The 288,358-nt window shown below is 40.3% G+C and overlaps 2 protein-coding genes and 1 long non-coding RNA gene across 14 annotated transcripts; 2 read left to right on the plus strand and 1 right to left on the minus strand.

Annotated features, from left to right (window-relative positions):
- Window positions 1-2,454: 2,454 nt before the first annotated feature.
- AKT3 (AKT serine/threonine kinase 3) lies at window positions 2,455-150,921 on the minus strand. 6 transcript variants are annotated; one of them, XM_057414509.1, is made up of 14 exons: window positions 150,774-150,921; window positions 137,810-137,964; window positions 71,004-71,129; window positions 59,363-59,474; window positions 57,710-57,854; window positions 50,607-50,738; window positions 47,834-47,899; window positions 46,177-46,245; window positions 36,760-36,882; window positions 34,768-34,896; window positions 19,478-19,692; window positions 16,739-16,826; window positions 6,133-6,235; window positions 2,455-3,369 (listed from the first exon to the last, which is right to left on the minus strand). In XM_057414509.1, exons 2-14 carry the CDS (start codon window positions 137,853-137,855, stop codon window positions 3,284-3,286), a joined length of 1,440 nt encoding a protein of 479 aa, XP_057270492.1. In that variant the 5' UTR covers window positions 137,856-137,964; window positions 150,774-150,921; the 3' UTR covers window positions 2,455-3,283. The 6 variants fall into 6 exon arrangements, with proteins under 6 accessions (XP_057270492.1, XP_057270491.1, XP_057270493.1 ...); XM_057414508.1 differs by having other exon boundaries at window positions 150,463-150,903; XM_057414510.1 differs by lacking the exon at window positions 150,774-150,921 and adding an exon at window positions 149,997-150,109.
- A 73,843-nt stretch (window positions 150,922-224,764) lies between these two features.
- On the plus strand, window positions 224,765-232,192 carry ZBTB18 (zinc finger and BTB domain containing 18). 6 transcript variants are annotated; one of them, XM_057414452.1, is made up of 3 exons: window positions 224,765-224,900; window positions 226,298-226,381; window positions 228,443-232,192. In XM_057414452.1, exons 2-3 carry the CDS (start codon window positions 226,369-226,371, stop codon window positions 230,023-230,025), a joined length of 1,596 nt encoding a protein of 531 aa, XP_057270435.1. In that variant the 5' UTR covers window positions 224,765-224,900; window positions 226,298-226,368; the 3' UTR covers window positions 230,026-232,192. The 6 variants fall into 6 exon arrangements, with proteins under 6 accessions (XP_057270435.1, XP_057270437.1, XP_057270438.1 ...); XM_057414455.1 differs by lacking the exon at window positions 226,298-226,381 and adding an exon at window positions 227,825-227,955 and having other exon boundaries at window positions 224,811-224,900; XM_057414458.1 differs by lacking the exon at window positions 224,765-224,900 and having other exon boundaries at window positions 225,655-226,381; window positions 228,443-229,130; window positions 229,243-229,416.
- Window positions 232,193-273,831: 41,639 nt separating this feature from the next.
- Window positions 273,832-277,703, plus strand: LOC130601993 (uncharacterized). Of its 2 annotated transcripts, XR_008972790.1 has the most exons (4): window positions 273,832-274,490; window positions 276,166-276,480; window positions 277,069-277,136; window positions 277,554-277,703. It is a non-coding gene; the product is annotated as an uncharacterized LOC130601993 (long non-coding RNA). The 2 variants fall into 2 exon arrangements; XR_008972789.1 differs by lacking the exons at window positions 273,832-274,490; window positions 276,166-276,480 and adding an exon at window positions 275,244-275,902.
- The last annotated feature ends 10,655 nt before the right edge of the window (window positions 277,704-288,358 follow it).

Below are 288,358 nucleotides of genomic sequence, written 5' to 3' on the forward strand. Positions count from 1 at the left end.
AACTCTAAAGCTACAGGGAGGTAATTCAATTACCAATTTAGAGGTTTTTATTTAAATAAATACTTTACATTTCATGCTTGCCTGTAATGCACTACCAGGAGCAAGATAAGGAAATTCTACTGTAGACAGTACAAACAGTAGCAGCAAAGTGTGTACATTGAGGTGTAATATATAGACCCTGCAGTTAGTAAGGAAAGACCTTACTTTTGTACTCTAGGAGAAGCACATGGCCCCTGCAAGAACAGTCAGCTTGAAGAAGCCGCAAGTAAAGATGGAAAAAAAACGGAAAACAATACTGGAATAAATGTTCTTTAAGCGACAGGAATGTACTGGAAGATGGATTAGTGTGGAAAGCGAAGCTGTGTGCAAAACTGCCAAAATCCAAACAGAAATGACCTACTTCCTCCGAGATGGCTGCAGTACAAGGAGGGCATACTCTAGGTCATGGAAGTCAGTACAAGCTGGAGTCAAAGTCTGAAACGTACTGTGCTCCAAAGGCTCGCCAAGGTAACCGCCACCACCTCCCACCCAAATCCAACCACAACTGCAAACAGCAAAAGAAGAGCTTCAAGAGTTTCACGCGGCACTGCCTTTCTTTCATCCCCTTCTAACACTGGTAAGAGAGAGAACTCCCCAACCCTGGGCAGGACGAAGTGGCCACTGACTCTCTCTGTAGCATAAACTTGCTCAATGATGTTCTGGAAGGCAGACGGGTTTTTGAAATAGCTCACTGACAGGTATTTACTGCAAACCGCACTCTAGCTCACTACGCAATGGTGCGCTAGCCACAGGGCTGCTTCTGCACATGAGAAGCGGCTGGCCAGAGGCATGGCACTGGCTGGGCATTAGCTACAGGAGCCCTGTGTCAAGAAACTTATTGCTATTACAAGCTGACAACACAGGGGGAAAAACACAGGCATGTAACAGATTCTGAATCACCACAGTTTCAGTCTGTAAGCACGAGGTCTTTGCAGAAAACTCATTAATGCCCATCTGATTGATAAGTACTCAGTTACTTCAGTCAGTCACTCACTGCATCAGCGCGCAGACACCTCTATGCCTCCAGTGCCAAGCAGACCTGCAATGCATGCGCTGTGCTCCTCTCTCTGCAGAGGGATAATCTAATCCCTAGACGTGTTTAGTGTTATAAGGTGACAGAAGGAGATCTTATGTAGCTAGAATATACATCATGATATATTTCTGACTGATTATCCATCCATTACTAAAGAGAAAACACAAAACATGAATAACTCTAAATAAGTCTGTGTCTTTAGCTGCCTTGCTGAATGCCTGTCTGCCCCTTGACTGTCCCAGCAAATGCACTGCCAGCAGTGGGCTTCATGCTAGGGCACACAGCCTTCCGCATCAAGAGGCCAAGGCATCTGCAGAGGAGTATCTCTCTTCACAGACTCGTCTACTCATTCATACAACACAACCAGCAATACTCTGCGCTATCACAGTCTTCATGGGACCTAACATGATCCGAACGCAGAGATACTTCGAATGATAATCCCACAGAGTCAGGGGGTTTGGGTGTCGTTAGCAAGGATACGTGCGCGCTATCACCGCGCTGCCTAACGTCCCGACTCCTAGCACCAAAGGGTTTATTATTAAGATTATCATTGCTGAAGATCAAAGCTGAAGTTTATGCACATGTTTTTTTTTTAGAGACAGATCTTTGGAAATGAAAAGACCTTTTCCTATCAGTGGAGCGTTTCTCGTAATGCTTTAAATTCAATCAATCAGGTACCACAGTTACATGTAACATGATGGGTTTCGGGACTTTTTCGGTTGAGGGCAAACCCTCCTTGAGAATGGCTGATCCCAGAAATTTACTATTTTAATCATTAAAATAAAGTGCTTTTCTTGTAATCACGGTGATCTTGTTCAAATGCAATTCCTTCATACAGAACAGAAATTTGCTATTGTGCCATCAGCCTCTTACATCACATTTATGGAGCACAAGATGCAGTCTTTTTGTCTGCTTCTTTTTAACCCTTTGGCACATGAAGTTGGAATTCCTCACCTCCACTGCCAAATGATTAAACGACAGCATTCCTTTCATAAAAATCTGATTCTACGCAGTGTGTACAATTTCAGAGCCTTGTTAAAATTTCCACATGGGAGAAAAGTGCATTATTCCCTTCAGCTTGTACAGTCCTTCCATATAGTACAAAATTAACTGCTCTAAGCCTGTTCTATCTAAGATGTAGCAGCATTTGCAAACATGACACATACAATCCTTATCTCTAAAAATAAATACTACCGCAGTATAACCAAAAAAAACAACCAAAATAAAAAGACTGTTCAGAGTTAAACACCTGGAGAAAAAGCTACTTCACAACCTCAAAAGAAAAACGAGTAAGGCAAACACCTGTTTACCTTGGTGCACACATTTTGGTGAAAAGCAATACCATTATGCCTGTCTACATTCTTCAGCCATCAGAGGTGATGTATATCACGAAAGAAAAAGAAAAGCATGAGAAAGATGTTATCTGGTGCAAATTATAAGACCCCTTAAACTGCTGCTTTTATGCCTTCATTTCTTGCATGTATAATGTTTGATTCTCCATGATTGCACATGAACCTGGAAGTTCTAAGTGGCAGGCCGGGTGAGCCCAGCCCTTCTGCTTCTTCTGTAGTATCCAACAGTAATTAAAAAATAATATATATATATATATTTATATATATCAACAGTTTAAGTCCTTCTCGCAAACATTCCCCAAACAAATTCCAGCCAGATGTTAATGACAGAGACCTGCTTCAAGTAATGATATGCCTAACAAAAACCTTGCATATGTACATCACCACCCCTATGTTGCCTTGTTCTAACCAGCACAAACAGATGCAAGGAAAGGTTATAGACTAGTCTCTTTAGACTATTACATTTTTTATACATCTTCTCGAAGAAGATAAGCTGGACCAACATGTTTTTTGTTTAGCTTCCACTGTGAGGAGAAATAGATGACTACTTGTGCACAAGGTGTACATTGCTGAAGCCAAGTCATCTACTTTCAGAGAAACTGTTAGTAACTTCTTGACGTTGCTATTATACTGAGACTGTGGGCAGCAGCAACAGCGGGAGAGCGTAGTAGAGAAATTCTCCTATTTCATGCAAACCAAAATGGATTTTAGGTAGGTTTGGGAAAGCAACTTGTTCAATTTGGAATGGTCTCTGAAAGTGCCCCTGCTATCTTAAATAGTCTCTAGTACTGGTGGTGATGTTCAGGAACCATTTTCAGTGATAAACCTAAGATGACAGTGAAGCAGCAGAACAAAAAAGTTATTCTCGTCCACTTGCAGAGTAGGAAAACTGGGGGAAATGCGGCCGCCTCTCATTGTCCATGCAGTCCATACCATCCTCGTCATCTGTATTAAGGGAGAAGTTCAACATGTCATTCTTTTTGCAACAAAGTTTTATTATTCACCTGATACTCAGCACATCTTTCAGGGTTCAATGGCGAGGTTAAAGGCTCAAGTTGAAGCAAGACTTTAGTCATGTAAGCTTATGCTTACACGGTAGAGCGATGCTCCCTGGACGGACATCCTTTGAATAAGTCACCATCTATTTCAGGCTGGGTGGGTTGGTTGGTTTGTTTGTTTTATTATGACCATCACCTGAGAAATTCAATTATTACTACCCCTTCTAGGTTATTCAAAACAGGCCAGCACATCTAGTTTCCGGTAGCACAAAAGCTGATGGCTGATCAAAGCAGCCAGCTTCATTGGTTCTTAAGCTGAGTTCAGGAAATTATAATCTTATTTCAATATTCCTCCATTTTGAAGGGAATTAAAAGAAAAAATAGCTACAAAATGAACAGTTCATGCAGGTTCTATGGGTTTCAATTCTTACATATTATTTCTTAGTAAATTATTTTTACAGTATTTACTGGGATCAGAGGAAACATGGACTAAGCCAAATTCATAAATATTTTTATTTACATAATTCCTGCAGTGCCAATGGAAACCAGGCACCAGATGTTGTCTAACTCTGAGAATTTGGATCTACATTCTCACATGGATTTTTGTGCTTATCCTTAAAGACTCCTATTGAAACTGTTATTCTAAGAGTGTATTTATATGCAACCTTTCAGAATTATGTATCTTTTGTATCTTTATACACTCTACATCTAAAACCCTAGAGTTAACGCAGGTTGGAGCAATTGCTCTGATTAGGCCACCTGACTTCAACAGTGCCTCACAGTTCTGTAACTTCAAGTACAATCTCCCTTTCACACTGTTAATTTAAATTAGGTTAATGAACAGAGCCTGTTTTGTTATCAGTTTGATTGCTGTAGATAGAAGATAGTTTCACTATTCACTGAGCATGATTTGTAAAGCTTTGGTATCTGAATAACTGGTCTGAATGTTATAAAAATTATTTCTGCAACTATAAAAGATCTTTAGTTCAGCAGGAACTTTACCTTTCTGATACACAGTAACCAACCCAACCTAAAACACATTTCAACCCCCTCTTGCATAATCACAGCAGGCAGATATAATGCCATATTGTGCATAATACATTTACTTGTAGATTTTAAAATAAAATAATTTAAAACCATTTCCTGTTGCGGTACTCAGCAAATGGAAACCCCCGTGGTCCTCGAGCCACTGCAGCTCACTGAAAGCGGCAGCAGCTTTCCAGATCTACCTGGCACAAGAGAACTTCCACCTCTGTGCTGCCACCGATGCTGCTTACCGCAGCCTTGGGCAATGCAGCCCTGCCAGCTCTCTGGGAGGGCTTCCCCCAGCAGCAACGTGCAGCTGATCTCTGCACTGCTGCTGGGCATCACCCCCCATTATATTATTCTCGGGACTGGGGTGAGGTTGCAGCCCATGCCATGTTTCATTCTGCAGCAGCCAGACCACCACCAGAGGCCAGGGTCGGTACTTTAGGGAAGTCGGTCACTTTCCTGCATGGGTACTGATCACCTGCTCTGAATTCAGTAAATGTAAAGCTGAAGTCTTGGTAGCCTATCACATATTTTCTATTGCTTCAGCCTTCGAGGGATGAATAGCCATTCTCATTGCACATGTGACGTTTCAAGAGATCAGGACTTTATGATACGGAGTCAACAGACTCCAAGTTAATCCAAGTTTTAACAAAATTTGTTCAAATTACAAATATGACCAAATTCTTATCAAGATGAATGGGAGAAGAAAGGTGTATTTTTGTCACAGCAGGGAGACTTAAATGACTCTGTTTAAACACTGAAATGCAAAATCTAGAAAATACTCCAGATCTGTATGCCAACAGAAAACTGCAGCTAAGCCTGGGGATCCTAAAACACCAAAACATAAGCAGCTGTATGAAAGGGTAAACAACTTTAACTACAGCCTTTATAGTCCACCTTTGTGATCCTACTTTCCCATCCTCTGATAAAAAAAAAAAAAAAATCTCACTTATAAAGGAAATTCATTCAAGAACTCAGCAGCGAGATTTTAACTGCTCTGCCTTGGTAAGGAACTCTGTTAAGCTCCGGCTTAGCCGACTGGATCATGATTCTTGCGTATGTAGCAGAAGATGACAAAAACATAAACTATGGTGACATTACACTCACTCCAACAAGCAAACTGCAAGGCCCAGCAGAGCAGTTACATCTATACTGGGAACGTCTTTAAAAGCTCTGCTGAAGAACACGACTTTGATGGGAAAATTCATTTTCAGGTAACTGACACCTCCACTTTTTTTATTTTACCCCTTTTGTCTTCGAAGCATTTTAAAATATGTCCAACTCAGTGAACCTAGAACCCCCTGAAGCCACCAGCAGTGGCCAATGTGCTTAAAGCAGGGCCCATGCTCCAAGTACTTTGCTGAACTGGGACCTTGATGCCAACTAGCAAACATTTGAAGCCGGTGTTTTCTTTTATTTAAAATGACAACAAAACAAAAGCACACCAAAAGAATGCCCCCCAAACCCAACCCAGAGTGATCTAATATTCTAACCTTTGTAATTACTCCTCCTTTAAAAGAACACTGTCACTGAGAGTTACTCTTACATGCTTCCATATGAAGATTTTTATTTAGTAACAGTGAGGAGCTTTTCCATTCAAACAGAAAAAGCCCTTCTGCAGTGTTTTATTAGGAGTTTATTATCTTTAAATTAGGCTTACGTGTAATTTCTGACTTACATTTTTCAGGCGGTGTTATTGTAATAGTCTGAGCTGTAAATTCTTCATCAAAATACCTGGTGTCTGTCTCCGATGTCACTTGAGGTTTAAAAGGAGGTACAAGCTGAAAGGGACCAAGAAACAAAATTCAATTACTATACCTGAAACCAGCCAAATTAGTACCAGGATAACAAGTTTGTTCTTTTTCCCTACACCCAGATCAAACAAGTAGAGCGGCTGTCGATAGGCAGCTGAGTCTGTAACTTCTAGTAAGAGACAGAAGCCATTAGAGTCAATCCCAAAAATACTAGTTCAAAATCTAACTCATAGCACAACATGACTGAATTCCAAGTATCACTCTCATGTGACTTGCAGATAAATTCAGTTGCATAGAGATAATTACCTAGAAACTCTTCAGGCCATTCTATTTACCTGCATAAGTGTCAGAAACAGGCACTTCTAGGTACTTCATCACAACTGGGTAGTATAAACAGCTACGGCAAAAAGGACTACTCGGGGAGCATAGAAAGCATGATACCTTCTCTTGTTCTTATTTAAGAGTTAAGGCCTAGATCTGAACTTGCCTTTAGAAGAAATTACGATTGTGAAAATAAGTTTTATATTTGAAAAAAAGCCAGTTCATGCTTTAGTGGATCTAATTCTGCCCACTGCTTGCACCATACAGCGTGGTATTTCCCAACACCACATCACTAGTATTTGCTCACAGCTCGACTTCCTTGCCTCTCCTCTGAATCAGACTGGTTATATCTACCTTCTCCTCCAGAACAACCACCTACCGGCCAAAGATTTTAATGGGAAGGCATATTCAGTATGGAATATCACACTGCCTTGTGCCAGTCCACCCCAATGCAGCAGTTTAGTATGTATGGTATTGCAAATGGGGCAGAAGGGAAGAGGGGTAAAGGAGGGGACAACGTTTTGGTTTGTACCTTGAGCCCTTTGGTGTTAAATCCTCACATGCAATTTAAAATACAAATACACACCCTGAAGATAGCGTATCAATTTCCCTTTCTGTGTAACAGGTTACATTATGGCTCACTGATATTATCAGAGGTTGCCTGTGGTTTACACTGGTTTCATGTTATCTCTCAACTCCAAAACACCAACACCAAACAATTAATTCATGCATTTTCCCCACAGCAGAGGAAGTGAAACTGCTGTTCCACCCCCTTCTGTCCCTAGTTCAGTGCATCAGACACAACTTACAATACACAACACACACTGCAGAAACTCTTCTTCTTGATGATAATTTTTTACAATAGTAAGCATTTTCCTTATTTTACTATGCTCAATGCACAAGATTTGTTGGGGTTTTGGTTTGGGGGTTTCTAACAGGCTGGAGAGATCTGCATGAACTGGTGAGTGTTAGAAGCAGCTGTGCATCCCAGTGATAACCAAAGGAGGCTACACAATACACAAATAAAGCCATCCAAACAGAAAACCCTCTAGCCTGCCCTAGGAGGACTAGACTGTGCAAGTATGAAGATGCTCTTCACAGCATATCTCTATCCAGAAAACTATTCGTATCAATTCCTAACGCTTCATGGATTGGGATGAGACATAGAAGATTAAAATGCAGTAAACTGCATAAACAGGGCACTTAAACAGCAAGACAACAGGAAAATAAACAAAAGCTTGTGTAGGTGCATACACTCATATAAAAGCTCCCCATTTCTTTTCACCATTACAAACGCACCCACAAACTCCCATCATTCCCAAATCCAGGTTGAAAACTGCCACCCAGTTCTTTTCATGTTTTCCCTCTCACACAGGTTGTACTACACTGACAGCTGGTATTGTGAAAGCCTCCTTAGCTGGAGAAAGATGCCTTCACTGTACTCTGCAATATGAGAACCACACCAGAACACCAGTGGTTCTTTGGACACAGGACCAGATTCTGTCACCATTTCTCCCAGGATACACCTACAAGTCCTTCAGCATACCCTTCACATTCAACAGTTTGACTCTCTTCTCCCTTTGAGTACATACTAAGACATTGAGTACATACTCTATTTCATCTGATCCAAACTGTCAGTAACAGTCCAAGCAATTATTATGCAAAGATAAATCTATCACTTGAGTATACTTAACAGCACAATAAATATGATTAATACTTTTACAAAACTAAATTCATTTTTTCCTTACATACTCCTGAATGGGAAAGATACCACAGCAGAGGGTATCTGAAGTAAAGGTTTTGAGCACCATAGGATAAATTGTTTAAGGAGCTAACATACATAAACTCAACATCAGAATAATCTTCCAGGCATAAATCCAGTTACATTTAGCATCCAGAAACAAGTTGCTCTGTTTTAATGTACAAATCCCTGCACTTCTATGAAAACAATTTCTGTAAGTATTCAGCCATCCCATCAATTCTGCACTATTAAAAGATTTTCAAAGTCGTGCTTTCCCCCAGCAAAGTGGCCACACGATTCCTGCACACAAAGTTACTCCTGTGGAACATCCCACGCTGCTGGTTTTGTCACTTTTCTCTCTCAGAAAACACTCAGCTACAAAAAAAATATTACATGAAGCCAGGCACGGTACTCTACTCAAGGACACGTGCCCACCACTACACATCGTTTTAAAAGACACTTTCACAGTTCTCAGCAACAGAAGTAAACATTAGATAAACTCAGTATGAAGGAAACCCAAACCACTGGGTAACAGGCTCCTGACAATTTTACTGCCTCCTTGACTGCGACTGTTTTTCCAGATCAGAAAGGGGAAATGCCATTTCACAAGAATTAAAACTTCCATGTGAAAATAAAAGCTTAAGAAAAATGTTCTTGTTTTTCAGGTCAAGGACAAGGAGCAAGGTCTTTCCAATAGTGCAACACAGCAGAAAGTAGAACAAACCGCTCTTGCTCTGAAGTAAACCAGAGACCTTTCATGCTACAACTACTACGTGAAGAAAAGGAGAAAACACAGGCTCTGCAATCTTTAATGACTGTAAGTTAGGTCAAAGAAGTTAATTAAAAACAAATGGAAAGGCAGGGTAAGACCATAATATGCAGCAACTTATGAATCTGCAATTGGAGAGGAAAAAGGTAAGGCATTAGATGGCAAGTTTCTTCCTCAAAAATTTACTGGCTAATTACTGGTATTCTCAGTAATCAAACCACAGAACCCTGTGGTTTGATTTTTGTTTTGTTGGTTTGTTCGCGGAGTTTCTTGTGCACTGAAGCAATGGGCCTCACGACAGGTTTAGATCACCTCCCTTGTGGTTATGAAAACACTTCAAAAACTTTATTTCAGAAAGAGCAGCACAGCTCTAAATGACTCCTAATAATTACAGTAATAATTTCACATATGAAAAGCACTATTAAAAGAAAATTCATCAATCACAGGTGATGGGATGAAGCTGGTGCTCCAATTTGATGCTCAGTAACTAGGCTTAATAGAAAACTGTTTATCGGTAACATCCAGTAAGTAAGTCAGCTGATGAAACTTCCAGCTATGGCAGAAGTTTGGCTGTCTGGGGCACCGAAACAGGTAAAACCCAAAACTTCAGGCTATAACCCAAGAAGGAACCCGATGCAAATTTATGTCACTGGTGTTTTAGGATTCATCCATCTTACAGCAGTAACTTTCATATCCTGGACACTGAAGGCAGTGGGAAACTTCAGTGACTGCGGTAACAAACCATGCAGCCCTGTGGCTCCCCACAACAACTTACACTGGTGTTTATACAAGCTATAACCTCACATACACCAACCATCCCCTGCAGCCTATGGGAAAGAGGAAATGGTAGCTGAGATCAAGACACACAGATACAACTCAACAGAGAGCTGCTGAAGGGTTTCTTAATTCTTTCCATACACTTTGCCTCCCTCCCTCACAGTATCATTCCCAACAGCCCAGCCGTGAGGATAGCCAGAACAGGGGATTGTTCCTTTCCATCTGCTCTACCCCAGCTACACTAAACCAACTGTGGCTGCAGTCTTGTGGACATGCCACTCCAGACTCCTCATCTGCCACCAAAGGAACATGTCCCTCTCCCCCAAGGAAAGTCTTTCTCTGACCTTCATATAATTGTTGAGACACCCACAAGGCACACTCCCAGTTCTAATGGGAGAATCTCCAAGATAATTCTTGTCAAGGAACTGGCACACAGAGCTTGGGCATCACCTCCAGAATTAGAGAAATGCACTAACAAATCCTTTTCTAACAACCTTTCAGGCAAAGCAGAAGCACAGCGTATGGTATAAATGATGCATGCAAGTGTACACCGAGGGATATGGTACTTCAACACCACATTCAGAAGACTGGGGACAGAACCATTCAAGACAGATTTTGTAAACCATGTCACCAACACACGAGGCCATGATAAAGAAACTTGGCGACCATCTTGCTGGAGGAGTGGCACCTTTGTTCATTAATTGTCAGGTTATCCTGAAAAACAGAAAGTAAAATCTCCACAAATTTCAGCTGTAATAAAACAGTCAGAAAGACAAATAAGGTACAACTGCTGCAAACAGCCACTTAGACTGATGCCAAACCTGAGTTTCCCTATACAGCCCAAGGGTCATTTGAACTTTAATTACAAAGAACAAAACACCCAACATTAACTACAGTTCTGATGATCACAACATGAAGATGCCCCTCTATTGCCAGTGGCATTTCATGCTCGGTGCCACAAGGAAATGGCATCCAGCCGCTACTGCCACAGCTTTTATCTACTTCTGACCTCAGAAGTCAGAAAGTCCAAGAGTAACGTGAGCATTGCAAGGCACACCCCATAACCTGCTCCAGAAGAAGTAAGATGAGCTTTTGCTAAGCACAGGCCTTGTCTGTCTGTGAGAGAAGCATGCTGCTCAGTCCCAGCTGCCGAGCCTTAGTATGGGACGATTTCCATCTTCTAGTGGCCTGTGCAAATTCAGGTGGAAGATTCTAGAATCAGACAGGAGACTGCACCTCCAGCATGAATGATTTACTCAAAGCACCAGAAATACAGATTTTCTGCATTCATGTATTACACACACACATATACATGGATACGTATGTGTGTGTACAAATAAAGAAATAAAAGTCTAAATTCTGTGTGAGTTAAGAGTTGATGTTCAAGACAAAAAGCATTTCACACCCATCTGTCAAGCTGAATCTGCCCCAGCCATTTCCAAGGCTTGATGTTAGAAATGACAGCAGAAGCAATATCGAATTCTTAGTGTCTTTATTATTTCTAGTGAATGGCATTTCCATTTGGAATCCATCACAAGCAGCATGTGAGAAACACCACTGGTTTTCTACAGCTTAGGATCTGGGAAACCCGCCACCCATGTCTCTGGGGAAGGAAAGGGGCAGGTACAGTACCTGATTGTTACCATCACATAGAGATGAACAGACAGGCTCTGTCCGACACCTTGAGCTTTCTCACATTTACTCACAAATACTTCAGTATGAGAGAAAATATGTTACATTATTTGCTCAGAGATAATCTGACAGGAATCATTTGTCTTGGTGCGGTATAGGAAGTGGCTGAAACTACTTCAAAGTAACTGTGCTGCACTTGATCTTCCAAATGAAAAATATGATGCTTAAGAACATCAATCTGATCTTCCTTCTCCTTTTAATGTAAAGAGAATTTTCCTTCCAACAAACTCAGAATTAACACTGCCATAAGAATCTCATCCACCAACAGACTGCAGCTGCATAGTATTCTGAGATAAAGTGTGAAAGGAAGAGAAGCAGCTATACACCACCCCCACTGAATGATGCATTTAAATAAACAAGATAACTAGATTATAATCTCAAAACTCCCAAACACACTAATTCTTTATGTGTCATATAAATATAAAAGAGTAAGCACTGTTCTTCAATTTCAGGTTTTATTCTGGAGGAGTAACTATTTGAATCTTACTTATGGTTCAACTTCAGTATGACATTCCAAGTTGTCTGATTTCAAAAACAATCTCTGCTGCATCCCAACTGATATGCCTCTTCTTTATTAATAAATTACAATGTATTAGATGAATTCTGCTTTTCTTACATGTACTTTGAAAATCTATTATAAAAATAACTACAACACAGTTATTTCAGTAAAGCCTTGTACTGTCACCATATGCTATATTTAGGCAATTTCCCTCCAGTTTATTATTGAAGGCTGATGTATGTCAAAAACAGTGTCAAGTCTTACAGTCTTTCTGACTATGAAAGTTAATGACTTGATGTCCAGACATCAAACTTTCATCTACCTTAAACTTTTCTGAAGAACCAAACCTGCAAAGTTGTTATTTTCTAGAATTAAACAGAAGAGACAGATCAGCCAAATCAGAATGGTGGGAAAAATAAAGTGTACTGTGAGAAGAGAATGGGGTTACATCAGTGAAATACACTTTCGTATTTACACACACTTCTGCTCAGCTGGAAGTGCTAAAAGAACGTCACAGTTCACAGGCAGACTTCCCAAATCAAATAAAAAGTATTTGTATCAACAAACCAGCTAACTTACTACACGATGTTCCAAGTAAACAGTCTATTCACACATAAACTGAAATCCAGTAACTTACAAAGCATGCTGCTAGGACACTGCATGTGGTTGTCCTAGGCAGGGGAGGAGGAAAGGCTGGGATTTCAGTGGTGGAATGACTCACGGCACAAATGCACAGCAAGGCAGGCTTCAGCAGGGGGTTTTGCCCATGGACAAACTGTTTTCCAAGTGATAACATGCTGGTATCACGGACAGAGAGAAACCACATTCCCAGGACTACAGCAACAATTGAAGAATCAGACACCATTATGTATATTTTCCTCCCTGTAAATTTAAGCAGCTAGGGGAAAGGGTGGTAATCAACCACTAGGTCTGCCCCATATAGTTTGAAGTGTCACTGGAAACACAATGAAAAGATCAGACTGGTTAGCAGTTCTCTGATCTTTTTACTACTTCGCATGGCAACAACACAAAAGCAAGTAATGAGGGTCATTTCTGCAGGCTTTGTTGCACTGCAGGTATTTGTACAAAAATAGTAAGACTCAAATAGCAACAGCCTAAAACCAGATGTTGGTATTTTCCTATTTCCCTCATTTTCTCTCCTTCCAATACGAAAGTACCTCAACATGCATTTCAGATTATAGTTATATTGCAGATTTTGCCAGGCCTGAACCCAGGCTTCAACCAGGGGATTTCATCATCTGCTGTTGTTCTGTCTTAAGTAAAGCAGAGGTAAGGAAAGGTAAGGAACAGCTCCTTGCAGCTGTCAGACTCCATGCCGAAAGTCGCAGCCTCCACACAGAGGAGTGTGCCTGCAGCCAAGTCAGACAACCCAGCTTTAACCATAACCGACACTTGTCCCTACTCCCTTCCCAGTGCTAACTAATAAATATGTTAGCACTCCCTAATTTGCTTCAGAAACAATCAGAAATCAAAAGGATAGATCTGCATCTCAGCCCAAATTCCCATATGGTTTCTTTCTTCTTTCATCCGTATTACATGCAGTAGGAAACCCAGGCTTCGCTACATGGGCTGGATCTCCTTTGCCATGACTCTACCTAAGGGCTTCAAGCTTCAATCCTGAAGGCATACCCAAATTGCTATCTTTACACTAATGCCCATGTGTTTTTTGCTCAGTGAAAGACCCTAGACAGAACATCCAACTACTTAAGAACATTTCTGCAATCCAAATAAAAATAAGCTAAAACAATTCCTAAATGAGTAACAGAGAAATTTTTAAAGCTTCCCGATCCTAGCTAAAAATAAAGCAAATATTTTATTTAGAGGTATATGGGGTTTTGAAGTCTTCAGAGTTTGCCAAACTATTCAATTTCTCATACCCAGGCACAGAGCTAAAAACTCATCAGGGCTGAGATGATCACAGGAAGAACCTGGCACAGGCTGCTCTCTTTCATATGCCCTCATGGTTTTTCTGCCAAAAATAAATATATCTGATCACAAATGCTAACTACTATACATTTTTCATTTAAAGGCAACGACCTTCTCTGCTCCAGCGTGCCCATACAATGTTTTATTGTCATTGTGTAGTATCAGATTTGTTTAACTCGTTAGCAGTATCAGAGAGCTAATAATTCCATTTGACCATTTGGATCATTTACCCTACAGAGCTACTGTTTATTGCATGAAATACTCTTAAGTTTACAGATCTATAATTGTGTCTCTAATCACACCAGTAAAGCGATAACCTAGTAAGCACAGAGATGTACTAACCCTAATCTCTAGCAAAAAAATGCTACAATTTGTGGCACAGGAGCAGAGTGTGCACATGTACTAAACCATCCCCCAGCAACTACTTGGAACACAAATGATTTTTTGGTTTCCATTACTCTGAATATGAACTTCAGTTCTTTCATTGCTAACAGCAACACACTCCTGAAATGCAGCCAGAAAATTATGGTTTCATAGTGCATAAACCTCAGACAAGAATACTGTGAAATATTTTTACTATGCAAATAATTATATCAACTATCAATTTCATCAAGTGACCCTACTGCTGAAGACTATACTACTAATAATAAACAGCAACAGAAGCAAGCATAGAATAAATCTATTTGAAAATCAAATTTTTTGGATGCACATTCCTCACGAGTTATTTTAGAATACCAAAACCTCAAAAATATTCATATAAGCATTCTAATAAACATACTCAGTGAAAGTTCATTAACCTTATTATTATGTTTCAAGTTTGTATTTCAGAGCAGTTTTACTCCTTGCATACTTCAGAACTGGTAAGACTGTGTGTGCAGAAAGAACAATTGGGTATTTTAACCAATCAGACAAATGGCTTTGTAATGGGAACAAAACTATTTCTTAATTAAACAGAAAAGCATACTGTCAGAAGACATCTTCACGAGCTATTTTTCCATAAAGAATACATGGTGTGCCAGGACTGCAGAAAAACAATTCTATGATCCTTGAAGTTAACTGTTCAGCTGAGGAAATTCAACTGATTTTTTTACTAGCAAATTTAGTTTCTCAAAGGAACAACAGACAGAGTAAACAATGAATGACTACAATTTCTCCTGTTATAACACTCTAATAAGCCATATCCACCTCCACGAGTATAAAAACAAAATACCTGCAATTACATATATTTATATAATTTATTTTAATGCCTGCAATATACCCCCTTTGATTTTAATAGCTCAGAGTAAGTTCTTGACTGAAAGACATTTGCCGTGGTCGTATGGAAAGACTCAAAATACTTGTTTAAAAATTAAGAGTATCTGTATTTTCCTAACTAAACATAATGTTGAGTGTAGAATTGAGAATTCTATTTCTAATGTAGAATAATTAAGAAATCTTTCTCAACAGAGCAAGAGTAATGTAACAGCTTTTTCTTTCTCACCCACTCCTAGCACATTGCAATCCAATTGATTTTAGTGGGGTTTTTACAAACTCTAAAGGTCCTCAACTTGTATTTTTAGATTTTATCCTCAAAGTGCTTTCCTCCAATGTCCTTAAATAACCAGCCAGTGGTTGAGCTCATAAAGAACCTGATTATTATACTTGTTCTGATTATTTATTTTAGAGTTTCCTGAAACCTCATGATACTGCCAGGGAAAAATCACACTTGTACCAAGTAACTTCAGAGTACCATATTTTGTATCATCATATCCAGGCTCCTATTTCAATTCCGGTATTTGTCAGAGAAGTACCACACCAACAACCACACATTTTCAAAATTCCAGTTCAACAACAACTGAAAAAACAGTTTGTATCATTGACGTTGTAGCATAAACATATTCTGCTCCTTCGTATGTCTTCCATTTTCCTTTTATTTGAACAAAGCAAAAAAAAGGAGAAAAATCTATCTTTTAAAATTACACAAGCTCAACTGACAGATTAACAATGTAAAACAGTTGGGGTATATAAAAAAAAGACTTTATCAAAATAGAAGGGGTTTATAGCAACAAGTAAATTCTTACACAAGTACTGAGATAAAATCGGCTTCTGTATATAAAACAACTTAAGTCAAATTGAGTTTCACTACTGAGTAAGATAAATTCATTTTCTAAAATCATCCCCAAAGTGTTGATCATTACAGGAACAGGACCGGGTTTAGAGAAAACTGTTCCAATTGAATTCCCAGTACTTGCTTTCTCCACAAGCTGTTTTGGCTCAGTGTTTTAATGCTATTTTAATTTTCTTAGATATCTCTTTAAAAATCAGTTTGAAAAAGATTTCTTCTTAAACACAAACAATCAGAAACCAGGGTTTTGCTGTGAGTCCCTTCCAATGACTTAATCTCCCTATTTCCGTAAAATAGCTTTTCAATAAAAGGCAGAAATAAAAAGACAGTTCAGGACAAACTTCAATTCCATGTTCTGCCATTATCTTGAGACACTTACTTTTCTCTTGAAGGCCCAGGAAGAAAAAAGGAAAGGAAAAAATCCGGACATTTACATAATAAAATAAAATAATCTTTGCTGAGTTTAAGTAGGGTTTCAAAATTTATTTTTGTTCCACTGGAAAATTGTTACTAAAACCCAAAAGATTAAGTAAGCACACCTAGTTCAGAACAATTATGCATTTGTATTAACACAAAAAGTTGCAAAGAAAAACACTAACTTCAGAGAGCAGCAGTCCTATGACTATTCATGGAAACCACTTTGCAGAAGCCAGATTATTCAATGTCATGTAAAGACATACCTTCTTATCATACACATCTTGCCAGTTTACTCCAGCAAAGAAACTATGACGCATGATTTCTTTTGCATCATCTGGGCCTCCACCAAGTCTGAAGAGAGTGGAAAAGAGATCATATTAAACAAGCATTTCTCCAAAGGAAGATTAGTTATTGTAATGGTTGGAAAAGTGACTACCTGGGAACAATTCTCACCCTCTTAATGTGTAATTCTCACCTATTTAATACGAATTCAGGTGATCTGATAGCAGAAGTATCTATGCCATGGTCTATTCTGTTTGATTATTCCAACTACAGTGCTCATTACTGTCCATGATAAGCTTTTTTAATAATTCATTCATTTTAAAAACATACTTAAGTTTGGTTTTCTTGAAAGACCAACTGATTTCCTGGCACTACTAAAAACCAAAACCAACCCAACAATGCTGACATAAAATTTTGCCAAGGAGGTGCCAGGCACTGAATCAGTAATGACTCACACATCATTTTTATACAGTGTTCACTGCTGTTGCATCTGGGTGCTGTAACAATTAACCAATTACCATAAAATAGTCTCAATCTGAGTCAATTAGTATAAATTAATAAATTGTAGGCCTGCTGAGAAGGTTATTTAAGGGCCATTGTAAATAACCACAATACTCACTATGGCCCACAGCTTGCCGAAGCCAGACTGTCTGGTAAATCATCCTAGGAACTGAATTCCACCTACTTTGGGTGAACTTGCCCAAGGTGATCTGAGCTCGACAAAGTGGCCACTGCTGCCAAAACAGGGTCCCACCCCTGCCTATACCTCTCCCTTCTCACTTGCATCCACAGCATCATTCCCACTGATGACTCTGAGCTGAGTCAGCTCACTTACTTAGAAGAAATCTAACCCAGCAATGAGAAAACAAGACAGAACTGTCAGGTTTTTGTTTCATTAGTAAGTTAAATTTGATTAAACAAGTTTAGTGAGCATCCCTGAGCTGCTGGTGGTGGCCAAGAAAGAACCACACATCCAGTAAAGGGAATCTCTGCCCCTTTTAACAGCACGTGGACTCTCACCACCGCTCTGCTCTCATCTAACTTCTTCCTGAGACTGGCTCTCCTACTGGACTAACAGAAAGAAACTGCAACAGGAAAAAAAGCTCCTCTTAACTGAATAAGCAGCCCATGTATATTAAATATGGACAAGAAGAGTGACACAAGCAATCTGTCCTTCAGTAAAAGGCACTGCTAAAGACATAAAGAGAAATTTTTAAAGCAACCTTTTAAGTAAGACAGATTTCTCTCTAAAGCATATATTGCAAGAAGCAATAATTCCCACAAGTAAGGAAAAAAAAATGAATTTGTGTTGGTACTACCCTGCTGCCAAATTACAAAAGTATTCTGGAATACTCAGTCCTGCAGAGACTGGGTGTAAAGTTATTTCCAAGCTGTATTCCTCTTTGTTTCTCAATTACTTATTGTAAAATTCACTACATCTCCGCAAAGTATTCCAGTTAGCCTGCAGTCTCCAGACTTCTCTCATTATCTTCCCATCCAGCTGCTCAGAGAAAAGCTGAGCTTCAGTTAACCTGTGGGCTCCCACTCTATTTAGCATCAGCTAGAATAAGAACTTGAATGTGAATAAGCTTGTAAATGTCTCTAATAAACATTACTGTCTGCAAAGATTAATTACAAAGGACTATCTTTTAAATTCTAAAGGTTTATATATTTGATGGGTCAGATTGTTTGGAGGTTAAAAATGCATTAGGGGTTGCTACAGGCGCAAATTTTTACTTTACTCTCCATGTATTTAGCTGGTTGGTCACAGTTTGCTTTTAGTGCACACGGTAAATTCAGTTAAACTGGCATTGCTGGGCAGCAGCAGGAAGGCTGACTACTTGTGCTGTCCTTCCTGGCTGCTGCACTTGGCTGCATTCAGGCAAATCCCTTGGAGTGACACAGCAACATGCCCACTACTAAAAACTTTTTGAGAACAAACTGAGGATGCAAGAGGACTAAAGAAGAGACAGACAGACAGAAGAATGCCTGCAGCCTTAAAACATGCCAAGAGACTTGAAAACACAACAGAGGGACTGGGGAAGAAAGGGGACCTACAGACAAATCTTACTGATTTACAAAGACAGAGATTTAGTTCAGAACCACAGGGGACTAGACGCTGCTGGTCCAGTGCAGAAACCACTGGAAAATGGTTCTCCTAGGCAACAATCCCAGAGGCAAATGCCCAACACAAAAGGGCACAGGCAGGAGCTACGTGACACTTGCTTTCAAACCACTATATTTAAATTCCACTCAGATATATATTTTTAATGTTACTAGTTTACGTGGTCTAATATATGATTTATGTGCCCTAATGAAATTTAGTCTATACATGTCTTCTAGCATGATCACTTCCAAAAAAAGGCACTGCAGTCCCCATGAGACACTACAGCAAACTCGGAGTTAAATCACACTCTGCAAAATGATTGAGAGCTCTCCCTTTGTTCCAGTACACAATCTAAACCTGAAAAGATCCCTGTGAATGACTAAGAAAGTGTTCTTTTCCACGTGATTTTTCCCCTTTTGCTCATTAAACTCACTTTGTATATTTTTGCTGTATTGAAAAAGTGGAAAGCTGAGACTGTATGGATGCATATGGCCTTTTCCTGTGACTGAGAGGTCCCTCTGTCAGGAAGGCCAGGAATCATGGGCCTATTTTTACATTACCCAGTATAACTAGAGTATTTATGGTGCCAGTATACCCAAATAATTTCACTTACCGCTTATTTGGATCCTTTATCAGTAGGCCTGATAGTAATGATTTTGCATCTGCAGACAGAGTTCGAGGAAATTTTATGTCCTCCATTAGTATCAGTTCAAATAGTTTCTCATGATCTTGGTTGTAGAATGGTAGTCTTCCACACATCATCTCATACATGACAACTCCTAATCCCCACCAGTCCACTGCACGACCATAGTCATTATCTTCCAACACCTAAGACAGAAACCAAAACCAGCTGTAAGACATGCACTATTTCAGACGTGATCTTTTCTGTCTATTTGACACATCTCATTATGAATGTGTTTCCAAGAGTTTATTTTCACAGTGTGCTACAAGAATTCCAAGAACGAGGCTCAATACATGCAATTGCAGTACTGACACACCTGAGCTCTATGAAATTCCAGGCATATTGCTAAAAGCAAAATAAAAAATTTAGGATGACTTGCTCAAAACGATCATGACTGCATTTTCCCCTTTCTTATGTCCTCTATCATCCCCTTTATAGTGTGCACAACTTTAGGAAGAGACACTATCTATGGGTACTACTGCCTCAGTTAGAATTCTTCTGGAAGAAGAAGCGTATCATCTCCTTGCTCAGTCGCTTCTTTTCTCTTTACCCCACCTGTAAGAAAATAAAGCCTCAAATTTAGAAACACTTTAATCTTACTAAGACAAGCTTAGCTTCTTTATGATCTTTGTTTATACTAAAAGTCCTCAATGCGTTTCTCCTGACAGTTTCATTATATTCCATGAAATAGTCCAAACAGCTGGCCTGCTTTAATGCAAAGAAATATGACAATGTTTACTATGATATTATGTTTATATGACAGTATACAATTACAGAAACATGGGAATGTTTGTATCATTTGTTAACATAGTGTCTCCAATGCTGTGTATCTAAAAACAACATACTCTACAGTCCTCCTTCCAGCAGCCTCAGAGAATTGGAAGAAGGAATCTAAAGAGTGTGTCTTAACCTTAATACACCTCCATATTACATTGTAGAAATGGAGACAACAGCAGCACACACCCATAATGAAACCATAAGCAATAAGGAAACTGGAGGCTACTGAATATATACACATATAATTCCAATTTCTTGAATTTCTAGCAGATCATACCCTTTCATTTTGAAAAGAACCAAGTCAGAAGTTAATAAATGGTAACAGAAGGCAAGACAATTGTATGTGCTAAATAGCCAATATCTGCTGCAGAGGCAAAAACCTTAAACAAGAAATCAGACTTAAATAATAAACAGTAAGAAAGCGAAAAGAAATAATTAATAGAGTTGGACTATACTTATAAAGAATTAAACAATTCAGCATAAAGACTTATTTCTACATCACTAAAAGACGGCTTCCGGAAGGCAACACATAACTGATTTAAAAATAAATCTAAGAAAGCAACAACAAACTAATCCTTAGAAAACAGAATACTTCTACAACACGCAGACACACGCCATCACCACCACAGATACAAACTGTGAGCAGACAAATAGGAACAGTCATTTAGATATATAGTATTGAAAATCTGGCAATGTGTAGCAAAGTCTTCAGGCTTTAATGAACAAGGCCACCTCTAACAGATCAGAAGCCTTTTGCTACGAGTAAACCTTTTGCTACAATCTTGTGATTGTCTAAAAAGTGTAAGAGGACTGCCAGTAATTTCCTCTGAAGCAGGGACAGACAAAGCCTTTGCCCATCTGGGGACATTAAGTGGCTGTGACCACACCATAGGACACATGCACTACTCTCACCAGTCCTAATGAAGGTATCAAGTCCGTTTTTTCTGCCTCCCCATTTTCTCCCCCAGTAAATCCAAGCCTGCTTTGAAGTATCTGGTACATGCTACTAGCAGAAACAAAATGCTACCTGATCTAGTATGGCAATTTTGACAATCCCACAACTATTAATGCATTCATGTTCTTAGTCTTCCCTGTCCTTAAGGATTAGTAGTAGAAACATGATGAAAAGAAGTATATTAAAAATCCCTCTTGTGTATATAAGACTAAAAAATCATAAATATTAACACATTAACACATACTATTTACAACTGTGCCAAAACAGACTCGTTACATCATTCATATTTTCAAATAGAGGGTGAAATTTTGGGAAGTGTAAAATACAACAAATTATCTGAATAAGTACATATGACAAAACTAAAATAACTCTTGCATTTTAAAATTAATTAAATGTTTTATGAGTTCGAACATATTGCAAGCTATTTGCTGAAAAACTGTATATGGAATCTGTGACACTTGTCTTTAAATCACCGTTTCTTGTGCCACAGAATAAAAACATTCTATATTTTTCTCCTACACCTATTAGCACTGTTACTATTTCTCCTATCTGTACAGTTAGCTACTCTTTTCCTTTGCAGCTAGTAAAATACATAAAACTGAAGGCAGTGGTAGATTCTTTTAACAAGTAAGTTGAGGTGTGGTTTGCATGTGCGATTTATAAAAGAAGTCAATGGGAAGATAAAACATAAGCAAGGCAAATCACACAGCTAGTAGCTAAAGCAAACTGTATCTGTGGCTTTCCCTAATTTATGCAGGACTTTACCTAATAATAATAAAAAGTACGAGAAACCTTTTGCTGCATTCCCACAACAGCAACAAAACAGTGGTACAAAGAAAGAGCCAAATGTGATTTTTAACCTCTTTTTACATAAAATCATAAAAAAGCATAAAAGCTGGATTAACTGCCTCCCGAACCCACATAGCACCAGCCGGGTTCTCATCCCCAGCTGGCAAAACTGGCAACTCTTTATTTTTGTTTAAATACCTGGTTTGCAGCCAGCCAGACAAGCAAGAGCATCAAAAGGGTTTCATTTAGGCAAAAGGAAAACAGCCTGAAAATAGTGTAAATAAAGCAAAAGGCATCGCAACTTATTTTAATATAAGTGCAATAAAATTGTACGTAATGTATTCACAATAAATACACACTAGCATTTTCTTTAAGTAATTTCTGCATCTCATGGTGTTAAGAAACTACAGGATTTGTAGACCGTGACAAATCAATGGAAGTGCAGGAGTCCAGCAGCTCCTATAACTAAATCCATACAGTTAGGGCAGGCATGAGAGCATGACAATACACGCTGCCCTAGCATTACAGAACCCTTTCCAAACAGATCTTGGATTTGAGGGATTTGTTTTTAATTACAAAGAACATAGGTCAAGAAAGCTCCAACTCAGTGCTAAAATGAACATGACACATAGCTTCAGGCTTTGTACCTATGAATAATTCAGGTTTTTGCCTGCCATGAAGTGGATATTTGCTTTTAGAAATACCTTCCTTTGGCTGTGAGGACCAAGAGAAAACTGGATGTCCCTCCAGTATTTGTGGAGTATTCCTCTATATAAGGGGTACCAGCTTAAGCACCTGGCCAGGCACAGACAACAGTGGAAAGTCTGATGTCCTGTACTTTGTATGCTGCCCTTAAAAGCTACCATCATCATCTCCAGCCAATTCTTGTCCCTCCCCTTTAAGATTCCACAAATCTGTGTTTAAGCAAATACACTGTCCTAACAACTCAGTCCCTTCAAAGTCACAGCGGGAAAGGCAGCAAGCCCACCAAAACCATCATAAAAAGCAGAAGTGCAACCACTCTGGAATCTACAGAAAGAGCAGCTACACCAAGTACATACTCCAGCCAGGTGAGTTTTCATGAAGTAAAGATGAAGTTACCCGCTTTCTTTCACAGAATTTGTTTAGTCACGTCATTCAGATATATGACTTCTTTCTTCACCTGCTTCACACACCTGGGGCTCCAAAATCCCAAGGCACCTCGTCAAGATCTACCTGCGGTTTTAGGACATGAGAGCTCCAGCATGATGTGACATCAGTGCGTGGATAACATCACTCATCCCTGTTTTACACCTCACATCATCACTGTACCCAAGTGGCTTTCAAGTGCTGAGTAAAGCAGGAGGTGGGCTGACTGCAGTTCAGTCTGGATGATACCATAGTATATGGGAAATAAAATTCAAAAGATAACCATAATTTTTATTACTTGAGGGAATCTTACTCCATTTGGGTTTAGGGCTCTAGTGCAAGAACTGGTTCTTTCAGAGGCAGTATCAGCCTAACTCACACTCTTGGTTCTTTTCCCTTACCACATCTTCCCTTACCTTAACAAAACTATGTAACAGGCATCTGCTTACAGGCATATGCAGGTATTTCAGTGTTTTTGTGGATGTTTATAGGTGTTAGACATTAGTTTCAGCTGTGGGAAAACTATTTATTTACCTTAAAACTTTCATTTATATTGTGGTCAAAAGGCAACTCAGCTTTATTCAGTTTACTGAGACAGCATAAAATAGCCAGCTCTAACAAGGGAAAACAAAGTATTCCCTAATGACTCCACTGCCTGCACACTTTGAGGTTTCTGAGGAGTATCACCGGCAATGACCATGTACATGATGGGATAGTGCTTCACACACAGAGCAAATACCATCAGGACCTACATATTCAGTTCACAGCCTGAACTTTGCTTTTCATACAACTAGATAATACACACACACTGCAGAGCTGCTAAGATCTCAGCAATGAAGTTCAATTTACCCCTCACATGTAACAATTCATTTTGCTAACAAGTAACTATAGGTCAGAAAAATACCCTTGTATTTGCATTTATTGACCAAAAAAAAGCAACCTTCTAATGCTACTCCCCACTGCTGAAAATTCCAATGTCTTGGACTTAAAAATATTGATAAAAATCATCAGTACCGCTGGAAGTCTGCTCCTTCCTAGAAAACAAAAATCCATTAAAAAGACTTCCTCCACTACTTCACTAGCGCTAAATTTGTTTGAGAGGCAGCAGCCTGAGACACACTTGCAAACTCTTGCTTACAAGGGCAGACTTATGAAGCATGCAAATAAATGAGCCAGCCAAAGAGAAGTTGATACAAGCACACAGAATCAGGTTGGAAGGGACCTCAAGGATCATCTGGTCCAACCTTTCTTGGCAAAGCATGACCTAGACTAGATGGCCCAGCACCCTGTCCATGCAAGCTTTTACAAGATCCTGTGAAAATAAGAGGTTTAAGAGGTTAGCCAGCAGTGTAACAGGTGAAGCCTGTGGTCAGCAGCCTCTGGAAGATGTTTGGTCACACAGAAGAAGTTCACACAACCGAGAAAGGTACTTCCCACAGACCTCTAAAAGGTGGTCAGTTGCTGTAACTTCTGGAGTCTGCACAGACAAATACAGCAATACCCTTGAGCATGAAAGGCTTCATAGAATTCACTGTCAAACTTCTACAAAGGGTTGTCAGCATTCCATCTTATCTTCAAAAGAACAGTATCAAAACACTGGTTCCATACCTGGTTTTAGATAACTAGGCAACTTATTGGGAAAACAATTACATTTTTTACCTAATTACGGTTTCTCTTAATAATGTTAGATGTAGACTTTCTGATAGGACATTACAAGTAGCTTGTTGCTCAATCAATAATTTTGACAGAACAGATGGAAAAATAGTGAAACATCTAAATAAACTGTCTGCACACCTATGTTGTGAAAGAAAACTGAGAAATTGGATACACCAATGTACTGTTAATTTAAGGGGAAAAATCTGTTTTCAATTAACCTTACAGCTCAGGTGGAATCTATGTTCCTTAGGCATTCCTGGTAACCCTTCACGCATTTTTATTGCTACAGTTGTTGGTTTGCTAACAAATAGTCACCCATATTATTATTCAACAAAAGTTGAAAAGTATACTTGCTAGAACTTTCCATCATTGTGATAACAACTACAACAAGAACGTTTATAATTAACACTAATGAACCAAGGAAATACATATTTCTTTATAGAAACAGATTTTTATCCAAATGTCTGAAAACACTTCCTGCAAAAAGGTATGTTTGCCAAGTATTATACAAGTTTAGTTACTACAACTGTAACTGGTATGAACTGGTATAATTGGTATGAGCGGTGAAAGTATTGCTGCAACAATGGTAAAAAAAGACTTGAATAAATACTCATTGCTTTTATTATACAGAGCTGAAAATACAAAACATTAAGGTTATAGATACCCTGGGAAATGGATACCTAAGAATTAAGTCAAGGAAGAAAGTTTTCTATTACTGCTCTAATTTGTGTGGTACTTTTTCCCCATTTTCTATCTGGCTTATACCTCTGGTTTACCTCTGGTCTCAATGCAGACCATCTTCCTAATATAATTTTGTACTAGAGATGTCCCCCATCTTACCCAGCTTTTTGTTATGCAACCTTAAAAAAAAAAAAAAAAAAGGCAAACTGGCACATGTTGTGCTGCACCACAAAGGGAACATTCTTGTATAAAAAGCCTCCTAGAGTAAAGAGTGTGCAGTACTAATTAAGGTGTGTAACCTCCTACATCGGACTCTGACTTCAGCAGAATTTGAAACATTAAAAAGACAAAAAGACCCAAACAAAACAAACAAACAAAAAAACCCCAAACCAGAAATCCAAGCTATTGCAAATGAAAAAGGTATTCTAACCAATGAGTGCAATCGATGGCAACCCTGGCGACCAAAACAAAGAAAAAAACCCAAACCAACAAACAAACAAATAACCCCATCAACAGCAAAACCACCAAAACCAACAAGAAAAACCCACCAGAAAGAAACAAACCGAACCAAAAGACCAAGAAAATAAACACATATTAAAAAGACACCTCAAAAATACAACCTATTCAATGGATAAAACCAAACCAAACCAAAGCCCAGAAACCGAAAATAACTCTGTTCTAGAATAAGCAGACACCTTTCATAGAAGGCAGCAAGTAAAAGAAAATGATGGTTTCCATCTACAGAAAGATGGCACTTACCTCTCATAACTCTACCACTCTACTACTGGAAGAAAAACTGCAGAGCTGTTCATATCTGTATTAATTATCACTGCAGTAGTCTCTAGAACGTACACTGCCATAAGATGTAAGATATGTAAGAAGTAATAAATAATGATAATACTGTGGTATTTCTTTCTGGCTGCTCGTTCTTCCTGAAATGATTTTGAATTCTTACTGATGTTAAACAGCATTTGTTCAGCTTTTATTTATGCTTCATTTCTTTTGGAAAAACTAAAGCCTTTTGCTGAGATGGAAATAATGTTTGCATTGATTAAATGAAAATTAATGAAAAAAAGCTGCAAGCATGTTATCAAGACATTCTTTGTTAAGAACTGTCATACTTACATTTGTTTTACAAAAAAAAAAACCCAGTGGGGTTTATTAGAAAATTGCTCTCTGCTTTAAAGTTCTGGCTTGCATAGCACAGTTTACTGACAGGCAGTGTGGAGCTAATCTGTTTTTTAGTCTTTTGTTTGTTTTATTATTTTTGCATATTTGTTACATCTTTCCCCTTGAGAAGTCTGATACTGCTTGGGGACAACTAGTTTTTGTGTCTGGTAAGATTAACCAGATTGCATGAAAATTCTAATTCTTATTACCTTATTGGTTGTGTGGCTTCAGGAGAAAGTCTAACTCTTGTGTTAATTTATCTATTGTTGCAGCAACTCTTCCGTATGTGTAACTGAGCCATGTTTTCATACCCCATAAGTGCTCCCATCTTTTGATCTTGATATTGGTTATTGCCAATAAATGATGTTCTGCTCTGGATACCCTACCTTGTCCACATTCCATCACATTCATCTCAGGGGCCCACTGGCAATGCCAAGCTGACAAACATGCCCAAATTCAAATCACCAGCATTTTTGATGACTTAGGAGCTAAGATGACACAACATGGTACACTAAAATATACAAGGTGATAACAAAACGGAAAAAAGGCCACATTTAAATTTTCATGAGGTGTTAGCATTTCAGGATAAAACAACTTTTGAATTTCCATTTCCTTTTAATGCTAATAAAATAATAAATAGATTTTATATTTGTAAAGAGAAAATTCCATATTGTGAATATCCCATAAATCAGATGGGAAAATATTTTCGGACATAGAAGCTACTCCTCTTCACACCCCTCACTGGTCCTCACCCAGAAATAAAATGTAGCCAAATATACAACAGACAGCTGTTCAAGAGAACACGCCAACACTAAACCACACTTCCACAGGTAAAATACATTCTATTGTGCCTCTGTTAAGAATCAGATTATGTACGAAGCATCTAGGTAAACACAGAGTAAATAAACTTGAACTATCCTTTTGAAGCCAAAAGAAAATAAGTTAAGCGAAGCACAACATAAATACAGTGTCTGGGTACTGAGTACGCTAACTATACTTTCAAGAAAATTAGTACAAGTTATCAGAGCCTGGAGCTCTTTGGTTTTAAGCAAAAGCCAGCAACCAAAAGCAAAGCATTCTGCCTCACCTCATACTGTAGGTACTGTCTCATACTATAGGTAAAGCCACTCAAATATAAAAAGAAAAAATAATTATGGTATCAGTGTTGCTAGAGGACTTAGCAATTAAATATTCATCATATGAGATACTTCCTATTTTATGGAATAAAATAGATCTCACCACTGAAAATTTTTTTAAGGAATCCTTTTTTTTTTATATAAATAGATATGAATGTTTAGACTCCATTAAACTAATGTAAAGGAATAAGCAAAAATTCTATCCACACGATAGGTCCTTTGGTGTGACAGTTCACACATAAAAGATATTTTTTTGCTGATTACACCTTCTCTACTTACTCAGCTTTACATTTACTCGTATGACAAAGAGGTAATGCTGCCTGTTACACATTACTTCTAGTCATACGGGTATACCCATCACACATACTTATTTTTTTTTACCATTATAATCAGAAGGTTAAAATCTTTCTTGTGACATCAGAAGAAAAATATTATCACAACCTGCAACATTACCAATATGTGACATTAAAGAGTGACCCTTTAGACAGCATTCTTTGAGCATGGAACACAATGATTTGAATGCATCGTTTTAAAAGGAAGAAAGAATACAATTAACACCTTTCTAAGTCTCTGACTGATAAAAAGTAATGTTCTATCCTTGGACAAAGCAACACTTCATAACGTACTTTCCTAAATATACATTGAACACTCATAGGTTCCATTTCTTTTTATCATAAAGTTTTTTGGGGTGGGGTAGGTTTGTTGAGGGTTTGTTGGGGGGGGGGGGGGGCACTCTATTTTGTTCATTCTAACTTGGCGATCAAAGAATTTTTATTTTTACACTATTACAGAAGTGCATTTTTCTAGGTTTCCAAAACCACCTTATTCAACCTTCCCCATCTGTCACCATCTGCTTCTTTTTAGCATGTACTTTTTGTGTGATCACATAAGCATGTGAAAAATAACTAACATTCAGATGATTGTCTGCTGGTACATTTGAGGACTGGGCATAATAAAAGTGAACTGCCAAAACGTACTTAACACTTCTAATTTTGTTGGGTCTTGCATGTAAGCTCCATTTGATTTTCAAACTGTTTTACAGTTGGAAAGTTGATCAGGTACTCTAACTCAACAGTAAAACTGAGACTACATAATTAGCTAAGCACTAAGAAGATTATATTCAAAGAGAGGAACAAAACCCAGAAATACATCCACACGAATTCACACATCCATCTTGACTGAGTCTGTCTGCACAATGTTGCCTGAGGCACAGGATAAGATGGTACAAGCAGCCTACTTCTGGACAGTCACAGCCTGTGTCTTCCCTATTCCTTGTTCCACAGGACAAGGAATAAAGGACTCGTAATTACAAGGGTACATGAATCAACAGAGACAATTTGGTGGCATGTCGCATTATCCTTTTTCTAGAAGAAAAGAAACAGAAGTGAAGAAAATAAAAAAACAGCACAATAACAACAGGAACTGCCCATTCTCCTCAATAAACCCCAAAAGCCACTGACAATCAATTTCCATTGATGCTCACCACAGGTAACCAAATATGAGTGAGAACTTGCTCTCCAGAGCATGATGGAAGACCTAGCCTAACAAAGTTTCTCTTCCACTGTCTATAGTATTGTTCCAACTCTTAGATGTTCATACCAGTCAAAGCCTTGTGAATGCACATTCCATCTGGCAACATCTTAACAGCTGCTTTTCCTTACTTTGTGCCATTTTCCACAGATTCCCTTTTCCCCTATTTACCTTTTCTATCCAGTACTTCTAGAGGTGGAAAATAATGACACACACCTACTATTTATATAAAAGTTGCACAGACTTTCAAAAAGCACATTACTTAGATGCCTCAATTATCTTTAAGTCCAAATGAAATTTTAAGGAAAAGAAGATAAAAAGGAAAGTGTATAAGCTAAGACAAAAATTATTCTGGCCTTCAGTTCCTCTATATTCCTAACCAAACAGCTCTCTAGCAAGCTCCTCTTAAGTTGCTCATCAGTTTCTCCTGCCTTTTGTGTCTCTCTGCAAAACATTCTATTAGTTTCTACTAAAAGAAAATTAAGAAAAAAAAAAGTATTTTTATTTTTTTTTAGTTCAAACTGTTTCCTGACTACAATCACATTTTTCCCCATAAGAAAAACCATCTCATCTCTAAGCTGTATTTTCTGGGCTATCTCAATCTACCTTTGAGATAATTAGATTCATTTCACAGGTTTATCTCCTGTTCACCTCCCTTGCTATCTTCCTATTTTACTCAAATTCTTTATGAAACTTCGTTTTCTCTGTAGTATAACATGCTGCTCTTTTTACATCCAAGTCTTGGCTAGTCTCTCTCAATTGGCCTGCCTCAGTTTATCCATGATGTTGGCTGTTTTCACCAAGTTCTTTGCAAACAAGCACTTTCATGCTTTTCCCTACACCTGAATGAGCTCTTCTGCAAAATTCACATTGCAGCTTCTATTTGCATTAAAATCCCTGTTTGAAACACTGCTTTGCTATGAGACGTGTATATGTGCCTGCAAAAGCTGAAAACTTCGATTTCCATGCTAGCCTGTCTCACTGTATGTCAGTGGTTCCCTCTCTGTCTGTGTATCACTTAGTTTCAACTTGTATCAGACTAGCTATGTGGCAGATCATCATATTCTCAGTCCAAAAATTTACCATGCTGCCCCTGGCAAATATCCTGATCCAGTATGTTAAAAGAATGAAATAAATGTACAGTTGCACCAGTGACAAAACATTTTTTCTGCTTCTACTGTAACTTTTTATAATCCGTATATGCCACATCATTCTTAGAAAATTCAACTTCAAATCCTGTAAATGGGAGAAAAGTGCTTTTTCTTGCTATAACCATGCCCACAGTACAGGGTACTATGCTTACCCTTGCTGAAATTTAGCCACTGAACTTCAGTGGCCAAGTTCTAGATTTTGGATCACCTCTGTATCAAAGCCATATCCTTCCCAAAAAGAAAAGTTGTAAGGAAGAAATTAAGTGAAAAGTGAGGAAAGCCAACAGTTGCCTCTTGACAGAAGAGTTTTTACCTTTCATTTCTCTGAGGTAAAACTCAAGGAAATAACTGATTATAGGTGATATCTCTCACTCCCATTTCAGAAAGAAAGATCACCAAAAAAACATACTGGACAAACAAGCTTGTGTAACTGATCTTAGTATTTCCTTCATCTCTGCTGGTCTCACTTTAAAATTATTTGTAAGACATGCAAGTCTTCTCATGCCTATGGACAAAGGCTGCTGTGGTCTTACTTATTGTCACATATTGTTAAGTGATAGTTTCTGCATAAACTAGGACAGCCAGTCTTAGGTCCTGTATGAAAAGTCAGGCCCTATCAATGTGAGCTGAAAGAGCCTTTTAAAAAGTGGGTGGGAAGGACTACACTGATATCAGCAACATAAGGTTTTCTGGGGAAAATGCAGCAACAGGAAAACTTATTTTCTGATTAAGAATAATCCTGTAATCACCTTGGGAAATAATTCTGTATGGATCCACAAGGACACCTTCACCTTAAAAATGTCATGCACAGAGGAAATCCACCTTACCCTGGCTTAGCTACTTCCCTGTTTTCTTGTTGGAAGCAACTGCAATACAATTTTTGCAAAAAGATGTAACACCAAGCAGGACTCTTATGTCTCAAACAACAGTCCAAAAAGCATTTGAAGAACCAAGCTCAAGTCAGGCACTGAGTCTGTAACACTGAATTAATACCAAAAGAAAGGATTAAGTCAGTTCTCAGGCTCAGTATAGATTTCTGCCAGTGCAAGGTTCCTGGGTCAACTGCTTCCTGGCTGGTAGACTGCAGCCTCAGGCTACCCCTATGTGTTACACAGTACACTGTCCTAGTGTCCTCTACCACCAGCCAGTAAGTATACTTGGGGAAAGTGAACCAAAAGGCCTGCAGAAGGGATGCACTCATAACAACTGACCTCGATGAAAGAGGAGGAGCAAGGGTATTATTGAAAGGATAGATGCTGAATGAAATTCTCCACATAGGTGGAGAATACTTTGTTTTTTAAAGGAAGGCTAAAAGGTATCTGCCTTTACACTTACCATAACCAAACAATGAGTATATGCTGCCATTTGACTTGGGATAAACAAGCAGGAATTCAATGTGGTAACAGAATTAAAAGTCCAGCTGTAACATGAGGTTCTCATGACCTGCATTTGTCAAAAGGTAGTAAGTCTTTGGCCTCTGGTAACGATTTCTATGCCCTGAACTGCAACGAGAAGTCATTTTTGTATATTCATTTTCTGATGCATGCACATGAATAGACTGGAGGACACAGTCTCTTGATGGTCCCTTTATGAGTCAGCTGTCTCAGGTATAAGAACAGATATAATTGTCTAGGTAAGCAACTATCTAGTCAATGCACTGATAAAACACTATTGTAGTAGCAGAGAGTACGAAGGAAGTTTATTTTTTGCAATGGCGTCTGTGTACCGCTAACTTCACCCTTTTACGTAAGAATGTGTGGATAACGGTGTTGAGTCATCTTATACCATATCAGTAACCTGTCTAGGTTTGCATTAAACCCTTTACATCTCAGGTAAAAGGAAGTTAGTTCCATGGTTCCCAGGATTAATGAAGAGTCATTTCCTTCAAGACAGACCTGTACAGCCTGGGTTTCAAAAAATACTCATAATGGGATGAGAAGGACTTCTAGAAAACAAAAAGGCAAACTGGATCAAGTAACCTGTGGTAAGTGTCTAAAATCCCAAATGACCCCTTGCCAAGTCCAGTGGAAGAGAGCTTACATGTTTCCAAAGTGAGAGACGGAGAAGCAGATGAAAGCAACTGAATGGGATATTTGCATTCTTTGAGAATGTTTTCAAGACTGCTGACAAGAGACAATGAGGGAGTAAGAGCTGGCAATGACACCTGTAGTCTATGCCAGTGATGACAGTATCATCCCTTGCATTCTTGTTGCTGGAATAGATTATGGGTGGGGAACACAAGAAAAGTGGACACTCTACTAAGCCAAACAGGCACATCTGCAACTTCTAAATAGCCATAAAAAATTCAAAAGAGGCTAAGAATAGTTCTGAAATCCTTAATGTAGATAGCTTCTGAGTGTCCCTAAACACAAAGGAGATGTCAGAAACTGACACACAGAACAGCAATAATCTGTAACTAAATCTTCCTTGGAATGTATGGGATAGGATTCTGCAAAGGACAGAAGCTATCAAGTGAGTTTGTCTCATAACTAGAGCAGCTGGTCAATCACCAAACATGAAATGAACACACTTAATCAACCAAAATTATTTAGGTACTTCAAACCTGCAGTGTGAGAGCATGACCGCTCAGATTTCTATTCTCTGCTGAAAGAATCATGGAAGATTGAACCAGATGGATGAGGAGAAAGTTAGTGGCTCCTACGAATACTGATGTTTCCTTTATAGTTGGAGAAAAAGAATGCATCAAAAGGTCTTCCTATGAGTCAAACTGGTTTTAACTCTACATACCGTATTATTTATAATCAATTACTGGCAGTTTCAATTTCCTCCAAGTGCAAATTGGAGGAGACTTGATTTGCTTTAAGAGACTTTGAAAGACTCTCAAACTCGCAAACCTGACCATCCTAAAACCTTCATTTCCAGCCAGCAGTATGCAAAAGGTGATGTGTACCAGCTTCCTTGATGTCCCTCAATTGTAAGGTTCAGAATAAAAAAATGAAGCGCAATCTAAACTTGCTTGTTGAAATAGGTTCCGGGGCTTGTTGCCACTACTCAGGATTCAATACTTTTGAAAGTAAGAGGGTAAAGGGCTATGCTGAACCAGTGCGGCCTCACCTCTTCCCTCCAAACTAAGGCACGTTCTTCTTCAAAGGCAATATATAGTAGAGACTTTTTGGTGGTGCTGAGTTGCTGCAAGAGGTGGGGAATCCCTTGAAGAGTCACTATTAAAACAAATGGTAGGACTGAAGGGTCTCATAAAGCCCTTTAGGTTGACAAGAAAGTTATCTCAGTGTCAGGAGTGTATCATGTTAATTAGCAATCGAATGCTGACAAGAACAGAAATAAGGGCTAATCCAGCATCCGCAGAATCCTTGGCATTAAGTAAAAAAATGATGCTGTCTTTCATGTTAATACAGGAGTTGTTCTTGTCATCCCCAGGGGAGAGGCAAAACATCATTTCCCAACACTGCAATTAGTACTGTTGACTGAAGACAGACAGGACAAAAGCGCGAGTTTGAGAGTGCTTCTCTTGCTTTTTCTCAGTAGGCACCAGTGGCAGAGCTGTCAGCACTTATCATTTGGGTGACTTGAGCTTCTACACAGACTCTACAGTAGCCAAACCAGAGCTGTTTTCAACATCCTATCCATTTCTTTTATCAGTCCTTGATAAGCGTGACATTTGGCACTCCAACTGCTAGCTAATGGTAAAGATGGGGTGGCATACTCTGGGATGCCACTTCTACTTAATACTAGGAAATAGCTAATTTTTGGTGCCCACCTCCACCAGTTTTCAGGTTGATACACTCAACTGTTTCAGCAGAAATATCTGAAATGCCAACTCCCTCTCTCTGCAACTGGGAAGTTCGAATAAAACCCAGAAAACTCAGTACTTTCCTATCCCCCTCGCCTCCACTGAGGCTATATAAATGCTAGTTATACAGCTCAGTCAAGCAGGATCATATGTTCCAAGTGACAGACAGATGGAAGATTATTTTTGAAGAAATCATTGGAAGATAATTCTTTAACAGACGAAGGCAAACATGAAAAGGAAAATGCATGTTAGAGGCCTTTTTAAACACTAAGAAGTGCAGCACTGATATATAGACAATCACCACAAAGAATAGTAGCACATACAATTCTGAGTAACAACTGCATAGTATTAACCAGGCAGGCTGTCAATTCTTTACTACAATGAACAGTTTTCAGTATACAAACATCACGGTCTAAAATTGACTGAAAAAAATAAACATTTTATACTGTATTACAAGAATATATTCTAAATCATACCTCGGGTGCCAGGTATTCTGGAGTACCACAGAATGTTTTCATAGTTGCTGCGTCTGTGATTCCTTCTTTGCAAAGTCCAAAATCTGTAATTTTTATGTGTCCATCTTTATCCAACATTAGATTTTCTAACTGTGTGTTGGGGAAGAAAATGATCCCTTAGTACTTTTTAACAGGACAGGCTGATGCATTGTATCAGTTTTGTCAAAAAGATTGCTTGCAATAGAATTTGTGATTTGTTTTAAAAAAAATACAGCATCTCTTATTTTATAGCACTCAATGGTGTTTACTGTTATACAATTTAAATATTTATTTAATGATTCAATACAGCTTACAATAGTAAATCCCAGGTCAATCAAAGTACGACCCTTCATTCTGAAGTTTTACAAGTTTGGGGCACCTTCCATAGAACAAAAGCTAAATATTTTTTTTTTTCATATTCTCAAGACAAAGTCAAGTAATTCAAGGTTGCAGTCATGGCTGTCATTTGGCAAGAATACATAGGTTTCCTTTGCTGTAACATGACCTTCATTTATCAAGATGCATTTTACTTACTATATTGTCACAAAACAGTATATATCTGTAAATCCTTTAATCTTGCACAACCTTTTCAATAACAGACAAACTACTGATAAAAACAAAACCCTGAGGTAAACTCCTCCTTGTATACTTGCAAAGGACACTGTCCTTGAATTGTGTATGCGTATTTCTGCATGCTCTGCATGCTTTTGAAATACACCATTCTTGCTTTGAAATGTGAAAACAGAATACAGTCAATTATGAAGTATCGAAACAACAGGAATAAAAACTGCTGCAGTGTTTACTGTGGACCATCTCAAAAGCGTGGCTAACATTGTTTTTCCAAAAGCTTTTTATTAGCAGTACTATAAATACAGGTAGAAGTAAAACCAAGTAAAACATACTTCTGAAAAACTTTATTCAAGAGAAAAAGCTTCCCCCCCCCTAATTATAAGGTGTGCAGGGAAATTACTAACAAGGAACAATTATAGCCCTGTCCTCTTATTATCATTCCTTGACTAGACAATTCGGTATTTTTCCAAGATGTCACAGTATTTCATGTTACTACAACAGATTCTGCTACAAAGAGGAAACCCAGCGTTTTGTTTTCTGTCTGCCTCCCTGAGCAGCACTTGCCTACCACTGCCTCCTTCTCCTTGGTTTCTCTACAAGGAGTCCATGAATGAACTCCACTAGGCATGCATGTACAATGTGAAAGCACAGTTTCTCATGCAAGAAATTAAAGGCTCAGCACAAAAATAAAACAGTCTTATTGTGGAATTTAAAAGTTCCTCCTACATAAGTCTGAAAATGTTCCTGCTGAAAGCAGAGGTTATTTTCCATAGAATTTGGTCATACTGTGCCACAGAATACTTAGAGCTTCAGGCAACAACAGAGGATACACAACTGCATACACAGGCAAATCGAAGACAAACTATATTCCAGTATTACAAAACTTTGCCAAGATACAAAAGACAAAATAATTTTTAGTTGACTGAAATTCTTTTCCAATTGAAGTTTTCTTAATTGTTTAAAATGTTTTCAAATCATACACAAACATAACTCATCGATGAGATAAACAGAATGTGGTCACATTGCCCCAGTTCCCCATTTCTCTTGTTTGGGGACATTGAGAATTATATTTAAGATTTATGTTGAAATCCAAGTTAAGTTATAAGTAATGGAGTAAAAAATAAAAATAAAATAAAAATAAAACTATCAGAAGTTTAAACCTTCTTCAGTGCTATTACTAAGATACGGTGTTTCCGGTTTTTAATCAGGTTAAAGGCAAGTAATGTAGCCGTCTAGAGATTACTGTATCAAAGGACTTCCTTCAGCACAAACAGAACTTTAAACTGAACACAGATTTTTTTCCCCATTAACTCTGAATAGTGCAACTTTATAATTACTTTGTGTTTGTCCCAATAGTCTCTGCAAAAACAAAAATTTGATTACTTTTTTCTCCTTTTTTTTTACCTTGAGATCACGGTACACAATCTTCCCAGAATGCAGATAGTCCAGGGCAGAGACAATTTCTGCACCATAGAAGCGTGTGCGGTCCTCTGAGAACACCCGCTCTCTCGACAAATGGAAAAACAGCTGCAGGGTAAACAGCAGGGACAGGATTGTAATAATTACTGATTTAGTGGGGGAAATTAACACAAACATAAAACACCTCTCATCACCATATTGTGATGATAGATAGTGTACTCTCAGTGGACACTCAGCACTCTTAGACAGCAGCTGGCTTATCTTTTCCAGGTTTCCAAAGGGAGAAAGCGAGCTGTTAAATCAGCGTTTTAATCAATATACCAATCTTGTTTAAGGCATTCTGCTTGCTACTCATTTAACCTTCAGTTACCAGAGGAAAAAAAAAAAAAGTAGGCAGCAGCAGCATCATTCTGTACTTCTCCCACCAGCACTTCTCAGATGTTTATTTTAAGCCACTGAGAAATATCACTAAAACAACCAGATTCGGGTTCTGCCTTAAGTTTTCCAGTAATTTATTAACTTTCCTTTGAACTGACAAAAGTCTAGCTCCTCTGTGGACTTCAACTGAACAGGAGAACAGATATTTTACAAAGCCAGCATATTCGTACTGGTAAGAATATTCATAGACACTATAAAAAACAATACAACAACAGCTTATAAAAACAAGTCTATGTATTTAGTGTATTCATTTATTAGGGGGAGTTGGAGGGGTGGGGCTTGTCTCTTCTTTAGTACTTTATAAGTAACAGACCTTTGCAGATACTTTTTCAACTAAAGTCTTTCAGCGTAAAATATTAGTCATTAAATGTTGCCAGTATATTCAGCTGCAGTGAAAAAGTGTAAGGTCAAGTTCTGTAAGGCTGTCAGCATCTTACTGGATAAAACGTCACCCTCAGAACCTGGAACAACACCTACAAAAGCAGAATTTGTCTATTTAAATGCTCTCTAAAATGGCTAGTTTTATTTACTGTGTTAAGAAAACCTGGGAAAGTCCTCAAGCAAAGATTAGTGAGTAGGTCTCTGCATTCTGCTTAGGACCAAATGGATTGCCTGCCTTACCCCTTCAAGTTACAACGGTTTTCATTTTACCACAACAGCTAACAATCAACAAAAAAGAAATACACAAGTGTGATCATCTATAAATTAAACAGAGACAAGGAAACCCATAGCAATAAAAATAACAATAATGTGCTTAATTTGTCATGACCACATCCTACTTTACACCAGTAGTAAACCTACACTGCTGACACAGCACAGAACAGTTAAGAATTTCTGCAGCTCTTTTCAGAATGTGGATTTCTCAAAGTCTAATTAAAAAGTCAATCCTATAAACAAACAGAAGGCAACTTCTTTCCTGAGTATTTTATTTCAAATAATGTGTATTCCTTTCTTCTGGACTTAAAGTTCCCACTAAAGTGAGCCTTTTGGCAGCATATACTTGTATAAGCAAAGACTTAACAGAAACTACAGTATGGTTCAAAGAGCATATTTCATTTCTGTTCTTTGTACCTGAATTCCCTTTTCAATTTCTTTTTGAATTCTCAAGACGCCCTGTATAAAAATGGAATACCTGCATGACAAGGAGGATCATTATTTTGTAGGTATTTCAATAGCTCCTGCTGATCATTTCCCTGTTTAAGCACCCATCCCTGGTGGCAACATCAACCCTGCCTGTAGTAACCTGCTGTCTGTACTGAGGACTTCTTAATTGCCAGTGCAAACACAAGACCACTACAGACTAACTCTGCCTTCATGAAGTGCCTCACATATAAATTTGAGAAAATAATCAATAATTTTCTCAACTTTGTGGGTCTTTTCCACACATTTCTGCAAGATTTCAGTAGGAAACAAACACCACTAAGTAGGTCTTCATCCAAGTAAAGCACAATACAAAATGTGGGTCATTTGTGACCATTCAGCGGTCTCGTCTCTTTCATAAAAAATGAGCTAATATTAATAATTTTTAAGAGTTTTGCTTATTTTGACAGACTCAAAGTAACACAAAAAAGGACAACTTTCAGATCACTTTTTAATGTCTACAAATAGCACTTTCCAAAAATTTATAATATAACCTCCAGTTAGCCCTATATTTATATCTATGCAAAAGGACTATTGCAATTTTCTGTATGAAAGAGACAAATCCAGTAGATGAGCAGCAAAGTCTCAGAAAATTCTAAAACCTCGGGATACTTGTCAGTAACAGATGTATTAGTTTCCATTAAAAAAAAAAAAGTGTTCAAATTTGAATCTGAGAGTTGACAAGCTGACAAGTCAGCAAAACAAAGTTTTATTTTTCTAACAAAATATTCTTGACATTCATTCTAAATACTAACTTCAAAGTAAAATGACCAGCTAGAAACAACTAGCAACAGTTCTCTGTTTGCAAGAGACCATGAGTTCCCAAGACAGGTTATTTTAACATTACATGACATAACAGTCACTCTTCAGAAGTATTTTTCTTCTTATTATAGTAACAGTACTATACATATATACCAGTTTTGAACAAAAAATTTATATTTAGATGTAAAAATGCATGTTAAAAGTGAATTCATACATTCATACACTATAAAGATACTAAAGCAAATTTTAAAATTATAATAAAAAAATCTAATTCAGTGAGATCACAGCATTATTTTCAGCTAATTATTTAGTTGGTTCACTATTTTGGAATAATTATGCCACCAGGCTTTATTTACAATTGTCAGAATAAGGATTAGATTTTTTAAGTCAGAGAAGGAAAAAACTAAATCTGATGGAAGGATATGAAAAAAGCTACCAACATTTGCACTATTTATTGATTTACAGTTATTAAATATACGCTATAAAGTCACTGGAATTGCAATAGAAATAGCTTTGGCACAAAGAAAGCCATTTTGCACATAACATTTTTGATGGCATACATGAGGGTGCTATAGTTACAGTGAGGACTGGAGCTATAAATTTCCTGGTATGCTTTTATTTAAAAACTGAACAACAATGTTGCCATGGGTTTTTTTTCCTAATAAAAAGTCTTAATGGAAAGATTTGAGCACATAAAAACAAAGATCGAACATAAAGGTATATCCAACTGCAGAACCAAGCACACCAAATAGATAAATACAACGTTGTATCAATTGATACGTTAAACTTCTATAACGCTAGTGACCTATTTAGCATGTTAGAAGTTGTATGACTAGCTCCTGCGTCTGTATATTGGGTTTGCTCAGCTCTGCAGTTAAACACATTTTATATTTGTCTGCTGTTTTGACTCTTTAGCAAAGCATTTTCAGTTAGCAGCCTTGAAAGAAATAAATATAGTACCCTTTTCTTGGACTAGCATAACTTTATGCTAAGAAACACTCATTTACTTAAGTGTTTAGGAAAACAAAACAGGATACAAGCAAGATAAAAATGATACAGGTCACAACAAAACTCAGCTATTTTTCATTAGGTAGGTTGTAAATTTTCTGTCTTTTTTCTAGACAGTAATAGCACTTGTTCAATTACAACCAATCATTTAGTTCTCTCTTGCCTAAAGAACTGAAGAGCCACAGAAAATAAAAAATGCCAAGCGGAACAGAGATTCAAAATTCCTGTGTGCAAAACTATCTGAACAAATTTTAAGAGTCTCATTTATTATACAGATAATTACCAACTCAGCTTTTTACAAAGTATGGAATTTGGAATTATCCTGAAAGAGCAAAGCACGGAAGTTAATCAACTTATTAGTCAGCTGAACCAGTGTACTCTGCAGAGAAATGTAAGTAATATATTACATTCCTAAAGCTTTTCAACCTCTAAAGCAAAATGCTGGAAATAAAAAGTAGAAAAAGACAGTCCGAAAGCATTCCAACAATAAAGATCCATTCTTAGAGTGTAATTTTTTATAGCACAGTTTATACTAGTCTCTGGCCTGGAAGTTGGGGGAACACTATCATATACTACAACATACTGCAATCATATAGTACTCAAAATTACAGGGGTTACAAAAGGAAGAGGAGGCAAATCGGGAAAGCCATCATCAATACATCCTTACACTTCTTTTTTTTTTCCTAAAAAATGTTGATAGGACAGAGACAGCAAAAAAATATATAAAAATTAATGGGGCTTCTTTTCTTTAAAGCAGGCCTGTGTTCATCTGTAAGTATTGATAATTTTACTTATTTAAAAATATGTACATGAATATTCTATATTTTGCACCAAAGTGAAGAACAGTTTACCACGCAATACTGTATGCATTTTTTCACCGCTCATAAAATATGCTATTTCAAAGTCTTGATAATAGAACATGGTCATCTCAACTAAGCCAGATGAGAATTATTTTCCTAAAATCAAATTTCAATGTCTTAACACTACTTTAATGTAATTCCTTCACTGTAACAATGGCATTGATAAGTAACTACAACGTTAGAAGTATCCTTCAGCTCCATACTGTAACATAGTTTATGATCAACAGATATTGCTAAGCATTTCATCCAGAGTCCAACAGCAGTGCTAGAAGAAGTAAAGGTTTTCAGTCCAGAACAAAGATTTCATGATTGGGCCCTTAAAGAGCAGAAAATTAACTGTATGATTCTTGTTTATAACCATTTTAACACAATCTCTTCTCCTCCATAATGAAATTCAGTGACCCCCTTTCATCAACTGTTTTCCTTCCTAATCATAGGAAGAGGAACTGGAGATTCCTAGTACCAACCACACTTTCTATTAGTGTAGTAGGGCAGAAGCCTGAATTGTGGCATTTTCTTGCTTTCACCTGGGTGAGAGTCAAGAATGCAAATGTAAAGCTCAGTAAGTCTTTCATTTGGAGGACTGTTCAATGGGCTCCTGAAAGACATAACACATGAAAATTCCCAAGCAACTGACTCAGGCACAATTGTTTAAAAAGAAATCTTTAATCTAAAGGAATTTTAAACAGAAACACACTGAAGGTAGTACAGCTCTGGAAAGAGAAACACGGTACTGCTACAGTCAATTTTCCACTAGAAGGTTATAATTAAAAGATGAATTTTCAAAACCTTCCACAGTGAGAAACCATTGCAAGGAAATGAAACTTTCTTGGAACAGAGAGAATAGTAGAGGGAAGCAGCAAAAGAAAAAAATCTGTGTACCATATAGAAGATATGCTCAGAAATGGCTAAAATGCTGGCTAGAGTTTGTGCAACTTTTATTCAGTAGTTCACAGTATCACACAGTATCACAGTATGCTAGAGATTGGAAGGGACCTCGAAAGATCATCTAGTCCAATCCCCCTGCCGGAGCAGGAACACCTAGATAATGTTACACAGGAATGTGTCCAGGCGGGTTTTGAATGTCTCCAGGGAAGGAGACTCCACAACCTCCCTGGGCAGCCTGTTCCAGTAAATAACCAGGCTGTTTTTACAAATATGAAGTCCTTTGTATTTTTTAGCAGAGAGTGACTAAAGTCTGAAATTCACAGAAAACTTTGGTAAGATTAAAGATTTTCCTATTAAAAAGGACAGTCTGTCCAACTTTTCAGGAACCTGCTTAGTAAGGTTCCATGGGATATAGCCCTAGAGGGCAGGGGGGCCCAAGACTCTTGGTTGATATTCAAGGATCACCTGCTACAAGCTCAGGAGTGTTGCATCCCGACTAGAAGGAAGTGCAGCAGGAGGGCCAGGAGACGTCCTTGGGTGGATAAGTAGCTCCTGAGGAAAATTCAAATGAAAAGAGAGGCTTATAATAAGTGGAAGCAAGGACAGGTGGCACAGGAAGAGTACAGGGACGTTGTCCGAGAAGCTAGGGACCAGGTTAGGAAAGCTAAGGCTCAGTTAGAATTAAACTTGGCTAGAGGTATTAAAGATAACAGGAAGGGATTCTACAGGTACATAGCAAATAAAAAACAGACTAGGGAGAATGTAGGCCCCCTCAGGAAGCTCTTGGGAGAACTGGCTACACAGGATTTGGAGAAGGCTGAGGTTCTGAATGACTTCTTTGCCTCGGTCTCCACTGGCGAAGGCTCTGACTGCACCACCCAAGTCTTGGAAGGCAGATGCAGGGACTGTGAGAATGAAGACCTTGCGCCCACTGTAGGAGAGGATCTGGTTCAAGACCATCTTAAAAATCTGAACGTGCACAAGTCCATGGGTCCTGATGAGATCCATCCGCGGGTCCTGAAGGAGCTGGTGAATGAAGTTGCAAAGCCACTGGCCATCATATTTGAGAAATCATGAAGTTCCCGATGACTGGGAAAAGGGAAATATAACCCCCATTTTCAAGAAGGGGAAAATGGATGACCCAGGGAATTACAGACCAGTCAGTCTCACCTCTGTGCCTGGCAAAATCTTGGAGCAGATTCTCCTGGAAGGCATGCTAAGGCACATGAAAATCAACAAGGTGCTTGGTGACAGCCAGCATGGCTTCACTAAGGGGAAATCCTGCCTGACCGATTTGCTGGCCTTCTATGATGGGGCTACAGAACTGATGGACAGGGGTAGAAAGTTGACATCACCTACCTGGACTTGTGCAAAGTGTTCGACACTGTCCCACACGACATCCTTGTCTCTAAATTGGAGAGGCATCAATTTGATGGATGGACCACTCGGTGGATAAAGAACTGGCTGGATGGCCGCACACAAAGAGTTGTGGTCAATGGCTCAATGTCCAACTGGAGACCAGTAATGAGTGGCGTCCCTCAAGGATCGGTGTTTGGACTGCTGCTGTTCAACATCTTCATTGATGACATGGACAGTGGGATTGAGTGCACCCTCAGCAAGTTTGCCGATGACACCAAGCTGTGTGGTTCGGTTGATACCCTGGAGGGAAGGAATGCCATCCAGAGGAACCTTGACACGCTTGTGAGGTGGGCTGATGCCAACCTCATGAAGTTTAACCATGCCAAGTGCAAGGTCCTACACCTGGGTCAGAGCAATCTCAGGCACAGCTACAGGTTGGGCAGAGAAGAGATTCAGAGCAGCCCTGCGGAGAAAGACTTAGGGGTGTTGGTTGATGAGAAAATGAACATGGGCCGGCAGTGTGCACTTGCAGCCCAGAAAGCCAACCGTATCCTGGGCTGCATCAAAAGGAGCGTGACCAGCAGGTCGAAGGAGGTGACTCTGCCCCTCTACTCTGCTCTTGTGAGACCTCACCTGGAGTATTGTGTGCAGTTCTGGTGTCCTCAACATAAAAAGGACATGGAATTGTTGGAACAAGTCCAGAGGAGGACCACGAGGATGATCAGGGGACTGGAGCACCTCCTGTATGAAGACAGGCTGAGGAAGTTGGGGCTGTTCAGCCTGGAGAAGAGAAGGCTGCGTGGAGACCTCACAACAGCCTTCCAGTATCAGCAGTGGCCACACAGGATGCTGGAGAGGGACTCTTCACTAGAGACTGTAGTGATAGGACAAGGAGTAATGGGTTAAAACTTAAGCAGGGGAAGTTTAGATTGGATATAAGGAGGAAATTCTTTCCTGTTAGGGTGGTGAGGCACTGGAATGGGTTGCCCGGGGAGGTTGTGAATGCTCCATCCCTGGCAGTGTTCAAGACCAGGTTGGACGAGGCCTTGGGTGAGATGATTTAGCGTAAGGTGTCCCTGTCCACGGCAGAGGGGTTGGAACTAGATGATCTTAAGGTCCTTTCCAACCCTAATTATTCTATGATTCTATGAACTTTCTATTCCACATCTTTAGCCAAAAAGAAGCACATAAGCGAATCAGAAGAGTTTCTTCAAAGAAAATTGCCTACTTAGTTAGGGAATGCTCATTATTTTCCACTGTGGCAAAAATTTATGGTTAGATTCACTGAATTAGGGAACCACTAGCAAAGAAGGTGAGCAACTCTAACAAACAAGAGCATCACACCTGAAAAAAGTGACACACCCTTGCCAAAGTACATTGCAATTATTTAAATCCCAGTAAGCAAAAGCAGGCTGCCACCAAGAGACCCATGACACAAGATGTCTGCAGCATTTACCACAAAGGTGCCCTGCCCAACGCAGAGGAATGCAAGATACACACCTGATCAAAACATAGTGTCAGAGTATTCAATCATAAGAAAGGAGCTGAAAACATTCCCTCTGGGCTCTGCTCTGCATTCAGATACGGCAGAAAAGTATCTTACAAAAAGGTAAGTGTCTGAACGATAGGCTGATTTTCAAAACACTTTCAAAGTATATCCCCTGAGATTACAGAAATACAGTAAGATCTTACACAGACAAAACTTAAGAAGAATTAGCTAACTCATTAAGGCGCCACGTTTAAAATGCATTGTAAATAGCACTGACTTACTATTGCTGACACAAGTTCGATGTTAAATAAGCCAGCTGAGTGTCCAAGAGAAGGCTGTTATCCCATTACTGCTGAGGAAGATTTTTGTGTCCAACTAGCCAAAATGGTTAAACGCCTGTGATGTCCAGAAATGGGTTTATACATATGGAGTCAAAAAGTCATCCTCCCATTCGAGAACCCTATAGTCATGGCTGGTAGAAGGCCATGAACAAGTTAGAATGTAAATGGGCTTCAGATTGAGCACTGAAATCACCAAAGCAACAAATGCAAGACAGGCACTCTGGGGGTGCTCAGGCATTAGGGTTATAGCTGAAGACAGTTTCATCGTAGGAGAACACAGGAAAAGGATAATGAAAAACATGGTACCATACTGCAGCAATTCCTGAATGAAGGAATAGTTTTCTAATAAAAAAAGCTAGTGGAAATACTTAGTACTTTAGTGTTATTATGCAGCATATAGTAGACAAAATAAGGAAAACCCCCTAGTTAATGTTGTAATCTGACACAGTCTGAATAGCAAACAGCACTTAAAAGGGAGATGAAAGCCCTCTTCTTAGATTGCAATTCTCTTTAAATCCACTTGACGGATATAGTTTTTGATATTACATTCTTCAGGAAATAGCTGGAAGACAGCAATGGCTTAAAGGCTAACTACACTAATAAGTTTAACACTTAACTTCAAATTTCCAAAGTACACAGCAAGTGAAGAGGAAGAAGTAATGAAAAATATGAACACTTTTCTCATACATATTTGCAACAGCTACAGCAAAGAAGAAAGCGCATATTTCACATTAGGACAAAAATAAGACTAGTAACCTTATTTTTGATTGTTTGCACTACATTATGACCATTTCATGCCAGAACATGCTATAATATGCTTGAAGAAAAAACAGTAAGATGTTTGTAATTATCTCTCTACCATGAAATTATCTTTCAAAAATCTAATTTTTTCCGGAATAAGAACTACTTTTGACAAAAAATCCTACTTTTTTTTTGACAGCACAGCTGTAAAACACATCCACATTTCTTTTAAATAACAGTTTTAAAAAATACAAAGAAAAAAGGCAACTTTCAAAGATACCAGAAAGCAAAAGAGGCAAGAAAAATACTATCTTTTAAAGCGTAACCCAGTGACAGTATTACTATTAAAAGTGCAGAACATCTTTTTTCTACTTACTTCTCCTCCATTAACATACTCCATCACAAAACACAAACGATCCTTTGTCTGGAAGGAATATTTCAAGGACTTGCAAAGAAAACAGCAAAACCAAACAATTATCATCTTGTATTAACCCAATTTCTTGCACTTAAACTGTAACAAAATTTAGTTTAATCCTCTTAAGCAAACAATTCTGATTTGGTGAGAACTTTCAGAGTAATTAAAAGTGTAAATTCCTATCTGGAGCTTGTGATGAATTAACAAAAACCTTCATGTCTTCCTTCAGCTCTGCCACATGCCCACTGATATGAAAACATCATGCTTGTTATAACAGAATTCTACATAGTTGCTAAAATTCACAATTCTATACAGGTTTCTTACTGCCATATATGGAACCAGCTATTCTCACTCATTTTATGATGTCCACTTCAATGATGCCCATGAAGAGAGAGATTACCATATTCTTTTTCATTTCTCCCATATCAAAACTTAAAACTGATCTAAATCTCCAGCCTGCTTTCATATCCAAAAGGAGTTTCTAGTTTCACATACCACACAATGTTAAAAACACTGATGAATATATTTATTTACATATCATTTAAAAATTGTAACCAATGTTATTATCTTAATTAAAATTTTTGACTTTTCAATGTTGATTTGATTTTGCTTGGAAAAATTATACCAAAGCAAATCTACAGATACAGTTCAAAAGAAACAAAACACAGTAGAACTACACATAACAAAATCATTAGGAGACTCGTTTGACTTAAAATACTGCATGTGTCCTTAAAATATTTGCTTAAGAATATCAGAGACATTTAAAGATGCAACTGCAGTAATTTGCACAATTTGACCGCCTACTCCTGCTTACCTTCACACTCTAAATTAAATAACTTTAGGGGATCTCATTTCTTTTGACTTTATTTCCAAGAATATTTTGGCCAAGCAATGTGAATGCAATCCTCTGCTTTCTAAAGGGTTTGGTTCACGATTTTCTAAATAGGAAAGCTTCCATGTTATACTCTGGTATTTTAATACAAAAAAGAAAATAATTTTTCCCAGCCTTAAAATACAGGTTAATCATCTTTTGAAATCAATGAAAAGACTTTCTAATACATTCTCAAAACAGAGGAATCAGAATTACTTCTACATAAGTCAGTTGTAAAATTAAAGCTGTCATGAATCTCAAAATTTTCATCTTATTTTTAACAGCTTCAATACCTTCTATTAAATATAAACCATATGAAGACAATGACACTGAGGGAGTGGGGTTTGAGCTTTGTTGCTCCATGGGCTACTTATGTTGAACAAACAGTAATTTTTATCTTTTTATTGAACTCAATTAAGTTTTCTTGATAAAAATTACTTGATATTATGTGATATCAATAACTTTTATTAAGAAAATATTCAACTTGTGATTTTTGTATATGAACAACAGTTACATTCTACAGTTAAACTGGAGGGCAGTTGAGCTTCACAAAACGTTTAGAAACTGACCTTCTGAACTCTTAAATACATATTCTGATAAATGATATGAGAGGCACTAGATAGCCACTACTTGTTTACAAATAACCACAAGAAAGACTTCCAAATTTGTAAATACTGTTCATAATGAAATACCCATCACGTTGAAAACCACCTGCTAATGTACTTAAAACTAATTCTTAATACTTACAGTTAAAAAAGGGTGTCTCGTATTTTTCAACACTCTGCTTTCTGTAAGCGTATGAGCTACTTCATCCTGAGAAATAAAGAGTAGAAGAAGTAAGTCTGAATTAACATATAAAATTGTCATTGAATTAATTAGGGGGAAAAGGTCAACACTTTCAAAAAGAATAAGCTGCACTACAGTTTTGGAAAATGATCAAACCTGAGAGAAACATGAAAAATAATTCATGTTTTCTGAAAAAAAGATTTTAAAGTAAATTTAAGTTTGGCAAAATACAATTAATGGGTTTAATTTTAGTTTTTTCTTATTTTCGTGCTTTAAATGAAATCTTTAATTTTACATCCAGTGGCAAGTAAGAAATTATAATATTGAATTTGATAGTTTGAAAATACAGACATCACAACTTCACATTTCTGGTATGAATCATCTGAACAACGTATCTACAGAGAGATTGAAGCAATTTACAAGAAACGTACACGTAATAACTTAGAGGCATCTATAAAACCTAGTCTAATCTAGTCTAATGTTAAGTAAAGACAGTTTTGCTGTTTTTAAACATTCACTCGTTTCGGGATTTGTTTTATTTTTCTCTAACTTTCTTCTATATGTAGCCATCCAAAACTCACTCCTTCCCTCCATCCCTCATCCACTTTGGCTGTCCTTAAGAGTCAAGTGAGCAGTGCTACCCTGACCGAGAGTGACGCCCTTCCTCAAGGACCATGGGAGGTGGGAAGATGTCCGTACAACCTCACCCCCTTTCCAGACAGATTTTGAGAAAGAGGCCCTCCAACTAACCCCTCTGCCAGGGGGGATGCCAGGAGGGGGACACATGGGGGGTGAGAAACAGCCTGGAGGGGTGACAGGGAGCCTCACAGTGGCAGGGCTATGGCCCCTCATGCCACCAGGTTTGCAGAGAACGGGGCAAGGCAGGGGGAAGGGGGAGAGGATGGCAGGAACAGGGCTCACCCTGCACTACATTTTCTGCAGTGCTAAGCTACCACTATTATGCAGAGCTGAAGACTAACTTAGTGCGACTCAAACCTCAACGATAGCCCTGCAGAAGTAAATATATTTAGTCAGAGTATACTTTATTATCGCTACAAATAATACCAATGTAACATCATTGTACTACATGCTTAGCAGACAGTGCTCAGCAGATAAGGTATTACTAAACCGGAAAGTAAACACAGATGTCAGGAGCTTTAAATGAGACTTTAAAAATTGTCAAAATAGGAAGTTAAACAACAACAACAGAGTTACTGGTAAGAAATTATGATGCCACTTAGCTGAATAGCAGTGCAACGCTGAGCCTATACACTACAACCGCATACTGGGGTTAAAACAAAAAACTCTTCAAAGAGATAAACAAATAAAGCTAACTTTAGGCTTGCTTATTTTTCAACCTCAGTGGTTCACCAGATACAGGGAATAAAAAGCTGGCAATAGCCAGTTTTTCTAGAATTGCTTCAGAAGTTTGTGATACTGGTAGCAATTTCCCGGTAACTGTAATATTAATCTGCCATGAAAATTTAGGATCAACAGATTTAGTCTGAACTGAGCAGATGCTACATAACCTTCTAGATACAGCTGTCAATGCATCACTTTCTGCTTTATATTATGTTAACTGTTAGGGTATGACCTTCTATAGTGCACATTATAGGCTGGGTTGGGACTGCAGATCTCTACCTAGTGACCGTCCCCTTAGCACTGATCTCCAGAGTTAAATGTTATCGATAAATCCCCATGGCATACTTACACACTCACTAGTTTAGACAGCTAAATTCATGCCCAAATCTGCTTATGTTTTCAGTATGGGAAGGAGTGGGAAAACTGGTATTTGGTGACTGTAGATAAAAAAACACGATCCCTTCACTGGTGAAGATCTAAGCATAGTCTATTTTTTATTTTTTTCATCAGTTTCTTATCAATATACAGCCCTACTATGATAAACTTGGAGGGACTCCCGCCAAAACAAAATTCCAGTTTTGAGGAAGTCAAATTTAAAAGACTGAGGTGCTCCTATTTTTATCACAGGATGAAAGGTGTCTTTCCTTACACACTTAAATCTTCTCACTGGTCAACAAAGAGGGAGAAAAATGACCCTGGGATTGGTTTTAATTGTGTCTCCTGGTGATAAGAGCATGTAGGTTTCTTGCTCTCAACTTGTTCTATGGAAGTGGGATTCAAAACTTTAGAATTGCTACAAACAAAGCTTAGACTGGATGATCTTCAAGTTTAAACTTCTTAACATTACAACCAAGCAAAAGAGCTAGTAACACTGCACTAATCAAGCTTAATTGACTGGACAATGCAGTTTAAATTACTTCAACAGACATCAGTTTCAGACTTCTCTTGCTCCTCAAAAACTGAAAATAATTGCATTTTTAGTCCCCATCTTAGCTAACTTAGCAGAACAGAGAACAGGTCCATTAAATTAGTTTTATTTATCAAAAAAAAACCAACACAGTTCACTTAGAACTTTTTTCTTAAGTATGTAATATACCCTAGAATGCATTTTTTTCTAGTTTTAAACTTGAATTGCACTGTCTTTCTAACCAGCGAACTCTCTCAAAATGATGGCATATTCTAGATTGCAAGATGCTGGAAAAAGGCATGCAAAATGGGTACACATTCTAGTTTTTGTATTCTTGTTTTCTGAAGATACAGAAATATTTCTATCAATTTCAGTTACCGTCAAAAAAAAATATAACTTATATATTAGATATTGATCATAGTATTTGAAAATATTACACAACATTAAAACTATGATCTTCCTTACCTTTGCAATAATGACTTCTTTTTTCAAAATCTTCATAGCATAGTATTTCCCACTAGCCTTCTCTCGGACAAGGATAACTTTGCCAAACGTGCCTTTCCCCAGTAGTTTTAAATAGTCAAAATCATTCATTGTCTGTAAGAGGCAAAGAACAAGAATTAGCAAGACTTACGTTATTCACTTCCAACATGTACAAGTGTGTCCCCATATAATCAAATGGTGTTACCAAAATAGTAACAGTTTACAAAAAATAGGTACATTTCTATGATCAAGTTCATAATCATAAAATCATAGAATAGTTTATACTGGAAAAGACCTTTAAGATCATCAAGTCCAACCAGTAACCTAGCACTGTCAAGTTCACCACTAAACTATGTCCCTAAGTGTCACATCTACATGTCTGGGTCTTTCTTTTTTCAAATACCTCCAGAGATGGTGACTCAAACCACTTCCCTTGACAACCCTTTCAGGGAAGGATTTCTTCCTAATATCCAATCTAAACCTTTCCCAGTGCAACTTGAGTCCTTTTCCTCTTGTGCTTGATTGCTTATTATCTGGAAGAAGTGACCAAAACCCACCTCACTACAACCTCCTTTCAGGTAGTTGTAGAGTGTTAAGGTCCCCCCCCCGAGCCTTCTCTTCTCCAGACTAAACCTCAGCCATTTTTCATAAGACTTGTGCTCTAGACCCTTCATCAGCTTTGTTGCCCTTCTTTAGACATGCTCCAGCAACTCAATGCCTTTCACTGGCATTCTTGGCTGCCTGGGCACAAGCTGGCTCATGTTCAGCTGGCTGTTGATCAACACTCCCGGGTCCTCTGGCATTGTTGTGACCCAAATGCAGGATCGCCACTTTGCCTTGTTGAACTTCACACAATTAGCCTCAGCCCATTGATCCAGCCTGTCCAGATCCCTCTGTAGACACTTCCTACCCTCAAGCAGATCTTATTTTTACAAAGCACACATAGAACAAAGCATTTAATGAATACTCCACATCTAAGAAAGCCTATCAACTCTTGTACTACCAGGGACGTAAGAATGTATCAGCAGGTTTTGCATAACACCAACCACTGTACTGACTGTTTTTCTAAAACATACATGATCCTTACTGCAGTATTATACCAGTAAGACTCTACTGAAGTCTTTGTATTAGAAGTGGACTTTTAAAAAATTGAGTACAGATTACAATTATACGTTTTTTACATTAATCAACCTGGCTCTGAAAGGAAAAGGTATCAAGTTATCCTCTCTCATATGACTCCATTATAGTGACCATTCAAGCATCTAGTACTGCCCTAGTTTTGCAGGTTAAATACAGCACATCCGAGAGCTGGTTCCATTATACAATTTGAGTCTAGTAGGTTTATCAACTCAACTGGAGTGGCACACATTGAAAGCATATGACCAGATGATCTCAGATCCCAAAGCAGTTTAGTCACTTTCATAAGCACATAGCCTGAGTCAATAATCATCTTAATTCTGCAAGTTCATTTCACAGACAGTTCAGAAGCACCAATCCTATAGTCTATGCATTAGCTGCAAAGATGAGGATACTGGAAAAAACAGCGCATTACTGAAATACAGTGACTGAAGAGGGTCACTTTGGAATGACAGCTGGGTTATTTTGGCTAACTCAGGGGCAAACACTGGTTTCCACCATGTGCTTCCAAAGCCCATCTTTCAGCGCACTGTGTTACCGGCTTCACTGCAGCACCACATCACACAGGCACCCAGGAACCTTGAGGAAATCAGTTAAAAGCTCTGAAAAACAACACGCTCACCTATTCTTGTTATAGTACTGTCCTGCAGTGTCAATAATCTTCCTTCTTTTGTGAATAATACACCATGAAACATTTATGAAGAATAATTATGCTCCGAGTCTCAGTTTTGCTAAATTGCATATACTTAATCCTTTTATGTGTGAGGAAAAGATCATGCCTTATCTTCCATCTTCCCAGAGTCCCTCTCTACCACTAGTTGCTGCCTCAGTCAGTTCTCTTGCATACTGGCATTCCAGATAAACTTCTACTTGTGCCTTCCACAACGTAATTAATAATTTCCTTATTTCCAGCAGAAACACTTCTACAGTGCCTACATGTCTCACACACATTCTAAGTGTAGAGCTATTGGGCATATCTCCACTGTGCAATCACAAGCAATGGTAGAAAAATATATTCTCTTGTAAGAAAAAATTAAGGCAAAAATTTCCTTCTGAAATTATTTATTCCTTTAAAATTGAGTCCATAATACTATTACTGTGGATCTGAAGTTGCTATCGACAAATGCAATGCTGTGAAAATAATGCATGCAATGGCTCACTGTCAGTTTGAAATCTGCTCACATAAGGGGTGAAACTGAAGTTCCACTAAACAGATGAATGCTGTAATTCCTTAGCTTTTACACATTCAACCTACAACCTAAAAGCAGCAAAAAATCTCCAACAGACTACTTAAGGTAACATCTGGCTAGCTGGGTATTTCAAAGCTTTATTTAAGAGAAGATGCTTTCCATACATCAATTTTCTAGCTACATCAGCAGGAATTAAATCTTTGTCCAACGTAATGGTTGATATGTAGCTTCTAAGCGATCTTGGTGAACTCCATTCTTTGCTCACTTAAACATTCTGCAGTGACAGACCTTATTTTGCTGCCAAAACCACCCTACATCAGGAAGAGCAAAAGCGTGTTTATTCCAGTAAGAAATATGAGTAACAGATATGTCAAAGGCTTAGTATACTTTCTACTTAAAGCAAACTCACTTTACAGAAGTCAGTGTAAAATAAAAAAATTATGACCACAAATCCTTCAACGGTCACCTTTTCCAAAAACTAGCACAATGTGTCAAAACCAGTGACTCATGGTGCAGTATATAAAGTTGTGATCCAAACTCTCTGTGACTGCTAGTACTTAATCAGCTAAAGGTAAGACTTCACAAATATCACAGTCAGTACTTTGGAAAGTTAGGTTATCTACTTCAATAGTTCTATAATAACCATAAAGCAAACACAACTGCCTTTGTGCTGAAGGAGTGAAAACTGACAAAACCACATGAAAAATCCACAATGCATTCAAAACATAATTTAGACAGTGGATGAGTAACTCAGAGCACAGCCCTCCATATCTTCAGTCATAAGTTAACACGTTCCTTGATGAAGAGCGACCACCAGTTTTATTGATAATACTGAGTTACTGACCGTAACAACTTATTACTTACAATAGGCAAATATTCATGGTATCATAAGCAGTCTCAAAGGCCTTCTTCCCACACTTCTCATCTTTGAGAGGCTGGACTTAGAGAGGGACCAGAATCTGAATATAACCATCTCAAAAGCAGCCCTTTGCCCACACAAAGAAGGCGGATCTTGGCTCAGCTGATCACAGACATGGGTTTGATGCTAAGGGCAGCAAGCCAGTCAAATTGAAAGACTCATTTGCCTAAAATTTGCTTACATAATGTTAATCAAAGCAGTCATAAATCTAGCTGTAAGCTCTGTAAAAACAAGTTAAAAATATATGTGTATTTACAAGAAGAAGGTAATAGGCTTGCGAGATTTTGATCAGTGGCTTAACAGCAGGTTATGGCAGCAGTCCTAGTTCTAAGAATAAAGTCTCCTGATGTTCTCATTCTTTAGAAGCTCAGCAGAATGCTTAGAGATGATACACAGTGCAGGGTAACTCAAACGTCTGCCAAAGAACACAGGACCTTGGGAGATAAAAACACAGATGCCATAGCTAAGGGTGTGTTGAAAACCAATGGAGAAATGGAAATACTTCCTAAACCTGAGGGATGTTGGTAAACAACTTTGGAGGCTCCCATTAGGCTAGATTCTTTCTCCTTGATGATTTTTCCCACCTTTTTCATCTTTACCAAACTCTGAGAATTTAATCTTTTTCCTCATTACATCACTTTCTTGTTTCCTCTGAAAAATCTATTATTTACTTATCCTGCACCCTGCAAAATGAATTTGAAAACAAAGGAAAAGCAATAAAGCTACAGGAAACTGCACCAACCAAAGAACCGCATGGTGTTCAGCCTTCTCTAAAGCTTATTTACTTCCCTATGGATGACATATTCAAAAGAATACACCCTACTACTGGTGTTGAAAATTCCTGCCAAGGAACTATTTTTAAAAAATTCCTCATTTGCATAAGGATGATACCACTTGGAGTTTTCATCTGATTTCATGAGGAAGAAACTCTACTTACAAGGAATAGTACAGCAAGAAACTAAACCAGTTTGCTATGAATTTCTAGTGCTCTGAATTTTAGAGATGCTACTACTGTAAAACTTAAGTGGTACACTGCCACCACTGAAAAAATGAGGGGGGAAAAAAAAGAAAAGAAAAGGAAAAAAACAGGCTTTTGGTTCTTCAGCTAATCTGGTCAGGGACATTGCTGTCAGGTCTGTTCAAATCAAATTCCACCTCCTAAAGACCATGTTCTTTGTAAACCTTTTGCTACCTTTTCAGAGAAGAACAGGCCCACTCCTCTCTGTCTTGTTTCTTATTTCTTAATCTGATTATGCTCTTCTACTCATATGTATACCATCTGGTGCACGCACAAGCAAAATTCACTGGGCTCAGATGTAAAAATCAGGTGACAAAACCAGCTTGTAGGACACATTGCACAAAAAATCCCTGAAATGAAAAGAAATCCAATACACACCCCACACCCCCCCAAGCAGTAAAATGCATTAAGTCATTATAACAGAAATGGTTCGATTACATTAACAGCTACAAAAGCTTAAACAGAAGTTTTTCAGAAACATTTTGACAAAACAGAAACAGCTCTAAAAAAAATACATTTTTTCCCAATTTCAATTAACATAGAAGGAGTGACAACTCCGCATCACTATATTATTTGTGATTCCAAGAACTTTTGAGAACCTTTCGCTAAAGTCTTCCAATAGTCAGAAATCTGGGATTTTGAGTCTTGGAAGAAAGACAATCCTTGTGGACACCAGCACGCTCTTCACTGACTAAAGAAACTCCATTCTGCTCTATTATAAGGTGTTGAATATCACCATTTTTCATTTCACCTTTCTCTCATAGAGTTTGCTCTTGGCTTGTTGCCAAAGCCATTAAATACTCTGCAATACTGCACACGCACTGTCCCAGTGGCTTATTTCAGCATTTCTTAAAGCATCAGTGCCAAGACAGAAACTAAATTGATCTTCCTCCTCCTTTTCTTGTTCCCACAAACCCTTTTGTTTTATGGGAAAATGCACTGCACTGTGAACAAGGAAGACATACACATCAGATAAACTTCTTATATTAGAAAGCATTAATTTTGACACCTTGAAAATGCTTGCTGTTATGCAGTGGTTTTGTACTCCACTAAGAGGAGTACAGGCTTGGAACCATGCTCTGATATTTAACAGAGCAAACTCAAATCCTTTCCACATAATCACACTGCTTCTCAGAAGACTGACACATCTTGAACGCTGCCTCTGCCTTGCTGTCACTTATCATATTGTACCCTGCAGCATAAACATTAAATATCTATGTCGCAAGGCTAAAAGTTCAATGTCAGCCTGACAATGTATGATAGGAGTATTGTTACAGCTGTATATAATTAGCTTTCACCTTTTTCTACAGCAGAAAAAGGTTAGAAAATTGCATACAATGAAACAACATGAAAGAATTGTTTACTCTGCAAACTTCTCAGAAGTTAGGACGTGACAGAACTAAACTAACACCTTTATTATATTTGTCATATCCATAAGAGTATAGTTTTCAGCCACTGATGTTTCTATGATTCTTGCTTCATACACTGCAACAAACAAAACATGCTTTATGAGTAAAGGAACACATTCACTATTTCTTTTCATTGTTCATCATTCAAAAGCATTCAGTTGCATTAGCTATAAGACTATTTTGCTCTGTCAGCAGACTTCCTCTTAGTTTTCTACAGGTTTCACACTTCTACATAAAAAGAATAAAGCCAGTCCTATAGAAAGAGATTATTATTTCTCATGCAATTTCAATGCATTTCTTGAGTCTGGTCAACCCTGTATAGTAAATGAGAGACATCCATTTCAGTGATCCATTCTTCAAGAGTAGTTCATACTTACAGAATCACAGGACAAAATGGAAACACAAAATAATAATAAGCAAATTTCTCTGTGGCATTGAAGCTTTAAAACATGCTCTTAGTTGTATGCTTATCACAATGACTCTGAAAATGCAACTACTAGTATGTTATAGCCAACAAGACACATATTCCTACTTACACCAAAAGCTGTGAAGGATTAAAAAAAAATAAAACATTGTTTTCCCTTACTTCATTGAAAACTAAAGCAGAGTTATTTTCCCAGTTAGCAAAAAACAAGGTCATTAAACCCCAAATCCTGCTAGCCTTTTTCATGCAAATTATCTAAATTGTACTGGGTATCATTTGCATGAGAAAGGGTGCAAATCTACTTGTCTAAAGAAAATATTTTATTACCACACTTCTAGAAGAGTAAACAAACAAAAAGAAAAATATGAAATACTAAAACAATAAGCAGAACATTAACATGTGCCTGAACAGCTGAACTTTGTTTTTCAGAAGTGCTGTATCAGAGAGCATAACAAATAAATAAAACTAAAGCAGTTCACCTTTACTGAAAAAAAGATGAACTTTTTAACAAGGGTAGGCAGTAACAGGACAAAGGGGAATGGCTTTAAGCTGAAACAGAGTAGATGTAGGTTAAACATTAGGAAGAAATTCTTCACTATGAGGGTGGTGAGACACTGGAGTAGGTTAAACATTAGGAAGAAATTCTTCACTATGAGGGTGGTGAGACACTGGACCAGGTTGCCCAGAGAAGCTGCGGATGCCCATCCCTGGAAGTGTTCAAGGCCAGGTTGGACAGGGCTTTGAGCAACCTGGTGGTTGAGCCTGTGGCAGGTGGATTGGAACTAGATGATCTTTAAGGTCCCATCCAACCAAACCATTCTGTGATCCTAGGATTCTATAAAATAAACACATATGTATTTTTCTGCTTATAATACATTGAAATGTATGTAGAAATACCAGTCCCTGTATATTGTTTTACCCAACTAGATCATTCTACAGACATTATTTTATGTATCAGTCTTGTCAGTTCTTTTTTTAATGTCATTACCTTTCTTTTATGATGGGTTGTTGAAGCATCCATCTCTTCTTCTCCTATATTGTCTATCTGTGAAGTTGGACTACAGTTCATCCTCTCCTCTTCTTGCCTCTGAAGTCTGTCTGCTACAGCCTGGATTGCTTCTGTCCATTCTTCCCTACCATGAACAAGCCAAAATCCCTATTAGAACTCAAATCCCAATAAATGATTTATAAGGTTTTTCACACGCTACATCGCTTTAATGTTCAATTCTCATGTTACACAGCAAGAGACTCATATAAATCCATCACTTCAATTTCTTTCCAAATTCTGCATTATGTTAAAGATGGTGAAGTTCAGCAGCATCAAAAAGGATCGCTGCATGGTTAATTTCAAGAATTACCAGTGTCTGATTTTGTAAATACATTAACAGTGAAAACCTGAAAACACTTGTTCCAGGTATAACATAGCTCAGAGCATAGAATGTCACCTCCTATCCAATACTATCTGATAACAACTTGCTGTTTTAACAGACCTTTTATAAAATTCTCCCTCTCTGTGAGACATTTTCACAGACAAAAAAAAAAAAAAAAGATTTATTAAAACATGTTGTGTGTTCAACTCTTTTTCTGCCTTCACTTAAAACTCAACTTGTTGGCTAATTTCAAATTCCCCCAAGAAAAAGGTCCTCAAAGATAACTGAATTCCTACAAGCATCACAAAAAACAGCTGCACAGAGAGGCAGGCCTAGATGAGGGTTTCTGTGGAGACACTAGCCAGGGCAGCTGAGTCCATGGCTATTCTGTGCACCAGCTAACCAGCACAGACACACCAGCTATCCCATCAGCACACCACAGCCCTACACCAAGTGCAGCACCTGCTGTTTCTGCTCAGCCAGCAAGGGATACAGGAGAACTCTGGTGCTACTACTGAAAGCTGTCAGAAGTGCTATGCTGCATACACAGAAGAAAGACAGGGTACAGAAAAAGTCTAAGGTAGAATAAAAAAAAAATCTAAGTGAATATACTAATGACAGAGAAACAACAGCTAAAGCAAAATCGTTATTGGTTTGGTTTTTTTTTGTTACAAACAACATGAATAAAACCAAATCATAATATTAATCTCAACAGGACAGATGCCCACAGTGGGAAGACTCAGTGCATCTAACCAGAGACACAGTATAAAACATTTTAGCAAGGTACACCATCCCGTATCTCCTACATTCTTTTGAGGCATTAAATAACCTCATTCTTATGAGTTTGTGTATGTTTAAGGAAACAAGAAAAACTAATAAGCAAAGATAAAATAAATTTTATCAAGCATGCTGCTTTCTGTGCCAAAAAAATCCCGAGCGTATTAGAATGAGAAAAAGGAAAATTTAAGATAGCAAGCCTGGAAAATCCTTTAATGCAGGCTTCGACTGTTCAAAATTTAACACTTCAGAGACATATCATGACATAGTTTTGGCTTATTTGAACACACTCATCCCACCTACTCACAGGCAACTGAACACTAGCTATGAGCTCAGATAATATATTACAGAAGCTGACTTACAAATTCTTCAACTAACTGTTCAGATGTGCTCAGAATGTCACAGTTCCAAGTGCTGATCACTGTGCCATCCCAGTAGAGACTGTGCTGAGGCTTTTGTGTGAAAAATATGGAAAGCAAAAATAAAACCCTCACCGTTCCTCTGGCGTGTCTACATGGAACGTCCTCTCTATGACAGTGGTCCACTGAAGACATCTGATAATAAACGTGTTTGGCTTTGGTCGCTCTGTTTTCATTAGCTGACATTCTAGAGAAATACATGACATTGGCATTTTTAGACATTGCCAGTTAATGGATGAAGAGCAAATGAAATTACTTAGATGAAATACAGATAGCTTATGTATACCTATCCAGCATGTATCCACTACACATAAGGAAATACAGTATGTCAATATAACCATAGGCTTCAATAAAAGGTAGAAGGTAATAATCATAAGGTGAAGAAAGCAGTCAGAGGACTTGATGAAATGTGTATCATTGCCCATATGAACAGTGCAATCTTCATTTGCAAACTAGGTCTGTGTTATAAGGGTAAGAAAAGTACTAGAGCCCGGACTGCTCTAGTATGCCAAGGTAACAGCAGTAGCCACAGGCATATTTTTCCATCTGTACCTGGCAGGAGGAATATGACATTTTCCCTTCAATGGTAACCATGCCACAATTACCCATGCTACTGTCACTTTAGGATTAGATTTATTGTAAAATACCCTATTTGAGAAAGTTCAGATGTTGAAACTAGCTTGATTATTAAATATAGAATAACCATACACAGGGGGACTGTCCCAGGAAACCGTTCAGTTCTGTTGGTGCCCCAGAGCAGAATCAGGTATTGAATCTATGCTATTTCTCCTAAGTATTTCCCTACACTTGTTCTACAGTCCCCAAAAAGTAGTAAATTCAAAACCTTTGTAACCAAACTATTCCATCCAGCTATAAAGAAATTATTTTTATAGTTGGATTTTTTTCCTAGTATTTAATTTTCCTATAATTTAAGCATATTGCTTCTTGCCCTATTGACTAATTTATCTTTTCAGTAGCTATCCCTTTTAGATATTCAAACACTATTTTATCTCTCTTCAGTCTTCCCTGGCCTAAATCAATTCAACCAACTTAACCTCACAGACTGTGCTTTCAGATCCAAGATCTTCCTTGTCACACAAATCTAGACATAGAGCAGACTGCCTATTACTCCTCTCTCACAAGACCACAACACTGGCAATTCAGGCAATGGTTCAATTAAACTGTGTGCTAGATTTTACAGTGTATCACAGTGCACTAAATATTACATCTGCAAAACACTGAGTTACTTAACTCTTTATTCATGCAAGTATATTTAAACATTTTTGTGACATTAAGGTTACTCTGTCAAAAGTGCAGTTTGTTTTCCTGCAGCTACCACGGAATAGACACAAACACTGCATCTCATGTTCTGGAATACTATCACTTCTTCAAAGCTGATCCAGACCAAACGTGTGATCTAAAATGATTCATCAGGTTCACAAATCAAACAATAATGAATATGGCAACACACTTCTTGTTCATTTACAATGTGCTGTAACTTCCTTTTGGTAGAGCTACCACCTACCAGCTGACCTACACCCTTTTACTGATGTGGCTGACTATACTTTAGCATGAAACCTTACATTTATTCTTAGTGTGTTACATTTTATTTATTCCAGTTAATGTCAATGCTTTACAAAAGGCATGTGATATGACGTGCACCACTTCACAAGGCATGCTATTCTCTCACAGATATGAATTATATGTTTTATGTATTTTTTCTTCACGAATTCAGGGTCTTGAAACCTCAACCATCACTGACAATTTTATAGGAATGTGTTTTAAATATTCTCCAAGGAGCTTTGTAAGACCCAGCAAACTTCCAGCCACCCAACATACCTAAGTACTGCCTCCCTCAGTTTTGCTTTCTTATGTCTTTATTGTTGTTGTTAATTGTACACAAGACACATACTCATAGCTGACCTTCTGAAATGCAGCTGCATACTGAAAATACATTAAAGCAATTCTCTTTTAATATTACTAGCTGATAACAAGCTTAAAGCCTTAGTTCAAGGCACTGATTGTATATACGAAAATCTAACCGGTTTGGGACACTATTATGTAAGAAATGACCTCTGCCTCCACGATATAAAGCCACACTAAGTATCATCAGACTTACTTGTACTGGACCATCTTGTAATACAGGCATGAAAGAACTGATGTTAGGGCAGTCTTTGTGAGCCCACCTTGATTTAAGAACTTCCATGCATACTGCAATTTTTATATTTGAAATTTGAAAAAGCAAAGAAGAGTGGAAGTGGGTATGTCTGTCAATACAATGGTTTTTCTGCAGCTTAGCAGGACACTTCAGAAGCTTTACAGACGTGGGAGAGAAACAAAGGAAATGTTGCACTGCAAAGGTGTATATTTTTTGATGCAAAAACCGTTCACCATATACTTATGTAAGTCAGACTGCTCACCGCTCAGGGGAGTGGCATTGCATTTAACAAACCTGCATACACTGTGGAGACTCAAAAGAGAAACAGCAATCCAACCACACTGCTTTTATAAACTCAGGGAGGTCTTGGGTGGGATGAGAGGCATCCTCAAAATTTAGAAGAAAGAGCTACAGCAGGATGGACACAGGAAGAAGGAATTTAACACAGAAGCTGGAAGAGAAACAAGGAGGAGGATAGAAGCAGATGACAGGAACTTGTGGCATGATGAAGCAGAGCTGTTTAGGATACATAAGCAGGCTTGCAGCTGAGTGCAAATATTACTCATGAGATCAAAGAAACCCCATCTTCAGGGATATGATTGAAGTCCAAGTTATGAACGTGATGATGGTGAGGCTAGGGTTAACAGGCTATTTGTTTTCTTAACTGCAGCTCTACGGAATGTGTTGAGCTACCTTCACAACAGAAGAGACTAGAAGCATTGTCTACTCTAAGATTATCTCATCTTACTCCTGACAAAACCACCCTCTCAGCTTTAATCCTATCACACTTCAATCATGTAGGCTGAAATTGTCTTTGCTGGGTGTCTGCCTAAAGCTGCACACTGCTGGAAAATACTACTCTTTGGAGACAAGACTTAAAACTTGGCAAACCAAGACCTTTGATATCCTTTTAGTATTCCTGTGAAAATGTAACGCATCTGGACACACTACATGTGGGAGGGATAAGAGTGGAGTGGAAGGAGGGTAAAAAATTATAATAACAATTGCTAAAGCATAAAATCATTGAAAACCTATGCACTGAAGTATAATCCAGAGGTTACAGATATCTCCTGCCTTTACACCTGCTAAATGGAAAGCTCTTTCTCCTATATTTATAATGCCTCATCCTATTCTACAGGCAATAGTAAAAAGAAGCTGCCTTGTTGAGGCAAAATCCAACACAGAAAAATGATCTACAGTAAGTTATTTACAGAAGAGAAGTTGGGAACAAAAGACTAGAGAATGTACTAAGGAAGAAGAGTAGAAATGGGGCAGGAAAAAGACTGGAACCTGTGCAAGAAAAAAGTTATTGGGGTTAGCTAGAATATAGCTAAGCTGGAGTAGCTAGTTTAGGAGAAAGAAGGTAAAAGAAGCTGTCAGGGACAGAAAATCGAGGTGACTACGTTAGATACAGTCAAACCTGCAAAAAAGGCTATTCCAGTTGAAAAGTACATCCTTTCCAGTGCCCGTAATGGAACCAAAGATTTTAAATTTCACCATTTTTTGACTGCAAATACATACAAAAATACATACATTAAAATTGCATTAATGTAAGTTTGCCAACTCAAGCACACAAAATTGGAACTAACAGAATTAAGCCTGCCTGGGTCCAAATGCTATCTATAATATGGTCTTTATCTATACATTTAGTATAGTATATATAGTATAGTAATTAATGTATGTATTAGCATGTAGATTATGTAAATTTGTATCTACTATATATGTAGCTATATTACTGGTACTACCTATATTATTTTTTTCAGGCAGTCCTCAAAGTGAAGATGCACATTATTAACAAGAACAAAACATGGATGCATATACTAAGCTCTGTAACTACCAGAGTATTTACTCTCTGAGTTTTCATTACAGATTATTAACTAAATCAATTAAAGGTAATAAAAAATACCTTAGCAATTGAAAATGGCACTGAGAATATACATATATATATATATATATATATATATATATAAAAAGCCATTCCACTATCACTGAAGAATTGTTATTAAAAAAAAAAATTTCTAACAAAGCTCAATAAGCTTTTTTAATAGTCTGTTAAAAGCAGCTAAAAGTTAAATTTCTTTGTGGAAGGCTGAAATTAAATATGTATTAACTATGTTTGTATCCTTAGAGTCTGAAGCAAAAGAGTTTCAGAAAGAAGTGGAGGGCTACCTGTCTTTCTCAGCTAGATGAAAGTGACTGAAGTCTGCTGATATTTAGTACACCCACATGCTTCATGTGCTGCTGTATACAAATGGTATACAAGATTCCTGTCAGGATTGCAACATGAATAAAAACTTGTTTGTGAATGTCTTTCACCTACAGATAGAGGGGGGGGGGAAGAAAAAAAAGAACTATTAAGATGAATAAGTGCTGTAATACACAGTTACTGCTAATTATCAAAATATTTTTCTATTAATTACTGGAAAAAAATTTAGTTTAAGACAGAGAGAATAGTTTGGAAACTACAAAAGAACAGAAGAATGAGTGAAACTGGCTAGTGAGAGCTGGCTCTGAACACTCGAGTGATAGTTGGGTCATTACCAAGAGTAGAGAACACTCTAACATAATGTCTTCAAGTTTGCTACTATACATAAACATATGTAATTAAAGGGCTGAATCTCAACTCAAAACAGTTGGAAGTCTAAATTATCATTCAAAAAGATGAGTAAGCCAGTAAACAGACAGACTCAACTTCATGTTCTTGTATGCTAGCCATCTCCAATTTGGAATTACACATTTTAAACCTAAAGCTTTTGTCTTGCTGGGATTAAACATCAGTCATGAGAATTTTGCCCTTTAACATTAGAGGGGATGTAAAAGCTTGGGGGAGAACACTTGCTCAAAGGAGCAAAATACAAAATCAGTAACAGAAACTGACAACTTTGTTCCAACAAGTCTGTAGCACTTGTTTGGTCTTTTGGGATCTATACAGAAAAAGACAAAACTGAAACAAAACCAGTATAAAGAAGTGGAATGGAGGTTTATCAAGTACTGAACTTCTCTTTTTAAAATAAAATTTAAAAAAAAAGAAAAAAGGCAGGTATCTAGCAGGGTTTAATTCTATCTCTGTATCCACACAAAATCTGACAATTCTAAAATGCTAGGCTATCTTTTCCCAATAACTGCTACTATCTAAATTAAGTAGTTATGATAGTTAAACTCTCCTAAGCAACTCTAACTACAAACTGTATTTCAAAACGTTCTGTTTACTTTACACCATTCTGAACCACAGATGACAAAGTTTGCTTGAAGCTGTAATTACTCTGCAAAGCTGGGAAGCCAATTAGAGGGCCTAAAACCTGCCAGTTCCAAAAAAAAAAAAAAAAAGCAAAAAAAAAGCACAGATCATCTGTTCAGATTTTATTAAAAAGTTTAAAGTTTGAATTCTATAACTTTAACCATATAATCACCAGTGTTCTTTTCCTAAATACATTCATCCAGCATAAAAAATACACTAAAGCCATTTTATTATTTCATACATGGAAGCTTTCAACTTCAGCAGTTTGTTGATGTGGCTAGACAAGCATACTAAACATACAAGCAGCCATAAAAAACTGCACTAAAAAAATGAACAGAAGGTTGCATATCTGAGAAATTATTTCTAATACAAACTAAGGGTAAGCACAAAAGACAACTTCCTGCAACTATCATATGATATAAATAGTATTAAACCACTGCTTGTATTGTTTAGAATATATGCACTTTTAAATACACAGAGGGCTACCTATATAAAGATATGTGTATCTACCCATCTACCTATCTGTTTGCTTTACAATTTAACCTTGATTTCTTATTCTTCTCTTGGTATTTCCTTTAAAATAAAAAACACTTACGTCCCAACCTTTACCTTCAGTTGCTACTGCCATTTTTTCTTTCTTATGTCAAAATTTAATGAATACACTGCTACAAATACTTTTTTCCATTACTGCTACTCTGCACTTCAAATCCTCACTTTTCCCTGATGACCTTTTTTGTTAGACAAGTAGTAGAGCTACTACACCATTTTCATAACATTGAGACAGATACATGTGCTTTTGCTCATAGACATATGAAAAGCCATGGCTTTTATACATTTGTATGCACACCCACACACATCCCCTTTGCTTGGTCCTCTCTCTATTCTCCCACTTGTTTACCGACTCCCTAATGGAAAACTACTTTTCTGATGCTTCTCAAAATGCTTTCTCCTTTCTCACTACATTTTATCTAAGGGGAGTATGACCCTAAAAGGAAATTTTGTCACATGGAGATGACAGAAGAGAGAACAACTTAATATCCCTTTCTTTGGTCCCAAGGAATGCAGTCTTCCCCTAAAAATGTCATTCCCAAAACTGCTGAACAGATCATTTTTCTTTATTGTCCCTTTGATCATATTGCTCTTCTCTTTGCATTCCATATGTCTTACCCAGCTCTATCAGATCAAATATAGGTAGCTTTTCAGCATGGTCTGTCTCCACAGCCTCCCCTAATCCTTGGTACCACTCTTTATCCAGTACCAAAATGCCACCCATCCTTCTACTGCTCCAATTTCAACACCACTTCTCAAAAGCATTTTTAATTTCTATTTGCCATACTGGTTCTCTTTTAAATTCTACTTAAAACCCACCTTCAGCATGTATTAAAAAAAGGGAGGGAGGGAAGGAAGGAGAGAGAAAAGAAGGGAGAAGAGAGTAAAAACCTAACCTTGACAATGGATTAGTTGTTGATGTGCTGAGACCACTGCCTGTACTACAGGCTAATACTGTCTCATTGTTTTCTCATACTCCCCCCATCTGTTTGCATCCATCTGCTGTCCCTTGCTTTATATTTGGAATTTTAGTGTTTTGGAGCAGGGACTGACTTTCTGTTCTGTACGGGTAGAAATCCCACTTCTGGGGGGCTTGGCTCATGACAAATACATGCTACAATGATACAGTAACATATATGACTGATAACAATATATATAACAAACACGAAAAAATGATTATATTCCTTGAAGCTGAAAAAGATGATCCTTAATGCTTCATCATGATGGCAAGTCTTTTATTTACAATACTCTAAATGAAGTCTTCTTGTCATTACAACTAGTTTGCCATTTGTCCCCACATGCAAAGCAAGAGAATGAAAATAGATTTCTGCACTTTATTGTTGGGGCTTGTATGGGGTTTAGTTCGTTTTCACAGAAAAATCATACATCCTTCTCTGTCTTTCATGCAAACACCCCAAGTTTATTATGCAACTGAGTGTATCACATCAGCATAAAATCTCTCAGACCTGACTATAAACTTCGACCTGCCTTGCTCATACCAGGCCCTATTTAGAGATAACTGGAAATTACAGTATGCTATATTGGTGTCTAAGAAAGCATTGCCCATTAAAATGGAATGATGAGACCAAGGAACTGATTTTCATTCATGACCCAAGACAATAACTGCATCCAAACTTCGAAGTCAAATGGCAAAATATCAACTGTACCACCTAGAAATCACTCATAAAGTAGTATGAAAGTCTCCTAAAGAGAACTACTGGTCTAGTTTTCCAAAAAACCAAAACATTCTCCCATCCAACACAGACAGTAATATTGGTTATACACATTAGAGTTCAAATTTCCATAGATGCATTTGCATACGCAGTGTGTTACACAGATTGCCATTTTTTCCCCATAAGTATTTTCAGTGTTTAATGAATATTATTCAATTGTACCACGATTATTTTGGAATGAAATCCACGCTGTAATTGTAAGTATCTACAGTTACATGCTTATCTCTGGGTTCATGTCATCCAGTGTTGTGACAGTTAAAAAAACCTGGGACCTTACATTTAAATTTCATTAAAAAGTTAATTATGGAGTCGTACACAAGGCCCTATCTAATGCCGAAGTACTGTGATGCCTAATTTAATCTCACTTAAAACATATATATATATATTTTCCCACTCATTTCTTTAGAAAGTGCCTTCAGAATTCTTTATAGCCCTAACATCACTCCCCTGAAACCTTTCAATATTCATGTTTTGAAGACTTTTAAATCCTCAAAATAATAAAACCTTGTCTGTTGCCCACTGAAATATTAAGACTGGAATCCTCAATTGAGAATAGCCAAGGTGCATTGATAAGCGTTTCTGCAGAGAAGAAAAAAAAGGTTATAAAAGGTCACCTTTCCACAGTAACTAAAATTTGTTTTCTCTTTTCAAAGACAAGAAAAAGGGTAGCTGTAGCACAGAGTGCTTAGAAAGCACTATCTTTCAAGACAGGAAAGAAATTCCAGGTGACATCATTTCTGGCCAAAGCTCAAAGGCTACTGTGAAGGGATACAGCTCTTCCCAATTATTCCCCACGTAAAGATCAAAATGAAGGCAAAGGGCCAATTCTTCTTCCTCATCCCAAATGTGCTATGCGATTACCTACATACTCACTGCATATGTGAGAAGTATTTTTTATCAGTAAAGCCACAAATGCTCCTTAAATAGAACTGAAGTAGAATTCTTCCCCACTCTGCTTCCCCTAATAATGATGATAATCAAAGACTGAAGTGGTTGACAGAAAGCAACACCGAACAAGACAAAAACAGTGTTGTGAGACTATGTTGACTGGGGGGGTGTCACTGAATGTATACCTCCTGTCACCTAGAGTACTAGTTTTGTTCCAAAGAAGCATAATGGAGTTTTAAAAGCCAGATTTTTTTTTTTTTTCCCCAGGCCTGTTCCTATACATATGAGTTATACCAGCAGAATCCAGATTTTTAAACTGGTTCTGGCTGCATAAATGCCTAAGCAAAAGCAATTTACATTAACATATTTTCTTTTGCAGTTGAAGTGGGCTAGGAATGCACACCCACTCAGTTACTGTGACTCAATCAGGAGCATCTCTTTAAGCTACAATAGCTTGATTACTTGCAACTGCTTGTCTCTACCTGAAAAGAGCTGAACTGATTTTGAACCAGCCAGTTCAAGAAAGCTCACATTTCTAAATTTACCTCTGCAAACCAGTATCAATTAGTTTAAGCTTCTGCAACGAATTTCCCACCATTATAATTATATCACCTTCTTTTACCTTTAAAAGACATATTTATATCTTTAAAGATATATATAGCACTGGAAGCACTGTTAGATGTATTTAAAATAACTTCATTCTCTCTGGCCTTCCTGTCATTCATGATGGAGTAAGCGGATAACACAAGACCAGGGAGAGAGTAATGCTCAGGTGTGCGACTTTAGTTTGACAGAGATGGATATAAGTTTTAAACTACAGAACAAGTATCAAACAAAGCAGAGCTGTGCAAACTTTCCAGTGTTCACTCCATCAGTACTACAAAAATAATGCCACAGCCTTGGCCTTTTCTGCTTAAATAACAAGCTGTAAGCAAGAGCCAAAGATGTCTATCATTTGGAGAACAGAAAGTAGACTGAGACCACACTCTCACTTTACAGATAGCTACAAAGATTACATGAAGATAGGACTGTAAAGACATATCTTTAAGTCCCTGCCAACCTAATCAAGATGGTATTAACAGTGATCTCACACTCCATCTGCCTGGCTAGTAATTTATGAAAAATGTACTTCACTATTACAGGAAAAATATGTTGCACTGCTTGTGGCCACAAACCTACTGCAGCAGCTCAGGAACTCTTGGATCAAAGGCCATGTGACCAGTTCTTGACATTTACCAGGTACTGCCCATGAGATCCGATTCATTCACACAGCGATTTTGTTTGCCCTACCCATGACCTCAACTTCAGACAGACAAAATATATGACAAAATACTTACAGTCCCTTGCAATTTAGAGTGCAATATCATACTGTTTTTGTTTTTCATCCTGTGCATTCTACATAGGTACTTCACTTATCTTCATGGGATACTTTTTATGAGTGAAAAATCTCCCTATTCTGGCACTGATCAGCAATCATTTCTGTTTTTTCCTGCCAGAAAACCTCATCTTGCTTACCAAAAGTGTATTTCTTCAACTAATATTACATGACTGTTCCTTTAGCTTATATTGCCTAAGAATCAGACCTATGGCACTTGCTAGTTGCAGAAAGGATATTTTCGTTTGTTCAGTTGGGTTGAGGAATGGGTGGGTAATGGTGGTGATGGTGTCACTGTGGAAAACAATATGAATCCTCCAATTTCCACCTAGGCAAAGTTCAGGGGCAGCATTTTGATACCAGAATTACATAAAATGACCTTTGGGTATCAAAATAACAAGAGTGACAAAGCAAACAAACACACACACCAGTATCAACACACTCTAATTGTTAATTACGCATTTCTTCGCTTAGCAGAACTACCATTTGGATCATCTTCCTAGCTGCTGCAGCAAAGAAACACAAGATATGCAATGAAGAACATGGTAAAGCAGGACAAAAAAAAAGCCTGCTGTAGCTCTACAGTAGTTCTTTCTGCTTCACACTGGAGAAAAAGTATCTAGGAAAGCACCAACTGCAATAAATTAGTAGGTTAAGATAATCAGAACAATAACTAAGGAGTTACAACCCATGATCTAGTCAATTCTTACTCATATGAGCAACCTAAAGATATCACTGCTTTTTATGCTGAATAGCAAAAAAGGTGAATGAGCATCTATTATTACTAGAACACTTGCATGCTCAACATCATTTGCAAGACTTCTGTCACAATCAGAATATGCAGTTTTCCTCCTCTAGGTGTGGGAGAAGACACGGGCTTGGAGCATGAGATTATCTTCTTAACAAATAAAATATACAAATTACTTTGTATACCCCTCTACAAAACTAAACACCCTCATTTATTATACTGCAGTATACTAATGCAATCTTGAAAGAAACTGGGTAAATCTTCTAGTGTTCCTTTGAAAGTTTCTAGCTATAATATCCACAACTCATATACAGGAAGATTTTTTGCACTGTTTTACCCCCCCCCCCCCCCCATCATTCCCTTCATTTCTGTTCAGAAACACTTATCTACTAATCTCACTTTGCCAGATCAAAAAAAGCCCTACAGATTTATCTTCCAGAAACATTCCTGGAAAACAAGAAATCAAAATGTCTTCACTTTATCCAACAGATACACACTTTGTAGCTTTGCTAATATATGCAAATTGTGTGATTGCTTGAAATTACTGATTAACCAGGCTGGAGAGCTGATTACCTGATTATCCAAGAGAAAAATAATTTAGCATGATTTTGTGTCATTTGACAGTCTAGATAATTTTCTAATTAATTTGAGTTTTCAAGTGAATTCAGAGATACCACTGAAAAAGAGAAAAGAGGTCAATGATCAGGATAAAAGTAAGCTTTCCAGGAATTTTCTTCTTACAGTAATAATTTCTCAAGTGTTATTGTTAGTTACAGACACTTCAGACACACACATGGACAAAAATGAGATTTATTTCAAAAATATTCAAAATCCAACCCAGAGCAAAATCTTCAATGCTCTGGTAAAGATGCCTTGTAGAGCTGGACATAAGATTAGCGGTGCAATAGTCTGACACATGGCATCAAACTTGCAGTGTTACCAATAAATTCTGAACTACACATGAAGCAATATGTAGCAGATATTTTGTCAATATGCCGAGAGAATAATAAATACTGGAAATACGTACTTGCCACTGAAAAGTTGTTGAGTGGATATGGCAGATCCACATCCTGGGGCTTCTCCTTATAGCCTATGAAAGAGCCATCTGTCTTTAGCAGGAAATATCTTGGCCGCCAGTTTTTTATATATTCTCCTAAAGGAGAAAAAAAAAAGTTCATTAATACTGTAGAAAAAAAAAACTTTGATATTAAAAAACATAACATATTATCAGTGTCTAACATCAATTACACCAAAACCTTTTCAGACATTTTCAATTTACAGAAATTTTAACTCCCTACAAAATGGAACTGCAATGGTTAGCCTGGACTATACAGTAATGCCTCTGGAATAAGAAGCTAGAAGTACTGTACCGTAATATTCTGTAATTCTAAATTTTATCACACTATCCTCTTCAAAATCCTACATCTTTACACATATAAACACTTTGAAATTTGCTGCAGGCAAAAATAAGCACTACAGCCTGATTTTTAATGGCAAAATGAAATCAAAACTGTGACAAGGTAGAACATTTATCCTGCTGAGCCACAGCAAAACCTATTAATTTTCTCAAATCATACACTAAACAAATACAAGAAAATTTTGGTTAGTAGGAAAACCTACACAAAATATACTTAACAAATAGATCTGAAAGATCTCTTTAATAGCATTATACTTTACAATGCCACACCAAATTCTCAGCAACAATTTCATTTATATAGTGCAATTACTCAGTTAAGTACAGGTGAGTTCATATCTGTCCGACTTTCTCTCCCTTTGATTTCCATCAACTATGCAGAGTAAATAACCTATGCACAAGTACTTACTAAGACTTTAAATAAGCCACAGTTTCATCATTATACAACTGAACATATTAAGAAAAAAAGTGTATTAACAATGCAGAATTTGCAACCATGCCAAGGACTTCTCACCGTTTGCAAAACATTTAGAACAGACCACTCCAGCACCCCGTTAGCTGTAGCTACTTAGCTTGTATACAATTCAAAGGTCAGAAAGAAGTTTACATCCATCTGACATGAAGATTACTCCACTGAAGGCTTATCTAAAAATTCATTAATCCCATATTTACCTTTCTATGAGAGGAATCAATTAATTGACACTGAAGTTCAACATGGGAAATGTTAATATGGCCTCGCTGAACTTGATCACAATCTGTAAAGATTTTAACGCTGCCCATGGGTTAAAAATCTAACTAAAGCCATTTACATTTCTGATTTCCAACATGTATTTATGCAGAGAAGTGGGGCAGGGAGTAGCAGAAGAGGAAAAAGAAAAATTAACACCAGGTTATTCATGCTGAAATGTATCTCTTGCCCCTCAGAAGCAAAACTCTTCGTATTTAGTCCTGCTTCTAGATAGCAGGGTAACTACTTGATTTTTATTTTTTTAAAATCTATTCATAGAATTAAAAAGAAAATTGAAAATGTTACTTAATTTGACCACAAAATTAATACAGCAAATACAACACCAGTTACATTTGTATTGACTCAGAGCTGTCTCAGTTCTCTGGGGCTAGTTCAGCTGGAATCATCCCTACTGACACTGTCAACCTGAACTGATTTCACAATGGGAAATCCCAGCTAACATAAAAGCAAACAAAACAAACAAACAAACAAAAAACCACCACCAAAAAAAAACCAAAATGAACAAACAAGCAGAAAAAAAAGGCATGACAGTTTGTAAGTCGGAGAACAAATACAAGTGCAGTATGGGAAAACAAATGCGTAACTTTAACACCAACAGGGAAAAACATATAAGAATGAAAAAGAAAAGACATTTTTTGAATTAAGTTTGCTGAATACTTGAAAATGAAATAATCATAGGCTTAAGCAAAGGTATGACTCATAGTAAAGAATGTTTAAAAAATGCCCTATGACAAATTTGCTGAAATCTGCATGAACTCTAAAGTTGAAGCCAAAACAAAACCTTACGTATCAGATCACCCAACGTAAGTTTTAAAATATTAATATCCTTGTTGCTTTCTTGAACAGACCATAAAGAGACTCTTTTGTACAATTCTAATAAATTATATCTATCTTAGTTGGAACAGTAAGTTACAAGAGAAAGTGCCTGTTCCTAGGTTTAAAATCTATCAAGATCTTAGGCTTCTCTAGAAGGTGAATTAAATGGTAGGCAGGCACCTAAGACTACTGAAGAGTTCAAGGACAGCATGGAGAGAATACCAACATGACTAAAGCACGTCAGCCATCCAACAGTTCAAGTGTCAAAAACAGTCCTCTCTTCTGTAAGGGATAAACTGGACAGGCTCTGTTCTAAAAATCAGAGCTGATAGGGTAAATACATTTATTAGTCAGCTCAAGAAAGAACGCAACACTTCGTTTACTCACATACACACTCTTCAGAACTAAACCTGTAGAAAAGGAGACCCTTCTAGCAGGTGCTGTTAGAGACCCACCCCAGTGCACATTTCCCTGATCACTTAATCCCTCTTCTCCTCTTAGGACAACATTTTAGATTGTATTTGGCTTCTACTAAGTACTCAAAGAGTCTTAATCAGGAAAGATAACAGATTTTTTATCATTTACTAAGTTATGTAGCTGATGATCTGCCTGGAGAAAAACCATTAGAAAAGTATGACTAGCACTTTCAAGCTCCTCTGAAGGGAGCTAGCGACTTCAGAAAAAAGCTAATCACAAGAAGATATAAATATTGAATGACATACAAGTACCAGTTTTCCCATGAGCACAGCTGTACCTCTGTCTTCGCCCTGCAAACTACAGCCAGGCAGAGGAGATGTAATTTAAAAGCAATTGCAAAATACTGTGTCTTCATAAGGATCCATATATTTCTTTCATAGATGTATTTCTTTGAAGAATGTTTCTTCTAAGCAATTCCCCAACATGAATCACAGTCAGACTTTTTCAAGACATCTGTACAAACACACCCATACACCAAACCCCCTAGTTTTGTCTTGAAATGACCAATATTCCAATACCTCCTGATGGCCTATGCATGAATATTTATCATTTGTCCTTTATTTATTTTGTAATTTAATTAACAAATGGGAGAACACTTTTGAAGACCAAAGTAAACAGTGGTATCAGTGAACAGTTCACTTAGCTGCTCAAGTGGTTTAATGACTCTCAAGATGCACTCTAGGTGCTCTCATACAGCCCCGTTCCTTCTACAGATCTCCTCAAAGATAGAAAAACATTTTAGCCCATACTTCTTAATAGACATCTTGTTATGGAACTGCTTTGAAAGAGAAATCCTCCATACAAAAAAATATTAAAACACAGTAGAGTATTTGAAAAAGAAAAAACTTCTACGTCTTCTAACTTACCAACCCCTCATTTAAAAAAGTGTATTTTACAGTTGCACAATACTAAATCACTTTAAAGATACTTGAAGTGGATGTTTATCAAGTACCTCAATACAAGCAAACAACAGGAAATTTACATCTAAAATTCATTAATTCAAGTGAAAAGAAATTCCATGCAAAAGGAGAAGTCTAGGCAGGCTAACCAAACCACATGATACCCTGACAATTTAAATGAACAAGCTCCAGTACTTAAAAAAGCAGTGGATCTGCCATAGACAATCAATCAGTTTGTACCCTGCTTCCTGCTGAGTTAATGTAAGCTAAATTAGTATTTTGCTTAAATTTACATCCTTCTAAGTTGAAAAACATGTTCTTTTAGGATCTGTTTACTAGACAGTAAGAAGAGGTCGCTAACTTCAACCACTGCAGCAAAGAAAGCCAAGCAATTCCTACATGATTTTAATTCTAGTAAAAGTTTTTCAAGCTACTTGAGAAAAGGGACACTAGAATATATATCTCACAGATATATACAAACAATAAATACATACACACAGAAAACAGATTTGGAATCAGTTTTAGATTATTGGTGGCTGCTTTTTTAATGATTATCAAGAGAATGCACCCAAAAGATGAAATAAGGCATGAAATACATGAAAATGCAATCTGATCTTTGTGCAAAATGCACACTTATAACATGCAACTCTTTAATTAATGTTGCATTTAATAATACACTGGCTAACAACACTAAGAAATAATGCTTAATGGAAGTTTATTTGGCACATGACCTTTGCGGCTGGCTCTGCATTAGCCTCTGTTCTGCAAGTTTAATGATTTTTCTTTTCTACATGTGACAGCTAGTAACAAGAATCCTGCCTTCAGGACATTTCACAAAATATGTTTGCTCTAGTGATGCAATGCTTGTAGTTTTGATACTGCTGAGGAGCTTCACAAAGAAGAGCTTTCTAAGAAACCATATGAGCAGTCAACAAATCTGTGTTAGTCAAATGTACCACTCAGAGTTCATAATTTTTTGTACTTCATCTCAGAACTCAAACTCTCTCTTCAAACATACACCTCAGATTCAATGGTTGCTATTGTTAGTCTCACCACTTCTCATCCTAAGCATATGGAGATTTAGCAATACTTGAAAAATTATTCAGTAATTTAAAATTAATCTTATTATTTGAAAAAAGTTGGGTTTTTTTCAAAGTCACTTCTGCAAAACATCTACATTTTTCAATATGTAAATGGCTTTAGAGGTGTGAAGGAAATGTCTTTAATATACAGTGCTGATAAGCAACAGAAACCTGAGTTCAAAAACTTGCTTCCTTAAAAGAAGCAACAGCTGCCACACAGACATAAGTGAGATTTAAGGGAAGAAGGAGAAGGGGAAAAAAAAACAAAAAAAACAAAAAAAAAAAAAAAAAAAAAAAAGAAAGAAAGAAAGAAAAAGGGGGAAAAAAAATGCCTCGTGTCTGTGTCATCAATTTACTGAAATGGATTAGTAGAAATAATATTGTTTGCCCTTTTTTCTTTTCTTTCTTTTTTTTTATGGCACATTTTGTAAAATCAAAACTCCAGTTCCCCTACACTAATATTTAATACCAAGGAGAGGTGGGGAGGAATGAATTTATTTAAGCACGTTAAAAAAAAATTACATAAAAGTAAATAAAACAACTTAAAAACAAGCCATTTTTCTTTAAAAGAAACAACTGTAATCCATGTCAGGTCAAGTAAAATATCAGAAGTAATGCCAGTGGTTTTGAGATTGAATTTACTCACCTTGGCCCTCTGAGGGCAGTGTTACCTAACACACGATTAGAAGCATCAGCAGACTATTTGATTAAGTCAGCAGACACCAGTAAATGTAAAGCACTTCTGTTAAATAATTACTTATGTCTGATTTAATGATAAGAAACTTGCAAGATAGTTCAAAGCTACTGTAAAAAATAAATGTTTTAAAAAAACTAAAAAAGTATACCTGTGCTCATGACCCAAACTAATATGAATGTGCAATTATACAGCATACAAAAGAGTTGACAAAATCTTAATGCGCACCAAAAAATTAATTTAAGCTGGTATTTTTCCTACTGCACCTTAGCATTTTAAAAGCTATTTTTATTATACACCCCCTCCCAAATATTTGTCAGCTGCTCAAAGAGAAGCAGAATTTGGAACTAACGTTTTCTGATTGTCTTTTTTACTGTGAGACAGTGATTATTTATTTATACTGTTTTCCCACAGATCCCAGTAATGCTAAATGACATTTTCAGCACATCCGTACTTAACGTTAGACAAATTAATTTTTCCACTCACAACTGGGAAATAGGAAACATTACATGCGAGGTGTGTGCATTGGCTTATGCCACAGCTAAGATTCCATTAAGTTTCCTGCAAAATAGGGAATTAAGGTGAGAAAGTTCAAATGCCTTTCACTGCCCACCACATCACAACAATCCAGTGCAGATATAAAGACTGGTCAACTTATGTTCAGCAATTCACAGCTGTGTGGTCAGACATAAGTGAAAACTGCACAGATGTTAAGATTCTGCAGAAGGCAGCCAGCAGCGTGGGGAAAAAGACCTAGAAGTTCCTCAGCTGATCAGGAGGAGGCAGAGAAAAGCAGGGACAGCATTCTCTTCTCCATGCCAGCCAAGATACACTGAAGCAGTAGTAAGTATTGATCAGATATGCGGGCTCCTAGCAATAAAACAACGTACTTCCAAGTGGAGAGGTGGAGCCACCACACAGTGCAAAGGCAGAGTTAGTTCTCCATGCTCTCAGTATGCTCCTCTGCAGGTAAAGTGATGGAAGGACCACTCTCCTCAATGGAAAGTTTTTCCCTACTCTTACTGTGGAGTTTTTTCCCCCTAGGTTCCATATGCAACCTATGTGTCCCAGCTCAGTAGGGTTCAAAGCACCAGTCCCCCAATTTTTCATCAGGACTACTGGTGTGAGTCACTGCACTGCCTTGTGCATCAGTACTGCAGCTCCTGCTGTTTATTCAATGCTTTCCTGTTGCATTAATAATCTTTTCTCTAAAATATAAAAAAATCTAGAGGGAAATATTCAATAACAGAGAGACATGCCACTATTCAAAAGTAAATGCAGTTTTCAAACTGGTCATTGACAATATCCACACAGAATTACTGATGTTTTTTGCCACCTCATGGAAAATAAATGTTAACAACACATACTTGATTTCCATATGCAAAGAATTTTGTCCTTTTAAAAAATCATACCAGAAATACTGAGTTAGCTGACATCCTGATAAATTGAGAATTGACCTTTACCATGTCCATTTTTAGCCAACAGGAAGAAAACTTTGCCAGTTTCAACATCACTCTCACTTCCCCTTCATTCTTTAAGGATAAGAATTAGAACAATAAATAAATTTAATAGAAGTTGGTATTAGCACATGCTGTCTGGAACAACAGAGTTCTCTATTGCATCAGCATCCCTGAACAACAAAGGAGATCAATATTTTCTAAATATGCCTGCTATTCAGGAATTGAAAACCAAGGTCTATATCTCCTGGAAATACTTAGGGACACTGCTCACATTTTCTAAATTTCTCTCTTGCACAAGGCTTTATCGGCTCAAAATTCAAAACACTATTTAGCAGCTTCTCAAAGCAGCTCTGTAGGTTTTAATAGAGTAGTGATATATACGTGGTGAATGCAAAAAAAGACATGTAGAATATTGTCTCCTATCATTTTTTTATAGCTAAAAGCCTTCACATTCTCAGTACTTTTAAATATTTGTACTTGTTTATACAGGACTATCAGCATCAAGTGGTACTTTGTGTAACAGAAAAAATATGACTTTCTTCTGTTTTTAATGAAGTGCTAGTAGACCAAAGATTTTTTCAGATTTTGAAAATATCTTAAAAGTAGGACAAGAACACAAATATTCATTTGTAAATTACACTAAGACAGCTACAGCAGCAATGACTTAAATTCATGTACAAATGTACACATTAAACCAGACAATTAAAATGTAAATGCTTTTTACATGTAGTTAAGTTGAATTAAACATCTTAATATTCTCTACTTACATTTTGTAAAACAGCCAACTCTAGTTTACACAAGAAATCTCAAACTTTCCATTGTTTGCAAAAGAGTATGATAAGTTTGACAATAGCATTATCATTCAGCTGAGTTTGACAGATTAATGTGTTGTCAAAAATTATGTGACTTTCCCCTCTTAAAATTGGTATACTTGCTAGCATGTTTTCACAAAGCAAGCCATCTCACTTTAAAACTCAGCACATCGCAATAATTTTAAGACAGCTCCGCTGAACTTTCTCTGTCACTAGGTGTGCTCCCAGCCTCATATCTTGCCAGCTACCAAAAAGCTAGCACCAACATTGTTCATCTACGTCTCTGACTCAAGCACATTGCTGCAGTCAACCTTTTTGCTTTATCATTTAGCCACCATTATTTGCAAAGAATCAGCCTAAGATACACAGAAGCATTCCTCAAACTGCTCGAGTTGAAACAACAGCTCCATTGGTGCTGTACACATCAGGAGAACTCTTTGGTTGCATGAAATGCTTCATGATAAACAGCAATGCAGCACTACTCAAGTAACCTGGGCTGCACACCAGCAATGACAGAACAGAAAAAAACAGCACAATTCGGTGGAGAAGAACTGACAACCCAACTAACAGGCAAAAAGCAATTCTCCACTTGCAGCGCTGGCTGACCTCTGCCTAGGCTCAGATGTGGAAATCAGCTCTTGGGTAGGAGGCAGCCACACCTGAATTTTCAGTCAAAATTAAGTTGACATAATCCTAAACTGACTTCTGCCACCCTGTCACAGTGATAATAAAAGGGTACATCAAATGCTCCCATCAGTTATTGTTATCAATAACTTACAGACTTGGTGCTTCTTGGACCTAAGATGGAAGACACAGTAAAAAGGGGTTCTTTCTCTTTCAGTGGGAGCTTGGTGGAAAGAGGTGCTTAGGTTCAGATAGTACTGAAGTCATGCTGTGACTGACCAAAAAACCCTGATATATACTGTTAACTGGAAGAAATGCCTGCAATCCACAGCAACAGTGCACCTCGACCACTATTTCATTTTCCATTTTTCAGTTCAATATAGGTATCAGAATGTTGAATTTCACATAATATTATTGAAGAAAATTCAGTATTTCAGAGTTTCTGGTTTTATCTTTAAAGTAAGAGATCAGCTGGATAAGACAATTAGCCCTTCTGGGCTAATTTATTCTCCCTCCATGACTGCATCCTTTTTCACATTTCTTTCACATTATCCTGGAAACTCAGCAGCACCAGAAATCACCAAACAAGAAATTAGAAAGGATTTTAGTGGAAGAAAGAAAACTGTATTCTTATAGAGCCATCCAAATTTATTTTATGTGCAACTGTCAAACAGGAAAATGTAAGTTATGCCTGACCAGCTCCTTGCTTTGGAGAAAGAACTGAAAATAAGATCAAGTGAAAGAGAAAATTAGTTGCTAATCTCATTCTAACCCCTAGCACTTACTTGTCTGCTATATAATACTAGACAATCACCGATTGGCACTTTCTGCATAAGAAAAGCTCAGGATGCAGTAGCAGGGGTATGCAACATATCAGTCTTGAGGTAGACAGACAAAGATATGTGAAAACTTGTAATAGCACCTGTCCACCAAACATCTGAGACTGAAATAACTGCATCACTCTTTCTACTTCCACAATACCAAATTTATTAAGCTGTTAGGTTTTCTTTTTTTTTTTTTTTTTTTAAATGCACCACATAGAGAAATCAGAAGTTTTCTTCCCTACAAGAAAAGGCTCTTTTTAGGAATAAACAACGGAGGGAGGGAAGATATTAAACTCCTGAACTAATTAACAGAAGTAAAGGAGGCGGTGGGGGACAATGATAATTAATATGTACCCTCCTCCTAACCAAATCTCCACATACATTCATTCTGTATATGCACACACAACAGCAGCATCATAAACCGTCTCAAGTTCTTGCCATTATTCAGTTCGACATCTGCACATGTTTATGCGTCTCTCCAAACAACCTCTTGAACACCCTGCTGGAGCTGTCATTTTTTTCTTCTCCCTATCTGGCAGATGGCAAGTCAACAATCGGCATCAACAGCAGCCGAATATCTCCCCCCTCTATCCGACCCCCCTAAACAGACACAATAATAACTTCTTTGTGCTTCCCCACAATGCAGCTGCTTAAACCATTTCGCTACAAGGCTGCTTTGCCTTAATAAAAAAAAAAAAAAAAATCCCTTCTGTCAAGTCTAAAAAGCAGCATAATGTTAAGCAAGCTAAAGCCACAGCACAGCTGCAAACGGGCAGACACATTGACAGCTCCTCCCTTAACAAAGCCCTGTGAATTGAAGGGGGTTCATCTGAGGCTCACACAGTAATTAGTATAAAAAAGTCCGACAGCCTCTATTATGCTAGGAAAAAAAAACTGGACAGAACTGGGCTGCTGTTTTGCGTCAAGAGTTCTGCTGCAGAGTAGATAAATCATGTTGGGTTTTTTTCCTCTCTTTTTAAAGACAGTAATAAGGAGGATGAGAGAAGCTAATTTGAAAACTTGGACACAGTAATTGTACCATATGGTGAGCATTTATCCCTTCTGAAATACACGCTAACAGTCACTTACATGCACAGTGCTTTGTTTTACAGTTGTTATTCTCTCTACCATATTCATAAAATGGATCTGAATATCTGATACTCCAGAGAAGTTGTGTGTAATTAGCAGCAAAACTGCCTGAGCTTAATATATTGGCCTACCATAGCAATCTAGTTAATTGCAGAAAATCCCATGCCCCCAAATTTAAATAGTGTCCACTTCAAGGATTTTTTTATTTCTCTCAAACTGGCTAAATATCACACATAATAAAGTTCAGAGAAGTAATTTATTGACACTAATGCTCCTTGAATCTGTTGGCTTCAAAATGCGTGAGCGGGAGGTATTTTCCTTTTCATCTATGCCGCATAAAGGAATTAATTCAAGAACTATATAACAGTAACCACAAAATATTTCAGTTCCATTGTACTTGGGTAAGGAATTGCTCCGTAAACTTTAAGGTGAAACTAAACTTCAGAATGGGGCACAGGAGGGAGACAAAGACTTCAAATCCACTCCCCTACTTCCACCTCCATTTTCTTCCTTGATTTGGCCTTGCAGTATTTTTATTAGCAATCCAAGCACTTCATTCATAAGGACCATCAAAATTTGGAAAATATACCATCCAACTCTCAGGGTCTGCTTGCTCTTTACCACATACTTCCAGCTTTTCAGCCTGTTCATTCCACCAAATCATCCTGGAATCACAGAAGTTAAGGAACCAGTTGAGTGGAGCTGAGAAAATGTAGGCTTCTTTAAATAAAGGAATCACTGTAGTTAAACATCACAATTAATAAACCTTAGAAGTACTGCTTACAGAAAATAAGATGTAGGGAACTTCCAAGCAAGGGAAATACAAAGCTTATGCAAAATAAGAGATGAAAATTTGGTGAAAAATTAACAAGATATAAAATGAAGTCTGCAACTGAGGCAATCGTATTTGGAAAGAACCCGAATGGTTTCTTCTATTGGTTTTCACAACAACAGAAATCTGCCTCAGGGAAGAGACAAATACTTTCAACTCTCCAGATCAAAAAGGCAGTATTGGAGCAGAGTGCTAGGTACTAAGGAGTCCCAGAACTAGGCAGAATACATCCACAATTACTAAGAAATTGTAAGTGAGGTGAAAACCACTGGCAAAAACCAGCTACCCTTCAATGATGACAGTTAAGATGAAGGATTATAAACAGAGAATTACACTCCACACCCCCAAGAAGAACCAAAAAAAAAAAAGGTTAAAAAACTTGAAAATTTCAAGTCAATTACCTGGATGTCAATCAAAGAAAACTGTAATTCTATTTATAATCATACATTTAAATAATGCAAACTGACATAAAATAAACAGAGCAGCACTGCGTTTGAGTAGAAAATCATGCTCAAGATGCATATGGGATTCCCTTAAGAATATCAATTAAAAAAAAATGGGTAAGACTGACACAATTTATTTCAACTTTTTTATAAGCTTTTAATAAGTTTATGGGAGTGGTAGTTGTGTGGATGAAAAAAGCTGTGCCATGGAACAGAACAGAAATAGGAAACTGAGTAAAAGGAAAGGAGCCAAATAGGATTACAGAGTCAAATTTCCACCAATGATGCTCTACAGTTCTCTGTTAGGAACACTTTAGTGAAAATATATGATAATGAACTGGGATCACCACTGCATATACTGCAAGACAGTGAAACTATTCAAGTTTATTAAGAATGTGAAGAATTTCAGAGTGGTAAAGCTATGCCAGTGAGCTGAGAAACACCAAATGAAACACAGTGAAGAATTACTTAAATTAATAAACAGTTACAAGAATAACCTGAAATACTCATACACCATGTTTAAACTAACCACTAAAGAACAATTAATGTAACCTTTGCTTAACTATGCAGTACTGAGATGAAAGAAAGAATAATATTATAATTTGTAAAGTTACACAATATTAGGAACACTGAAATATTATTATTCCCTGACAAATAAATCACAGTTTTGCTAACTATATTTTTAAAAATGACAAAAGAACAGAAAGGCCTCAGAGACAAAACACACACACACAAAAACAGAGAGAAGCAGAGTGAAGAGAGAAAGACTGGATTAGTCTTCAGTTTCAAAGGATGGACTCCGACAAAGGATTTAACAACATAAATGGCCAATAGTAGAATAACCAATCATCTCATAGCAGCACGTTTTCAGAAGAGTTCAAGAACAGATTTTCAAACATTCAGCATCTAAAGTTCTAGCTGTAAAGTTCTCCCGTACGAAGACAGGCTGAGGAAGCTGGGGCTGTTCAGCCTGGAGAAGAGAAGGCTGCGTGGAGACCTCATAGCAGCCTTCCAGTATCTGAAGGGGGCCTATAGGGATGCTGGAGAGGGACTCTTCATTAGAGACTGTAGTGACAGGACAAGGGGTAACGGGTTAAAACTTAAACAGGAGAAGTTTAGATTGGATATAAGGAGGAAATTCTTTCCTGTGAGGGTGGTAAGGCACTGGAATGGGTTGCCCAGGAGGTTGTGAATGCTCCATCCCTGGCAGTGTTCAAGACCAGGTTGGACGAGGCCTTGGGTGAGATGGTTTAGCATGAGGTGTCCCTGCCCACAGCAGGGGGGGTGGAACTAGATGATCTTAAGGTCCTTTCCAACCCTAATTATTCTATGATTCTATGATCCTGTAACATCACCACGTAACTAGCTGTTTGCACCATGGCAATGCCAGCCACTCTCCCACCAATCCAGCACCCACCACCTACTAGCACCTTCAGAAAAAGACAGCCTCTCCTTTAATGCTGTGAGGCATCTCCAAATGTGTGTGAGCACTTATTCTTAAAAAATTACAATCTCACATTCAGGAAATTGGAGTACACATTCAATACAGAAAGGTTCTTCTTTTAACTGCTATGTGGTTTTGTCCTGTACTAGCCAAGGAGTACTGATGGTGAATGAAAGTTCCAGTCCTTGGCCATTGTGATTCACCTTAAATACAATCTACTACCAGCACAGTGCATGTGGCAAGCTGAAGAACACTTGTGAAGGAAGTGTGCAGTGCATCCCATGTCCCACTCTATGATGTCAGCACTGGGATCCATGCAGCTGAGGCAGATCTACAAAATGATCCAACCAAAAATACACCCCAAGAAAATAGGATTTGACCACATCAAAAGAATTTCAGTTCACTCCACAGCTAGTATCAGCACCAAGGAGAAATGACTAGCTAGGGGGAAGAAAGAAGCAAGGGAGAAAGGGTATCAGAATGAACCTAGGCAAGATTAACTAATGATTAACTAGACTGATGGTCTACCTTGTGACTGCAATTCTTGTTTTCCAATCAAGTTATAAAATCAGGTTCAAGTGATTGAAATTTCTATTATCAACTGCATCTCTAGGCAACGATGCCACGATTCTTCTGACAGAATATTAAACCAAGAATTTCCTAATTCAAATTTGCCTAATACAAATTTGCCTAATACAAATTCATATTCTATACAAGCAAAAAAATACTCTGGCATATGTCTTTGTATAGAAATTACAGATGAAAAAACATGTCAACTATAAGGAATAGGTACAAATCTCAGTTGTGGCAAATAACTGAAAAATCACGTAGAATTTACAGTTTGAACAAAGCTAGAAATACAATACCTTGAAATGCATTTCTGAAGTGGTTATTATGATTTAATGATATTAATAAAATCTTAGCAACACAAAGATCACAATATAAATTGACATTTTGAGTAAGCCATGTAATACTTCCCATAATAGAAGCAGTGCCAAGAGGATAAAACCTATTTGGTCAGTATTTTCTTAAATTTGCAGCCTACAATTAATGAAGCTAAACAAATAAACAAACAAAAAAAAAAACCCTCAGGTTTTTAATCTCAGTATTCTACATATTTCTAAAACATTTCATTGCCTTAAATTGAACAAAACCGTTCATAACACCCACATAAGAATCATAATACAGTTCAATTTTAATATACATATTTTCCAGTATTTTCTATTGTATTATTTCATCATATTACAATTGCAATAAATATTCAGCCAAGTGAAGTGTTCTTTTGCTTCAAGTTTTTCCAGTCCTATGAATGAAAAGAAAGCTTGACTAATGAACAGAAATGTAAAATTCCTATGCAATTTTACTAGCACACAATTTTTGCCTCATTTTCACTCACTTAAAAAACTTCTGAAACAGAGCGATGAATTATGAACCCCAAAATTTCAAGTGACAAGACAGAATGGAAAGATGAGTGACCTGGATAAGATGTATGAATTTATCTAGCCAGCATCAGGATGAGGTTTGTTACCGGTTTTCTGCTAACAGATATGCATTTCATGGGTTTTGTGCTATGAGCATGTATTTTTTTCCTAATCTGAATTACTGAAAAGTTTTTAATGACAGCCTCCAAAATAGTTTTGATGCAAAAGGCACTCTAATAACTTATAGGATGACCTTAAATAGATCTCAGCAAACTCTACAATTACATTATTCAACGCATAAGTCAAATTTCATACAAGATGAAACACTGATTAACTCCTCCTACATTTGGCCTTTCTGAAATTCTGATTATACATACAATAATTAACTGGCACCAAATATTTAACATTTGTTACACCAAAATAATAGGGACCAATAAGAACTGTAATTTTCAAAAATGTATTTGCACTATTTTTTAATTAACTAAACAGATTGATATGGGTTTAGTGGATGCTTTTTCCTCTAGAAAGTAAACAGAACAATTTTCTAATTAACAAAAACAAAATGGAAACTGACTTACAACACTGACTTCAAAATCCTTGTGAAAGTCTGTACTGGTGATGTCACAAATGCTGTCACATCTGAGCGGGTATTGTCTGTAGAAGGTTCAGAAATGTCCATTTTAATCAAAACATTTATTAGAGGTAGTTGTGTCTTGTTTTTCATTTAATGAACTACAGAATCCCTTAAGAATCATGGTCGCAACTCCCTTTAAAAATAATACATTAAGTAAAATCTAAATAGCTGAAATATAAAGATCTCATCCATAATGGATATAGAAATGTAAGAGTGAGGGGAAATCCATACTTTATGCTTCCATCAGCCTTTAATAATGATGTTTGCATAACACTGATCTAACACTCACATTTTCCAACTTGCTTAAAATGACCTACAGATTATTCCTTCAGAGTGCTAAAATGCCAGTGATGGACTACTAGAAGACAGAACATGCCATTTCTCCAAACTTCCAGTCATTTTTAAATGTTCAACTTCATGATACTTCAAAGACACGTATTAACTTCTGTTTCTCCACACTGCAAAACACTAACTACTAAACAACAGCTTTTCTTATCACAAGAAATCATCACATTGCTGGTCTAAATCCCAGAGACAAAGCTGGGGACACTTGTTCAATTAGATGCAAGTTGCAAGTGTCTGAAAAAAGCTTCTTCCTTCTCTCCTTTTTCCCTGTGCAATTTGGGAGCATGGCACTGCCAATAGGACCATGCTGCACTATGAGAAGGGATTTGAGCTGTGTAGGTGGCTGAAGAACTCTTAACATTCATCCTCCTATTTAAAGGATTTAAAGTATAACTATTTATATACTTAAGTTTCTTTTGATGCAAGTCATCTATGTTCTATAACTGTTTCTGTATGACCCCAGTACAGACAAGCAAACAAAGAAAGAAGCTTTCCCAGTAATGACTTACGGTGACAAAATTAAACTTGGGTACAGAAATTCTTAAAACATCTTTTAAAATTTCATGTCTGTGATATAAGAACTGTAACAAATGACGATGGAATAAAGCTATGCTTTTATTTTAAATTCGAAAACGGGGGGGGGGGGGGGGAATCTCATGCCAGAATGAGGTAGAGGACATATGGGCAGTCTATCACCTGACTACCAAACAGCAGTACTAAAGCTGACACATGTTTGCTAATCCCGAGAGGTAAAATGCTGCTTTGTCTTCCGGGGGTCATGCTGCAGATGAATGTCGGTTATGATGCTGATGCATTTTTCCATACTGATGTTCCCCAGGGAATCTGAGTTCCCCATCACGGAGAAGCGACACAAATTTTTCATCTCCTCTAAAGAGACTTCCATACTTTTGTTTACCAAGGGTGCACATAAGAATAGCAAGCATCAGCAGCACAGCTGAAACACTTTTAACAAAAGCTTTTCTTCTGGATGACTACAGTTTAATTCAGTTCATTTTTATACCAAGACTATTTAGTTTTCAGTGACAGCTTGATCTTGTACCAACAGATCACATACAGTTTGATAGGGAATGACTGAAATTTAGTCACATGACTATTGGTTACAGACAGCAACCCCTCTTCACACACTCTGAGATGATTAAGGGGAGGAGCATCTCCCAGAGATCTGGTCATTCTCAAATACACTTTTAATCTCCATATGAGGCAGAATAAGGTGAGGCCAAGGGATCAATGACCGCTAAGCCAGAGAAATGCTCTAGTTCTCTACAAGTTTCTAATTCTCCTGAAATAAATCTGTTTTCAGACTCCTCTAGTTCCAACAAAACTCCTCAGAGAATTCCAGGTGCAATTTTTCATTATACCTCAGCTAATGTGGCTGAGGAAAAACCCTCCTCCTCCTCCTCCTCCTCCTCCCAGTCCTGCAGTCCAGTGGTCGTCTTTGTCTGATGCGCCACTTGTGCAGCTCACTTGTCCAACAGGAAGAAAAAAGGTGGAGGTGGGGGAGGAGGTGGTGAAGTGGTTACGTTCCATCAAGGGTCTAGCTGAACCTCATCCTTCATTAGCAGCATACCATTAGATCTGATATGGTATAAAAAGAAAACATCCTCTGGATATTGCCTTCAAAACTTCCCTCCCTCCCTGCCACGCTGAGCATCTGTTGAAAGGATGTGGTTATGTGAGTAACACGTGGGAGGGCTGTATGTGTATCTATTGTTGATTGTACAAGCACGAACGCAGACAACATAAACTTTTTGTTGCAGTCTCTTTTTGTGAAAGGATGGTTGTGCTGCCTGGCTGCATCCTTCATGTGCATTTGCTCCTTAGGTCAACACACAGAAAGAGAACACTCCTGCCTTCATTTCAGGAGGAAAATTAACGCTGACTTACCCAACCTTTTATACCATTCTCTACACCTGTATTTGTACCACCACAAACAGGACATTTTTATTCTCAACCCAGTAACAAGCCATGCGCTAGAGAAAGTGCCTTTGCAGTGTCTTTAAACAACTCCATTTACTTAACATATCAAAACAATAAGAAGAAATTACTTGATTGCCATGAATCAGTACCTTCAAACATTAAAGTGTAAAGGACTAATAGGCTTTGCTTGGTATAATGAGAAAATAAAAATACAGTAAGAGAGTTCTAACTGTCCATGATAAAGAATATTAAAGTGCCAAACTGATGGCAACAGCAGTACCCAGCTAAGAAAGACTATGAAACACACAAGGAACTACAGTAATTTTATCTTCTTAAATTGATACAGTGTTTTTCAAACAGCATGCCAGTGGGGAGCTCAGCAAAGAGCAACTGTATTTGTGCTGTTTCATTTGAATAACACTCTGAGCAAGTCTTGGACAAATTCTCAACAAGTTTACATTTCATTGCTAATCTGAGTATCTCGTGCAAATCTGTATAGGACATTTTGTGATTTTTATTCATGGTATCATGTATTTTAAGACAAAACCAAAAACTCATCATTTCAGTATGACCTCTTCAAGGAACAAGTCCACGGAATTCTCCCCTGTTATGCATATACTGGTAAAAAACTATCTGATTTTTTTATTACTTATTTTCAAAAATGTACTCTGTTTTGTTTTGGGGGTATCAAGATGTAATTTTCAATCTTTCTCTTAGTCACCCTCATTTTGGTTCTGAATAAATCTGGATTCAAGATTCAGTCACGGAGCTCCATTACTCCTTTTGCTGCTACATTAAAGAGCTCTCTACATTTCCCCATTAAGGTTCTTTCTCATGGCAAGGCAATTCTATACTGCTCAATACCCACAGAGGTTCTCAGAACCTCGTTCTGAAGTCATTCTCTCTAACCCAAAAACACTATCATTTTTCTTCTCTCCTGTTTCTCCAGGATGATAATATTCATTTTAATATTCAATATTAAAAGAGAAACTGGACTCGAGCTCATAATTCCCATCCCCCAGTGCTAATTTACTTCTCTGTATTCTTACTATGCATCTTGAGAAGCTGCAAGGAAACCATTTTCTACAGAACTTGACTATGCATTCTCAAGAATTACAAGCATTAAAGAGCCCAAAGACTTTATTTAACACAGTGGAATTTAAAAATTCCCAGTTCATGGAACCCTAACATTTTCCAGCAGAAACAAGGAGTCCTAAATACCAAGACGAGTGCTGTGTCCCACACCCTGGACATGCTGGCTGGGTGTTGCTTCAGTAACCTTTTGTAGACTCCTACAAAGCAGGCCAAAGATCATCCTAGATCTGCAAAAAGGATGGAAACTACTATTATTACTTTTAACTACCATTAACTTATATTTAAAATAATACTGCTTCTGTAGTGGAAGATTTTTCCATTTCCCAGGAATATATCCTAATGTTTCATGAGTAGGTTTAGAACTGGTGTGGAAGAAAGATGCACAAGTAAACCAAATATCCAAATATTGGACATCAACAGAAAAATATAGGTAAAAATAAGAAAAAGGAAAGAAAAAGAAAAAGGAAAAAGAAGCGGGGCAAAGGACCAGATGAAAAGACCTTACAAACAGGCAGTAGACTACTGAAAATACTATAACGCCAGAAAAAATGGCTGCCACAATTCAAAAAGAATAAAGTAGTTCTCTCTTCCCTCCCAACCCTCCAAAATCCATCTGGATATCTTAATGGAAAAGTAAAAAGGTGATTATAGGGAAAAGGTCAGTATTAAGAATGAAAAGCTTGCCCAAATAAGGAGGAAAAGGTAAGACAATAAAATATGCCGGGACAATGTAAATACACAACTGAGACAGATAGAAAAGAATTTGATGAGCTTCTTGCAAAAGATGCTCATGATCAAAAACAGGAAGCCAGGCAAGAAATCAGTGGAACTGCTCAATAACAAAAGTATATAAAGGGAACTCAAGGATGATAAAGCCATAGCAGAGAAGCACTACAAATTACTTGCCTGTTTTTTACAGCTAAAAATGCTGGAAAGATACCCAAACCCAGACCCTTTCCCTGTAGTAGACGAGTGAAAGCTAGATGATTTAATTTAAATATGTAGGAATTACCAGATGTCAGCAAGTCACCAAGAGTGGACGCCAGGAGTGCTGAAGGAACGGAAATGTGAAACCACAGAGGTTGCTGGCCAAGAAGCGTTAACTCATAACTACAAATGGCCACACGCCCGGAAGACGGATTGCAAACACAACCTCAAAAAAAAAAGAAACTCTAGCAAGGATCCCAGAAACTGCAAGTCTGACTCCTGCTTCTGGTAAGTAACTAGAGTCTATAATAAATAAGATCACACAGCACATGAGACAATGCAGATCTGTCTCATGTTTGTCTCAATGCAGACAAACCATCACAGCTGCTTTGAAAGGAAAGCCTGCATCACTAACCGGATGGAGTCATACAAGAGAGGCAATAAATATGAGGGAAAGGGCACCCAGTGGGCATGATGAGTTTGTCAAGATTCCTCCCCAGATATCAGTAAAGAAATTAAGTTGCCACAGGACTGGAGAAGAGGTTCTTATACAGTCTGAATGTTGGATGAGTAAGAGGAAAAAGAAAGATCACAGAATCACAGAATCATAGAATCGTAGAATAATTCCGGTTGGAAAGGACCTTAAGATCATCTAGTTCCAACTCCCCTGCCACGGGCAGGGACACCTCACGCTAAACCATCTCACCCAAGGCTCTGTTCAACCTGGCCTTGAACACCACCAGGGATGGAGCATTCTCAGCTTCCCTGGGCAACCCATTCCAGTGCCTCACCACCCTTACAGTAAAGAACTTCCTTACATCCAATCTAAACTTCCCTTGGTTAAGTTTTAACCTGTTACCCCTCATCCTATCACTACAGTCCCTAATGAAGAGTCCCTCCCCAGCATCCCTATAGGCCCCCTTCAGATACTGGAAGGCTGCTATGAGGTCTCCATGCAGCCTTCTCTTCTCTAGGCTGAACAGCCCCAACTTTCTCAGCCTGTCTTCATACGGGAGGTGCTCCAGTCCCCTGATCATCTTCATAGCCCTTCTCTGGAATTGTTCCAAAAGTTCCATGTCCATTTTTTGCTGAAGACACCAGAACTGCACGCAATACTCCAGGTGAGGTCTCATGAAAGCAGAGCAGAGGGGCAGGATCACATCCTTCAACCTGATGGTCACGCTTCTTTTGTGCAGCCCAGGATACAGTTGGCTTTCTGGGCTGCAAGCGCACACTGAAGCCAGCTCATGTTCAATTTCTCATCCACCAACACCCCCAAGTCCTTCTCTGCAGGGCTGCTCTGAATCTCTCCTCCGCCCAACCTGTAGCTGTGCCTGGGATTGCTCCGACCCAGGGGTAGGACCTTGCACTTGGCATGGTTAAACTTCATGAGGTTGGCATCAGCCCACCTCACAAGCGTGTCAAGGTCCCTCTGGATGGCATTCCTTCACTCCAGGGTATCAACTGAACCACACAGCTTGGTGTCATCGGCAAACTTGCTGAGGGTGCACTCAATCCCACTGCCCATGTCAGCAACAAAGATGTTGAACAAGCCTGGTCCCAACACCCATCCTTGAGGGACACCACTTGTTACTGGTCTCCAGTTGGACACTAAGCCATTGACCACAACTCTTTGTGTGGGGCCATCCAGCCAATTTTTTATCCACCTATCAAATTGATGTGGTCCACCTATCAAATTGATGTCTCTCCAATTTAGAGACAAGGATGTTGTGTGGGACAGTGTTGAACACTTTGCACAAGTTCAGGTAGATGAGGTCAACTGCTCTACTCCTGTCTGTCAGTTCCATAGCTCCATCAGAGAAGGCCACCACCAAATTGGTCAGATAAGGGTTAATTAATAAGGTCAGTAAGGTCATTGGTCAAGATAAGGATTAATGGCCACTTTTAAGCAAGAGAGTCAGGAAGTCTCCCAGTGGTTTCATGCTGGCATGATTTTTATATGACATCTTCATCAAAGACTTGGATAGTGCTGTGACCCATGAAATCTTACAGCTTAAGAATGATACTACACTGTAGTGGATAATCAAATGCCATGTACAGAGTACAATACAGAGTACATAAACGTGAGGTAATGTACCTAGGAAAAAAAAAAAAAAATCTAAACTATGCCTCACAATGTTTACCTTAGAACCACAAATTATAGTTCAGTTGAGTACTAGATTCAACACTCACAGCTCTAAGAAATAGTAAGTTCATGTACAGCAGCAGCCAAAAAAAAACTGTTGGGCACATCAGAAAGGATACATAGACAAGATAAAGAAAACTGCTGTGCCCACATCTTCAGTCCTGTCTCCACATCTCAGCAATAAGGGAGTGGAATTATGAGAAAACACAGAGAAAGGCAACCAAAATGGTCCAGGGGATGGAGAAACTGCCTTTTCTGAGAGAGGATGAAAAGACCTCTCTCTTTAGTTCAAAGAGGAGAGAGGGCTGAGGTTTAGAAATCATGAAGGCAGCTGGTAAGAGCAGAACTACTGTTCACCAAATACCACAATACAATAGTTAGGGCACTTGATGAAACAGGTCTATAAACAGATCCAAGATCATACAGAGATATACCATCTAACTTTACTAATGCAACAGTTCTGGGCTCTGGGAAAGTGCAAGGGAAATTAAAAGCAAGAAAACAGTCAAGCTCACAAGCTCTCCCTAAACAGCATCTCCTCTGCCACTACAGACAGAATACTGGGCTAGGTGGGTCACTGGTACGACCCAGTAGGTTATTTCTTATGTTATGCATACTTAAAGAGAAGCTTCTCTAGTTTGTAAGGCAACTGTCTTACAACAATATAAACCCATAAATTCCTCTCCTCTGTGCTGTACACATGAAGAACAGATTATATTATCACTTCTCTTTTCTTATTTAGCCTCAGTAACTGCAACTCATGCAATTCAGGTCACACCCCCTAAATTGCTGATCACTATCATTGCTGGTCTTGAACTGCACCAGCCAGAAATGGATGCAATTGTTCAGCTAGGACCTTAAGTGCTCAATGGAGCAAAAAGATGCATCTTACAGGCTCTATTACTGTTTATGCATGCCTGTGTTTGTCTTCTTCACAACCCTGAGATATAATTAATACCCGGTTTGTTATCCACAGTACATACTGGCCTTTTTCTTTAGAGCTACTTCCCTAGCCACTTCTTCTCATTCATTTCTTTGCAAAGTAGGCGATTCTAGAGTGCATGTCTTGCTCCCCCTGAACAGCTTCCAGCTACTCAAACACCACATCTTCATATTACCGATACCATTCCAAATTCTAATCCCATCCTCCAGCACACCTGCAGTCCCTTTCATTTTGGAGAAATCTCAAAACATGAATAAACATTCTGTTTTCCATTACTTACCTCATCTGCCTAGGCAGAAGTCAGGTAGCAGCCTAACAAAATTCTATCCCACTTTTACTCCCATTTTGATACTGAACCTTTAATAATTACTCATCAGGTTTCTAACAGTTTTGCTCTTACAAACAAACTCAGTTATTTCACCTAATATATCATAGAATCATAGAATCATTAGGGTTGGAAAGGACCTTAAGATCATCTAGTTCCAACCCCCCTTCTGTGGGCAGGGACACCTCACACTAAACCATCTCACCCAAGGCCTCGTCCAACCTGGCCTTGAACACTGCCAGGGATGAAGCATTCACAACCTCCCTGGGCAACACATTCCAGTGCCTCACCACCCTAACAGGAAAGAATTTCCTCCTTATATCCAACCTAAACTTCCCCTGTTTACGTTTTAACTCATTACCCCCTGTCCTGTCACTACAGTCCTTAATGAAGAGTCCCTCTCCAGCATCCCTATAGGCCCCCTTCAGATACTGGAAGGCTGCTATGAGGTCTCCACGCAGCCTTCTCTTCTCCAGGCTGAACAGCCCCAACTTCCTCAGCCTGTCTTCCTACGGGAGGTGCTCCAGTCCCCTGACCATCCTCATGGCCATATGACTGCTACCTTGTCAGTAAAAGGAAAATTTAAGAGTTTGATACAACTTAACCTCGCAAAATTCAGTGACTCACCTCATTTTTCAGATGTTCATAAACGATGTACTTGTTCTAGTTTTTTCCCCAAGTTAAACTGGTGATAAGCATTTGCCATATTAAACCACATTTTCTTTGAATATAAAAAACTTCAAAAGCAATCCACATAATTTTCTCAGTGTTATCTATTACATTACAGTCTATATTACCTGTAAATTCTATCACCGAAGATCTCGACTTTTCTAAAGTACAGAACCTGACAAACAGATCCAGTCATAAAACTGATCACTACAGAATACAAAGAGTGATCATATATCATCACATGCATTAATATTCCAAATTCTTATATATACCTTCCAGTTTGACTTTGGGTTATATATAAATATGAAAGAAGAAAAACAAGATCCATCTTAGTCTCAGAAAATTATGAAGGAAGAAAAGAAAAATCCAGCTTTCATCTCAAAAGAAGCAAATGATTTGCTAAAGGTCTTATTCCTTTGTGTACAACAGGCCACATGACCAATCTTTAACTCTGACATTAACACAACATAGTAAGAGTGTTCCAGAATAATGGTGCAATTAACTCAAAATGCCTACTGCAAATATAAAAGAAAAACACCTTCAAATATTCAACAAATAGCACCTTGCCACGACTATTGTTATCTGCTGCTGCCAATCAGTATTGTTATGGTTGTACAAAGACTCCAGTGCACCAGACTGTCGCTAATTATGTATATTCAAGTGATTAGCAAGCACTTGTTGCCTCGTTCACACCACCCTCCAAACAGCAGCCTTTGAGAGGAGAATAGACTGCAAATTTATTGAGAGAACACTGTTAATCCTTTGGGGAGAATGTAAATGTAAACAGGACTACTCTACATCAAGGTGCTTTGACAACAAAAATCATCTGCATAAACACATGCTCAACAACAAACAGGTGTTCTATTTCACAACTAGCGCCCATTTGATGCTTTCAAGTAAGCATTATGCACAAACTGTTAGAAGTACTTTGAAACCAGCTGCAATTACTATAATTAGCTGTTTTTCCTACACTTTGGTGGTTTTTTTGCCTGTACCTGTTCAGTATTGTGTTAGTTGCAATCTGTAAACTCAACTGAAGCGAAGGTTCTAGCCTCCTATTTAAAGTTTACCATCCTCTCAGTTCAGCATGCGCTACGACAAGTTCATATTTTATCGTTAAATTGCCACCAGTTATAAGATGATGTTTGCATTAAATAACAGCCCTACAAATGTCAGGTCACTCATCTAACACTCATGAATAGGAAAACAAGGACAATTGCCAAAATAGCACCATAAAAACAGTAAGCCTTCAATGTTCAGGATTTCCCTTTTTTACAGAAATGTCCCCAGGAACTAACAAGACTTATTTTTAATAACACGAACCTTATTTCTAGTTTTACCAGACAATGGGTGGTGAAAAGTCTTGCTTGTATGTAGACAGCTACTTGTTCTAATATGCTTCAAGTAAATGTTTTTAAAATTATGTGATCAGAATGCAAATGCTTCCTTCCATTTAATGAATAAAAAATACAGGCAAACCACCCTTATGTTATTTTCTATTCTTATTAAAATGATGTATCCAAGTGTCTTCCTGTTCTTACTCAGCCCTTCGTGGCCTCTACACACCTCTTGGTTTTCAGCAGTTCCAAATCCTCCACCACAGTGAAGCATTTCAGTAGGTGAGTTCAACATGAACAGTGAACAATACCAGTGGCCTTTTCTCCAAAGTCAAACCTTAATATGCTAATTCTGCAAGCCTGGCAATGCCACCTACAGATAGCTAAAATCCAATTCTCCTATCTTATGATTTACCAGGTTTTAACCACTGAACTGAATAATTCCATATTCAGCACCTGCTGAGACAAGTTTGTTTGGGGTTTGGTTTGGTTATTTTTCCCCACAAATGAAAAGCTTAATAAGCAAAGACTGGCACTGCCCAGGGAGTAAGAAGACAGCTCGGAGGAAGGGCTAAAAATGATAAATACACAGCACTAGAAGGACAGGATACAGATGACAAAAGAAAGAGGCTCTTCTACCTCAGGCAAAACAGGCAGGAAAATCTATGATCAGCACAGGAAAATCTATGATACGGTACCTTTCCAAGACCAGATGACAGCCTACTATTGGCAGCATAATTTGACATGCCCCACCTATATCAAAATGTACCTCAGGTCCCTCTAATGCTTTTTCCATCTGTAACTGAAAAGTTCTACTTTGGTGGACATCTACTATGGGTGATTTAGAAACTGTGTATTTTTAACAACAGCCACTATTTTCTTCCAACCAACTTCTGCTCAGCTGGAAATTATATGAAAGCCTCAGTTCTGCTGGACCAGCCAAGCAGTACACACTATATTCATAGCAGTTATTCCCTAAGAGACCAAAAGAATGACCAAAAATTTTAATAAACAGTTGTAATATTACAAAACTTTCCACAAAAAATGCAGGGAGCAGCCTATGTCTAGAAAAATCCAAGCAAAGCTAACTTTTGGGCTTCTTCCAGGAAGATACCATCCTTTGAGAAGCCCGAACAGGGGGTGATAAACCAATAGTTACTCTCATTTTTTCTACTAGCTCTTGTAGCAAAGTATGTAAAATGTAGCTAACCCAGCAGTTTCAATTGTACAAACAATCCCCACAATGACATGGACATTTCTTTTTCTCTGACTTTTCTTTCTTGACAAACAGAAAAATCTGGCAAGTTAACAATAAAAAAGTATCTACGGCTTGTATATTCAAATATGAAGAAACACCAGATTCAGAGTTACCTTAAGATTTCAACGTACACTAACAGCTGTAAGTTAGAGAATGTCTTGCATTAGAGTCATCTTTCATTTGCATTCCTAGCTCTCACACTGTAATCCCAGCCACTCTAAAAATGCAAACTCTGCCTAGCCTCAACACTACCATTCATGTGACCTGCAGTAAGGCAATTCAAGGATCTAGACTCTTCTTTGGGGTATAGAGTATTTTTTTATGTCAGTTTAATTCCCTGAACCAACTCTGCTCACTTAGATGGACACTGCTGCTTAAACCAAAACATGTAGCATATGCAAAGGCTGAAGTTAGCAGCCCCTTCTTCCCCCTGATAGAAAGACACAGGCATTAGTTTCGCTAATCTGAGTATATCATAATCTGTCTTGGCACATGAACAGATATGTAGTGGCTTAAGCAAACCTTTCTGATTCTGTAATAAAATAGTCTAAGCGTTAGTAATTTGTTACAGAATTTCTGATGGGAACGGTTACTTCTGTTGTCACCACATGAAGGGGTTGGAAGAGGGGAACAAACAGCTGTGAAATGCTTAAACAGCTCCAGGTAGATGTACAAATATTGTTTAGTTACTGTCAAATAAGTCAGCTGTATGCTAAACAGAAAATAGGGCTACGTGGATATTTACTCCTCATTCACTTCATTACCACACATAAACTTACATGCAGACACTTCCACTTTGTTTATTTAGTTAAGACTCTTTGTGAGACTCAAAGGCAACTAATTAGGAGAAATACTGTATTGAATTCCAACATAAGGAGGAGTTTAGAGCCTGGGATCCCATTTACACACACAACCATGTACTGTTCCTGTGTTTCAAGTAAAAGCTATGAGAGTAAAAGAGGAGTACATAAGAAGGTCATTATAAGCACTTGCAAAAAAAAAAAAATGCACATTATTTGATAAAAGCATTAAAGGTTTATAAACTCACAGCATCCTGAAAAATCCACGCATATGTTTATATTCACCTTATTACAGGGCGTATATTTAAGCTTGCATAAGAGATTGATCTAAGTAAATGCTCTGACACTGCAAGTCTTAAGTGCATCAGTCAAAGAAAAAAAAAATACTAATCAGACATGGGTTCCAGAGAAGAAAGAAACATAATTTTAACATGAGACCGTTCTGAGCTTTATAACATTACAGTTACCTCTGATTTAATGCGTTTCACTATACTCTTCTCTTAAAAAAAACTTTTCCTTGTATGCTGCATCCAGATTTTTCATTTTTTTCATGTGTTCTGATGAAAGGTGAGCTCTTCCTAAAAACAGAGCTGGGCAGATGAATAATAAGCTTGCATCAAGCTTACGTTCTTAAGCTAATGTTCCCAGCAAGTCTCATACCATGCTATTGTTTTAAGACTGTATTCTTCCTGCAAAACTATATATAGCGGTTATGCATGCATTACATCCGAGGTGGTCAGATCTGACTGCTGGATTTCCTCAAGAAGAATGAGGATCTTTAGGATGGACCAGCTGGCTCCTTCCTCAGGTAAGCAAGCAGGGTTTAGCCTGAAGAAGACAAGTAGCCCTTCTTTCAGGGATCCAAAGAGTAATTTGTTAGCTAGCATCCATCAGGAATGCAATAGTGACTAGATGAGCCAAAGCATCACACCTACACAGACCTTGAACCTTGAGTTTATGTCTTGCATTATTTTGGAAGTCTTCCTGTTAAGGAGAACTAACTTCCAGTGCCATAGAAATTATGGAATTTATTACTATGCTGAAGAACACACAAGCAATCTAACTGTGTTCAATATTCTCCAAATGAAGTAATGTAGCTCACAGCTGTAGCCTGTAAGCTTTGGTGACTAACCTTCAGCCGAAGGTTTTAATGAGGTCAAAGTCTGTTCAATTGTTGGTAAGGAAATGAAAATGTTTTTTTCAGAAAGTCCTCCTTTCGTGACAAGGCCTCCATAGAGGTTGTGTACAAGACTATCTACTGCAAAAATGAAACACTTAAGGCTGCTACCAGAGGAAATCCAAAGTAATAGAGGAGTTGCACCTAACAGACTGGGTGACAGAGGCATAGCTAATGGGAGCAGTTAGACAGCACCCCAGTTTCTGAAACAACCAGCAGTGAACAAAGATAGCAGGAGCAATTAAAAAGACCGTCAGAAACAACTTGGTGTGGATAATGCAGTCTTCAAATCAAACACTTCAGAGCACTAATGCCTACACAAGAGTGACCACCTAAAGGTGGAACTGTTCATACAGGCCTGGCAACTGGGACCAACGAACTACCCTGCCCATGAGGCAGGACTGCTCCTCCAACAAACCAAATGAAATACAACTTCAAGGAATGGGATTAGTGGCAGGCTACTTTGGCAAGGCCTCAGAGCTGTAGGAGATCTGGACTACAGCCAACATGTTTTGGGCATGAGTACGGATACTGTTACAATATTATCAATGGTTCAGACTTCCAAAACTGATCTTTCATTGTCTTTTATTACTTTTAATGATAAGCTGCAATGGGGAAAATACTGCTTTCAGACCAGCTAAAAAATATAATCTAGTGTCTTGGTTTTCTAGGTAAGAAACAAAGTTGTCAAAGTTTAAATGTTTCTGTAAAGACCCCTAAGACACTTAACAACAGGGTTTTGGCAGAACAGCATTCTTCCTCACAGACCAAACTTCTGGAAAGAGAACACTCCCCTCACAAGAACGTATGCTGTAAACTGTGCTCTCTGGCTGCCTCCATACTCCATTCCTCCTAATTTCCTGCAAAGAGAAAAATCCAAAACAAACAAGATCACATCCTTACAGCAAACATACATAGTCTGAAATCCTTCTTCAGCAGCTTGGGTGTAAGCACTCTTCTGGTTTGTTTAACAAATAAGCAATGTCTAGTGGTTGGAACAGCATTTAAAAGGGGAGAGACAGCAGTATTTGTACAAATATTTAAAATAAGTACACTTTCAAAACAGGGCCATATTGTAACTAAAACACTATAATGCATTTATAACTAAGGCTGACTAAATGAAATTTGCTTACACCACACCATCCATGGCACAGCCAGCACATTGTGATGGAGAATAGAGCCCCCCCGCCCCGTACCACTCTAACCGCAGTGTACTCTTTCTAAGTAGCCTTTGGGGTGCTCACTTTCACAACCCCACTGCAGTGCAAAGCAGTTGCTCCTCTTACATCCTGTTCCCAGAGCGGGCAGGGGCTGTAAGAGGATTTCTTTCGGAGCAGTGCCTGGGATGATGTCACTCTGGTTCTGCAGGGGAGGAACAGTACCAGGAAGCGTCAAACCCTCGCATTGTTCAGGGGCATCAGCACATGGGGGCAGGTTGTAAGTCTGGCTGTGGACCAGCAAGACTTTAGATCAGGATTTCACTCAAGGAGGCAGCTGGAGCAATAAACACAACGTTCGCTTCTGTTCCACGGGATGCTTCAAATGTAAACATTCACTCTATAGCTGAATTCCCAGTTTACATTACACTAAGCACAAAGGAGAAGAAATGCAAATAGCTGACATCTAGCAAAGGTAATAAATCTCTAAGTGTTGATTCCCAAATACTTTCAGATAATTCCCTTTCCCTCTTCCACAAAATACCTCTGGAGTGACATCAGTACAGTTTTAAACAGCAAACTACATTTATGACCCTGAGAAGTTAAACACAAGGAGGAAACAATGAATGAGATCATCCGGCGAGGTGGGGGATGTTTCTTTTCACAAATTACTGCCACTTTCTTTTTCTCTTTTTTAATTTTTACTTTAAAAAAATTTGCATCCTAAAGCTTTTCTCAGTCTCTCCATTATGTAACAGTTCTTTAGGAAACCGCCAGCTACCCTGACAACTGGGATGTTTTGCCAGAGTGGCTTTGTCTAAATCCTAAAGCAGTCCTTGGCTATGCGCTGAGCCCAGTGGCTGCCTGTGATCTGAATGCCAATGAAGAGTGCTGCCCCTCTTGTCTGACAAGTCAGAGACTTAAAGGTCTATCTCAGGTCAGCAAACTGTCTGGGCTACTTTTGTGAGCTTAAGAGACTGAGAAACGCAGACAACAACACAGTCCTTTCCTTTTAGGTATCATGCTGGGCAAAGAGTGTTTCATGTCCAACTGTCGTGTTTTATTTCATGTTTACCTTCATGTTTTGCTTCTTGTTTGCTTCCAAGTCTTACTTTCATTCCCCACATCACCACTTAAGTTCAGCCTCCTAGTGGACAGATAGGGATGAAGATTACTTTGCACTTCAAAATCAATTATATAAACATACATATCCAAAATCCAATTAAGATTACCAAAAATTAATAGTGAAATACATAATGTGTCCAGTTTGGCATATGGTCTCCCAGTCTGGTGTACTGGCTCTATACTATTTAACTCTTCAGCTTTTCTTTGAGTTCCATTCAAAGAAGCCCTATATCCTGTACCTATTCTTTTTTGCTGTTGTTGCAAATCATGAGAAATAGTGCAGCAGGCCAAAAAGCACTCAATGCTGTTGCCAAGATTTGTTACAAACACCTGGAAATTCTCTTTTTTGACACAAGAGATCTCTCAAGATGGCAATGGATATATAATCCATCACTATCAGTAGTTATGAGGAAACAGTAACTTCCTTTCTATTCTTTCATAGCATTTCTACTTTTGGAGGCAGGGATATAATTATCTGCTAGCTACACAAAATGTTAACTTATTTTCTTTCTTACTATTGCTTTTTACATAAACTGTGAAATCTTACTTTGTTTTATGAGCTCTACAATGCACGCCAACTTTTTTCTAAATATTTAGCTAAAGCTATGAGCTGAGACTATTTTCTAATCTAAGAAATCATACTGTTTACATTCCCAGTTTTACCACCTTTCCATTGTAACTGGCAATTTAAGCTTCAGCTCTTTTCATGGGAAACTTCAGTTTAAACACTGAATTCTTACACATGAGCATCTTTAATTAACCCCAAAAGGAAAGGATACCTTGCTTTCCAGGTTGAAGACTGAAGACAACTAGATTTTTCATTAGATATTACTCTACTCTTTTCATGAAAGCTTAGTGAAAACCTGCTTTACTTGTATTTGCCACACAGAATTCCAGGAAACGGGACGAAGAAAACCTGTAGTGTATCTATTGATTTTTAGAAGGCATTTCAGTATTAGACATTAAAGCTCAAAAAAATGAAAAACCCCAAAGTTGGTCATTGACTTGTCAGATAAAACCAAGGAATAAAGACAGAGCTAAGAGAACAGCTTTGAAACCACAGCTAAATCTCCCACTAAGAAAGGCTGCTAATTATGCTTTTGAACTTGCAAACAATTCCTTGCACAGCTACATGAAGAAAAGAACTTTCAATGATATATTTTTGGCATATGATCTTGAGGAGGAGGTTGCTTTTTTACTTTATTTTACCTACAGTAACTCATTCATTCTGAATGTTACTTTGGGCAAGAGGGAGAACTGCTTTGGAGTAACAGTTACGTAACTGATAAAACAAAATTCTGTGTGATATTTATAAATACATAGATGCATATTTAAATCTGCATTAAAAATATTGAAATGAGAACTAAGTTATAGAGCTGTATCTTTTTAAGGAAATAATTTAATAAAGCATATCTTGTGGGTTTTTTTTCAATCTATCACCTTCATTATAATACCTTAATTTTCCTAATTTCTCAAACTGTTCACCCTAATTCCTAGCCAGAAAGAGCATTTCACAGATACATCCCTACACAGAACTTCCACAAATCTTACTGAAAATATTCACAAATCTTCCTCCCAACTTTTAAGCCAGACCGCCAGCACTTCTGCCACAGATGTCTACAAAACACAGTATGTACATCTAGCATCAGTGAGGTCCTTTCTGAACCCTCTTGGCTTGGTAAGACACATCTCCAGCTTCCATTCATTCTTCCATGTCCACTGGTTGTTGAGGGTTTGTAGAGTTCTTTTTCTCTCCTAATGAAGTGCTGAACAAAATGCTCCTTAAGTCAGCATTGTACAAGAAACTTTAGATCTCACAGAACAGCAACTAAAATTGCATCATCATCAACATCAATAATGGCTTAGGGCCAAAACATCAAATTTCCATTACGTAAAACGGAGGCATTTTCTATCCCAAAGTATTATGACCTTCCAAAGTGATCAAGACGGCCTTGTGTGACCATGGGAAAATAACCCTTTATCTGATGACTTTCACAACCTTGCAAAGAGTGGGAATAAACTACTGAAAAAAGTATAAAATCAATAAATCCTTCACCAATTTGTAACCTTAGTATTCAAAGTCTTCAGCCATGCCTTCAGTACTGATGAAAGGCACATGTCTGACACTAAAAACACGCACCTCCGGGCTCGCAGTCGACTGATGAATTATTGACTGATGGTACTGAAAGACAAACTCCCAGAAAACAAAATTCAAGCTTCCTCCACAGTTTGAGGTAGTCACTTCAGTGCCCTGGTGCTCTTGTCTTGGAATGAATTCCCCAAGATTTTCAGGATTCTCAAAGTTTTGCAGCCTCTGTGTTAGACCAGGACTGCACTACTGATTTATCTTAACAGCCACTTGATTGCTGGCTGGCAATATATTACATGAAACCTAGTAAGAAGAATGCTATGACAAAATTAACTGCTTGTTTTCATTTTCTTCCTTTGCCTTGTCTCCCAATATCCATGCAGCACCACAGCGGTCTCAGGAGAAAAAGTGTTACATGTTGACATCACTTACAATACTAAATACATGGCCACAACCTCCACCATATAAGCTAACAGACAAAATCACTGTCTTCAGCACTATGCAGCAGTTGGAACACAAAAATTTCAAAGGCTGCTGACCAGCAAAATATCAGCTGATACCTGAAATACAGAGAGCCGGTTTGACAAAGTCTCACAGTTACAGTACAATTTACTTAATAAAGAAAAAGAAGAAAGAAAGAAAACCACACTTTTACATATTTTGGGATACCTATTGTGATAAATATTTATGTATTGAGCATAGCAGTTTGCTATGTGAAATATAAATTGTGCAAGCTAGCCACATTATGTCGGCAACTTCATCTGGACTCACTCTTTTAGAAAGTAAGAAACAAAATATATTTCCTCAAACTGCTTTTTCCTTCCCCAGTCAAGAGAATATCCTTGACACAATGTATACCTTATGTATGAGAGCACAATGATCCCCTCAGATTTTGGGTTTGTAACTGAATCATGTTCCAAAATTTGCTAAAATTTTGGATATGAAAAAAAAAATTCAAAAAAAAAAACACACACACAAAAAAAAAAAACAAACCAAACAAACCAAGAGAATGCACCAAGAAAAAAAGATTTTTCCAAAGACATGTTCCAGCATCCTGGACCTTTACAAAGTTTTGGTACCAGGTGAGAACATCTTACATATCTCAACAAGCAAACTCCATAACTGGTCACTACTGATTATCACTACTCCTTTCTGATAACTTCAGACCTTTTTACAGTAACTCCTCAAGGCAACTAAAAAAAAAAAAATGTACTACAGATTTACAAGTTTGATCACATTTTTGAGAATTTTCACCCAAGTGGCTGTGCAAGAAAAGCATGGCTCCAAACTTCTTTAGGTTCATGTATTGATACAGGACATTAGATCAAGTGCTTTACAGAGTCTCTTCTTGCTAAAGATGAATGAGTTAAGCAGTGTAAAAGGTAAGAGCCCTCCTTCAAAGCAAATACTCTTTGGTGTTCTGAGCATCCTTTCTAACCTTTGACCTTTGTGAAAGGATGTTCTGCCTTTGCATTAGTTTACAGGTGTTGATAATTCTAGAAGTGCTACTTAGGCAGATTTTCCTGAGCAATTCTGATTTTCTCTGCACTTTTCCAATTGCAATATAGCTTAAAGAAATTCTAATTTGAGTTCCAAAAGAGATTCAGAAAAACTGCAAACCAAAAATCTCAACATCTGAATTGAGCAAATTTGTATAAACTATTCTTAAGAACAGAATTAGTGGGCAGACAAAGCAGTACATAAAAACTATCAGTACAATCTCTGTAAAAAGAAATTATACTTCAGAAATCTGAGGGCTCTTTTTAAAGAATTAATAAGCATTTAGATCAGGAAAAAAACAATCCAATTGATACAGACTGTGCAGGTTTCCAAACAACATTGGACAATACCCTTAACCTAAAAAACCTAAACTTCCACAGGACAAATGGGATGTATACTGTATTGTGTATACTTGCCAAACGTGCTTAGTAAGGAAGTATCATTTTCAGAACAGAATATGTCAAGATTGTTCAACCGCTCTACCTTCCTCCTTACCAGTGTAACCACCATCAATTTCTGGAATAAAACCTGAGAGTGCTGAAGGGCTACACCACCCTATCCAAAGCATGAAAGAGCAGACAGAAGCACACAGCTGTCACCACCTCCTTGAACAGGAGTAACCTCAGCAGCTTGAGCCAATTCCCACATTACCTGGAGGCAGTCTTTCCACTCATTCCACTGAAGCTGTATACAAGTTGTTATTTCCCATGGAATTAGGGGAAGCTACAATGTCATGCTACTGTGTAAAAACATTATAGTAAGCCTTCTGTCAAAAACCTTTACAGTAAATAGGCTTTGAAATTTAACTTGGAACTTGCAGTGTGGCAGGGGATTCACCTGATGTCAGATGCCTGCAGGAAGAGCCACCCAAATGTGATGATTATTAAAAAATAATTAATATATATATATATATATCACTTCACACCTGCTAAGCTAAGACTTGTTGAGTCTGGCAGCCCAATTCTCCAAAGGCTTGTTATGCAGACCATTTTCTCTCCCTGATGCAAGGGCTGACCAGGTCATTTCCTGCAATTTCTCCTTCTGACAATCAATTTTCTGCAACAGTGCCAGAAAACTGAATGAGAGCAGAGAGGCTCTTTCTTGCACTCCAAATATTACATTTAATTATAGTCAGGTAGCGTGGAGATTAAGGAAGCAGTTCACATGAAATAATTCAGGTTGGGACAAATGAATTGCAGAATTCTGAATAGACAATGGGGAAGCATGGGGATAAAAAACACAAGAAGGCCAGAGTGGGCAACTGGATGGCCAGAAAGTTTAGGAGTTGAGAGAAATCCAAAATAGTCATAGAAATTATTTGGGAGCACAGAGCAAGAGCTGTAATTCAGGATGGTCCAAGAAGACAAAGAGAAAGAAGAGGGTGAGATCTGGAAGGTGTAAATGCAAATGAGTAGCAGCAGGGCAAGAAAAAGAGAATAAAAATACAGAAGGAAAGATAAAGTGGGATTAAGGAGAAGGGTAAAGAAAAGTGAGTGGCAAGGTCAGAAAGTACATTTCCCAGAAAGATCCGAATTTACGGGTCCAGCATTGTTACATCCTTCTGGCAGCATACAGCTGTGAAAACCTCTGGAAGTAGTGTTTCATTCCCTCCACTAGCTAATTCTCATTACAGATAAGAGTTGCAGCTACCAGTTACATTTTTCAAGTGCAACTATCGGTTCTAACCCAAACTGAGAGAGAACTCCATGTGATATAATTACTTTTCAGTTGACTCTTCAATAGCATCCAAAGCAAACTCCTTTAAAAGCCTGGCTAGTTAGCTACTAAGTGGAGTATTGAAAAAGTTTTCAAAATGCTGGAAGTAAAGCTGACTACATAGACTTAATTTCACATATATACACATTGCTCCCAGCACTGACCACAAAGCTATTCAGTATTTCCTTTATTCTTTATTTAGGCGCTAGCTCTGTTTCATATTGCCTGTTCAAACTCTCCAGCAGATACACTGAACCCTCACACAGTTACTTATTAGAAAGCCTACCTTGCATGCATATTAAATATAGTCTTAATTTTATGTGTATGTATTTGACAGTGAATTCTCAATGTTAAATTATTATATACCTACATTTTAATTCATGTTTTTATTTCAGAGTAACTGTTGATGAACTGTGTTTTTCCTTGCATTTCTGTATCTAAAGCTCTCCCCAGGGAAAAATAAAACACACACAATCCCGCCCCCAAAAAAGACCCAAAACAAACAAACAAAAAAAATACATCAGTGGCAACTGCAATAACAGCATTCACTCACAGTATTAAATAACGGAGAACTGAACAACAACAGAAACTGTTCCAGTTCATACATCATCTAAAATACATGAGTGTATCTTTCACAGTGTTGAACGGCTGAGGTAAACCTAAAAAGAAATAGGACAATTTCCCTTCCTTATTTTCCACAACTGCACATTTTCTCAAAAGGTAACATGGAGCTGGAATATAAACATTCCTGTGGATTTTTTGAAAATGCAGTACAAAACTTGCAAACCGTTATCACATTCCACCCCCAGCCCCAAGAAAAACCCCAAACCACAGAAAAATGATAAACACAGATCTGTTCCTCGATGAAAAATGTCATATGCCAAATGTGATATTTTAGCATTTGAATGTTTGGAATTGCTTCAATGCTGAAAGACTGTTTTAAAGAGAAAACAAACAAATGAATATAAAATTCATGCTTTCTTAATGACTGCTATTCAGAATTCCTTTAAAAAAAAAATCATTATGGGGATCATATCAGGCAAATGAAGTTTATGCTGTGATCTAACACCTCTAACAAAGTGATCAGCAACAGAACAGGAATTTACTCTAAATTATGGCAGTCTCCCATAGGAAACTATGAGGATTTTTCTTTCATGTCTCTTCACAAACTACTGCTTCCTCTGTAGGTTATAGAGCCTAACTGGTCTGATGTACTTTTCTAATACACTTTATCTTCCTAAGCAAATGCAGAGAGCAAATTTGTTTCTTCTAACAGCTGACCTTTTATACTTCTCTTTTTTTTCTTTTTTTCTTTTTCTTTTTTTTTTGTTTTCATTAGTTTCCTAACTTAGGAAGACAAAATAATGCTAAACTGAACAGTCAAAAGTTTTAAGTAGAAAGCAGTATTTTGTCAACATTCCTTTCACAATGTTTCAACTCAGAAGAGAAGGTGCCGGAAAAACACACCAACACTGGCATGGAGGGGGTCTGGTGGTGACTCATTTTAAATGTGATTCATCAAGATTTTTCTCCCTCCTATGATTTATACAGCTATCAGGAACCACTAAGAGAAACTCAACCTTTCACTGTAGAATATATTTTGTCTTGTCTGTCTATAGAGTATACCTATATTACCAGTCCTTTTAAAAAATTGGATTCCTCATTTGATCAAGATACCACAGTATTTTACAGTAAAATGGTATCTGGTGAAGAAAGAAATGTATCAGCATGATCTCTTTTATCTGGCTGATGCATAATCAATGATCCTCCCTCTACAGATGGCTATGAAAGCATCCAAAAATGCTTAGATGTGAGAGTTCATCATGTGCCACAAGATGCTTTTTTTTTTTTTTCCTCCCTTATATTTTAATTAGATTTTTAAATCTACACCCTCCTCCCTGATCACCAGTCCCTTCAGGGCTTCAGCAACTTTTAACAATACTAACTAAATATGTGAATAGCTGGAGTCCTGACCTCATCACATCTGGCACTACAACTTATGCATAGTAAGTATGCTGTTGATGATTTCAGATGTGAACAGCTGACACTCAAACACACCTACTTGTAGGCAAACAGGATAAATTAAAATCATACAAATATGCCACGTAATACAGCAGGAAGCTTATCAGGATTAAATCTTAAGTCTTCCTCCTCACGCATATCCCTCTACCTGCATTGTCAACAGGTACTTTCTCTTTCTGCTACTGAGTCACTTACAAAATAGAATTTTAGACAAACTTATCCATTAAAGATTACAGAAATATTTCTAACATAACAAAAAGCAGAATCAAGTGTTAAACCAAGTAAGACTTCTAGACTTTAAACTGCTTCCACTTATTTTTATCTGTGATCATGCTCTTAAAGCGTTAGCAATATGCAGAAATAAATATTTCAGTAAAAAAATAGCTGGATCAGCTGGACTGTTTAGGTGGGAGGTAAGCTGTGAGAAACTTAACTCTAACTGAAATTTACTATGCCCATTAAAAATATTTTCATGAGTAATTCTTAGTACATGTTGTAAGTGCCAGGCATAACTAAAGGAAAGCAAACAGCAAAACACAATTTCATTGGTAAAAATCATGATTTGGTTTTCTTCTCCAGCCAAACAGCCTGCCTGAAAATATCTGAGCATCTTATACGAAAACAAAGCAAGAAAAATACTAAAGCTTCCTTTTTACAAAAATTACCTAAAAGAAAAATGAAATGTAATCAGTGTAAGAGTGAAAGTCCAAATGACACTGTACATAGTGCTAGATATCTTGGCTGCATGAAAATGGCACTCCCAGTCTTATGTTTCTCGGGTTGTTTTCCTCTCCATTAATACCACAGCTACCAGGGCACAATTCTCCATTTGCTCCTTCCAAGCAATGTGAGCTTTTTTCTCTCTCTCTCTCTCTTTCTGTAAGCATGAGCACAGATTTTTCACTCTCCTGTAAGAAAATGATGGCCACATTCAAGTAATAATTGCTACCATGCTTCTTGTAATAGTTAAAACCCCTTCTCCATTCTCTATGAGAAGGCTTCAAAAGTGAAAATGCAGCTACAGAATTCAGATTCTGTGATAACCCAGCATCATCTCCAGCAATGAAAAACTGATGAGCAATAGAGTTCCTTTAGAACCAAATTAGCTGTCATTTTATAGCAATAAAACCCCCACATCTTTCATCTCATTTGATACTGAAATACAGACAAAAGCATGACTTGCAAAAAAAATTCTTATTCAACTCAGAACACAACTCCCATACATACTTAGCCCCCATCAACTGCAGCCTTTACCTTTTTCCACCACAGAGCAGCTTTCTCACACATCCTTTAATTTTTCCAACCCCTCTCTCAATAAACACCTTTCATTTTGTTCCTCATTTTCACTCAAAACATTTCTATTTCCTTCCTCATTTGTGTGTCACTATCACTGAATTATATATTGCTCATTCCACTTGTTGATACTGAAATAATGTTTAAAATTTGCTGTAAACTATAGCAAGTGATAAATGAAATTTAATAGTAGGTAAAGCGTCCAATTACTTTTCTTACAAAAGAAAACATTTACTTATTCTAATACAATCTTTACATCCGGACTCCTAAGGAACAGTAGAAGATGAAACATGACAGTTTATTATGGCTTTGTAAACTGAATGACATATTGCCCCAAAAATACCTCTGTCCTCCTTTTGATAACATAGCCAGTTATAATAGCTTTTTAAAGTAAGTTTTAACATACTACATATAGGGGGAACAACATGCATTTTCAACCAATCTTCCAAAACTGTTCTCAATCCTACTGTTGAGGACATACACCTAAGGCATTCCAGCAGCAAGTTTCCCGTTCTACAAAATACAGGTCAAAATGTACATAGCCTCAATTAATGCTACCAAAATCAGAAGGCTTTGACAAAGAGCGATTAATTGTCTGGCTCAGTGAATTTCACCAAGGCACTGTGGTAGTAACATTTTTTAAATTACTTACAAACATATAAAGAATCCTATTTCATGCACAACGGAAAATAAGAGGACTTTAAATCGTAGTAACAAAGAACCACTAATAGAAGAAGTGAAAAACTGGGAAGTCTATATTTAACTTGGTGCTCAGTCATTAGAAAGGTGCCCCATAACGACCATATGTTACTCAAATATGTTATCACACCTACAATTTCATCATATGTCTCCCAAGAAATTAATTAGCTCTAACTTTTTCAACTTTGACAAAAATGTCTGCACTAAGTCAGATTACTCGCTGTTGCAAATGCTTCAAAATTCAAAGCTTGCCTCAGCTTTTATTTAACCTTTTAATTACAATCACTGAATAACATTTGGAAGGCAGATGTTCCTTTTTTGCATATGCAGTTAATAATAAAAAGACCATTTATTTAAATTATTATGACTTTTTCAACTACAAAAATGCTACAAAGACAGTCATCATTTTATACAGCAAAGAATGGATACATCAGCAACATCAAAATACCAGCCACCTTAACTGGATGTGAAGTAACCTGAAGAGAATGAATTGCAACAAAAAAAAAAAAAAATCACATAGTGTGATACACTTGCACAAAAGACTGGGAGCAGATCAGGACTCTCAGCTAATCCAAATATATTGAGGCAATACAGGAGAGCTCAACTTTCAGCTGCCACCTCAGTTCATAAAAAACAGTGAGAATTGTATGGAAGATTAACACAGGCATGATGGGAATTGTTTCATTTCAAGTTTTGGAACAACGTAAAATAAAGGGAAAAGTCACAAGGGCACGGCACCAAAAAGCAATGATATATAACCTAATCTAACAGTACACACTGAACTACCACCCCAGCAGTGGAAATCAAGCCTATTTTGCAACAAACTGTTAACAGTCCTGGTAGCTGTCATTCACATATCTGATTTATTTTGCTGTGATAGTTAATGAACATATGAAAAAGTTATTCCCATAAGTTTTTAAGCCTAAAAATTATCCAGTGAATCATTACCAATGGAAGGAACACTTACAAAGTTATTTTAACACAGGCATAGAGACAAATTCTAAATGTTTTTACCATAAAACACTCTGAAATTTCAATCTCAATAACTAATATTAATAAAAACAAAATTAATTTTACAATCTATGATTCCTCAATTCTTAAAATGTATTAGGCACACCAGTATAGAGCTCTTTGAAGAAAATTAGTACTTCACTGTAAAACCATCAAACAGGAAAATAAAGAGGTTACATCACTGTTGACATCTAGAGTTTCTTGAGGAATGATTCTATAAAGTTAGCTTGAAAAGATTTAACAACCAAAAGTTCAACAAAAAAACAACACTTTCACTTAAAAGGGTGAAACAATAAAGCCTTGACCAACCTTTTCTTAAGAGAGCATGATGTTATCATGTCACCATAGAAATAAAACAGGTAATTTAATGCTTCATTATTTTCTCCAAGCTTCATCCACCCTTTACTATGAGAATATACATCTAACCATGCACATATATACAGGAGCATACATACAGAAACACTAAAAATTAATATTTTTTTGAACATGTGTGAAAAAAGCCGTATTATTCACGTGACTGTCTACAAGTCTTATAAACCTAAGCCATAGAAGTCAACCCAAAGCTTAAGATAAACACAGTCATTTTAAATTATGGAAGGAAAAAAAAAATAATAAATGAAAAAGAATGAATGAAAGAACAAAAAAGTGTCTCCCAAAAAGAAAATTAATTTGAAAGCTCATTTGGGTCTGCACATTTTCAAATACTTTAATCCAGCAGTTACAGCCATTGGAAAGCATTCATTCAAAATACTTTGTATAGCTTTATGCTTATTTCATTCTAACTTTCCACAAGATTTTCTGTATGCTGGAATTGCTGGAAACATAAATTTTTCATGTAGATGCTGAACTCCGATTCCATCTTCCTCTTTTTTCTCTAGAAATGTCAATATTCTTACTTAAAGAATAAGCTGATGCTATGCAGTATTTCTAGTTAAATCTGCTACTTTATAGTTGGGTATACCAAATAAAATGGGCCAATTATAGTAAAATATGATTGCACCCAAATATAATTTCTGGAGAGTCAAACATACAGGGACAATATGAGACTACAAAATTGACTTTAAAATAAATATTACAAAATTTACAATATTAAGAGAAAAATTCATGAGTGAAAATTCATGAGTACAGCGGTATTATAAATAAAACATGAAAAAATCATACATTAAAAATGAAAAGCAAAAAAATACTGTCTAGACAAGCTCTCTAAAACCAGCAAACCATTGCTATTGCCCACCTCATAACTCACTCAATGCTACATTATAATTCCAAGTGGCTTTTCTACATGTCTCCTGCACTGAAACTAAATCAAAATGCAAGTTTTGTCTCTGCCTAAAAGAAATCGAGAAAATATTGAATTTAGAAATGTGGCTGTGGTGTCTCAGGGAAATTAAAGTTCAGCCAACATATGCTCCAATTTCCTCTTTGAGACAGCTTCTGCAGCAGAATTACATGTTTCATAAGGCAGCGCAATGGATGAGCAAAAGAGGTGAATGAAGCGAATTACAGGAAACAGCGTTTTACCAGAACGCCTGGCCAACAACAGAGACCAAGAAAATTAGATGCTCAAATAGCAACTCTTTCTTTCCCCTATACCTTTTAAAATCAGCAGCTGATACCATCTAAGTGTGACAAAAAGCAGGCACCTCTGAAACATTCCTGTAAACCTTGTGGAAGTGGACACCCATGTCAAAGGGAGGGAAGGAGAGATGTGTAACCAGTTGGGCAGGAGGAAAGTCCTCAGTAGAAGATATAACATTAACAGGCAACAGAAAACTCTGCACATGAGAGATAAAACACAGGCACAAGTGCAGGAACAACCTTTAAACTAGCTTTCACTGACAGTGGGGCACAAGCCTGCAGGGAGCCAAGCCCCATCCACTGCAGCCCCTGGGGGTTCAGCAGGCCACCCTAACCCATTCCCTCCAGAGGCTGAAGACACTTAGAGCTCACAATGATCCGGAGGCACTGTCCTCAACACCAATGGCCAAACTAACCAGACCATCTGCCAGCACTGCTTCAGCATAAACAGACTACTAATTTTTAAAAGCGTTCATCCCACGCCTTGCACTTAGGAGGAAAAAAGTCTTTCCAATCTGGAAAAAAAACTGGGGTATAAAAATCATGCACCTGTGCAGGTGTCTATTTAAAATACAAAACTGAGTTCACAATATTTTTCTAATAACCAGTCTCCAAACACTTCAGTACAGATTCAAACACACTAAGGTTGCTTTCCTGTCCTCAGTGGACACACAGGTGTTCATTCATGTCTCCATAGGAATGTTCTAAAAAAGCAGATGACACCTCATTCTGATAGAAATCATACCTACTTTCAAAAGAAATCGTTAAACAGACATGTTTTACATCCTTAAAGTGCTCTGAAGGTAACACAGAAATAGCTTTGTTACAATAAAAAAAAAAAAAAATAACCTTTTAACAAATTTATTTTTAAACTAAAATTTTGTGTGCTAGGAATATCTATGTATTTTGAAAAAGCAAACGCTAATGTTTACCACCAGCACTCAGTTCCCTTTTTCTGAGGTCAGCCATACAAAGCAGTGCAACAAAAACCAAAGAAAATCAATAGTGATTCAGACTACTGTAAATGTGCTAACGTGCAAATCAAAGTTGGTGTGCAAGCCATGTGTTTTAAATGGTAGCACAAAATTTTGTTTGGTATTCTCAAGCAACAAGCCTTATAATTCTGCACCACTGAACTTACGGCAACCACTAGTAAATAATGCCCAGCTTTTTAGTAGCCAAAGACCTTTTCCATATTAGCAATTTTAATTAACCTTTTTTATATTTCTAATGAGTATCTGTTAAAAATCTGTTTTTAGTAAGATACAGAATATATTTTTATATTATATGCAACCTCTCCAATGTCTTCACATGTTCTCTGATTTTATTTAAAAAAAAAAACAAAACAAACAAAAAAAAACACAACAAAAAACTACAAATGCCAATGCATCATCCACCCATGTGGCACTGTGGATGTGGATTCATCCACACTGAAAGGAAAATGCCAGTTCATTGAATGAAACATTTTCAAGAAATATTTTTTCCCTCACACTGGAAACCAAGATTCTGAGTACAAAGATCAGTAGAAATTATCTGTCTCTCTCAAACCCAATCTACAAAACCTGAGAAAACCCCCACAAGATACCATGTCATAATCAGCATAGCAAAAAGATGCCTACAAAAGGAGGAAACAAATCCAGGAACATGTATGCTGCCCAACAAGTACCAAGCACCTTATGCACCTATGCGTGCGGCTATGCCCCTCTTCCACAGGGAAGGCACCATTCTTCCAGTGTGTCTGAATACAGTGCAGTAACTCCCAACAAACACAGAGCACGGAGAAGATTCCACTTTGCTTGAAGGGCAGGTGAATATGGGAGTTTTGCTAAAGAAACCCAGAGTTCTCCTGAGCGTGGGGGCAAAATGACACATTTCACCAAAAAGTTTCTGCAACTGCCCCAGTTAAACTCTCCAGATGTAATTCCTTTTGTAGCAATCAGACTTTACTTGTTATTTCATATCCTAATCAAAACAACACAGACAAAAATAATTTGCTTACTGACGACACTTTTTTTCTTTAAAACTGTCTTTTTCATGCTCTTCCTCTCCCACTTTCGTTGCATTGAAATAGCGACTGACATCAGAAAGCAGCTGTGCTACACACACCCCGCCACAGCACCACAACTGCACGAGAGCCTCCCAGCCTCCTGGCTGAAAAGCTGAAACCTAATTAGGATGCTTAAGATAGCATTATGGATATGGCAAACGATAAATAACTAACCCAAACATATAAGCTATCACAAACGCAATGGATAATTTTTTAATCTTTTTTCATCTAAAAATATTCCTACATGTTGCAGAGAAAACAATCAATGCCATTTGAAAAAATGCTTGCTTTTCTATTTGGCACCTGCACTCTTTTGCTGTGAAAGCATGTTTCACATCGAGATTTTTATCACCGGCTCTTGAGGTGGGCTGAATGACAGTAATAACAGTATTTCTGGAAAACAGACCACCAATATACTGCAAGATTCCTGTGTGGATATAAGTGAGCAATAAATCTTCATCTTCACATTTTTAAAGTATTTTATGGTTTGTCTGTATGCCGTGAGTTTGCAATTATGTGAAAAACAGACATAAAAACATTTTTCCACTTTTAGAATTAAAGAAATTATGCATATAAATATTCACATAACTTTGTAATTTCGTGAGTAAGCTACACAAGCATTATATTGTTTGAAAACAGACCCTAACTCCTTATTTAGGCACTTGAATGTTTAGAGACATTCCAAGGTGTCTCAGGCTCCACAAAAGTTAATACATGCAGCAGGGGAGCAGTATCTTCAGAAAAACAGAGAGCCCTGCTCTTTGGGATGTAAAATTCTGCTACTGATGTTTCAACATCCTGGTGACTAAAGAGAGGGGAAAAAGAGAGAGAGAACACAGAACACATTATTGACCAAAGACTTTACTCATTCAAGTAAAATGGTAGCAGAAGCCTGGTAAAAACAATAGATATGCCTGCTCCATCACACTTACCTCATTTTAAGGTTCTCTGATCAGCCACCAGCACAGGTCACCTAAGCAGAGCTCAAGCAAACCTCTGCCAAGGTGCAGAAACCTACATGGCTCCAGGCACAGGCAGAAATCACCTGTAAGAAGCCCCAAGGAAGGCAGTACCAATCTGAAGACACAGGCTATGCTTGTTTTGCAAGGTCAGGCCCTTTGTTCAGTGCTCTATTATTATGTTTCACCCTAAAATCTTAGGGTTTGTCTATGATTCTAAAACCAATCTTAAATGTGTATTTAAAACGCAGTGCCATATTAGCTTGGAATCTATTATTTTAAGCAGTAAGGCTGTAAACAGTCCAGAGCAGTGCAGTGGCAGTGATTCAAATTCATCTCAACAGAGCTCAGCACAGACAGCAAAAGACCCATACAGGCAAAAACTCCTGCAGAACATAAGCATTCAATTACAAGATACAGTAACATTACAGAATTCGATTTAACTGGTACAGGCTTTCATGTTTTTATCTATGAAATGTTTCACTGTACCTGCAAAATGTTAAGATATGCTCACAGTTTCACATGTAACACTACAAATTTCTACAGGAACTCTCGGAATTCCTATCCATCTTAGAAGCCTCATTTCAATGTCTGAAGCCTGATGATGAACTTCTTAAATGTATTCACTAGTAAATTTTTATTATTACAGATACATTAAATATTTAATAGTTACATCACATTTCCCTTACACTCCCTTAATGCAGTACAAGTCATAAGTTGCATTGCTGATGTGAACTATTATTTTACTCAAATGTCTTCATTCAGGTCCTTCATCCCCACCCCAGACATGGATGGCTGGAAGTGTAAGCACTACCTTCCCCCCTCCCCTATCCCTCCCTTATCTGCGTCCATCACACTTCTTTCAGGTTTAAAATAAGTCTTTCAAATCTAATGGCAACAAAGCAACAAGTCAAGGTACTACATAACCATGCAAATACTTCTCTGTACAAGGACCATATTCATAGTTCAGACATTTGTACCAAAACACAAAGGATCTTCAGCATATGATGAAACAAGTAAATATTTGAAAATGTAATTCACTTTCCAATTTGTAATTTGTGCAAGTGTACTAGTTTACAAAAACATCCCTCATATTCCATTAAGAAAACATTACTTTATAAAAAGCAATGACAAAACACAGCTCTTCCTGTAAGTATTATTTCTTGTGAAAACATACCTGTCAAAATGAGCTCTTAAAGTAGAAAAGGAAAAATTTGCTACTGCAATGTTAAAGTGAATTTAGCCAGGATGCAAAACGGTTCCAGTATCACCACCTTATGCTACTTCAGTGTAAGATAAAGTAGTTACATATGTATCAAAGGAAAAAAAAAATGTACGATGTTAAACTGCAAGTAAACGCTTTTCAAGTAAGATTCAGGTTATTTTTTTTTCATCCAGAAAAGTTACTTACATAATGTAAAGTCAAACCGTACATTATAAAGAAGTATCTCTATAATCATCTAGATTGCTGAAAACAATGCCAACTGGGTCACTGGACACTCATATCCAATAAAAACAATTTGACTCCAAAATAAGTTTTTGAATATTTAAAAATACAGTATGACCAAAGTTTGCAGCCCTTTGTCTTCCGTTCCTGTGTTCCATACTTATTGGAGGAGGGACTTCAAAATTCAGAAGTGGGTTTCAGAAAGCTGACACACACTCCCAAAACATTTTAGCCATTTGGAAAAGCATGATTTAGCCGATTATGGAGTCCTTATTGTGTCTGGCTCCACAAACACAGCAACCAACTACATCCACAGGTAAGAATAAAACAAACTTTTTCAGACTACTTGCAACAACCAAAACCAGATTTCTAAGCGTGTAAGAGCTGGAAGAACAAAGAATGGAAAAGGAATTGACTATTTTACACAGAACAAATAAAATAAAACTTTCTGCTGGCTCACTTTCTCAGATTAAAAAAAAAAAAAAAATCAAAAAGGGAGAAATAATCATCAGCTGTTGGAAAAATAGCTTTAATGAGCACTTGTAGCATCACATTAAAACACCCAATTTGCTTAATAAGTAGGGAATGTTAGTCTAAAACTACAAAAGGAGTGTGAAATGCCATGCTACAACAAAAACTGCATGAGAAGAGGACAGTGTGCACTGGATTTAAGTAGAATTCTACACAGAAATGTACAGTAACTTCCCAGGAAAAGTATATCAAACTTCCTACCTGCAACTAGCATGACATGGCACTTCCTATCTCCAAAATAATCCAAGCCCTCAAAAGTAACTGCTTATCAATGTTTCATGTCAGAAGTCCCAGCTGATGGAGATCAGGGAAAGCTGGGGGCTGGGACTGGGGGGAACAAGAAGGGAAATCAGTACAAACATCTATCAGAAACAGTGTTTACTGATGGCTACACCTTCCTAGGAACAGATGTATTGGGGCAGCTGTGATATGCAAGGTAAACCTGACTACCCTATCTGCAGGTTTTGGAGCTTCTCTTGTTGCCAACTAGAAGGCTAGAAAAGGAAAAAGAGTATTAAGAGGTACAGGCCATCCCTATTGGGGCTGGAATCCCAAACGTTTCTGTAGATAACCAAAGCGAAAGGTGTGAATGGCAAACAATACTGCTTTATGGGAACAAAACTGTTTTTTAAAAAAGTAAATTAAAAAAAAATTAAATAAAAATAAAACCTCCATGTAAAGGTTTCATCTGCTGTGAAAATTCCTACTGATATAGCTGTCCTGTTGGAGAAATGCCTACCCACTGCAGGAAACCCCCATGTTTTACTAGGGTAGACCCTGAAGGAATCTTCTTTCACTGAGGGATTCATTCTGGGCTGTAAGAAGATTATCTCCTCAGGTACTATGGATGATCCGTCACTGACTGCTAAATGGAGCAAGGTGAACTACTTGCTACAGCAAACCGTCACGTGTGACTGCTCTCATAGGAATTACTTTGCTCAAGCTCTAAAATAAAGTGTCTGACAGAGAGATGTCAGCGAGAAGACTCTGCAAGTATCCCAAAAAAGGGAAATGTATCTGCTAAACATTCAGAATTCATGCAGGAAATTTCAATCACACTAACATTTAGCAACATGGACATACTGGGTGCTCCCGACTCTATTTTGATCGAGGCAAGATAAAGGAAATGAGGGAAACACTTGAGAAACTTTCCAGTATAACCACATTTACAAGCTGCTGGTACAAAAGGAACAGCCAAGGAGATCACAGCATCAGAAAGAAGAGTCTCCTAGATCATCAAGTCTACTCCCAAGCTGATCGCAGCATTGAAGCACAGAGCCCTTATTTGCAGACACACACAAAAACATTAACACCCCACAAAAAAAAAAAAAAAAAAACAAGAAGATAAATTGCCATTTTCTGTTAAAAATCAGCACTAGCACAAACCTGGAAGGCACCCTCAAACAGAAGTAAATGCACTGAAATAACATCCCACTTAAGGACAGCCCCACTTTCAAAGAGATTTTGTAAGCCTCATGCTATCTATTAGAAATACCTCATAGTAGTGGGCACAAGTAAACACCATCTAATCTTTCATCAAAACAAGAGCTCTACAGTGTTGCTTGGCCAAGGATTTTGTGCAATGTTGCTCAGGGTATCTCTGCCACCTTTCACAATCCAGATTATCGCTGCATTTATTTTCCTCAGGTGAAATCGGTATGCTTCCTATGAGCAAATTTTGTATCAGAAATTGGCATTTTTTTTCCAGGTCATCTCTTTCTTTATAAAAGATTAAAGATTACTGAAGTATCCCAAACAGAAACAGAAGATTAAAGAAAAACCACAATCAGTTAAACAGTGTTCCTAACTTTCTTTATAATACATTAAAACAAGCAAACAAAGAAATCCTTAGCAAAAAAAAAGCCCATGGCAAATTTAAATGTAATAGGATGTGTTAATAAAAGATAAAATTAAAATAACATTAACACAGTTGATGGAAATATCAGATTTTATAAAGTATTTCAATATTGTTCATCCAACTTCCCAGAATAAACAAAATACTCTGATCACTCTGGTGTCACCTCCCATTAAAAGCCAACCTAACTAATCCTGTCTCAGATTTCACACACCCCTCCCCAACATTTTAAATGATGGAAGGAAGAATAATTCACCACTTCTTATTTCTCAGAATTCTATATTTACTGATCAGTGAATTGAATGTCACAGATACACTGAAGAGATCATTTATTTTGGGGCAGAATGAAGAAAAGCTATTTAGCTTTAGCATAAAAAATAAAAAACTACATACCAGTTAAGTACATATTAAAAAAATCATTATAAAAAAAAAAGAACAAACTACTTTGGAGCAAAACAGCTGCAGAACAATAAAAAGCAAGACAAATATTCCAAAAGGCAAAAACAAAAAAAATATAATAATAATAATCCAGGTACGAATCAGTCATGTTTGGAGACACTCAGACAGCAAGAGTTCTTCAGAAAAGTAGTCCAGATTTAGAAATTTTATTATCTTTGAAAAAATCTGGGATGAACAAACAATGCAATGATGTTACAAAAGAGACGAATAAGAGATAAATATCATTACACTACATATTAACAAACATTTTGTATGTAAATCCAGGAAAAAAAACCAAAGAATCTATTCCTCTCTATTAGGCAAAGATAAAAGCTCCAAAATATCACCATTTACAAATTTTGAACACTAACAAATTAAAGGGAACAAAAAATAAAGCTAAACTGAGAAAAGTCCTGAGAGAGCAACAAGTCTATAAAGTTTTTTCTTTGTTTGCTTATAAGAAAATACCAAGTTCGAAGTATAGTTAAAATAACTGACTAGGCTTAGCCTAGAACAGAGAATATGGTAGGGAATAAGGGGGAAGCAGACTATAAAAATCTCACAATATGCGAGTCTCATAAGGAGGACTGATTAATTGTGCTTCACATCTACAGATGGCAGTACAAAAAGTGATCAGCAGGGAAATTTAGATTACATATTGTTAGAAAGTTGGTCCAAATAAAGTCTGTAAAGTTGCAGAACAACTTTGTGTTGGAAGGGTGCTAGAGCTTTCAAGAACACCACAAACATCATGCAAGGACATTTTCTGGTTTTGACTAAGCATCAGAAGCGGGAAGGGTGGGAGGGGGGAAGCAGAGGGAGGGTGCAAACAACTAACACTAAAAATTTCTTCCAACATTACATTTTTAAGTCAAATAATAAAAAAAATATCAATACATAATCTGAATTGGCAGCCTGACTGAAAACACAGGCCAATATGTTTGAAGTTAACTAGTTATTTGGCAGGTCAATAAGGACAGCTATCCTAGTTCACCTAGCTTAGTGAGGTTAATGAGGAAGTGATACACTTTTCCATTTTGTTAATAAGACTCACATAGCGACACTGCAACTGAACTCCAACTGTCCAGTTGTTCAATATATTTTTTATACAAAGGAAGCACCGTAAGTACCACCTTGACAATAGTCATGAGTCACCTTCAAACATTAGATAGAATTAAGGATCACCTAGATTTTAGGAAAAGTAAGTTTGAAGGGGTATTTCTATTTTGTTTTTAATTAGACATGAGTTACAGTCCTCACTTCACTCAGTCTTACTGGGGAAAAATATGGAGCACCTCTCAAGTGGAACCATTCACAAATGGTCAGAGTCACATCTTCTCCAGCCTGGATACAAAAATGGCTATGGGAAGCAGCAAGCTCTTGCTGAACTTCATCCAGAGCCCTTAACTGAATTAAAACAAAAAGGTGACTTTATCCATACATCTCCTCTCATATTCCAACCCAGTGCTCCAGTTACTCATCTTGGGAAGAAGTCAGCTCTCTGTATTTGCTTCTTGCTGCCTGCCATTGTTATCTATAGCAACCTTAACTATAGGCAAAATTTTCTGGGAAGCGGGAGTGACAACGTTCAGCAGTACACCCAAACAGAAAGTGGAAGGAAATGCCTGTGTCCCTTCACAGGCACTTCCCAAAACATCATCTCAAACCAGCTACAAAAGGAATAAAGTAGAGTCAGGGACAAGGACAAAATAATGCACATGTGCTAACTGTACAAAGCAGAAAGAGAGAGACTGAATCAGTTTGATTTTATTACAGAACTGATTTAGTCAAAAGTCTGGCATAAACTCAGCAGAGCTGTACTCTGGGAACCCACACACCCTCATCCATGCAAACCAGATTTCTATATTAGAGAATCACTCATTCAAGACCACCAACCTGGCAACCCCTCTTGAGTTGTAACTACTACCCAGAATGTCTAGTTTGATTTTTGACTCCGCAGCAAAATGCGGAGAAGAAACCTTCCCTCAGTCTTTGGCAAAATTCAAGCAAGGGTCTCCTCTCATCCTACTGAAGATCCTCTTTGTGGAGGGACCTCTCTTTTAGAGATCATGATTCTGTTAAATTAAGATTTTGTAGGAAACTATTTCAAAACACTGCAAGGAAAATGCACAGAAAAAAAAAATTCCACAAGCAACCACTTCCTCAATAACTAAGATTCAATACTTTTCAAATTAAGATTTATACAATGTTTTCCTTGCATTCCTCCTTTGTTTAATGCAATCCAACTGAATTCTAACAAAAATAAAAAAAAAAACAAAAAAAACTCTTTCTTCAAGGTGTGTTTTTAATCCTCTGCTCCTGAAAAATAGTATATCAATATTTTTAATGATCATCCTATAATTGCTCTCTTCAAACAAACCTTAAACAAACAATACAAAGCTATTCCTGCCAAGTCACTGACCACAGGTCAAAGCATGTAGTAATCCTGTATTTTTAGCTCTTGAATTTTTTTTATTGTTGTATACTGTTCAGCAAAAATCTTTCCCAGTGAGCACAGGACAACTGTATTTCAAAGCACTAGTCAACATGTAACCTGAAGTAGTATACCACACAGTATCTTTTCCCTTCTTTTCTTTCCAGAGACATAACTTGTAAGCCTGTCTTCCATACTACTGAAAGTACTTTATTACAAAAGGAATACACACAAATTTCAGTTGCCAAGCACACAAAAGAGCAAATGGTCATGGAAATGAAAGGAAAAAAATACTCAGGGATGTGCTAGGTTTATTTTTCTGTATCATATAACCAAAGGCTGTTCTGAATTTGGCAGAATGGAGAACCTCTGACAAAATTTTGTTAACCAAAGTTTTTCCTACAGCCCTAATCGAACCTAATTACACAATAAATCAGAAGCAGAATCTGTCCAAGTAAAAAATCCATTACCATGTAGGCTCTGAAGGACAGACAATAGCTAGGTGCCTTACCTCCAATTCATGGAAAGAAGGAACCAAGTTCCATCAATACCAAAAGTGTAAAAGGGATAAAAATATCTGAAAATATTTTTAAAGATAAGTAAAAACAAACTATGTTCCTTGAATGCTGAGCCTTTAAGTGCAGCCAAATTGCATTTGGAAGTTTTTCTCACCTTTATGAGGCATTAAGAAATAATCACTATAACAGCATATTGTAAGTGGAAGAAACAGAAAAGCTGTAGCTACCAATACACCTTTGAAATGTTTGAAGAGTTAGGCGCTTTGCCTAAACTTGTTACTCTGCTGAGTGGAACTAACACTCTTGTTTCACTACTTAGACTCATAAAATGCATCTAGAAGTTGAATGGGTTGTTCAAACTTCTCATCGGAAGCCTTCATTCGTACATGTTAGTTTGGGTGTCAGTGAGATGATCCAACATGGGAAAAACACAAGCAACTCAAACTAAAAAGCTGTATTACACGCTTGTCTCCGTGTTACAGGGTGAGGAAATAAAAGAACACAAAACAATGCTACTCACCAAGTCTAAGACATTTCTTAATACTTTGGACAAACTTGATTCAGATTGTTGTATGATCAAGTGACAGACTGATGTAATCTTTTGAAAGCTTACACTTGAACTAGAAGTCTTTTCTGAAATTTAAATTCTGCTAAAGTTTTTTTAACACAGACCTCTGTAACATGAGGCTAATACCAGGGCAAGTTAAAAGACAGTATAGAGCAAAGATCTGCTAGTTCAGAAACTCCAGAAAGTAGAAAAATACAAAAGCAGGTGTTTCCAAGAGAAAATTAAATGCATAGTACTGTCACTAACTACAGGTTACTTGGATAACTTAATTCTGGATTTTTATCCAAGTAGTCCTGAATGCTTTATTATAGATTCAGCAAATCAGTGGGAATACATCTGAAGATTTGTTTAATTACAGTCTTCTTTTTCTTTTCATAGCTGAAGAAATTATATACAAATTCTGAAAGAAATTAAAATGCATGACAGATACTGTACTTAATTGCACTTTCTAATTCTGACCTTCAACTTTTAATCATCCCTTAATATTTGCAACCTTAGCAGAAAACAACCCAAAACCTTCAGTTTACACGCACTGAAAGCAAAAATATAAACCCCAAAAAGCCCTGTGTAGTTTTTGTCTACTCCGAGTCACTCCTTGTGCATCCAGTGCAATGTCCCGCAGTTTTACTTTTTTGTTATCTTAGGCATTGTTCAATGGAGAGACTCGGTGCTTTTTGCGTGTTCTTCCAGCTGCCCAGTGGCATGCTTTCCATGACAGATGCTCTGGCTTCATTCTTAACATATGCTCCAGATGATAATTCCATCTTCTTTTCTGGATAACTTTAGAGCCAAGGGGTTTCTGAGCTGTCTAATGAATCTTGGCATCTGTTATAAATTCATTCTATTTAATACATAGTATTTTTCTAAGGCATTTGCTTTAAAAGGCATTTAGATGTCTGTACCTTTGTTGCATTTCCAGCTTTCACATCCATATGTTGAGATGGAAAGAAATATCTGAGTTGAAGTTTCACACTCTGGTCTTTGAAAAATGGATTTTTATGACCATATCTTATTTAGTTAGTAAATTAAACTGTTGCCTTGCCTATTTGTAATGCTGAAATCCCCAGATGATGGGCATCTTGCTACCACTATACATAAATTTATTCCCTTCTTGTATTCCTTTACTTTCCAGTACAGTATTTGAGCAGAGACATTCCAGAGATTAATTATATTTGTTGAGATTTTTCCTTTATAATTTCATAATAGCATTGTTTCTGAAGCAAAACAAACAAAATTTAAAAAAAAAAAGAAAAAAAGCTTTTCATTTCACTTCAACTTCTAATCACTGAAGTACAAGTTGCAGCATCTCAGAAGCTACTGCAATTACCACCGATTTTTAACTTGTTCCAGAGACTTTGATTTTTCAAGTAATTAAAAATTACTGGTTTCCCCAATGTAACCTTTCAGTATTTTTTTCCTGAAACTCTATCTTCACATTAAACTTCCTCAATTTTCTTTCCTTTGATGCTACTGTATCCAGCAATAGTTACTTCATCCCCAGCCTATCCAACCCATCTTTTAAATGACTGCAATCTCTGTATTATCCTTTCCATTTTATCAATCACTCTCTACCCTGGAAAAGCCCACCAGCTCCTTAGAACCATGCAAAACCAGTAGCATTTACCAGTAACTCTTTCAAATAAGAACGGAGAATAACTGCGGCCAAGGGAAAGGTGTAGCAGAACTAAAGACTTTTATGCCAGGAAGTAACCAACAGCAGTTACAGCATGAACCAAAAGGAAAATATCTGTAAAGCACTCAAATTCTTCCATTTTTATACTTTCAAACCAGGAACAGAATCTCTAACTACAGTAGAAGCTGAAACTGTCACTTTCTCTTTGAGGAACAAAAGTGCTCTTCAGCACAGCATTTTACAGGCTATTTTCCCTCGGACACTCCTCACAACAGACTCTGAGAAACTTCTGATCTTTACTGCACTCAGTACCTGGTCCATATCCCAGCCTCCACAGCAGCTCACACCATTCCAGAGGTAAAAAGGCACATCAATGTAGTTAAAATTGAAAAAAAGTATCTCCCTCTTTCTCACCATGAGGACTTAAGGAAACTGCTATCTTCACATGCTTTGTTGAGTCCTATCTTTCTGATTTTAAGCCTCTGTAATGCTTTATGTACACTAAAAGCATTTGTATTTAAGATAGTGCATTTTTAAACACCATTCCCTTCCTATATGCCATGTTCTAAATAACACTTAATAATGTGTTCTTCAAGCATTAGTTAAATCATGATGCATTGAATTTCTTGGTAGAGAGTAATTGTTAATATTTATCTACTCTGAGGAAAGATTAAATGTTAATGAATGGATTCATTTCTTGCTTTATGTACTAAAAAATAAAATATGCACACTCCAAGTGAAGAAATACAAACATATTGTCAAGGAACTCCAAAGATGACAAGATATTTGGAGCATTTTTAAATATGTTGATTGGCAAAAGACAGAGATTGTGGTAAGCCACAATTTTTATAAACTGTGCATCTAATCAGTTGTCGTGGTTTAAGCCCAGCTGGTAACTCAGAACCATGCAGCCGCTCGCTCTCTCCCCTCCCCTTCTTCCCCCTGCTCCCAGAGGAATGGGAAGGAGAATCGAAGGAAAGTAATTCCCATGGGTTGAGATAAGAACAGCCAGTAACTAAGGTATAACACAAACCACTACTGCTACCACCAATAATAATAATGATAAGGGAAATACCAAGGGAAGAGAATACAACCGCTCACCACCCACCCATCGATACCCAGCCCGATCAGAGTAGCAGCCTAAGCCCTTCCAGGTAACTGCCCCCAGTTTATAGAGTGGGCATGATGTGCTGTGGTATGGAATACTTCTTTGACTAGTTTGGGTCAGGTGACCTGTCTCTGCTTCCTCCCGGCTTCCCCTCCTCCCTGACAGAGAATGAGACTCAGAAAGTCCTTGTTCAGAGTAAACATTACTGAGCAACAACTAAAAACATCGGTGTTATCAGCGCTGTTCCCAGGCCGAAAGTCAAAACCACAGCACTGCACCAGCTACTAAGAAGGAGAAAAATGACTGCTGCTGCTCAACCCAGGACATCAGTATAAAACTTTCCTCTGCACTACAGCTACAAACATAATGACATCAAGATCTATCAACCACAGATGGCTTTTAGGGAATAAAGTGGATTGCAAGAAAGGAAAGCCTATTAATATGCTACGACTCTCATGCAGGATCATATTTACTACAAAAAATACAGACACCTATTATAATGCAATTTACCAGTGACAATGATTTCACTGAGTATGAAGACCTGGAACTTTCTATCCACTTTATTATAGAGAGATTTTCCTTTTGTAAAGAAAGCTCAGACACACTATGGCCAGCCAGAGAGTAATGCTTTGGCACTCATGTTGCTTCTCAGTAAAAAGACCTTTTTTCTTCCCTTTATTTTACGCATCTTTGGAGTAGTAACTTGTTACCTCTTTTGCAGGAAAATTGATCACAAGAAACCAACACAAATTCATATTTCATGTTCTTAGTTAAGAATAAGTCTAATTATTGAAAAATGATCCTCAAAACCACTCAAAATACCCATTAATATTAGAATTTTTTAGAATGCAACCTTGTTTGAGTGGGTCAAGCTTTTATTATCAAAGTTAATATTTATTATTATTTGCCTATCTACAGCAGATTATTTAATCTCTCACTACCAATACACCAAACATTTGTGGTATTATCTATAAATTACTACACTGACACTCGGGAGGCTGGCACAAAAAAAAAATATGTCACTTGAGCTTTTAAGTAAGTACGTATTGCACAGCTATTATATACCACAAATAATGCACCTTGACCACAACTGCTTCCCTAACTCTTTCTTGGTAGACTAAAAAATATCTACAGCTATCTTCTTGGAGAGGCTGCTGTAGAAAAGTGTTAGAAAGGATCCTGAAGAAAAGCTGGATTGGTTTGGTTTGGTTTGTGGCTTTTTGTCTGTTTGTTATTTTTATTAGAAAAGAGAGCTAGCATTGTGGCTGTGGCAAATGGGAAACTACAAGGTGCCTGAGAACATGACACTCATTCACCATGCAATTTATCTGTCTGGCCTAGTAGCAGCATGGTTGCCCACACTGCTGCACATAACAGCAATTCCCTGTCTCCTTTGGAGCAAGGATGGTTGGATCAAGCGAGGGAGAAGTTCATCAGCCTACATAAGCCTCTTTGTGCCAACAGCAGTTCCACATAAAATCCTATGCATACGGTGTAAATGAAATGTGCAAGATCTTGGCTGTGACTGAAAACCATCCCAAGGGATCCCAATTACAAATGTTTACAGCAAAAATTCATTTCAAATATTCATCGTGCAAGTTGAAATCATAAAGAGCTTGATCATTCTCCAAATTTTGGTATATAACCAAACAAACCCAGAAGTAGGCTTTCAAAGAATGAATTTCAGCCAAAATCTACCCTTACAGGAATTCTATCAAACGTAGCAGAAGCTCTACAGAAAACTCAAGAGGCTTAAAAATTAACATCATCTGAAGTTTCACTGATTGTCCACCAACACAGTATGTATATTCTAAACTCTGAGAGCACTAAATATAAATCTGACCTCCAGTAATACCCAGAAACCAGCAACTCACTAGCCTCAGAGTGTATCACAAGCTTTGGGTGGGGTCTTTTTTTTTTGTTAAAATACTCAGCTTTTGAAGTCTACACCCAAGAGGATTACAAAGCTACTGTATGATTTGGATTAAAGAAACACTCAGTGTTTCAGACATTAGCCATGTCATTATTGTGTTAAAAATTAATGTCTGTTTAAAAACTATAAACACACAGGAATAGGAACTAGCTAACCTCCTGGTGGCATTTTTTAATTCAATCACATTTAGGACTACACAGAGAGTAAACCAGTGGCCCTTTTCTGAACATGAACTTCAAAGAAAACCATCCTGAAATACAAACTAGTTATGCTGCAGTCTGGTCATAGTGTTAAAATAAGTTTTAGGTTCACTTCTATAACGGATTTAGTCCTGCAAAGGTGGGGGCTGCCCCTAGGAGGAAGTTGTCCTGCCCCTCCACACTGCTGCTCATGCATCCCAGCGTGTGCCAGCACTACTGTTTGTGCAGCTACACCATGAGTCAGGTCAGGGAAATGATCCATCTGAAAGTTAGCTAGGAAAATAAAAATAGATTCATTTTCAGCCAAATAAATTTCCTGCTATGATTCACCATGTCACCAGTACAAGCACAAGTGCCAACACAACCAAGCAAGAAGAGGACATGACACTTCCCCCATTTCAGCAACAGCTTCCACTTAACACAAGTTTCAAGTAAACATGGAACTGAATCTATCGGGGGCAAGTTCACAAGCTCCTAATTAAAATACAGTAGTTGCTGCTGTTCCTAAAGATAAGAATAAACTTGTTCAGAAAAGTTTCCAATGTATTAGTCAGCATACATAAACTGGCATGATATTATAAAAGCCAGCACAGTTCAAAACAAAGTGAGTGAATACTAGCTTTAAAGTAAAGCTATCAATGCTGTATGAAAGCATGCTATTTTGTAAGTCTTTTCATATCTGTAAAAGGTATACCACTAATCTATCTGCACGGTTTCGTTGGGTCAAAGAGTATAAGTGGAAGTAGAGATGTTGTCATGTTCCTATGTATTGCTCTCTCAGTGATGGCTGCTCAGATGTTTCCTCCAGTCTCTGGAAGACATTTAGCAAAAAGCCCTAACTTTAAGAACTGATAAAGGACAACTGGGTTTTTGCATCTTATTAATAACTCCTCCTTTTTTGCACCCTAACAGATTTCCCCTCTGCAGCATGTCAAGAAGATAATCAAAACCCAAAAAATCACCATCAGGCTGAACTTCAACTGCCATCAGACTCATTCTGCTTCCCCTATAAACAACTGCATTTTAAAAAGCATGAATATTGAAATGTAAGGCGCTCAGAAGTTTCACAAGGATGAACAGACATTCAGGAAGTCTCTGACGTGAAGTAGACACTATTTCCATTTTACCTGAGAGAAACCGTGACTTAGACGAATTCAAATTAAAATCCACAACACTGACTGCCCAATTTAAGATACTGTTCGCCCAATTGTTTACATAATTTACCATCTTACATGTCTGTCTTTATTACATAGTTATCTGTGAGTTTATCACAAGCAAAAACACAGCACTTGTACAGAGTAGCAATTGGATCTCTCTATGGTGGTGTGGTTCTCATTATCTAGGCCTAGTTAGCAGCCATGTATGTGTTCTGGTTTCAGCAACTTTCTTAGCATGACAATGTTGATAAAAGACCAGCAGGAAGCTATCCCCAGTAAAATTTTCACACTCAGCTGCTCAAATGTGAATAACTGAGGATTACACAGCTTGAAATTTTTGTGCAAAAATGGTGACAACTAATGAAGGTGGGAACTTTCTAATTTTACACAGTTAATATGTTACCATATTGAAACTAACTATTTTTGGGAAGACTACCCCCAAAGGCAAGACAGACAACACTTTGAAAGTGACCTGAATCTATCTTGAAAAAGGGAATGTGTTTTCTTATCAGTATACTGGCATCTGACACATCCATTTCCTACTTTCCTATCAGTTTTAAGAAAGCACTCCTTAAGAAAGCAAACTGTAAATTCAGAACTCACTGTAAACAAGAGGTCAGTTGCAATAATCTGATTACAAAGAAATTTATTTAGATTTATAAAAGCAAACACTGCCCTGATCTGCAAGACAAGTAAACAATAATAACAAAGACTAGCTAGGACACAGGGAGAATACTGAACAGGACTGGAAAAAAATCCGAGGTACATCTACATTACAGGTTAAGAATTTACATCTGAAGTATATCTCCATTATTAACCATTACAAGCTTTGGCTTACACTGTGACTGCACCTCACACATTCCCACTGTCAAGAGGCTCTCAGTTCATAGAAACATGTGACAGGGCGTCCAAAGCAAGCTCTAAAAGCATGCACAGATAGTACAGAAGCCAAAATCTAAGCACCTCTTGAAAGATTTGCTCTGACTGCATTACATTATGTGCTAATGGAAACCTAAGAAATCCTCCCAGCATCAGTCAAGGTCTATGCTTCTGGAACTGAGCAATACTGTTTTACATGCAATTTAGGAAAGAACAAACTGCTCCCAGTAAGCTGAACACTGAATAAATCTCAACTCCTACCACCATCTTCTTTCCATGTTTTGGTGGGAAAACAGCTCCCATCAACAATCAACAGATTGCAGAGAAGCTCATGAAGGGTTAACAAGAGTCTCCAAGAAAACAGAAGGCGACCAAGACAGCACTTGAATGGCTACAAAGCATTCTTCCCTTTTCCTCCACATTCTATCCTATTCATTCCCTAAACCACCATTAGCCTGATCTCTTCCCAAAGTTTTGGTGTTTTTTTTTTGATATCTCAATTTGCAGTCTTAATTGCCTCTTTGATTTTTGTGCCCTAAAACTTTGACTTCTCAGTCCAGTGAAACTCCTTCAGGACCTAGATTCAAGTTACAGCTGTTGACCTTAATAATGCTTTTGAAGATTACAGCAGAGATAGTATAAAAACTGGGTCCCACAGAGGCATAAACTGAATGACCTAGCAGGTACGTTGACTGGCTTTGAAATAAAAGAAAGCACAAAGACTTGGGACATTTGCTGAACTGGCATGAAGGTATATTGAGGGTAGATGATTTTTTAATGAGATATCAAAAGCCCTGGTACTGCAAGCAAGTTATCCTTACACTAATATCATTTTCAATGTGAAAGTGACATAAGCATAAATTAATTTAAGTTTAATCAATGGATTGCAGTATGCCAAAGGTAGTACACAGTGTGACTATTTAAGCTTTAAATAAAAATAAAAAGCAAATTTTATTTAATAGAAAACACGTATCTGGGAAACAGTTCCTCAAAACTGCTCCCCAACAGCAAACTTTTGACATCTGCTGGTCATGCAGTATGTCAAAAAAAATTGCATCTGCCAGGCCATAAGGATTATGAGCGAGAAAGGGACAATGAATTGTTAACACCTTGCTTCCCTAATCCCTGCAACACAGAATGGTAACCATGCTTCTTTAGAAGCATTGCCCTAATGGGTAACAAAGTGGTACGAATAAGAGAAGCCAGCATGAACGGGGAAACCCTTCAGAACCTGAGCAATCAGGCAGCATTCATTATATAGGAAATGGAAAGGAGATAGAAGCATATGTAACATCAGATTATTCAGAACACTCAAGAAACCCAATTGCCTAGGTGTTCTCCTATGTAACAAACAACTTTTTGTCAGGAATAGTAAAAGCATTTTTCTACCACAAAAGTCAGGACACCTGAAAGCCCAAGGCCCAGGGTGATAAGTACCAGGAACAGGCCTTACAAGCCACTGAAAGAATGATATTAAACAGGAATGATGTTTAGATATTAGATAGCTTGTACTGTCATTTTTTCTCTTTGATCATCATGGAGCTGCCTCTTTTAAATTCACATATTTTACTGGAACTTAACAGTAATTCACATTTCCTGTTAGATAGAATTAGAGTAGAAAGATTACAATAAGAAAGGTTTATTTAGTTTCAAGTGGTTCATCAATGAAAACTTTACCTTAAATTACTATTTGCTAAGACAATTAGAAAAAAATAGTTTACATTTCTTCTATTTTATGTAGCAGATGTTCCGAGACAGTCTATTTAAATTTGTCTGCCTTTGAGGTGTGTTAAACTACTCAAATAATTCAGACAATCTGCAAACAAGATTTCTGACAGGTTGTGAATAACACTCAATTAGTTCCATAACTTATGAGATTAATTTTTCAATCAAGGCATTCCTGTCCCCACCAAAAAAAGGAAAAAAACCCACAAACACGTGAACTCAGTCTCCAGTGTGCATTTCCAAAATTAACATCTGTTTGGTCTCAGTTCAACTCTAAAGCCCAATGTCCATTAAATACTTGGTTCTTTTTCTGGATGGGGGGAGAGGGGAAATATATCCAAAGACTGTAAATAATTTGTATTTTAAACAACAACTGTATTGCTACTTGGAACAACAGATACATTCCACTACCCCATTTATTATTCTTGTTTAGTAGATTTAACAACAATAAATATTTTCCACGTGGTTATTTCTTAAAATCCCATGATACCTGCATCATGTCCTGAACTGCAAAAATGAAAACAGATCAGCAAGCAGTTGAGTGAGTCTCATCACAGTGAGTCAAACAAATTCTATAAACTCTATGAGTTTAGAAACACTGACACTACATCAGGTAATTCAGTTCTGGATACTAAGAAATTATAAAAGGCTGTATTTAGGGGAAAAAAAAAAAGAAAAACTTTGAGTGAAAAATGGTATTACAGTATGTCATTGATACACTGTGTAGAGGACAATCTCATTATAGGAAAGCTTCACATCTGGTTTTTAGCACCATTTCATTACATCAAACTTCTTCTGAAGTTACCATGGTTAAGCCAGAGCAATTTTATACTTCAGTTCCCTCTCTATAAAATTAGCATAGTAGTTCTTCCATACTTCAGGTGAGCGTTGTGAGAAAATGAGGACAGGAAAAATTGTGAGATTATATTAAAGTCACCTCCATAAGCAAGTCGGATACACTGTTTATTTAATATAATTTGGGTAAAAATATATTATGTAAGACATGTAAAGATTGCCATAACAAGTAGCATCATCTAATGCAACACACTAAAATGCAGAAGGCCAAACAGAGGTACAGTAACTGAAGTATGAGGACAGAAGCACTGCCTTAAACGGGCAACATTTTGCCTTGTCTTTAAATAGTGATTTTGCCATCTTGCTCTGCAGTACACATTAGGTATATTCTGCCAGATTTAAAAATAAATAAATAAATAAAATACTCATTCAATTAAAAAGTTAGTTGACATGATAAATCTAGAACTGGGTCCTTTAAAATTTACCATCTGTGTCAATTTTTCCTTGGTCCCAAATGATCCTTTAATAGCATGGTAACAAAGATTCTTAAAGCTTTTCATATGTTTAAACTAATTGAAATCTTGTGCACAGGTTATATATAAAGAAATTAGGTTGCAATTAAGCATAGTTATTACTAATTCTTAAATCTAATAGTTGTGACTATTATAGACCACAGACAAGGTCAACTCTACAACTCAGGAAACTTTAGCTTTAAAGAAAAAAAAAATGCTACCTGAATTGTATGCACAAAACCCACTTTTGTAATGACATAGCTCTAATCATACAAAATATGTTCATCCATTTAAAAAAGCAGCTGTTTCCAAACTGATCAATTAAAAACATATCCTTCCTCAGTAAAACATAATTTAGTAAAATCACATTAAGTAAAATTAAAAATACTCTTACAATAATTTAAACAACACTCTGCAAAACATCATGCTTATAAGCAAATCAAAAATGTAAAAGTCATTTCAGCAGCCTTACACTAAGGTACAGTCCTTACACTAAATGCATAAAAGTCAAATATGTGCTTTAACTTCTGCATATCAGCAGCAAGGTTCAGATTATTGTATTCCAGATTTTTAGTCAAGATCACTTCCTTTACACCTGTATGGCATTAGAACGAGAAACACTGGTGTCATCTAAAAAAGAAACTCATAAAGAAAGACAACACATCTCTCTCCTAATATGGCTACAGGAATAACTCGAAAACAGAAAGAAGGAAAAATTATTATCCTCTCTGAAACAAAACACTGAGCCAGTGAACTGCAAGAGCACCCTTGCAGCAGCACAGTGACACAAAGCCATGAGATGCTTGGTTCTTATCACTAGATGTAAGATAGTAAGTCACAGACAACCATACAACCATCCGTACAGTACATTCCTACTCCTCTCTGAGCATCCTGGGCAGAAACCTTGCTCTAAAAGGACTGCTCCACTGGCTCTTCACTTGTACAAGTTCTGATATCTCACAGGGTGTATCTGCATTAGTATTTTAGTTCAGATAAGGAGAGCCCTTTTGCAACCAATCTTCCCATCATCCTAGTTAATGCACTTCCATTTGCTGCCCCACATGAAGCAGCCCCACACTTCACAAACCTGGTTCACAAGATGTACTCCAGGAGCACTGCCAAAGGGCACAGGAGCAAAGAGCAGCCAGTCCAACCTAACATCCACTTCCCTTTGCAAACACCCTGAGTACAGATAGGTATCAGGTCTTCACCCATTATTTCATTCTCTGAATCTGCTCTCACTGGACTACATTACTTGTTCAGGCAGGCCCAGACGCTGCGCTTCAAGGTCTCCTTTCGCCTGGAAGATGAGACCTGACTGCACCTGAGGTTCACTGAGCTTCTCAGCTTTGCTTCCTCTTGGCTTGTGTTTTCTATTGTCCAAAGTTCTCACCTTTCTGCCTATCTCTGCCTGTTTGATCATTCACATATAACAGCTCATTCTTCCTCAGTATCATCTAGTCTCTCACCACATTGAAACTTCTAAAAATTATTCAAAGCCCAAGCATGATCATTCTTAATTAAATAAACTTAATTCTGCACTTTGAGTGCTGGCCAATTTTAAAATAATAATACTTTGATGGGTTCATCATTTAAGCACACAGAAAAACAGAGCATTGAAGCCAACTGTGTAGCATCACATCGGTTCTCCAGTGTTCGACAACAAAGTTAAAAGCTTGCACATAGCCCTCAGCCTTCTATTACTGACATGGATACAGCACTAGTGTTAATAAAGTAAACATTTTCTCAGCGTGTTTCACAGCCATTAAGAATTGTATTGGTGTGCCTTAACACGCCTTGTTTTCCCCAGCCCCTCTCTATCAGAGCCTCATCCAGAAAGATACTCAGCTCAACCTCCAGTACCTTCCTCTCATTCCTACATTCAATTCACACAACCTGCTCTTGTAACAGCCTATAATCTCAGTCAACTGAATGTAGCTGCTGCCCAGGCTCCTTGTCTCCAGCATGTAGGGTTTACAAGTTTTATTTCAAGTTAAATTCAGCCTGGAGCCTCAGACTGAACACTGCACCACACACATGGCTCAGGGCTGTCCAAAGGACCAAACACTGGGGCTGGAGTTCACTAGGTGTCTGCCTGGAGAACAGATCCCATGCTAAGATGCCTCCAACAGAAACCTCGTTTGTACCTACCAGAACCCTGTGAACTGAGCCAATGAGTATCAACTGGGGATGATCACAGAATTCACCTTAAAACTGTAATAGCATGATAACTTGCAGAAGCAGGGCAGCTTTACCCAATCCCACAATGCTTCTGTATACAGAGAGAGAATATTTAGCTGCAAAAATAAGAAGTGTCTACTGAGCATATTTCAACTTTCAGAATTTAGATTAAGGAAAAAAAAAAAGTGCTTGACAACTTCAATCCTCTTGCTTCCAAGCAAGGTCAGGGTAGAAGGTGCAATTGGATGAAATGTGTAATCACTGAATTAAATGCTTACAAAGTCTTGCCATTGGAAAATAATACTGCACTTTTCCTTTTGTTTTCAGAAATAAACAAAACAAATGCTTTAATCCACCAACAACCAGAATAAGTCAGACACAGAAAAATAAGGGCACTATTAAATCTAATGAGAAAAAAAAAAATCCTACTTAAACCTACACAATTACCTATATCAAGAAGGAAAAAAATCTACATTCAAAGTTAATTAAAATAAGGAAAAACAAATGTCATGAAATGTCTTTACTAAGCAAACAGTTACTAGCAAAGCTGACATCGAAATGCCCACTCAGGAGGCTTTTCTTCAATTAATATATAGTAAAAAAGCATGGAGGAAAACCTTTATTTAAGGTTCAGAATTCCAAATATTCAGTAAGACATTGACTTTCATTGGGCATTGTCCTCTTCTGGACCCCAGTGATTAAAGCATGCATGTCCAATGCTCACTGAGTTGATATCAGGGTGTAGCAAGAATGAGTGTTATTACATAAAGGAACTGATGTCAAGAAAATTATTTGGATCATCCTAATCATTCTAATACATTTTAAAGAAATTTAAAGAAATAATAATAAAAAAAGGAAATCAGATACCCAAACTGAGTAAACAGCAGAAGGATGGGAAGGAAAAACAATGTAATATTTTAAATAGTTCCTGTAATGTAAAATTTGATTTGTTGTTAAGTATATACTCCAAAATAGGAAGCAGGCCTTAAGCTTCACACAGTTTAGCCCATTTTTATCTACAAAACCCTTAATGCATCCTGAAGTACAATTTATGCAGGAATAATAACAGAATAATAAACTTTTTCTCTCATCCTCTTGGCTTCTTTGACATTTAATGTCAATCTGCAATAATGATCTTTGTCTTCACACACTGCTGTTGAAACAAAGCATTTCTTTGTAAATTAAAGGGTAATTTTGTTCCCACTATTCCAGTCTAAATCTCTCTGGGCTAGAATCAAAGAAGCTCATGGCATAAATCACCCTGTAATCCAGATCACCTTCTCTCTGCAAGAGAGATGTTCTTTTGGAAATAATCATGTGAGCAACCACAACCCAAAGCAGAACAGCATGAAGCATGGAAGATTTCATCCAAAGTTCATTACATGATACAAATGCCAGATAGTTCTAGAGGTTTCCCTTTCAAAACTTAACATACAGCAATCTTCCCAAATTTGCAAATCACATGCTGACGCATTATAAAGCAACATCTCAAGAATTCACAGGAATTCAAATGTAACAGAAAATCGTATTTTAGACTGGCTTGTAATAAGGAACACATTCTCTTATTATATGGCATCCATGTCTGCAAAGTAATTAGGTGCATGCCTAGCTTTATGCAAGCATTACGTTGATTTTATGGGGACTGCTTGCATCTGCAATACAAGCTGAGCCACAGACTCTAATTTTGGCACAAAGTATCACATCCACAACAGCTTCCAGGCAACCTTCGATTGTGCACCTCTATTGCTACTTCTTCCAGCTGCCACAACAGCCAACTTAGTCCGATACACAGGTGACAGCAGCAACAACAGCAGGTAATTAATGAGTTCAACTTCCTCTTTACTGTCAGTTACCCCTATAAAGAGAGGTACTGCTAAGGGTTAAGTATTAACCAGACCAAGGCCTTTATGGCCATTAATTCCATATGGTCAGATTAGTTTGCTGCAGAACAGAAGACAAATCAAGAATGCTCATATGTGTAGCCATGGAATGCCATTGAGCACAGCATATGGTATGTCAGAAGAACTTTCCATTAAAAGGTAGAACTTACCCCTCTTCTGAACCCAGCCTTCTTTCACAATGGTAACATCGCTCATGATGGCTCCACTCTGAACCCCCAACTCAAAAGAGTACTTCTTTGAGCTCTCAGCTTGTCTGTTTGGCTTCTCTTCTGCAGCTCTTCTCAATTTCTACTGATGAGTCAGCCTGGAAGGAAATATTAGAGAAAGAATTTAAGTCTTTTCTTTCTTTCTCATTTGACAGCCAACAAAAAAGTCTTTGTTGATGTTTTCCACTGACTGAGCTCATATTAAAAATCTGGCTTTTTTTAATTAACCATATAACAGAATCATGTTTCTAGTCTTACAGCACATTTTCCATTGATATTGTAATACTTAAGCAGAACGTGTTAAATTTTAAGTCATATGCCACTTCCATAAAATGCACACAACAGAATTCTCTCATACTAATGCACAGATGCTGATAAATGAAACAATGCTTGTACTCCATCACAGGTCCAACTCAGACCTGTGTCTCCACAGGAGCTTTAACCATTCCCATATTTGTCAGAATCCATGCAACGGACAAGTGGTTCCTCTAGTATGGCTACACTGATCATGTCAAAAGTGCAAGAAAATGGAAGGTTCTGTAAAGGAACTTAAAACCAAAGCCTTAAGTATTATGGACACAGTTATCCTTGTAACTGCTAAGATCTGCAGTAATCAGTTTACTAGCTATGCAATTAAGTTTTTTAATTGAATTAAATAAAAAAAAAGTAAAGGCTACAGAAATATAATATTCTTCCTAATTCCACTATAAATGCATTATAGCCGATATAAATCCTTAATTTATACAAGTTTTTAAAAGAGAGCATCACGTGTGAATATGTGAACTAAACCACTTCTTACAAGCACAAATTAGCCAAAAAAGCTGATGTTTCATTTATGAAACGGAGAGTTCATTCCAGCAAGACTTTAAGCCAGGCAGTGACAAGAGTGCTCTTTTCCCTACAAAGTTCAGCTTGTGGCAGACAGACGGGAAGTTAGCCCTGAACAGGACAAGCCACTCTCAGAAGCCACAACCCCCTCTTCTGACCACCTCACACCCAGAGTACTTAACAGCTGTGAAGAAGAGATAAATAGCACTACAATCAAGTAGGAAGAGAAGCCAGAGGTAGGAGAGGTTTCCTTTTGCCAGCAGACTGCCTTTCCCCTCCATCCTTCAAAATGAAGAGGAGCATTCAAATAACACTCATCTAGAAACGGGTGGGAAGCGAGGAAAAGGGGTTTCTCTGGTGGTGGAGGAACACCGTTCTATCACCGTACAGACAGAAGCATGTGCGTACACCCTGCTAGCACAGAACAGAAACCTGCACACCAGTTTAGTACTACTGAATGCAGCACATACGTATCCATTTAGAAGACTGACCAACAAATGTAAATGTAATAGAAACAAACAGGACTGTGCTGGAAGCAGTCTGTGCAATGAATGGAGAAAGAACTGGGGAATAAATACTTTTAATCCAGCCAAGTACAGGGTGAAAATTTGGCCATTACACACATGCACATTATTTTTATTATCATTTGAAAAAACATGTATTTGCAGCACACAGCAGCTAGATGGAAGGCTACCTCTGTACGGACGCTGTGCTGTGCAAAACAAAACTTGGTATGAGTAGTTTTTTCAAGTGGTATGCAACAAAAAATGCAGTACAACCTGATTTTACAGAAACCCTGAAGAGTGTCCATTTTACAGCTTTGCCTTCACCAAACTATTTTTTCAAATACATGCAATAGCTTAGCTGCATAAAACTAAAAACCACAGTGCTAAATTCATTAATACTGCAAAGTTTAAGTAATATTGAATACTTTGTCCCTGAGACACCGCCACAGCACCGGCAGGTATGACCTATGCAGGTGATGCACAGCATCTTGCATTGGCATCATACCCTGGTGGGTCTAAAAGGACACCAGACACCTGTGCATATGCTACTGAGCCCTGCCTTAAGACTTAATATTGTTCAAGCTTTCGTAAGAGTTAAAATGTTAGATACAAGGTTTTGGAAGGATGTGAGTGCTTCATTACTGTTAACTGATCTCACTAGCTGTTTAGACTTTGTCTTATTTAAGTCAGAATAGCAGAAATAACCAGAACATGCATTTCCACATCCTTCACCTTACCAGTGTGAAAGTTATTTTCTGGGTCATACATTATCAGAACCTTTATCTGCACACTTCAAATTAGAGATAAGCAAGTCTATCAGCTGTGAATGGAAACAGACCCCAGCAGATTGACACGACTGAAAGCTGGCTGCAGTCTTGCCATTCTGGATCACCACAGCTCTTAGTACAAACACACAAATCTTTACAAAGCTATAGGTGAGGGTCAGACAGCTGTGACCTAAAAGCAGCTGTTCTGTGAAGGAAGTGTAAGCACATCAGTATCCAAATATCGGACTTAAGTTTGATTTCCCTACAAGACTTTCACTGCATTCTTTAGGAAGTGTTCCCAGGTGGCTTTTTTTATTTCCAACTATAAAGACAAAAGAAGCAATGTAACACATAGTACTTAGCTTGGGCTGGCATATGCTGCAGTATGTTTTAGCCTTTTGGAAAATTTAAGTGCACTAATTTATTCTTATTGGTAGAGACTATGCTGTAAGAAATGAACTTCTGTACTTGGTAGCAATAACCTTGTCTGCTCACATACTGGTCACTAAGACCTTGATTTCAGTAGATGCCCAGTTTTAATGAATGAATTTATGCTTAAAGCTCCCTATTTACCCACTGATTACAAAATCTGATCTGTGACTGATTTTCATATCAGTGTCCTAATAACCTCAGGTGTATGTCTGTAGGACTGCAGCCCACCCATCACTTGTACTACTGTACTGAACTTTGAACAAACTCACCAAAATACAAAAATCAGAAAAATAGGGTGACAAAACTGAATTATCTCCAGTTTAGCTTCACAATATTAAGAGGAACAATTCTAGAATTATCAGCAGTTGTATGGTTATATTGATTGCTCTCTTAATGAGTAATTAAAAGTCAAAATGAATTATACAGGAAACTGAAGGAGATAAAATTGAAACATTAAAAGACTAATGAAAATAAAGGTTATATGTTCACACTACACTTTCAAGAAGCCATTATAAGCATCTGTAGTATTATCCCTTATTAAATTCCTCTGAGGCTTTCTAAAAGCTGTATTCCTTTACCTCGAAAGCCCCTCAGCAATGCTCTGAAAGAGATTTTGGAGAATTACTTCTTATTATGACAAAAATTGACCTTCATAAAAAATAGTCATACAGAAACTTTCTTCCCTAAAGATAAAGCATTGGCTATAGATGTAAAGGAGTTGCTTGCAACATGCAGAACAAGAACTCTCACATGAAAAATAGCATTTCATCTATAGTTCAACCATTTCTAGAAAAGCTAGAGATATGTTTATTCTGCACAGCTGGCACAGAACTTAAATACTTGTTAGCAATCAACTCTGCTCTCCCGAGGTGCTTCAAGATTCAGCAGCTGGTATATAATTTTTACAGTTTCCCTTATTGCTATAATATGAACCCACAGAAGTACGGAAAAAATGTGTAAGAACTGAATTTGAAGATACTTTGCATTCCAGCTGCTTCCTACATGGAAAAACTTGATTTTTATATATGTTCCAGGAACAGAAGAACAGGTTAGATTGCCCTTTTCTTTTCCCCCTTGTTATCAAACAGAACTTTGAAGATACTTTTCCAGCAGCGTACAGTGTGTATTCTGCAGACAGTATCAGAAAATCATATATATGTATAATACACACAAGAACCTACTGTCTATATGCTTTATGGTGCAAATGTCAAAATTTACTCCATCACAGCCAGTCATATGAAGAAAACACCTGGGGTTTTCTGGATCTGGTAAAAAGCAGTAACACTCCTTTCTTCTTTGGAAAGCTATTAAGCCACATTTATAGTGTTAGACGAAACAATTCAGCACACTTCTAAAGAGCTGGTATTACACTTCTAAGTTCCTATCTCTAGAGGTTGCAAAGGCATCTTTTTTGAACAAAGATTAAGTAGAAACTATTAGATGCAAAAGAGTTATAGATCCCTCTGCCAAGGCTCACAGTTTTCCCAAGCCATGGTGAAAACTAGCTAGCTCCTTTTCAGTTTTCATCTTGAACTTTAACAGTAACAGAAATACAGAGAAGAACCAGCTCACTTCACAATGAGGGACTGTAAGACCAACCATTATAAGCTGAGTAATGGACCATTCGGTAGGAAGATGCCTTTTCCTCGACTTGTATTTTTAAATTAAAGGAGGCTCTCGTGCCCATCACAGCAGTCAGACACCTCCACAGACCCAGTGGATATGGAGAAGCAAAGAAATCCCATCTAAGCAGGACTAAAAACAGTGGTTCAGGTCTACACTTAACAACCACTAGGTGCAAGTGAATAATCATCAAGATTCCTAAGAACAGACAACACCCCCTTGGAATCCGGGCATCCTCCATTTCCCATGTGACAAGAGACAGCTGAGTAAAGAAGACAGTGCCCATAAATTCAGTGTAAATTGTATGATTCAGGTCTCTGTTGTAAGAACTTTCATAAACACAGGCTCCTACTTTCAACAATTTGGGAGCTGAGAAAAAACAGGTAACTCTCACATTTACCAATTCAAGTTATCAGAAAGAATACCAACAGTACCAGTTTCAGTGCTTCCAGAAACTATACCTATAGCTTCTTGTAGAATTATCAACTTAGTAGTTCATCCAACCTTATTCTCTCAATATAAGGGAACCAACCTCTTCCCTTTTTACAAGTAATCATTTGTTTAATAAAATGTTTGGGTAAAAAAAAAAAAAAACAAACCAACAAAAACCCAACAAAACAGCAAGTGAATCTTTGTGATTCACTTTGCCTGACTCACTGAGATTCTTTGGTCCTCAGCGTAAGCAGAGCCAAATCTCATCATCTCCATCTCCTTATTTCTCAGAAAGGTAACTGAAAAATGTTGTGTATGCACACAAAACACATGCTACCAAAAAAAGCAGCTCTCAGTCATCCTCTAGAGGCTTCCATCACACGTTTGCTTCCCTGCTTTGGGGGCTTTTTTTTTTTTTTTGTAGCAGATCAAGCTCTTAAGAGGTTTTCTCAAATCTGAGTTTGAGTCCTCCAAGACAACCAAACAGGCTGCAACTGTCTCCAGTGCCAGCTGCAGTCACAGAGCAAGGAATTCAAAAGACTCTAAACTAAAAACAGAGCTGTCTTTAGAATTGGAAGCTGAGATCCAAGTTTTATTTATATGAAAAATGCATGCATATCCTCTTCCCCTACCCAAGTTGTTATCTGAAGTCTGGTCAAACAATTAGAGGATATATTGCACATCATCAAAATTTACACAAAAGACTACAATGTAGAACAGAGATTGCTACAAAACCCACTAAATCAAGTTAGCCCATCAAGCTAATGGAAGAATCACGTTCAGTTGAATGTTTTATCTAAAAAGTATAGAGTATTCACACAGCCTTTTACGAACTCTCTATTCTGGCTATTCTTGAAATAGAGCAGAATAGATCACGTCCATTTTTACAATCTTAGGAAAGACTGATTCTGACTCATTTCAATACTACCACTCCATAGACTAAGAAAAAGGAACCTTGGAGCAGAAAGCATCTGTCCAACATTACAATCAATTTAAAAAAAAAACAAAAAAAACAAAACATGAACTGGCTTGACAAGACAAAGGACTCAAAAAAACAGGAATATTAAAAGAGAATAGATCCTAAGTTTGTAAAACAGTAATCTTTATGTATGCACAAGTAAGACACTTAAAGATACCCCTAAATACTAAATAGAAATGTTCATACTTTAGAAATTTTAAAACAAATGCAAAAATTAAAAAAAAATCTCCAAGATAGGCATTGCAAATAATTTTTAAATTGTATTTTGTACTAAAATCCTCAATGTCTTCAAGAATATTGGTATTAAAAGTTTAGTAACAACTTTATTTCTTAACCCTTGACTTGGAATAATGAGGGAAATAATAGGGAAATGGAACTGCCTACACCCTGTGGTAAGAAAAAACAACATACTTCGGAAAAGATAAACAGCTTTTTAAAGCACGCTTACGTGTATGCTTTGTGCCTTAATATTTTCAGTGTTCTATTTTCATTTTCAGTATGTCAAAGAGCTGCACATAACTAAAATATGCCTAAATAAGAGACCACAGGCACACTGTATTAATATACATATGAGATGTTTTATTTAGAGTCTGCAAAACTGAAGAAGTTTATCAGGAAAGAAACCATCATTCGTATTTCTTTTCCTATTATAATGACAAAGCAAGTTATTTTAAGGGACAAAGGTATAATTAAAGGTGAACAAAGCCACCCCTGCCTTTGTTTACCAAGGTATGAAGGAAGTTTCTAAATGTAACTAAATTGTTCCTTCAGAATCCCAGGTGAAACATTAACAACCCATTGTTTTGCGTTGTGTTTATTGACAAAAATGCTTCAAATCCTTTTTGTCCCCCTCCCAACCACATAAAACAATAGCTGAAAATCAGACAGAAGCAGAGTGGTAAAACATGTAGAGTATAGGTCTGAAATTTAACCAAAGAATACATTTAAAGTAGAAAAGGTGAAGGGAGGGCTAGAGTTACACATAAAAATTAAAAAAAAAAAAAAAGAAAAAAGAAGTTACTGAGACTATGAACTTGGGAGAGTTATGAGACTTAAAGCAAGTGAAATCAAGGATTAGCTGAGCTGAGTATCACAACTATGATAATGTTATTCCCCTTAATACTTCAAAATACATGTAATAACTTTAGCTGAGAATTACTGTAGAAATACTAATTCTTGCCTTTTCAAGATGAAGTCCCTTTTCCCTTTATTACTAAATTACTAAATTTCTTAAAGTTCAGTAATGACTCAAAACCCAAGCAGAATTAAACCCAAGTTCCATATGTTCAAAACAAACAAAAATTGGCTTTCTATCTCTAGGATAATCCATATAAAAGGAAATCTGGTTTTCAAAAGTTTAAACACCCTAGAAATTCCTATTCATTCTGAAATTAGGGATTTTAATAGGTGTCTTCAAGAGATACAAAATAAAAGTTTCATTAAGTTCTTATATTTAATTATTTGTATAGCAGTAACTTCTCTACAGCACAACATCATATTATGCATAAAACACAAAGCAATGTTGGAGGTAATAAAAAACAGAAGTATGTGAAGTGCTCCAAGTAACAAGAGAAGTAAAGCATGGAGATAAAAATGTGTTCTCAAACTATTAATATCAAAGACAGAAAAAGTTCAATGACATGTCTACCAAGTAGCTTTCTTTTAAACTTATAGTAGGATTTATTTATTATCTGGATATAGAACAAATTAAATTCTGAATTGCCTTGCAACAGTAGGTATGAGCTTTGTGCTTCTTTCCTACAAAGGAGTCAAACATTTCTGCAACTTACTAATTGCCAAATACTGACACTGCGATATATTACTAGAACATGGTCAACTTCTAACCTAAAAGCTTTGGATCTTCTTGTTCACCCTCAACAGGCATTATTGTCATCAACTTGCAGTCTGAATTTCCTTAGCACGGAAGGAATTCTCTACAACCTTAAATGAAGATTGTGTATTTTTCAAAGGTATACTACTGCTTACACACATTTAAAGCTAGATGCAGAGCTCACCAGATGAAGGTCTTCCACAAATGTTACACGAAAACTCAGATTACATGAAACAAGCATGCAACCTTAACTCTCTGCCTCAAAGTATATCAATACAATTAGAAAAAGATACAATTTTTATAAAACTTCCCAAGGCAGGCTGCACCCTCATCTCGAAAAGCACATTAAATCCTTAGGGGACCAAAAAAAAAAAATAATTATGTGGGTTGGCAGAAATTGTTTTGCAAGACTGTGGGACTCAACTGAGAAATACTGTATTAATTCTGTGGTTCTAAATCAGTGTATAAGTAGTTTTTGACTGTTGGGCACTGCTGCCATTCCACACCTACAAAAAGGCAAGACCACTGATCTCAGTGAAGCTGAAGCAAGCACTTCATCTCTGCTCCTACTACAGGAGGCACTTGAATAACTTCAGGACATGGACAACACAGGGAAGTCTGACAAACATGCTGTCAATATATTCAGACATCTATATGAAATGCTCAGGTCACAGTTGCATTTGTAAGGGAATTTAAAAATTACTACTGTTCTTTTGTCAGGATATTACAGTGGAAAAACAAATTACAGAGCAACAACTTGTTCTTAATGCTATTTTTGATCAGGATGACTCACACCTAGACACATAGAAATACATGGAGAAAGAGGACTGGCCAAGATGGACTCAACATATATTTCGATATTTAAGCTAAACATAGCAAGGTTTGACAGAAGTATCATCAAAAAATCAAATAAACATTTAAAGTGACCAGAAGTATGCATCTTCATATACCGAAGCCAAAAATGCTTACCCTCCTTGACAGTAACATTTAATAATACTCAATCGGGGGGGGGAGGGGGGGTGTCTGAAGATTTTTCCTTTTTAAGTATTATCTTTGCCACAGCTTTCCACTAGAGCTGAACAAGACCTTTACATAAGAAAAAGACAAAAAGTATCTTTTTGAAACCCATGCCATGCGTCCAAACTACATGAATGCCCATACTTAACACTGATCTAGAGCTGTAGAACAAGGACAAAATGCCAACTAATTGGCTACTACACCCTTGCATTTTCTGCAATCTGTTTCTTAGTATGTATTAGTGATTTGTCTAAATAAGCTTCATTTATAAACTCTTCATATAGGTAGCCCAGAATGTTGTCCATACAGTTAGTCAAAATGAAAATATAAACCAAAACTTTAAAGATTACTTTTTATACTATGTGAAACACTAAAAAGTTAACTTTTACATTCGATGTTTTATTATTTGCCAGTAGGTTTTGGTTTCTCTGACTTAAACATTTCCCTTTTTTAAAAAAAAAACAAAAAAAAACAAAAAAAAACCCACAGCACTTTGAATCAGCTTTTCCATTTACTATGTAACTTATCTTTACAAAATAATCTCTTCTACACCACACCAACTTGTTACAAAGAAGAGTAACTACTGCAACACATTTACCAAGGAGACCTTGTGATTCTGGGGAAGTCTCTTCTGGACAAGAGCAAAGATACTGGTGGACAAGAGAGGTTCTCACCGAAAACACACCTTTCCTCACAAGCAATGCAGAGCTCCCTGAAGCACAGGCTGCGCTAGGAAGTATCACCTGCACCACCCCCCCCCACACCCCCCCCCCCCAGTATTCTTATTCTTATTAGGCATATCCTAACAGAATGAGAATCTGAGATGACACAGGTTAATCTAATACTCTAGAATGGTTTTAAAGGGCACTTCAGTTGGCAATCCTTTCTTATCAAAACAGTACAAAATTGTGTTGGAAATTTCATACAAATACTGAAAATAAAAGCAATGTTTTAATGTTAAACAAAACTCACGGATGCACACATTTAACTATTCCCCTATTCATGAATTGTTGTTGTTTGCAATAGAAGGACTGCACACTTCAAACAGAATGTTTGGTTTATTAGTTGGGAAAAAGAGAACAGAGAGCTTTTGGCATAAAGGCAACACACAAATACAGTTACAGTACAGTGCATTGCTTTTAATACGTATAATCTATGCATTATCCATATCAAAATGGAAAAATGGTACAAGAAAGTTTTCACTCAGTGTGTTTCAGTGTCTTTCCCCTCTCCAGTGACAATTAAAATTAGAAGCCCAAGCCACAGAAGATGCCAAGGAATACTGGGTCTCTGTCACAAAACTCAAGGAAAGCTTGTCACCACGGCCACCTCCCCCTGTTGCATTAAGGACAAAATGACACTATAACCAAATACAGTTATGAAGAAATAGTTATATCTTTTTTATACTAAGAACAGCACAGAGATTTCAAATGTATTTTAACAGGAATCACTGAAGTAGCGGCATCATTCCTTCCAAAACAATTGGGCATTTAAAAATCATTCAGCAAGAACTGCTTCCTGGGTACAGAAATGATTATTCAACAGGTCTCTTCAAATTGGGAAAATGTGCATGCAGAAAGTGAATGAACACCCAATGAATCAGTGTTAGACAAATTCCAAGTAGTCTGAAGGAACCTTTAGTTACTATACAAACTTCAGACACATGCTTTTTCAAACTGTAGTCAGAAGTCAAGATATGGTTTATGGTAACATCTTGCAGTCAGAAGCTTGGGTTATGAACAATAGCAGAATCCTAGTAAGTGATTTTACATTAAGCTTAAAGGAAAAAAAAAAAAAAACAACACCAAGACATTTTCCCTTTCACAAAGCATTTCTTACATTGTCAAAATGTCAACATTTTCTAGTGCAAATTAATGCCATTCAATCCTTAAAACTGCACCTACTTCAACTGGGGCAAAGTGCAAACTAGTACTTGTCTGAATTATCAATAGCTTCCTGCAAAACAGCTGCTTTTTCTTAAAAACATCATCTTCCCCCAAAACAAATGAGGGAGTAAACCACTGAAATACTGCTTTCCATGAACCTCTTTATGAAACTACGGTGACTACTGAATTCATTCAAACCTAGTCAAAGTAAGTAGGAATACACTGTAGAATAAACTATCACAACCAAGACAGTCTTGTTAATATTACCTGTGTACACGCACGTACCATGCACTTATATTACATCAGAAAATGTGTTATTCAAATGTTATGTGTAGCCTTCTAGGAAACAGAGATATGTTCTTATCTCTCCAGTTTTTTGTTGGCCCTTACTTGAACTTGACTTACTGGCTGCATCCAAGCAAAATATATCCACATGAACTATAAAGTTAGCAACCCAATCCAATTAAAGATATTGGGGTCAATGTAAACGCTCCTGCCAAAAAGGCACAGAACGAAACAGCCCTACAAACAGAATCTTATTAAGCAGAGCACTTACTTTAAAAGTCAAAATAAACTTTCTTCCCTATCTCATGTACACTCTTTCCACATTCCAGTGCAGAACAGCCAGAACCAGCCTTTACTGAAGCTGGCAGAAACAAGAGATCATGCATAAATGTTACTTGTCAAAAGTGTAGATCTACTGATTTGCATGCCTCTTGCCTTGAGAAATAAAGACCTGTATGCAAAACAGAGGGAACTGTGTTTCCCTATTAGCAAAGCTTCAGGGAAAGCAGAAGAGACTGCTGCATGTTTATCCAGTACTGGAAAAAAAGCTGGCAATGTAAGTATCAGGTCCATCATAACAAAACTCTTGAACAGAGGCCAAGTGAATCAAGTCAGAGATATGTTTTCATAAAAACAATGAGATGATGCAGATATGTACAAGTAGCCAGCCAACTGATTATTAAAGAAAAATATCTAGAATAAAGGACAAGAAATTCTTTATTCTAAATTCTATATTCTCAAATTATTCTTTAAATTCTTTATTCCTTTACAGCTATAAGAAAGTAAGTTTGGGGGAAGGAGTTTGGGGTTTTTTACATACACCCTTGAAATAACACATAATGGGAGAACGTGAACTGGCTATTTCACGCCTCTCAGATTCCCATCCCAAAGTAAACTCATCAGCACAGCTCATGTAAAGCAACCGACCAGCCTACAAGCCTGTCACTGCTCGTTACATCACGACTATTTGCATTGAAACTACGGTATATAACGGTGTGATCCAGTAACTTTTTGCTCAGCGGCGCTGTGCTGACCCGTCGGAGCAGCCCCGCACCACGTGTTCCCAGCATTCCTGACCGTGTCCCTGCACACCGGGGCACCCTAGGGCACCCATGTGCTCCGCCCCGCAGCAGCACCTGCGGACCCCGCACCGCGCCTCGCACCGCGCCTCGCCTCTCGCCAGGGCAGGGCAGGGCAGGCCTCGCCTCGGGGCAGGCCCCGCCGCAGGCCCAGCCCCCGCTCCGCAAGGCAGAGCTGCCGGTAGCCGTTAGCTGCCGGCCGCGCATCAACTTTAACATGTGGGCCGCGGCCTCCATGATGGCCGGGGTGGGCGGGGGGGCCGGTTTGTTTACTTGCAGCCAGAGCCGCCGCCGGCGGCAGCAACAGCAGCAGCAGCGGCGGCGGCGGCAGTAGCAGCATCACTTGAGGGAGGGAGGCGCTGCCATCAGCGGCCCGTCGGCCGTGCTGCTGTTCTTAGCGCAGGGGCGCGGGCACACACACACACACACACACACACACACGCACTCGCTGGCGCACGCACGCACCGAAGTTCCCAGCGGATAACACCGCTCGCAGCACCGCCATCCCGCCCCGCGGACACGCACCGCACACGCTCGGCCGCGGCAGGCTGGGGGGGGGAAGGGGGTACAGGTTGGCGCGCGCCCGGCGGGGAGGGGCCGCCGCGTGGGAACCGACGGCCCCGCGCAGGCAGCGCCCCCGGGCGCGCGCCCTGCCCTGCCCCTGCTCCCCCACCCCCCGCCCCGTTACATAACCGCTCCCCGCCCCGCCCTTCCCCACCTCAGCCCCGCGCCGCCGGCACGGCGACCCCCTCCCACCCCCCCCGGCTCCGGTCCCCTCCCTCCGCTCCCGCCCCGCCGGCAGCGCTAGGCCACGGGCGCCCGCGCCCCCGCCCCGCGCTCCCCGCCGCCCCCGGCCGCGCCACCGCCCCGCATCCCTTGGCGCGCCGCCGCCCAAGCGCCCCTCCGCCGCCCGGCCCCTCCCGCCCCGTACCTGCAGAGGCGGCGGCGCCGCGGGCGCTGCTGCGGGGCCGGAGGGGCGGCGGCGGCTTCGGGGGGAGAAGGGGAGGGAGGGCGCCGCTGCCTCCTCCCCTGTCCCCCCGCCGTGCTCGGCGGTCCCTGGCGGCCGGTGTCTCCGCGGGGGCGGGAGGAGGCGGCTCCGGCCCCAGGGCGCTGGCGGCGGCGGCCGCTACATGGAGCTGCGCGCCCCGCTACGCAGGGAGGCGCCCGGGCGGGCAGCGCGGCCGCAGCATCGATGCGCGGGGTCAGGAGGGCGGCGGCGGCGGCTCCCCCCAGCGCACTCACCCCGGAGCCGCCCGGGCCCCGCTCTCGGCTCCTCCCGCCGCCTCCGCCGGGCTCGTTATTGACTTTCAGGAAAACTCCCGACGTCACTGGCTCCCCCCGAGTGTCTCCCCCTCCGCGGCGGCGGCGACGGCGGCGGCATCCCCAGCTCTCGCGAGAAGCGCGGCGGGGACGGGGGGGCCGCCAGACAGAGCGGGGGGAGCCAGACAGAGGGGGGCGGCTGAGGTGAGGGTGGGGGAGGAGGGGGGTCGGCGGCTGCAGGCAGGGAGGGAGTGGGGAGGGCGAGGAGAGGCGGCCCGCCCGGCAGGCAGCGGCGGGAGTCGAACGGGGCGGCGTGTCCCGTCCCGCCGCCAAGCCGCGGGTGGGAGCAGAAGGATGGATGCTGGCGGCGGCGGCGGCCGGCACCGCGCCGGGATCTTATCTTTGGGCTGCCTTCGGGCGGGCGGTGCCTGCCAGGCCGGGAGACGGCCCGCCTGAGGCCGGGAGCCACCGCCGGGGGTCCTGCCCCTGGCCGGGGGCCACGGTGACAGAGCTGCCTCCGTCCGTCTCAGGACCAGAAGCGCGGCCACTGGCCCGCTTCCCGCTGCGGCTGGGACTAGCTGCGGCACGTCTGCTGCGCAAACCCGCGCGTTCGGCCCGGGGGTTATGTCTTTTGTTCTCGCTCTCACGCATGTACACACCCCCCTGCCTCCACGGGGTACCCGAAGCCGTCCACTTGGCTCTGCAAACTCTTCCAAGAATAAAACTACCAGTTACACCGCGGGAAGCTATAAGGCATCCCTCACTGAAGCGTGCAGCCGATGCACCAGCCTCCGTGTTGGTAAACGATCTGCAGACTTCGAGTTATCCCAGTGGGTAAACAAACACCTAGAGAAACCGTATATCACCGTTCATCAGCTCTGAGCTCCCTGACGTTGCCACGAGCAATACAGAAATTTGAAACATCAGTCCTCCTTTTCCCTGAGCCGCTACGGGGCTTCAGAGGGACTTTTTAGAGCATCTAAATAATCATATGAGTTGGCACAGGACTGGAAACTTGCCTCCGGGGGCAGTGAATCCTTTCCCTGCTGCGGCAGGCAACCACACCAATAATCCCATTCATAAATATGCTGAGTTTCCTCTCAGAAGTTTGTTTGCCGCACTGTTCTGGCTAGCAGGCTGCAGCCTAAGCTCGCCATACCCCTAATTCTGAAGAAAAGCAAGACTTATTTATTATTTGATTAACGCATCTTTTTGAAAAAGCAATTAAAAAGGACCTTGCCAAGCGTTACTTCCTTTCCCAGAACTTACTGCTTGGTCTTCCTCTTTCTCAGAAACACTTTACTAAAGTGAGTATCTTATCAACTATCAATATTTACAGAGAGCCATAGTATCAATTATTAAAATACGTTTGTTCACTAATGTCTCCTTTGCTCGTTGTGGCTATACTGCTCCTGAAAAACTAAAGGTGTAGTTCTTGGAACGTGCCTTCTGTTTGCTGCAATTCCTCTGAAGGACCCGGAACCTGAGGCAGGGTGAAATCTGTATGGGCAGTAGCTGATAGACTGCCAATCAACCGTTTGGGTGCCAAATGCTGAGTGTGAAATCTGGGCCCACCAAAAGCCATGGTGTTTGGTATCAGTCAGATTGGGAAGTTATGTTGAATTCCTGCTATATTAATTCCTGCCACTAACAGTCACAAATTTCTTTTTAGTAAAGTATATTTGTATAGCTGATCATCCTAGTTTATTTCTCATAATTTGCAAAAGCCACCCATGACATATAATTCTTTCTGATGACGGTAAGTTTGCTTACAGTTATAAACAGATACTTGGTGTAAATTGTCCTGGAAACTCTAACATAAAACCACATTTGGTTACATTATAATAAAAATGTAACATTTGGTTACATTCCAAGAGGAAAAAAAATAAACACTTGCACCTGGTAAAAATGTTTTTATTAGCAAGGACAACAAGGAAAGATAGTCTTTGACATTTTATTTTGTTGCAAATTTTTGTTGCAAAATGAAACAGTGGGCTGAACTCTGTCCTACTGACCTGGAGACTAAACATGCATTTTTCAGCAATACTTGATTAGGATAATTTTGATTTATCCCTACAGTATGGACAACCATTTATGGGCAAATCATTTTTTTGCTCAGTGTGAGTTTAAAATCAGATTCACCATCATCTTACTCCTTAGAACTCAAATATCATTGCTCTGTTTGGCAATTCATGGTGACTAGCTGCTCCTAGGTTTTTAATCCTGCTTAGCCTTATATATTTATCCCAGTGTGCTGAATCTTTTTTTTCTCTCTTTTTCTATTTTTTATTTGTATGGATTATTAAATATGCTCTATAAATAAACACTACCATGCAGAAATGTCTTTCTCTTTTTAAAGCATATAATAACTTTACTGCTTAGTATCTTGCTCCAAGGCTTCTGAATGATTTCTTGTAAAGAGTTAATTGCTGTAAATTGGGCAGAAATGACCCCCTGATTAATAACCAAATAGAGGCATACCTCTTTCAGAAATAACATGGCTGTGATGTACATACTGTGAACATAATGAGGTTGTAGGTTCTGCAGAAATAACATCATTTTGAGATTAATTACAATGTGACATGAATTTAATGAACATATTAACAGCATATGCTAATGAAGAAAGTATTGCAGTTCACGTGAGGACAATACGACTGCATGTACATTGGAGGAGAAATAGGAACCTCTGATGTTACATGTTCTAAATACAGAATTGTGAAACAAAGGAGATAAAACTCGTTCATTGTCATCTATGCTGGCACCACCAAGAAGGTTGATAAACTTTTACACGATCACTCGTAATCAGGGTTTCAACGGGAGCTAAAGGGACAACCTGCAGATAATCTCTATAAATTCTGTGCACTCTAAGGCAAAAAAGGGTGTACCTCTTGTTTCATTTAACATGTTTATGTTAAGCATTATCCCTACCAGAGTGATAGGGTCTACGACTACAGAGATATATGTCATGAAAACGAACAGTTAAATAGCAGAGAAGATTCTGCCTGCAGAACACCAGTTCTCTCCTCCTCTATGAATTACATTGCCTTCTGCTTAATTTCATTCCTTATTCTTCATGTCAGCTAATAAACTTGCTTACATGTAAGAATGTTTTTTAATATATATATATGCACATAACTTGAAGAATTAAAAAAAATTTAAAAAGCACAGCAGATCAGATGACAATAAATGGTTTTAAACCCCTATTACTGTCTGCTGTGTTGTTCTTCAAAAAGCACGCACATTATGAATGGAAACTAAGGTAATTAAAAAATTAAATTTGCTCCCCATAAATTGATGCCTAAAAAATATATTACAGATTTTGTTACAAAGAAGTTAAGGTGCTGCCTGCAAAAGTTGTGGCTTAAGTGTTACATATATGCATCGCTCTTTAAAAGCTGAAACTTGTCTATTAGTGAGCTTATGTTCAACTACTGCAAGGTGTGTACATGTTCAGGTAATGTTGATCTGTGACTGGATTCTCTATACTGTCATAGGCACACAGACGCTTCAGGACTTTCGACACTGCCATTCAAATTATAATCGTCTCTTGTGACAATTGGGTTCCTCACAACAAGAAAGAGTTTATTGTAAAGCTGCAGAATTCATATAAGACATGTAAGAAAAACATGGGCAGGGGATGTTGAAATCCACTGGATACTGGGAGGAAACAGAATTTACTGTTGTCAGTTCTTTTTTTCCTTTTCCTTTCTATTAGATTCACTCCTAAAAAACTTCATTGCTGTAATCTCTTTCTCCTCTGTCTTTACTTTCTTTGAGTCTCAGTTAATTTACTTTTGGCATTTCTGCCTCTTTGAGGCTGTCTTAGAGGGCAATATCCCACTCCACGTCCTCGGATATTTGTGATATGCTTAAATAAAAAACATGAGAGAGTCATTCATACATTTCTTATATGCAAAGAGTTGAGGGTCAAAAAATGAACTCTAGATTTTGCATCTACAGGCTGTGTTTTGCTATATATGCCATCATTTACATGAAACTGCTTGAACATAGCTGTCAGTGGCTGCTGGTCTGACCCTTGTTGCTGGGTGGATCCTATGTATACTGTAAAAATTGTCCGGACACAAAGTTCTCCTTTCTGCAGATGATCACAGTTCATTCGTGCTTACAGAAGGTACTAATATATAAACTCATTATTATTTTAGACCTGAGAGTGTAGGTTAACTGTGAATATGCAGCAAAGCCAGATAGCAATAAAAGAATTACTGTTCTGTCCACCTGTATTTTACTGAGCAGCACTATAATTATGCTGAACACAGTAGAGACTTTAGATAAAAGACTGTGTAAATATCCATTGATAGCATTTATTTTAAAGCATATTATTATTGCTTTTGTATTTATCCTCCAAAGATCTAAAGAAGTGTTTTCCTTCCCCTTCTTTCCCGTACTCCCACGTACTGGAGCTCTACAAACACAGAGGAAGGCACGTGCCCTGCCCCAGTGACCTTACCCTGCTTTGAAACCAGATATGATAGTAAGGATGACAAACAACGGGAGGGAAGGATGGGAAGAGGGCAGTAAGATTACACAGTTGCACAGTTTGGCTATATGCTTAACTTGATGTATAGGCCTTCAGCTGAACTTGCAAATTTTTCCTCAGTGAGAAAATAGTTTCCATGGTGCACAGATTTATCTGAGGGAGGTCAATCTACTACTGAAGCAACCTGAAAAAAAATTAAAATGCCAGCCTTTCTGCCTGAGCTTTTTTCTCCCCCTCTTTCCTATCCTATTTTAATTTCAAAAAACACAGATAAAATATGTCTTTGAATAAGATGCTGCAATTACCAGCATACAGTGATTTCTCACACAGAACCTTATCTGTGTCCTGGTCTCACTTAATTGAGGTCAATGAGAAAATGCCAGTCGAGGCTACTTAGGAGGATCAAGTTTGTAATGCATGAGCAAAATCAAAGAGTATAAAGCTTAGAGAGAGAGACAGAATTTTAAACAAATGTCTTCTCTTTGGAGGTTTTGTGAGTAGGGAAATTTTCCCCATGTGGTGTTGAGAGGGTCATGGCTGCCAGAAGAGTTAGAAACAAACAGCTGAGGAGAAAGCTGGCTGCTTTTGGAAAGCTATCTATTGCCGGGTTTAGCCCAGATCTTTGTCTTTATTTAGAACATTCCTCTGTCTTTGGCAAATAATCAGGTTATCAGTAGTACAGTGCACCTTACACTTCGGGTGTGTTACTTGAAGCACTTTTCATGCCCCCTGCTACCATGCAGACTTCACAGTGTGATTTGCTGGACAGCTTCCCTACTGCATCAATCACTTGATTTGTAGCTGAGATAGACCTCTGTCTTTCCAATCTGTAAGAGAGTGGCTGAAGTACAAGGAAATTGGTTTAGTGTCAACAATAAAAGTATTCCACTAGACTAGACTGTTGGCTGCCCTCATTGCCAAATGCTACCCTTGATCCATTACATGTCAGAAAGTACCTGCATTTTCTGGAAACTAAGTTGTGACAAAATCAAAGAATTAGCATGAAAGTTTAGAACATGAAGACAGATTGGTGTTGTGATAACAAGGACCCCCTCAGTTCTGATAAGTATGTTCTTGTTAATAATAAAATATAATGAGGTACTAAAATATTAGCAGAGCATTCATTGATAACCTTCAGAACTGAAGGACAGATTGACTTGAAGACTTCAGTTACCTTACACTAGTTTGCCTGGTTTAACTGGATACAGAACTGCTTTCCAAAAGGCAAATCTAACAAAGGAAAATGTTGAATCTATCCCTTAATACACACCTATTGTATACAGGAATCTGGTACAAAATAAGAGAAATAGCTACAGTAAGATTTTTTTCTGCTAAATTTGTTAGCGATTTGTTTAGTAAAACTTCATGATAAGAGAAATATGATCAATTATTGACCTCTTTTTAACTTTATTTACCATGAGCTGAAGGAAGAAAAAAAAAATTTGCATTAGCAAAGAATGGCAAGTTGTGACTAAGAGCAAGAGACAAAAGTATTCATCCATCCTCTCCTAATGCCAAGATTTGAACAGGGTGCTCCTGAGCAGATGGTTTAACAGACTAAAGCATTAGTTTGCTGATCCTCCATGCTTGCTAATTAATTCTTCAGTTTACTAGGATTTAAGATGATTGTTAAAAACAAGGCTTCTCTTAAAATAAACTTTAGGTAAATGTTATAAAATGGTGGTTAAGATTATAATGTCTGTAATAAGAATGTTGTGTATTTTCTAGAAAACGCATTCATTATCTTAATATCCTAAGTACTATTCTTAACAATTCTGCCTCTAAAATCTTCTTCTTACAAGAATTTGCTTTTGTTTTCCTAGCTAATTAATCCTCTGACTTCCTGTTGACACTCTTGGGTCAAGATTATGTCCTTGACTTCTCTGAGAATGGTATATACACAACCATGGGAAGGATTTAATCTTTTGTGACAAAGTTATTCCCTCACCCTGAATTGTTTTAAGCCTGTTATCATGCAAAATGTAAAACTGAAATATCTCCTTCTTTGTTTTTAAAGTCTTTGTCATTCTAAACAGTTAAGATTTCATGTAGTAATTTATTTCAGGTTAACAAAATGATGAATTCTCATTGAATATATTAAAATGCAGTATTTAAATGTAGCTTGCTGTCTATTAGATTTAGACAGTGGGCAAATAATTCATTTCAGATTTCATTTTAATAGCAATTTTACAAACTGGACACTAATCTGAAGACAGAACTCCACCCAACGGAAATTATGAAATTTATACCACAGAAATGAAAAAAAGAATCAAGGAAAAATTATTATGATAATACAATATTTTAAAACAAAGTGGGAAGAAAGCAAAATAACACTAGGAAAATCTTAGTTATTAAAGCTAAAGCATAAATTTTGAAGCCTCCATCTGTTGCTTGCAAAGGGCTGATCCATGCTGATAGTAGTGGATTTGAAAATTGTGAGTGGACTCTGAGAACGTCTCTCCAGTTGGCTCATGATGGCTTAAAAGAAGCTTCTCGTCTTCCACAGTCTTGCTTTGCCACAGGAGGCACTGTGAAATTCTGATTTGATTTTCATGCCCGGTTTTGCTACCTATGTGTTTGTGTGCATTTTGTGATATCTTCCTCCAGGTAGAGGTTTGGATTTACTGGTGAGAATTCAGAGTTTTATGCTATCTCTGTAACTGTTCTTTTTGTCGAAAACATTACTGGTTGGTTGTTATGTCAAAACCTGTTGGCAATTCCCCTTTCAGAACAACAGATAAGAATTCTTATTACTATTGTAAGGAATTCATTACTTGTCTCATTCTATAATCTATTCATCTTGTAAACCAAGAAAAAGCTATTATTATAGATGATTCAAGGGTGAGCTTTTTAGTAAGCTGTCAGTATATTGTCTTCATAGAACCAGTCCTCACCTCCTTTCAAAAAGTAATTTTCTTATTCAAAATAACTGCAAGGAATTTGGAAATAGTTTTTAACATATCCTGAACAGGGAAGCTACACTGAGGCCATTGAGAATATAATGTATTTATTTACATGACATCTGCATTAAAATGAAAGTAACACAATAAGCTGTTTGGTGTGAATTAATGCTAGTAAACTTGAAGTGTTAATTTTAATAATTTCAGATAGGTGGGTTATTACCATACTCATTAAAGAAGCACTAGAATATATGTCCAGCCAGTGCTCACATTTTAAAAGCTGCTGGATTAAATAGAATTTAAAAATTGCTGATTTTATGTTGAAGTCTTACTTTATAGTGAAAGATTACAGTGTGATCTCTTTAAGGAAGGAAGAATTAAGATCTTGTACCATGTAAATTTTTTTTGTGTGTGTAACAGATTACAGTAGAGTCATCAGAGTACTCTGTGGAGTACACAGTTCAACAAATAAAGGCAGATATCTTTATTGTGGCTCTTAGGGAAGATTTGGTGAATAAAATTGAGAGCAGACAGACTCGCAATGGAAGTATAGCTTTATCAGTGAGGAGTACTAAAATTTGGAGCAATATTATATTGGAATAATTTATGCAGTGTGTGCTACATTCTCTGTTACTTTAGATCACAATTAAATAGCCTTGTTCAGCTCACCTGGAATTATAAACTTGATCAAGAAATTAGGAAAATGCTGAGGTTTGGATTAATTTGGCAGTCCAGATCTTTTCACGAACTTGTGAACCATTTGGTATTTGTTAACTTTGAACCCAAATACAGTGATCTGGAGAGAAATATCAGCTGCTCTATGTAGACAAATATAAGTTAAATTATGTCTTGCAAATAGTGGAACTGAAGAAGCTGGGACTCTATATAGATTAATTCTGTCCTATTTCCCACATTATTACACTTCTTGATTCCAGCTGCTTTCCAGGTCCCTAAAATCTCAGCTCTTCAAGAATACACTATGTCCTCCCTAAGTGCCCAAGACCACTACAGTTCCTTCTGTTAATATTTCAGACTTTGCACTAACAGTAGGAGCTCCTCCACTCAGCGGCCAGTTTCCATGAGAATTTTAGAAATTTACTTTCTCTGAGAATTTCGCCTCTCTTTGAAACTTGTTCGGAGGAGGGAACATAGATTAAAAGCTATTGGGAGAGAAAGGACAGGGAGGGAGGCACATGGGCATAAACAGCGCAAAAATTTCCTTAGTTACCAGGCTGAAAGTGATCAGAGAAGTTGGCCTTATATATCTACTTGACTTACCATAAATTTTAGTAAAAACTTCAAGAGGCTCAGATGCTTAAATAAATATCAATTCTAGGAAAGATCCTATGCTTCTACCCTATGCCTTACACTAGTACATGACAGTACTGGAGCATTAAATGTCATTTTACTCGCAAACCAAATCTAGTCTTTTCTGAGTTAAACAAGACAGCTCACTTAACTGCACATAGCAATGCCACACAACAGTTTGGGAGGGGAGGGACAATAGAAGAAGGTTATATTTAGAATTCTGAGCATATTTAGGGAGTCGAAATCTTATTACAAACTCTGTTACTTGATATACAAATCTGAAATGCATACATGGGTGATATTTTTCTATTACATAGCATTTATTTCTGGAAGTCTTTTTACTTTTGTCCCTTTTTGGTCTGAAAAAAAAACATTTTTGGCATGGCCTTAAGCTGAAATTTCAAATGAATCTGAAACATTCAAACTCCCTTCACTTGCCAGTAGGGACAGCTATCAGTAGGTGCTCCAACTATAATATCTCTTTATAAATCATTGGTATGGGATTGCAGTTACAGAAAAATCTTTTCACTTCTTAGCACACAGAAAAGAAAGATACTGTGAGTTGTGAAAGTGATTTGTACTATATTTTTCATTGGGGTTATCTATTTGACAGTGACTTTTTAATCACAGCTAATTATAAATGATTCATCAGAATGTTTAAAACCCTACAGAAATGTCTAAATAACTCATGGCTCTTAATGCATAGTAATAATTTAAAATATACGCTCATCTTAAAACAAAGAGTAAATGCACTTTACACTGTTGTTCTTGCCTTCTTGAAGTAAGTTATAAACTGATTCCTTCAAATCACCTTGATCATCTACAAAATGTAGCATTACTAATAAACTTTACCTGGGCTGTAGCTTCATAGAATTTTTATTATTCATCTTGTTTTCAGCTTAATTATTCCTCACTATCCCTCATTTGTGCAAATCAGTTCTATATAAATGAGCCTGCCACTTCCACAGCTTTTTCTTTTCCACTTGCCAGTTGTGAACAAGGCTAGAAAAACTTCCAAATCATACTAAAGGACTGGGCTTACTTCTGCATAGGTTATACATGACATTCTAATATGTTTTTCCACCATCCCAGTCTTTGTACCCATCGGTAGGTTTACTTGTTTCAAAAGGCTTGTAATTAGGAATTCCTATAATAACTCTTCAGCCTGGCTATAGGGTTACAGATAATCAAGGGAATAAGATAAAAATGGATTTCAGATCTCCATTCTTGATTAAACTTCCCAACTGCACCTTTAGAAGTCTAACTTACCATACTAGTTAGAAGGCAAATTGCCTGAGGGGTTCTGGGTTGTTAATGGAGTCCTGCCCTGAATCACTTTATAGAAGAACCTGCCTGTCTCCATTTGCTTGGTGGGTGGTCTCAGCAGATTTGCTTTTTAATTCAAAAATGTAATTTTGGTGTCTAAAGTTACACAAGGTGAATATTGTCTTGCTTCTACTTGTCAATTCCACAGCAATGTCTTCTTTAATTTTAAACAAATAATTTGATAATAAATAATGCTGATACAGAAGGAAAGAATGTTTAAGTGCTAGGCTAATTGCCATCTTGATTTGGTTCTTAGATTATATGACACCCAAATAAACATCCTTTGTTTCTTGTAGAGTGAAAGAAAAAAGTTGATTGTTAAAGAAGATCCCTATCCTGACAATAAACCATTGTCACTTTAGGTTAGAAGAAATTATAAACCCTTTATTCTTCATCTTTTTCAGTATTTCTAACCGTGTGTGAGATGCTTCCGAAATGTTTAATAAATGTCTCTAAAGAAATTCAAATATTGCAGCAATGAATGGGAAGAAGTCAGAAATCTAGGAATGATTGTAAACAATGTCTTTCCAGGTCCACAAGACAGAAGGCAGGTTTTCCTAAGGCTTAAATTTGAACTAAACTGGACTTCAGATGGGTTTGTGCAAGCTGTAAAGTTGATACAGAAATATTTTCAGCTCCTAAACAGAAAGTGACAGATAATTACTGAATTCAATATACAGGGATTTTTTCCTTTAGAGGGGTTGAGGAAGCATTTATTTGTTTCTCCTCTTTGCCTAGCTACAGATTTTCACAATGTTTGCAGAAACATAATGCTTTTGAGATTTCTATATCCCTGCCAAATTGACTGGAATTGGATAATGATACAAAAGTTATTAGGTAGAACTGGAAAAAGAACAGAAAACAACAATAACATAAGACAACTAGATAACCTTATGAAACCAGGCTAAAACCTATGAAATTTTAACGCCGTTAAGTTTAGAGGGCAGTAGAGCAGCAGAGCTCTTTGGAGTGACACTTTATACTTGTAAGCGTCATTGTCTTCACTGCATATTGCTTCTCAAACGGTAAATGAAGTGTAGACATAAGTTTCCTCAGCTTCAGCACATGGGACTATGTGGAACATCTGGTAACAATATTTTTAATTTCCTAGGAGTGGAGCAGCACAAGCTTTATGAGTAAAATTCAGTGTCCTTTTATCTTCTAGTGGAAATCTGTTTTATTTTATAATCAAGGAAGTATATCATAACCTAAGAGATTTCTCCAGGAAACAACAAAAAAGTAGATTTAGCTGTTGCTGCTGGGACTAAAAAGGTACAGATGCAAACACCTGAGCTTTGTCTTACCAATCTCAAACAATATTTCCTTTAATCTTTATCTTGCAAGTCAGAAAGATAAGTCTTCATCTCAGTGTAATCTGTGAGCAGAATTTCTCAGTCTTCAAAAACTAAGTCTAAGTCTTAATTATCTGGGATAGCAGACTCATTGAGAAGTCAAACAAGTAAATCTGCAATGAGATTTCATCACCTCTCTGTGGCGATTTTGCAATTATTTCATTTCATCTCTCCCTTTCACAGTTAAGTGGCTAATGAACATGCTGATCACCATTCTTCCTTTTTTTAAGTATTCCTACAGCTATGGGAAAGTTGTCCCTCGCTGAAAGGGACCAGTTCTTTAGTGGATTCATCTCCTGTCCATGAGCTGTGCTCCTGAAGCTACTAATGATCCCCAGAGAAGCATAATAATGTTTTGTTTTGTTCACTTTTGGAGCTCCAGTTGAACCTCTAGGCATTTGCAAAACTACATTTTGTATAAGGTAGCAAGTTCAGTAGTCCTTCACAAAGATCATCAAAATATGCAGTGGAGAAAGTGATTCCAGAATTACACGTAAGAGCAGTAAAATTTTTTGGAACTGCTAAAATCAACGAGAAGAATATTCTTAAAGTTTCGTTTCAAGCTCACGTGCTTGGTATAAGCATGCCTCCAAGAAAGTCTTTGGTGTAGTCTTCATTAGTATTTAAGAAGCAATTCTTCAAATAGGTCATATAAGCTTGTTTCACTGCTTTCTGAAAATATTTTAATTAGTGTTTTCTGTGTTTCCAATTATAATGAACATCCTTTTAATTGCACTTTGGCCTGATTATTCTTACTCTCATAAAAAACTCCTGTCTTCCAGTCCAGAAATATCTTTCCACTTTGTTAACTGCTCTTCTTGATAAAGTACCTAGAGAATTGCTTGTTGATTAAATTCATCCTTCCTTTATACAGACTCTTGAATCAGGTGTCCAAAACAGTAATTAAATGAGAAAGAACTTCTGAAGAAATACTTTTAGTAATATTTTTTGCTCCTGTAACTTAATTCTTTTTGCTGACAATTCTGACTCTATTTTGTGATTATAATATATGCATGTTTTTTCTTAAACTGTAATACTGGTAAAAGTGTCTTCATATTACTTTGGAATTTAAAGTATTTCCTGACATTTTAGTGTTGATATACTGCATTGTGTTCAGTAGGACTGATTTTCACTGGTTCAAGAACTATGCCATGTCTTTTGTGTGGGAACTTCATATAATTTAAGAAACACAGTAAGAAGTGAAGAAAGCATTCTAAATAAATTACCTCTCAGGAGTTGTGTTAGGGAGACTTTACTGATAAATGCTCCCTGAAATTTGAGACAGTGGAGTAGTACAAGTTTAATTTATACCATGTTATTCATTTTAATTACGTTAGTGGACAAGAAAAATCAAATTAAAGGTAAGTTAAAAAAAAAAAAGGCACCATGTAGTTACCCATGGAAAAGACATCAATGGCCCAGCAGAGCAAGTTTTTTCTGAGTAATAAACCCATTATTCCCAAGCTGTGATTCAGAAAATGGCATGAAAGTGGGGACTCACAGCTTAGTCAATATTCATGTTCAGTCCTTAGAATCTTCATTAAGGGTCCTTGAACTCTTCATTAAGGCAGCAAGATTGCCAGCTGGTTAGATGTTTAGATGCATATTTCCACAATAAGACCGCCAAAACTTATAGGAAATATGCATCATATGTTAAGGAATTTGGACAGTCTGTTCAAAGCTTGAACTGCTGTTCCACAGTATCAGCTCATGCAGCTCAGAACCCTTATATAGAAATATATATACAATCTGTGGTATCCTGATCTTATGTTATGCTGCAACTTTGGACAATAAATCTGAAAAGAAAAAAATTCACCTCACCATCCTTTCATATAAAAAGTTAGTATTAAAATGGAATGGAAAATGAGTGCAATACCTCGATTTTCAGCACAAATGCTCATGAAATATTTTTATTACATTTCTTCAGAGTACAAAAGCCACTGCCAAGTTAAAAAATGTTAGGGGACATATGCAAAGAAAGAACAGCAATGTTTATTAATACTGAACATACTGATAGCTCAGGGCTCAGCGAGAACTTTCCATTATTCAGCTTGTCTGGCAAATCTCAACAGTCTTGTTTTCCAGGAAGTGAACATCTATGAAAAATCCCTCCCAAATATTTTAAATCACAAAGATGATATTTTACATTTCTGAGGTTGCTTAGTTCCATTTTACTTGCTTTCTCATTTGTACTCTATAGAATATGAATGTGATCAAAATATAGGTATATATTTAAATCAAAGTTCTCTTCCAAGACAGATCCTACTCATTTGGTTTTAAAATCGTTAGCTTTTAAATAAATACTTTTTCACCCATAGTCGATTGAGGATTTTAATTCAAAACATTAATATTTTTAATCAGTAATAATATATTCGAAAGTCCAGGCCCATGGTTCAGTACCTTGGATAGCACCCGTGGTTCTTCCAAGCTCTTGTGATGGTGCTCCCCAAAGTAAAAACAACTCAAAGACAAGAAGACTGCAGCAAAGTGATTAATTTTTAGCTGAGAACATTAATAATCTTTGGAGTCTTGCAATACACTGAGATCCATCTCTTGAAAGAAAAACCGTTAAATTACTTTGACAACATCACACATGAAATCACATTTGCATGTTCTGGATAATCTGCTGGCTTCATCTGTTTGGTCAGTTGAAAGAAGTCTAAAATAATTTTCTCATAATAAGAATTTATTCATATTTCCCAGATTGGTGTGAAGACCACTGACTATGACTTTCTCCAATTGTGAGAGAAATATGGAACAAACCTTATTCTGATAATATCACAGCACAGGAAGGTTCTGTTTCAATAAAGAAAAGGTACAGCAGAAATGAAGTAATAGTTCTGCCTGTTGAGACAGATTTGGGTTAATTTGGCCTTCATCTCAGAAATGGCCAAGAAGACATTTGTATTTATATGCGCACACTATTTTACATCCATAGCAGTCTGTCTTTTCATTCTCATGCAGTAACCACTTTTCTAAATGAACAACTGGAGAATTTTCAGACATCACTAGCTGCAGTCGAGACTTTTCTGTTTGTTTCTACTATTGTAAAGCTTGTTTCAGACTGAAAATAGGCTGGCAGAGTGGGAAAGCAGCAGCCTCCATTCTGTGGCAAAGAGTAAAGCAGTTTGTCTTGATACTAATTCAAGTGTGGGATATCACTGGTTATAGTCTCTAGGTATCCAGCATCCATAAGATTTCTGAGATAGACGTGGAACCTGCAGAAGTCCTCTGCTTTTCTACAGTGGCAGCACACCAGGGGCACCTAAACCAGCATATATACCTATGGTTTCTGAACACCATCCTTGAAGGTTAATGGCAAATAAACACTCTTTTTCAGAAATAAGGGGGGGGGGGGGGGGGGGGGAAATGCATTTGTACACAATCAAGAATCCATGTTACTTTAAAAATGTTCCATTTATTACTCATTTAGGGCTTGCAAACTTTGTATGTTGCAATAAACCAGAGTGCTTATTTGAATCATTGCAGCTACAGCATATATGTCATACCTAACCCATATTTCAGAATGAGTGGATTTCCCCCCTCTTCATTTCTGTCACATTAGAAGACTCAAATCCCAAAACACTATTTTTCCTTTTTTAAATCTGAGTTAAGTTAAGAAGTAGTTTGACTATGTTGCCTTAACTGATGAAACCTCTATACATGAATCCTTAGATTTCTGGGGTTTTCCTGAGACAGTGGGAAACGTCCTGTGGTTTCATCCAGGACCTCAAACTCATGATCATGACCAGATCAGAATCAGAGTTCAAGACAGGTTCAAACAACTCAGTCAGAAAGCCTGAGATTATACCAAGTTCATAAAGCAAAGATCAGTAAGCTAACGACAGGGAAACTATAGGTCATACCATAGTTTAGTTAGAGAGAAACTGATATTGAAGCCCAAAGCAGGATGTAAGCAATAAAAGCTGATGATCTGAAAGATGGCTCTCGATAGTCTATAACTTGATGGGGTTGGGGGCTTTCATAGACTATAGACGGTGAGCAATATTTGCACCTCTCACATGGAATCAGTGACAAAATTTTCAGGTATTTTTCTTGGGTGTTTGGAAAGTATCCTTCAAGGACATGACAAAGCATCAAAAGGATAGAGAAATCGGGCTGGAAGACTTTCAGACTGAAAACTGGTATTTTTTAGCCATTTATTTTCTGTTCAATTAATGGTTGCAGTAACAAGCCAAGCAAAATCCTAATGTAGACAAACAGCTATCTATGAGACAGTGTTTGTGTCTGTAAAGGCAGCAGCCAATGGCTGCCTGCTTGAGGAATGATTCAGTCCCAGGTGCTGAGGGGATGATTCATCTTCAGTTGGGCAATGACTCACTACAACTTTCTGCGCTGGTTTAAGTCTAGCCCTTGAACATGTATACGTAGATGTTTGACATCACACATTGATACTATGCGTAACAAAATTCGCTGAAAGATAACAAATGGTCATCAAATGTAAAAAATTCCCAGGCAATTTCCCTTAAATTGAATCCAGAAAAGGGTGCTACATGAAGATGTGGAACTGCAGAAATATAGTGAAATAATTATCACAAATCAGGAAAAAAAAAAAAAGTAAATAAAATTCTGCTTGTTTTCAACCAAACTTAATGCATTTTCACCACAATTTCTACCAGAAGTTAAAATTGCATAAGCATGGAATGTTAGATGGAATCTGAAATTCATCATACCTAGAAGCTTTAAGGCCCTTTTGATTCTCTGAAGATACACTTGGAGTTTATTCTCATGTGATAAGTCGTCAATTAAAGGTATACTGGAAAGAACAAGCAAAGGCATCTAAAAGAACTGTCATGTCTATATGTTAATTATTATTCTTGTCCTCATTATCTAGCAATCCAAGGTAATGAGATGCTCTTACTCAGTAGCCACTGGTTTTAAATGTCACCCTTCCCATTTTCCTGTAACTCAAGGGAACATAGTCAAAAGTAAGTAGATAGATTTGGTTTCATGTTTCTGTTAGTGATTAGATGTCAATCTCTTTTGTAAGCAGTGTAACATCTCTTGATTTCTCTTGTGGCCTTTCTCCAGTGCATTTCTTTTCTTCACCTTTTTTTGTTAGTTCAATATGAACTAGTTATTTTTACACATTTTCTTTTACCGCATGTACATCTCTATGTTTAGAACCATGAAAAATATATATTAATATGAACAGCTTCACAGCTGTATATTTACAAAAGATAAGCATATATTTATGAATACCCTTAAAATCTTACACAAAAATTAACCAGTGTGTAAAGTGATGCGCATATGTATATACATTGTACAGGGATATACATATACACATACAGGGAGTAGAACAGGGAAGCTGAAATCTTCAACTTCAAGTCCAACAGTCACATTTGTTGACAAAATCTTAGGTATGTTTTATGGTAGTCCTATCTGGAGCTGTAGCAGAAAACTGAGGAGAAACTGACACATTCAGACCCAGCTAATATGAAATTGGGGTAAGGAAGAAACTCAGCAAACCTTTATAGTTAAACTGCAAAACAAAGCCTTAATTTTATTAACTACACCTTGCCTTTTGGTTGGCATCTTTTACATAACCAAATTACAATACAAATTCCTCTGTGAACATTTGTGAATTTCAAATGACTCTCATTCGAAATAACTTACACATCTGCTTAAAGTTTCTGTAGACTTACCTGCATGGATAAAATGTTGGTGAAAAACACTTGTTTTCACTATATTTTGTAAGTCTGGAAAAAAATCAGACTCATAGTTCTTAATATTATTCAAATAAAACTGCACTTTTCCAAGTTACATGCTTATGGACTTACTGGTATTAAGAGTTCCCTCCTCCAGTCAGAAACGTATCTGTAAAAACTTTATCTGTCAGTAGAGGCAAAGGCACAACCCTGCGAAGGATGACTACTGGTGCTCACTTCATCACTGAGGCGGAGGCAATGCCCTGGACACCCACTCCCATGAGCCACAGGCTGATTTTCCTGCAGCTCTACTCAGCCCACCCATCACCCAGGTCTTGCCTGGAGGTTGCTGGCCCCTGGCTCGTTTTGGTTATTGCCTCCAGACTTGCCCGTGCTTTGCCGAACAGCTACAACAGTTTGGCATGGGGTGCAGGGTCTCCCCAGACACCCATCCCTGAGTGTTCCCCTCCTGCCCAGCCTGTGCCTCAGCCACTCACAATGCTCATCCTCCTCAGCTTCCCCCAAATAGCCCTTCTGCTGTTATTCCCTGCCCTCTGAATCCTATCAGCTCTCACACGTCCAGACATGTGTAAATAATCATTTTTAAGAAAATAATTTTAATGCCTCTGATTTATCTAATCTATCCAGATGACTTTCCTCTCAAATATCCCATCCCTCAGGGGAGGGGACTCAGCCCTACTGTGCTGAAGCAACAACTCCATCTCCAGAACTTTGTCCAGCATCTGTCAAGAGAAGGTTGTGCTTGGTTTATACAGTGGTCCTGGCATATCTTGCAGAATTTATCAGACAGCCTGACTTCCCTCCTCCCTGTCCCTCCTCTCCCTCCGCTATAATGGCTTATTCGATATTGCATTTCCAATGAGACTCTTTAGTATGTGTATAAATGGGCCTGAAGCTTGATATACCAGTAGAGAATAGACATTTTCAGAATATTTTTATTTAAAGGCACTGCCCCTCCTACCATTTAGGCTCCATCTGAATCCCTAACTCTCAGGGCACATTCCCCTGAGTCACCCTACATTTTGTGGCAGCCAACCTAGCCATACATACTTTATATTGCTTAGAAATTCCCCCATGTTACTTATAGCAGTTCTACGGCCTTGGGCAAAGTAGGAACTTTGACACCATCCTTGCTGGTGCAAGAAATACACCTGAAATAAAATAACAATGCCAAGTTGTAAACAACTCTCATAAAAGATAAGCAAAAAGCATGCTGTCCTTGGGTTAACAAAGCATGTAAATACTGATGCGCTACATTTCTTGTAAGCTGTTACTTGCTCGCTGTGATATTAACCCTCCCTCAAATGGAAAATCTTGAGAAATCTTATCAAATATTGTAAAAGTCATGCAATGACAACAAAATTGCTGGCCAGCAGGTAAAAACTGTGATGCTAGTCACAGCCTCCAAGTATACTGTGTAAACGGAGTTGGTACTTATGCTCTCTCATTCATAGGTCAGCTATGCTTTCCGTGAGCTACAAAAGAAATCTTTACGTCTTGGACATTTGTCATCTAGGAGGAGGCCTGCTCAAAATTCATTGTCCAGATCCTATTCTGGGACTGCTCCAATCCTTTGAGACCTGTGGCCCTTGTCATCCATCATGTTTACACTACAAATGCACAGGCAGTGCAGCCTGAGCTGCGTTAGCAGACATGCATTGCTGTCAGGCAGCCGCAGGTTTGGAAATGAGAAGAGTGCTCTTTTGGTCTGAGCCTGGTTGGTTCCAGTGGCTTTCAGGGGCTAAATTGAAGGCTGCAAAATGCAAAAATGCTCAAACACAGGCCTAAGCATTTTTAGCAGTTTAGTCCTCACTATCCCATTTCTTGTATAAGTAACCCCACCTCGAAGCAAAATAATTGCATACCTTAAATATGTAAATGAGAAAGTTTTTTGCTGTTCTTTGATGATGCGTATTTTAAGCCCTGTGAATGTATTCGGGGGTTTTTGCTTCATTTGAGTTCTTAATTGACTTTTGAATCTGTATGGGAATTTTACTATTTCCATATTTTTCACTAACTATTTAGTACTCCTCTGCTGCTACTTTTCACTGTAGCTAAAGAAAACCAACTGTAAACAGAAAATCATTAAAGAAATATTACAGTTAGATAGAGGAAGACATAGTGATGAAGATATAAAAGTCATAAAAGAAAGTCTGCTACGGGAAATCAATTATAAATATCCAAAGATTGCTCTATAAAAGTTATTTATTAGGGCACTGCATTTTTTCCCCCACTTTTATATTGATCCTGCTTCCTTTAGAAGTTAAAAAAATAGACTGTCTGTAATCTAACTAGAAAAAAACAACACTGCATCCTGGGGTTAGGTATAAGTTCAGAACATGAAATTCAGGCTCTGAATAATACCTGTGCAGCTACAGTTTTCATGAGTCTGAGCCAAATTGCACAAAGTAAATGAAAAGAAGGTGTTTCAGCAAGATTCAGATCAGGCCACAAGAGTTCTGAAAATCTGGCAATAAATACAATCAATCAAAACCGAGGAAACTGATCTATTGTTGAGACACCACATTGCTGCAATCCGAACACAAGCAAACAGTATTAATGTTGTTGTGTTTAAGGCAAACAGATGTGGCTGACTACAAACTGCTGAGCAAAAAGCTACGATTTTCCAGCACCGATTTTCATTGTAGTGTCATACTTACAAACAATTTTTTCCCAGAGTGTCTGCACTGGCTTTAAATCTCTTGAGGATTATTTTCTCTTTTTTTCACTGACTTTAGCACATGCAGGTTTCCCTTACAAGAAACTTCTGAGTTCACCAATTAAGAAAAAATAAATCAAAAGGAGAGAGAAAATGATCCTAACACAGGACTAACTTACATGCTTTTCAGCAGGAAGCCAGACTACTTAGTCATTCAGCTGATTACACCCTTATCAGCAGGAGGGCCGGGCTCACTGTTCAGGATGACACTTTTCAAGGTGATGCTAATGGGAGTGACTTCCAGCCCAGTCTCGGAGGGGCCCCCTGCCATGGCCCCACATGTGGAGTTCAGGTGCATTCATAATCTGCATGCGTGGCGGGAGCCTGACACCAAGGTATCCCTATTAAAAATTCACAAGTGCTGTGTAAACCTGTGTGTGTATCTGCAGTGATGGATGCATATTTACATGCCTGTATAAAGCCTCTCCTTTCATTCTCTTGTAGACTTTCCTTTTGTTCCGTTCACTCTTTATCCCTATTTATTTTCCATTTGTATTCCTTTCTTCCTCATTTCCTCCTTCAGAGATTTTTGTTTTCCTTTTACAGGTTCAGTACCTACTACCTTTATCTTTATAAAATACAGCCCTTATGATCTTTTTCCCCATGCTGGTAGTTATGAGAGAACTGCAAAACTAATGTTAGCAAGGTCGCTGCAGTTCCTCTATGCCCTACTTACTCTAGCTACAAACTCAGGAGAAAGGAGTTCTATCCCTTCTTATGAAATGCTTTGGGACCTATGAATGAAGAAGTGCTGCATATGTCCTGATCAGTACTATCTCACAATTTTTACTTTATTTTCCAGTTTCACCTATTAAATGTTTTAAGTCAGGCTGCTTTCTGTCCCCGTCAGTACTGATTTACAGTTCCTGCCAATTTGTGCTATTTTCTTTCAATGATAGCTGTGTCCGTCCTCCTACCTTTGGAAAGGTAATGACTCTTCTGGCCCTGTTCATTTTATATACCACCTAATTCTAACAATTTGTAGCTTTTTTCAAGGAAATGAATCCATGTGGAAGGATCCATTGCACTAGATAGGGCTTTTTGATTTCTTTCGGATTATGTGGATGCAAATATTCACATACATGTTTCCACCTGCAGACGTTTGCCTCAACCTGGCTGCAATTATTTGCTGATATCGATCTTAATGCACACTGATATTTTGATGTTATAGTCAAGTTCTGCCATTCTGCACAGACTATGTGTACATTTCATCTGTGCTGGTACACTGAGGAGATGGGAGTTTGCATGCCACTATGATAAAAGACTGATTTTCTAGCTCATACTCACAGGACCTTTTTAGTCCTGAGGTTGTGGATTTGTTTCCCATTGTATCAGTCAAGAGGTGCTTGAACTGCACATTGACATAACATTGTGACCAGGCATTCAATCAGCCGGTTACTCTGATACAACTTACATTATAAATGTAAAATTCAGAAAAGCCACTTGTTCTAGGGTTTTTGTGTATTTTCTTTTTTCAGTTATGTTGGGGTAAGCCTAATCTAACTCACTATTAACACATTAACTCAGATTTCAGGAGTTTGAGTGAGAGAAGTTGCACCAGATTCTCTGAGGTATCTACAGAAAATTGTTCCTTTGACGATTTTTTTTTTAGTTCTCTACCTTGCTATCGGAAGACGTGTACTGTTTCAAGTACTTTGGAGTACAAATTCTCATGGAATAGAGAGCCTCTACAAGAGTTAAACACCTAAGCAGACCTTTGGGAGTCTGGGCCTTCGCTCTGTATCTCCTTCATTAAACCCCTTACTGCTGTGCAGAAAAGTTCAGGAGTTTACTTGACCTGAAGTAATCATTTTTGGCCAGGAGTCCTTTGTGAACACAGATGGCCATTGCTCATCATGTTAGTAAGAAGGCGAATATTTCTGGTCTTCAGCTGTTAATGGCAGTGTATCTGCAGTAATTCTAACGTCAGGTATCGAATCTGTTTCTCCTGTCTTTTTATACCCAGCAATTTATACGAATGTGTTGGGTTTAGGAACATAAGGTATAACACAAAGCATAATTGTAGATGTTCTTGCTTTAGCATGTGAAAGGGGTAAAGAAGGCACTACAAATCATCAGATTTTATTAAGGTAAAAAGTCAAGAATTATGTCTTTTCAACAAAACCTGAGGTCTCTGAAATAATTTTTGATGAGACAGAGGAGTTACCCATAGATATTTAATTATATTTCAAGGTTTAGAAAATGAATTATTTCTTGTTTATTGCAGGTTATTTCTTAACGCATTTGTAAAACCAGTGGTGTCTTTTATTTCCATCTTTTCATCAAAAGACAAAAGAAATTGCTGCCCCTTTAATTTGTGGCACAACCTTTCAAATTTGTGCATAATTGTTTGTAATTCTGACAAGCTCCAAAAACACTTCTGCACAAGTAGCTTGACACAATAAGCCTCACCCTGTTCAATCTGCTCTTGAACATCAACAAGAGCAGCTCAGCAAAGTGTAATAGTTAACATTTATCCCAAGAGAAAGCAACACGCTTACCCTGTCTTCTGGTGACAGCTCATGGAAGCCATTTTAATATGCTAAAATGAAGTTTTGGGAAGAAAGAAAAACGAACGATCTGTTAACAAGTGGAAATTTACGCGATGCCATGAGACTACCATGAGCCCACCAAGAACAGTTCAGGCTTTACAATGCTCTTTTTAGTGCATTCCTGCTCATTTCTGCTTGTTATACACATAAGCAAATGTCTTGCCAAGTTATTTTGGGTATCGTCTGTGTTTTTCTATTGCAGGTTGTGCAGAAGTGAAGGAAAATTACAAACTACTTTGTGCGTGCTGGCTGCAGATTACTGGTGCTCACAAAGAGAGGATTATTACTTTAAGTGGAGAATGGGGGTTATTCTGTTGATACTGCACTACAGTAACCTCTGTTCATTCTTTTCATTCCTTTGAAGAAGCTCAAAATATGATCGTGCACCATCACAACCCCTGCCAAGCCACATCGACTATAGCAGCCACAGGCATCCTACACCTGCTGCCTGCTAAGCCTCTTGCTGAACAGCAGCGCTGAGTGGCCCTTACAAGCAAAGGCTCAGACAATCCCTCTCCTGGCTCAACCGTGTTCTGGAAGTTCACCAAATCTCTCTTCATTTTAGCCCTTTAAGGCTGTTCTGTCACTTGAAGCAGTGTCTTCAGGGTATCATAGTGCTGAAGGCTCTACTGTGTGATTTCCCTGCCTGTAAGACTCAGGCCAAAGTGGTAAACATTCACATACTTTCCTCAATTAAGGGAGAGGAGATGTGATGGATTTCTGAAACGAAGAGACACTTTTAAAGATACAAAACAAGTACAGCAACAGATACTTCTTTTATGGTGGATGGTGCCTATTTCAACCACTGACGTGCCAAGTCACAGTGTTCCCATTTCTTTGATAAATAATTCTTTGACCTTACAAATAATAGATGTCTCAGTACCATAACTTGCCACCACCCTGAGTTCTATTTACAGCTCTTTTTAATCACACAAATAACTCTCAGTGATTCATCCTGGATGTTTGTTTTCCCTTTAGGACTTTTACTTAAGTTCCTAGGGAAAAAAATGGAAGCTGAGTTTTGAAGACCTTGATAATCAATGATTAGACATTGTATCTGTCCAACAAAATTATAACGGGGGAAACCTTCAGCAGACACAGGGCAGTGCAGCTCTGCTGAAATCAGTGGTGGCTTTTTAAGGTGTTAAAGGTATGTTATAGCTGCAAAGGCAAATAATCACAGTTAAGAAGGAGGAACTGTACTATTGTCCATGAAACTTTAAGATGCCCCCACTCGCAGGGTGTGAATCAAACTCTGCACCGAATATCAGATTGTTATTCTCATCATTTTCTCATCAGATCTCTAACTAGGAATTCTGATCACTGTCCTTCACAACGCTCCTATGACCACAAGCGCTTGGGTTATACTCATGTTATAGAGAGGGACCTGAGACAAGGCAATTCAGGCCAGCATCTTTCACTATCCATTTGTTTAGGGCTCCCATCAGCCCTAAGTGAGACATTCAGCTCTGGTTTCCAAAGATACACAGAATTCTAGGATTTCCCCAACTTTTGCCATCCTTCCTATATGTTCTCTGCAGGGACTGGGCAGACAGCAAGCTGATACACAGAAAGCCAGTCTCTCCTGCAGTACCTGGGCACCCTATACCCTGAGAAGAGCCCTGCTGCCAAACACAATGTCATCCAGCACTCAGAGGCTGCACAAGCCACTGAAATGCTAATGTTGATCATGGATTTGCAGAATGTAGGGCTGAATATTTACATAGCATCCAAAATACTGGCTGTGTTTACACTGTAACTGAAGCACTGTGACTAAGGACCCTCTTGAAGGTAAGGGCACCCCAATGGCAAGCACCTGGCACTGCTGTGGACTGGACTGAAGGCCCTCTGAACCCAGTTCAGCCTCTGGCAGATCTCATCTGCCTTCCAGGTCAGCTGGTGGAGCATGATTACACCCCAGGAAGCACCACAGAGCAAGGTGGGATTCTCAAGGTTTTCCTCAGTATAAGATGGGGACAGCCTGGTAGGTGCTAGGCATTTCAGTTCTGCAGGTGGCCCAGCTTGCCTCCAGGGAACAGCACAGAAACCAGACACAGGAGAGTCTAGTCTGCCTGCCTGCAAAGATTCTTCAAATCACTGATAATAAGCAAAATGATCAATACCAAGTTAAAGAAATTGCTGCACTTCCCAAAAAGCCTATTGTTTCCAAGGATGTCATTGTGATAGTAATTTTCCTCTAGCAGAGCTATGCAAAGGCAGATTATATTTGTTTGGCATCTGCTAAATTTCTAGCAAATTGAGTCTGAACTTGGAGCTACTAAAAGAAGGGTTTGCACCATTACCCCTTCCTCTGCACCTGTGCTACAATAACATCTCCTGCTACAGCCAACAAGGCCCTTGAAACAGAGAGGTCAGCAGAAGTAAAGGCAGAAAATGTTATGTTGTCTCCACTGCAACAAGAGAGGTGGGAGCAGTATTTCTGCAAAGGAAAGTCAAATGATAAGCTAGCAATCCAGTTTATAAATACTAAAATGGTACCTGTGATCATGTCTTTTAATGCCATTTCCCTATGGAGAAATGAGGAACTCTCTCCAGTTCACTGACATAGTCAGTCCTATGAAACTTCCTTTCTTATGTCCCCTTCATGATTCTTCCATGTTCTCTTTACCTTCTCATCAGATGACAAGCTGTGAGCTTTCCTGGTCAAACCCTGAGCCTCTAAAGATGCAAGACTTCTGCCAGCCTTTCTCCATACCTCACTCTCTTTCTTGCCATCCCTGCCCACTCAGGCTTTGTTTTTCTTAAAGATTGATTAGATATCGCTCCTGATGTGAACTTTTTGAACAATATGGAGTACCATCTAGTGGTCCCTATGGGGGAGAAGAAGCAGCATTCAACACAAATTACAGGATATTTCCTATGGTAGAGAATAGTCTAATTTACGTTAAGCTTCCAAGAGGATCATGATTATTGGTAAATGACAACATTTTTGAAATTTCATAGGAAACAGCATAGTGTATGTCAAGCAACATTTCAAGGAAACTCCTACTTTTAAAACCCAGGTGACACAACTGGGATTCCAAACACAGTCACTGCAATTATTTTCCTTTATTTGTTGTTCAAGTTACAAGTTTTATTGAAGCTGGTGCTTGCACATTAAAATCCTTTTTAAAAAAGTGGAAATCTGAAGAACAAGGTATAATATTTTAAATGCATATGACAAAAATAGAACAAATTTGATGTATTTTTCAAAAACTGGCATCTTAAATATAACCATAAATATGCACTTCTGACCCAATCTTTCTTCCATTTCAGAAAATATCATCCTTATATAATATGAACAGCATGAGTCCTATGTACCATGACTACCCCACTAATAAAGTGATCAAGGACTTTAAACTCCATTTGACTTGCGCTGGTCTTCTGCATGGGGATAGCTTTCTCTTGACATTACGTAATTACATACAGCTTCAGCGTTTCAGCCTTCAGAAATGTCTTTGGTGATGAATAGTTTTGATGTCAGAATCTTTCTTGATCTTCCATGAGCTTTTTATCACAAAGCCAACGTTTAATTCAGGAGATAAAGTCTCTTCTCCAGAACTGTACAAAAGCATGTATTTGAATGGATTAAGGAATTAAATAACTCTCTCTGGTTATGCCTTTATTAGGCAAACACACCTTTGATTCTCTTCTTACTTGAAGAGGACCCAACACTAGCACTGAATGTGTGATGCCATATACCTTACTTTATTTAAGTGAAGAACTCAAACTTATTCCATATTTGCACCCTTAGAGATGCTGCCCATCCCCACAGTTAAAATACTTTGAAGAAGTGATTTGGATGTGGCTACAAATTTGTGCTTTAAATGTTGACAGGCCTCTCCTCTCACCTCCACACTTGTTCTTCTATTATCAATCACCTTCTCTCACAGTTTGACGCTGGGGGTTATGAAGGGCAAAACACAACAATCAGCATAACTCAAGTTGCACAGGAGGTTCTAATGACCCACTTAGCGCTGGCAGGCATTATACTGAACCAAATGTGAGTAAAAAGCAACAGGGTGAAAACAAACACAGGCATTTTTATGATTTATTATTTTCATGATTTTTATTCATCATTCTGGCCTATGATATACCTTTTAAAATAATGGCCTTTTAGAAGAGCATTTTCTAAACCACCTTTTCTTTCTATTTCATCCTGCAGTGAATATACTTCTGTTTTTACGTGACCTATCAGGATGATAAAATTCAAGAGTAGCTGGTTTATCATCATGATTTAATTGTGAAGTCAAACCAAAAACAAAGGATGAGAGTCCTTAGTTTCACACAAAACAACTGTAGTGCTTTGCAAAGAAGAGGGATAATCAGGCAAAGCACATTAATAATCTCCCAAAGGCAGTAAAAGCTTTGTCACCAATTTGTAAAGGTACAGAAAATACTTGACCCTGAATTCAATATACCTGTGACCATGCTCCGCTGATCTCTAAATAGTAAAAACCTGCAGCTATGACACTACAAAGAGATCTGTTGGTTTTACACTTACTTATTGTTTTTCATTTCAGTTTATAGGAGCTTCAAGGGTTGAAAGTATAGAAAAATAAATAAATGCACATGAATTTAAGCAGACACCTTGTGCAAAAATTGAGTTATGCTCATAAATTGAGTTATGCCAGTATCTAAAACATAAAATAAATTGGATGTCCAAAGGGAGCTCATGGGTCTTGGGAGGGACTGTACCATGCACAGCTTAGAAAATCCAAGCCCTAATAAGTATATATTAAACTCTAATGAGCTATTGGATTGGCATTTATTGAGTACTGAGAAAGATAAATACGAACAGATTTGTCTGAGTTCCTGTTTAAGACAAATTATAATTATCCACAGTGAAAAACTTTAAAATAGTTTTTAAAGCTTCCCCAAATTGAAAATAACAAAATCTAAAATCAGAGAATAAAGCATCTGGGAAAGCATACTTTGAGGTGGTCATTATCTGTAAATGAATGTATATATACATGAACAAATAAATAGGACATGCACAGATAAAAAACAACAGAAAAGAAATAAAATAAAGCATATATAAGTTTAATTTTATTGTTCTGTGTAGTTTGAACTGGAAGTCATAATGACTGTAGGCAAAATGAACAAAAAGTCATGTTATATACTTTCTAGTCCTTGAAATCGAAGACACCGTATCTGAGAATGCTGTAAGTTTACAGAGACATGTGAAGAGCACAGGGAAACTTTCACTTGACTTGTTTCTACTCTGAGAAATTTCACTTTATTTACATACAAAGGAATGACAAAATAAATATTATCAGTAACAGTTTTAATGAAATGCATCTTATTTAGGTAACATTAATGCATTCACAATCTCTCTAAATATTGGCAAAAGCAGTGAAATTAAATGAAAACAGTTAGAAGGATTTTTCTCTTCACCGTGACCTGACATAAGACAATTAGGGAAGGAAGATAAACTTTTTATTAGAAATACAGAGCAGATGCTTGTAGAGTGTGAACCTTCTTGCACTGCCTTTTTATTTTTTTTGTTTTTCATTGCTTTATTAGACTACCAATAAAGTAAGAATGGAATAAATCTGCTTGATTTTAACCAGGCATTATCTTTCCTTGTCAACCTCCGCCATGGTGTCCAATGAGTGTGGCTTTGAAGTATTCTTCCAGCATAAAAAACTTTTCAGGGCTAAAAGTGCATTTTGAAACACGTAAGAAACCAGTGGAAGCTACAAGTTGACTACTGGAGGAATGAGAGATCCAACCAGTATTTGTGAGTTTACCACCTCAAAGAAATGGGAGATTCAGTCAGGATTACTGAAGCCCAAGTGGCTGTGTACAAAACACAGGCAACGCTGCCTGACCCGTGGCCTGAAAGAGGGAGGGCACATTGCTCAAGGCTCCACTTCTTTCCAGTGACCTTCTAACAACAGTTCTGTTCTGAAATCATTTCTATCTCTTGCAATTTCGCGCTTTAGCTGTATTTGACACAAAATGCCAAGTACCGTGACTGAGATTTACTCATGCTTGCAAACATTGCTTTTATTTGCATTGACCAAATCCCCTTGGGCATCTCTTATTTTGTCTGTAACAGGACAAAGTACAGTCATAAATATTCATGCTGCTGAAAGGTATTCCAAGATGGAAAGAGTAGTACATAAGACCCCAAACAGCCCCATCCATGTTTTCCAATTGCCTTTGGTTGTGCCATCTCTCACATTGAAAAGATAATTCAATCTTTTGCTCCTTGGTTCCTGCTTAATGAGACTGCCAACAGGAGCATGCCAGTGATGGTGATTTGCTTTAACATGTGGACACTTGTCCAATGGAAATGCCATGAAATCACCAGCACATTTTACATAAGCCACTGAACAGTCATCAGCGAGTAGGAAAAGGATGCTGCGACATGATCAGTAAATAAGTAGGTGAAATTCTGTCTTGTCTGTAGAGATGTTGGAAGTGAAATCTGCTGCACAGCTTGCGGGTTTATATGAACAGTTTGCTAATTAGAGTTGTATAAAATGACAATTTTTCAAGAAAATTTCCACCCTTCATAGCAGCCCAGTGTGAAATCTGATATTTTTTGAAAACCCAACAAATGAGCTATTCTCGTATTTTTTAAAAAGTTTCTACAGGCAATCCAATACCACTGCTGAATGCTGCAAATTTTCAGTACCACCTAAATGGGTTTTTTTGCTGCATAGATATTCGCTGGGTTTTGGCACCCTTCAGCTGCTTTCCTCCTCTTTCCCCTGCCTATTTCTGTTGCCCACCAGGATAATAAGAAAAGTGTCAGGAGAGCTCACATAAACTCACTGTCATTTTTAAAGCTGCAAGTAATGACATTCGTTAAATGAATGCAATAAAAACTAAATATAACAAATTGGGTTCATTCTTTTCAAAAGCCTGCAAGAAAAGAATCCTTTCCAGGCACACCCATTGGGCTTTTCATGTGCAGAGTTTCCTGTGGAAATTCCTTTTTTAAGGAATTCTTATGGAGGATTTTAAAGAAGATCCTTCTGTCTTTGTTACCATCACCCAGATGAAACCAGAAAGATGCAAAAAAGCTGAGAAAGAACAGGAGCTGTATAAAATTCTTCAATTGAATCTCAGTTCCGATTGCATTCCTTTTCCATCGCTCTGTTGAGCTCTGCTGAGAATTTCCCTGTGGAGGCAACCAGAGTAGGACAGTCTCTTGATGAAGCATCCCTCTTCATAGGCAGAGCTGCCAAGAGTGGATGAGGACCATTTTTGACCTTTGGCCAGATCCAAGATCAGGCCAGCCAGAGAAGCTAATTGGGATGAAGTACACTGCTTTTGCCAGTGTGCAAACCCTCCCTCTAAGTGAATCTGGATAACCTCTCTGTTGAAAGAATGGAAAAGAAAATATTTTTAATTTTTTAATTCTTCATAATTTCAATTCTTTTATTTATTTATAAAATGCTATTGAAAAAGAAAAAAAGGAAAAAGATATCTGAATATGATTTATGCCCAGTGAACTCAAGACCTGGACTTTAATGGGCTCTGGCTTGTGCTGCCTACAAACACAGTAGTAAAGAGACAATCATCTGGGGGTGTGTGAAAGTGTGCACATTCATGTTAGTGTTATTGGTAGCAGCGGCAAGGAGCAAAGGGAGTATTTTTAAATAGCTAGTACTCCACAATGCCAGGTTTTAAGATACAGACCTCTCAGCCTACAAGCCATACAAGCTAACCTCAAGCTAAACTGGGAGCTGTTCTGTATTTCTAGTCTTGTTTGGGGGTTTTGGTTTGTTGTTTTTTTTTTGGTGGGGGGAGAGTTTGTTTGGTGGGTTTTGGTTTTGGTGATTTTCTTTGTTGTTGTTGGTTTTTGGGGGAGGGTTGTTTTGTTGCGGGTTTTTTTGGTTTTGTTTTCTTTTAATAAATAAAAGTGACCTACATTTGCCAGCTAGGTGTCAAACAGAGTTATCAAAAGGTCAGCTGTGCTGCCTGGGACAAAAAGAGGGAGATCCATTTAATTCAAGAAGTCTTGAAAAGGGAAGAAGCAATGGCATTAGGGAAAAAAGAGTGTAAGTCTCTTCAGGACACAACTGAAAGCTGATAATATCCTTCAGGGCTCGCTACAGTTCCTTCTCTTAAAAGAAAGGCTCGTTCTCCATCTCCCTGGCCTCCAAAACTTCTTTCTTTTTAAAGTGAAACATGGAAAGAACCCTGTATGTGACCCATCATCGAGGGCAGCGTGAAACAGTGGGGGTAACAAGCCCTTCTTCATGTCCCTGCCATTAGGAAACAGGTCAAAGGGGCTAGTGAAGATGCCACCCGAGACACCCAGTGGGATGGTGCTGCTGGCAAGAAGGACTACCTGTGCTGCTGAAGCCAACAGTGGGAACCAGTAAGGAGATAATCACCTCCTGCCACCACACAGCAACCATCACCAAACACAGCCAGTGCCACACAGCAAACCCAGGACCTGCAATAAACACTGAAAGGCCAGTGGAAGGCCAACGGAGCAGGAGAGAGAAGTTACTTCACCTTCTGGGCTGTGAGATAATCTCCTGGATGGCTGCAGAAAGCAGAAAGTGTGACAGAAAGAGGCAAAAAATGCCCCAGAGTTCCTAGCTAACCTGACTTGGAGGAAAAAAGATCCTTTGTGCCTGGGACAAAATCTTTTCATCTCAGCTGTTGAGGAAGACAACCTCAGAGATGTTTCCCAAGGCCTCCTCCATAGGTCCTTCTAAGGAGGCAGGGGTGGGCTGAAGCCCATGCATTGCTTCACAGCAGTGCAGTGATGGGATAGCCTACACAGATGACCATGAAGCAGAGAAAGGATTATTTGGTTATTACTGTCAGATGGTGTTTTGCAGCAGTCAGAGTGAAACCCAGGGACACACTATTGTAAACACCATAGAAATAAATAGTTCCCATCTCGAGGCATTTGCTGTATGAGTAAAGACAACGCCTGGCAGGTGGCCGCCAACCACAATGGCAGAGCTCACAGAGCAGGGGACGAGGTGTCCTCCAGTTGCACAGTTTGGAAATCCAAGGAATTTCTGAAGTAATGAATCACAGATTTCAGCCAGAGTTTTGCCTGAGAAGCTGCAGGAGCTTTCTTAATTAGAAATCTGTCCCTCTCATTGGCTGCCAATTCAGTTACCCAAAGCAGAAGCAGAAAACCTTTCTTATTTGCTCCCACTGTTTTCTCTCCCATGGAAGAAAGGGACAGATCAGGCAGGACTACAGTTTGGGGCCCTTGCATGCAGTAACCTCCTGGAGCTCAAGGAGCTTTCAAGATGAGATTCATTGTGACAGCTGCAGGACAAGACCGAAGCTGTCCACAACATCACTGGAATCCTCTCCCTCATGGGTCTCTGCTGCCAGTGGAATAGATCCCTGGCACACACTTCTCTGGGGCACTGCTGGACCTCCAGCCTCCTTCTGTGTCTCCTGCCTTTCTCTCCATTAAATGACTCTTTCCCTTCTGCCTCAGTCCCCTTTCCAAAATTAACTGAGTCACTACTTTTTAATCTCTACCTTCCTTTGACATGGAGCTGTCAGCTCTGCTCACTTCAATAGCTCAGAGCGGCAGACTGAGTTTACGCAAAGACGTTTTCTGGCTCCCCACATGGCAGAGCTGCATCTCCCCGATGCCACACTGCTGTCTGAGGTGGGGAGGAGTAATTCTGCCATTGTGAGAGTGCGAATGGGACCGTGGTGACACATCCAACACTGCAGGCCCAGGATGCCAGGATGCCACTTATGGCTCCCAAGCTGTCCAGCGTGCTTGCACCTATATGGGGCCATAGGTGCTGACTGAGCCCAGTTCATTGCACACATCAACTCACAGGTTGGACCATGGTGTCAAGAGTTCATGCTGGAGCTATTGGATCAGAGCTGGGATCCACAGGGACCAGGTCTGGGCTTGTCCCTTATGCTGAACAAGCACCATGCAATCACGGTCGCCTGCAGACCTCAGGTCAGCACAGTACAACATCTATGTCCTACTTACATTTTTTTGTGAAAGCTATTTTGAGCAGTATTAGACAGGGATGCAAACCCTGGGCTTGCTCTCTTATGCAGCAACAAACTTTATTTTGAGGTACTTAGCAGTGGCAAATTTTGACTTTCCCTACTGACCCAGAGCATCATATCCCAGAGGATGTGATGCGCACAGAAGTCCCATCACCTTCAGTGAACCCAGATGTGGCCAAGGACACAAAGTGGGACAGTCGTTTGAGTAAATGATGAATCCAAATAAATAGTGACTCATGGATTTGGCTTTCCAATATTATGTCATTACTGAAGCACAGAAAAGGCAGACCACATGTAACCCAGATCAGTACAGGTTAGACTTGCCAGTAGAAAAGCTATAGAGACCAGGTGCAGCCATAAGGTGGTTGTGCAGGGCCAGTGGCAGCACAACAGCTCCCTCTCTCCTGAGCAGGACAGTTGTAGGGAGAACAGATCTTTAGCAGAGCCCTGGTAAACATGCCCATGGTCAATACTTATCTACAGCTTTGCTTTCCTCTGTCCCTTGCAGCTTATCATACTCACTACAGCTAAACTGACATCAGATGGGTTTCTCCTGGTGAACACTGGTGGACTAGGGTATACCCTGTCAGTATACCAATGGATGGACATTTTTTACTGTAAGCATGGGGATTATTTACAGCCTGAATACCATGACCCTTACCTTTTTCTGTTCATTTCTCTGCAACTACAGCCTCTACAGGAAAAATATAATCTTGTAATGAAGACAGAGCTTGTATCATTGTGCACAATTCAATAAAATCAGAATAATTTTGACCAAGCACGCGATGACAAACAAAGTTCTGTTTATGGTGAGATAGATGTAAAGCAGTTGTAGTGGTGATTTAGAATTGATTCGATCTAAGTGCATCTCAAAAAACTGTGAAATAGAATCTACCAGCTAAAACTAATGAGCACAAAACTACATTGATTTGGCCCAGGGTGGACAAATAGAACATCTGGCATATTTGGCACCGATGACACAGCTGGCATTGTTGGACCCGTTTCTGCAGAAGGTACAGATGCAGAAATGGGAGAATTGGTACAAACAGTGCAGATGGAACAGTTGGAACAGATGACAGTGGGCAGAGCTGGCGATGCTGGCACAGGTGTCATAACCTCAACAGCTGGCACAAGTTGTGACAATCCTGGGATTTCTTAGTGCAAGGCACATGTTCATTTTGGCTTTGGCTGCAGAGAGATAAGAGCATTTTATAATTAGTAAATGTGCCATTTAAAAAGGAACTTTTTTTCCCATCCTTAAGGACATCCACCTCCAACTGTTACAGCCTGGAATGTGGAGCATTTCTGCAAATTACAATTTCCCAGAGAAAGCTACAATTGATAAATACAGATTTAATATAAGGTAATTAGACATTTTTATTCTCATATAGATAATAATCATGAATAGGATTTCTTCACAAGAGGTTTGATAAAATACATGGTCAGATCTGTAGCCTGCTCATGGAGATTAAAACAAGCTTTGTCTTAAAGCCAAGGCTTGTTTACCACCAAATTGGTGGCTATATTTTCCAAAAGTCCAATGCTTCGCAATAAAACAGAGTTAGATAGAAGCCACCAGGAAGAGCAGGGTACTGGGTAAGCACTGCAGAAATGGTTAACTGTTTGGCCGAAAAATGAACCATAACTAGGGCAAGAGTGAAAAAAAACTGAGAAGCCATGATATTGCCTTTTCTTTAGCAATGTGGCTTTGTTAACTGTTACTGAAAATACCACCAGTCAGAATCTGATTTTCATCTGAGACAGCAAATACCTTGATCTCCCTCGAGTCCTTACTCCGCGAGTAGCTGTAACAAGGCAGGATCCTTTGATTCCCATGTAAGATACGCAATGAGATGAAGCTGCTTGCCAAGAATTTAAAACAGAAATTAATTCCTTGTTTTATTTCAGCTGTTAAATGCTGTGGAGAGCAGACAGGAAGTAAATCATGCTGAACTCTGGGGCCTGATCCTGCAAAACCTTATTCATGGTTGTCTTCAATAGCAGCACAAGCCCGCAATGGATGGGCTTGCAGGATTCGGCTTCCCTTTTCAGAAGACTTACACCCTGCAGAGACCTTACTTGTTGGATATATTTCTGAACGCACCTTTTATCATGCTGCTTGCACAAAACCAGTTTTCACCAACCTGATTTCACTGCACAAAGAGACCGTTAGTTGGTATTTTTAGTACATTGAATTCACAGGGAAGAGAATTAAAAAAACCCAAACCCAGAAGGACAAAACCCATGACAAACTAAGAAAAATACTGAATTGAAAAATATTTAACAGATTACAAAACCCACAAATGAGTACGTACTGGCGCGGCTGGAGAGGTTTTTAGTACTCAGCCATTTTAAGCAATTCTTTGTCCTCTGTTTAGCCATGTGCTCCCCTACCTTGTACTGTACGGTGCAAATCCACTAGTTAGTCAGCCACACTTGATATTAAGTGGTAACTACAATTTAAACCCCCATAAAACAAAAAAGGAAATAGTTTGGAGTAGAGGAAATCGAAGGTGGGTTGCTCAGCTGCAGTCACAGATATGCCACAAGGAATGGTGGTATTCAAAGCAAAATTCTAATTTCTTGACCCTCCATTTCAAGCATGGATAGGGATCAGTCCTGGTGGATTGCTACAAAACTCAGCGTGTAAACATCCATAAAATTAGGAGTAGGTCCCTTATACTGGCGTAGCTGCAATGACTTTTCCAGGCTGCCCATCTGAAGAGCCGACCCTGGGAATTTAAAACAGGTCTATTTCCTTCAAGCCAATTTCTCCTGGTTTCCTGGACATGGCCACACAGGCAGCATCACTGCCTCATCCTGGAGGGGACGAGGAGCACCCTACAGCTGATCACATAGCCATCCCTTCATCAATGTCAGCTGGCACTAGCCAGTTACTGCCATGCACTCCCGTGCATGAGCAGCGGATCCACAGCAGGAGCCAACCTGAATGCTTGACATGAGAGAAAGGGGACAAGGACTTTGCCTGGGATGCTGCCTTTCTGCTCTCTTGGCTTCTTGAGGAGAAATGAACATGTGGTTTCCTGTGTTTTGTGAGTGCTTTGCTCTCTGACTTGTATTTAATAGCTGTCTGCACACCCAGCACTTCATAACCTATGGATGCCTCATGAAAACATTCCTGTCTTGCTTCTGGCTGCAAGCTTTTATGACATGCTTTAATGCCCCTTCAAACAGTTGTTGCACATGCTGGCTCACTGCTGTCCCCCGAGAGCTACCACCGGGGTGTGATATTCCAGCTGGGGTGGCAACTGGGGGAGGGAGGCTGCCAATCCCCCTTTGTAAGCTGGCAGACACATCCTAAAGGAAATTTCTATCAACCTTGGGGTGAGCTTCCTGCTCCTGGTGTGTCCTGCAGTAAAATGCTGCCATTTGCTCAGGGAAACAAGGTAATGATGGACAACTTTTTTTTTTCCTCTGCTTTGTATATGCAGTGGATGTCCCTTCATGATACACAGCGACCTTTTACTTTTGTGTTAGGTGTTGCATTTTAATTCAGTCTTCCCAAATTTCTGACTTGAGACCACCATGTTCTAAACAGATCAAAGCCTACTCATAAAATTATCTCCTATGCACTCTTTTTATTCCACTTACACCTTCAAAATAAAGGTCACGTGGGATTTAATTACTGTTTATGATGGGTGCCGCCTCTCTGCACATAGACTGTATTTCTCCCATCCCCCCAGAAAGGAAGCCTGTCAATCATTCTCAAGATGCTGCTCAGTCATCACAGCTCAACATTTTCTCTTATCTCAACGTTCTGTGATTGAGGATCAGCTCCCCAGCAGATATGAATCATTACATCTTCTCCAAAGTCAACAGAACTCTTCTGATTGCCATATTGAGGATCTGGCCTTGTATAAAATGGCAGCAACATCTACATGAAATTGATTTTGGAAGCAGAAGTGCAATTTTTCTAATATGATTAAAGCACACGCTGTTGCAACAGCAGGTACAGGTTGGACATTGAGTTAGTAAATAATGAGTAATGGCCCTTTGTATGCACACTCACTGGCTGATCATTCCCTCCTCTACCTTATCCACACGCTGCCCACTGTGAATGGTGTGTTCTCCCAGTACCATGTAAATCTGGTTGTCTGAGTACTGGTTTAGAAGCAAGCCTAATCCACCACAGACTTCTTGTGTAACCTGGAGCAAGTCTTTTGTGTCCCTGATATTCCTGGTGTGAGAACCTGGGAAAACATCCAAATCCCCAGGTCTTGCTAGGTACCTCAACCCACTGGGACCCACCGATACCCACTCATCCTCTCATCTTTGCTGCACTTCTGCAAAACAGAAGCCCAGGTGTGGGGGGGACAGGGAGCTATGGTGTGCCCTGGCCCACCATAGGTTGACCCTGCCTGTCTCAACAGCCATGGAGACCATCTTTCCAATGTCAAAAAAACCCCACAAACAGCTTTTATTGAACCATCAAAATAGCTCCACTGGGTAACACTGTCACCTTATTACTTCTATCTCTTCCTCATACCTTTGCAATACTAACACCTGGAATAAAAGGAATAGTGTCCTCATTTACTGCCATGAAGTGCCCAGGGCCTTGGAGTCGCTGTAGTTGCAGTAAGCATAACAGTCACCAACCAATCATGATCAGAGTGGCACTAGTTTTTGCTGTCATTCTATACCTTACCTTGAATCGATTCCTATATTGATGGCATTAATCCAGCTTTCTAAATGAATTTTTAACCTGATTTCTGTTCATTGAAATGATGAGTACTCTTTCATTTAGTGGTGAAACTTCTTTGTCACTATATGAGAAGATTGTCTATTTTTCCCCACCACCACCACTATTTTATGCAGATCTTAAATTCAAATCTGGACAAGGCTGTTGCAGGCTCTGATCCAAAACTCAATTAGGTCAATGAAATTCTCTCCTTCGGCTCTGAATCAGGGTATTTTCAAGATTACCTGCTCCCCACATTATTTCCCCAGGACTGGTCAAGAGACTTAGGCTGCATGATGGGGATCTTCTTGGGGGCCTGGAGGGAGGAATGTGGCTCACTTAGTCCAACATTAATCTAGAGTATTCGGACTTCCATCCAGAGGTGCTTCTGGCTTTCTGTCTGAACAGTTTATTCCCAAATTCTGGAAGTTCCTTGCTAGCCTTGCTTTCAGAGCAGTCTTCAAGTGTGAATCAGAGAGGAAAGTCTGCCTCTTTCCTTGCCTTGGGTACTCAGTGAGGTCTATTATCAGAGCACACGCACACACAAATAACTTCCAGCAGCGAGTTGCATCACTGGAGTTAGCACTACGCAAATGCCCAGGAAACAAATGCTGATGCCTTTATACTGCGCAAATCTGACTCCAGAAATTGCCTCAAAGACTTCACTGGTGCTGTTTGCTGAGCAAAGTACTGTTCTTCTGCATGCTATCAAAATACAGCCCTAAGTGCTTTCCTGGACCAGGGCCCAATACCTGTACATTTGTCTTGGAAGATAAAGTAAGTAATGATACATAGGGCTGGGTGAGAGTCATCTCATTACATTGACTGCTTTTTCTTGGCTACTGCAGATTTTCTCATGTGGCTGTGGCTAAGGGAGGACAAATGTCTCTGCAGGTTCTGTCTATGGGATTTACTGGGCTTTGCACACTCAAAAACTGCACAGTATTTTTTCCAGTCTAGACTGGACCTTCCTTTCCCATCAAATATGAAATTTCAGCATTGGGTCTGCCCAGAAGAACCACATGTCCTGGCTCTTCAGAGGTCTAGTTCTGTCATGAGACAGTACATGCAATCACTATGGGAAAGACAGCCTCATTTTTGTCTCAGTGTTGGAACATCTTTGCCATCTTAAGCCTGTGAGACCAGCCTCCACTTTCATTCTAGGTGGCCCTTTTCACTTGTAACCTGAGAACACAAACTTGTGAAGTGCAAAGCCAGGTCCAGCACTCTGTCGCTCTTTTCAGATCCAAGGCACTGTATTTCATTTCTGTTGATGAGCCTGGCAGGGTTTGCACAGCCTCACCTCCCCAGACCCCGCAGAGGAACCTCCTCCAATGGGGAAATGCACTCACTGTTACAAACAGCAGCGTAGTGCATGAGAAAAGCTGATGATGCTTGTTTTGCCTCGCTGGGATATCCTTTTCTTCACTTTCTGGTACATAGCATACCAGGATCTTGGTTGAAGCACAGTTTATTGAGATTTCTGGCATTGATACAGCTGAATTATGTTTAATTCAGCTCTACAGCCACAAACCCTCAGTGCTGCAGGGTTGCACATGCCTTCTTTTCGCTGCCTTCCAGTAAGTTTCTGTATTCTTTGGTCTTTTCATCTGCAATGCTCACTTAAAAGCAGCTGATGTTCAGCATGAAAATTATTAGAACAATCTCTTTGGGGCTACTCATCGTTGGCATTTTGGTACCTGTCCCCTCAGTAGAGTTGCGTCTTACTCGTGTTTTCATGTGTTCCTGTATTTTTAAAGCATTTTTAGTCTGAAGTGGGGTCCTGATTTCGGGCCCAGTACTTGTGCAATGCAGGTTGCACAGTTACTACTAAGAATACTAATAATACTAATTAATAACATGCTGCTGAAGGGGAAATGAGTTCCACACACACCATCAGGATTAGAAAATGGGACCTCTCGTTTTCCTGTGGCTGCGGTGATTTTGTAGCCATAACAAGCATAAAAGAGTAGGATTTCTGGAAGGGAAAACTAAGAAAAAAAATAAGTGGGGCACACAGAGAGTCTAGAATTTACCAGAAGAGTCTAGGGGGAAGCCTCGTGTGGTCTGACAGAAAATACCTGGCAATTACAATGTTTTGAGGGAGAGGGAGATGGAGGAGAAGAGGGAACGAGACAAGAAAAAGGAAAAAAAGGGAACAGAAAGGGAAAGTGAAAGGGGAAAACCAGGAAAAGCAGCTTGCTCCCAAAGAGATGTTTTACACCAGCTTTTGCAGGGTTACTCTTTGAAACCAACGAGATTGACTGATCAAGGAGACAGCTGTCCATTTCCCAGGACTGCGATCCAGAAGCTGGCAGTTTAAGAAACCAAAGGTTAAAGGGAAGCAAGCGCTTGGATAAGGAGGAGAAGGAACAGCTGTCTCCTATGTGGGAGGTGATCAGCACATAAAAATGTTCCGCGAAGGGGCACAACACCAGCACCTGGCAGGGGCAGATCAGCCTAATCCCAGCCAGCAGCTGGCCGCACGCATCGCCCCGTGCCCCGGGGAGGACCTGCTGCGGTCGGGGTGTCCCCGTGCTACTGACCACGAAATTTAAAAGGCATTTGTGGCCCTCTCAATGGGCCCATAGACTCATTTGCCCCTGCAGCCTGAAGCCCTGAGGTTTCCCTGTCTACATGAGCTATTCCTACCGTCTTTCACTGTGTGAGTAGAGATCACAGCGTTCAGCTTTGTCATACCTTTGGGTAATTATGTAAATAGAACATCTAATTCACTTCTGTCATAACCACCCACTAATCAGTATGTGTGCCAGTCTTGGAGATACAATTTGTGAGACTGGAGGACAAATGAAGGGACAAGGCTGCAGTCACTATCCAACTGTCTCATTCTTCCACACATGCCGGTTGTGCATCATTTGCTTGTGGTACAGGACATACACTTACGTCCACTGCCTTGGCAACAGTTTTGATTTGCACCACCATTGAATCTGCATGAGAAAATACATAATTATGTGGTCTGATATCTTCAGATACCTTATCAGCCAAGGTTTTAAGGTTCCGAAACACCAGGAGACAAGAATTGCACTGAAAAGGCATTTTGTCCCAATTAACACTTACCTATCATCCCTGCCTGTTTTCACAGAACAGGAGCTTTCTTCCAAGCTTCCATGTGTGATCGTATCCAGTGCTGTACCTTGACTCTGTATTCAGCAAACTTGACAAAAACCTGTGCACCAATCCCAGACTTTCATAGCAGTCTGCGCATATTACACATACACACACAATCTCCAGAGCCCTCACTGAGTTTATGTAATGCTTTCCTTCATCACACACTGAAACCACAGAGATGTCTCCTATGAGACATCTTCCCTCACGGAGGATAATGAAGATGAGATTTTGTAGGAAAAAGTAAGGGGTTTCCATTGACCCAGCTGAAGTACCCAGGGCAGTCATCCACTAGGCAGCAACAAAAAAAAAATAACAAAGTAGTGTCTGTGCAGTTTCTGTTACTTACAATATATAGGAAAAAATATAGTCAAAACCTGATTTTTTTTCTAGATCTGGTTGAGCTTAGAGTGTAATAAGTAGCTGGAGAAAAGCTCAGCAAGTCTGATATGGCTGTTATTGAAGAAAAGCCAGTACAGAACCTCGTGATTTGTCGAGGCAATTCTGTATCCATAACCAATGCCATCATGCTGGCAGGCATGTTTTTTGTTAGGCTGTCACATCTACGTCAGTTCAGAAGTGGTGTCAGATATTGCCACAACAAATTCTCTTGTTATAAAAAATCGGGGTGCATATTTTTATAACATTAATATATAATACATAAAATGGTTGGAATTCATACCAGTTGGCACTCGGTATAAGAGTCTTGTTTTGGCTGATATATACAGCATATTGGGAGAGGAGGAAATTTGCTTTCTTTGCAAACACGATGACTTTCCACAAATCAGAATTCTTCTCCTCCTGTTGAATATTGCGGGGGCTTTTCACAATTGAGCGGAACAAATTTAGGGCTGTAAGTAATTGAGAGTTGGCTGCTTGCACACAGGAAAAAAGGAAGACAAACAAAATGTCACAGTGATTATTTTTATCGCTGCAAAGTGTGTGAAATTAATTTATGAAAGCAACATTTTTGCCCTTTTGAAAGTATACGTGCACAAGTTAGAAGTCTGGGTGGTTCTCTCCAGGCTACCAGGGAAGCAAAACATGTACTGTATATCTGCCCTTTAATCTAGCAGATCTTTATTTGAAGATCTGGCTGTGCATCATGTTTCTGTATCTGTGCTTCTGCCAAGTGCAGAACCAGATTTGGTTCTTAGATATACTGGTTCAAAGCTGGAGGAATCTCACTGGCTTCAGCATACACTGCTGAAGGAGAAGTGGGCATCCTCTCCATTTTACCCCAACCTTTTCTGTCCACAGGGATGTCCCTGCCTACGTGCAGTTTTCCTTCTTAGGTATTAATTATTTTAGTTATTATTAGGTATCATGTCTGTGGTTGGACAGATAGGAAGAAATGAGGTGACGCTCATGGGAGTTGAAGCCCATGAGCTTTACCTCTTGAGCCCCTGCCTGCTCATTCCTGGTGTAAGATGATTCACTTTACCTAGTCACTCCACTTTGATAAAGCTGTGAAAGCAGAATTGTTGCCCAGTAATATGTCAGCACATTATATTGCCAGTCATCTTGTTAAACCATCTTAGCCAAGGTCATTAGGAGGATTCAGGGATCAAACTAAGCAAAACAGCCCAAAGTAGCAGAAAGGTCAGTCTATATGAGTTTGGTCTATGTAACTGTAACGCTGGTTATCTGGGGAAGGAAGTGCTCTGAAAGCCAGTTTTTACAGCATGAAACCCAGAAACTACAGAAAACGGTGAGAAGCAAGGAAGCTGCTTGCTGGGACCACTGAGCTTCCTTCTGTCCTCCTCGGAGAATGCCCCCAGCTTCTGCCAGCTTTAAATGCTCCTTCAGGGGTTACCCTCATAATAATGTAGCCTTTTAAGGTCAAACACAAGTAGAACTGTTAGTGGAGAGATTGTAGTTTGGCTTTTTAAACGGCAGATTCTCTGTCACAGGGGAGGGTGGGAGAAGGGATTGCATTTTTTGGTGAAGCTCAAACAGTTCACCTCACAGAGAGAATGCCAGATGTGCTCCTCTGGGGAAGACAAACTAAACCACAGTGCAAAGGGTGATCCAGCATTATACCCCTCTTCTTCCTCTTTCTCCTACCCCATCTGCTCCTCAGGTTTGCTCAATTATTTTCTCTTGTCCTTAAAGTTTCCTGCAGTCACTTGTCTTTCTCTAGAGCTATTCAGGGGTTCAACCTTCCCCGACCCCTTGGCAAATCTTTTTAATTATTCCTACCCTGCCCCTAATGATATCAGTTACTCATTCACGTCACTTGTAAAAGAGTGCCCCGAACTCTGCAGAAATGCTGTTGTGTGTTTTGATGTACAGGTACAGATACTGGTGCCTCTAATGCTGTTTAGCTGGTGGGGAATCTCAACAGAAAATTTTGTAATAGGCTTGGGTATGTAAGTGCGTGTGTGTGTGTACATACATCACCTAAGGTTTAAGAAAGCAATGCCATACAAACCCAGAAGAGCAGAGAGCATTCATTGTCCATAAAATGCTATCAAGCTGAGAATGTTTAGTTGTTGTATGATGGAAAACAGCAAAGTGGGCGTTATTTTGTAAAGGACCTTGTAGCTTCCTCCTGCTTGCCCCTTTTCAGGCTTACCCTGTCACTGTGGTGTGAGCTCAGCGACAGTAAGGGAAACCTCCAATAAGAGCTACTATCCAGGCATCCTGTGCCTTCTCTGCCAGGGTGTAATGGCTTTTCCATGGTGACCCATGGATCACCATGCTGGGCTTGGCTCTAGCATGGGCAGCACTTGCACTTTGTGCGTAAGGGAAATGAGACTCAAAGATTTCACTGAAGGCTGTGAAGTTCTGGTACGGATGAACCAACTGTCCCCATGCTAAGAGCATAGTCTGTTTGAACAGTGGGGTAAGGGGCATAAGATGGACCCAAAGGCAGCATCAGCTGCAGGCAAGCAAAGGAAATGGTGATCACCAAGCTGCTAGAGAGCAGCCTTAATTACTCGCAAGACCCAGGAGCTGCAGTTGCCAGCAGTTAGAAACTCAGAGAGATGGGGATGGGGTGGGGACAGATAAGAACTGCCAATCCTGCATACTACAGATGACAAAGAAACACTGCTCTACACGGTGACCTTCAGATCCCCTCCCTCAGTCAAGCTAGAGCTTCCTCCATGAGTAACTCTACCAAGATCAATTCACTGACCAAGCTGTTATTCCAAGTGATTCAGGGGATCAGAAGCCAGGCCATTGGGAGGTCAGTATTACCATTTATTCATGCTTGTGTCAGAAAGCCTTCTTGCCCTTGATATTTTAAGAAAGCATGAGGGCAGCTTTACGGGAGTATTGTTCATCTTTCAGGGCTGCTGGTTGGAGAGCTGCTCCTGTATCAGCACTGTCACTGACTTGGTTACTTTTCCTAAGCCTTTTGCATGCTCATTCCACCACTGGTAAAGTGAAAACACCAATACTTGCCCATCTGCTCTATCAATAGCACAAGAAACAGTAAAAACATGAGAACTGTAACATAAATCCAAGTCTTCATGTGAAAGCTTTGTAAACATTAGCTATTACTCTCTAAAAAGATTACCCAAAGAAATGCAATCCAAGTGCTAACAGGGACAAATCGATCTAGGCATGGAGATTATTCAAAGTTTCCTAAGATTTTCTAAATATGGCCAAAATGGGGAGTTTTGTTACCAGTTTGCTGTCGTAACTAAGAGTCTATTGAGCAATAAAATGCAGAAAGTTCTTGCCAGGAACAACCACCAGTTACTTTGGGGAATCAGATGAGGAAGTGGGTGCCCTGGAAGCACTGCTGCATGTCATGGCGTTTGATCAAAGCAGGTTGTAACGCTTCTGCTTGATCAAATGACAGCTTCAACAGAAAGCAATCAACAAAGCAGGAGAGACAACCAGGATAGATTTCTGTATTTGTTATTTCTTTTTCATATTTGTTATTTCTTTCTTGTTTATTTTTGAAAGCAAGGGGTTGAGAAAGCCTTTAAAATAAAATGGACTTGGTGGTGTGGTTTCTGAACTGTAGTTTAGATTTTGGCTTCTTGTTTCCCAGGTAAATCAGTGAATTCTCTCTTCACCATTCCTTCAGCTAAAGGCATCTCCAAAACATACCAGGGAAAGAGATGCTCCTGAAATAAGGCAACCCATGACTAGCAACATGTTTCCAAATATAACACCCCTATCGTCTTAATTATGTTATTATGGTGGCCAATTTGGAATGCAATGGGAAAGCTTTTGGAGGTTTTCCATGCCAGATTCCCTGTCTTGAGCATAGAGTAAGCTTAGTTTGCTCATTATAACTAGGGCCCTTCCAGCCATCATGCAGCTTCCAGCCAGCATGGGTGTGATGTTGGTGTTCCGATGGGCATGACCTCATCTCACCTAACGCCACATATTTCTTCCAAGGTGAACCAACCTTCACATTTCTGGATGTGAGCAGCATGTAAACCAGTTTATGCCAATGCCATGGATCGTCTAACAACAGGGGAAATGTATCAGAAGAAATAATTATGAGTCATCTCAATAATAATTGAAGTTGAAATATTGAAAGCAGTTATATACATGTGAACCTATGTATGATTTGGGGTTGTTTGGTTTTCTGGTCGGGCTTTTTTCGCCCCATAAAAAATGCAATTTAACTTATCCTTCACAAATGAGCCTATTACACTCTTTCAGAGCCCAAACCCTGCCATCCTTACTTAGAAGACCTCTGTCTGGTTCCAAGTTTCCACCTAACCCAAGCTGCCAGTTGTTCTCCACAGGTATTTTTGTGCTCCACACAAACTGGGGTTATAACACAGAGTAATATATGGACTGATACTTTATTTTGGGTCTGGCTACCACTTTGAAGAATTAAACTATGAGGAAAAGTAAGGCCACAGACCTTAATTTTGCAAATATTGTGCACCTAAAGCCATTACTACCTCTTGGCTGCTTGCCACCACTCACGGCCTTGGGATCACCCCAAGCTGGCTCTATGAAGAGTTAGTCACATCGACTGAAACCACATTTACCACTTATTTGTGCTCACTTAATGCCTGGGGAGAAGGAGGAGTACCAGCTTTCCCATGCCATGTAGAAGAAAGGTGGAAGCAACCAGCAAGGACCTTTTGCAAGGTAAATGGGTGTCTGTGGTCTCCTCACTATTGGTAACCTCATCTTTAGTAGGCACACAGCTTCCACAAGTGGAAGGTTAGTCTCCAACTGAAAACAGTGGGGAAGATCAGGCTCTTAGTTTGATATGTTCAATTTGTCACCATGATTAAGACCTCTCTCAAAAGAATCTGAAGAGTTTTGCCCCAAGGTAATAAACTTAATAGACACACTTAAAAATGTCCACAATCACTGAAAGTACTTTTAACTGAAACAGGGGATTTTTACTGCAGAAAATAAGGATAATGTTATGAAAGCTGCTGAAGAATATATAAAATGTATGATGACGTTTGTTTGTTGGTTTTTTTTGAAGTGGTGTTTGTCTACCTACAGTTGCAGCTATGTCCTTCAGAATACACAATGTAATGCGTTGTTGCAGGAGCCCTGATACTTCAATTATTTTAGAGCAGTTATGTCAGAATGAAAGGAAAAAAAAACCTTCTCAGTGCTTTACATTTAAAAACTACTGGCATGACATGTGCTAATTCATTAAAAAAAATCTCATTCATCAAAACAATTCATTTTTTGTTTGAAGAGGCTGAATAAACAATTTCTTACAGATTTAATCCTGGCAGCCTTTCTAGCGACAAGTGGCTCCAGTTCATGTACAAGCACCACAGTGTCCTTAAGTATCGAGCACAAATTGGGTATATAAAGGACATTTAGTGATCACCTCTGCATAACTGCCCACCATTCCCACCCGCTTTTTTCTCCTCCTTTTTTCATTATTCTTCTGTTGTGGCAAATGCCATTAAAATCTTGAGTTTATCAGAACATTCTGAGAAACATCTGGGTTGGATCTTTTCTTTTCTTTCCCCTGCCAATGATGGGCTGACATGGCACCAAACGTTGTCCTGAATCAGCAGTAGACTCTGTACTTTCAAAAAAGGTCACAGAATAGTGCTGGAACAGTGAACAGCAGCTTGCAAATGTGCTTACTGTAGAGTTCACTCTTGTGAAAATAGAGGAAAACTTACAATATTTTCAGTACTTTGAAATGTATACATTTATTTTGATTATTATTTCCTTTTTCAATCACCCAGAAGCCATAAAGGCAAAATCTTCATACACTGTAGCATTAAACAGCTACACGGTTGTATGGCAAAAAAAAAAGAACATTAAAAGTAGGAGAACACCTAGTCCACTTGTCCTGAAGTAGTCAGGCAGTTGGATGAGACAATCATTGCAGGTGCTTTCCACCTGAACTACTCTAGCTCTCTTTTAAGTCACTTGGTTCATCTCTGAGCCAGGTCCACTCAATCCAAGAAGAACCGCTTCTCACACTAAGTGGCTGTTTCCATACTCTGAACTTCTGAATGGGTTCCTCAGTTCGGCACTGCTTGGCTACTCACTGCACCATCTTTCAGGACAATTTTGACTTGAAACTGCTATGAATAAATGGCAACCTCTTACACATGCAATATGTTTCTTTGCTGATATAGTCATGCTACCGTTTCAGGAACAAACATAAATTTTTCCTGGGTTTTGTGGGAGCAAGTTTTGAAGAGCAACAGCTTTGATGCAGTGGGCACCTGGGCTGTCTTCCTTTTGGTGCACTAGACGTAACCCCATTCACCCTCAAATTCCATACGCAATACCCAGTTCCATCTGCGAAAAACAGACTATTCCATGGTAACAGGGCCAACACAGGGAGAAGCAAGGAGACCTGGCCTACTTGATTAGTAGTATTCACAATGAAATGGAGCCAGCAGAGGCCAAAATAGAAAGTCAGCTTATTTAATCTAACTAGAGCCAGGAAAAAAAAACTAAATCTCTTCTTTCATATTGCAGTCTACTTTTAAGGCTTGTCCATTAACAGTGATCTTTTTTCATCTTGTCAGATATATTTTCTCAGCATGGGAAAATACAAGTGTTCTTCATACCCATCTTAATAGTCAATTTTCATCAGAAGATTCCACGTAGCAGCTTATGATAACACTGATAAATAAAAATGTAAACCTTTCAGTGTTATCCTTCACTTAATTTTCCCCTCACAGACCAGGATTCAAGGCTTTTCCAATTAGAAAAATATCAGCTTAAATATGGGTTTGCCAACAGCAGCAAAAATTAGGTTACAATTTCAAGAATTAAAATAATTTTCCTACAAACCACATGCATAAGTAAGATTTTTTCTAAACTTCCCCATATGTCCCCACTGCACATGTCCTTAAAGCTGCATCACCTTGAGCTGAGCAGCTGATGCTTGTATTAATCAGTACTTCCAACTATAATTCTCATCTTTAAGAAGAAATATCACCCATTTTAATGGGAACAGATTGAAAAAACAAGTAACAACAAAAAAGAAAACCCTTGAAAAAGCTCAGCTCTGCCCCTCCTGGGTATGCTCTAAGCTTAGATACCCTCCTCTCCTCTTCCAAGTGCACACAAGGAAAGAAAGGAGCTGGCAGTTACCAGGTGATTTACAGAAAATAAAATCAATACGTGACAGTTTCAACAGGCTTATAAAAACATTTAGTTGCGTATGTTCAAATGAAAGCCCACGCGGGGTTTTTGGGTTGGGCGGATTGGTTTTTCCATGAAAGTCATTTAAAGCTGATGGTTGGAGCCACTTTTATTCTTTAATTAAAGCTTAATGCTGGTAGAAGGCAGGGAGGACTCTGCCAGCCTGATAAAAGTAGTATGGGTGAGTCTGTCTGAAAGACACTCATCCCAGCATGCAAGCTGTGTGCACCACACAGTCTGTGCACACATTGGGTAGTTGTCACCATTACACTGCCATTAATCTCACATGGGGAAAACCCTCGGGACTGATTTTGATGTTAGTCTCCAACAGTCTTCAGACAGGAAATTAACCAGGGGAAAAAAGAACAGCAAAGTGACCAAGGCAGAGAGGGGAATGGAGGCAAGCAGTCCAAGTTCTTACACCTGGGAAGAAAAGGCATAAGCTTTAGATCGTGCTTTACAGACTCATGGCACAAAAACATATTTTCAGAGAGTACTGATGGGTGACTGGCTGCAGCACAAGAGCACAACTCTTGGGAAAAGTGAATGTTAGAAGAGAGACTTGACCAATCTGCCTCCAGACACTTCTCTTTTCATGGTCCCCAGTAGGAGGATATACACGTCACATCTTCTAGCGGATCTGCAAACAGAAGGTAAGGAAGGCTTTGGAGGATTGTTTTCATTGAGTATTAGAAGGACATTTATAATGCATTCTTCCACTTCTTCCATCAATGGAGCCCTTCCACCATTTCGGAATTAAAAATGGGTCCTGCATCCAGATGGGGTAAGTTTTGCATTCCTGTGTTTCCTCATCTCTTTTGTCTCTGCCATTTCTCCTCAGAGCAGGCTCAATTCCTTCTTATCTCTCTCATAGCCAGCTTTGCACACAACATTTCTTCTTCCACCTTGCATCTTTTTGTCCTCCTCCTCTTCTACTCTGAAGTTTCCCCTTCAACCCCAGCTTCCTTTCTGTCTCACCTCTCCTTCCCCCATCTCCCACATCCTCTGCACAGTCCCCAGCTCCTGCTGTTGCTGCAAGATCAAGTGGTGCTGGAAAACACCCTCCTCTGCCATGGGAGGAGGTGGCAGGTTTAGGAGGGCTGGTGGGCCCTGGAGGGATTTGAAGCAGTGACTCCTGCACAGCTGCCTGTGGGTGCAGAGAGACCCAGCACCATGGATCTGTACTCCCTTTGCGTTTGGAAGATTTTTGGGAGTAATAGTGGGAGGACTTAATTCCTTAGGAAACATCTGTTGCCATATAATATTGGAATAGAGCAGCAAAAAGGGAAGCTCCTCACCTCAAATTGTGTCACTTTAAAAGCTGCCACTCCCAGTTTTTGCAGCAAAACAAAGAAGGTCTTGTTGGGGTAGTGGGCACCACTTCCCCTGCAGCTGGTGCTGGAGGTGGAATAGCTTTCCTTGCCAGTTGTGGGCTACTTCACAGATGTCCTTTTGTTCCCCTTTCACACTAGCCACAATTTCCTCTTAAACTTTAATCCTCTCTCCGTTTCTAATGTATGCAAATATATGCCAAAAATCAAGTCATGGATACAAGACAGAGCAAGTTATTGGGGTGGGGGTGGGAGGGAGGGAGACGAGGAGGCAGTGGAAATTCTTTGTTAGTACAAATGTTTCCAGGATCAAAACTGTTTAGAAAAATATCTGAAAGAAAAGAGTGAAGCGCCTTTATTATCCGTGCTAACCTGGGGGAACAGCTGAATTTTCTATACTGCAGAGTTTACATGAAAAGGGCTCTCACAGCAAGGAAGAAAACCTCTGCTTGTCCTCCCCATATGCCTGGTTTCAGCCAATGTGCCCATGGAGGAGGGACTTTCCCCCTCCTGGGATTCCTCAGGATTCCCATTTTGGCTCCTCCTTGTCCCAGGCCAGTAGCATGCCTCGTGTCCCATGGCTGCTCAAGTCACACGAGCAGCTGCTTGGAGGAACTAGCTCTCTAAGGACACAGATACACATGGTCATCTCCACAAACAGATGAAGAGCATGGATAAATGCCTGAAACAGAAGTAAAAAAAAAATCCAAATATGAAAAAATCCAAAATAAGTAAAAAATCCAAAGCAAAAAAAAAAAAAAAAAATCTAAATAAGTAAAAAAAAAATAAATCCAAAGCAAAAACCAAGCAAACAAAGAAAGAAGCATGAATTGCTACTCAAGCGGTGGTGTGTCTGAAGGCCAGGTCAGTGATGTAGGAGCAGGTCAAGAGATGACTGGTTCCATCACCGACTGCCACTACCTTGAGTAGTTCATGTACCTCCTAACTTCCCAGAATGTAAACCAAAAATTTGGGCACTGGAAACTGTGAAGTACTTGAAGATCTATTCAGAAAAATTAGGAGATTTTTGTTTTATCAACCCTGAGGGAACTAAAAGGAAAACAATTCTGTTGGATGCCTGTAATTTCCAGCTTTCCACCTTCTGAATGGAAACAGTTTCCTAATGCCCCCAGCATCCCAGCCAAAATTGCTGCCACCCTAAGCTGGGGGCAAACCAGGTGCACTGAAAGAATTTCTGTCTCCTCATCTTTCTGCAGTGCTTAGTTTTCCTCACAAACCAGAAATCTAAGGTAACTGCTGAGATGTGAGGCTCTTGGAAAGAAACTTCCTTTCCAGTTCACACACATCTACTATGTTCTTTGTCTCCCGCTTCCCTCTGTCCTCCTCACCTTTCTCTCACCTCCTTCAGTTCCTTTGGTTGACCTCATCTCCATTTCTGCCAATACGTTCTACTGTTTTATTATCTACTAGAGTCTTCCTCTTCCCCTCAGTCCCTTAAGTCCTCCACATTTGTGAATATCACATAAAAGAAAACCCCTGTGCAACCTAAGTTGTAATTTTGAAAACCTCTGTAGTAACCTTTTGATAGAAAGGGATCTTTTGGCCCCAGAAACACTGGGTTATACTAAAGAATATGGAAGAAGAGGGGGAGGTGGAAAGCCTGGTTTAAATTGGGTTGCTCATTGGTTCAAACTGGAAAACATACATCAGAACATCTCTCTGATTCCTTTGTGCAGAATTTTGCATGGTGGAGGAGTTCTGTATGAAATGATGCACACCTATATGGAGAAACGCATGTGTCCAAACAAGAAACAATGCTGTTGTGGTCTCACTGGGTGGTAGGTGTTACCCACTCGTTTCATCACATATCTTAGACAAAAGGCACAGACATACCTTGTGGATACAAAACTAAAATGACGCTTTTAAAAAAACTACAGATACAAAATATGCTTCAGAAAATGATAACCAAGGGAATGGGTCCAAGTCTGACAGTGAATGCCAGATCTTGGGGGAAAACTGCCAGGAATTAAAAAAATAAGACCAAGACTGTTAATCTGTTTCAAATACATGTGTCTCTAAGTATTGATTTGCTGGTGTTTAAGACCTCTCCAATATCATACACTATGTAACTTCTGATTTTGGGTCACTCACTTGTTCTGAGTGACCTGTTTGTCAGAAAATGTTTTTGAGGTAGACCAGAGTAGTAAGACAGGCATGGTTGCTGTTTTGTGTGTTCCTAACGTCTGCACTGATGTTCTCCCAATACTTTTAGGCACTAATGGCAGTCTGAAGAATTGTAATATTACCTGGTCTTACAGAAACTATCTTCACTCTATTCAGGGAGGAAAACTATGGACCCAAGACTTCCATAAAGAAGCCTAAAAAAGAGTTTACTAAAGGCTTGATAGCTGCAAAGGTCCACCTGAGCTGCATTTGCATAAAACCACCATAAATAAAGCCAAGACCCAGCAAATAGATGTTCTGATCTTCAAACCCACTCCGGACAGACTTCAAAATCTTGAGTGAGATTTCTGGTGCTTGGTCAAAAATCTCTAGGCCTAATTCTTCTTTGGAAGACCAACTCCAGACCCCTGTCTAAAACCCAGGAAACAACTCTGAAGAAACAAAGGTACATGGAGTAGATACTGATGCTATATATTCTTGAAGGGCAGATGAGTAGTTTCTAAGGTACCTGTTGCATGAAGTTTATGATCAGTTAACTGCATTCATTAGTGGTGCTCCTTAGCCATGGATCTGTTCTGCAGACCAGAGAGAGATGACTGCAGAGGGACTTATGCAGACACATAGAGCAAGGTGTAGAGTTCAAGCTATAGGCACAGTTACACATGTGTGCCTGCTGTTCTAAAACTTCTGCCACTTGACCCACGCAGAATATTTTTAAACTTTATTTTTTGGCTGATAAGTATTTCAATTTTGTTTTTTGCTGAGAGAACCTCTTTTTTTATTTTATTTTTCAGCAGGAAGGCAAATCATCTTTGAATACTGCCAAATATAACAAACATCTACAGATGGGTTGGTCTGCAGCTGGAGGCTTTAACTTTGTAGTATTTATTTGAAATATCAAAGCCAGCAGAGCAAGGCTAAAACATAGTGGGCACAATTCACAGTGTTTTGGCTCTTGAGCAAATAGCAGTTGAACTTAGAGGTTGGGTTTTTTCTTTCCTGCTGAAATGGAATTTATGCAGATGTGCTTTGCACTAAATTCATTAACAATTACATCCTGGTGCGGTTTTCACATTTTTGTAAGCGATCTGCATAAGCACTAATTAGATCTAAAACAATGTTACTGTGCAAATTACAGTGCTGATTGTTCAAGTCGCCTTACATTCTGCATCTGCTTTGCGATGATGATAACATAGGTGCATGCAGTACAAATGCCAGCTTTTTATATTTAGTGGGATGATTTATTTAAAAGATAGCATTGAACAGATAATGCTGCAGTTTAAATTTCTCAGAGCTGTTTTTAGGTAATATTGTAAAATAAAATAAATACTAATGCTAATAAGTTGCACGAACTAATTGCCATTTCATTAGTCAAGAGTGATCTTCTCTGAGGCACATCCACATTCCATTTGGCAACAAGTACCAATTGGGTATAGCTCAATGAAAGCAGCGCTTTGCAAAGATTGCATTCTCATTTGAATGAGGAAAGGAGGAGAGAGAATCTCTCAAATCTATTGCTTCAAACCATGGAAATTAAATCATTGACTCACTTATTCAACTTCAGTTACAAATAACGCGTAGTGGTGAAAGGTCACTGGGAATGTAATCTATTTTTAAGGAAACACTAGTACTTGAGTATCTTGGTTCCCACTCTGTCTTTAATGCCCCAAAGTGTGTTAAGACAGCATCAAGCTTTAAAACCACTTTAAAGACAAATTCAGTCATGGTACTGCTCTCCTTATTAATTTTAATGTGGGTTGAAAAAGTGGTATGATAGGATGGGGTCTGAGATGTCACGATGACATTCATATATGTGATGAATGATACTGGCGGCCCAAATTCACTTTCAGGAGGACTCATCCATAAAGATGTTCTTGCCTACCAACGAGTCATATCTTCACTCAGGATACTAACCAAGCACATAGACATGCTGGTGGTGTCCTGGTAAGCACGTCTCCTCCAGCCTTCCCACAGGTGGAAGTAGTGCCAAGAGATCAGTGCATGTGTGTGAATGCAAGGCCACCATACTCACACTGAGTGCCTTAATCATCATTTTCAGAGAAAGCAACTGTTCTCCCCGCATCAGCTGAAGCCTTTGGGAAGGGCAGGGTAATCTGCAAGAAATTTTCCAGTTTAGCTCCCTTACAAAAGAGGTCAGGAGGAAACTATGTTTGAGGGGAAGAAAGGGTTTCTCAGCACAGCTACTAGAGCACAAAGGATGTCTCCTCTCACTGGGCTCTCTACAGCTGTGAAGGGAAAATAGAGTAAATGGAAAGCACAAGGTCTTAGTTTTTGTGGTAAATACTGGAGGAATATCGGCAGCCCAAGAGAACCACCTGCAGGGGTTGAGACAGGAGTTAAGCTATCTTTCCCTGGGAAAGCCACATGCTAGAAGTAGCACATCTACTAAAGCCTAACGATTTTCCTGGTTCCCTATTTACTTCTGCTTAAGCATTTCTGTTCATCAATCCACTCCCGCTCTTCTTGAACAGAACAACTTAATTTTGATCTAACGCATAGATTCATGCACATTGTATAAGGAACGATAAAGTACATGAGGACTCTTCTGCCTGGAAAAGAAGGGGAGATTACAAGAATCTAAAAAAATGAGTTGCATAAAGAGGGTGAATAGGGATGGATTCTTTATTGTGTCTTCTGACACAAGAACTACACTGTCAGATGTCACATCCAAAATACATGAAAGAAGATTCACCACCTTGACACAGGATGTGGTTTAGCTAGAGATGGTCAGGCACAGCAGGCTGAAAGTTTATGCAGGCTGAAGAAGGAACTGGAAAAATTGGCTGAAGAAAAGAAAATCCACCAAGGACAGTTAAACACCAAGACACCACCTCTGTTTCAGGTCACTGAGTTGCAGATAGCTGGAGGCTGGGGGGAGACTGTTGTGGGGGGACGTTTCACTACATGCTTCTCTTGCTCTTACAGTCTTCCCACAACATATTTTGCTCACTGCTGAGTGCAGAATATGTGACTAGATGAACACTTGATCTGACACAGCATGGCTCATGTCCTTCATACCCTCTGTTCATACCACTGAACTTGCACTACGGAACTTCAGCTACTGAACTTCAAACAGTTACTGCACATAGTGACTTCTGTCTCACCTCTACAGAAGAATACTTGATGCATAAAAAGCAACAATAGCCTATTCCAAATACTTCTGTTAGATACATTGCTCAGCAGCTATCCTCTGCTATGTTTCCCTTATGGAGATGGAGAGAGGGAAGGTCCTGTCCTGGACACCAAGTTAGGCAGGGTTCTGGAGTGCAGATCTAATGAAGAGACCTCAGGGGAGCACCTCCCTCTTCATTGATCAGAAAGTCTTGGGAGCCTGTCCTTATCAAATGAAAGTTAACATTCATGAATAGCTTTCTGTTTTATAATCACATCTCTCTTAAATGCCTAAATCCTGCAGACTTTCATGAGCAGGGCTATCAACACACCTAATCTCTTTTGGTTTAAGCTCTGCAGTCACTCAGATGCAAATCTTATAAGCGGGTTTGAAATAAAAAAGGAAGTTGCAATAATATTTAAAATAAAATTAAATATAGTAGCATACTTCAACAGTAGGCACTTTTCTGCTTTTATAAATGCACATTAATCTCCCAAATTTAATTAAGCCAATCTGAGGACATGATGAAAGGGTTCTTTAGCATAAAATTCCTTGAAGTTTCTAGAAAAGAGTGAGGTATATAACTCTGAATAAGGGAATCCCACAAGATTTCTCTGTGCTGAAATTAAAGTGCAAGCGCTTACCTCAAGGATGCTATTTCCATCATCTCCAGGGTATTATTAGCTTCTGCAGCACATGCCGCTATGGGTTACACTGCATTGCCCACACAGGCCGAAAGGACAGAGAAAGAGAGAGGAGCCAAATAAGCTGTAGGAATCTGTTGAAGTAAAGGCTGGGGGCATGTGCATCGTCGTCTCTCTCCCCCCATGCACTGGAGGACATTTTTACTGTGTGGTCTCACCTCCTACCTTAAACACAAGCCAGCTATTCTTTCCTTCTTTTCACAATTTACACCAGGTCAGCTCTAGCAGAGGTGGGAGCCAGATCCTGGTTTCTCACATGGCACATTTAGCCACTTTTTCTAGCTCTGAGACTCCAGCAGCTGCTTTCCTTTAATCAAGAAGAGACTTGGGAGTCTGGTTCTCCAGAACGTTATTGATGCATTGCCAAATACTTGCGGAATCTATCACTTAATTCTCTGTCAGATTCTCTTCAGTAGCTGGCCTACATAAAATACATTAGTCGTTTCCCTAAGTAGTATTTATCTGATAAGATAACTGGAAGTTTGTGTTTTAAATCTGCATGATGACATGCGCTCTTGTCTTCTTTTTGGTTTTCCTTTTTTTAAACCCTCCTGCTTACATAATGAAATAGCATCCTTCACACAATTTTTGCCACTAACCCCATGCAAATCTATGAATTGGCTAGGTGGGGAGAACTGAAGCCGGTTGCAGTTTGGTCTTTTGTCATGTGTTTCGACTGCTGGTGTCACACTTTGACAAACCTGAAAGGTGAGAAGCAGATTCCTTCCTGCTACATGGGGCACGTTTATGCTCAGAGACTCTTGCCATTACTCCTAACTGGTGTAGGTAAAATATACTGATTTCTGGAGGATCATCCTAGCTCAGGAAATCTTCAGCATTGGGGTGCTTTCACCAGCTCCCTGGAAAAATCCAGTTATTACCATCAAGCAGCGACAGTGTGCACATATTGCGGGGTGGCAGAACTCTTGTGTCATGAATGTAATACAGAAACATTTGCCTCCAGCTCAGACACATTCTGTCAGAGCATCCTCGATGCATCTCTCCCGAGGAGTCAGATCTGACACTTGGGATGGCTGGCTGTCTACTCATCCACCCACTTCTTCTCAGGGTTTCTCCTTGCCTAGCAGGAGTGGGTACAGGGTTCACCGAGAACCCTGAAAGTAGGCTATTAAGTGACCTAGATTATTGCACGGGGGGGTTCTATTTCTGTGCTTCTCGGCCTATGTGCTTATGTTAGTTGCTTTGTCTCTAGAGCAGCCTCTACCCAGCAGGAAATCTGGTAGGGGGAGTGGAAGATGTATTAGGGAGAGCAGCAGGCTGTCTAGAGAGAGGAGAGATGATGATGGTGAATAAAAATAATGGACCTGACGAATAACTGGAATACAAAAAATGCAGTTGAAATCCTTTCTTATGTTTGTGGCTTAACATGTGTCAGTTGGCACATTAACAGTAGCATATGGGTTGCTCTGATGTGAGTTACTGCATACAGTATGTTATGTTCAGGCCTAAAATGTGTAATTCTTTTGGATTAGTGTTGGCAGATTTCAGTGTGCAGCGTACAGTAAATGTTCATAAATTTAATATATTTATAAGCTTTTCTGTGGAGCTCATTGCCGTCTGATCCGAGATCCTCCCAAGTAGCTTTGCAGAACACAGCACTGGTAACTGGAAACTCCTTTATCGAGGTAGAGAATGTCACAGCGAGTCTGCTGCAGGACTGAGGGCACAGCCCACACCATCTCCCAAGTCCTAGCCGGGTGACCTAAACCACTTGTTCTCTCTTCTTGAGGTTCCTACAGGGAAACCCCCATCTCACTGAAGAAAACATAGGTTTGCTGGTAAGCTGGTGGCAGGTAATGTAGATTTAGTGCTTTCCACCATGCCCTTCCTCTGGATGCTACAGTTTAAACCAAGCACCTTCCAGATAACTTCCTTGCAGCTCATCTCGCCATTCCTACAAAACCCAGTCAGATCACAGAGGATGCTGTCTGAGAGTGTCATTTGTTTATGGAGCACATCAACAAATAAGCAGCCTCCACACAAGCTCTGTCCTACAGGACAGGAGTCAGTGTTTCTCCAGAAGTGTCCAGGTTAGATCCTGCTTCCTGGCTCCCACCCCACTGAGGGGTGGTGAGTGGCAGGGCAAGGGTGCAATCACCTGCCCCAACCCACCCTGAAGCCGAGTAAGGCCTCAGAGAAAGAAACAGCAATGTTCCAGTATCTAATGCTTTTGAAATAAAGGCAAATAATGTACCTCTTTAAAGCTGATTTCAGTGGAATCTCTCTGCTCCTAGCTTTCCCTGATACTATTGCTAACCCCATACTTTTGGTGAAGTGGGAAAGCTCTGTCTGTGTCCATTTCCCAGAGGTCTTTGTCACATCAGCAGAAGGCTTAAGTATCATCAGGAGAACAAAATCCTTGTCAGGGAATATCTTGAAAGCATAACACTATTGCTCAGCATTGCAAAATGTTTGTTCATTTGGCTGGGGCAAGGAATATTTCCTAGAGATGTGCATAATGTTTTTTCAGTCTCTTGATAAATTGGTCAAATTGACTTCTGTGCTTGGAAAAACTATATGACTCCACATTGAACTAGCTACTAGTAGGGACTGATACAAGAAACTTTTTCGTGTTTCAATGTGTACCATTGCATCATGGTACTTCCAGCATTTTATGACAACTAGACACAAAATAAGACCCACCAGTGGAAAAAAAGGCTGGAAATAATTTTTGTTAGTAAGAAAATGCGACCTAACAATGAAAAGCAACCACACAAATCTCCATGAAAATCTAAAATCAAATGTTCTGTCCTGGCTTCAGGCCATAGTCCAGCCTCCCCACTAAGTGCTGCCTTAACGGATTTGAGCTCCCTGTGTCACATGAGAGACCTGGAAGGTTTCCCCAGCCTGCCCTGGTGCCAGGCACCTAAGTCCAGAACAGCTGGAGACTGAGGAGCATAAGCAGAGGGAAATGAATGGTAAATCTGCAGAGGCATCCCTCCACATCATCCCCACTGCAGGGGACGCCCACACACAGGGGTTGCAACTGGCACCCAGCCCCTGAGGGTGGCCCAGGTTAGGCTGGATGTTGATCTGCCCATTGGGCATCTGCCCATTTTCAGGATCCCCAGGACTAGGAGCAGGCCAACATGCAGCATCTGCAGCTGCACCTATGGAGCAAGCACAGCCCTGAGGCAGTGCGGTAAGTATACAAGACAAAAAGAAACCCAAAACAAATCAGCTTCTGAAAACTGGGGAGAAAATGCTGTGTGAGATCCATATTTTCAGTACTGATTTGAATCCTGTACATCAGACATGAAGATGTCACTGGAGAAAGTTATGCAGCTTGACAGCCTGCTTGCTTTCCCCAGTACTTTGGGGTTCTGCAGTTTGCTTATTTTTCTTTACAGTGATGAAATGCATACTCTACCATTTTTCCTTCCTGAAGCCTACTTGTACCTGTTCATCCTCAAAGCCTCACTGTGACTGCCTCAACAGCTCTAAAGACAGATTTCTCAGTTTTGGTTGTTATCTTCGCCTTTGTTTTAGGGTTTGTTGTTTTGGGGTTGGTTTGGTTTGTTTTTTTTTTTTGTTGTTGTTGTTGCTTGTTCTTTTTTTAAAGTACTGGCAATGAGATTTTAACAATGAAAACTCACGTTTTCTTGTTTGTTTTTTTTTTTTAAGAAGGAAAAAGGGTGGGTTTTTTTTGTTTGTTTTTGTTTTTTATTACTAGTAGGAAATTAAACCTACTTATCCATAACAAGACAGGCAAACATGCAGCCAATAACTGACATAAATAGTGTTGACAAGGACCAGTTTTAAGTCCACAGCCCACCAGCTAGGTCTTACTCCCCTTCAAGCATGAACCAAACTACAGTATCTCCAAGGAATTGGGTTCTGGCAGAGTGAGATGGAAGGGGAGAAGAAACATTACCCCAAAACAACCAAGTGCTACTGAAAGAATAAGGTGTTCCTGAAGAGCATGTTCTGCATAACAAGGCATAAGATGGCTTTATTAAGCAGGGAGCAAACTCCAGCTTTCCTCCTTCCTTGAAGGAAGGGAGAGGCAGGGCACAGTGAAGGTGAATGGGGAAACCAGGGAAGCATGTCTGTGGGGCAGCTCATCCTTGCCTGGATGCAGGAACGACACTGACTCCCCTGGGCTGAGGAAGCTTTTGTTCATTATTCTTTTTGCTTGCTTTGCCTAGTTTGGTTCTTCCCCAGGCAAATATACCTTTCTGCCTGTTGACGTGATTTGTTCCTGCTTGGTTATCTCCTCATCCAACACCCACAGTATCCTTAGGAGTGGGTAAAAGCTGCTGGGAATGCAGGAACCAGCTCCAGCACCCTTTTGGGAGCCAAGATGCACACAGCTACCTGGAAATGGCCAGATACTGCTTTCTGATAGTTAGTCTTGCTGCTGTTCATCCCTTTGTGGATTTAAATAATGCTAGCTAGATCCTGACAGCCACCCAAAGCAGCATGGTGTATCTGCAGTGAAACTGCAAGCATAATGAGTTGGCATCTGTTCTCATTACCTAGTTTTCACCTTACCTCCAGCATGAGGCTTCACTTGCTCCCCTCTGATGGCATTTGCTAAGCTCACCTCTTCCATCACAGAATCATGGAATCATAAAATACTTTGGGTTGGAAGGGACCTTAAAGGTCATCCAGTTCCAAGGCCCCTGCAATGGGCAGGGACACCTTCCACTAGACCAGGTTGCTCAAAGCCCTGTCCAACTTAGCCTTGAACACTGCCAGGGACGGGGCAGCCACAGCTTCTCTGGGCAACCTGTTCTCACTGGATTAGAAAATGAAACCTATCCAGGCAGGGACTGAGCTCACTAGGCACAGGGCTGGCACATGCTGCCACACTGGACAGCACTAAACACCCTTGCACTGGACCCCTTTAGCTCTAGGAAGAAGCTGTGAAGACGGCACCCGAAAGCCTCTGCACATCTACAAACCCACTCTTCAAGCAGTGTTAGGTAAAAGGATGACACGCAATGCTAACAACTGCGGTCTACTCTCACATTCACCCGAGTGTGCTGGAAGGGCTCTTCTCATTTCTCGTAGTTGCATCACTTCCTCAGTCTTTCATATGAGTTCACAATGTGACATAGGAGGAAAACACTCCAGTGACACCAAATCCAGAACAGACCAGATAAACTGCTGGTGGTTCTGCAGTACACTCCAGTAACCAAACGTACATAACTGAGGCTAAACATCAAAGAGTCGATAAACCTGAGAAGAATCTACCTACAACTGCTCACAGGCTTCAAAGGCCTAATTTTGGGGGGAAATACTAAAAAGAAAAGTGGAAAACTGCTATGCATCAATCAAATTTAGGGCATAAACCTGCTAACGTTTGAAAACTATATGGGCAAGAGAAAAAGAAACTGGGAAGCTTGACTCAGCAACCTAGATTGGGCAAAACAGTCAAAATGGAATAATCAGCCACTTGCAGTAGGAAGGATGGAAAGGGATGAGAGGATTTGATACATCTTTCTGGCTCTATTTTATTACTCAAATAGTAGAAAATCAAATTAAGTTATTGCTAAAGTAGCTATTTGAATTACAATGTTCTATTCCCATTACTTCTGGCTTTTCAGAAGTTTTCTCTCTGGACTGAAACTTGTGCTGAGCATTAAACCAAAGAAATGTGTTTGTTTGAAAACTTGAGCAAGCCCTCTTTTTTTTCAGTCAAGAGAATGGAGTAAAATGGGCACTTTTGCTGGTACATATATACACGCACCCGTTCTGAAAGCAGTTGAAATGGCAAGTAAAAAGGTATTCTGATGTGCAAGCATAGCAGCATTTTCATGTGTGGGTGTGTCTATGGAGAAAAGAAAGCGCTGTGTGCCTGCTTAAAGATCCCAGGTGTCGCACCAGGTATACTTGCAGGGAATTAAAACGTTGCCAGGAGATGTGTGTGGATATATTGTGGAAGAAAGGGTAACCATTTTTATGGGATGATTTCCCATATGTAGGGGAATGGGTAGCACTGGCACAGAAGACTTGAGTGTCAGATGAGGCTCATGAAGCACATGTATGTTCAGAGGCATATGGGCACATTCACAGAGCAGAGTAAGTGTTTGTGGATGAGGATGCAAAATGTACAGTTATTGCTTATGGTATTGTGGTCTCAGGATTTTAGCCTTTAAGAACTCAGGCAGGGCTTTTCTGTCTTTGTTTTCCCCTTCCCTTAAGAGAAGGGAAGAAACTTGGGTCAATTTGTGATGAGGTAAGGGAACAGATTAAGTTTGCAGTGGGCTGTCTCTCCCCTCCTTTTCTCCTGAGTGGCATAAAAAGGAGCCTCCATATTCCTCTCCCACATGCTGTCCTGAATTTCTCTCCTTTCCTCAACACTTAACTTTTTTCTTGGAATGCCTTTACGTGCCAGATGACAGTGAGTTACTGTGCTAATTGCTTTATTCTTCAATAAGGACATTTACTATACCAAACTCCTACAATACTTATGTGTAAATTAGAATTTGGCCTTGGAACAGCCCTCTTTCAACAATTTAAAAGCTTTCTTGAATGGATAGCTTTATAGATTTAAAAGGCTTTGCCTTGGATAGATTTATTTTTCCCCTTTTCTTTCTTCTCTTCAGCATTACTGGCCTTATGTGCCCTTAGCAGCCAAGAGAAGACTAATAAGTCTCACCAAACTGCTTTTGTTTATTAATAAATGTGCATTCAGATCTATTCCACAACACAGAATTATGGAGCCCCGTGTACAAATTCCCTTCTCTAAATAACAGGGGTCTTCAAATGCATAAGCTGAAATTTTAGACTAATGTTTATCAACCTGTGAGCTATGCTGAACAGGGCTGCAGCTGCATGGTGAACACTGAGAGCCACAGGGAGTAAAAGAGGAACTCACCACTTAGTTCTTTTTGCCCAGAGAAGAAATGATAATTTTAGTTATACTTTGCTCGCTTGCAACAATAAAAACAAAACGAAGCCACAGAAGAAAACTGTCATGTTACACCCCTTCCATCTGGCCTGTGCTACACACCCACATATCCCGTCATTCTACAAATTAATCTTTCACACATTTTTTAACAAAAAAAAAGTGTTAATGTTATAGAAGAGAAAATAAGGTAAACAGAGAGCTGTGTAAAAATACATTAACATTAAAATATGGTGGCAGTTATGGATTTTCTTAATTGAATAGGAGAGTAAATATTCACATCAAATCAATGCCAATGGCATGCAAATTAAAGCTACATTAGGGCAGCCTTGATATAGGCATTACCATTTTTGACACTTCTGTGATTTAAAATAATGCGCAGACTTTGTTCGTTAATTTTTTCCTCCCTTCTTTATGTTATTTTTGAGTGGGTAATTTGCCATTACAGAGCAAAATCCTTCTCCTGTGCCCTCTTATGTTACACTACCTCGTCTTCTTCTCCTGCCACAAAGGCTTAGTGAGCACTGGCTCAGTTTCATCTAAGGTTAACACTGAAGCCCCCCATTTGTGGCAAAACAGACCTCTGTGAGCAGCTGCCTTCAGGTCATACTTGGCCCCAGCACATAGCCAAACAACCTGTTGAAAGAGTATGAGGAAAAGTGCCTGGTTCACTGCACCCGGTCCTACAGGCATCCCCCTCTCCTGTTTCGTACCTACATCTCTCCTAGGTCTTTTTTCCACCTCCCGTTCAAGAAATGCTTTAAAAAAAAAGAGAACAAAAGGGAGTGCCCCAGCACCCCAAGGAGGAGAAACCTGGCAGGGGCTCTTAGAAGCTTTATGGCTCCAGAGGTGAAAGTAGGAGGTATGAAACTCACTGCCTGGCATAGAAAAGAACTCCACTGGGTAGGAAAGTGGGACTGATGGAGCTATATGGGACAGAGAGGAAGGAGTACGCAGTCGATGTGATGCCAGCAGCTGACGCGTACAAGTTGTACCGTGGTGTGGTTTATGCAGATATTTCCTCCTGGACGACCAGAGGGAAGTTTAACCCCTACCCTGTGTGGCAGCAGCACTGTCATACGTGTTCAGCCTGTGCTCCCATAGCACTTTGTTTTCTTTGGAAGCATTTTTCAGTCCTGGCACTTTTTCAGTCCTCATCAATCACTAATGCTTCTGCATGCTGTCTCCATATTTTATGAAGATGGTCCACAATTACACCAGCATGCCCCCAAGAAGAAGCTACACGCACAGACAAGCTAATACAGCAAGAGCCAGCTCGCGCCTTGAAGTCCTCTCCTCACAGGACCAAAGAGTGGTCAGATGGCCTGGAGAAAGCAATTGTAGGAAAAAAACAAAGAGCAACACTATATCCCCAATTTCACTGTTCACCCCCTTTCATACAGACTGAGGAGGTGACTCTAGCTTCTTCTATAGTGTATATACACAGCTAAAAGCTCTAAAGCTTAACAAAGAATTGATGGAAAGAAAACTTTGCATTTTTCTAAACACAAAGTCCCAATAAAAAGGTCTGTACTGGAACTCGTGCATCTGAAACCTATACAAAGCTAAGAGCCAGCATTCAGATTTTCTTTCTGCTGTTCAATACATTTCAGGAAAATCAGGTACAAATTAACTGCAGGGTCACACTACAAGTGTTAGCTGGAGGTTGCTCATCAGGGTCTACACAAAAGGTAAGAAGGGCTCCTGGCTGCAGCAAGGACAGCAAAACTGCCACCGCTTAGCAAGTTCTAGCAAAAAAGACAGTCTGTGAACCTCTGCTTCAGAAGGCGTTATGCTAAATTGGGTGACCAGCAAGATTAGGCCACATGAGTCTGTGAGGAGCCTTTTCTGCTTTGGTCTGGTGAGCCTTGTCTCATTCACCAAGGCTGATGTGACTGGGAAGAGGGGGCATAGGGGTTGTAGAGGGCTGTGAATATACGTTTTCAGTTTCAGTGAGCACCTTGCACCAAAGCAGGGAGTTCAGAAGATGCTCTCGAGGTTTCTCCAGGCACTGAAGGCTATGTTTCTATACATTAACTGATTTCTTTCCCTTTACTGCTCAATTTCCTCTAGCCTTAGCTTTATCTCAGACTCCCATTCTCCTTTTGTTTCTCCTCAGGTCTTCTTTCCACCTCCTTCCCTTGGCTTTTTCTCCCTGTTTTGTATTTTTTTTAATTCCCCACGCATTCTCAGGTGGGCAAGGGTGCTGTCTGGGGGCTTTTCTTTCCCTATTACAGAGAAATGAGGGGATTTCAGAGTTAGGAAGCCAGGATACTGAGTTGTTATAGCTGCCTGACACCTATTTACTGCCTGGGAAAAAAAAAACACCTCACAGCGCATCTCTGCTTTTCAATCTTAAGAGCTGAGATGTTAAATGCCAACTGCAAAGGCGGTTGGTTGTAATAGTTAATGTTTGTGCAACACTTCACATATCTAACCATTGTATCCGATCTTCACCACCAGAAACATGCAGAGCTGCTGCTACTGCCACCCAGACGGTCTCTGAGCGTGATGATTAATGAGCTCACAGCCCTATTTTGCTGTTGAAGTTAATGTTGCTTCCTGAGGGCAACACGCCTGATGAGAGAATTTGCAGCAGTCCATACGCTATATTGATTCAAAATGCCACTGTATGTTTTAATTAGCTTTAACCATTAAAAAGTGGAGCTGGAAATGAAAATGGCACATATGCTTCTGCAGCACGTATCTGCACCAGGAAGGTGAGCATTAGACCCAGTTATCGACCCGTATGCTGAACCGCCACTGGCAGTTAAAACCCATCTTTGTGGCAGTTAATACATTTCCATGGTTTTTCCTTTTGTTAGCTTTATGACAAATATCCACTTACATCTATTTTCAAGCCTTGAGGAATGTATTTTTTTCACCCACCCACGCTATCTTTTGAGAGTTCTAACATGCTAGAAACTTTAATTTTGCAGAGTTGTGATTTAAGAGCTAACGTGAGGGAGTGGGCTCTGTTGAGAAAGTGGTGTGCTAGGATGAAAGGCTGCACCATGACCCCTCCTTTGCACCACCAAACACTTTCTGTGAAGTCATTGATACAGTGCTCATTATTTCCTAACCTGTATTGTACTTATCTGTCAGCATCTGAATTGCAAAGGTCTGGCTGAAGCGATCTCCTGATCAGTAGCAGTCATTTTTGAGAACTCATGGAGGACAAGGTGGGTATCTTATCCTACAAAGAGGATGAAAAAAGAAATATGGGCCAGTTATCAAACTTGATTTCTCAGAAAATACATGAACAAATAACTAAACACTTCAAAACTACTAGAAGACAACAAGGAGATGGACATCAGTCCACACTGATTTATCACAAATAAAGCATGTTAAACAAATTCAGTTCCAGTCTGAGACAGGTTAAGAGGCCTTGAGAGAAGGGGAGGTAATCAAAACTGTGTCTTGCCTCCAGCCAGGCTGTTCACCTTGCCCTACCTGAGGCTCCTGCGACCAAACCAGAGAACAAGTTTAAGGCCAAACTAACCAGTGGTGGCCAAAAAGCCACATGCAAGGGATCACTACCAAAAATTCGCTGCCAAACTGAAGGGCTACACTGAGTTCAGTTCTCTAGGTAGCTAGATTTGCTACAACTCTTTCTTTCATTGATGATACAGATAAATAGATTAGAACTACAACTGTTAAACTTTCAGATGACATCAGCTTGGAATGAACTGCAAGCACACTAGAGGAAAGATTGCAGTTCAGAATGGTCCTGGCAGAGCAGAAAATGGTCTGAAAGAGCTGGGTGCATGGCAGATAGGAGGAAAACAAGATTTTCTGCCTCAGAAGGAACTGGGTAAGTGCAGGATCCACAGCAAGGGCATGGGCAAGAAAGATGTGAACCAACTAGAAGATGAAAGATCTATAAAGGAACGTGTAGGGTTGTTTAACCTAAAGAAGACAAGGTATGATGGCTGGCCTTCAGTACACAAGCCATTAGGGTACAAAAGAAATGAACTCTTCTGCATGGCCACTCTGGGTAGGACAAGAAGTAACAATCTTCTTACAATAACACTTGCAAAAGACACCAGGAAAAACACATGTCTGTAAAGCCTTATGGAGTTGTTGGGAAGGATTGCCTTTGTAGAGGTATCCTTCACTGGAGATTTCCGAGAACAGGACAGATCAGTGTTTCTCAGAAACAGCCCAGATACAGATGATCCTGACAGCGATCCAGGCAGGGAGATGAACTAAGTGATCTCTTGAAATTCATTCAATCTTTCTTGGTTTTAATTTCTATGTTACCCACGGGAGGTACAGAAATACTTTGTGCCTCAACTCCACCATGAAACTCCAACTTCTGTGAAACAGAAGTATCAGGGGCCAAATTAAACAAATCAATGAAAATGACTTACATTGAGCTTGGCTGTCTCAAACTGGTTAATCACTTGGGGTTTGCGACTCACACAATTTATCATCTGTGCCTGCTTTATCACCGAAAGCACATATTCGCCAATTACAGTGTGGAGAAAATCAGATATTATGGTCATGACTGAACGCTCCTAAATGCATTTAAAGCTTTACAGACTAGTTATAATGTATATTTAAAGTTCTTGAAACCAGCAAAAGATCAGATTGAGGAAGGAGAGAAAGATGGTAGAACAGTGACACTGTGCAAGTTAGTTTAAATAAAGAATCTTATCAAATCCACTGACTAGTTGTTCACATCTGTCCAAATATAACTTATGCCATATGTCCTACTATATAAGTCAGCTTGGAGGCAGGACACTTCCCTAAGCAATTCACTTCCTGAGTCTGCTCTATCTTCTGGAGAATAGAGAGGGGGGAAAAATGATACATCTCAGAAAAATCTGAGAAACAAACAAAATAACCTTCTAAAAGCCTCTGGGAAATAAAAATCTTTACCTTAACCATATGGTTAGCTGAATCTTTTGTCTTTTTTTGTGTATGAGGAAGAGTAATCACAGAAATGCTGTTCTTACCATAAGCTGCCTTTGAGGAAACCAGATACCTCAGTTTTATTTCACCTTTTCAGCCTGCCAAAGTGGTAAATATTCACCTCACTAACCATCCTCCCATCATGAACCACATCTCACAGATGCAGCCTCTCTGGTCAGACTTCCAGGTATGGCCAGTTAAGCCCTCTACCATTTACAGGTCTGCTCCCTCAGCAGCAGGCAGGGGAGGAGGACCAGCCCTGCCCAGACATGGCGCTCCCCAGTGAAATTCATCCCAATGGGAGCTTTCAGCTGGTAGTTTCGGATAAAAATATCGGCATCAAAATCCCCTTTCAGATACCAGAAGCCTCCTTATGGCTCTAAGAGTTTAATTTTCATTTAAACATCAATAAATAGAGACATAAGGGTTTAAGATGAATTATGTAAGCCCGTTAGCCATAGCCATTACACTCTGCCACAAAAATGAGCTGCTGTTCTCACTTTATTTTATGGGCTCACTGTAGTCTGTTGTTATTGTAGCTGACAAATAAAAATCAGCAAACCATGTAGATGAAAATATACTCTTTTATGCTTTCATAGTCTTAGGATAAACTGCTATGTGCAGTTTTAGAGGAGGGGTTTTTCTGCAGTCTGTAGTGTTATGCCCCTGTCCTGGAAGGCTCTAAAAGCGGAGAGCAGCAGTGGCTTCTCTGTGAAGACCCTTCTGTCAACTGCTCTCACATCTCCAGCTGCAGCACTGTCACAAGCTCACAGGCAAGGAAATACACAATAGCTTCCTGAAGGTATGAAGAAAGGGTGGATTACGGGTCCTTTCATAAAACTGGAAAGTTCCCTTGCTTCAAGAATAACAGACTTTCCACCTAACTTCTCTGCAGCCCCCCCATTCCCTGACAGGAGCACACACCCCATGATTTGCTCTGAGCCGTGTGTTTCCTGAGGGTCTGTCACCCAGCAAACGTGCCAAGACAGAAAGCCACGCGAAGTAATCGTGACAGGGAACAGCAGCTGAAGCTGAGTGGTAAAAGCATATGACTGCACAGAAATACCTGGGACAAAATGTAAACCAGTACATGGAGAGAGGGAAAAAGAAGAGCCAAGAGGGAACCAAGTCAGGAATAGGTCTTAGCCATGCAATGTAAAAAATGGGACTGCACGCATGGATTAATGCACTTTCAAGCTAATTACAGCAGAGCACAGCAACTGTATTGATAGTAGAATACTGAGAATATGAGCCCGTGGACTAACGTGTAACATTTAGCCCATAACTTTTCCACCCAGAACTGAGATTCAAAGATTGTCTTCTTCACCTTTGCAATGTCTTGTCTCTTTTGTCTGTCTCGGTTTATTTTCGTAGTCACATTCACTGGTGATAACATTTTATATTTTGTGCTTCCTAGTGGGAGCTATGCTGGATGCTGACACCCACTCTTGTGCAGAGAGTTTTGCATATTTTTTTCTTCTTCCACCCGTTTTACACAAGATGGTAACATATGGCCTGGGGTGATTAAATGATTTAGTGAATGAACTGAGCAGAAAGAGCAGGCTGATTGGAAGAAGACAGCTTCTGTTTAGGCATAAATGTCTTTGTAATCTGTAATGATAGGGAAAAAATTACAGAAAAAGCATAAGAATTTAATTAGGTTTTGGTTAAATATTTTATTTTTCAGGTCTGCTTTAAATATAGTGAAACAATAGTAAAGCAGCAGCTAATACTTATTTTGTTTCTATAGCATATCCTTGTAGAAGGGGCACCCCCTAAATGTACAGAGATGCGTACACCCACACACAGCATGTAAAGAAAGAAAAATTCAGCAAATGGTTTTGTAAAACTAAGTTGGCACTTTATTCCTTCATTTCTGAGCACGGCAGAGCTTGGTGCTGGCCACCACACTGCCTGAAAAGGCTTCACATCTCCCAGCTTTCTCAGAATTACTCTGACCGTAACACCCAGTCACAACAATGTGACCTCAGCAGGACCCAGAGAAGGTTTTGTGGAAGGAAGGTCATTTGGGTATCTTCTGAGCAGTCCCACCCAATATACCTCTGCCATTGCAGGGGCTCAGGGGACAAATTAACAACCACTCTGGCTCTCTTCCTTTAGGGGCATCATGACCTGTGTCTCTTATCTTTTTGAAATCTAGGTTTTGCATTTGTAATATATGTTTAGCGATATACTTGTGTGATCTCGTGCACACAGTGTAGGACATGGTAGTCCAGGGTTGAGGGAGACCAGAATCCAGCAGGCAGGTGTTCCTAGGCTAGAAATTAGAAGCCAATTCCTCTGTATCTAAAACAAGCAATTTTTCAACAGAAAACATCTCTATTCTAATTTCAGTGACAGTGTGCACATCATTAATACTCAAACAAATCCAGCTGGATTCTGTTTCACGTCTCCACCCATGAGGCCAGTTCCATTCTTTATCATTAGGTTTTTACACAGAGCCTTGAAATTGTCTTGGGACATCACAAAGAAATTACTGATCTCAGTAACTATCCCTGTGTGAAGCAGAAAATGTAGCTTAAAGCTAGAAAAATCTCCGTTTCGGAAAAGGACAGCTGTACCCAAAGAGAGTGTATCAGTGGTGCCTGTCCTCAGCTTGCAGCATGAATGCTAGCAGCCACCTTGGTGATAAACCTTGGGTCCTGGCGCTCCTTCTCCTTTATGTGATAGTATTTGAGAGGAGAGAGAAAATTTTGGCCCATGTGCTAAGAAAAGCTCTTCACTGAGCACATCCTGGTGGCTTACCCAGCATAGCTTGGGCTGATAAGAATTACTGATCCAGTCAGACTCTGGCACAATAAGATGCACATTTAGCCAATTCATGCAAAGGCTGTATTATATTATCTTGGCACTTCCTCAGCACTGGTTCCCCAGAGACAAAACTCAGTTCCATGGTGACATCAGCTGAACCTCAAGTGTGATGGCAGCTCCAGAAACTATTTATCTTTTAATTTTTCTGAAAACCAGACTTCCATTAATTAAATTTCACTGCAATTAGAAAAAAAAAATCTAAATTTTAAAAAGTAAAGAAAAAAATCAAGAGTGCCACGATCACAAGTCCTAATTTTCACATCTCTGGGATACATAACCCTGGAGGTATTTATTGCTGTACCTCCAGTCCTATGAGTCAAAGCATTCTGGGAGAGTGTTAATTTACCAAGGGGGTATCCACTTTCCATTGCCCTACCAATAAAAACAGTGTGACAGTATCTGGTCCAAAATAACCTGTTGAGCATAAACCTGGGATATTTGATGAGCACTTTCCATTGTCTATTTCTTTTTTTCTATGGAGAACAAAACAGATGGTATGTATGGTAGTCATTACAGCAGTGCTCTACAAGTTGAAGAAAATGTAGAAAATTGGGTTATAGCAGGTGTAAGAAGTATTAAAGGGCAAAGTTTCACCTGATTCCATGGCATAGCTGTGTCATGCTAACAATCTAAACCTACGGCTCTGGACCCAAATACTACACAGGCACTTCTGACCTTTGTCAGCTCTGGCTTTTATGTGGGACTGTCCTCAAGAAGAGTTTCCAAGAGCATATAGCACCATTCAAGCTCCAGAAACAAATGCACCAAACACATTTTGAGGCTTGCAGGCAAAGCTGGCTTGCTATGTATTAATCGATCTTGAGCAGCACCAACCAACACCGGGAGATTCACCACACAAACCATTTTAGAGAAGTTGCCAAGAAGACTCAACGTTCTCAGATCAGAAGTGAGCAGAGATGCTCTACCAGAGCTGCAGGCGTTCCTGTAGCACCATACTGCAACGTCAGCATTGGTTATGAGCCAAAGGCCTTCAGGCTTGCTTGTTGCCTGGAGGATATAAATGAAAGTCAGCAGGTGCAAAGGTGCAAGAAGTGCAAAATTGCATCATGTCTTTCCAAACTGTGTTTGTGCAGTAAATGAGACTCATTTCTTTCCACGCTATATAGAGAACATTTTTATTTTCTTTGGCTTATGAATGTTTAGTTCAATTTTCATGTGTGTTCTCTGCGGAACCTTGGGATGCCCCAGGTGATTTATAAATATGTGTAGAGATCAGGTGTATTGCCAGATGTTTATGTCCCTTTACAACAAGGCTTCACCATCCCTTCCAATGGAATGCTAGTCTTACGTTATTTTTTTTCTAACAGATGATCAACTGGACTACAGGGTATTTGTGAGTTTTCCCCATGAGGGATTTTTTCTTAGTTCACTTTTCTATCATCTTGTTTCTATATTTAAAATAATGCTAAGTCTTTAAACCCCTCTATGTACTCTTAAAAAAATTAGAGCTCCTTTCATATAAAAAAAAAAATATCACAGACAAATGTCAACAGCTCCAGGTTTAAATCAATGAAGTCAGACTCACTGCCAAAAAAGATTTTTAATCTTAAAGCGTTACCTACACTCACTTTTTTTCTGTTCCGCTCCATTTCCTATTTAGAAGTAGTAAAAAAAAGTTTTATTGTAATAGCTGTATAAACTGTAATTGTAGATCATTCTCTTAAATATAACTGTAGTAAAAAATAACCTGTAGCTCTGAGGGCAAACCAGTCTGAAGAGGCAAAAAGAACTGAGTGATTTGGCCAAGATCATATAGTCAAATGATAGTATGGAAAAGAAAATACAACCTGATCTAAATAGCAGTCAGCCCTGTAAAGACTAGGTGAGGGGCTGTAAGATTTTTCTCAGTACATCTTACAAGGAGAAGCATATGTGCATGAGGGGGAAATAATAAGTGAACAGAACATACAAACAGTAATGCCCCATGAAATTTTATTTTAAGATTATTTTTAAATTCCAGGTCCTGTAAAAGTCTATAGGGTACTGAGAAAGCTCATTTGCTACATGTCCTCTGTAGCAAATAAATTCTCTGCATTTTTTTACATTAAGCAGCCTCGTTTTTCACAGAGTTTTGTATCATGAGAATGACTAAACTGCCTCCCTCGGTAAAGCTGCACTTGTATAAGTAAGTATTGACAAACTGAGGTCTTAGTAACCGACCCCGAGCAGTTGGTGAGATGGCTTATACTAGGAAGCATGAGGCAGGATGCAGTTTAGAGATCTAGGACAACACAGTTAATGTAATATATTACGGCACATTCACTGGCAGTTCAATATATATATAACAGCAAAAGTCATTTGTGAGTTTTAGATTAAAAAAAAACAAACTTCAGAACTATTTTCAACAGTATTTCATATCAAAATGCTTTCAACATTTATTTTTGCAATTGAAAGAAAAAAGCAGTTTAGCAGTTATAGGGAAGATGCTCAAGAAATGATGGGCAGCAGGGAAGAGAGTACTGATTTTTCTCAGATGAAGTGATTATTAGCACTAAGGAGACAGGAAACATGAGGAGTCAGCATCTTAGCTGCTCTGTCTTGAAGAGGACAAAACCCCATCTTGTTCCAGGTGTAATGGAATACGGAACACAATGCCAATGGGGAAAAAAAAATAAAAAAGGGAAAAATGCAACTTACAGATGGAATTGTATCAATATCAAAGAAGTACTGAAATACTTTGAGGTTAATAATTAAAAGATCCCACACCAGGTCTGTATGAACAATCAGTTCACCAAAGGATGGAGAGAAAGTCGTTTCTTTTGTATATATATATTTATATATGTATGTATGTAATGCTTGAAGCATATGGACACCTATAGCTAGATGCTAGCTGCTGTGTGATATACATAGCAGTGCTCTCAGATAAATTAGGCACAACTAGAATTCAGTATGTTTCTTTATAACGGTTTCATATTGCTGAAGGAGAATAAGTACATGCCTTCAGCTTTTATATCTACTCAATCAGTTATTAAAACATAACTGAGCTCTTTAAACTCCTGAGACTCTGCTGGTGAGCACTGTTTCCTTCAAAACACTTCTCTGTGTTGACTGTTTACCTGGAACTGAAGGGGAGATGGGGAAATACCCAACTTCTTGGATTAGTCTTTTCCAAAGGAAGACCTTAGCTCTTCAGGCCCAGCTCCCACTGCCCCACCCTGACCCATCACTAAGCCGTGGCATTCTCTAGAGGTGTTGACCTCAATCTGCCGGGGAACAACCGTGAGGTCTGGAGAGCTCTTTGTATGCACAGGTGCTGCCCTTCCCACGGCCGCCCAGGAGCGGGCAGGCCTGGGCACTTACATCCCAAAGGATGCTGGTCTCCTGGCGCTGCTCCCGGTAACCTGCCTGGCCGCTGCGGGAAGCACAAAGAAACGCAATACTAGAGGTGGAAACTCTAACCTGGGGCAGGGCAATTCATTAAGAGAAGCCAGAGCACGCTCTCATCACACTCCTGTTACAAATTCACAACTGGCCTGTGCCAACCAGGGAGAGAAGCTACAACACTAACTACGAGATTACAAAGGTGAATTTATTCACGTGCATGAGGTGCCCCAGCCAAACTGAGCGCACCCCAGGGATTTTTCTTCAGGGGTTTTATACAAAGGTATGATATGAATCACCCACCTACCTACTAATGCGCATTTCTAATTGCCCAATCATAAATGTGGCAGGGCAAAGCAACAATGGGTTTGTGTATCTTGCAACAGCAGGACCTATCAGCATTCTGGTGGCTTATCTGTTAATCCAGATGTTTCTGCTGTCAACTTCTGCAAGGTTATCAGGCATCAGCAACTTGTGCTTCTCCTAGATACGGATCCCTCAGTGAATTTTGTGAAGAGTGGCTTTATCTTAGTCCTTTACTTGCTCCTCTTAGTAGGGGCAGGTGATGGATCTTAGGTCTTGAGATAACAACACAGCAATTATACGCTATTATACTGATGTTCTTGACTCCTAATGAATGCTTGGTCTCAGCTATTTAATTCACACTGCCCATCCCAAACTGCCCGAGGTAGCACAGCAATCCCAGCTGCCCGGCCGTGTGGCAGGACGGGGCTCGGCAGTTTCCCGAGGGTGGGCAGGCGGGCTGCCCCAGCCAGGCCGGGCACGCTCACACACTACTGCACCTCTCACAGCCTGTCCCGGCACAGGTGGCCCCACTACCGACATGGCCAGGCACGGGAGCAGGGGCACACCAAAGCCTTGAGGCCCCACGCCCAGAGTAGGGCAGCCAGGACAGACCGTCCAAGCCCGGCCGCTACCGCACCTGCTGCCCGCCACCCTCCGCCGTCCCACGCGGCGGCAAGCGGGCGCGGGGGGCGGGCGGGGGGAGGGCGGGAGGGGGGTGAGACGCGATCCCGGAGCGGCAAGTGAGCGAAGAGGAGCCGGCGGGCGGCGGCGGGAGCGCGGGGACTTCGGGCCGCCGGGGAGTGTGAGTCCCGCAGCCCCCATCCCCACACACCCGCCGGGCCGGGGCCGGGGCCGGGGCCGGGGCCGGGGCCGGTGCGGCCCCGCGGGGCGGGCGGAGTTGTCGGCGGGTCCGGTGGGGGGGTGGGCGCAGCCGGGCGGGGGGGCGGGGGCAGCCCTCACCGGGTGGCGAGACCGGCCGCCCCGGCGCCGCTCCCGGTTACTTTTCTTTTGTTGCCGCTGTGACCCGGGGGCGGCTTTTCCTGCGCGCCGGGCAGCTGCTTCCTTCCCTGCGGGGCGGCCGCCGGCGCTCACTGCCACGGGCGGGGGTGGTGGCGGCGCTGCCCGGCAGGACCCGGCCACCGTGGGCGGCGGGGGCCGGCCGGCCGGCCCCGGTCCGAGGTGCCGGGCAGAGGTGGGGGTGGCCCCGGCGGAAAGTTGCCGTCGCCCTGTGGGGATGGGGGGGGGGGGGGGGGCCGGGCCCGCAGGGAACTTGCTGTGCGCCGCGGGGCCGCGCCTCCCCTCACGGCCCGGCTCGGCCTGGCCCGGCGCGTCCTGCAGGACGGCGGGCAGGTAAACCATACGGCTCGGTAGACGCGAGTGTCACCGGAGGGGCCGGGGGAGGCCGAGGGGCACGGCGAGTCCCGGGCGGCTGGCGGTGGGGGAGACGGGTCTGCCGGAACCTTCGGGGCTGGGGCCGGCGTCCCGGTGCCACTGCAGGCAAGTAAATGACAACCCGACTCCAGCCGGGGAAGAGCAATTTTGGGGTGAGCTGAAGGCGCGGAATAGAGCCCCGGGCAGGTTAGCCACCTCGCTGCTGTGGCTGAGCCGAGTTGGAGAGCTCGGTGTCACTTACGGTGTCTAAACGTAGAAACTGAAAGGACCGGCGGCGCGGCGGGGAGCTGTGGCTGGAGTACATCGGTTCGGCTAATGCCTGCTTTTGGCTGAACCCCCGGGCTCAGTAAAACCGAGCTTTTTGGGTTTCTCGGTAACCCCGTGGCTGGGGTACGCTGTCAGCGTGTAAAGCGGTCCTCCAACTTAAGGCAGAAGTGTTGCTATGCTGCAAATACAGTAGAGCCCCATATGTTTAGGATTTTCTTTTTTTTTTTTTCTTTCCCTCCCTGTTAGAAAGTTTGAAAAAAAGAGACTTTGAAGTATTTTGTTTATACTAACAGAAGAGAAAAGTTCTCCTAAGAAAAAGCTGGTGGCAGGAGTGTAGAGGAGTAGCATATGGCATTAAAAGGAGCACAGCTGGAGGTAGCATTTCCATCTGAACATGATGTCAGAGCAGCTGACAGCCTGCCATCCCTCAGCCTTTTATTCTAACACACAGACAGGGAGTTAGTGTGTGCAGATCTGTGTGTGGAGAAGGTATCTCATTCCTCTCTAACATCATCTCCACTTTGCATCTGTCTCTCCTAGTCTGCTTTTTTTCCACCGATCTAACAGACCTGGAGCCAGCAAGACTCAGAGGAAAGGACTTAATCAGGTTTATGTGTACTAAAGGTAGGAGTAGCAATAGATTAGATACAGCATATTTCTGTTTTGGTGTGTTGTTTATTGAATTTCAGAAAAAAATCACATTACTTTTCTAACCAAGTACAGGGGTAATATATGAAATTGAGTATTAAATAGATGAGTGAACTTAGTCAAAAGGCTTGGACTGCAGTTGGAGAGTATCAGTTCTTGGGCACGTTGTTAGCATTAACTTTAATGTATATTGTGAGAATGTCTTGGTTTGGAAGAAGGAGAGAGCAGGTTCATTCTTCATTTCTGAGACCAAAACTGCACTGGATTTAGGGGCAAGCCTAACGAGAGTTCTGCTTTATGTTCTTGTGTTGCAGCTTTTAAATGACTTTACAGGGGTTTTAGTGAAATACACAAAAATGTGTTTTTTTTAAAAAAACAGGACTGTTCTGGCTGAAATGTGTTTGTGGGGAAGTCTTTGATTAAACTTCACGGTTAAATATCCTGCAGCTCAGAGCCATGGTAGTGTACAGCTGTAGTGCTTCTGAAAGATAGAAATCACTTATGTGTTTAGAAACTTTTGTACCCAGGAGAATGGCTTGACTGGTTTCCTCTTTTCTCTCTCGCGTGTAGCACTTGCAATCTTTTATTCCAGCATAACAATAATTATTTGAAGGAGTTTTTGTATTTGCGACTAATTTAGAACTTGTAGATTTGAGCTGCCTGAATTGGCCAGACAGCTGTAATCGCACTCCTCTATTCTTAATCTCTTTATCTGGGCAGCAGCTGCCATATGGCCACAGTCAGCTGGATCAGATGTTTATAAGCTTCCTTCTTCGTCCCTCTCTGTCCTTTCAGCCTCCTAATTTGATCACAGCTACCTTGTGAGCTGCCCTCCAATCTTTATTTTTAGCCCTCTTAAGGATTAGGATTGATGTTGGCTGTGGGGCACTTAAAGTGATTGTATTGTAAATCTTCGTGCTTTACTCTAGCAATGGTATTTTGCAGAAGATAGTAGGGGTTGTGTTGTAAGTTTTAGTACATCTTGGTTTGTGAGGGAAGAGGATTTTTCAATAATATCTACCAGCCTAGAGAGCCAGGATCTGCTTAAGGTGGTTTGGGAGACCATTGCTATCAATCACAGAAGAATAGATTAGACAGTTTTTTAGGAGATTTTACTTTCCATTTGAGTTTTGACTTCTCTGCTTCTTGTTTATTTTTTCTTTCTCATCAAGGAAGCTGAATAGAAAAATGCTTGGGTAAGGACAGTTCTTGGGATACTGATTGTAAATATGCACACAGGCTCATGTTGAATGACTTTTTTTTTTTCAAGTTTGATACTGCAGACTCTGCCCGGTGTGGGAGGGGAGGGAGATTTCTGTCCTTCTGCACAGGGAAGTGGTGCTCGCTGGCTTTCTGGATGTTAGTTTTCTTTTGTAAATTCTGCGTGTTGGCAAAACCTGTTCATGTTCTATTGTACAGTGTGGAGAAGGCTCAAAACCTGAAACTGTGCTTACTGCAAGAAGAAAACCATGCAAACTGAATTTCTAAAAACCTCAATTTTGCTGTTACTGTATACTGACACCCATAAATAATTTTTATACTTCATGAATGTTAGACCTTCAGATTTGGGTATATTGGCATTTCCTCATGCGCAATCTTTTCCTTTTGCTACAATTTGACTTTAAAAAGAAGGTTGATCTGATTTTTTTTTTTCTTTGCCCTCTGTGATCTCTCAAACTTAGTGCTAAAAAAAAAATGCAGATTTTTTTGGGGGTCTCCCTCCTAGGGATGCAGTCTGAAGGAAGTTTCCCAAAAAAAAAAACCAAACTGAACAGATTTTATGAACACCCATGATACTTTAAAAAAAAAATTACAAATGTACCTATGCGCTTATTTACCACGGAAGGGGAGTCCGAACTTCGGTGGTTGATCGGGGAAAGAGTTGCCATCATACATGCGTGTTAAATAATCTTTGTATGGTGTCAGTACCAGAATTCTGGCAATATAAAGGCGAGGTTTTTGGAGTGGAATAACTTGGATTCGTAAGTTCCATGATTCCGACCCACATTTAATTTTTAAAAATCTCATTGCTTATAGGTTATGAAGACAGTATGGAGTTTCCTGACCACAGTAGACATTTGCTACAGTGTCTGAGTGAGCAGAGACATCAGGGTTTTCTTTGTGATTGCACTGTTCTGGTAGGAGATGCCCAGTTCCGAGCACACAGAGCTGTACTGGCTTCATGCAGCATGTATTTCCACCTCTTTTACAAGGACCAGCTGGACAAAAGGGACATTGTTCATCTGAACAGCGACATTGTTACAGCCCCAGCTTTCGCTCTCCTGCTTGAATTCATGTACGAAGGAAAGCTCCAGTTCAAAGACTTGCCCATTGAAGACGTGCTAGCAGCTGCCAGTTATCTCCACATGTATGACATTGTCAAAGTCTGCAAAAAGAAGCTGAAAGAGAAAGCAACCACGGAGGCAGACAGTACAAAAAAGGAGGAAGACGCTTCAAGTTGTTCAGACAAAGTGGAGAGCCTCTCTGACGGCAGCAGCCACATGCCAGGAGACTTGCCCAGCGATGAAGACGATGGAGAAGATGAAAAATTGAACATCCTGCCTAGCAAAAGGGACTTGGCGGCGGAGCCTGGGAACATGTGGATGAGATTGCCCTCAGACTCAGCAGGCATTCCCCAGACTGGCGGAGAGGCAGAGACGCACGCAGCAGCAGCTGGAAAAACAGTAGCCAGCCCCTGCAGCTCAACAGAGTCTTTGTCCCAGAGGTCTGTCACCTCCGTGAGGGATTCAGCAGATGTTGACTGTGTGCTGGACCTGTCTGTCAAGTCCAGCCTTTCAGGAGTTGAAAACTTGAACAGTTCTTATTTCTCTTCACAGGACATGCTTAGAAGCAGCCTGGTTCAGGTGAAGGTGGAGAAAGAGGCTTCCTGTGATGAGAGTGATGTTGGCACTAATGACTATGATATGGAACATAGCACTGTGAAAGAAAGTGTGAGCACTAATAACAGGGTACAGTACGAGCCGGCCCACCTGGCTCCGATGAGGGAAGATTCGGTCTTGAGGGAGCTAGATAGAGAGGACAAGGCAAGCGATGACGAAATGATAACTCCAGAGAATGAAAGAGTCCAGGTGGAAGGCAACATGGACAGCAGCTTGCTCCCTTATGTGTCAAACATACTTAGCCCCGCTGGCCAAATTTTCATGTGTCCTCTCTGCAACAAGGTCTTTCCTAGCCCCCACATCCTGCAGATCCATTTAAGCACGCACTTTCGAGAGCAGGACGGGATCCGCAGCAAGCCTGCTACCGATGTCAATGTCCCGACCTGCTCATTGTGTGGTAAGACTTTTTCTTGCATGTACACCTTGAAACGTCATGAGAGGACTCATTCAGGTGAAAAGCCCTACACTTGCACCCAGTGTGGGAAGAGCTTCCAGTACTCCCACAACCTGAGCCGCCACGCAGTGGTTCACACGCGGGAGAAGCCTCATGCTTGTAAGTGGTGTGAACGCAGGTTCACGCAGTCCGGAGACCTTTACAGACACATTCGGAAGTTTCACTGTGAGTTGGTGAACTCATTGTCTGTCAAAAGCGAAGCACTGAGCTTACCTACTGTCAGAGACTGGACCTTAGAAGATAGCTCACAAGAACTTTGGAAATAAAATTTTTATATATATAAATAATATATATATAAATCTATATAGTTGTGGTACAGTCTAAAAGCAATCTTGTTTCCTTGAACTGAAAGTTTGGCTATTAGCTTGTTTTTTGCACTTTAAGGCAGCATGAATATTTCGCTAATTTAGCACTCCAGTAAAAATGAACTGTAGAGGTAATCCGACAAAGTCACAAATTACAGAGCATATTTTTCCCCCTTTTTGGAATAGAAGCCAGCGGATACTTTACTTCTAAGGGATCTCCAATTCAAAAAATTTGGACGTGGCTTTATTCTCCCCAAAACATTGCATTCTTTTATAAGCTCTCGATCTTTCTCCTCTTTAAAATCTGAATGTAGAAATCCTCTCCCAATTTTGTCAGTTCCTTTACATTTCTATAATTGCATGAGTCCTTTCTAGCTGTTGGAAACCTGAATGCTTTTAGACCCAAATGGAAAATTTCTGAAATGCTGGATTATCTATTTTTAAACAAGTGGTTGACTTAAAACTTATTATGGCAACTTCTGGATTTCTGACAGTTCCCACTGGAAAAAAAAAAAAAAGAAAAAAGAAAAGAAAAAAAAAAACCACAAACAAACAGAAAAACAAAAAATGACAAAACAAAAAAAAAGGCAACAAAAACATAAAACAAAAACCCTGAGAGTACACTGGGATCACTGGGACTCTGTCTTACGTGAAGGTTTGCTTGGGATGAAAAAGGATATTGCAGCTTCAGCAGTGATGAACTGTGTGTTTAAAAAATGTGAATTACTGTTATTGTATACTGTAATTGATTACATGGGCCGGGGGGAGGTATCAAAGAACTTGGCAGGTTGTGTTGATGCTCTTAGTTGAGTCTTGAAAAGTAAATATTAACGCTACAGAAATGCATGATTTTCAGTATATTTTTGTCTTTGTTTGCATTGTATAACTTTAACGAGTGAGTTGAAAATTATTTAATTTCCTTAGGAAAAAACCCGACACCGTTGAAAATGCCAGTGTTACGAAGAAGAGAAATGCACTGTTTTTATTTTATCTAATTTAAATTTACTTTCCCACTGTTTTTAAGTTGAGAAGAACTTAAGCTGCGAGTCGCCGATTTAGCTGCGTTAACAAGGAAAAAAAACCCACAAAAAACCCCACAAAAATACTGAATGTTTACAACCAGGCTTCGAGATTTGCATGTGTGGTGTGCATTTACTAACCCCAGCCCCTCCTAATTGCACAGACCCCACGCCAGCTCCAGCTGAGGTGCGTCCATTTCCCCAGATGAGCATTCGTAGGATTCCTGCTGCACCGCTCCACCACAATAGGTCGTTCTTTTTTTCCCCCCCCCCGCGTTGAAAAGAGGCTGTGGACTGAAAAAAAAGAAAAAATTTAAAAAAAGGAAAAAAAAAGAAGAAAAAGCCCTGGGCTGAAAGGCCTGGGCAGGCCTGAGTGACAGGGGGGCCGGGGGAGGGCAGGGGAAGGACTATGCGTATCCAAGCAGCAGAGACTGCAGCCTGACGTGTGGTTTTAATGACCAACACGCAGGTCAAAAGCATTTTGCACAGTGTTTGTTTTCCTGTCTTGCACTTACAAATAAGGTCTATGGGAGTAGCATGGAAAACGTTTGCTGTTTTTCCCTTTTTTTTTTTTTCCCCTTTTTTTTCTCTGCTTTTGTTTAAAATTTGATCGCCTTAACTACTGTAAACATAGCCTATTTTTGTGCTTAAGATACTGAATGGAAAACTCCATTGTGTATTGCTGGACTGTTTTGGAAATATTTGGTCAAATGTGTGTTAATTTGGCTGTAATGGCATTTAAAACAAAACAAAAAAAAAGCTGTGAAAATGGCCTTGGAGCGTTATCTTTAGTTACTTGAATAGTTTCTAGGTTTTAAAACTACATTCTTTTCTTAAGTTAGAGAAGACAATCAGTGTCTGAGGAAAATGGACTTTCTCTTGGATTTTTTTGTGGTCCTCGTGAGTGATTGCTTTTTTCCTTTCCTTAGTTTCACATTCTTCTTTTGTTCTAAAACTTAGACTGACATCTAGCTTTGACAATCATAGTATGTTTTATTTTCCTGAGGGGGGAATAACTTATAATGCTGTTTAGTTTTGTACTATTGGTGTGTTGGTGAATTTTTAAACTGTGTGCTAACTGCAATAAATTATATGAACTGAGAAATCAATTCCCTTGTCTTTTTTCCCTCTTTTAAATTATAGTCACGGAGTATTTTTTATAATGTGTAACTTTATTACTTTTGTACAGACTTCTATTGCTAACTGTGTATGGAATATGTTTTCAGTATGCTTTTGAGCACTTTGTTGCTAACGTACATATTTACATCTCACTTAACATTTTAAAAAAAAATTAAATGCTTGTGTTTTGAAAGCATTTCTGTGTGTGCAGCTCTCGATCTTTCTGTAGAGGTATTTTTTTGTTAGTTTTTTCTTCCCCAAAGACTTTTGCAGAAGCAGTCTATTAAAATCCAGACAGTTTGCTACCATGCAAATATCTAGGCAGACACACAATTCCTTTTCTGGGCTTAATTTCACCCTAAGGATCTCTCTTGGGCTCACTCTTTTGTATTCAGTCTCTATCAGAACAGCAGAGCAGAAGGCAACAACTTAATCTGAAGCACTGGCCGCGTGCTGACTGGCCGTCAGTGTTACAGTAGGCAGTGAAAATGCCCAAAATACTGGTAATACATCAAAACTCTCTGGCCTACAGAGGGAAATTGAAATAATCCTGAGTCTGTTTGGGGATTTCTCTTATAGCCTAAACATTTCTTTAAAAAAATAAAATGAAGCTTGCCGAAACCTTTGAAAAAGACCTGGGTTAGTTGCTTGCTGGAGTATATACCCAGAATTCTTGTTTGAGGCTGCTCTATCCTAGGAACAAGCACTGCAGAGCCCAATGGGAATATGAAAGTAGAGCTAAATTAGAAGTCTGGAACAGAGACAGCAGGACTAATTTGAAAGGGAAAAAAATATCTTAATTTAAACATTTCATTACATTTGTCATCTGCTGAGGTACAGCTGAAGTTGTGCCTTGACCAAGTGAATCTCGGTACCTAATGGTATTCTGCTAATCTTCCTGCCTTTACAGTAACTTGTACTTAGCCAAAATTTTCTTTTTTACTGTTTTATTCTTTATAACAATTTTCAATCATTTGCTGTGTTTGGGGTTGGGGTTTCTTGCATTATTAGAGAGATTTTGAAAACATTTCCTTTTGTCAACTTCAGCATCTTCCACCGTGTAGATTTCTCTTTTTGTAGCAGCAGACCTTTTCTGCAGGCTTTCATATGGTGGAATATTATGTGTAGTTAAGATGGTTTAAAGTATCGTCAAGACTGTGAAACGGCTAATACTGCAGTTCTGCAATCCGTGCAGCTGATGAGCTCTGGATGTGGCTCTAGGCAGATTCACCATTTGTTCTCCAACATTAGGATTTTCAAGGACTGTAGATTCCCAAATGAAACTAGACTTAGAAGAAGCCCTTCTTCAGAAGGGTAACAGAAAACATAACTTAGCCATTAACAACATTAAAGGACAATTCAAAATATCCTTTATACTTTTGGGTTTTATCTAGATGGTCTATACATGTGCAGCACATACTTGCTCATGGCTATCAAAGTGTTTCTTCAATGAAAAGATGAAGCATACTCCTGTGTGTTGCTTCTCTCCATCAAGTTTAATGTACTGACATATCTAACTGTATATCTAGCTGTAACTTTTTTCTTTTTTTTTTTTCTTAATACAGTCCCTCGATAACAAATCATGAGAGAACATCTTATTTGTCTTTTTTTGTGATAACAAAATCCTCACCGTTCATGTTTCCATGATGGTTGAAGGCAAATTACGGGATTGGAAACGGTGCGCTCTAAACTCCACAGGTTCAGAAGACTTTCTCTGACCAGTCATCACGTTTTATCTGTGAGTCCTTCTAGCCCAAGACTCACAGGAAGAATGCTAAATACATCATTCAGCATTTTTTCTAACCGCTGCCTGTCATAGCTTAATATTCTTTAATTATGAATTATTTCTCTAAACTCAAGCTTAGGGAGTTTGATCTAACAAGAGACTTTTGGATCTGGTATAGCATTATACCGCCTACTTACTGAGACCTTTGTGTGCTTTAGGTGCAATTTGAAGAAGAACTTGGTAGGAGTTTAAACTTTCTGGCAAAGGAAGGGAAAGGTTCCTCATTGCTTTTCCTGCTTTCCTGCTCTCCTGCTCTCCTGAATGAGGGTAAAAGCGAATACCAAACAATCCCATATAGTTTTGCTAAGCCTAAGTGGAGCCAGCATATCCCTTCAGAACCCTCATTGCCTTGCAGGAAGCCTAAATAAAAATTGAAAATCAATTCGCAAAGGGCCAGATTCCCTTTTCCCCCTCTGTTACCGCATTCCAGCAGCCGTGTGGACTCACCTCCTCGGGAAGGACACCACCGTTTCCTCTCCCTGCCACAGCGTACCCTCTGCTTTCCTTCTGCGAATAATGGATCAAGTGAACTGTCAGTGGTGGTCTGACTTTCCCCCTCCCCTCAATTAATTCTACAATAATCAAATATTCTAACTTTTTAATGGACTTCTGATGTATAACTTCTAAAATGCGTTTTTCCAGCCTACTTCCAAAAACAAAACCCTGAGCCGCCCATTTTATTATCAATGATAGCACAGCAGTCAGTAGCTGAGGAGAACTTGGAGAGAAAAAAATTCTACCTACTGTCTTCCCTCACTTTGGAGCAATACAAATTTCCTCAGAAATAAGGTGAAATTTGTGTCAAGTCTGCAAAAATACCCCCAAATTAGAAAACAGATTCCAGAGTGTTGTCATGTAGTCTTGCGTAGCAGGGTTCTCAAACTTGTACATTATTAACACTGTTTGTCCGTGTGATTTCCAAACTGAAATATTTCAAGAGAGCATGGTCTTTTATTCAAGAAACCTAATCAAAGCCTGAACATTTTTTTTACTGGGATGGTAAACTTGAATCTTAACAGAACTGTTTCATATTTTTAAAGGTAGGAAAAAGTAATGCACAAATATTCCGTGCTCTTTTAAAATAATCTAGTTCAGGAATCCTTGCTTAAATCTATCGTGCCTCGCTCGTATTTTAATCATGTCATTAAGTGTGGTGAGTTTCGTAATAAAGAATATTTTCTAGATGGTAAGAGAGGAGTTTCTTTATTTGTATAAATGCTTTTAGGCAGAATGTGGAAATGTTCCCTTTTGCCGGCAAGTGAAGATAATCACAGGAAGAAGAGCCCTGCTTATTAAAACCTACAGCCAGCAGCTCCTGCTAGTGTGATAAAATTCAGCTAAACCTGTTAATAGGTCTTATAGATGAGAGATTATGTCCTTTTTAGAAAGATTATCCATTTTAGTCTCGTAGGCTAAAAAAGAAGCATTACTTTTAACCAGTTGTCAAACCAAAACGCTCTTGGTGCAAATAACACACAGCTTGCCCAGCTCTGCCAGAGCAGGAGAGGGGTAAGTCTTATGCAGTGAGACAGCTCTAACGCCCGAGGTGGTGCAGGCTTCACTGCGAGAGTGACGGCAGACGCTGCAGAGGTTTGGGGTGAAAATCATATTTGTTTGTAAAAAAAACAAACTTCAGGGATTTTTTTCAAAAAAAGAAGAATCTGTGTTTGACTTGGAGTATTTCTCTTACATTGGAGTTTCTTGGGTGAGTTGATTTTTTTTAGGTTAGCAGACCTTGCCTAGGTTGCCTTCTTATAATCTTCAGGTTCGTTTTGCTTTCTGCCTTTCATTTTTCTTTCTTTAGAAGACTGTCAGTGCTCTACTACACCATCATCTTCATGCAGAACATACACAAGTTTCATTCTTGATAACTCCTTAGCATTAACTATTTGTAGCAGGGGCCACAAGTGCTCACCCTTGTGCAAAAACACTGCCCTGGCTGGGGCAAACCTGGTGCCTCTCCTGTACCATGGCTGTTATCTTGGGGCCAACTTTTCTTTGCTTTCTGAGATTTTACAGCCTACCTCTAACAAGCTTTTGCTTGGGGCTACAAGGGAGAACATGTGCATTCTAGCCTTGGAGTTGAAATTTCCATGTGATTGGGGCTTTTGGGATTGCAGGAAACAAATAAATGATTAATTGCAAAATACAGCTGGTGATTATTTTTTAGGATGTTTTACTGTGCAGCATTTTGGTATTTCTTACACTCGGTGTTGCACTTTAAAATACATATCGTGTATGAACATATGTGAGTGCATGTGAGGAAGTAGTTTAAAATAACTTGCTAATTTTTATTTAGGTGTGCATCGGAATCACAGCCTCACTTATTCCTTAAGGATCTCTAGAAGACGCGTTTAGTGTTCGTATGTAGCAGCCAACATGACGTGGTCTTGTGCAACCTATTGCTTGTGATTCCTGCAGTTATCAGCACTAATCTGAGCACCAAGAAGGAATTTTTCATGCCAGATAGGGATTTACACAGCACATCCCCAGCCATTACAACCCAGTGCATGAAACTCAGCTTTAAATTACTAAAATATTTAGAGAGCAAGTTCTACGTACATCATGACTTCCGAAAGGATTCAACTGGCAAAGCAATATGTTACTGCCTCAGTACTACGGGAGGTATATTAAAAGGCTTAACTGTCTCAAAACAGCTCTATGGCATGGTATAGGCTGTATCTGGATGTAAATCTAGATAGGGATTTAAATATTTCTTTCACAGCCTTCCTGAAATACATTTTGGTTAAGTCTTATTTACAGCTATTAGGAAAATAAAAACTAGCCTCGATGCTACATTTTAGGCTTTTGTCAAATTGTCTTCAATTTTAGCATTAAAGCTACTTTTTATAAACTTTTGGATGCGTTCCCAATATACATTTTACGATTTTAAAAATGTACTTTATCTATAAATAAAACCCCTTGAAACTGATAGAGGTTTATCATACAAGATATGATTTATTTTCAACTGCATTTGCCACGTACTCACACTTAGTAAGGAAGGATTCATGTCGAGATAATTTTGGAAATTCATACCAAGATAAAATATAGTTAAAATCTTAATGAACCGTATCGTATCTTCATAGGCTATAGCTACCAGGTCTTCATTTTCCATAGCTTATTCTCTTTTTAAAGAAGTTTGACTGGCACTGTCTATCCAGAATCTGATTTCTGTTCGTAGATTTTCAGGCTTATATATATGACAGCTTGAAAACACTATAAATACCGGTATTTCATTATTTTGAGATGACTGAGTGACTTCTACAAACGATCTGTGTCATAATGAGCTGAGGCTAGCTAGGCAATTCTTACATTTTGGAGAAAAGGAGAGTCGTACATCTCTCTATTAATTACGGGGATGTAATTTAATGAACACGTGAATGCTGGGCTCCCTGTTGACGGGCTGACCAACATACCTCTGCAAGTGCTGGATAGCTCACTGCGACTCATTTCCGGGGATTTCTCAAGACTGCTACTCTATTCTTAAAAGGCTCCCGAGACACAAGGTGAATGCAGAGTTGTGTTTGGCTCAGTTCAGTGTGATAAACATAAATGTGTTTCTTTTTTGTTAATGATTGGGAAGTCTCACAGAGAGAATGCTTTCCAAAAACTGAGGATGAAAAATGGCATAAAGCAGTATTTCACTTAGGAAGTTTGTTATTCTTAGCCGAAATTCGCATCAAGAAACCCATGCATTTTAAAATCTCATCGAGAAGACCTTTTGAAGCCCGTAGCCAGCAGTTGAAGAATTAGAGTAGATCAAGTTTTTTTCTTTTTTCATTTTTTTTTTTCAACAAAATGGTAAGTTTATTGTGCTCTTTCATTCTCTCTAATATATAAAATGAAGTTTGCAGCTTGGAGGAAAAAAGTGGGATTCCTGCCGAGCAGAGAAAATACAGCAGAGCCATTTTCACTTTCCAGCCTGAGGGCATTGTGTCAGGGTGAGGGTATGAGGAAACACTGGGCCATCTGTAGGGCCAAGCTGGATGGTTCCCCACTCTTTGGCCAGCAGCCTTGCTGGAGGTGAGCACCTTGTGGCAAACAACTTTCATCCCCAGGGAACAGCAGGTTTGTAGGCACGCTGCTGCAAGAGGGGTTGGAAATGACTGAAGTGCTGCTTCTGGAAAGATGTTGGATAACGCGGAGTGATTCAAACAAGGCACTAAAATAACAGCAGGGAATGGAGATGGGAGCACTCGTGGCCTGCCCTGGGTCAAGGGATGTGCACGTCACAGAAGTACCCGATGATGTGAGCTGACTTTAAAGTGTTATGCTCTGAACTAACATTGTCACTGAATGGTCTGGAGCTGGCTGTTTGGATGCTGTATTGCAATGCTATTTTTAAAATGTATATAATGAATGTAAGGGTCTGATCTCTCAGCCATTCTTTGTGGAATATGAGCCTGAGGGCTTGAGGGGATGTTAACATTTGGGACCTACCTGGCGTGAGTCACTCTCAAGACAGTGAGTAGATGACTAGCACCCATCCTAATGTTAGCCTTCTATTTTAGGTTGATGCTCTTCAGATTCCGGGCTCCCCCACACAAAAGCACGACCATTTAATGTGTTGGGTTTTTTTTTAACAAGAGCCCTTATAGGTCCTACAGTCTCTCGTGGCTGAGCCAGATTCCTCTGGTCCAAAACCGCCCTTTAATTCAGGGCAGGCAAAATTTTGCTGTTGGAAATACCCAGCTCCTTTGGGTGGCTGTTGCTACTTCCAGAACAGGGTAGGAGTATGTCTGGGGCAGAAAAAAAAGCTATTTACAAAGACATCAGCTCAGCATGTATTGCTAAAATTTAATATCAGTGCTCACCTTTGGAAAGGATCTTATCTCCGGTCTTATCTCCTTTTATTTAGAAGAAGGAGGAGGAGCCTGTGTTTTGGGCTGTGGTGAGGAGAGGGAACATCTGTAAATGATGGCTTTTCTTTCTTTTTGTTTTAGGAGAGGGATAAGCACATTGTTAAAAGAATGAAGGAAATTACAGAAAAATGAGGTTTAAGGGAAAGCACATGTTGAAAGACAGAGCGCATTAATCAGGCTGTGGGACTGGGAGGTATAAAGCCTCTTTTCTACACCACTTTGATTCTTATTAAGGACAAAAAGCATTATGAGGTTTTTTCCTTTTCTTTGCTGGCTCTTAGGAAGGAAGCAATATAGCACGGCAAGGTTGTGAGCCTCACTCCTGGTGCAGCTCTGGAGGATGGAGCATTTTTCATTCATCTCAAAGTCTGCTTTTCTTTCTTTTTTTTTCTTTTTTTGAACAAAGAAAGTCTCCTCCTCATGACTTTACAGATGGCAGAACCCCAGTTTTGAAGCCCACGCTTGAAGTCTCATGATTGGGTCAGTGTGAGACCCCACCCATGAAGCAGAGGTCCCTGGCTTTCCCCTGCTCCCCTCCTGAATGAGGCAAAGAGGATGGGGAGCCCGTGGCTTGGTAAACTGATGTGGCTCTTTCAAAGCCACTGAACTCATTGAAGAAGGATGAAGAAACAAAAAAGAAGTTTAAGTGAAAGTCATGTTTATCCTGGGGCTGGATGTAAGGTTTGATATTTCAGAGTGTTTTCACCACATTTTCTGTGCTACCTCTCCAGCCCCTTTGTACACCATGTTTGATGCCTGATGTTAAGCTTGGCTCTGTGCCTTTCTGCTGTCGGCTGATCTGAGCTGCACGTGTTCTCCCAGAGATATTTGTTGGTGAGAGAAAACAATTTTCAAGTCCTCTGGAGAACACTGGAGGTGTATGGTTAAATAAAAGTTCATCCCTGGGATCTGGGCAGAAGTTAAACTAATTATGGAAGCGTTCACTCCACCACAAATCCTCCTGAGGTACTTGCTGGTCTTCAGTGGGCTCTTGCTGGAACCCCTGGTTTGCATCCATGCTATTTATATAGAAAAATAGGAAGGGGCTAATGACTTCATCTGTAGCATTTCCCGGGTTATATGGATACTCCTGTCACTGCCACACTTCGTTCCCACCCCCCAGCCCCATTTTCCCGAGGAGACCATTTTACCATCCTGGGCTCACACCACGGATGAGGCTTTCGCCCGTCGCACCGCTCGGAAGTGGGCTGTGAATTTCGGCAGTCGGCGCAGGCTGGTGCCTGTCAAGCATCTTGTTAGCACAGCATCCGCAAGACAACTACTCTGAGAAGTACAGCCGGGGGGTTGGAAATCACTGCAAACCCCCCACATGTTTTTAAACACAGCTCTTGTGTGTGGCTGGTGGTGGGGTGAGGAGAAGGAGGGAACAGAGAGGGAAGTGGAGCCTCCTAAAATTGGGGTTTGCTTTCTGTTGCAGCGCTGTGGGAAGCCTTGCTGCTGCCTGAGCCCGTAGCAGCTGTGCAGGGCAGGGGTTGTCATGGCCCAGCACAACAGAGGCTGGTGGCATCTTAATGACCCTGTCACTCTCCCACAAGCAGGGAGAGGGAAGTGCTCTCGGCCCCATGGGGTGGCAGCAGCACGGGGAGGTTCATTCGCCTTTCCCAGCCCTTTGGTGCAGGACGGGCATGCTGCAGTGCAGGTGCTGGGTGGTTTGGCCCCTGGTACCACGGGGCTTTGCTGCACCACAGCCATGTGGTATATTTCTCTGGGCCATGTGCTGCTCCTGGGCGAAGGCTCCCCCTCCACATCCAAACACCAGGTCCTAACCTACACCTCGGTCAAAGAGAAGGACACAGCAGCCTTCATCTTGTTATTTGCTTGGGTTTTGTGGCATACTTTAATATTTTGAAGCTCTTGCCTGCTGATGGTCTCAGAGCGATTTTGGGCTCCCATCGTCCATCCTCCTGCGGCCTCGGCTTAGGCACATTTGCGAGGCAACCAGCACCACAAAAACATCCGAGTGAGATCTATTTTTCCTTCTCCTTTGTTGCTTAATGGATGACTCAACTTTCTTTTGTGACTGGATAGCTTTAATTTATAGTTTTTAGGCGAGCGATCGTTCCTCTCATTATTTCGGGTTAAATATTCTTATTTGTTGATTATTTAATAGCTTGTTTGGATAAAGATGGAAAAAAAAAAAAACAGCTTGGTGCCATAGACTGAGTCCAAAAGAAATTAACTGCTCTGCTGCACATATTGGAGCAGGGAGTTTGTGGAGAATGCAGCCCCACTAATGGACTGGCAAACTGATAAAGGCTTTAAAGATTCCATATAACCCCACGCTGCCTCGTTTTATTAATTAACTCTCCTTGCTTTGTAGCAAGGTTGTCCTGGCTATGCAATAAATGAGCGAAAGGGCTGGCCACTATACGTTAGACATCATTTTACGCTTACCTTTTTGGAGAGTTAGGGTTTGCGGGGGTTTTGGGGTGGGGTTTTTATTTCCACACATCCTTCTTCTGCCGGGGTTTTTCTCTGGGTGGGAGTGGGGAACAAGTTGAGGGATTGCATCCGTGGCCCCTCGGTGGCAATGCTGTGGCCAGGGCACTGGGACGTTTGAGCTCCCGCGCCTGAGGTTGGCACATAACCCATGGGCAGAGGGGAAAACAGGGTGCTTGGGGTACCCGGGAGGCGACTGCAGTTGTTATAGCAAGGGCAGGGAAAAGAGCTGCAAAAGCCAAGGCTCCGCACCCAGTCGTGGTAAGCGATCGTTCGCAAACAATGATTGACTTCTCAGTTCTGCGTCCTGGAGAACAGGCGCTGTTTTGATGGACTGCTTTATTTAATCACTGTTTAGCTGGAGAACGGCTCCGCTAAGGCATTAAATATTTCCATGAGAAAAAGGTCATTGGGATTTAAGTTTCTAAATGATTCACTAAATATTAAAGCTGATTTTATTTTTGCTGCATTCATTTTCTAATATTGCCTCTGTATGTTTTCCTTTCTAGGACGTACAGATTATTGCAAAGCCTGTCAACCAGAAAGGGGCAATAGCTGAGACAGAAATGATTGGTTTCTTTATTTCTGTAAATGTGTGTGATTTGTGGGACAAAGTTCAGCGATGTATCACACCATCCACTCTCTGTCTGGACCGATGCAGGGTTTTTTGTGGTGTTTTTTTATGGTGTGGGTTTTTTTTTTCTAAAACATTACTTCTTGGCAAACTAGATATGCAAATGCCAGAATACACTAAAACCACATTTAATTGGACCCACTTGCCAACTTCTTGAACACAGCTTGGATTATTTCACTGGAGGCTGCTTCTGTTAAAAGATGGGGGAGGAGGAAGTGGCATATTGACAGGGCTTCAGATAATTTCTTTTCCACTAGAAGTACAACGATGCCATGAGCCAAGTTTGGAAGTATTTTACTATGTTTAATAATAATTATTATTAAAGGATATTGTAAACATATGCATTTAAGTGGAACGTAATGGGAATACAATCATGTCACTGATTTAGCTTTGGATTAACTTTCAACTCTTTTTTGAGGGGTAACCAGCTCCCACAGTAACTGGAACCTGTGTGGCGCTGTGAAATGCTGCTTTAGCAAGAGGACGTGTATCCTTCTCCCTGCCTAAATGAGCTGATTAAAAATACTCATTCTTTTAGAAGATCTGTGAAATTTTCATCTCTGATTTGCAATTAATTAAATATAAACTGTATAATAGGATTAAAACTACAAGGTTTATGGAGTTCCCAGAAATTTCAAGTTTATGTGTGGATGCACATGTTATACTTCGGTATTTCAAAGAGAAATAGGAAACCTCTATAAATTATTGCCCTAATAACACTGATGCTGTGAAAAACTAATAAAAGGGGGTTGAAATCTCTTTCCAGGGCCCATTTGGTATGCTGATGGCCACCTGCAAATGTGGGTGAGCTGCAGGGCCACAATAACTGTGTTACTGGTGCTGGTGGAAGCCAGGAGCCTGGATAAGGGCAAGAGACACAAACGGTTTTGGGGGCTCAGTGCAAACTTTGCCCTGAGGTGACAGGAGCGGCCCTGGGGTGCTGCGGCCATGCTGCTGACAGCAATTTAATGGGTGCCCTTCTGGCCTCTGTGACTAATTAAGCCTGACGCACCCGGGCAAGAAAGGCGCTTTGTTTCCACCTTTACCCCTACGGGAAGGGAAGCCTCCGGCAGAGGCAGGCTGCTGCCCTGCCCGCCCTTCCCGCTGCCGTGGCTGGGCAGGGATGCTCTCAGCCTCCCTTGTGCCGAACTTCTCACGGCGACGGCACAGCTCCCGGTTCTCCCCAGCCGGTAACTTACAGTGCCGGCCGGCGGGCGGGAGCTGCGGGCGCTCCCCCTCCGGCGCGGTGCCCTGTCCCGCTGGGACGTGTGGCTGGCCCTTGGCACCGCACCAGGGCTGGATGAACAGGAGGGAGCGGGAGGCGAGACAAACAAACAAACATTTCTCCGCGCCTGCAAGTTGTCGGAGATGTCGGTCCCGGCTGCTGTTTCCCGGGGCAGCCGCAGCTTCTTTCTGCAGAGCCATCTCCCATTTAAGGGGGTTTGTGCTCCTTTTCATTCCCATTTGGGATCTGGGGCAGCAAATTGGATGTGGCGGGGTGAAACGAGGACAGGAGCAGAGTGGTCCTCGCAGCACGGCATGGGCAGCATCAGGGGGTGACCCCCATCTATCCCCTTTAGCAAACGCTACCTCTCCAAGCAGAGCTCACTCCCGAGTATAAAATGTGGTTTTCCCATCTACGCGGGTTTGGGGAAAAAAAAAAATAACCTCACATAATGGTGGCACTGCAATTAGGGAAGAGGCGTCACTTCAGATAATGAGCATCTTTTTAAGGTACTTATGCAATCTGAAAAATCGTGGCTGGGCTGGATGTTCTTTAATCTTGCCATCCACCCAAAGCAAATCTGCAAAAGAGGGAATTTATTGTCATTAGAGGAATTCTTTCAGCTATCAGAAGAGAGAACAATTTCTTTGTCATTAGCAAAATCCCTGGCTTTCCTTCGGCACATAAACAGTTTACACGATGCGGTTTTAAAATGTGCTTTTCTGTAAGCCTTCGCAGGAGTCTGAATTGTGAACATTTCAACGTTTGGATGTAAAATCTGGGATCTCAATTTAGCCTTCTGTAAATGCAAGGATGAAGGGCAAAGCACAGATCTGGGCATGAATTTTTAAATTAAGGGTATTCAGTTTCACAGTTTTAGGATGGCACCTATATGCAGTCGACAACCAAGATGTCTGAGCAGCTCACAGTCTGGAGTTTATTCTTAAATAGTCTGTGAGGCCTGGATTGCCTATTGTCCCTCGTACATAAGGTTCGGAGATGCATTGGCCCAGGCTACACCAGCAAAACTTCTCCATGCAAACCTGGCAAGCGGTGGCAGCAAAAAAGGACTGAAATAGTTCATGTCCCTCCTCACCATACCCAGGCTAATCACAGCCTAACGGGGCTGCATTTAGAAGGGTAAAACATTCTTCCCCTGGGTTAGAGCATTACACTTGGGGTGCAGGGTTTTTAAGGATGTCCGAAAAAAAGCTGTCGCCTGCTGCATGGGCTGTGATTGTGTTTGGGTGGTGGAGTTGTGCTGGCAAGCCCTTTCTAGGGCACTCAGAGCCAAAGAGACCAAGTGACCATTCCAAGCCTTGAGGGAAGCCAGTGCCAGGAAAGAAATTGCATCATGGCCCCTTGTGCTCATGCTCAGTGTTCCAGGCACTGAACCGTCCCCTCTTTAGCCCTAACTCTGCTTAAAAACAGCAAAGGGGTGGTGTTCAAGCAGAGACTTGTACTAGAGCTCAATGATCAGACCCCAGAGAAGAAATCAAAACCTTTCAACACAATACAAATCAGTTGCCTTAACATAAAGATGAGCCTAAGCCAGTGACTGTGGCTATCTGTGGCCAGTAAAAGTGAATGCAATTTGTTTTAATTAATAGAGAAGTCTTGTTTTGAAAAGAGCAAATGTGTTTATAAGATGGCTCTGGAGGACTGGTGTGTGAGGAAGGTGGAGATACTTGGTATGAGTTGGAGGAGGGGCTAAGAGAAGTGGGAAATAAATCCACTGGTGTGTGAAATGTAAAAAGAGCCAGGTCGAGGCTCTCACGGAGATGAAATGATACCAGGGACATTTTATACTGGAGCTGCATGGAAGGCAGGATGGGTTACACTGTGCAGGAGCTGGAGGACAGGCATGCAGGAAACCTCCTGGGTTTGGATGAATTTGGTCAGATACCGATCTGAACATTAGGGTCAGGAGGAACAACCGGAGGGTGATGAATGTGCATCCTCAGTGCAGGGGGAACAACCCCTCATGGTTGCCTTTAGGACTGAAGGGGGTGAGATGTGAACTTTTTCAGGAACTGCATGATAGAAAAGACCAGGAGGGCCTCCGGGACAGGCCCTTCAGCATCTGCAATGTTCAGACTGGGCCGGGGAGAGTCAGTATCGCGAGCAGGAAGGGGTCAGTGAAGCGCTGCTGCAGTCCTGCTACAATCAATGTCTGACCACTGTGCTGTGGTGCGTGTCCAGGTAAAGTCACATTCACAACAGCTTTACTTTTCTACCTGTGTGTAACGCCGAAACCCGTCAGGTCCAGCAATAGCTGTTGAGCAGCTGAGGATGCGACAGATGACTCGTTTCTTTCTGGCCCAGGCGTGCTGAGCTGCTGTAAATCTTGTGGGGCAGGAGGCGCTCTCCCCGGCCTCTCAGGAGACCTGCTGTCCCAGCAGCCCCACAGAGCGGTGACTGCGACACAACCTGTGCCCAAGGCAGGACCCAGTGAGCCTGAGCTGCAGACCCAGGCCAGCTCTGCAACACCCACGGTCCTCAGCACCGGTTGCTAATTAGGCTGCTGTGACCAGCCGAGGTGTGGAGGCAGATGTGCCAACACGGAGTCACAGATCACAGGAGGGTTCAGGTTCAAAGCGCCCTCTGGAAGTCATCTGGTCCAACCCGCTGCTCAGGCAGGGACACCTGAGCAGGCTGCTCAGGACCACGTCCAGACAGCTTTTGAGTATCTCAAATTGCAAACATTACGCAAGACAGACGTCATTCTGCTTGGCCAGCTTTCTTTCTCTACAGAGAGCTGAGTTTTTGCATGGGACCAGAAATGAGTTCCCTCCACCTGCGTTGAACCCTGAGTTAGTGGAAGTCCAGTACCAGCAGGGACCAGCTGCCCACCTTCACACCACGGTATCTCCCGCACTGCTTATGAGGGGCCGTCGATAGCTCTTCTAACACCATGAGGCAACAGCTTTGCACTGCAGACACCTAACATCTGCAGGGCTGAAGCAGTTTTGGAAACATCTGAAGACACAGCAGCTCTTAGATATGAAGGCGATATTTCAGCAGGGGCAGTGGCCAGTTTGCCTTCTTTTAAATGAGCTGTGATCCAGGGTAATGGCAAGACACCTCCAAGTTGCAAACACGGCTGGGGAATGTTATCTGCCTTTTAAAGAGCTGAACAAAGTTGCTGTTTTCAATAAAATTGAGTTTGAACCAAACGTGAAAGCTGGAGGTCAAATCTGACTTGAAAGCAACACTCGCAACCCCTGATTAAGAAAGGTGGTCAGATAACATTTGAGAAGTCAAAATCTGAGCCAGATTTTTTAAACTGCAGGCAGATTTCAAAGGCTGGGTCATTACAGAACGTGAGATTTCTGTGAATCAGCATGTTACATGGTCTGATGTATTGAGACTCAAACAAATGTTAGACATATGGGAAGACCTCTATATAATGAGAGATGTGAAAAACAGGATGACTGTTTAATTTAGAAATAGGATAAGGAAGAGGGGCACATTAGAGGTATCTAAGGCAGTGAATAGCACAGCAGAGATAAGCCTATGCTTCTGTTCATTCTGTACGAGACTGTAATTTCTATTTACTTACACATGATCGGCACTAGAAATCTTTTTCCAAGCGTGGGTAACATACCACTGGAATTCTGTGCCACAAGGTACACATCCTTGGAAGAGCATGAAAAGGTTACAGAAAGAAAAAAAAAAAAGTATGTTTTTATGGACGTTAAGCTATAAACCATGCTTTAGGAAGGAAGCCAACCAAAGGTTGGAAAGAAATATCCCCCATGGGCCAAATGTTTCCCAAACTGCCCAATATGGGATTCTTGTACCTTGCTCTCCAGGACCTGTGGCTGTCAGCAAGAGCAGAAAGGGAGGTAGGCTATTGATCTGCCCGGTGGTCTGAAAAATCATTATGCTTTTCCAGTAATAACTGCATCCCAGATGTCCTTCTGCACTGGGGAAAGAGCCACTCGACGCTTGGCCTAAGGGGACCAGACACGCAACTCCCAGGGCCCCAGCAAACATGGAGCAACCAGTGGCTAGAACAACCCTCCTGCCCTGGAGGCTGCATTTGGAGTGGCTTGAAAAGAGACTAGGGACTGCCAAGTGTATGCTGGCACTTAAAGTGGTGGCCACCCGACGGCATTTCCCATGCCTGGTTTGGCTGGTCCGACTGCATCATGGTGGCACCTGCTGAGGGGCTTAGGTGGGTTTCACCCACAACCTGAAAGTTTTGGTGGGTTTTGGACAATGCTACACTAATTCTTAGCATCCTTTGAAAGGCTGGTAAGGACCAGCTCTCTCACTCACAAGTGGGAACGCATTTGGCCTCCTCCTTGCTGGATGGGAACTGTGTTAGGAGCCAGGCTGGCTCCATGAGACTGGTTTTCTGGGAGAAAAAGCAACGTGGCAAGAAACGTATGTGCCCGGACCAAATGGCAGAAAACTTATGGTAAAGCCCCTGCATATAATCTATATTCTAATTAATACTCTGCATCGTCTAATCAACAGAAATCTTCTGGCACACACAGTCCAGTTTGCAAACTACTCATCAGAGAGGCTTTTCTAGCCTCTCCACAGATCAGGGTAATTAAGCAAAGCTGCTGGAGGGGCTTCCCTCTCCAGCTCCTTGAATACTGGGAAGGAGGAACAGCGCTTGAAAAACCCAGGCAACCTCTGGCAACCTCCCTCAGCCCTGGAAGGCTCTCTGGAACAGAAAGGGGGGGAAATTGCCTTCCTTTGCTGCTGCTGTTGAGCTGGTCTCGCTCCCGTTGTCCCAGTGCCAGTGCTGAAAGCCCATCCTGCTTCCCTCGCGTCGAGCGTACTGTCCGTTCTAGAGCAGATGCAAAGGCGGCAGCAGGACCGCTCAACTTCAGAGCCTCTCCAGCAGCCTCCGAAGTAGAAGAGCACAGCTCTCCTCACAATATGCTGTGGGGGAGGAGGAAGGAAGGACTTTGGCCCTGTTTGCTTGTGCTAATTGATGGCTTCTGTTGCAGCTATTCACACTTTTAAAAAATGGTAACAAGTCTACTGATTTAGAAGCAAAGAATAAAAACCCAGCAGCCTCCCCAGTGCGCTGGGTGCAGACAAAGCTGTGTTCAAGTGGTGCAGCGAGCAGCTGGGCAGCAGGAATGACCCACCTGCAGGTGCTGAGCTCTGCACAGATGTGCTAAAATCCCCCAATATGCTGTTTTTTGCTGGGATATGCAGAGACAACATCCTCTGCAGTGGTGGGCTTGTGAGTCAGGTCTCAGCCTCAGTGCTGGCCTGATTTCTGGCTTCACCTCTGCCTCATCTTGCTCAGCTGCTCCTTTATAAAATGAGTTTTGTGTCTTCAGACTTTAGTGCTTTCTGGGTGAGCAACATCTTTCTCGATGCAGCCTTCTCCCCGTATGCTGGGTCTCTGTGCTGGCATGGACAGGAGCCTGGGAGCCATTTGGAGAATGGCTCTCCATCCCCACATTCTTTTCCTTGCAGGCAGACATTGTCTTCTCCTGCTGGGAGAGCACTGTACCTTGCTTAGCAGTTTACATGGTAAGTCTATATTGCAAGTCGGAGGTGTGATCACAACATGCCTGGGTGAAACCCTGCTTGCTTTAATTTAGCTAGCTGAGATATTAATTTTGGAGGAAGAGGCAGCAGTATGCACTTTGGAGCCTATGGTCTGGGTGGGCTTGCAGAGCCTGCGGTGTTTCAGCTTCCCTGGCATCGGTACGCAGGCAGCTAGACGGAGCGAGCTGGGATGTGTGAATAAGCAGCTCGGCAAGAGACGACGGCACTGAGTGGAGAGAGCTGGGCTCCAGCCACGCACCAGGGATGTGGCGCGCTGAGCGGGGCGAAGCCTGGGCGTTCAGCAGAGCGCTGCCACCAGCAGCTCCCCTCCGTCGTGGGCAGCCGCTACATCCCAGGGAACTGCTACCTGCAGTAGCTATCAGGAGCTACCAGGACCCTGGCTGCCTAGGTCAGTAATGCTGCTTTAAGGAAGGCAGAGGTGGTTCTCATGAGGAATTTATCTCTGTCAGAGAGGCCTCCAGAACCCCGCTGAGGTGAGTGAGCTGCTGCCAGCTGTTAGTGGGTGCCTCTGCAGAGGCTGGGGAAAAAGACAAGCAGCGTCTTCCCACCCTACTTCCCTAGACACAGCCCTCAGCAGCATCCACACAGCGGCCTTCGCCTCTTCTCACAGCCCTCCGCACACTCCTGGTGATTCACATCTGGGTGTACTCAGCCTGGTAATTCCTTTTTCTGAGAAGGTCACCCAAAATACGTGTTTAACAGAAGCGTTCTCTATTTTTAACATAGAGAAACCTCATAAAAAGTCAGAAGACTAATGCAAAATAATAAATGAGATATTTAGTCATAGGTCTCCATCATATTCACATTATAAAAAGCTCAGAAATGATTTCTACTTGTGAGATAAGACTTAATTGTAAATCATGGGAAATGGTGAGATATATATCGCCTGGAGCGGGGTGGTAAACATATTTCTGGGTCTGGAGGGAGAAAATAAAGCAAAGTGTGTGCTGAAACCAGGGTGGGCCCTGAGCACATTTAAACCAAAGTGCATTTCAGCTCAGGCAGTGGCTGCCGTTGTCTAGAGAAGGACCACCAGCTTTCTGCTGGAGGCTCTTTCTTCTTAGCTATATTGAGGGGCACTTTTCCACCGTGATTTCATGGTACCCAAGGCTTTGTTACTGGTTTCTTCCGAGGAAGCTTCTTTTATTCCAGCTTAAGCTGTTCCTTAAGCAGCATGAGACCAGCTCACAACTTAAATGGCAAATGCACGGCAGTAACTTTCCTAGCTGCAGAAGGTGATATAGACAAATCTGTTGCTGATACCAGCAAGCACTGAGCTGAGCCCCTGTTTCTCATTTGGAGTGCATTGCTGTGTCTCCTCTGACATGTTTCTTCATAGCACTGAAAAAGAGGCACTTGGAGAAACAGCTTTTCTACTTGGAGAAAGCTTTGACTCCAGGGTTGTAAATCAAGTGCTGTAGTAAGTAATCAGCAGAACTCAAAAAGCTTACATGTTTTTCCAATGCAGAAAGAGGAAAGATCAATTTATTTAAAGTAGCAGAAACTGATTTTTCACTTGGTTAACCTGTTTGCCCACTCCTATAAGATGACACCTGGGTAGGACAAACTCTTGGATTTCTTGTGCATTTATTTTGTGGGTTTCAACCATCCAGTCAAGTCAGGACTGCTGGTGGAGTGGGCAGTGGTGGTACTGCTTGAGCTTCTCCTGCCAGCTGCCCACCCCGATACTCAGCCACCAGGGCTCAGCAGATCATGCTGTGACTATGGCTCCCCTTCCGTCTGATGGCTGGAGTGAGGAAACAGTCCACTTCAGTTGGTCCCCTGCTTACCCAGTGATTCAAACAAGGAGGAAACAGCAACAGCTTGGAAAGGGGGGAAGCCCCAGCCTGGGAGAAAACAGCTCTCCTGGTGCTGAAAGCAAATAGGATGAGGAGAAGAGAAAGAAGCTGTTGGGTTGTGCCTAGCCACAGAGAGGCTCGAGAGTCTGCCTGATTGAAAGCTTTAAAGGTGATAAAAAGTAGACACTTCTCAGACCTTTTACCCTACTTTTCCAGGGTAGTTTGCTGTTCTTCACACGCTGCTTCATGCTGCAGTTTTCAGCGGGTTCACATATATAATATTTCACAACTGAAACAGTACATCATAGTTTAGGGCACGTTTAAAGCTCCATGTTTATGATACAATCCGTCTGCCTTCGAACATTTGGGAAATTTTAACACTGGAATGGCTCTAACCTAGCCATGTCCACCCGAACACCTAAGCAGTGCTGCAGAACTGCATCCCCCCTTGCCACCCTCCTGCCTCCCTTCTCCCAGGCTTACCCGGCTCCAGACAACGTTGCCTTGTGATGCACATAACTTTTTCACTAACTGGAAATAGGAATCTTGCTCTATCCATTAGTTACTGTATATGCAGTTTGTATATATAATATTTATATTTTTTCCCCAAAGTTGTGAAATATATAAAATATAATTCCTCTAGCTGAGAGCTCATCATTCCCATGACAAGGTGCAATCAATAAATTATGCACCACTTGTGGTTATTCTGCATGTCAACTCATATTTCCATGTCGCTGTCCTGACTGTTACTGAGTGTTTGTGTTGTTGTACCTTTCCACCTCCTCAGTGTTGATTTAGGAGTTATTATTCTGGGCTCATAGTAACTGCAAGAAAATCAAGTTCCAAGTGTTTCTGCCAAAAGAAGGAAATGAAATGAGCAAGTCAACAGAAAATTCCACTTGTCAAACACCATTTGCTTACGACTATGGCTTTGTTACGGAAACTTGTGTTCGGACAAGTTGCCCGAAGGAACCAACTCGGCTTTGCGGCGGGTAACCCCTGTGCCCGGCGAGGACTCTTGGTCGTGACAGCTGTGGTCCTCAAATGAGCGAACAGGAAAAAAACCAAAGCCACTTCTGACACTTACAAATTATATCTCCTGAATAATGCATGACGCATCCAGATTGGCTACAGGAGGGGGAACGGGGGGGATGCTTTTTCAATGGACAACCAGACGGATAAGGATTGTATTATAAGAAGAGTTTGACATACCAAGAAGGGAAAAAAAAAGCAGAAAAAAAGCCCAAGTACTCGCACACACTTTGAGATTGACTGTCAAATCATTTCACATCTGTACCTAAAGCAAACAGACATAATGCTAACAGCTTGCTGGAGCTCAGAAATGCCACCCACTAATCAGTCCACCTGTGGAATTCTCAGTCCATCTTGCAAGTCGTGTACCCGATTGCCAAGACGCCTGACAAGAAAATGTATATTAAAACGTTGAGTAAGACTGGAAATACAATGTGGTGTAGTATAAACAGAATGCACTCGCTGGGCAGGGAAGCAGAGATGCCTTTCAATTCCTCTTGCTGTGACCCGGTGCTGCTCGCTCCTGCCTTTGATGGTGCTGAGTGGTGGGGATGGCTCACCAACCGAAAGGCACATTCACCTCCCGTGCAAAACTGTGTTTCCCTCTGCTTTTGTGCAAAATAAAATCAATAAATACATACATAAACACCCCCAAACTCCCCAAAGCCTCCGTCCCTCTTGTCCCGCTTAATTACTTCTCTTTTTTTTTTGCACATGAGTATAATTAACAATTGCTTAAATATAAGGCGTTGGTGAGATAAGGCTCAGCAAAAAAAAAAAATTAGTGAGAAATAATCTCTCCTGCATAATGAATGCGCCCTTCGGGGTAAGACAAAGAGGTAATTCAAAGGAATGGTTTGTTGAGATGGTGCGTTGCGGGAGCACAATTCTTGCAGGCTAAATTACATCAAGGATTACAGCGCCGGATTGCCAGTCGCTATTTAACGTGCTGGCAAAATGATCATTTTGCTCTTTTCATCTCCAAAAGAAATATAAAGGAATGAAAGGAGAAAGTTTACTGGGATTGTAAGAGGAGGCAAGAAGGGCTGGGGAATGCCCCGGGGAGGATAATTATTCTGTACAAGGCACCATCAGAAGGTTACGGGGTTTGTGGTGTAGCGGGAGGTAGCGTGGCACAATTAGATGCTTTAGATACTCTTTTCTATACATCCCGAGCTTTTACATTTGCACAGTAGCCGTTTTCTGTCGTTGAGTACAAAATGCTATTTTAACATCTGTTCTTTTAAGGCTATTTACTCTGGGAAGGCAGTGTGTTTTGCCATAAATTTAGGTCATTAATTTGTATCTGTTCTTTGTTTATTTAAGAAACAGGACAAAAGGGCAGCTGCCGAAACATTTGGCTGTGCCGAGGGGTAGTGGGCTCGGCACGCTGGAGTTGTGCGCATAACCAGCTTGAGTTTGTATCCGCAGCTAGAGAACAGAACTTTATGGGAAGCCTTTGCCAAGGCATGTGGTGCTCCCCGCTCTGCAGCAGCACTGCTCTCCTCATTACCTGCTTTTGGAGGGGTGGCACGGGGGGCGGGGGGACGGACACGGGACATGGATGGGGGCCACATGGTGAGGGCAAAGCAAAAACCTAGAGAGCTGCATGGGAACACTGGTGTTGCAACTGTTTTAGGAGAGGCTTTTACTGCCTTGAGTCAAAGGGATGCAGTTGGCTACCGAAGGTAACACGCTACAAGCAAGTCTGACCTATTTAATTAGACAATTATAAACAGAAGCACAATAATACCTAGTAAATTGACTGGTAACAGCATTTTATGCTCTTAAATTGGTCATTAAGTGCTGAATAATTTCTGGGGTATTATTGATATTATGAAGCATTAAGAGAGGGTTTATTTATTCTTGTAAGCCTAATGGACTCAAACAAATGGAATGTGTTTGAAAAGGTCATTTTTTGCTTGTTGATTCTGTGGCATCTTCTAATCAGTTTAATCAGATCAAACAGAAACAACCACACATGTATCTTGAAGCACCTTCTGTTTCCAGCTTCCCATTAGAAACAAATGGGTGTATCTCTGAGAGCCCAAAATTACCAGCTAAGCATGAAAAGCCCAAGCTCACAGTTAAAGTCAAAGGCTGATGAAGAAGTGCTGGTGTGCACACTGACTTGCACACAGTTCCTGCAGGCTAGCTGGGATCCAACTGTCTGCTGCTCAGTGGGCATGGTGTTTTACTTCTCCCCTGAGCCCATGGGAACCAGGGAAGAGATACATTAAATAAGGCCCAACTCAACAGGAGAAATATCACTACAGTGTGGCACTGAGTACGTCGTTTAGGTCTGGTCTGGCTTCTGCTGCAGACAACAGTTGGTCTCATGGCAGCAGCATCAGACCCAATTTGCAGAACTGGTCCCCAAACCCAGACTCAGTATATTCTTCATTGACACTGATCTTTAGAAAAGAAAATTAAAGGCAGTACTTCTGACAGTTCAAAGTATGTCTTGTTGCCATTTGTGTTCGGTGAAGAATTTCTCTGATCTTCACTGGGTCTTTAGATGCAGTAAATCTTCAAGTGCTTCGGGTGCCCAGACACACATGGCAGCTCCCAAGGGCAGATTTTTAAACCAGTTTAGGCTTTTACTTCTTTAATCAGTGGGAAGGAGCACCTAAATGTCTTTATAAATCTGACTCTGAATCATGCACCACTGAGGAACGTAGTATTTAGCAAAATCCCAGTGTAACTATTATAAAAGGGATGAAACCAAAAGTGCCTTACAGAAGTGTTTGGAGTTAATCCAGCAGTTTGCAGCAGATCCACCATTTTAAATAAGACTGAGCAACACTTTTTCATTTGCTCATCTTAAAACCTTATTCTTAACCATGGTTTGACTACTGACCTCTTAACACCAAGGTGCTCCTGATTGCCACAAGACTCATGCCTCTTTTCTGCTCTTCCTGATCACACTACAGCCCAGCCTTTAGAAGATCTTTCTTCCCATATGCCCATAGGGCAGGTCCTTCTGGCTCCTTTAGCTACTACATCCTTTCAAGGCTCCAGCCATGTTCATTCCAGATGTGGAGGTCACTCAGGAGAGGTGCGGTGGGAGCCAAAAGGAAGCAGACTTGACTGGGGGAAGAAGCCTGGAAAGCAAGCTGGCAGCTGTGAAGAATAAGTGGTGGAGGACTCTGGTTAACAGCAAACAACAGGGGCGAGCAGCCCAGGTGAAGCCTATAGAAGCAAATAGCAGAGGAAGGGACAAGTTGGAGGGCTGAAAGCCATCGGGCTCAGGGGAGCTGATACCTTAGTTTGGTCCTTAGTGGACCTTGATGTCCACCACAGACCTTAGTGTGTGCTCCTGCCCTGCCCCAGCCACCACAACCAGGAGGGACATGAAGCTCCATGCAGGCCTGGAGCCCAAAGCAGTGACTACTCAGGTCCAGGAGCTGGGCTGCTGCTGGCACTGGCTGTGAGCGGTAGCTCGTCCAGCACAGAAATCTGCAGCAGCATGGGCTTTACAATGTGATGAAGAAACAGTGAAAATTAAATTCATCCAAGACCATTTCTGGTGTGAAAGAGGAAGAAGGAAGAGGGAGATGGGAGCTTCTGCTAGGGTTTTACACTCTAAAGCAAAGGCAGCCCATATGGGTAGTGGAAAGGTGTTCTATTGTTCCCCAGCCATTGCTGGCAGAGACTATGCAAACTCGTGTCATAAAATCAGACTCCTCAGCAGACCACTGGGCAGATCAGTCATATGAAATTGTACAGATTTCGATATATAAAAGTTTGTGGCGGAGGTGCCAGCTCTGCAGTCTTGGGATTTTGGAGGGCTTCTTACCACACACGTGCTCCAGAATAGACCATCTATGTGGGACAGCTCATTTGTATCTGTCTGGGTAATTTGATAAAACAGAGAAAGAGGCAAAACAGATCAGAGAGAGAAGAATAAACGAACAGTCCAGGGAATCAAACAAAAATTGTCCAACCTTTGTGAAATCAGGACCCTCAGGAACATGCAAGTGTTCCGTGAAAGATGTGGACAATTGTAGTCATATGTTTTAAATTTAATTTTCACAAAGAAAAATTATTTCCCTATCGAATAATGCGACATATTGCGAGCGTAAGCTATTCCGTCGCTATAATTTAAAGGGTAAAGCCTACAGCTCTTGCTCATTCCTTACTCAAGCACTCCTACTTACTTGTGGATAAAGAAGAGCTTTAGAAAGTGAATTAAATGGTGCACGGGTGAGAAGAGGACTTAGGTCCAGATCCGGGAAACAAATGGCATGTACTATGTGAGGTTTTGGCCTTGTTTTTTTTTAAAGAATAGGCTGTTCCATTTGAAACATGTCAAAAGTTCCTTGTGTCTTTCTATGCTTTCTTCAGGTACAGTGAAAACCAGCAGCTGGAATGGGAAGATGAAACGCCTGGACAAAACTGTCTAATTCTCCATTCAAAAGCAACAGGTGGTTTGCTGAAGATGGCAGAGGCAGCCCTCTGCTAGCTGGGAGCTCATTTACTGGTTATTACATTCAAGAAAGCAATGTGCTTTGCACATGTAACCTCTCTGCACTTTAACATCCCCATCTGTAAAATAGGAGCAGCAAAATGCAATACTCAACTTTCTGAAGCACTGTGGGCTCTTCAGATGAAAACGTTGTACATCTGCATGTGCACACTGAAATATACACATGAGTATGTGCAAATACACACATGAGATTTTTTCTGAATGACAACATGCATTACATTCTTCATCTTTAATACAATTGTATTTATATTCCAGTTCCTGGTTTACTCACGTCATCCCCATACAAATACTCCTTTCTGCCTAGGTCCTTTCCAACCCTAACTATTCTATGATTCTGTGTTTCTATGATTCTATATCTCACCATCTTTTCTAGATCATTTTAAATGACTGAAATGTCTGAGTAGATTATTCATTACATTCAAAAGTCATTGTCTCTTTGATTGCAAAACTTAAAAATGCCTGGTTGGAAAATGCTTTAAGGAAGAAAGATTATAGAACAGCAAGAAATACCAATTTTCTTAATTTCTGTGTCATTCTGATTACAAATCACTGTTACAGAAGAGATACACTAGCAGGAAGCAACCTGCCCTTTTTCTTTTCTGCTAACACTGAGCTTTTTCACAGGAGCATCAGGAGATTATTCTGTAGGAGCTATTTCATGTTTTCTTACCATTTTAAATTGATTTAATCATATTTGAAGAAGGGTCCCCTCCTCTATTTACATACCCAGCTCCCTCTGAAACAAGAGTAAATTTGGCTAGCTGCTTTGGGAATAGGTCATGCTCCTACGTAATTATTTTTTTTTCCCTTCAAACTAGTGTATTTTTCATCAACGACACTTCACAACAGGGAAGAACGGGTGTCAGGTTTCAGTCTCATATGTTCTGTAATTTTACATTCTGTGGCAATGCCCACGGTGCTGGAATAATTTGAAACAGAACTACAATCTTTCCAAGTTTTGTAGAATAAATGTTTAGAATTGGTAAGAGTTTTGAAATGCAAATGTCAAGATTTTTTTTCAAACAGCATGTGATTAATTCTTAAAGTACTAACAATGCTTGCCTGTGCATGGGATTAGTGATGGGGATGGAGATAAGATACCTGCAGGTAAAGGGAATGCGGGTGCAATTTTGGCCAGTGAACCTGCAGTGCTCATTATTTAAAAGCAAAGACCCAGCCCTCTGAGAGAGGGACGTTGAGTCTTGCTAGTTAAGGGATGTCCCCATGCTCCTGAGCTCCCCAGCAATATGCTTCCCAGGACCACCACTATAAACCCAGCTCTGCCTGACTCCATGGGTTGAATCCTACAGGTGGGGAGTCCACAGACACCAGCCTGGCATGGGTCTGCCCAGGAGGACAGAGACCCAGAGACCATCTTACTGCTAAATTCCAAGTCAAATGGGGTTGTTGCCAGGAGAACCACCACGGTACCACCTTCAGCCAGGGCTGTGGAAGGAAGGGGAGGCATAGGCAAGGTGAGGTCACACCTTGTTAAGAGCTGTGACTCACCCCATTGCAGATGATCTCAGTGATGGGTGAATTGCTATTTAGGGTCTTCATTCATATGAAGAGTAGAGAGGCCTCAACCTTCCCCCCTTCCTCAATTAGTAGCGCTGCTGATACCTACAAACTGCCTCACATGGTCTGGGCCAAGAGAATCCAGCATTGAACTAATGACTTTCCTACCTGGTAGACTTGAGGAGAATCACCACGTAGGCAGGGAGCTTCATAGCCCTTGCCCTGCCTGCAGTGGCCTGCAATTCACTCCCCAGCACCACCTGGATTTGCTTACCAAGACTCCATGAAAAGGAGTCCCCTGGCCCCAGCTGCCTTGTGGGTGGACAGGAAAGCAAGATAAGGACTGGTGACACACAGACTGCACACAGTAGAAAGAGGGGAGATGACATATGAAAGGCAATAAGACTTCCTGGGTATGAAACACTGGAGGAGAACCCCTGCTATCCATGTGTTGTGCGAGGTCCAACCGCAGGACTGGAAGGCCATGTTCTAACATAGAGAATACCCAGCAAGTTCAGAGCTGGAAGCCTGAGGAGCAACCAAAACTGGTGCCAGGGATCACAAGAGGCTTCAAGCTCCTTTTTAGCCAGACTGCTGCCATCAGTCTTTACAGGGTGCAAGGAGTCATGGACATGGCTTTCATGCCTGCACTCCATTTAACTTTCCTTCCTTCTCCTTCCTTTTACTACAACAAAAGAAAGTCTCTCTCCTACTGTTGTTCAAATACTCCCGCTATGGTTTTGGGAGCAGCTGCCGCTCCAAAGACTACCCTGTTACATCTTCTTGACAAGAGTCTCCAAATGCTCTCCAAACACCATTTGCTTGTGATACCCAAGTAACCTGAGCAGTTGTGCTCTTTAGAGACACTGCTGGGAAGCTTGCTCTCCTGAGAGACCACAGCAGGCTGTCAGACAAAAAGAGTGGGGAACCCGCCAGTTCCTCCACCATGCCAAAACTTCTTCCCATTCCTGTTCCCTCTCCCATCCCTCACACCTGGGGATCAGGCTTAAAACAGGGACAGGCTGGAGTTTGAAAACTTGCACCTGGCCCTCCCATTTGGGTTTGCAGAAATTTGCATATGAATTTCCACCAAGTGTTGTGGGATTTAGAATTTGTTTTAATACTAATTCTATTTTAGCCTGACAGTTTCTCCACTTGCTACGGCTGTAAGAAAAGGAAAAGTCTACGGGGGCAAGCAGAAATGTGACATTTTCTGCTTTCTTCCTAATGTTTAAATAAAAACATCCCATCATGTCAATGCAGACAGCAAGCTAGGGATAGGTCTTGCTAATCCACCCAGTTGTACTGGCTGCTCGGAGTATTGACTCTCAAGGTTGGGGCTGGAGTCCCTTCTTTGTAATCGACCTGCTACATAACACTAAGCTTGGCTCTGCCTAAACATCTCTGCTTGGAGATGATGCCAGTTAGTGCAGCTTTTAAATACAGAGATCACCATCTGTAAATATAACATTTGCCATCTGAAGACTTCAAAAAACCTTTTTATTTCTTGTGAAGAGTGTTTAGTGTAAGAATAAAGAGATATATTAAAGCTAATTTGGTATTATTATCTACAAGCACTAGCTTAAATGAATAATCTTATAAACTGCCAGCAGTTTACTTTATTGAAATCCACTGCAAATGTGCTTCAACCCATGATACCTAATACAGTATTTTTTTCCCCATGATTAAGTTGGAAATGGTAAATATCGTATTTTTAGGTCTTTCAATTTGTTATATGGGGATTTTTCTTGATTACTTTCTTGGTATTTGCAAGGGCTTTTCAGGAGTAAAGAGTCTGTCTTTCTGATTGTAAAAAGAAAACAGTTCATGTGACATGAAGCTTTGTCGAATGCATGAAAAAGCTGCCTGGATTAATTACTTTGCTTTTGCTCACATTGAAAGCAAAATCAGTGATTTCAACTGTTTCTTTAAAGTACAAAGGGGGGGGGAAGGGGTTTCAAATATAATAATGCTGTAATTCTATGACATTCTATGACTACAATGTCATAGAACAGGATTTAACCAAAACAAGGAGGTGTTCTAACTGTAACTACAGACATTACTTCAATGGAGACATTTTCAGGAGTACAGATTATTTCCACCATAATGTAAGTGCAGCATAATTTAAATTAATATAAAAGATTCTTTGGGGAGTTATATTTTTTAATTGCAATTACACAATGAATATTTGATACCTATATTTGGCATATAATGAGGATTAAAATTATATTCCCCAAACAGAGGTTTAATAACAACGTAAACTACCAAGAACTTCATTAAAGGGGCTGAGGGATTAGAAATGAGATTTAAAGGTGGCCAAGGGGAAATTCAGAAACTTCAAACACCTCTCCTAATATAAATTGCAATATTTAATATAAAACATGAAGAATTGATGCTGCCTCAGTCAAAGTGCTAAAACGCTGCCTTTGAAACCAAGCTGCCTCCAACTGAAACCCCCATAGTTAAAGATGCTGCCCTCACCTCAAGGACTGGTGTGCTAAAAGCCCAGCTCTGGTCTCTGCCCCCTGCAGCTAGGCTCCCGCCTGCAGCTTGGGAGCACACAGGAAGGAAGGATCGTGGTGGCATTGGTGCTGCCAGGCATCCCCGCCAAGGCTGGGGATTGCACTGCAGACCTTCATGGCATAAGCCTCTACAGCTTTCACTAAAGAGCATGTCTCTTGGGTTGAGAACAGGAGCAGACTTGTACTTTGCAGCGCAGCCGTACAGCAGGATGTGCAATGCTCACTGACCTGTGGGGTATTATGTTTTATCCAGTGCATTTGCATTTGCTCCTTCTCCCTGAGCCAGCTGTGAGCTGAAAGCCTGCTCTGACCCAACAGCAATGCTACCTGCCCAGGGTAGAAAGCCCAGCCACGACCTCTTCATCTCCAAAAGGGTCCTGTGTACATTAGATTGTGCAAAGGTTCAAAACACTCTCTAGGATAGGAAAGCACAACATATATTCTGCCTCACCCTATTTTACAGAGGTAGTTGTAATGCCTATGGCACCGATGCTGAGGTTGGGGCAGGTAGCTGGATGGTCTTCATGTTTTATTCACATATTTCAGTCATTGAGTGAAGAGCCAAGGTTTTCAAAAAAGAATCCTCACACAAGGCTCCTCGGTCAGGCTTTGGGTATCTAGACAGGTACTGGAAAGCACAAAATAATTGGCAAATTCTCTTAAGGTTCAGCAGCCTCCCCAGACTCAGGCTACATATTCTTATAAATACGTCTGCACACAAAAGCCCAGTGTCAGGCGCCTTCTTCTGCCCATCTCAGGTAAAACAGACGGGGCAGCTCACCTCCTTCCAACACAAAAAGCCTTCTCCAGCACACACTGAGGACTCCTGCACAGCACCGTGAGCCCATGGCGCACACATTCCCACCTGCCTAAATCCCATCCTGCAGCAGGAGGTCCCCCTCCAGGTATTTCATGCCAGGCGCAGTCTTACAGTAAATAATTACTCCCAGACCTAAATGCAGCCAAGGTGTCTCACAGATTGCTCCCTTCTTCTCTGACAAAGGCTTTGAGGCAGCTCACATCCCTTGAACACATTTTCTACCACATAAAGAAGTCTAAATACATGCCTGCCTTTTCATGAGCAGACAGTGTTATTTCCAGCTGCAGCAGTTTGCGTCACTTGACTAAGATATATATACACATCTATACATCTATATGTATAGATGTGTGTATGCATGTGAGTACATACACATGATGTATATAGATGTATATAGACCTGTATGTCTGAGTGTGTGTGAATCTGTGTGCATTCACCTGGCATGTTCGGCAGAGGAGGCAATTCAGAGTGCGCATCCATACTAGCTTGGCAAACAGCATCATCTGGGTGCTGTCTGTAATGTTTCACATCTAGAAATGAATGATATACCTGCAAAGTGCAAAGTAGTGCCTCCTCAGCTCCAATTGCTTTTGTTTTTACTTCTTCATTAATCATCTCCCACAGATATGTGGGAGGAGATTCTGATGATGAATATGTGTTAAATAATTTGCAAGCATTCATTTTCTTGTCCTGGTTTTCCAACATAGCAAACTGGCATAAATATTGGCAAAATTTCCTTCAATCCTCCAAGGGATCCATGCCTTGCTCTCCATCCTGAGTCCTAATCTCTCTAATATGTTGTTGGGTCAGCTATCTAAGATGGAGGGCATACATCCATTCCTGACTCATTTTCATTCTCTTTCCCTTTCACTAACATTGGCTTTGACAGGAGAATTGCCCCTTCCCTCTCTGCTCATCAGATAAATCTGCATCCCCACTCTACACAGAGGGGAGAATGGATGGAGTAGCTAGATTTTTTGGACACAAAGTGGTACCTTTGGAGGTCCCTAATTCACCCTTCCAAGTCTCATAATTGCCAACAGAGGTCTTTTTTCTTTCTCATAATGTACAAAATGATCTGCCCTTTTATGATTGCCTTGAGAATATCCCACAAAGCTGACGGTGAGGGAGCAGATGCCTCATTCAATTCCAAATAGAAGGAAATCTGTTGTCTCAAATAATCCCTAAATTCAGACACTTTCAGCCAGCTATTACCAAGAGACCACATTTTAAGAGCAGATGTGTTATTAAGGCTGAGAAATGTTATGAGTACTTCGTGATCTGACAAATGAATTCAGGCTATCCAGCATTCCAACATTTGATCTTTTAATAACTCAAAAAATGAAATGGAAACCACTGGGAGGGGAGGGGGGGTTCCTTCCACAAGATACTGACCTGGAATTCTAGGGTTCGCTTACATTTTCTAGAGAATATTGCCAGTGGAGATTTGGGCACTTGCTACCTACACCAATACCGGCATTTCTTCCCTGGGACGGCTAGACCTCTGCCTTCCAAGTTAATCTCATGTTTTTGCTGCCCAGTGCTGTACATCCCCCCAAGTGAAAAGGTTCATTTGGATACAGCAGCATTTAGAGGCTACTAAAAAGGCGAGTCTGGTTCTCATCTCCCTTAGGCCTGTGTGACTGCACTGCCTGCCACGAAGCACTTCTGCTTCACACATGTATAAGGGAGGTTTGACACGGGGCTGGGGTCGTGCCCAGGGGGCATGAACAGTCCGTAGGTTTGCCTCGCCAATGTTACAGCTAACTCGTGTCTCATCCGGCAGTGCATACAAATCGTTGTAACTGCCTTTAAGTGGAGGTCTGTGGAAACCACTCATTTTCTCTCCTGCCATCAAGTTCCTCCCTCCAGCTGATGCTTGAGCCGGTGTCCTCAGGGGCAAATGGAGCATAAGTGGGTAGCAGCCTAGGAGCAAGCAGCGCTCAGCCCTGCACGATGTGAACGTCAGGGAGCAAATGTGTACAAGAAGGGCAGGAAGGCACAGCAGTAGGAGGTGCTGGGGCACTGCTGTCTAGACAGCAACCAAATGAGCAGTCTGGGGGTGCAGAGGAGCCTATGTAGTTGTTTACCTAGCTGCAGCAACTTACCTTGCTCGCTACTGGTGCTGCCCATGGGACAGCTTGCTGTGGGTTGCTTGGCTCCAGGCTGTCACCAGGAGTGCTTTGTCCTACTCCCAGACACAAAAGTGAGGAAGTCTCCCTCACCACCACCCAGCTGCTGGGTTTCATGGCATTGACTTCATAGGTTCCCCCTTCCCCTCTTGTGTCATTTGAGCTTCCAGTGCTGTATAGCTCCTATCTGAGGAAACAAGTAAGCTGCGACATACTGAGCCTTCCCAGCACCCACAAACTCTCTTCTCCTATTTGTGCATCTCCAAGACAATGAAAAACTCTGCTGCTTTTGAAATTTTCTCCAACTCTGCCTGGGTCACTCTATAGAGGAGGGCAAGTACATGCCACCATTCACAGTGTGCAGACCAGGAGAACACAGCACTGAGAGGGTTAGTCATTTCTCCAAGAAAGAAGTACCAGTCAGAAGTCAGAGGCACTGTTGCATCACCTGGATTATTACACTCATGCTCCACAAAACCCCAAAATACGCAGTCCTTTCCCATCACATGTCCTGGGCTACACGCACCTCTAGATACTTGCAATGAGAAATCCTTGAAGATAATAACAGACAAATCCCTGCAAAAAAGAATTCCAGTTAGATACTGCATTGCCAGGGACCAGCCCTAGAGCAGGAAAGCTACAGATAAAGCTTTCAAAGATGCCTAAGGGACACAGGTGCTCAGACTGAAAACTCTTTGGTGCACTTCTGGGATTCCTGCTCAGCATTCCCACAGAAAATCTTTCAGGTTTTCCTCAATAACCACTTCATTGTTTGCTATTAGCTTTGACACTGGCAGATTTGGGGTTGGAGAAGGGGCCACATGACCCAAATGAAGCAGCGCTGCAATAATCCCAGGGAGACTTTAGGAGTGTCTTGCAGCACCCCCATCTCTAGTAAGCTGGATTTGCCACTACCGGCAGCAAGAACATGCTGCATTGGTCCAGGAACCAAAGCCAAATGCTGCTCAGACATGCCATCTGTAAAAAATAATGATACCCTCCTCCCCACCATTCTGGGATTTTTACTCCAGTTCGGTCATTCTGACCTTTTCTGAGTAGAGAAAGCCTCCTGCCTCTAAGGAGGTTTGCTCAAAAGCGTATTTTGACATCTTTTACTTCTGAGCAGAAAAAGAAGCAGCCTGCATAGAAACCTAGTTTTCCTCACTCAGATGTACCACATTTTAAATTCAGAAACAAAGAGATGCACATGGGTAAGTGAAAGCACATCTTGCAGAGATCATCCGAGAGCTCCTACATCTATCAGGCTACTACCATAAGCACAACTTGCCGTCCACTCCATCTGAGGGAAGAAATGAGAAATTACGAGGGTCACTGAGCACTCCGTGTATCTCCAAGTGCTGCAGTTATTTAACGAGCCGGCTATTGTAGCGGTGACACCAGGAGCAGGGCTGTGCTCCTCAGTGGGCTCCACACGCTCCGCTGCCTGCGCACTGAGGTGGCTCGGCCACCACAGGGAGGACGAGTTAGCAACCCCCCCCCAAACCAAGACTGTTTCCCGACAGCCGGGGCTGGGGTGTTATCTTCATGTTTGTGATTCTTTTTCACAGGAAGATTGCAATGTGTGGGGTTTTTTTCTTTCTTTTTAAATGCACATTTAGTCTGAGCAGTAATGCAGGAGATCTGAGGTGCTAATATATGATGTGAGGAAGGACTGAAGTCTCCTGGAGGGGGGGGTCTTTTTGGCAATGACTTGCCTCAGTGAGAGATTTGAATGAGGAATGCTACGTGCACTGAAAATCACTCACAGGACACATGAACACAGAGGTGAAAGCTTGGGGGGTGGTGGTGGGAGCTTCCCTTCTCCATGAGGGTGCTCCCCTCATGTCCCTTTTTTCCCCTTCCCTAGCGTACTTGTCCCATCTGGATTTCTCCATTTCCCTCTTTTCAGCAGCCGTGTGATGCTTCCCCAGCAAATTCTTGTGTGGGTCAGACCTGCTGGTACACATGGTGCTGCAGGAACAGGACTGGCACGTTTCCAGGTCATATCTAAAACGGATGAGGTTTAATGTGTGCATGAGAGGCTGGATTCGTGGGTAGAGGTTAGAAAAGCTATGATTTTCCAAACTGGATTCCTTACTCCTCAGGACAAGCAGTGATGCCAGGTTTTCTGCTGCAGACATAACCATCATGCCTTTGGCACAAGCAGCCCCACCAGGTTGCACCAGCTGTAAATCAGTTACTAAAATAAATAGCAGTACTAGTTAAATTAGTTATTTCTGTTCAGAAAATGAAGATGAATTAACAAAACCAGATCAAATACTGAAAAAAACTGACATTTCAAATTAAGATTTCAATTTAAGATTTTTTTAAGTCAAGATTTTGAAATGGAAAGTAAAGGTTTTTAAAAAGCAAGCAATAGACATTTAAAAAAACGAGTGAGCCCCCACATGCTAACTCCCCTATATTGTACCATAATAAAATACATCTCTGTGATCACAGATGATTCCATCAGGACTGGTACGATAGGTGCCCTTATAGCATGCATATACTCTGTTTACAACATGAAAGATCAAAATCTTTCTAATTGTTTTGGTGTTTATAAATGCTAGACTGCTTGCTCAGAATTTGTTTAAAAGGTAAAATCAGGACAGTGGTTTAATTGCAAGATAGTATATTTGACAAAGGGAAGTTGCTTTCGGTGTGGTACAGAATGCTCAGAGGTATCTGGATAGGCCTGAGAAAGGGATTTGTGGAAAGGACATGTCTAGTCAGTAGGCTTAAATTTGCTGCTCAGCATGTTCAATAGTATCACAGAATCACAAAATGCTTGCATCAGAGGAGACCTCTGGAGGTCATCTTGTCCAACCCCCACTGGCTCAAGCAGCCCAGCACAATGTCCAGACAGCTTCTGAGTATCTCTAAGGATGGAGGCTTCACCACCTCACTGTGCAACCTGTGCCAGTGCTTAAGGATCACCTCCATAGTGAAAAAGTGCTTCCTGATGTTCAGACAGAACCTCCTCAGTTCCAGTTTGTGCCCACTGGCTGTGTTCCTGTCACTGGACACCACTGAAAATAGCCTGGCTCCATCTTTTTTACACCCTCCCTTCACATTCTTGTACACATTGATGAGAACCCCCTCTGAGCCTTCTCTTCTCCCGGCTGAACTGCCCTAGCTCTTTCAGCTTTTTCTCGTAAGAGAGAGATAGGAGAGATGCTCCCAATCCTTAATCATCTTTGTGGCCATTTACTTGACTGTCTCCAATAACTCCATCTCTCTATTACACTGAGGACCTGAACACAGCACTCCAGGTGTGGCCTTACAGGCACTGAGTAGAAAGGAAGGATCACCTCTCCTGACCTCACGGCAGCACTCCTCATGATATCCTCAGCCACCTTTGCTGCAGGGGCATGCCGCTGGCTCATGTTCAACTTGGTGTTAGCCAGATACCCCAGGTCCTTTTCTGCAAAGCTACTTTCTTGCTGGTCAGCCCACGTATGACACATGTGGCATGTTGTGGAGTGCAAATCTAGGAGGCAGTTTGCTGTAATTGGAAGAGTTTTCTCAGCCGAAATGTACCATGGTATCTTGAACTGGTAGTGTCCTCAGCACTAGGTACACAGGGTCACTGCTCTCTGTAGTGATATATAGGGCATACTGCCATCAGCAGTGAGCAGAGTTAAGGTTCAGAGAGTTCTGAGGCTGAACCTTTTGAGTATAATTTGAAATATCTTAAAAACTTTGTCTTAGCTTAGAATTTCCAAACTGAATATGAAATAGACTCAACATAGGAGACTTTTTTTTTCCTTATAGTACATATCTGCATTTACAGCCCAAGTGTGTTAATTAAGCATTTGATATACAATTTTTTAGGGATTCCTTCCTCTACATTTTCTTCAAAAATCTCTTGGTAAATCTTGCCTGTGAAGGGAGAACGTCATTATTCTGAGCAAAAAAAAAAAAAAAGGGAAAAAAGTCTGTTCTGTGCATAGCTTATGTGTTCAGCAGGAGTTTATTTGTGTCGGTTACGATCACAGAAGGAGTGCTGGGTGATAAATATGTCCAAGCCTTCAGTGGCTGATCTTTGTCAGTGCTGTAATGCTATATGGCACTAATGCTGTATTGTTAAAGCATCTGGATTTTCCCATGGACAGTGTTTCTTCAACTGCGAACTCCAAGTTACACAAACCCCATGGCCACTTGTTTCCGCGTGTAGCAAGATTTGTCTACTTTAAGGTACACTTAGGGCATATATTCTCCTGAAATTTCAAATTTCAGTGTCACTACAGTACCATGAAAAGTCAGAGTGGCAGTCACTGCCAAAAGTCAGTGGGCAAGAAGGCCAGTATAAATAAGGTTTCTAACCCTTAGGGCAACAAAAAATTTAGATAAGGTATCAGAAAGAAGCATAGCCTTACTTTAAAATGTTCATGCTGTCAGGAAAGCAGGCTGTCTTGACACTATTTTTAAAAGCACAGCAAAACACCTAGGAAAAGAGTAAATCTATAAACCCCTAAACCTATGATTGTTCAGGTCAGTCATTTTAGGTTAGATGATGCCATGGGGATAGAAATTGCTCTTTTACCAGCAATCTAAGTACATTGTCATCTACAGAGAATTTACTGTCTCTCCATAATAATATCCCATTTCTAGAAATACACTTATCTCTTCAAAACAATCAGTTGCAAATTTGAATATAACCAAATTCTGTAGGGAAACATTTTAGCTATGCATATTTTCCAGCATTGTTCCCTTCTCTCTTTCTCTTCATTGCTGTTGGTGATGGGCGATTTGGTGTAAAACCATACCAGGCAGCAGGACCTTTCCGCACTTTACCGCAGTCTTCTTATTACGCTGGCTTTGCACCTTTTTTTGTGTGAAGAGGAGAACTTGCCTTCGCAGCCTTGCATGCAGAAAGGCCTGTCTACAGCAAATCAAGTTACAATTTGGAGCCACATTCTGCTTTCCATGTTTGCATAAAACTCCCACTGACATGAATAAGAGTTCTGTGTATATCATGCTGTGTAATAAATAGCATTCAAAACAGAACCTATGCAAAGCTTTCTCACTGTTTTGGGCTACCGATTTATCCTTGTATTTACAGAATATTGATGTAAGCAGATGCCCAAACTGCCTGTCATTTTTAAAATATGCAGAGATGACTGGTGCAGTGGCTACTGACTACAAAACCACCGCAAACTCTCTGCGGCTGTGGTGGTGCCGGCCCCTCTGCTCCACTCCTCCAGGCCACAGCAAAAGATGCCCTCGCACTGACTCAGCTCCATGCACACAGGCACAGTCACCCGCTTGGCAAATGATGTGCGGCTGAGCTCACCCTTGCCTTTACTGGCACATCAACGTCCTCACAGCTATGTTGTCTCTAGGTTGGGGACGGGGGAGGAGAAAGAAACACAACTCCTGATCCAGCAGGTTTTATGTGGAGGGGCTTTGTACAGCTCTGTCTGCCTGTTGAAAGGAGCAGATCGTTTCTGATCCTTCAGGCTGTGAACCAAGAGGAGAGCAGCAGCTTCCACAGGGATCAGAGACACAGCAGAGCGGTTCCCTCATCCACAACCTGTAGACTTCTGACTTCCTTATTTCTAGCATCAGAGGGAATACTTTCCTCTCCTTTTTTCCATCTACCACATCCTCTCAAAGTTTCTAGGTTTTAATAAAGCAATTGACAAATAACATCAACACTGCATAAATCAAACACTAAATATTTACGTGCCGTGTAAATCTCAGGGAATTCTGTCATCTTTTGTCTACCTGTTTCAGTGCCTCAGCGTGCTCATTACTCGTGCTAAGGGGGCTGGGGAGGAAATGAGTAACTACGCTGGTTACAACTGCAACTTTCCTCAGTGAAGGTCTAATGCAAACGTAATGAGAAGTGTGTGGGGCACACCAGATTTATCTATGGAGATCGTCATCAGCAAGCACTGCACTTGGAAATGTAGGGATGTCTCTGCTCAGTATGATACCCTGTTTCCTGATTTTTTGTGAATATTATCCTTTGATTAAAGCTCTCCCCAGTGGGTTTTGCCCTGGGGCATGAGCACATTCCAGTCACTGCTCTCCCCTCCAGGAGGCCAGCATACCCTCCAGCTCATTGCTGGCACCTTCCAGTGCAGTGTCTCCCATGGGGGATGCTGGTCCTGGCCGTTCTGGTCCTGCCTGCCCTGCTGGGCAGTGGCAGGGGAGCAGAGGACAGGGCAGGACTGCTCTTCCTGGCTGTGACCCACCCCTAGAACAGAAGAACTGAGAAACATTATTCAGCCCAGCCTCAGGCAGCAGCTCATTGACTAGTGTCCTCCAACACTTGACTTCTTCCAAGCCAGCAAAATAGCTCTGTGCCTGCAGCCCATGTGTGTCTGTGTGTGTGCTTGCATGCCTGGGTGCATGCAAATAAGCTTTCCAAAAGCACCCTGTCCTTACTGAGTGTGCTTTGGAGGCGTGCCACTCCACAAATATTGGAAAAGCCCTGTGGAGCTATTTTATTTTATTTTTGAGCATTGCTAATAGATGACGACACGTTTCCACCCTTTGCAATTTTCCACAGATGATTTCTACATTATTTCGTGTTGCTTCTAAAACCATTTAATAGGAGTTCTACAGCGCTCGGCCATCTTGTGATGGAAAATAAGTGGTTCTGCTGCACTGGAGAAGCCAGAGGAGACGAGTCTCAGAAAGGTATCTGAATGCACGCTTTGTATTGAGGGAGAAAAGTCACTGAGAGAAGAGTAAAAAAATGTAGTCAGTAAAACAGAAATTAAAATTCAGTTCTCTGCCCAGGAAATGCCACTTCCAAGTCAATGAAGTCCTGGCTATACAACGTCCACAGCAAGGCACCAAGTGGTAACACCCTGCATCATGAGAGGACAGATACAGCAACACAGTTGTAATGCTGTCATTGGTGGCACTTAAATTTTAAGAGCGGGACCCTTTCAGTTAGTGCCTGCTGAGTGATAACGGGCCCGTAGGTGTCTGCACAAAACTGGTTCCCATAAAACTTTTCAATTTTTGAAATTATTCTCTTTTAGCTATCTTGGATGTGGTAATCCATTTTGGAGCCAAGGAGGCACTCCTGTGCATTTCCATGAAAATAAGTCACTGTTTGGATGTTTACTCAGAAGAGGATGAAAAATATTTAGTGATTTTTTACACCTCACTTATTGATCATACAGCAAAGAAGTCTGACATTTGTGAGGTGTGCTTGTGGAATGAAAAATAGCAAACTCCCAGTGTTCTTTTTTGGTTTGTAACTTTGATTTTGGTTTGTGAAAGTAAAAGCATGGTATCTATTTCCATTGTGTATTTTAATGTGAAGTGTTAACCTTACAAGATCTTTTAGGATGCGTGAAAATCCGGTTTAACTTGTAAACAACAGGGAAAGACAGACACATACCAAAACCGAAAGGGAATGATAATAATGTTTACAAGTGATTTGGGGTTGCTGTTCATTATAAAAACTGCCCACAGCTTTGTATTACAAGACCATGGTTTTGGCAGCTTACAGCTGTGCCAAACGTTAATGATTTGAAGTTAAGTTTACCATATTGTTCAGGTTGATTGATTGTTTTTTTTTGGTTGGGTTTGGGGGTTTTGAGTTGGGTTTTTTGTTTTTTTGTTTGGTTGTTTTTTTGTTGTTGTTTTTTAAATTTCTGATTGATCAGCTTTAGCCTTTCCAAGAATGAGGTTTGGAAAAATATGTTGTTTTGACCAAATTTAAATGTTCTGACAACTTTTTCTTAGAATCATTGTAGCATTCCAATGCTTTGAAGCAAGGCTTGAAATCTGGCAGGGGATTGGCCTCAGCTTCGGGAATATGCCTTGCACCATCTTTCTGAAAGGCCACCTAATTTGGCCAACACATGCTTTGGGGGGGGGGGGGGAATCTCACTTGATAGTTGCTCAGTGGAAACTCTATAGATGTTAACAGATAAAGCCCCCAAGAATGCCACTGTCATGGAGCACGCTCCATCTCATCATTAACTCCAAGAGACAATGGAGACTGAACATGTACCTGTCCCTGAAATAACAGAGCACACCCGAGGCCAGCACTGTGGAATAGAAGGCAGTGTTTCCCTGTAATAGCTACTCTAGGTAGAGTTAGAGCCAGCACTGAGAAGAGGGGCCGTATCTGTAGTCTACCTGTAAGATACTCTCAGGTTATGTTATTGCTGTGGACCTGCAAACATGTCCAAGTTCTTGTATGGGTTATTCATCAGGTTGCCACTCACCCAGCTTCCAGAGGGGTGGGCAGAAGCTCTGTCAAGGTCTCTGATGAATCAGGACTGCAGATCACAAAACCTTGAGTACTTTCTGCTCAGTCAGGGACACTCATGGTAAGGGTTGTTCAAGTTGGAGGCTTAAAATGCAGAGAAGATCACAACTGGAATAAATAGGAAAGGGATGGAAAGACTGCAGCAAGGGGCCTGTTAACACTGGAGCTAGGAGAGCAAAACCTGTTGGGGTTGGGATTAGCTGGACAAGTAGGCTGGGAAAGGGAGCCAGGGCAGGAAGCAACAGTAATGGAGTGAACACAGAAGAGGTTCTGTGAGCAGACAACGGGATCATCTGTGGAGCTGGGGCAGGAGGAAGCCTGGATCACAGGGGATGATCAGACTGGAGGTGGAGAATAGGACTGGGAAAAGGAAGACAAATGTGGTAAGGAAGTAGTTATAGAAGATGGCCTAGGAACAAGAAGTAAAAGTGCCAGAGTGGTGATGAAGACGAGCACCAGAACGGGACAAAAAGCTCAGGAAAGCTTGACTAGGCCTGTTGGCCAGTATGAGAAAAAAGGTATAGACCATAAAACAGAGAGCAAGCTATCAAGGAGGGACGGAGTCTAGTGAGAAAGTCTAGAAGGAAAGAGAAACAGGAAGGCAAGAATAGGGAGCAGAGGGGCTGGGGCATAAATCATTTAGAGGGCAGGAAACAGAACTGGCCAAAGTATGAAGAGGAATGGGGCAGACCAACTGTGATCAGCAGAGTGCATTTCTCAATGACTTTCCTACAGCATCTGTAAAGAACTGTACTGTTATGGGGCATCCCAATGGATTTCCAATTTGGATAAATGTCTTCACAGGAGAGCACTGTAGATGAGACTCCTTTAACACAAGAGGAGTGGCAGCCAACATGAAGGAATTCCAGTCTGAACTTTCTTATGATGTGTGAAGATCAATGGACTGGAAGTTGGTGGCTGCTTAGGGACATTTTTTGTGACCTGACTGTACTCACTACACCAAAACCAGTATTCCCTGTGTACTACAGGGACATATACTTGACACTTGAGAAAGGCTAATACCTCAGGGTGATAAGAAGCATGAGGAAAACTGGAAGTAAAAGTTTGCAATGACACCAAGAAGGGTGTATAAGAATACTCAAGTCATTATATGATCAACAGGTCAAGCTTTCACAATTACAAAAAGGGCAAATTTGTCTGAGAACTTCCCCTGCATGTGAGGCAGAGAAGAGCCATCCCTTAGAGGAAAAAGTGCAAATGGAAGGGCAAGAGAGACCAAACAAGAGGCATTATATCTTATCAAGTTATAATCTCTTCCCCACCATTATTTCTGGGAAAAAAATTGTATACAAAGGAAGTCCCATGAGGCTCCAGAAGATCCTACATGATGTAAGTCAAATCATGGAAAGTATATTTGCCACAGTGGATACTAAGATTGCCTACTACAGTCTTTTGTGTAGAAGTCCTGAGCATGCAGGTGGCATCCCACGTGTGGAGCACAGAAAGCCCAGGAGCCCCACAGGTGTCACATCAAAGAACTGGACCCTTTTCATTGTCCTGTGCAATCCAACATCTATAAACAGGAATAATTCCACCTTCCCATCTCCATAAGGTGTTGTGAAAACAAAGCCCAGTGGTACAACAGTGGTAAGTACACCAGAAGAGCCAGCAGGAAAGTGAATCCTCCATCTTCACATCGAGGTCTGAACAGTGTACAGTGAACAAGACACAGGGTCTTGTGCTGAGCACAGACCCAATATAAATAGCTGCTCATTAAGCAAGCAACACCTGCTCCATGAGCTGGAGGAGGCAGGGGTTCTGGGGGACAAGCAGTGCAGGATTATGCTCATGTAATTAAAGACTGCCATAATGTGCGTATGCACAGAGGGGCCAAACTGAAGCTCCACGAGCCAGCCTAGCAGTGGCCTTTTCTAGCTTCTCAGTGCTTGATTTTCCACCCTTAGTAATGAACTTCCACTGCAGTTTGTGTGTGTAACATCCTTACGTAGTCTTTGGTGAGGGACCAAAGCTGATGTGGCATTGTGGAACTAAGAGGAACCTCCTTTAATTGCCTCTGAGACATCACTGGTGTGAAGCAAGACAAAATGTGGTAGAGGAAGTAGACAAAAAGAACTACAAGACCCCTCATATTCTACAATACATCCAGGAAGTGAGGAAGTGAGAAGAAAAGGAGAAATAAGAAATGACAAATGTGATGTTTACGTGAAAAATGCAAACAACCCCCTGTTTGTCTCCCTAAGACCCCAAACTTCATGGAAGTTTGCCTTCCGATCCTGGTTCCAGCTCTGTGACTCAAGCTTCACTCTCTAGATCTGCAGTTTATCTTCCTATTTATCTCTAAGACAATTTCTGAGTCCTATATGAGTCATCAGTGGGTTTTATATAGAAACCAAAGAAGGTTCTTCCAGTCTCTCAGTAAGATATGCCGTGCTGCCAGGGAAGCACTTTCGGTTGTTCTGACGAGCAATTGTAACTGCTCTGAATTGCCAGAAATACTGTCTGCAGAGCAAAAGGATCATCCGCCATCTAAATCCAAACGGGTTTATAATGCAATCTTTGTGTCGCCTGAATGCGCTGATCCCACCTTGCAATCACCAATATTAAGCTTGCAAACTGGCCAGATCCCAGTGGGTATAATTTTCAGGCTGGCTAACTCAGAGAGTTCGACTGATGCCACTCAGGGGCTCGGAGCCAGCGGAGGGGAGGGGGCAGCGTGTGACACACGGGAAGGGGTCTGAGTCAGGGCTCCCGAGAGCAAGGAGACCTGCCTCCTCTCTCCTTCCTGCTTCTGGAAGCCACTCCTCGCAAGCCGGGTCCTCTGCTGACAGCCACCTACCCTGCAGTTAGGTCCTGTCCTTTCTCAGCTGAGACAGGAGGGACAGGTGGCCCGTGCCGGAAGCAGTGGCTGCGGCACAGGAGCAGGGGGGAATCCTGGTCGAGAGCCCAGAGCTGCCGTGTGACAAACAGGAGGCCAGGTATTAACAGGTGGGTGAGAAGACAGGGCCTGGCTGCCTGCTTGGGGAAGCGGCCGTTTTAAAACCAAGGCAGCAAGGATCACAGGGAGAGCGTGCACGGTGGGGAGGGCATATTTCGAAGAGGAGGAGGAAGGAGCTGTTTTGGAATTGGGTGTAAAGCCATTTGTTTGGAGGGATGCCAGGGTAACAGTAGGTGCCCAGAACAAACGCGCACAGCCATTGCAGCACTCAGCGCCCGCATGCTCGTCCTTCGCAGTACCTAAGTAGGTCAGCCCATTTCTTCAACCTTTCCTCTTCCCTTTCTCACTTGCTCTCTTTGTGGGAGGTGGCGGTGGCGGTAGCAGAGGGGCTACACCCGTTTTCACTGATTTCCAACACTGTCTACGTGTGAACAAGAGAAGCGGAGAGAAGCTAAAGCTGCTTTCTTATTAACAGCTGGTGACAGTCCCTTTACACAGTGCGTGTTGCATTTCTTAGCCGAGGTAGAAAGGAATGAAAGAGGAAGGCGGTTATTTAAAGTTTAACATTACAGATGAATTACAAGGATATTCTGAGGCTCACAGTCCCCCTCAGCAACTCTGTGAGCCCCGAGGCTGGCCTCGCCACACCTTTGCAAGCAACTATTTTAGGCAAGTGTGCTCATCGGGTTCGGGAGGACGACAGCTCCAAGTAATTCTGGGATGCAGGTTTCGCACCACAGGATGCCAGCGGGATCCAGTGAAGGTTATGGACTGTCTAGCCTGAACTCCATCTGTGCCCTGAAGTTTCCTCTTGGCTGGGCACCACTGAAGGACCAGAAGCAGCCAGTAGGAAGCAGTAGGCACAGGGGCTCATGGGGAATTCAAGCCATCTGAACGTGGCACTCAGTTTTTTAAGACAACGTTTTTTAAACGCTGTGAACATATTGCACCCAATTATAATTGTATTATGTACTCCAAGCATACCTCCTCCCAGCTATGGAGGGGCAAATCCAACGTACATACAAGTGCTCTGTGTTCTCCTAGGTAGCTTCTCCCAGCCTGTGTATCGTGATAGTATTTGTGTGCCTCCCAGTAGGGCACTGAACTGTGTGGCTAACATCTGCCACGTGCTGTTTGTTCTGTCCTCCTCTCCCAAGGAAGGAGGTGAGTGTACTGGAGCATCTTGTTTTTGTGGCACATTTGTTCAGCTTTTGCTTTCCCTGCATGCAGAGCCATGTATTTGCATTAGCGAAAGTAAGGGCACAGAAATGTGTCCTGCAATTGAAAATGCCTTTATTTCAGTAAGGGGAATTACGGGTAATTAAGTCAAATTAAAAAGGGAAGGGAGACTTGATTTTCTTTATTCTCAGCATACTCTGTTTGACAAATGGGTCTTAACCACAGATGACAGTATTAGCTTCGGCCTCTCAGACAAGGAAATCTTGGCTGCTATTCCCTCTGCCCATTTATCTACGATAAATTTAAAGACACATGTTCCCCCTTCCTAAACAAACACTCTTCAACTCTTTCATTTATCTAACAGTAGAATATGCTTGAAATCTTTTTATCTGTGTCCCCTTTCCCTTTCTTTGAATGGGCAGCCTTCTACACTATACCCTCCATGGACCTTGCCAAACACTACCAATCTCTGTACACAGCTCTGTTCTGTGGCAGTTTGGGTCTGCAAACTGAAATGTCATTTCTTGAGTCTAGAGGTAATGTCCTATGCACTGGGCGTGTGTGTTTTTTCAGCTCTTACATTTTGATATTTTTTTATCCAAGTCAACTTTTCGGACATTTTCTCACTATCAGTATAAAAACAAAACATACCCATATCACTGTTAACAATAAGTTGATTTATACTTTTTCCATGTGTGTTTTGAGGCAACCTTATTCTAAAGGGTTACAGTGAAAATTCCTTTGTTTTAAGCTGCAGTAAAATGCTCAGTTTCTTATAATCTTTGCCACTGCCTTACAGGTGCTCTGTCTCATCCTACACTTGCTGGCTTGGTGTTATGACAAAAAGGAAACACAGGTTCACAAAAGCATTACAGGAAACAAATAATGCCTTTAATCCTGGAAGTGTTTAGCCCAGCGGCAGCAAAGCTGAGACTTTCCTGACCTCCATCATAGTGCTCCAAAGAGGGTCAGGATCCAGCCTGCGCTGATGGAGCCTGGATTTGGAATGCTTTGGAGATGTGCGCTGGTGAGATCTGTTCTACATCTCTGAGGTCCAGCATGGCATGTAGCATTTCTGTGCATTCAACAGCCATTAAAAGACTCAGTCCCCAAGGTTTGCAAGAATGTGAGACTGAAGTTACTTCTTTATGACTGTTCTTTCAATGTTAAAATGCTTTTAGAGGAGGAAAAATGCAGCAATAACAGGGAATAACTGAACATCAGGACAGGGAAATGCCAAGTGCACTTTATAGTTAAGCTGGGGCTGATGGAGGACTTTCAGCTGAGCCTGGCTGCAGGCCTGCTGCAGAGTGGTGAGATGGGCTCCTGAAGTGGCCTCACAGCTCTGGGACAGGCCTTCATTGCTGGACAACCCCCTTGCCCTCCATGGCCTTCCAACCCGGCCTTGCACCCTGCTGTGCCCTGCTGCCCGGCAGCCTGCCTGCTGCTCCTGCTGAGGGCAAGAATCAGCACGGCTCTTCCCTGCCTCCCCCCCGACATGTTTGTCTTAAATACAACGTTTTTTCCCTTGGGCTGCCACAGATTTTCCACCCCTTCAGCCAGCCAACGGCTGGCAAGTGACATTCATTAGCGGCCATGAGGAAGGTCGTGTCTCCCAGTGCCTGGCCTTTCTGGTGAGGGAGGCAGGCAGCCGCTTTGCGTAAAATGCCAAACAACCTTCCTTGTTTTCCTTGGTTGCCAGGGTAGGAATCGACATTGTCCCCAGCGGAGCACAAGGACTCCCCGTGACATGGCGGGGACAATGGGAAGGTATGTTTTCTTGACCTGCTGCAGGAAATCCTGTGCGTCTTGCCGGGGAACACAGCATTTTCCTGCCCTGTCTGTGGCCGGGCTGCAGCTCCAGGGGCCCACAGCAGCCTGCTTGAATGTGCATGTTTTGAACCTCTCTTAAATTTTAACAGAATCAGCCCCGTTTGGTGCCCAGGCAGACTTGGGTGCTGTGAAGCTGAGGCTGGTGCACTGCAGCGGTACTGGGTGCTGGTAGGGAGGCAGCCTCATCCCTCTGGGGTTGAGGGGATGGGGCATGCCAAAAACAGCGCTGAGCTTTGCTGCTATTACCTGGTGCCAGTTGTAGGGGCGATGCTGTCTCTCCTGCCTGGAGCTGAGCCGATCGTTTCCACTCTGCATTACTGCTGCTGTTGATTAACTGGTTTTGATTTTTTTAAGGAACAATTCAGAAAGTGACGCATTACTTCTGCCTGTGGACAGAGGGAACAGCTGAAACGTGGGAGTCCAGACTACAGCTGTGTGACTACAGCTTTAAAAAAAACCAACCAAAACCACATATTTTAGTGAATAAAAACTACTGATTCCCTCTGCTGGTGTTATGGACCTTACTTACTTACCAGGGCTGTGGTGGCTGTAGTCACCACATCGTGAAAGAAAAAGTGAGACAGGTAGGAAAAGCCATGACCTCTTCACAACTGGGGGTGTTTATACCACAGCAGTCACCCTGCCTCTCCTCCTTCCTCTGCTCCACCCCTACATCTGTATTTTCTTGTCTTCTCTTGGTCATTACTTAGGGTCCTGTCATGCTAAGCAGCCTGACTGCCACAGATGATTGCATGCATCATGGGAATGGCGTCACTGCTAGATAATAAATATTCACACTGATCAGTTAATTTCAGAAGGGCTTCGGCAGCCATTTGGAAAAGCCTCATACTCTACAGACCCGTCAAATGTCAGGGAATGTGGATAATGTCTGAACAGGAAAAAATAGAACAATTTTTTTTTCCTATGGTGGCCATGCACAGAGACAATGCCATTAAGGCTGGATAACAGACCCATTAGAGAACATCATTAGCCATGACTCCTAATAACCTGTTTCCTGATAAATCTGGGGTAACATTTTCACATGTTTCTCCTTTTTTTTGCCCTAATTCCTTGCCAGGCAGCTATGAACAGGGCATGCCCATGCACTTAATGCACCCTATGTGCAAAATTCATGCTGCAAAATGGCTGCATTTGTTAGACAATTCATTTGCAAAAGCAATTGGGGGTGGCTGGAAGTCTCCTTCTACCTTTCCCCTTTTTCCCTTCAGAAAAAATGCAGGAAGAGCAACATGTTCTGGAAACATTTGTGCCGGAATCGTGTGATTCCTTGCACTTCCAGAATCACCTCCCTTACACAAGTGCCTGCGGTGAATATATGCCATTAGAGCATGAGGGACACTTCCTTGCCTACATGCTGTCTCCTGGCAGCAGTGCAACAGGGCAGCTACCACAAGCATAAGCTTATCATTAATCTGTGGATCAGGGACACATACAGACACAGGCTGCTCGAGAAGGAGCATGCATGTTAGCAGGACCTCACGTAAACAGCTCCACAAAACAGATGTGATACGCAACGTGCCACTGGACCTCAGCATGGGCAAGTTTCCTCCTGCCCCAGGTAGGGCTGGCTTCTGGTCCCATGGTCAGTGGACAGGGAAACGTGTGTTGCATTCCTGGAAATCAGACTTTAAACCTAGCAGCTAGAGGGTGAGAGAACACAGGAATCAGGACTTCCCTCAAGCATTTCCACTGGCATGGTGTACAGGGGTACATCCTTTGACATATCAACATCTAACCATCTACTTCTCCAACTGTCCTTCCTACTGACACTGCACCCATCCCTGTACCCAGGAGATGAAGGGGCTCTGGGAAGAAATGTTTGCACAAGGAATGCACACATATGTTGGGGTAGAGTTAAAAATGCTGAAAGACTTTGTTACATGGCTTTTTGCCCTCCATCTGGTGGTTCCTTCCCTCTCTATATTTTTTCACTTGCTCTCTTTCCTCATCTGTCCTTTGTCTCCCTCTTCACTGTGTGTCTGTCTTTGTGTCCTGTCCTGCTGGCCCTTGTCCTCCCTTTCCCTTCTCAGCTCTTCTGCCTTCTTCTAAAATCTTGTAGCTTCTTCTGAGATCCCGTAGCTTCTTCCTAGTGCTTGGAAAATGAATAAAAACCCTGCAATCTCAACAGGAAAAGAAACAAAGCAGTTGCGATAAGCAACTTGCCTCCTTGGGAGCAGTCTGACCAATGAGTTATTCCCAGGGCTTTTGAAAATGACAACAGGCATCATCTGTCTTTACTATTGCTGCTGTTGTGTTCTTTGCAGCAATGCTTACCAGCCAGTGGAGAATGGGGCCCCCTTATGCTTGGTGCTGCATAAATCATTTTCTTTAGCCTGGAGAAAAAAGAGAAAAAAACAAAAAATCACTAAAGAAGGTGAATGTGTGATTCAAGGATTTACTGCTCAGATTGCTTTGGGGGTATTTTATTCTTCACCCTTTCCTGTGTTTCTCTCCCAGGCTACCTCTCCTGCTGGCCTAGCCCTTCACACCGCCCCATCACTGTCGCTCTTATGTCTGGTGGCCCCCGTCTGATTTACCTTCCATTCATTTTGTCCCTTCTTTGTCCACCCTCATGTTTCTTTTGCTGTCACTTACTCCCTCTTCTGTGTGGCCAGAATCCTCTGATTGCCTTCTCCATTCGGCAATACTGGGTAGCTTTTCATCACCTTGCTGGTGGAATCAAGAGATGCAAAATATTCAGTGTGAGGTAGACACTGAATGGTTAAAACTTGGCAAAGTTATAGAAAACTGAAAACAGGCTCTCCTAGCAGAAAGTGTCAGGTACCACCAGCTCCAGCTAAATTAAATTCTGTCCCTGTAGTGTGTATGCACAGAGACATTTATATTCATATTTTTAACAGCCTTCTAAACTCTGCAGTTCACTGACAAACCCTTCATGAAGCTATCATTCCTTTTTTAACACCTGAACTTTAAAATGTCACATATAGCATTTAAAAGGACAGGCAAATAACCAAGGAAACATCCTAGCATGCATTTTACTTCCTCTCCTTATGGTTGATCTAAAGTCCGTGGAAATCAATGGCAGCCTTTCCATCTAGTTCAGCAGAGTTTGCATCCAGTAGGTTGGTTCCTCCTAAAATTTCAGATGAAAAAGACCCCACACAAATGTGGGTTTTTTGAGTTTCCTTTTACTCATGTATCTGGCAAGACTGATGTGCTGTCAAATGATCTTTTCAGTGCTAAATATACACCATTAACTACTAATAAAAAAAACAGGCTTTAAAAAATCATCTCTTTTTGGCATCTGTACAGAGCATTCCATTTGATCTCACAAGATGTATGGTTTGCACTAGGATTGCAGTCACAGTTTTCTTGTTAAAGCTGTCAACCGTTCCAGTGTCTATCTTTACAATGCAATTCAAACCTTGGTTAGGAAAATAGGCATTTTTGCTTGAACTATGATAGAAAGATCCTTTGCCAGCCCTTTTCTGTATCCATTCGCAGGCTACAGCTCCTGTTAAAACTGGGTTGCAGTGTGAAAACACGGGAAGGAAGAGTCTGATCCATTCTGTTTGAGGCACTTCCTCCGAGTGGCAGAGATACTGTGGACATTAAATTCTTCCTTAAACATGCAAATTTTTGGAAAAACATTTCATTAGAACCATTTACAAGGCAAGGCTTCTCTGTCTTACTTGCTAAGAGTTACAAAGGTAGCACCAGGGCAGAACATTGCCTTTTGACTCTCTTAAAACCAGCAGAGAAATTCTCCTGAACATTAGGTGGTTTGCCATAGCATTACATTGGTATCCAATTGGAATCGTCAGCAAGATTTGTTAATGGCATGGGAGAGGCGGAATCAAATTGATCATTGTTTTCTTGTGAAAACTCATCATCCTCTAAAGGCAAATGCCTGGAACATTTTTGACAAGCCAGTGTAAATCTTCAGTCAATATTGCATGAATCGACTTTAATGTAATGACATAAAGCAAAGGGAGAATACAGGTACCGCGCAAACATATGTCTTCTAATGCTTAGGCACAATGGGGAGCCCCCTTATCTGCTTCCATAATGCGCCTTATTATGCTTAAGTAATGGGTATTAGAAGCCAAGCAGTATGTTACATCTCCTCCTACATGGTACATTCCCATACTGCCTAGATACATATGAATCCTGCATGTCACATGTCATTACATTTTCTGAGACTATATCTCCATCCATGCTAAAAATACACGGAGAGAGAGAGAACTTGAGTGTAAGCAACAGATACTTCTGCACAGACCCTTGGCAATACCAAAGACTGAGAGATTTATACATGTGTTTATTATTCACCATTGTCTGAAGCATTTGTGAAGATAACCTGCCCTAGGGGTTTTCACAGCAAGCACCTGCTGGGTGCCTGCACCCATCCATTTCCAAGCTGGATACACTCAAAGCAAAGCCCTTTCCACCTGCCTTTTCATCTACATGGTGGCCTGATTTTTTTCTGAAGTGCTTAGTTACAGAGCCATTCCCATAAAAATAACTCCAGAGCTATCCATAAATACTCTCGCTCAGAAATCCCAAGCAGTGAACAAATCTGTGAAACTCGTGACCTGCTGGTGTCCCGCTCCTCTGCTATCGAAATACAGGGATCGCAGAGCCCAGAGCCTGCTCTGGGGAAGAGCCAGCTTTCAGCAGCCTCTGTTCTGCCACCTCTCTCTTCTCCTAGCAAGGGTCCCTGCTGCAGGGCCACCCACCGACAGCACTGGGCGGCCTCCAGGAGCCCATGTTGTGATTGGGATGCAAGGCAGACTTTTTGGACCAGACCCTGCTTCTCTCCCCCTGGAAAACAGGGAAATCATTAGTGGCCTAAAGCCTTGCTCTAGTGACTTTGGCGCTGGTGCTCCAGAGTTGGATTTGGTCTTAAGTACAAGAGACAGGGGAGGAGCAATGGTCCCTGGTGACATGTGTCAGGCAGGAACATGGCACATGCTTGAAGTACCCCGGGTGTCCCGGGCTTTTGCACTTCTGCGTGAACAGCCGAATGGGCAGACCCCTCCTGCTCGGCTGCAGCAGATGGAGCGGCGAGGCAGGCTGCGTGTCTGCAGGGCTGGGCAGTGGAGCTGTGCTCTCAAGCTCCAACTAATGAAGCTGATTTGATGAGCTGATTATTCTTGTGTATTAGTGCGTCGCTGACATGGTGCTCCACTCTGTACCAGACACAGAAGGAAGGGTACAACACGGGCCCCCTATCGAGCTTTCCACCTAGGTGAATGGACCAGACGATCCAGAAACACAGGTTTCTGGGTGATGATGAGGAGGAGACGGAGCCCTTCTTTGTAACAGAGCGCTGCAGCTTTCTGAGCTGGAATGTAGCGGCATTCCTAATTTAGATACTCTGGTTGAATTTTAAGTGGAAGGGAACAAAACATTTGAAAAGCTGTCCCTGTTCTCTCAGCAGGGAGACTTCGAGAATTTTCTGGGCTGGGGGAAGAAATGCTGGCACAAAACCAGCCGGAGTTTTCCCAGGTAGAGATGTGGTTCCTGGAAGCAAGCAGGGGTTTTCTAGATGGGATGGATAAAAACAAAGAGGGCTTGGTTATCAGGAGGTGATTCATGATGGGAAGGATAATGATGAATAGGTGTTATGACAACAACTGCTCTGCAGCTGTAGCTCTCTCCTCCGCCACAGACTGCCAAAAATTCACCAGCTTCCTCCTGGGACCTTCTAATAGCAGTAAACAAGACTTGACAATGTCCAACACAGAAGGTACGTGACTGTTGACCTCCTCATGGCAGGAGAAAATTGGCTAAATAACATCAAGATGTGGAATTGCAGGTACCTGTTAGGTCTCTGGGATTTTGCAGACAGCAAAACATCCCCCAGACAACTTTATTCCTGGTTCACATAAGCCATTAATTATGTTAATAATGTTTCTACCTGTGCAGTTTCTCCAATTTTAGCTCAATATTCCTCCTTCAGAATGCAGGAAAGTGCCCTCTGGGAGCACAGGAATGGCTTTCTTTACATTTTTGTTCATTTCCACTGCAAATTGAACAAGAGCAAGCCCCGACAGAGTTTCTTCTCAGGCAGAGTGGCAGTTCTGCTCTTGCTGAATCATCTGTGACAATGATTAGGCAAGAACACAAGAATAAACATTCCTTGGCAGCTAGGCTTCCATCTCCCCTGCAAAGTATCAACCCCACCATTTAGAGATCAGCAGCAGAGTTTGAAAAATACTGTGCTAGGTGGCTTGTTCTGTGCTTGGCACAAAGAATAAGCTGTACCAAACAGGGCGAAGCTCAGCACAGTCCAGAGGAGGAACCAGCTAGACACTAGTGATCAGGTGCTCCAGCAGAGCTACTCTGTAGTCTCCACTATGGTATCTGGATGCGTGCAGAGTAAACAAGAGAGATTGGCTAGAGGGTCCAGTGTGAGGCTGAAAGCATACAGAACTCTCCTGGGAAGCAGGGCTGACATATGATCACGTTGCTCATAATATTGATGCATTCGTATATATCTGAATATCTTTCCAGATTCCCTTACTTCAAGTGCCTTATTCATGCAAATCCCACGCTTCACCCGATCCGGGAGGTTTGTACTCGTCAGCTCCTCAGCTCTGTCATTCCTCATTACAACAGTCACCTATGAGAATAGGTAGAGAAACAAAAGGCCAGATGCACAGCTGCACAGATGAGTGGAGCACACTGTAACAAAGGAGAGCAACTCTCTTTGGACTTAACTAACATGTGTGAACTTGCTTGGCTGTTTGTAATCCCATTTCTTGCTCCCTGTTCTCACAGCTATGCTGAATTTAAACATACAGCATTTTCCAGCCAGAATTGTCTTTTTCTTCATATGATAAGGCCTACTGAATCTGTATATTGAGGCATTAAGAAGAGTGGGGATTCAGGGATAAGGAAGGACAAAGGGGAAGGAGAAGTGAGGACTTTGAGTCAAAGTCACTGAGTTCTTTTCTCAGTTCTACCAGAAATTTCTTGCACACTGTTGGCACCTGCCACTTCGGCTGCAGCATCTCTCAAATGGGGACACCAGGCAGCCCACACCATGAGGTCTTGCTGTGTGTCCTTGATGCGTGTCCTTGATGCGTGTTTGTGAGTTTCTGAGATTCCACTTAGGCTAGCACCATAGGCAAGCTTTAACTAACTAGGCAGAAAATGAGGCAGAGGCTCTGAGATCTGGAAACATCAGTCTGAGGATTCATGCTTGGCAAAGAATGTCAGTACTATTGCCAAGCGTATTCTGCTGAACTTTCTGTGAGGTTACTCTTCTTGTTTCTGCACAACAGCAAACATCCTAAGAGGCATGAAAAACCACTGCCATATACCTGCACCACATTTCCACTGAAAACCAAAATACTCATTGACTAACATTCCAAAGAAGTCCTGGGATGGTGCAAGGAGTGGGAAGTTCTAGGACCAAAATCAAGGGAAAATTCCAATTTCCAACTCTATTTTCAATCGCTTCCGGAGTCATTGTAGATCCTGTGGCTTTATAGCTGGAAAGTTGTGTTGCACAGAAAGTCTGAGTTTCCCACACAGAATCTGCAAACCAGCATCTCCTTCATGGCAGAGAGTCACAGGAGACCTTTCCTTGTGCCTTGGAAAGCTGAGATGAGGAGGAGAAGCTCAGACAGGAGATGACACCAGCTGTCCAGGCACCCCTCTGCTCTGTAGTAGGATGGGATTGGTTTGGGCATGCACCTGGTTGCACAGCTTCATAGTGCACGCTTTTCTGGCTCTCTTACCTCCAGCAGCATAAATCTGGATTACACAGATAGTCCTCCGGCTCAAGAGCTCTGCTGCCAGTCCTGAGCTATTGGCCCAGCACAGGAGCTGTATGGGGGAGCCACAGCTGCAGAGCACGTTTTCTACAGAGCCAAGGTCTCAACATACCTGTGAGCTGCTCCAGGAGCTCCTGCTCTGCTCAGCTTCCTGCCACAAACTGTGTGATCATCAGTCTCGTGGTGATTTTGGTAAGATGCTTCATGAGCCAGGGAAACTGCCTGCCTGCTCCGTGTCTGTGCTGTTGTGACAGTGTAGGGCCCCACATTTTGAAGCTGAGCAGAAAGTGATAGATAGCTCCAGAAGACGCTCTTATCTGAGGTTTTTGAAGTGTCTTCTTAAATAGCTGCTTTCCAGTCTGTCTCTCTATTGACTACATAGGTTACCTAAGCTATGTTTCTGGGAAGTGTCGCAAGTCTCCTCCCAAATCTTTGGTAAGATAAAACCAGGCCTGAATGTGCAATAACCTCCACAGCGGTAAATAAACTGTGTGTGCTGTGTCTGCCTCCTTGTTCCTTCAGCTGTGACTTTCTGTTTGCCATGCATCTCTCTTCCCCTCATTCTCCCTCTTTAGCTCCTTTTTTTTCCCCATCTCTTTTTTTTAGGGATAAATACATAGCTCCCCGTCTTTTATGAAGTGGTTACACAACACCTAGAACAGCTCCCAGACACACCATGCTCTGGTCCATGCTGGAGACCTCTGAGTGCTCCCGCAGTGCCTTAAATCTGACCATACAGAAGCACCTGTTACCAACTGCTCGCTCTGAGTCAGCTTCCTCCACCATCGTGTGCATGCGAATTAAACATATTTTTCTGCACAGGCTATGGAGAATAACATGAGTGCTTATTTTCTCATCCATGCTATAGCTGTCTTCTTGGTAAAACACGGAAAGTTAAAAACCATAATAAGCATGTTCACTTTAAAGGACTACTGAAGGAATGGCTAATGGGTAAACGAGGCATTTCTTGGCTGTGAAGGTGACACCTTTCCGTGACTTCCCATGATGAAAGCTTTGGGAGTGATGGGCTAGTATGGTGGCACATTAATGTGAACAGCCTCTCTCAGCTGCACATTTTGTGACAGGATCTGAAGAGTGCAGAATTAAAAATATATTCATTATCAACTGCTTTTTGGATGAGTTTCTTAATACAATAAGACTTAAAGGCAAGCTGTAGGGTGCTGTGAAATCTACAGATATTCATGAAACAGCGAGCAAACCTAAAGGGCTGCGTTTTTTGAATGTGACTTAGCAGAGTTACAAACCAGAAAAGATCTGCATTGATATTATTGCTTTGAAGTCTTGTTGCTTACCTAAATCTTGAGTCAAACTGTTTCTGATGTGGGAGTTGGATGGAAGAAAATTCCCCTACCCCTGTTTGCACCTCCTGTGCCCTGTGCTAGAGCTGAAGTGTTAGTGAGAGTTGCCAAGAAAATGCAGGGCAGTGTTTTGGGATGGAGGGGCAGAAACTTAAGCCAGGACACCTGGGGGATGCTCTGATCCATCCCGTGCACCTCCTTGGCAGGGTGAACCCACATATCAGGAATGTACTTGTGCCTCATCTTTCCTCCTCTTCTTCATTCCTCCAAAACCCAAGTTTTGTCTTTAGGGCACAACCAAGCTCTAGAACAGTTTACTCTGACACAATAATTCTGAATATTGGGGGTTTTCCTAGGAGAAGGGAGTAAACACAATGGAGCATGAAGGAGACTACAGCTCAAGTGGGGCAGATGCTTGTGTAAGAGAAGATTAACACTGGAGAGGTGGCTAGGAAGGGGATAGAGTAAATCATTTCCCTTCCTCAGAAAATTAAGCATATGCAAAGAGTAGCAGACAGTGACTATGGGAAAACCTGTCAGAACAAAGTAGCACTCTTCCATTCTCTCCTACCTACAGACACAGCCAAGTGCACAAGAATGGGGTTAGGGCTTGTTCATTAATAGTCTGGCTGCTGTTTGTCAGAGGCAACAGTTGAAATGTCTGTGCACAATTCCTACTTTAGCATGTGCTAAAAATGACAATGGAATCCAGTTGCAATGGCCCCACTGAGAACTGTCGTTCTAAGTCACAGTCATAAAACTACTGGTGGGTGGTCTTCATCTCTGCTTGTCCTCATTATCATGTCATTGTGTTTCTGTGGCCCACTGCACCATGGCACTCCCTGCATTTTAAAGCATTTCATTGACGGGGCAGTTTGACATTCATATTTATATGCCCTTGTTGTATTGCAGTGGTTTTTCCTATTCTTGCGATCAGAGCCTTTTGTGAAATGGTGCGAGGAAGATGTGTATTCAAATCTTGGCCCAAAGAATTGGGTATTGTCAGGAAATAAGAGAAAGTATTGAGGATTTAAACATCCTGGACCCTCTCCTGCTGCTGTGGAACATAATGGAATGTTTTTTCTTGCCAGGGACTGAAAGCAAGGCTGTGGAAGAGGTCAGATGGGCAGCACATACCTGGTTTGGGGTTCAAGAGCAAAGTTACCAGGTTACAATGTTAACAGGAGGCAGTCTGCTCCCCATCCTCCTCCACCAGGAGTGGACAACAAAGCTCCCATTGACTCCAACACCAGAAAGTCCAAGCCCCAATAATATCTCTTTTATTTCCCAATTCTTGATTAATGTGCAAGTCAAAAGCTAAGCAAAGCCTATATACAGCTCAGTGACTGGGCAAAGCTTGAGCAGTAAAAGCAAAACGTTGCTTTTATTGCCCAAGTAAAAGCAAAACCTGTGGAAAATAAAAACAAGAGACAGATTACACAGTAGAAAAGGGCGAAAAAGAAAACAACCCAACAACAAATTATTGAAACCTGGAGATGTAATTCAGCTGTTTTACTTGCACTCTTGGCTAATGGCTCCTCTGCTTCAGGAGCTGGACAAGAGCAGAGGATTTGTTCCTCCTCTCATTCCTGGGGCAGGATGGCTTGGGGGCACAGACTTGGTGCATGCTGGGCTGCCTTGCTCTAGCTGGAAAGCACAGTAAAATGGGCAGGCACAGGGGGCACGTAGGGCTTCTGCCATTTTGCGGGGCCAACATGTGCGTAGCTGGCTTGCTGTGTGGCAAATACCCTGGTTCTGCATACATCAGGCTGCACTACATGGCTCTTCTGACTTTCCAAGTTTTGCTTGTTCCAGGCACATAAAGGAGCAGCTGCTGCTCATGTGTGCAGGCGTTGTTGCCCAGTGAGGAGTTGAGGATGTGTCTTGGCAAATGGCAAGAGCCTTAAGTTTGCAGGTAAAATGCCACAAAAGAGAAATTAGAAGATAGGCCCAACTGAAAACATAGGAAGGTGTTTGTTTAAATGCTCCACGGATGACTCTTCAAAGCTGGGCAAAGCACAGCTGGCAAATCAAACTAAAGAATGAATAAAATATATTACATGGGCTTTCTCCA

The sequence above is a fragment of the Pezoporus wallicus genome, unplaced genomic scaffold (assembly GCF_028554395.1).
Source record: "Pezoporus wallicus isolate ANWC-B61680 ecotype Strahan unplaced genomic scaffold, APGP_CSIRO_Pwel_v1 contig_8042, whole genome shotgun sequence".
Lineage (NCBI taxonomy): Eukaryota > Metazoa > Chordata > Aves > Psittaciformes > Psittacidae > Pezoporus > Pezoporus wallicus.

What these genes read in the sequence shown, in the direction of transcription:
- AKT3 (XM_057414509.1), bottom strand. Translation starts at nt 137,855, where the DNA reads ATGAGCGATGTTACCATTGTGAAAGAAGGCTGGGTTCAGAAGAGGG. An exon ending in AGGCTGGGTTCAGAAGAGGG is followed by an intron (nt 71,130 to 137,809) that starts GTAAGTTCTACC and finishes TTTCTCCTTTAG; the next exon opens with GAGAATATATAAAAAACTGG. An exon ending in GTAGACACGCCAGAGGAACG is followed by an intron (nt 57,855 to 59,362) that starts GTGAGGGTTTTA and finishes TGTTCATGGTAG; the next exon opens with GGAAGAATGGACAGAAGCAA.